This window comes from Ochlerotatus camptorhynchus, unplaced genomic scaffold, assembly GCF_037179485.1.
Source record: "Ochlerotatus camptorhynchus isolate MF236.1 unplaced genomic scaffold, CSIRO-AGI_Acam_v1.1 ptg000320l, whole genome shotgun sequence".
Taxonomy (NCBI): domain Eukaryota; kingdom Metazoa; phylum Arthropoda; class Insecta; order Diptera; family Culicidae; genus Ochlerotatus; species Ochlerotatus camptorhynchus.
Window position 1 is genome coordinate 2,560,029 of NW_027040808.1, and position 243,793 is coordinate 2,803,821.

General features: G+C 38.8%; 6 protein-coding genes across 8 annotated transcripts; 4 read left to right on the forward strand and 2 right to left on the reverse strand.

Moving 5' to 3' along the window:
* Nucleotides 1-96,848: 96,848 nt before the first annotated feature.
* On the reverse strand, nt 96,849-98,976 carry LOC135707842 (zinc finger protein 813-like). The gene is made up of 4 exons (XM_065229756.1): nt 98,776-98,976; nt 97,375-98,704; nt 97,233-97,318; nt 96,849-97,177 (listed from the first exon to the last, which is right to left on the reverse strand). Exons 1-4 carry the CDS (start codon nt 98,905-98,907, stop codon nt 96,878-96,880), a joined length of 1,848 nt encoding a protein of 615 aa, XP_065085828.1. The 5' UTR covers nt 98,908-98,976; the 3' UTR covers nt 96,849-96,877.
* An 8,327-nt stretch (nt 98,977-107,303) lies between these two features.
* Nucleotides 107,304-109,569, forward strand: MED17 (mediator complex subunit 17). Its single transcript, XM_065229719.1, has 3 exons — nt 107,304-107,461; nt 107,528-109,298; nt 109,356-109,569. Exons 1-3 carry the CDS (start codon nt 107,373-107,375, stop codon nt 109,434-109,436), a joined length of 1,941 nt encoding a protein of 646 aa, XP_065085791.1. The 5' UTR covers nt 107,304-107,372; the 3' UTR covers nt 109,437-109,569.
* Nucleotides 109,570-109,717: 148 nt separating this feature from the next.
* LOC135707823 (uncharacterized) lies at nt 109,718-111,463 on the reverse strand. Its single transcript, XM_065229720.1, has 3 exons — nt 110,838-111,463; nt 110,613-110,775; nt 109,718-110,554 (listed from the first exon to the last, which is right to left on the reverse strand). The coding sequence occupies exons 1-3, from the start codon at nt 111,266-111,268 to the stop codon at nt 109,760-109,762; spliced, it is 1,389 nt and encodes a 462-aa protein (XP_065085792.1). The 5' UTR covers nt 111,269-111,463; the 3' UTR covers nt 109,718-109,759.
* An 18,055-nt stretch (nt 111,464-129,518) lies between these two features.
* Nucleotides 129,519-133,080, forward strand: LOC135707829 (RNA-binding protein Rsf1-like). Its single transcript, XM_065229734.1, has 2 exons — nt 129,519-129,691; nt 131,259-133,080. The coding sequence occupies exon 2, from the start codon at nt 131,358-131,360 to the stop codon at nt 131,943-131,945; it is 588 nt and encodes a 195-aa protein (XP_065085806.1). The 5' UTR covers nt 129,519-129,691; nt 131,259-131,357; the 3' UTR covers nt 131,946-133,080.
* A 7,507-nt stretch (nt 133,081-140,587) lies between these two features.
* LOC135707824 (RNA-binding protein Rsf1-like) lies at nt 140,588-143,902 on the forward strand. Its single transcript, XM_065229722.1, has 2 exons — nt 140,588-140,783; nt 142,350-143,902. The coding sequence occupies exon 2, from the start codon at nt 142,449-142,451 to the stop codon at nt 143,037-143,039; it is 591 nt and encodes a 196-aa protein (XP_065085794.1). The 5' UTR covers nt 140,588-140,783; nt 142,350-142,448; the 3' UTR covers nt 143,040-143,902.
* A 19,226-nt stretch (nt 143,903-163,128) lies between these two features.
* bark (protein bark beetle) lies at nt 163,129-240,324 on the forward strand. 3 transcript variants are annotated; one of them, XM_065229724.1, is made up of 11 exons: nt 163,129-163,712; nt 192,777-193,590; nt 226,181-226,356; nt 226,456-232,682; nt 232,748-232,959; nt 233,020-233,375; nt 233,434-233,559; nt 233,855-233,878; nt 233,990-234,458; nt 234,516-234,737; nt 238,316-240,324. In XM_065229724.1, exons 2-11 carry the CDS (start codon nt 193,024-193,026, stop codon nt 239,399-239,401), a joined length of 9,465 nt encoding a protein of 3,154 aa, XP_065085796.1. In that variant the 5' UTR covers nt 163,129-163,712; nt 192,777-193,023; the 3' UTR covers nt 239,402-240,324. The 3 variants fall into 3 exon arrangements, with proteins under 3 accessions (XP_065085796.1, XP_065085795.1, XP_065085797.1); XM_065229723.1 differs by having other exon boundaries at nt 163,129-163,431; XM_065229725.1 differs by lacking the exon at nt 233,855-233,878 and having other exon boundaries at nt 163,129-163,431.
* The last annotated feature ends 3,469 nt before the right edge of the window (nt 240,325-243,793 follow it).

Below are 243,793 nucleotides of genomic sequence, written 5' to 3' on the forward strand. Positions count from 1 at the left end.
AATCGAATAGAATCTTACCAGTTTCATTTTTTTTTTTTTTTGTTTGTTATGCAGAAAATTTTTGGACTGTTATTTAGAAAACAAGGAAATTTCTTTAAAAAAAAAAAAAAAAAAAAAAAAAAAAAAAAAAAAAAAAAAAAAAAAAAAAAAAAAAAAAAAAAAACAAAAAAAAAAACGATGTGAAGAGGAATGATTCTAAACGCATTTCTATAGAACATTCCAATAACATCTTGTAAACAGTTCTGAGCGAATTTTTAAGGTTTTAAAACATAGACAAATGTTAATGACCGAACGCAGAAACAAGTTCAAAATCCAGGGAAAATATAGCATTCTTTGTCATGATCCTTTCGGCTAAGTTATATTTGGTTTTATACATAATTCAAATGAACATCGCATAACCGGTAAAATTCAAAGCTCCGAAAGAATTAAGATATGCTGGCATTCTATTTAAAAGAAAAACACGTGCATTCATGATTTCAATCCCGTTTCTCTCAAAAACAGTGCTATTCAAAATAACTCACCTCTCTCACATAGAGAGGGATCAAAATATGTCGAAGTTGACACAAATGACTGTACCAAGAGTAAAATCCTATATGAGATATAGCAAATCGAGATATGGAGATTTGTCTGTAATCACTTTAAACAATATTGTAGTCCTTTGTGACTTGTCCAGGGATGGGATTCCGGCGGGAGATGTCATTGATGCATTGGCCCTGTCCGAATTTGATATTTCATAAAGCAGGTTTCCAGCTTCCAAGTTGTGGTTTAAAATATGATCGAAAATGTTTGTGTTCCTGAATGATAAATAATGTTTTATCCGATTTCGTTCATAAAATCTAAAACTTTTATATATGTTTAGTAACGTAAGCAAAAGTGATGTCATGTTAAAATTTTTTATCGTACGCAAAAGTGATGCCCCCTCTCCATAAGTCACAAATTGTCACGTTTCTTCGATTTTCCTCCCACTAACGACGTGACGTAATGTAAGGAAAGCACCTACGGCAAGATCTGGCCTTTCTAACAAATATAAGTTAGATTTTGGCTACCTTCCTGGGCACTATAGTCCAGAGTACTTGATATAACTGCTCTTGTTTTCGAATTCTCATTCGGTTTGAGGTGACGCATAATGGGTTTTGAACCGAGTGAGATGCTGGTCACTTTCGCTAGGAAATTCACAGACACGAAAGCCCCTGTAACCCTCCTCGAGATTTGTAGAAAATCGAGATTGATTCCAAAACTCGAACAACGCACTTCCGTCGATCCATCATCGCCTTGACCAATCGCGTCAGTTTATTTAAAAGCTAGAGGATCAATCTACTAGATATCTTCAAAATTTACTTTCTATCTACGCGCATCCATCTTACGATACCAACCGAAAATCTTTCCTTCATCTCAAATAGAGTTGTCCCCTTCGGGACATATCTGCTTACTCTTTCTGAAAATTTGGCATAAATTACGCAAGATATTGATACCGCTTTATGTATCCGCGTCCAACTATAAGAAAGGAATCGACAACCTGAATGGCTTGCCATAACAGTTGGTGTTTGGTTTTTCCGTCTTTGGATCTCCTTTGCAGGTCATAACCGTCAACAATAAGAGATTAGGGCCGGAGTTCAATGTAGTAGATTTTACTCTAGATAGTTCTAGATTGGCTCTAGATAGATAGTACTACTAGATAGTTCGATGTAGAAGATAGATAAAAAATAGAAGCCGCAGAGTTTTGAAGATTGTTCATAGTTAAATCCAAGGTTTCTTAAAAAATGTCTATTTTCAATATCTCATTTTCCAATTTTTTCCAATTGGCCTAAGTTGACTCAATCTATTTTTCTCCCATACAAATTTAGCACTGATAAACTCCACTATTTTACGATACTGAGTAAAATTTGTATCGAACAAAAGATAGTAAGTCAACTTGACTCAGTCGCTGAGCTACTTTCGACGGGAGTGTAACATTCGTTGCGTTCCCTATGTTTTCGTTTCCGTGTACCATCAACAAGGAGGAAAAGAAGCCCCACTTCTGGAATCTGGAATCCCTCACCTTTCCCATGAGCAATTTCACGTGTCACGTGCTGTCAATTTCTTTGATACGGTACAATTGGAAGAAGAAAGGGCCGCAGCTTTGACTCGACGAACGGTTGATTCCGCCCGGTGGCACATCAGAGTACAATTTGTGCTATGTAGGTACACAGACGTCCGTATATGAATTTGAAGTGTCCTCAGTGTGTTTCAGACGTTTGCTGCTAGAACATAGCTATGCATGGATTCCTAGCTTGTTCTTTGCCTAAATATTGTGAAATGGCGACCGGGTGGTTCGAAATGGGAAAAAAAATACTTCCAAGCACTTTGTTCCGTTCGTATGGGTACCAAGTGAACCTTTGACGGTCTGTTGATTTCGTCTGCTGGGAATCGGATGATGAAGGATTTATAGACGCTTTGGCGTCTTTTTGGCGAGGGGTAGAATGGCACAGAGAAGCTTAGCCTTTTCTTTTGATTCCTTATTTGTTTCAGTTCCCCTGGGCTTACTCTGACGCAGCCGCTTTGCCGAATCTTAACTCGTGATGAACGAAACCACAGATGAGCCAGCCTGATTCCCGATTCCGTTGCCAGCGGGTTGAATTTAGAAGCTTTTCGCACACATTTCATCAGTTCACTCTGCAGGTGATAACATTCCGGCTGACACCGGTTATGCAAACACGGATTGTGTTCTTTGTGTGGGGAAGGGATTGGCAGTTTATTTCTGGGAAGGCATCAAAGCTGATGCGTAGATGTTCAACTGATGCTGATGTATTATTTACCATTCCCAATGGATTAATTTTTCAATGTTGCTGTGGAATTTCGTTCAATGCAGGGAGATTCTCATCGTAAGGTACATTTTTTGGCTTTGTGGTATGTCAGCAATTTATCTTGAATCTACGCTGGTAGCGTCATATGAGGTGCATGTAAATGTTAAACTCTGAGTAACCAGAAACAGACTCCAATGCATCTTGTTAATAAGCAGAGCACCCAACTAACAATTTTCGCAATGTAAACGCTTTACTCATTTCATTTATACAGCCTCAAGCTGTATTCAAATGTTATACGAAATGAGGAAACCTTTACTCAACCTCTATACAAGCAAATCTGGCGAACTTAGTCAGCTACTTCTAGTTGTTGTGACGGTTGGAACAAGCTCTTATTGCATTATCTATTTACGCTTCTATACAGCTGCTATCCTGCTGTTTAGTTGTGTGTGAACTTGAAAGGCGCTTATACTCAACCTTTACCCGATTATGCAATAATCACTACACAGCTTTCTCTTGAAGGCGAGTTAAATATTATATCTACGCATTTTTTGTTGGAGGAATATTGATTGAGTTTATTTTGCTGCGAGAATCAAGTTATTCGAAATTAGTTATAAGCACACCACCAAATTATTAACCCTGCACCGGAACCTGGAATCGAATTCGAGATGACCGTATTGACAAACCTTGACACTACCATCTTCGCTACGCCAACACGTTGAACTGATGTAAACAAATATACATGACTTTCTACAATAATACCGTTGAGTAGAGGCTGTCTAATAGTACACATGAATCACTTTTCTCGACTAGTTACTCCAGCTTTGTAAAGGAGCAGAGTAAAAGCTGTAAAACTGCACACGTCTAAAAATAAACCTAGTTGACTGTAAAAATGCTTCCTAAGTATTACTAACACAGTTAATTAGAGAAGTACAGGTTGTTTAGTTGTTGAACAAGCACTTTTGATGTTTATGTTATTCAGCAAGAGTGGTTGGTTGTGTAGAAACCATCAAATGAGTAATATATTCACTTTGTTAGCTTTGTTTTGCAGCTACAAGTTGAAAGTTTATTAGTGTGTGTATAGAAGTGACATTAGCGTTTATTGGCTGATGTTATTCAGTGCGACTGACAAATTGAATAATGGTTGTGAGAAAGTTAAGAAAACGCTCTCTAAAACTATTTTGCTAGCTTCTGCTTGTAGCTGTATCTGCAGCTTTGTTTCAGCTTCTTTACAGCACAATGCTGGAAAATTTGGCTTATAAAACTGAAAATGTTAGTTGGGCATTTGATACCAGTTTAGTAACAGTAACACACATCACAGTAACCATCTGTAAAATATCCCTCCTATTCTATGAGTCACGTGACTCTCTGTCACCGGTGAGGTGACAATTGGTGAGAGAGAGTCACGTGACTCGCTGAATAGGGGGGGTAGGTTTAACTGAGATAATTATGCCGTTTATCATGTGGCAAATTTTATCCCAAAAATACATCTTTAACCCTTTGCCTGTATCTTGGGTTGGTCACTTTGAAAGGCTATATTTTTTTATCGATAGATTTTACTTATTATTTTGTGACTAGGTGCGTCCACTCGACCTCTGTCATATTATTGAAATACTTACGTTGTCTGTACCCTGAGGTCAGCCTGTAGATTTGAAGAAATACTTCAAGTCTCCTCATCCATTCATGTGCGTTTGACTAGTACTGTTGCATTAATGGCCTTTCGCTCATTTTCAACTTCTATTCAATTTTCAAACTGCCGTACTTAAGCGAAACTATCAACCTACCCTCTTCAGACCTTTCTCTAGCTAATACATTATCACACTACAGCTTCATGTTAGATAGCATTTCCGAACAACTCCTCGAATTCAAGTTGTCATATCTCAGCAAAGTTTGTAAATTGTAAAGTAAATTTAATGTGCTGTCAGTTTAAATTATCAAAGTTTAATTTGGAAGGCAGATCTCTCATAGGGAGTGGGTCGTTGGAAAAAGATACCCAAAGTGGCATATTTTGATGATAGAGGTATTTATATCACGAGATCCGTACCGAATAGGATGTTGTTTCCTCCGGCAAATATATTTAAGAGCACAAGGTCTTCAAAACTATGGATAGTGTATGACAGAATTTACTCACTAGATAGAGCAAAAAAGAAAATTATCAAGTTTCACCATCTTATATACACATTATATTACGCTATCTACAGATCCTGCGCATTTTCTGGTTCCCGTCTAGAACAAAGCTGTTCAGATAGACAAGACGTATGTTAAGGAATGGAGTTTAGTTCCGAATTCATTCACCAAGTGGCGCTAGTGTGGCATTCATTTTTCATTGTTTGTCCTAATTTATCTTCGTCACCAGATAGAAGGTTCCCGTCTTCGGTAAAGTTGTTCAGATGGTACAATACCTTTCCTAGACTATTTATGAACAAAAGTGACTGACATGAACCTTATCTAATTTTTGATAAAACAGTTTTAAATAAATTAAAGCTTAAATTGAATTGCGTATTTCTTTCTAAATGTGGATGACAGGAATCTTCTGAACAAACTTGGCATGGATTATTATTTTCTGATTTTCGATATTCTAATTAATTAAAATGTAAAATAAAAGCAATAAATATAAACAAAGTAAAGCTTCGTCGATCTCTGGGGAATGAATTCTAAACTATGATGATTACGATACAATTATTTAAGCTCATCTTAAAAACTTTACCAAAAACAGAAACCTTCTATCTAGGCAAACTATTAAGCGAAAAAAAAACTACAAGAGACAGCCCTATGGGGTTGTACGCAATGGTGACGTAGGACTACGTAGACTTATATAATCAATCTTATTTGTTAACTTCAACATGAGCTTGTGTTTTGTGTAGGAATAGGAATTTGAGCGGGGTTCTCTTTGTTTTTACTCTTTAGTATGACGCGCTTGACATAGATGGTCCACAGCGACTCACGAAGAGCTACTGATTCCGATCAATATCGGTGCGGCTTCTTCCTCCTTCTATGGATGCTCATGTGGGCTTGATAGCTAGCTGCTTGCATGGAGCCTTTCGTTGTGTACTGGAGATTCAACCTTGAAATCTGTGTTAGGGAAATCGCTTTTCGCAGGCAATCAGTGGTTTTTTTTATTATCATAGCAACAGTTACACATTCGTGCAATTTTCAATAGTGACATGTTGAAAAATTATAAAGTCTTAAATTAAACAGATGCGTAGAAATATTTCTGATGTATTGATGATAAAATTAATGAAATTGATTGAGGGGCAGCTGAGTTATTAACGTTCAAATCTTTCATAATTTTGTTAAATGTTCCATTTTCGGTTTTCACAAAGTGTACCACCATATAGAAATCACAGACAAAGTCCGGCGTCAAAAATCAACTCGAAACAACGCGAAGCAAAATCAGCGGCGCCGGTGATGTAGTGGTAAGCGTGATTACCTCTCACTCCACCAGGCCTGGGTTCAATCCCAGTCGGCGCCACCAGGATGTTCTGATGCATAAAATCTCTGATCCCGTCTTCCTTCGTAAGGGAAGTAAAGCCGTTGGTCCCCGGTTCATGAGTTGATGGGTCGATATATTGGGTCCAGGTGTGGGAGCTGCCTTCCTGGAATCAGTAGCATTGGTGCTCAGCACGGAAAACAAGATCGACGGAAAACTAATCAATAAAAAAAAAACCCCGAAGCAAAAGCAAAGGTAGGAAAACCTAAAATATTGTTTACAAATTTCGAGAAGCGTCGAAACAATAGCATAACTTAAGGCTACATTTTATAAAAAAAAATATAATCTGTTTAGTAACATAGAGAACAGACATCCAAGCTTAAACAAATGTATCGAATAATTATGTGTAAGAATTCAAATACGTTAGAAACACTAGCGCTGCCATACGGAATGTTGCGACTTGAGTTAAAGTGCGATTAATGAGCTTACTGAACTAAAATTTGGGTTGATATTATTGACCCTGTATCCAAATGAACTGTCAAATCAGTTCAAAACAAACAAGACAAAACAACGGAAATCAATCAAGTTTCTGCGGAACCATTATGTTCGAATAAAAATTAAGCTCTTTTACAGTTTCTTGTAGATCTACAACCGTTTTTCGTTCATATTTTAACTGGGCATAGCAGTCAAGGGCAAAACTTACTCTTTTTTTTAGTTCACTGGCGGCGTATCTTCAAATGATTCAGTGAGGGTGTAAACTCTAATTAGCTTTCATATAAATTCAGAAAAAAGTGGTAATCCGTTCATCCAGAAATTCGAAAAGCCTCCGGCGGGAAGTGGTCGGAACATAATTTTTTGTTGCAAGCGCTTGGACTCCACGTGAGAAGAAAATCTCCTCCAGTTCTTGCAACTTAGCATCCTTAGGATGAAAGATTTTCCTTGTTTATTAGCGCACCAATGAAACTCACACTAGCAGCCCATGTTTTGATCGGTTTTAAACAAACAATGTTTTGCTCACAACAATTGGCGTCTGCCGGTCATCGACATCGATGGGCAGCGACACTAGTGCCACCACGATATTGCTCATTCTTACACACTTCAGGTATTTGACTTGGATGTCTGTTATCTGTGTTAGTAATAACCCACGTAACAATTTCCAGTTGAAGAAACGCTTTCGTTTTGATTTTGTTCAGCTGCATGTTGAATAATAATTGCACAATGTGTTCACCACAACTTTTATAAAACCCTTGTTTACACTGGTTTGGAGAACCTATACAACTGCAACACAAAGGTGTTATCTAACGTATTGAGTAAAACGTTTACCCAAAATCAATTTCTTGTTGAAGAAACGCTTCCATTGTGATTTTATTCAACTGCATGCTGAATAATAACTGTACAATTTGTTTATTACAACTTCTGTAATACTCTAGTTTACACTGGTTTGGAGAACCTGTTCAACTACAGCATTATATGTATACGCGGTATAGGAGTAGAAGCAACTTTTATACAACGTTTATATATACATATTTAAACTCAAGCTTTATTATTTTGGTGAAAGCTCTTATATAACGTTTGTAGACACTTCCTGACAGCTGCTTTGAAATTTAGTAGAGAGGAAACCTGAGAGGCGTTTGTTGCACTCTTTTATGACTCCTAAATAATCATTGTACAGCAAGCGGTGAAAAGCATTTATAGCACTTTTCAATGACTCCTTAACAACCGGATAGAAGCAACTTTTATACAACGTTTATAGATACATATTTAAACTCAAGCTTTATTGTTTTGGTGAAAGCTCTTATACAACGTTTGTAGACACTTCCTGACAGCTGCTTTGAAATTTAGTAGAGAGAAAACCTGAGAGGCGTTTGTTACACTCTTTTATGACTCCTTAACAACCGGATAGAAGCAACTATTATACAACGTTTATAGATACATATTTAAACTCAAGCTTTATTATTTTGGTGAAAGCTTGTATACAACGTTTGTAGACACCTCCCAACAGCTGCTTCGAAATGTATTAGAGATTGAACCTGAGAGGCGTTTGTTACACTCTTTTATGACTCCTAAATAATCACTATACAGCAAGCGGTGAAAAGCGTTTAAAGCACTTTTTAATGACTCCTTAATAACCGTTGTGTATGTACTCACAATATTCACAGCTTAAAATTAGTTTAACAATTGTCGTGGTACGCCAAAATAATTGCTTGTACAGTTTTTATTAATTTAATTTATTTGTGCACATTGAAAAAATATGTAATTAGGAGGAAGTAGTAAAAAGCATCTGTTTAATCTTTGTTTGATATTCTTTCAATTAATCTCTCTAATCATTAATTGAGAGAATTTATCTAGAAATGTTATCGTTGATTATATGGATATATGTCTTAAATTAATGTTTGCATTTATTAATAACACCTATATATAATTTACCTCTACTCCACCGAGGGTTTCTCGAAGCAAGATTCGAACTCATGATCCCGGATTGCCAGCCGCTTCTGTTTCCATCTGCTCTATTCTTGAATACATATTTTGATCATATGAGAGAAGTATATGAAGCTCATCTTGAGTGACTTCTCTTGCAGTCGAATAATCATTGCCTTATAGTCATATAAACGTGCCTATCACTTGTGCTATTTTTAGCAACAAAATTGTGGTTGGTGGTTGGTCGAACGTAAACAATCATTTAAGAGTGCTCCAAGCAGCTTTTGAAGCTTTTAACCAAATGGCAATACAACTACATTCTTGTACAACTCTGGAAGCTATTATTCAACGTTTGATCAACTCAGGTGTTTTATAAGAGCTCCCAATGGTTTGTTTTGATGCGTTTATTCCACGTTCTATATAGCTCTTGTCAATCGGTTTGACTAAGGTGCTATAAAAGTTCTCGTAGGTCTTATAAAGCATATAGGTAAACCGAACGTAAACAATCATTTAAGAGTGCTCCAAGCAGTTTTTGAAGCGTTTACCCAAAAAGGCAATACAACTACATTCTTGTACAACTCTGGAAGCTATTATTCAACGTTTGATCAACTCAGGTGTTGTATAAGAGCTCCCAATGGTTTATTTTGATGCGTTTATTCCACGTTCTATATAGCTCTTGTCAATCGGTTTAACTAAGGTGCTATAAAAGTTATCGTAGATCTTATAGAGCATATAGGTAAACCGAACGTAAACAATCATTTAAGAGTGCTCCAACAGCTTTTAAAATTTTTAATCAAATGGCAATACAACTACATTCTTGTTCAACTCTGGAAGCTATTATTCAACGTTTGATCAACTCAGGTGTTTTATAAGAGCTCTCAATTGTTTGTTGGGAACGCCTACCAGATATAAACAAAATCGTCATAATTTTCTAAAAAATAAAAATGCTTTAACTTGTTTTCAACAAACTTAAACAAAATGTGCTGATAAGTATTTCTTTTGCTTTTTCATTGTTTGAAAAGCTGTTGAATCTTGCAAGAACCGATCATTTATTATAATCTATGTACGGCTGAAACATCAAGTTACTATGAGCACAATAGTCATGAGAACTCTTAAGGACCCGTTTGGAGCGGCATTTGCGAGCATTTTGGAAATAGTATTGTGGTTTCTATGAATTTTTAGACCTTCTCGACGAAATGTGGAAGCTGTCAAAATCTTCTGTGGCTTTTGAAACTCTTACCATTTCAGCTTTTACTTGTCGTTTTCGCGCGAAAACAGGTTCGCCAGCTGGATTTGTTATGTAAACATGACCAGCTATAAGCTCGAGAACAAAGGAGTCTAACGTAAACATATGGATTAACCAGCTGGTTGCCGGCGCCGGTGGTGTAGTGGCAAGCGTGACTGCTTTCTAACACCCCGATTGGTCTGGGTTCAATCCCAGTCGAGGTCCGTGGGATTTTTCTGAGGCATAAAAATCTCTGGTCACGTCTTCCTTCGGAAGGGAAGTAAAGCCGTTGGTCCCGGCCCATGTGTGTTGAATGGGTGCGAAATCCTACGCAGGTGTTGAAGCTGCCTTCCTGCACATTCGATTGCCGTCAATGGATGGCAATCGATGTCCGTCGGTGATTGGCACTAGATTGCGGAACAGAGACCGACGTTAAATAAAGGAAAGAAGAAGAATAAGAAGAAATAACCAGCTGGTTTAAAGCAAAGTAGTCAACAGTAAACATCGGAAGAAATGTCATGGAAACCAAGCGTTTATATATGTTCCAAGGTGGGATTGATGAGAGCGAAATTGAAAGCAAAATTTGAGAACGACGAAATAAAAATCACTCGAGTCGCATTATGTTTTCCATTATTTTGGTACTAATTTGGTAAGTTTATTTTTTTAGTTCCTATTTGACTCAAAACCAATTATTATTACTATTTTACCCATATCACTGCATAAGCCACACAAATAAGCACAGTGTACAATGCTGAATAAAACAGGATGTCGAATTATGTGCTGAAAAAAAGCTAATTGAGATTGCTAGATGCGCCTTTATTCCACTGTTTGCTCTGATATGATTAATTTACTTATTAAAAGTTTTATAAACGTTAACTGTCTTGCTGATTCAGAGCAAGAAGTTTGATCTAATAACAAACTGAATAAGTGTAATTAGCACATACATTGACGCTTTAATACGACTTTCTTCAATTGATTTAATAAAATCCTTTATAAGACGTCTTATAAATGTTTTCTAGCTCCATAATTAGATTTCATTGCATTGATTTACACTATTGCTGTATAAAGGTGAATACAGTCAGCAAAATAGCTCTTATTCCACTATGCGTCCATGTTTTAATAGCATGCTTTGTAAATGCTTTATAAACGACGTATTAGATTTATTTTTTTATTTTTTTCCTTTGGTTTGTTTTTTCCGTCGATCTTGTTTTCCGTGCTGAGCACCAATGCTACCGACGTGCCAGGAAGGCAGCTCCCACACCTGAACCCTACCTATCGACCCATCAACTCATGAACCGGGGACCAGCGGCTTTACTTCCCATCCGAAGGAAGGCGTGATCAGAGATGTTATGCCTCAGAACATCCCGGCGGCGCCGACTGGGATTGAACCCAAGCCTGCTGGGGTGAGAGGTAATCACGCTTACCACTACACCACCGGTGCCGTTTGTATTAGATATATTATTCCACAAAACTGGTTCAGTTTAACAACAAGACGAAATCAGTAGAGTAGTGGTTACCGTTTCCGCTTCTCAAGTAGAAGGTCAATCCCAAGCTCAACCCTTTTTTATTGTTTGTGTTCTAAATCGTAATCATCGATCACATCACTCACGACAACAAATTAATTGATCTAGTTTAATAAATAACCCACCATCCTTTCCTTGGAAATTGGAGAGGTGAAGAGGTAGAATTGGTCTCATGTAAAACAACTGAAAATGAATGAATTAATGATTCCCAGTGAACCTTGGGACGATCGGGTATTCAGTTTCAAGCAAGCTTTTATTGAATACTGAGCAGCCCATATGATGTATTCTAGGATATCTGAGATGGCAAGGCAAGTGGCTGGTGATCGGAAGGTACGTTTCATGAATGTATAATAGTGTCTTATTTAAGCATTACTTCACATGATAATCAAGTGTGTACATCATCTAAGGAAGCAAAGATGTCCAATAAACGCTGAATAATAAAACATTTGATCGAAAAAAAGCTTTGTTACAACTCATGGAAGTCAAATCAAAGCTTTTCGAAGACATACCTTAACCAAACACCATGATGTGGTTGAATAAATTCTCCAGATTTGTGTGAACAAAGCCTAAACAGAAGTTATTATTAAAAATTGTACAAGTATTATTAAGCATGCAGTTGAATAAAATCGTCAAGAAGTCGTTTCTTCAAGAGGCGATTGTTTGTTGGGATACTACTCAAAACCCACCCAACTAACATTTTCAGCTTTATAAGGCATCTTTTCCAGCGTTGTGCTGTAAATTAGCTGAAAAAAAAGATGCAAATACAGCTAAAAGCAGAAGCTAGCAAAATAGATTTGGAGGGCATTTACTCAACTGTTTGACAACCATTATTAAATTTGACAGCCGCACTGAATAACAGCCGCCAATAAACTTTAATGTCACTTCTATGCAAATATTAATCAACTTTCAACTTGTAGCTGCCAAACAAAACCTAAAAACCTGAATATATTGCTCATATCCTGACATCTACACAACCAACCACTTTTGTTGAATAACATACACATCAAAAGTGCTTTTTAAACAACTAAACAACCTGTACTCAGCTAATAAACTGTGTTAGCGCTAGTTTGGGAGCATTTCTACAGTCAACTAGGTTTATTTTTTAGACGTGAGCAGTTTTACAGCTTTTACTCCACTCCTTCAGCATCCGTTCTCCACATACACCATTTTCCAACGAAATCCAATCGGATCGACCTAACTTCCTGTTTACTCTTATGCTCTTCACATAAGAATCCGTCGACTGTTATTATAAAGTATGTACTTACGTTTGACTGTAGAACGTCCATTCGGCAACGGTCACATGCTTTGGATTGTTCGATGATGCTGTGTTATTACTGGATTCCATTGGGACCACAACAACATCGACGACAGACGCTAGGCAACCAAGCACCACCACCACCACCACCACCACCATTGCCACCGCATCGGAGGCGGTGTAGGAGGAAAACTAATTTCCTATTTTCCTACATATTTCATAACGGTCGCTTTTTCTGGTGTCAGTGTTAAATATAATTTTATTATGAGCGTTTATTATTCAAATTACAGTTTCATATTTTCCTACAAAATGTTTTTGAGCTGTGGTTAGCCTGATATAGACGGACACTCACTATAAGTAGAGATAGGTATTTGTGAATGCACCAATCCACCCCGAAAACCGACAAAATAACGTATACAACTTTTGGAACCGGGGCCGGGAGCAGGAAAATGGGTGTCGGTTTTCTGGGACGGGCATAATGTTGTGCTTTTTATCGTTTGCTGTGGTCACATTGAACTGGACAAGACTGCTTTGCTATACACTGTTGTGCACTGTGATGCAGCTGGATGTTGCGAGACGGCAGGGGTTCGTTCACTACTTCCGGTTCGATGCTGCAGCACCCATGTTGGAGAACGAAATTTTAGGTTCGTACATGTTGTTCCTGTTTGTGCGGGGCGTATTTGTCGGTGATGTTAATATTATTATTGCGCTTAACTTGCAGAGTTGGCTGTCGGTGCCAATATCTTGCCACAGCGGATATTTTGTTGTAGTTTCAGTTTACACTTAATTTCCTGACACCGAATGCCTTCTGGCAGGGATATTAGGGTGAGAACAGGTAGAATTTAGTCCAGTAGGTGGACGGAAATGAATCCAAATGAGATTTTGAGGGATTTTGCTGGAAGCAAATCTGAAAGTGGGGTAACATGTTTGTTATACCATGTATTATACAGTACTTGGAATACAAAATAGATCACCGTAATTGTTGTATTGCTTAAAAAAAAAACTTCAAAGTGCTGTAACTTTGAAATTTATGCATCAATATTTTGTGGAATATTGTTTGCTGGGGGATAAAAAATAGATCTTGATATAGTTTGAGTTTGAATACATCCTAGGTCCTATTATATTATTATTAAATATTCATTGATAAATATTTATAACAGGGTCAAAACACAACTGGAAGAAGCAACGTAACATCATTTGATTTTCTCTAATGTATGTTTAACGTTTATATGACAGTGAAATTAACCATTTAATTTTTCCTTTCCAGGATAGAAAGTTACATAACTTATTGATATATTTATTTGTTTATTTGTAAATACTTATTTAATCAAATTCTGAATATGAGTGATGAGGAAGCTTATTGTGTTCGCGAGCCCTCCGTTTAGGCTGGACGCATTGATTTAAATCTTTAAGTTTATTTTCAGCTCTTCGACATTTTTAGATTAATATTATAATAATTAACTATTTTCAGCCTTCGTTCAGGAAAATACAAAAAAACATTGGAATGCATGATTACAATTGCATAAAAACTGTTAACTGTCCAAATAACCTCGATTTTTCTGACTATTGATGCATTATGAAAGTTTACCAATATTTTAAAAAAGCATTCCATATTGCGTTAAGAAATTCCATGGTGCATAATAGGGTGCTTGTTTCAATTCCAATAAAATATCAGAAGTTGAAATCAGTTGAATGTATTGAGGTTAACTGAAATCGAGCTTATTTGTATTTTGTAATACTTGTTTATTTAACATTTTTTTATATATTGCATGACTAGTAAATTAGTTTTATTTCACATTTTTTAAATCTCATTATATCACTATATAACTATCATTATATAACTATAATTTTCATTTCTAGAAAAAGTTGTCCTGTAGATCCTGATGGACCAGAAGGTGTATCAAATAGCTTATCATTGTTATTGACTTTTTATTTTAATATTATATAATATGAATTTGGCCGGTTGCTTTTGGTGCAGCTCCACTTGGTTATTTGGCTAAGATCATTCCTTTTTATTTATTTATACAGTAACCCCTCCCTATCGTTTAAACATCAATTCAGCTTATCGTTTACCAAAACGAACCTTGCTGCAAACCCTACCCTCTTACCCAACATCCAAGTGACTCCTCGTGGAAGTGCAGAGGATTTCTCGGCTTCCATCAAAGCGAGTGTCACGTCAACACATTCCTACCCATTCCTTTCTTGACCTGCGTTCAGGCGCGGCTGGCGCTGGTATTGCCTAATTTGAGATCACCAGTTTTTACACATTGAGGATGATTGCTAATCCCAAGCATCGTCTATTGGTTCTCTGTGTAATTACAGCTGATCTGGCAATAACAGAGTAGCAACCGTGGGCGGTCAATCATGCTCATGCTCATGCTCATGCTATTGTCTGCTGGGGGATAAAATATTCATTTGTAGAATTTTGGTAGAACGTATTGGTAGAATTTTTTGCCCGTGCAAACGTTCAATGTTGAGTTTGTAGGAAGTTTGTGTATTTATAGTAAAACGATTCTTATTTGACTACCTTTCCAAATTGAAAACAATGAACCAAATAAACTGCAACTTTTAACTTTTTGTAGAGAGGACATTTATTTTTTTTAATCTATGCAAAGTTTATTGAAATAAAATCACTACGAAAAAAGTTACAGTTATTCTACGATCTTCTGACATATCTAATGATTAGCCCAAATTGCAGATTTTTTTTTTTTAATTTCTCTCAGAATCAATCATCTTATGATTTGTTTTCGGCATGCAAAGAGTTTGAGATAGGACACTGTTTTTACTGGCATAAATCTGCTTATCTTTCTTAAAATCGAGCTTCAAGTAGCTTCGTAACAGGATATGTCTCGCTCAGGCTTTATACTAGAACTACTACACTCGGAAAATTGTGAATAGAATGAATAGAGTTTTTGTAATTTCTTAAAGTTCTTTATACTTAATATGAAAGTGAAAACAGATGTGTAAACAAAAGAATATTTTTTATATATATGATGTAAAATTGATTGATTCCAAGTATCATTGCAAGCACTATAAACGTTTAAAGGATTCTTCAAGACCAAATTATGGCCTACAAGACTATGATTAAACCACAATTGTTTCTTGGGATGAGTATATCTCAAGGGGTAGGTCACTCCGCACACCAATCTTGGGTCAACATTTTTCTCAGTGTTCCGCAAGTGTGCCGATTATAGGCCGGTCATAGAGCAAGCTGCGATTTTTTGTAAAATACGAATATTATGGTATATTTGGCAGCTTGAATGTTTTGGCCTGGCTGCTGGGATACGAGCTGACCGATACAATTACGGTGCTGTGTGAAAAGTCCATCTTATTCCTGACCAACAAGAAGAAGATCGAGGAGGACATTCCGTCGGTGAAGATGTTGGTCCGGGATAAGAACGACAAAGATAAGGCAAATTTTGAAAAGCTTCTGGAGGCGATTTGAACTTTTGAAAGGGTGAAAAACTACTCTACAAAATCGAGCAAAGTGCCTGCTGTGAATGTTCCTGATCAACCAGCAGGAGCAGAATTCATTCCAAAGAATGATATTGATTTTACGGTCCACCGTGGAATCGCTATCATATAGCAAAGTGTATGGACCGATGCGGAATATCCACAGAGCAGTCATGGTTATGACCCAGATCCCACATAAGTACACGAAACGCCGTCAAATTGAACTCCAGATTGTGGCCACAAACGGAGAATGTTACTGAAAACGATTTTTCACCCGTGTGGGTCCGGACGTGAGTCTTCAGGTTAAATAAATTGTTTTCCGAACAGTTAAACGGCTTCGGTGATGAATTTAACAATGAGTGACGGCTGACTTCTTCCTCGTTTGGACACAAACGCGAACTCAAATATTGAAACGAATGCTGGAATATGTGCGTCTTCGTGTGGGTTTTCAGGTTATTCGATTTGGTGAACGTTTTCTGGCAGATCTGGTTAGTTATTATTGTGCTGCTTACCGTGATCTCCCATATCGTCCACATTCATGAAGACTTTGATACAGCCGGTACAGATGTTGAACTTCTGATCTGCACAGTAAATCTTGACGTGTTTGGCCAGGCCTTTTGGATGATGAAACTACGTTCGATAAACCTTGCAGACGAGTGAATTAGTTCGTTGGATTATTCTTCTGGTTGAAAAGCTTTAGAAAATTGTGTAAGCAAGGGACGTTCGTTCGAGTGGGTCCTAAAGTGAATCTAAAGTCGAAAGCGTTAAGTATTTTTCATAGTTTTCACACTTGTACGACTTCTGTCCCGAATGAACCAGCATGTCCTGAAAAAAGGATTTATACACCAGGATTACATCTGCAACGAAATGACCTTAAAGAACATCCACCGAATCAACATAAAAAGCCCATTCCTTTCCAGAGCTTCGTGGTGCCCTGTTAGCTTTGCAGCTCTCTAGAACTTCTGGTATACAATGCAATCAACCAGTTTTCCATCTCCCTCCATCCGATGGTTCCGGATCCTTTATCGTTACCGTCAGCTATTTCCACCAGGTACAGCGTTCATTTTGAGAATGTCAATGAATATAGCTATAGAAAATGGGTTAGGTGTTATGGAATCGACGTCAAAAGAATTCTATTTTTATCTCACCTCGTCTCACCTTAGTCTCACACAGTTTTCAGCGCTAATGTCCCACAAGCGGACATAACGGTCTCTCGATCCGTTGTTCTCATTTTCCCCGAACTAGTTCCAAGAATTGATCTCATCAGTACCGGACGAATGGATTCAGATTCATCAACGGCATGATGCACTGCGAGTATGCTGATGATCCAACGTGAAGGCAAAGGTCTGAATTATTTCATTAACATTTTTTTCTAAAGTAATTTGATCGCTTTTTTCAAACACTAAGCGACCAGAAACCGATATTTACTTATGTAACTACCGATTATAATAAGTTCCAGCAATATGTCGATCTCCTATGGAACGAAAGAGATAATTTATAAATTTTGCAAACAAGTAAAAAAATAACCAGTGATATAGACTGAACGAATTCTTTGCTATTATCCGGACTTAGTATACACTTGAAATATATTTTAATCCAATCAATATTTAAAGATTGCTTTAACCTAAATGATAAAATTTTAATCATTCTTTGTTTAGTAATATTTTTGAGCGATCAACTTCAATGACAGTTGTCCAGCAGTGCTCCCATTTTATTTAATGAACAACCCAGTGCCTACGAGATTATGCCGAAGGTGTGCCGTGAATGTACCCAAGCTGTGCCGAATCTACTTTCGGCACATTGTGCTGAGTGACTTACCCCTTGGTACATCTGATCTTTCCCGCATTTTCCCCGGTTTTTTTTCCGGCAAATCCGAATTCCCGGTTTTCCCGGTCGAATTGACACCCTTAAATTTGCTCAAACTTCGAACAAACGCAGCCAAACAAGTACAAACTTTACCAATAAATTTTGATTATTTAAATATTGAGCATTTTAAAGTTTTTTAAACTGACAAAAAAAATTACAGTGTTTACTTTATTATTGCCATTACTGTATATCAAAACATATTTTAAAGCAAAGGTTTGATTGCAAATCATAAAACTACTGATGAGCATCGATCTTTTATGTTGCCTAACAAATTGCATCAACGCATTCTTCCATAAATTTGATTAAATTGCAACATTGAACGCAATCAAGCAAGCAAATAATGCTGGGCAAACTGCTGTATCTATCATCTCCATTCATATCCATGGCTCCGAGCACATTGATTAATTTTTGACGTACATTCTACAAACGCTCCCAACTTTATCGGTATATTTCTTGTGCTGCACTACACACCCGGCATGTATTCTATTCCGTAAAAAACTTATCCTAATCCAGAATCTGCATACAAACCACTTCTGTGAAGGGATCGCAAAAGATGCTGGTTAAACGAGGCAAGAGCATATATTTTCTGTCATTCAGTGGCAGGAGAGAGCAGACAGCAGCACGTTATCAGATAAAACGACTCTACAATCAGGTACACATGAACAACAATTTCAACATATGAGTTCCGTAGAATGTTGATGCCATTCTCGGTCCTATATGTGGCACTTGCCCCGAAGTTTCCCCAGAAATCTGTGCTACTCTTCTCATCTGGAATCAGCAGTAGGTAGAGGTACCGAACCGACATTATATCCATTCACCATACTTTCAACCCCGACTAATACGATTTTACTCTGAGCCACTCGCTTCGTATGGAAATTTTCCGGCACTCCAGGATCAGGGATGATAAACAAGAATTATTATCGTACTCTTTGTTAAATCTTGATTTATTTTGCTGGTGTCGTCTGGTGTCACCGTGAGGCAAGCGGAATTGGGAGGCCACGTGAAGGGAAAACAACATCTTTCTCTTCGGATCCAGTCAGTGTGCGGCAGCCAACACCCGTCCTCCCGCCCGTGAAAAATGCTGTCCCCCAATGCCGAAGTCCCGCATTGTTGTCGTCGGCACCTTTCTGATTGGTATACACACACAATGCTATTATTCAATGAGGAACATCAGAGTGCCTACAGAGAAATACTCCGATATCTGGCTGAAGAATTATATAATTCACCACACTCACACACAAATACACACACGGCTCGAACCGTCTGCCACTGAGTGCAGAGTGAGCATGGATTCAAAGATCCTTTTGACGAAGGGCATACCTTTGAACTCTGTCTTTTACCCATCTTTGACACGTCGGTGACCTTCGATTTCGACTGTCTCTTGGCTAGGGTTACCAAGTATGGCAAGTGTGCATTTGGTCAAGACAAAAATCTTCGCCTTATTTATTTCTTACCGTTTTTATTGGTGTTTAGTTTTAGTACTTTCCATTTTTAGTTTAGGTTACATCATTGGGGCCAATGACGCCTGTTGATGTTTAGTCATAAATAAATAAATGAACAATAATGACATCAATTTAAATATATGTATATATTGAAAACCCTCCCCTAACACTCCATCTTGAACAGAACCTGTGAAGACATGTGAAGACATTTATTCGATCTCGTTGAAGACATTTTCTCAAAACACCTGGCACATTTTCAGAAAGGTGATAGTTGTCCCTATTCGATGATGTTGTTGGTTTGCGTGGGCGTACTTTGGTTCACGTTTAAAGGGCCTTACAAAGTTTGTTTACAAATGCTTTTGTGCCGTTATCAAATGTTATGCCTGATATGTACCTGATAATCTATCTGATTTCATCGTACTTCTAAAGCACAACGTTTTGGATGTATCCCATAGGAACGTTTTTTTCATTTTTAGGACCACAATTAAATTATGGACAGAAGTAAATAAATGATCTAGTTATGATTTCATATAAAGAAAACGCTGCCCAGAAAATGAAAAATAACATTAAAAAATTTTTTGTGCCATCGGCGTGAAGGAATTCAATAAAAAAATATTTAAAAAATATTAATTAGCATTGATTTTCCACCAGAAAAACTCAAAACTACCACTCTCTCATCTGGTCATATCTCAATTGCCAATATGCCATTGGAAACACATCTATTTAGCAAAAGAGTTTTCAAAAGTGTGGTGAAAATTTCAGCTCAAAATATTAAGAAATAAAAAATCCCGCCCATGGTGAAAATAGGAAATTATTTGAAAATTTTGATACCTGCCGGCAATCACTCTGTTTACTGTAGTTACTAAAACAAAAACAAAATGTGAGTACACCTATGTAAATCTACATTAAAAATATGCTGAAAATCTCTAAAATCCAAGGTTATAGTCCAGGAGGATCTAGGCACTTTAGAGTAAAATCAAAAAAGGCGTTTGTTCAGAATGCCAAAATAAGCGTTTTGGCCAAGTTTGACTCAAATCAGTGACATCGACCACAACTTTTTTTTAAATTCAGAACCCACTTGAGCTGGAATGACCCATATGAGATTCCTACTGTCAACAAAGACCCAAGTGATCTTCCACTTTATTCGTCTCCGGAACTGAAAAATCACACTTATGCCAACTTCATCATCAACGTTCCCGAAAATGTTATGTATTCTGAGGACAGTGACGATACAATTTCTGAAAGTGGTCCTGGAAATGAAGAGACTAACAGTTTTGACCGTATGTCGCACAGCACTGTATCGCAAGAACCACAAGTGCTACCTGACGTTAGATCAGTACCTGAGACATCCGAACGTCTCATATCGGAACCTAGGACATCGGTCCTTAAAACCATGGAAAATCTAAATTAAATTAAAATTTAATGCATTTGCTACTTTTCTTTAAACCAGTTTTTGTGTGCATATACGTCAGCTATAATAAAAGAACATTTAACAACTTGAGCTGATATTATTTCAAAAATATTTCTTGAAAAAAAAACAGTAAATAATTTGCCGGGAAAAACAATACTTCCCATTGACTTCCGAAAAAGAACGAATAGCTGCATTTGACAGTACGTTCCATTTTTCTCTCTTCGTGACGCTCCCTCAAATCCCAAACAGTTCCCTGCTGCTCAGTTCTGAAAGTGGCCAAGCGAGGCCCCATGAGCACCCCAATTTGCTGCGCTTATGCATAGGATACATCATTGTCCGGCCACATTATCTGGCTATCGACCGACGGGTCCGTCAGTGGTATTCTAATAAAGAATTGACTAGTTTAGGAGGCAATAAAATAAGAGTCTTTATCTCAGTATCTTTAGCTTCAAACAAATTGCTCTAGTTGAAACAGTGTGGGCCGTGCGGTGCATTTAACAGACAGATTGTTACAATAATAGATTTTTATATGCTGTAGATTATAAAACACAGTTAAGGGTCTTCAATTTCACCCATTTTTAATGCCATTGTTTTCAATTTGGACCAAATAACCTTGTTTTATATGTAGCTATAAATTTGTGGCCAAAAACGGGAAGAAATTTTTGCCAAAAATGGGTGTTGCCAAAATTAGGGGTAGACGAAAATGGGTGTTGAAAAACGGAAAGGCACTGTAGGGTAGACTGCTACTTCGTCGTAATTGCCAATTTCCGTTCTATCAATCAGAAAAGATCAATAATAACAATGATTTCAACGTACACAAATCAATGATAGGTTAGTTCATTAGCAACAACATAAATCCAATTAGAGCGCATTATATGAATATTTACGCTCATTGTTATCAAAACAAACAAAAAAGGCGCTCCTTGCGAATCCCCATTTTCTACGTTTATCCGTAGGACGAAGAAAATCCAAGGAATCAAAAATATCTTCAAATGACAATATGACAAGTGATCAACGAACCGAATGATAACGCTATGTCAGAAGTGGAAAGCAATTATGATATAATCTTCTTCCTTCTTTTTCATGACAAGTAGCCCGTGCGAATCAGCTCACTCGGGGTGGTAGAAGGAAACGAGCAAATTGTTGGCAAGCTGCTTCACGAAGTAAAGCCGAAGATGATACAAGTGCGTTAATGGGAATTTTTTGTCATGTCTTTTCTCAATTCACATCAAGCTATGTCCTCATCCATGTATGTGGCAACAAAGCAGGCAAGCAATATATCATTATCCTTCTACCACTCCGATCGAGCTTTGTTACAGAGCGAGTTTGTCATGGTGGTCGTAGCAACCGTTTTGTCTGTATCGTTTGTTGCTTTATGTGTTTGGATTCGCTGGATAGGACAGAATTGAAACTCGTAGGACGAATTTAGAATCAAGAAACAGTTTTAGATTTTAAACAATATCTCAACAATTTGTGAGTCTTTATCAAATCCAACGATACGTATGGAAAGGTGAATAAATTTAAAAGTCATCTTTGACATAAATATTCCAGTTTTTGTTCAAACCCGTTCAGAAAAAATAGGTAAATCGTGGGTTGTGCTTAGTAGGAAGGAAATGAGATCAAAAACCCTATACGGTATTGGAAAACTTTTTTAGAATTGCGATTAATGTTTTTTATAGAAGAAATTGCACACATCCCCTGCAATTTCAAAGCTTTAAGCAATGATTTTAAGTATTTTCCATTCTTTCCAACATGAGAAGTTCATTCGAGTTTTACTGGATTTGTGATTTTTCACATTTATTTTCCATCTATCAAAAATGCTAGTTCTTTTCTCACACAATTCTGTACGATTTGAATGTTGTTTGTATTGAAGAAATTTTAAATATCCACTGAAATTTAAAAATTAGGGTTTAGTAATTTGATAAGATTTTAAAATATATCATTTTTAAGGATTTCTCCTTCTTATAAACATGAGCAGTTCTTTCGCGTATTACTCTTTGTGTGATTTTGATATGACCAAAATATGCAATCACATCATATTTACATCTTTTCAAACCTGATGATTCTCTTCTCACACCAATCTATTTGACTGACTGATAGTTTAATTTCGCTAATAATTCCGATAGTAGTTTTATCTTCTGCTTCCTGGTATGAGACTCAATAATAAGTGGCGCTTTGAGCTCAATTATGGAATAGCCCTATTCACTTTTGACGTAGACTACGTCTTACGGGAAGGCACTGGGGGTAAATAAAAATCCTAAAATTGCGACCGCCACGAAAAGGTGTAAGATTTTGAATATAATAAACTTTGTCATTTATAGATAAAATTAAAGTCCAAATACACCAATCGATGGGAAATAACTCTCGTAAGCTGCTACAATCAACGCTTTTCCAATTTTTCATTAAGATTGTTTGAAAAATGTACAACTAAAAAGTGATAATTTAATCACTGTTTTCATGAAATAAACGTCCTCCCCAAACCCAGTCCTCATAATCAAGTACAATTTGGTTGCACATCGTGCTGCTTGAATCTGAAAAGTGCTGCTTATGTACCTCAACTCATTTTCGCTTCGGACGGTGGATAAGCAGGTAGCACGTAACAGTAGCAGCAGCAGCAGTAGCAGTAGTAGTAGTATCAGTAGAAGCAGTAGGAAGGCGGTTCCTGTCAAGCGCGCAGCGTTCGAGTTTTGTACCTCGAACTTTGCGCGTCATTCCCATCGAGATCACTGGCTGCTGGTAGCGGCGTCTCCTCGATGGCGCAAGCGCTCCTTGCCTGAATGATAACTACAAATCTCAATTACTTTTTCGAAAGGATTACATAATTCTTCAAGTAAGAGAGACTATCTCTTAGCATAAATAGAGGTACCGTCGAGTTTCTTTCAGTGCTAGGTTCTGAAATTCGACAGTGAGCGTTCAAAAGGGCCTACTTGATTCTCTTCATCAATTTTCTGTTTACATTGCTACAGCTAAGCGAAACAATTCAAGCTGAACATTGCACTAGGTCTTAAGTAACACTGACAAGATTCTCTTCGACGACTTTCTACTTGAATCCACTCGGTTCAGGTATTTTCAGCACACATATCTATAAAAGAAGTTTTTATCTAGCATCTAATACGACAACCACAACAAGAAACGATTATGTGCTCAAGTTATTAAGGCTGTGTTCCATTTGGTGAATTATTACTTAAATTTGACAGATGGAAAATTTTAAATTTTCGGCCGATCTACAACAGAGGGATTTTCGAACATCTTAATTTATTTTCGAAGTGTCAAATCTAAGTGAAAATTTTCCAAATGGAACACAACCTTAGTATTTTTTTATTTGTTCAACCGGTAGATAAAATATGTACCGAGAACTTGTTGGAGGGATTCATGGCTAATTGATATCATCTCGATCAACTATGAAATGTTGCATAACATTGATGCAAAATTGTGCACTACGTTTTTGTGTGTGCATTTATTTTTAGCGTTTTGAAGGTGAATCGCTGAGGATCAATCTCATTACCACATAAAAATTTCAAGAGCACAGATATCAGCGTTTGTTGCAGTCCAATACACAAGGAGTTTCAATTTCATGAGTTATGTCACAACCGTCCAAGATTTGTGTCCTAGAAATCTTGAAGTGATAGGGAATATCAGCCATCATGACCTTCATTGTTGGACGCTTCAATGAATCACCTGAAGAAAGCCTTACTCATATCTGATTGTAATTTAGGAACCAAATGTAATAGAATATGTATTCGCATTTTTATGAGGTCCTGAATTTAACCAACTTTTACTAAGTAGGAAATCCAAAATATGTACATAGAGGGGCGAAATCATAGGTTACTTCTACTGTATTTTAAATCAATATCTAGAAAAATGCACGATAATTTCACTACACAGCTTAACGTAGTCTGCGTCAACCATGCGGTCGTGTCTTGTACACAACCCCACCAATTTTTTTCAGACCAGCAAGTGTTTAGAAATAATTTACCAAAATTTGGCCTAGTGATCATTAGCCTGAACGACCATTTGGCCTAATGGTCCAGCATCGTTTAGATCACTGTGAAATGGGGGATGACCTCTAATCCAGCGGTTGAATGCTGACCTGTCCATCGTTTCGACTGGTTTTGACTGTCTTCAGCAAGGGAAACTGATAGTGTTTTAATTTATTAGCATTGATTTAACATTGCACATTACCAGGTCCAGGCCAAATAGGATAAAATAATTTTAATAATATGACTCGAGCTTCTCCAATTTGCATAAAACTTTGCATAATTGTATGTTATGGGCAATCATTCCCATTTGTCCCAAAATATTGACCATTTTTTATCTCGTGCTTTTTTAATGGCGTCTTTGACATTTTTCAATAAATTGTAGCACGAAAACGTCACTTCTGGTCGAAATGACGCCTGAGACAAAGTTGTTTAGAAAAGTAAATTTCTCAAAATTACTTTTTTTTTTGCTTTGTTAGAGAGATTTTCAGCCTTGGGCTGGTTCATCTCTACTCCCCAAACTACAAATAAAAAATAAACCATGTATGTTTTCCCCAGAAAGACTTTATTTTTCTCTACATCTTTTGTCTCTGGCGTCATTTCGATCAGTTGTGACGTTGTCGTGATTGAATTTATTTAAAAATGTCAAAGACGTCATTTTGAAAAAAATACAAGATTTTTTTTTTTATTAATTACTTTATTTGTACAGGCTCAATCGAATAAACATTACAGAGCCGAGTTATCATTTTTGTTATACATTATTGATTTCTTATATTTAAAGTTAAAGGAGCTGGACCGGATACTCGCGGTTGTCTCGAGGTTAGTGGGGATTTACAATTTTGTTTTTGGATGGGAAAAGGGAGAGGGAGGTTTGAAATGTGGTTTACCATACAAATATTTAATTAATCCTAACACATGAACTAATTTCTATTCATCTTGAAAACAAACATAAAAAAAAACCCACACGTACAAAATACAAACTAAACACAAGGTTAATATAACTTACAATCTAATGTTAATATTCTTAATAAATACAAGATTTAAAATGGCCGATTTTTTGTAAAAATGCAAATGACTGCCCTTAACTCACAATTATGCAAAGTTTTATGCAAATCGGAGAAAGTCGAGTTAATTCCGATTCGTTATTTGGCGTGGAACTTGTCACATACTAGTTCCAGAATTGCCTACGGTAGTAATGGTTACTGGTCTTAGCATTCCTATAATGCTAAAAACCTATGTTTGCATCCGATTGCTGGTACTATGTGATGCAATTTGATGATTTTAATCGCTGGCATTGTACCCAGTCCCTCTGGTAGCCCTATCCCCTATCAATCCCCGGATGAAATGATGCCAAACAAGCTCCGTCTTTTCGTACTCCCACGCCGTCTCTCTCTTGCTATCTCTCCATTCGACACCTTCTTGGTAAAATCTTTGTTTACATAGGGAAAATATTTTCCGATTTCGCACGTTCACAATGTGCTCTGGGAGATGAATGGAATGCCCGTCATCTACCCCGGAGTTTAAGCAAACCGAAGCAGCCGTTGCCACCTACCATCCGTCGTCATCGTCGTCGTCGACCCGGAAAGCAAGCCGGAAGCGTTTGGGTGTGTATAATTTAATTTTCGGAAATAATTTCCATCTTCTGTTTCTGCTCCAGGCAGACAGCTCAACTCATCGCAATCCATACACGCACTCCCACCGCCAACGCCACCGGTCGGGCTGGTGTCACTTTTATCGTCCTCGCATATCATTGCCGCTATCATCACCATCACATCACATCACATACGTTCGTATACCAACCACCACACCTGCCTCTTTTAGGAATCCGGTAGCAACTCAGAAGTTCCGCTCGAGAGTAATGTGCTTCATTTGGAATTCTAGCCCCTTAGGAGACCTGTGCTGTAGTCAGGGTCTGGCGATGGTTGTTATCCAAAACGAGGGAACATCCTCACTACGTCTTTGTATGGCGCAATCTTACAGCTGACATAGAATCGCTGCTGCTGTTTTGAGAATAAAATGTGGCGTCAAAGTTTTGCTTTCCAAGTCAACTCGGAAACTTGGATAGCAACCAGAATCGCTCATCTTTCCTCGCCTGCCGTCTATTTATGCATGAACACATCTTGGGACTGTTTTAATCAACCAATTTAACCCGGCTGGTTTCAACGGTTATTGCAGAACTCCTCCACACCACGCCGCACCTGGGGATATTAACCGTGACGCCCAGGATTTCGGTGGCATGTTGCTGGGATTGAACGTAACGCGGTGCGCTCCAGTGAACCGTCCTGCCTGCCGTCATTAGTTGCCTCCCAACCAAACCTCCGCAATTTCTTGCGAACAACCGCACGAACGACCGACGGGCGGGGATATGAATGTGCGGTTATAGTTGGGCTCTGACATCATGCGGAATGTTTTTGGGGGATAGGTATTTCGACTATTTTCGGGTGATTTGAACCGGAATGGAATGGACCACATTGAACAGGTGGAAATTAAATCAAACGGTGGTTTCATTAAATCAGAACAAACCGAATTTCCAACAAATAATCGAATTGGATGCAACATCCAAATGGTGTGTACATTTTGGCGTTTGATGAATGTTTGGCGGTGTTATGTGGTCGACGTGGGAGGACGGGGGGTGGGGTGTGTGGAATTTGTAGATGTGAGATTGTTTGATTACCGGGTGCGATGTTGAGATTTGGATCATTAAATTGATTCCGGTATTCTGGTTAACGGGTTTGTGGGTGGCAACATGTTTCCTACACCGCACCAATTATTTTGAAATACTATTCAATTAGATAATTCACAATTGGTCAGATTTTTATCATTTGACTCGATTTTAAACATATGTTTATTGCGTAAAAGGCAGAGAAGCAATCTGACTTTTAGTTCAATCTGATGTTCCTTTAATATGTTGAAAATATAACAGCTCGTTGGATGTTCACAGAAATTTAGAATATTTCTGAGTTATAGAATCACGAATCTTATGGACATTGGGTCGAAGTTTCCGAGCTTTGAAACATTTCTATAATCTCATATATGGAAAAGTCATAACGATTTTGGACCCTGAAAAATTTTCAAGGTTCTTGGATATGGATAAACATACAGGAAGAATTGACACAAGAATTTCGATTAGAAGTAGAATGATTCCGATTGTATTTTGAAAAGAGCTAGGGAATTCTGGATATTCTTTAAAAAATGGAGAAGGAATGCAGGGTGATTCATAAAATAATGCAAAAAGCTTTCTGAAGAGGACTTCAGGTGACTGCTATAACTAGAAAGTACTATTTCAAATTAGGTGTCAGTAGAATTTATTTGGTAACTCTGAGGATAATTCCATGAAGATATCGAAGAGAAGTCTAGAAAATTTAAGAGGACTTTTTCCTGGTGGATCCAAAAGTGCATAATGTGGCCAATGACCCACTTCAAGTCTATTTATGAAATAGGGGAAATGACGGCTTCGGCATGACAGACTATTTTCGGCAACCCAAATTGAAACACTGGATTTTCTTACGAAAACACTTCGCTGAATGCATGCAAACGATTCTTTATGCTTTCAGCTTCAATTTGACTATATTTTTGCCACTGAGAAAAAGCAATCTAGCAGGGTTTTCTTGAAATGAAACACACGCTCTACAAATTGTAGCTGATTTCGAGTTGCCGATAATAGAACAGCAGATTTACATGCAGTTCAAATGGAACGGTTGCCGAAGAAAAACTGGTTGCCGACAATACTCGCTCTCACTAGAGAAGATTGGAGCTTTGTAAAAGCGTTTCAAAACAGTTTTTGACAATTCTTTCGACTGAAATTGTTAGAGCAGCTGGCAGCAAAAGATTGTAAACAAACCAATACTGCATATGTGTGCCTTCCTTAGAGAAAAAGGCTATAGAAAGAACGTCGCTGCTTAGGTTGCCGAGAATACGTAAATTCCCCTATATGACTTGAATATATAATCTCGGTTGATTTTAGACCGATTTTAGTTCTTGACATGTCATTTGCTTTGGAACTGGTGCTTCTTTCTATTTATAAAGATTTTAAACCGACATCCGGTGACTAATTCACGGTTCCATCAAACAATATTAGTTTTCCATATGAATGCTTCTAAAAGAATTAAAATCGGACAATATCGGACTCCAAAGTTAACCAAAAATTTGCCTATTCTAGGTGTTTTGAAAATTCCCTGTACCTCTGCGGGTGTCAAGTATCAAGATGAGCAGCATTTAAGCAAGTTTTTCGGAAAAGTAGCAGCTGCTACAGCCCCCTCATTTGAAGGCCCACAATTGACAAAGCTTCCTGTATGACCGTAAGGCAAATGTTTTAAAATATTTGCATGTTGATTAAGCAGCCTCGAATCCAAGCCCATCTTCAGAACATTTCCATCGTCGGCACATCCAACAGTGAGTGTGCCCCCATGTGCCCCCAAAAAACCCTTAATAGTTTTAATCAACGTATAATCCTTTCATTTCAAACCAGCTGCTCCGCTACAAGGTTGGAGCTCTACGCCGAACTTTAGAAAGAGCGAGGAAAAGCACCCATAAGCTACGAAACGGTAAGATGCATTAATGAAGATTAGTCCATCTTCATTGGCCGTGACGGAGGGCGGTAATTACTGCTTTCGGTAAAAAGATAAATAGAACCGACCGCCACCGTCCGCCGCGGGCTCCTTACTGGAACACGAACAGAGATGCCCATGGTCCGTCGTCATCGTTGTCGTCGCGTTGAGGCTCACCAGCCTAGATTCAAATTGGACCAGATGGTTTGCCGAGAATTATGCAAATTATTTACAGAGTGGCTTTTCGTGTTTTTTAAGGATTGAGGTGATTTTCCCAGCAAAATACTTGAGCAAAAAGTGAATGAAACTGAACAAAAAGATTGGTAATTATTTAGATTTCCCTCTGAAAGGCAACGTGCTCCTTAACAAGATCAATTTACCCGTTTTAATTAGGCTTACCAGAAATAGAACAATTCATACGTTTGTTTTCATAATTTGCCCTGAATAAGCAGAAGATAATCAGTCAATCATGCTATCGATACCCATTTTTATCGGAAGATGATACTCGATGGCAATAGAGACTGAATAATGTCTCTTGAAGCGAAATTTGAATCGGACACGATGCCACTTTCTATTCCTGAACGTTAAACAAATAAACAAATCAAGCAGAGCGAGAGAATGCGAATTTCTCGGATAATCTGATTCCTGATCGGCATCACTTTCAGGTCGAATTGCAGCACTCTTTGCACGCCACTTGGGCAGGAAGGAAAGCGAAAATAAGCTTCATCAAATTCCTTTTTATCTCCCATCTCGTGAATTCATTTATTTTTCGTCGAAGGCAGATAAGTTTTTTTCCACGCTGACTTCCGTCCTTCCGACTGACAAGAAATTGAGGACGAGGCCGACAAGGACAGAAGCGAACACTCGACCAGTCAAAAGGAGGTGGGTTTGAATCTTGAAGTCAAAGCAGATTAACTTTTATCAGGGCAAAGAAATCTGAACTGACAAAGTGTGTAATATACGTAGCAGTATAGGAAAAGTACGACCCAAAGAAACCCTCTGATAGCAGAGTTGCTTCATAAATATTTCTAACGCAACGATTACTTTTTTTGGCATATAGGAAGGGTATTGATAACGTTCAAGATCGAGTCCTGGTGGGCTATGCATGTAGCATACAATCCATCTAGAGACGCTCGTCTGTGTTGGGCAATTGTATCTAGCTGGAAGATATTGTAAAACAAACTAAGGAGAGAGGCAGAAAGAACTTCCTTCTTAATTAGTATTTGGGTCATTTCAGCTCAAGTGGGTACACCACCAGTGGTCGATGTCACCGATTTGAGCCAAACTTGGCCAAATCGCTTATTTTGGAATTCTGAACAAACACCTTTTTTTATATTTTGCTCTGAAGTGCCTAGATCCCTCACGGCTACAACCCTGGATTTTCGAGATTTTTTAAATTTGTATTCTCCGGAGAGATTACCCGACAAACATTGGAAGCAGAATTTCAGTTTATTCCGGTAAAAATATCCTTCTTCAGCTAAAAAATGTATTATTCAGCCGTTAATCCACACAAATGGTGTGTTGGGCACTTCACAAGAAAATAAGCTATTCGTGATCTTAGAACGTCAATTTTCAAGGTTTTTAATGTAGATTGTTAAAGGTGTACCCACATTTTGTTTTTGTTATAGTAACTACAGTTAACAGGTTGATTACCAGTAGGTATCCAAATTGTAAAAAAATGGCCTATTTTGGAAAACTTTTCTACTAGATGTGATTCAAAGGGCACACGTTGTGGACAAATAGTTTTTGAGATATGACCAGATGAGTGAGTGGTAGTTTTGAGCTTTTCACGTGAAAAATCACCACCGTTATTTCTGTCTTTTGGCAAATCTATCTATTTTCTTTACTAGTGCTATAGTGCTCTAAATTAGTCATCTACAGTTAACCACTTTATTCGAGCAGTTAAAAAGACTATTACTACCACTCGCACTTTGAAATAAAACATAATGTTGAGATTTTTTCTTCTAGAACCACGAGAAAAGTAGCCAACATTTGTGAGTTTCATAAAAACATAAAAAAAATGTTGGTCCAGTTTTGTGAAATCACTGGTAGAAAAGTCACGCCAAAACTACTTGACAAAGTGGTCACTTAATCTGTTCGATTGGTTAGAGGACAACCGAAAAATAGCGATGGAAAATGATACCAACCCCGCGCTATTCGGAGGATCGTATTTTGTGACAATTTTGATACCTGTTAACTGTAGTTACTATAGCAAAAACAAGATGTGGGTACACCTATAAGAATTTAAATTAAAAAACCTTTAAATTGACGTTCTAATATCACGAATAGCTTATTTGGCTGTGGAGTAATCTCTTCTGAAAGTTGAAATTTTTAAAAATCTCGAAGATACAGGGTTGTAGTCCAGAAGGATCTAGGCACTTTAGAGAAGAATCAAAAAAGGTGTTTGTTTAGAATGCCAAAATAAGCGTTTTGGCCAAGTTTGGCTTAAATCGGTGACATCGACCACAATTTTTTTTTTTAATTTTGTACCCACTCGAGCTGGAATGAGCCATTTATTAAAATAATGTTTTTTTTTTCATTAAAGAGGCCTTTAGCCTTATTAAAATTATGATGTATCAACAACTGGACTTGCTATCAACGCATCTAAGACGTAATACATGAGAGGAAGGGGTTGTAGGGAAGACAATGCTAGCATCCCATCCCGAGTTCAGATCGATGGTGACGAAATCGAGGTTGCTGGCGAGTTCATGTATTTGGGTTCACTGGTGACTGCCGAAAATGATACCAGCAAATAAATCCAAAAACGCATTATGGCAGGGAGCCGTGCCTACTTTGGACTCCAGAGGACGCTTCGGTCGAATAAAATTCGCTGTCTCATGAAGTTGACTATCTACGGTCACGAGCCCTGGACTATGCTCGTGAAATACCAACGCGCCCTTGGTGTTTTCGTACGGAAAATGATGCGTACCATCTACGGTGGAGTGCAGATGGATGACGAGACGTGAAGGAGGCGAATGAACCACAATTTACACCAGCTGCTGAGAGAACCATCCATGATCCATGATGTGCACTGTTATACGACTTGTGGTTGATGGAATCCCAAGTAACAAAAAGTTCTGATCAAAGGCTATTTGTGGCTGAAGCAGCTTGGTTGAAGGTGGTGTATAGAATTCTAGGCAGCCTCATTCGTTATAAAAAGTCGTTATAAAAACTTGAAAGTTCCGGGACCAAAATTGAAGAGCATTCTAAGCAGCTTCTGGCAGAACTTGAACGGAACTAGCCATCGAATTGAAAACATTTAGTCCTTAATAATATAATGAATTTAATTTAATCTAGTATTATATCTATGAAAGTCACTTCCTCTTTCAATTCGATCACACAAATATCGAGGCAGCAAGCCGTTAACTACTTTAAAAATGAACACCATAGTCAAATATACAATTCTTTTCTTCACCGACAACCATTGTAAGGCGGCTAGCATCAAAGTTGAGGAAGTGAATCTATTAGATCTCAAAATCAAACGCATTATTTTATTCTGCAAGCGCTGTAATCTCGATATCTGTGTTGCATTGGCCAGAAATAAAATGGAAGGACCAAAGGCTAGATGAGGAGAGATGATTGATAAGTATAGCTGTATTTTACTTGCAATAGTTAAATCGTTTTTCAGTCGACATAGAATTCCATACTTCTTGGCAATTTTCTTAATGACATTGTCAATGTGAGAGTTGAACTTAAGTTTGTCATCAATAATCACGCCAAGATATTTAATTTTCCGAACGCGATCAATAGTATCATCATCAATTACAACAGAAACGTTCTCATTTACTCTATTCCATGAAATTATCATACATTTAGTTTTACTTGTATTCAATTTCAACTGCTTATACTTTAACCATCTACTTAGAGAACGGAAATCTTCATTCAAGTGTAAAACGGAATCATCTAAATCCTTAGCTGCAATGAATAACACAGTATCATCTGCAAAAAGATTAATGTCGCAAAATCGTAAGACATGTCATTAATATACATAATAAATAACAGGGGCCCTAATACACTTCCCTAGGGCACTCCAAGCTTATTCCCACGCGACTGGAAACATAATCATTAAAAACAGTCCGTTGAGTTCTGTCAGACAAATAGCTTTCAAATCATTTATATGCAGTACGCGTAATTCCAAATTGCTTGATTGATCTTACCAATAAGGGCCTAGAAATTGTTTCAACAGCGCGTTTTAGATAAAAAAAAAAAACACTGCCGTACTCTAACGGAACTATCAACTCTTTACTTTTATCTTTACTTACTATCGTATACAAAATTACCACTTTAGACTGTTATTTGAAATAAGCATCTTCAACTAGATAATAACTGTTTCATCGCGCACGAGAGGACCCTACTGCGTTGTGATCAGTATAAAATTAAATTAAAAGACGACCGAATATTCTACGGACCAGCCGCGGTGGTGGTTTCGAGACAATTGAATATATTTCACACATGATACAATAAACGTACAAACACAATACGGTATATCAGGCATTACAATATTAACAATAGTACGAATAGGGAAGTGACGCGTTGCCCAAACACTGTTTATGTTTGATGTACTAATCATCATGCTCCTCCAAGTCAATTTTTTAACACATACGTAGCTAAGCTTTTCTGCCTAAACAATAGATTTCATTTCCATTTCATTAGTTCTTTACCGATTTAGATATGAAAAGCTTTGAGTATCGCCAAACAAACCCAACCCATAACCTTTAAAAATCGAAAACTAAAATAAATTCCAAATAGATTGGAAGCAGTTTTATCAAAATCGCATCAGAAATGATGAAATGGGACTAATATCTATTTTTTAGACTAAATAGCTTAGGTACCTAATGTTTAAAAACATAATGTTTTAGCCCCTTCGAGCAATGCTGGGCCTACTGGGACCCATAAATTTGAAAAGTAAAATTGATTTCCCATAGAATCTATAACATGTGAGCAGGCATGGAAAATCATTTACATTCATTTCATGCATTCATTTACATTCATTTTCCTCTAACTTTTTTCATCAACAGTATTCCACAAAACGATGTATAGAGCCTTTGTAGGTTTTGTTATTAGCTACAACTTTTGGCCACAACTCAAATCTGTATCTCTTTCCTTTATTTAACGTCGGTCTCTGTTCCGCAATCTAGTGCCAATCACCGACGGACATCGATTGCCATTCATTGACGGCAATCGAATGTGCAGGAAGGCAGCTACCACACCTGCGTAGGATATCGTACCCATTCAAACACACATGGGCCGGGACCAACGGCTTTACTTCCCTTCCGAAGGAAGACGTGACCAGAGATTTTTATGCCTCAGAAAAATCCCACCGACCTCGGCTGGGATTGAACCCAGACTCATTGGGGTGAGAAAGCAGTCACGCTTACCACTACACCACCGACGCCGGCTATCTGTATCTCTTATGCATCACGAACTAGAGCAGGCAGAATTTGTTACTGTTTATCAGTGAATGTAAAATAGTAAAGGTAAAACAGTAGTGGCTTCTGTTCGCTCTGGTATGTCATGCATAAGAGATACGGATTTAAGTTGTTAACGGAAGTTGTAGTTAATAATAAAGCCTACAAAAACTTCATACATTATTTTGCGGAATTCTGTTGTTGAAAAAAGTTAGGGACAAATGAATGTAAACAATTTCACTATGTTCTGCAGAATGCATTAAAAAAATAATATTGGCTTTTCATACCATTAAACATATATCATGAACATATTTCCATAGATTAGTAAAACCTATACAAGTTTATTAAAATGTTAGTTTTTTTCCACTTCAAAATTAAACCTGTTGTGATCCCTTGGTCGGCCTAAGCAACCTTGAATTCAATCGCTTGAAAAACCGCAGAAAACGGAAAAATTACACTCAGTTGGATTCCTGGAATTTCCGGCAACGGAATAGCAGACAAGCTTGCCCAAGACGCTATACATGCTATCAAGAAGAACATATAGGCAACCTGTGGGTCTAAATGACATCAAACCCTTGTACAACTAAGGCAAATAAAAAGCACTCCTGGAAAATATCCGGATCGCAAATGTGCGTCTGAACAACGCATCTTAACACGGATCAGAATCGGACATACCCGGCTAACCCACTCGTACCTGCTGAATCATAGTCCACCACCAGTATGCAGATGCTGCGGTGTACAACTAACAATGCAACATATCCTAACCGATTGCAGAGATTATCATCAATCACGGAAAGTTTGCGGAATCAATGGATCAGTAGCTGAAATTTTAGCATACAATGCAGGGAAAGATACAGCAGTTCTACATTTCCTAAAACATAGCAATTTATACAATAAAATTTAGTACAAACTATTGCTTGGATAAGTCTGTAACATACAGGAATACCACGAATATACTAGTGTCGTTAATTAAATAATAATAATATATAAGTTTATTTATATGTTAAAATTGTGATCAAATTTGTTCAAAATTGAATGTGTAACAGAAATTTTAAATGAGCCTAAAATGTTTGGTTTTCATGCATACAAATCATCAATATCAGCTGACGTAGCAACGTTCAAAGTGATTTCAAAAACCGAAATCTTATTCAATAATCATGAAATTCTGAGAAAACGCTATTCAATGTATGGAAAACCTGCCACTGTAAATCGGGACGATATCATTTGCTGCAAAATCAAGCGAGTTCACAACGGATCCCTACCAATTAGTCCCAACAACAATAACACATGCGTTCAACCGAAGACAACAAATCAAGCAGACTGGCAACTCTTACATTTTCTCAAACGAACGCTACGAGACAGGTACAATCGCGTCATCTACCGCTCAAAGGTAAATGCTTCGAACGAATTTGATAGCAAAGGTTACATCCTCAGAAAAAAGTAGAAGGGTCTGTGCCTAGGGGCACGAACGGAAGCTTGACGTAGGACCGCTAGTGGACGGAATAAATGTGAAGAGCATTTAGTTCTTTTAATTGATCAATTATCTATTATCTCAACTCTTTCCGTTTTTGAATTGTAGGCGTACCAAATTTGTAGTAATCTTTTCAAAGAGAAAGTTGATTAAGAGAATCAAAATCACTAGCACCCCAGGTAGCATTTTGTGTGGTCGTTGGCCTGTTGGGGGCTTGTGGTTCTGAATATGGACAAACAAGCACAGATAAATTCTATTCCAACTCTTTACTGATGTAAGCTTGATGGCCCTGAAAAGGGCCGTTTTATTGAAGAGGACATCCATGGCCAGTTACGCTTGGCGTGTTTAGTGTAGGTGACAGCATCACGGACCTCTTTTCCAGGAACACTTTCAGCACACCTCGTAGATAAGACCGGAGATACGTTTGACACCACCATGGCGAGCCAGACGACCGATGGCGGTTATCTCAAAGAACTTTGCGATGACGCTTGGCGCCTCCTTTACCAGACCTTTTCCTCCTTTGCCACGACCAGTCAATTGTTGCTTGTTAGGTGTGAAGGAGTGGACTAGCTATTACTGTTCACCACGCCGTCCGAAGTAGGATTGAGCGATCTTGGATCGGTCTTTGGAAGATCGATCTTTTTCACCTCGATTTACGATTTTTCGGATCGATTCTTTGTCCACGAAAAGATCGAAAAAATCGATCTCTTCTTTCGATCTTATCGATCTTCAAAAAAAAAATAGTTTTACAGACTGCGTTGTAGATTTAACGAACATAACGTCAACATCAGCATCGCTCCCTACAATGATGTCACTATTTGCGTTTCCGATATTTACGACTACAGCAACATTTGAAGGTTTGTGCTACCTCCCTCCTGCGCTCATTGCTCCTTACCGTCACGACAACATTTCATTAAATATTATAAAGGAAAGAATTTCTTGTGGTACCAACGTAAACAAGCGTATTAAAATTAAAATCAGAAGATCGATATACCAAAGATCGATTCTTTGGTACCGATTTAAACAGTGGATCGATTCTAGGGCCAAATATAAGATCGATCCATCAAGATCGATCTTTCTCTGAAGATCGCCCAATCCTAGTCCGAAGCGATAATGAGCTAATGCCATACAACAGCGCTCTTTTATATCTTTTCAGGTTAAAGCAGAATGATGTGCAACCAAATGGTATAAAAGCTACAAAGACTCTTCCCATTATGAGTAGTTTGCTATCAAGTAGTAAGTATAGCGATACTGGCTCTTTTCCTTTTGCGTACACGGCGAATGAGAACGACCCAAATTTGAGTTTAGTTCACTCATAATCGTCAAAAGTGCAGGAACTCAGCGATGAGTAAATTTGTGTCATGGTTTCCTGTGGAAAACCTAAAAAATCTGCCAGAAAATGAGGAAATTGACGAAAATGTTATTCAGTCTCGGAGTAGTACCAATAGACTGAGTGAATCCAATCTTTACATTTCTCAAATTTGGGAATTTTTCCCTGGAAAATCCTGGATAAACCTGGGAAAACATGAGGCAAATTTACTCATCGCTGAGTTCCTGCACTTTATTTCTTATTTCTGAGATAACTAAACTGAAATTTGGGTCGTTCTCATTCGCCGTGATATCACCTTGAAAGATATCGGCGCCGGTGGTTAGCGTGATTACCTCTCATCCCAGCAGGCCTGGGTCCAATCTCAGTCGGCGCCACCGGCATGTTCTAAGGATTGGTAGGGTCCAGGTGTGGGAGCTGCCTCCCTGGCGTCGGTAGCATTGGAGCTCAGTACGGAAAAAAAAATCTCGCGTCACTTTTCAATAGGTCCTATCTACATTGTTCGATTCTCTTCATCGACACTCTATTTCGTAAATAACTCGGCTTCACAAATGTTTCCTGCTGTCTTCGTCATATTAGATGCTAGATTGTTGCTTCTTCCATCGAAAATATCCGGCCGTGGCGATTCAAAGTTGATCAAAATAAATGCTTCCAGTTTGATTAAATGAGCATTTTGTGTGATCGTTGGTTCTGAATATGGACAAACAGGCAGATGCATTCTATTCCTACTCTTTTTCTGTAATAAGCTTGGTGGCCCTGAAAAGAGCCGTTTTGTTGCCAAAGTTGGTGATGATTTAACCTCCTAAACCAAACAGAGTGCGTCTCTGTGACTCCATTTTTCAGGAACACCTTCAGCACACCTCGTAAATCAAACCGGAGATACGTCAGACACCGCCACGGCGAGCCAGACGACGGATTGTGGTTATCTCGAATAATTTGTGTTTGGTGCTGAATATGGCGATGAGTGTGCAAAATATTACGCAATTCCATCCTCCCTATTCGCACGCGCCCGAGAATTGGAGGCGAATACCACTTTGACTTGTTTCGTCTACTTACTACTATCTGACGACTGTGCTGGGGAAGCAGCATATGCATGTAGGTAATTGGTGAATTTGTTAGTTAATTCGACGCTTTTGAACAATGCTGGACATTTACCAGTTTTTCAATAGTTTCTTGTTGAAAATCAACATTCGGAAGCATTGTTATTGATGCGTAGCCATATTTCTGATCGATTGGTGATAAAATTATTGAAATTGGACCAGGGGCAGCTGAGTTATTAACGTTCAAAATCTTTCTTAATTTGTTACATGTTCCATTCTCGGATTTCACAAAGTGTACCCCCATATAGAAATCAAAGGATAAGAAAATGATGATAGAGATTTAGTTCAAAATCTCATCTTTATTTTTGTCATGACAGAACGTGACAGTGTTGTTAACATCGTAATTATTAGCTCAATTATTGATCTTATTGTTACTTGTACCGTGGAAATCTTAAAAATATATTCACTCTACCGATTACATACTCTTGCTTGCCTACATTCATCTAAATCAGTTAGAAATGTTGATGTCAAAACCGTATAACAGTTATTCTCATGAATGCTAGATCATTGGAAAATGACAAGAAATCTCATGATAGGTAGTTTCGTCTCGTGATAGTGAGAGGACCTGTTTTCTTATTGGCATATGACGGCTGTGATATTTACCAGCTCTGGTTTCAACACGGATTTGTTCAGCATAGCTTTTCAACCAAGAATCTGATGTGCTGTTCCGCGAGGTCGCACTTCGCAATCAGGTCGACACAGTCTACAGGGATAGTCCATTAATTAATTAATGGACGACCCCACATAGATTTTTCAAAATCATTATCACAAAAAATCACGATAAGCTTAACTACTAGTTCATTCGAATTCATGAGTTAGTTCCCATAAACATGATCGAGTAAATCGAATTTTCATGAACTTAATCTCAAATCCGTCATCATAGTTCACGCTTGTTCAGTGCGACTAGCGTTTTCGTGATATCATGAACCCATAATCGCGATTTTAGTTCCTGCAATCGTGAACATTTTCAGGTTGTTGTCAAACTGATCCCTACTGAGTGCTCGGAATCTTCGAGAATAGTGTTTTGATTATTAGTGCATGCAGCTAAACCGTATCGTCAGAATGGTGGTGGAGTTCATCAAGCAGGCCGTAATCCTCGAAAGAAAGGGTGAACAAGTGAATGTCCTGTTCCAAACTTTCAAGATTGCCCCAGAGGCGGTGGATATGTTTTCCGCTAGTTTGGAGGGAAGGTGAGCCAGCATCCATGCGGCTAGCATCGGTGGGGATGTGATCAGTGCTTGTTGCTTGTTATGATGATGCTGAAGGTGGTGGCGGCTGCGTTCATGTTGACCGAAGATCCGTTGAATTGATGAGCTGAAAGTGTACCCACTCCATCTGCTGGACAGATGCCTGCTGCCAATTTGGGGTGTGGGTGAAACCTGCATCGTTCGGTTGCTCCAACCTAGTCTTCCGTCGTTTGTCGTTTCCTTCCACTTCCATGCTATACAATCCAATAAAAAAATTGAAAATTATTTTGCTGTTGACGTTTTACAGTCCATGAACCATGTTCCCGTTTTCAAGAACAGGCTCACGATATCAAGCACAACTCATCAACTTTAATCACGTTCACCAGAACCAGATCATGATTTTTAGAAAAGAGTTCACGATTCTGCACTATGACTTGTGTTACCTTTGCTGGTGCGCGGTTTATTTTGCAAAATTGATTTGATTATTTTCTGATTTCCATTCATGGAATTTACTTTTTCCGAAAATCATGACTTGAGGTTGACGAATTTCGGAACGGATTTTTTCCCGTGTAACTCTCGCGCGTGCCTGTGATAAACTAAAAGCTATTGGACGCCCTGATTGGCTGGTTGACTGGATTCGGTCTTATTGACCAATCGTAATGCTTTCATGTTGTTAAATTTTACTCGTTCGCAATCGTTTTCAATTACTTCCGGTCTACCCAAAGGCAGTGTGCTGGGACCATTAATCTTCGTTTTGTTCGTGAACGATTTGTGCCCACGCATTTCATCATTCAAGCAGTTGTTTGCCAACGCCCTGAAGCTCGATAGAATTATAGCGTGATATTGACAATGTGTTGCTATGGTGTTATGAAAATGGGATGAAAGTAAATATCAAAAAATGGTAAATAATTTCCGTGCCGTTGGCAGGAATCTCTTCAATTCCCCATCTACGATTGACTCAAAATTGAGGTATAATGATCACGTGGCACTAGTAACATCAAATGCATATGCTATTCTCGGCTTCATTCGACGTTACACTTGGCAGTTCACGTAAATCTACGCACAGAAAACACTGTACTGCATTCTAGTCCGTAGCCTCCTAGAATACGCTGCTCCCATCTGGTCTTCGTTCCATTCCTCATTTATCATACAAGTTGAACAGATACAAAGGCTATTAGATTAACATTACGCAATCTGCGAAGAAGATTATGGCACTTTGAAAAGCCTGCTTATAATCGAAAAGCAGTTTGTTCAGCTTGGACTGTTAAACCTTCAAAATTGTAATACTGTTGAGAGAAAGATGAATTAGCATATTTTTGAATCACATTCATCTACCGGCACTGCTAAGGGAATCAGTTCGATTTTCATTCCCATAGCAACGTTGCCAGGAAGTTCATCATGCTACATATCTTGATTATGATTTCTAATTAAGGATCATAATAAGCCTGATAAGTGGTTGAAAGTTGCCTTTTCCCATACAGATCTCAGGATATTTTCAATATTGCTTGAACACTCGACTCTACCAGCGAAAACAGTTTACCCTAGGTTCTATCGAATTGAGGACCTTACTCGAGCATCGATTTATACGGGCACGCCTAGAAGATTTTGATTCAGCTGAGGAGAGTCAAATTTGTAACGCCACATTTACTGAAGAAATTCACCCTCATCAAAGAAAATCGTTGGCATTTTAACATTCCAACTTGGATGAGGGGAAAGCAACTGGCCCGTGTCATCATAGTGTGCTAAAATTGATATTTTTTGTTCACTGCCATCGATTTGAAGAGGAGCCTGTCGAAAAAAATTCTCATGGCCAATGAGAGTAACTCAAAATTTAGTCGAATTTGACTTAAATTTGCAAAAAATGGGGTTACTCAGTGAATTAGTGAAATTTTTTACTCGATTTTCCAAGAAAAACTTCTTGAATATGAGGAAAATCTAGAGATATTTCACTTAGTCTATTGGTATGCTCCTAGACTGAGTAAAATGTTGGTCGATTTTTCACATATTCTAGTTTTTCCCGGAAAAATGAGAAAATGTTTACTCACTCCCTGAGTAACCCCAAATTTAAGTTGAATTCCCATCGGAAAACTTTCCCATACCTGCAGTCAATCATTGTAAAATATAGAATTCCTCGAACGTCAAATATGAAACCGATTGAAGCTAAATTGCAGGTTATCGATTTTCCGCTCTAATGAGACAAACATGGAGAATTACCTATAGCGAAAGCAAAATAAAAACACCATAATAGTATGACTGCTGACGGGGTCGTTTCCGCAGCATGTGATTTTCTACGCCCTCATCCCACCCTCCGAACCGATTACTCGAGTCTACAATCACACACACACGTACAACATACACACAGTGTCAGAGACGGAAGGCGAAAGCTGTAATTTTTCATAGAACTTAATGTGACGAAAACTTTTTCTTCTGGTCGTCATGTGCCATCTGGCCGAGTTGGTAGAGGAAGAGGTCGGAATTTGATCTCCGCACGTTCTGGGGGTAGTCAACAGAGTGAGTTAGCGGGAAACGGAAACGGGGCGCGTCGAAGTTTAAGCTGGCGCCCGGCTCGCTTCTCGACGACGACGACGACAGTAGTGTGGTGTCGACGATATGGGGGGGGGGGGGGGGGTGCAGAATGTGTGTTTTTCTTTTTTCCACTATTTCTCCGGGCGCTAAGCTGATGGAAAATGAGTGTATATGAAATCAGAAGCGTCATAAGTTGAGATTTTTACGATTGGTGGTTCGAGTACTGTGTACTATGGCTCGGTTGTAGTGTTTCACGAGAAGCGACCGAACGGTTATGGGTAAACTGCGCGTGTGATTGGAATGGCAGCAATGTGATTTGAGTTGGAATGGACCGTTTCGGTTATTTTGTTGCCGGAAAGATTGCGGTTTCTGGTGTAGTGTTGCAGCTGAAGAGCAATTGGAAAGTAATGGAGAAGGCTTATTATTAGCAGATTTCATTGTTTCTAGAAGCTTATTTGCAATTCCTCGATTGTGCACCCGCAGAAAATTGACGATTTGCTTCGTCTAATGCAAACTCATTGCTCTTCTTATTCGCATTTCAAGCTTATTGCTTAGTGTATATTAGCTTATTGCGTGCTCTCAACTTAGTGTTCTTAATGCACTTCCTCAGTTATTAATTGAGAGCTTTCGATGCCAATTACCAATGAATGAATTTGTATATTGTGTGGCAAGCACAATGATACTCTATGCCCAGGGAAGTCGAGAAAATTTCCAACTCGAAAGATTCCCTCGACCGGACCGGGAATCGAACCCGCCGCCTCCGGCTTGGTAATACCGTGCCTTTACTGGTAATACTGAGTTAACAAGACCAAATCATTGGATGCAAACCCGGACAATCCTTCCAACTTGCTGCAGCTAGGCAATCAATCGAAAGGTTTCAATAGCTTGGCAACCAGATAGCAATAGATGGCGGAACTAAGAGATGCACAGGTGCACGAATCAAGATGGCTAGGGCTGCCTTTACGAACTTCAGCTGTCTGGGTAACGTCACCGGTGATGTAGTAGTAAGTGTGACTGAAGTATACAGAATCTGTGTTGAAGTAAAACCCTGTCATGACCAGGCATGGAAAATCATTTGCATTCATTTCATACATTCATTTACATTCATTTGCCTTTAACTTTTTTCATCAACAGCATTCCGCAAAATGATGTATAGAACATTTGTAGGTTTTGTTATAAGCTACAAGTTTTGCTCATAACTCAAATCTGTATCTCTTATGCATCACGAACTAGAGCGGGAAGAACTTGTTACTGTTTTTCAGTGAATGTAAAATACATTCACAGAAAAACAATAGTGGCTTCTGTTTGCTCTGCTTCGTCATGCATAAGAGATACGGATTTGGCTTGTTAACAAAAGTTACAAAAGCTCTATACATTATTTTGTGGAATGCTGTTGTATAAAAAAGTTAGAGGTAAATGAATGTAAATAAATGCACGTAATGAATGCAAATGATTTTCCATGCCTGGTCATGACCAACATCCATGCAAACTCCGGATATGATCCAGGTGTCTCCTGGAGCCGGTGCCGGTGGTGTAGTGGTAAGCGTGACTGCTTTCTAACACCCCAATGGGTCTGGGTTCAATCCCAGCCGAGGTCGGTGGGATTTTTCTGAGGCATAAAAATCTCTGGTCACGTCTTGCTTCGGAAGGGAAGTAAAGCCGTTGGTCCCGGCCCATGTGTGTTGAATGGGTGCGATATCCTACGCAGGTGTGGAAGCTGCCTTCCTGCACATTCGATTGCCGTCAATGGATGGCAATCGATGTCCGTCGGTGATTGGCACTAGATTGCGGAACAGAGACCGACGTTAAAATAAAGGAAATAAGGTGTCTCCTGGGAAGTATACGACGAATTTCACACCAACTCGACACTTCCTGGGTGTAAAAACTAAGCTTACTTAAGCCACTTTGCATACTTCCCAACTAACACTTGCAGCATCGTTTATGAAAAATGTAACAAATCCCAGTTGTAAAAAAGTTATATATTGATTGCTTAGAACACATCTTGTTTTAAACCCGGTGTATTATTGATTGTGAAGTATTCAACCTTTCTGACAGGCACTTGTTATCTTGAAGATTTAATTCGGTATTGCATGGCTCAATTACCTACTATTGACGATGCAGAACCACTACAAATTGAACAATTGTTGATGACTACCATAAAACTATATTACAAACGTTTAAATCACTCCTGAAGAAGTTGATAAAACATGATTCGCAAAACATTTTGACAACCTTGAAGGTTTTAAGTTGGGGTTTTGGGATGATACTTAATATTGAGAAATATTTTATTGTTATTTTATTCTTTCGATGTTTGATGTGAAATCATTATCCTTGTCAATTGGTAATAATAGCTGATATTATTGTATATTGAAAACAAGACGACTTTATTACAATTTTTACCAATCTGCGTATGCTCCACAGCATGCCGTGCAATATTTATGGTGATTATTATACCAAATAGGAACATAAATTTAGTGCGCCATATAAATACTACACCAGCAGGCCAGTCCAAGACAGCCGTGTAATCATAGAAGGAATTGATTTTCGTCCTGTTTCAAGTGTTTTTTTTAAATGTATCGTGTAGAAAATCTGAGAAAATTAAAAAAAATCTCACGGAGAAAATAGAGAGTTCGCTTGTTGTGCTTCGAAAAAGGCACTCTGTAAACAAAATCATGCCATTTTAATAGCGACAATCCTTGAATGATATTTATCAGAGTTCATTAAAGGAGATAGTAGGTACCTGAAATTTTTGTGTCCGGTTTTTAGCAGGTGGTGAAGGTGACATTTGCAATCCCGAGGGGCGTAAAATTAGCTTGGATTTAAAAAAAAATAAAAATGTTTGACTCTACGGCGAAATTGAAAATATTTTCTGAAAATCATTTAACCGATAATGCCGATGGAATGAAACTCATATGACGTTAGCAACTCTTGCCTGGTGAGTTTAAGTAGCCCTCATCTTGAATTACTACATAATTGCTAGAGCTTCATTGCAGTTCCCATATTTTGTCTAAGGAAACTTTCAGGAAGGTTCAGCGACTTTCTAGGAAATGCGAACTATAGGGAACTGTAGTGAATTTAGGGACAGTTCTGCAAACTTTAAAGACGTTCATCCAAATAATCAAAGCAACTTTCATAGAAGTTCATTGAACTTTACGGAAGTTCTACAAACTTCAGAATAGTTCTTCAAACTTTAAAGATGTGCTTAGATCTTTAGAGAAGTTCTATATACTTCAGGAAAATTCTGCCAACTGCAGGGACATTTTGTGAGCTAAAGGGGAGTTCAATGTCCTCCTGGCAATTTATATGAATTTGAAGGGAGTTCTGGGAACTATAGCAATAATACATGAATTTCAATGTTGCTCTGCAAAAAGTTCTTTAAACGGCAGTCAATTTTTGCAAACTTTAGGATGGTCTGTGAACTACAAGGCAAATTTAATAACATTAAGAAAGTAGTGTGAACTTTAAGAAATATCTGAGAATTCTTAGAAAAACAAGATGTCAAACTCAAAGACGTTCTGCGAACTTCAAAGAAGTTTTAAGAACATCAGGAAAGTTTGAAGAATTTCATCGATGTTGCTCATTTGATGTAATCTCCTTTTTTATTATTCTCTTTAGAGTTTTTTTATCATTCTTTATGTAAGCATTGATAAGAATGTAAGAAATCAGATGGAATTGATAATAATAGTAAATTTAGAGACTAAAACATTGTTTAATTATTTTATTAATTTAATCATCATTAGATCCTGACAAAGTAACGATATCTCACGGTACCTGTGTGGGTGCAAAGAGCGCCCAATGCTTCTCAGTGCAGTGTGCTGAACATTCAGCACTATCGCAGGGACTCGTAGTCAGCCATGATGAGTGTTGTGAGGACAACGAACTGGACACTGCATTTTCGTGACTCTCAATCAGGCTTGCCAAAAGCTTCATCAAGAGTCATCAATAAGCTGAGCTCCAGCATATTTTGATGATGATGATATATTTCGCTCTCACGGAGCTATACTTGATGCTCAAGCTGGGCTCTTGCCAACCTGCATCGCTGAGAGGGGTGCAGAGCTCGTTCTCGGGTGTACATCGACTCTGCCTACCGAGCAGAAATTTTAACTTCGTGATGCGCTCGTGCAAATCAGAAAACTTGGAGCTTCGTGATGTGTTCGTAGAGAGCTCGGCTCTTGATGGCTTCTCCCAGTGTGCATGAATGAGTGATTTTGTATTGTATTCGAAAAAGAGGTACACAACCAAGAAATGCAAAAAAAAACATGTTTCTGAGACATCTTGCAACCAACTGAAGGTTATGAATTAATCGATTCAAACTCCAACTGATTTAAACAACGCTAGACGAACAATTGAAATAGGTGGAACAACCAAACGTAAACAATGGCTTTAAACACAAAATCCTCGAAAATCAAAGCACATCCAAACAATCTAACATCCTCATCTGATAGAGCAAACTTCTTTTATTGAATGGCAATTTTAGTTTACGTGGTAGTGTTTTGATTCTCGAGAGTTTTGTGTTTAACGCCATTGCAAACGTTGGGATGTTCCACCTATTTCAATTGTTGGTCCAGAAAGATTTCCGAGCTACCGTGTGTGCAGCGAGGGTAGCGAATTTAATGAATGAACATGTTAAAAGGTAACAAGAGAATACGAAAACATCTCAAAGGGATAATCCATAAACGGAGTAATTAGTGCTTTTACTAATTTTTCTCTCGTACATTCTAAGTCAGAAATAAAATTTCGTTTATCCACTCATAAAGCACTCAGCGGGAAAAAAACGATCAAAGATTTTTGTGACTGAGTTTGAGTAACCCAAAAGTGGTCCCCAAGTTAAAAAAAACATCAATCTCTCAAAATGTTACGTTCTCTTGAAATGGTCCTACAGTCCATTGAATGTGTTGTTGTGTATCATAATATTGAATGGAAGAACCGTGCATCAATCAAAAGCCGTGCGTGCTCTCTCCGAATGCATAATGAAGCTCTATATTTACGGTTTCACCGAGTCCATCCCGAAGTTCAAAATGTTGTTTGGTGAGCAGAGCCGATGTAAATCAAGCCTCACTCAAGAATGAACCCCGCATAACTCATAGTGATGCGTGTTTTTGGAAGCCCAGCTTGAGCATCAATCTGAGCTCGAGCTCTTTTGCACTCTTTGGATTTGACATCACTGCTCTTTATATGTGAGGGATGAACTAGCTCACAATGAATGAGCATCTATACGGCATAATCTGAGTTCGAGGAGTTTAGGCAAGCCTGCTCTCAATCACCAACCACCGTGAAGGTAAGACGTGCGGCGATATCGGGCATATTCCTTTCCGGCTGATGGTCAGTTATTCACAGTACCGAAGAGGGAATCTTATAGAACCATTGAAACATAGTATTGTGACTACTTTAATCTCCTTTTGAATCATTTTCAGCTGAATTTCTTTCGAAACGTAACAGTTTTGTATCGTCTATAGTCCATATACGCCTTCATAAACTAAGTATACTTCAAAACACTTTTTCTCAAAAAATCCAAGATAAAATATTTTAAAACCTTCTCAGATTTGATTGTTAGGATCAATACTAACTTAGTGTGAAAAAAAATCTGAGGTACATGAAAGTTGCAAAGAAAATGCTTATAGACATAGCGTGCGACATGAATCTTTCTTGGAATAACTTGTCAAAAGAATAAAGCCCGTGTCAGGGGTTGAAACGGTTGACATGTTTTACTACACACGCTTCGTTACCGTGCGCGACAGTCTGTTTGTCTTGGTTCACTCTACCGTCGTCTTTCTCACACAACACAAACGGTAGAACAACATTCTAGCAAAAAGAAAATTATCAAATAACTATCATATGACAATGTGTTGTTTCGTTCTTATTCCTCAATTTAGTGTAAATCAAACCATTTCTGATAAGAAAATTAATTGCCCGAACATCACTGTTCGCTATTTACAGAATTCACAACAGCACAACATTAGTAGCACTTATTATGAGAAAATTAATATACTTAAATACGTGACAGTCTTCGGCGACGGTGTCGAGTGACAGAGACTGTCAAATGATATTTTAGTTTAGTACTGTACTTTGATAGCGACTACAGTGGCCACTTTTTACCAGTGATCCACGTGGTCATCAGGGGAGAGCGAAGGGGTCGAGTCTATGTGCACGCTATGTGGCCAACAAAAAATTATATCTGCTGAATTTTCTGCACCAGACATTTGGTTCCATGCATCGTTCTTAGTCATGTGTTGAATTTCCAACACCCGGATAGCAACGCAGATTCTCCAACGAGAAAGTGTAGAAGCAAGCCACTACTTGACAATAGTAGAGCCAGTCAAAAAGTGAGTTTGTTAAGGATCTCCGAGTGGAACAACTTTCGACTTGACAGTAATCAACCGAACAGTAATCGATCCGTCAGTGCCGACGCATGCAACGGAGATACATGATTGCACCATATGCTACTTGCAATACATAGGGATCCCCCAGTACATATTCCAACAGTGGATAAGCCTTGAGTGACCGATACCCATCAAGGAAGTAAGTGTACCCAAAGTCAGGGGATTACGACGATATTACAGGAAAAAGTTCTGCCAGCCTTCCAGTCATCCCAGTTGCACGTGAGGTTCCAGAGTGTTTCTAGCAATATGTTTGATTGGACCAATCTAACCGAGAGCGAAAAAAAATCCGAGCAGATCCAACAAAATGGTCCTTATGGTGTTGGTGCACCTGTATCAAATTTAAGGATAATGAAATGACCAAACCCGAATCAGGAAATCATCAAAATCTGCATCAATCTTCTTTCTATCTACTCAGCATACGTGTGCATCACAGCAAAGCGAAAATCGCCCCCTCGCGTTTTACATACCAATTCATCTATTTTTGCTCGTGCAAGAAAAATGAAGACGGATGGCTGTTTATTTGCCTTAGTACTCCGATTCACGTTGGCCTGTTTTATGGCGGTGCAAATAAAAATAAATATAACACGCGTGACAGCTTGATCAGCTGGCTAGACAACGAAATTCACTCGAAGCAAATCTTCGTCTTCTGAGAGGATTCCTATAAGTAGCAAGACAACATTACTTCTGGGGAAATCTACCGGAAATTATGAAGGTAATGGGGATGGGTGACATTCTCCGAAGGAAAGATAATATGCGTTCCACGAAGAGTTCAACGGACAGTTATCGTCCGAGCCTGTCGAAATTTTCTAAGCCGAAAAAGTTTTCCATTGCGGGTACTCGGGAGACATGATTGAGTGAGTGTAAATGAGTTTTATAAGTTTGTTAAGTACAGATGGCATATTTTCATTGATTCTTGGCAGTCAGGACCAGGAGCATCGAGAATCTTTCACGAAATTCCTAAGGGTCTGTTCATAAACTACGTAGACACTTTAGGGGAACGTGTCTACGATCCATACAAATTTCCAAAACCCATTGCCTACGTGGAAGAAAGGGGTGGTCTAAAACCTCTAAAAATCGGTCTCCGCAGCTAATGATCAGCCTCTAACTGAATGATATGACAGCTTAAGATAATTTATGTAGAGAACATGAAAATTTCAGAAAGCAGTGAAATCAATATACGTAAAACAACAATGACTGTAATTATGTTGGTTCCAGTGTGTTTTCCAACCACCTAAAAAAATACAATTCGTCAACAAGATAAGAAATTCAAAGACGCATCATCTTTTAAAAGTTATCACTGCGAACTGAGACAAACTTTCCTTTCTCCCTGCCAAGAGTATGCGTCAAGTTGCAAACCCAAGTGTTGATTCAAAGTTTTCATCATTTAATCAATGAACTGAAAGAGCGTGAAATTTAGCGCTAATTGTGGCTGTATACCGATCGAATTTCACTAGTATCAACTTTTCCGCGCGCGCGTCCTTTGTTCCAATTGGAAACAAGAAGCAAAGTTCAACAAGTTTAAAATATCATCACACTTTGAAGCATCCATCGACCCCGTTCGGTCCACGGACAACAAGCTACCAACTGCGCCACGGCGCGGTGGTGTTGGAAATCTATCCTGCCAATATAATCGACAACAAACGGTGCAAAGACGGACGGAAAAATGATGATGCTAACTAATGGCTCTCGGTCGAGGAGCTCAACCCGCTCCTGGCAACAGACGGATAAACAATACTAATAATTATCAATTCCGCCGAAGTCCATTAAGAAAAAGTTGCTTAACTCATGATTCTTGCGAATTTCTCCCATCAATATCAATAGATGTGATTGTACTAAATTTTTAACACATAAAAAAATGGAAGACAATGGACCAACGACATTGAGACCATTATTTTTCGCTAAAACTGTCAACCGCAGATCACTGGCGCACTGTGGCCAGTTAGGGGGAGAAAACTGTCGTCGTCGCCATTCAGTCGCTGCTGGGCGGACCATTGTTGACAAGTGGGAGTGGGAGAAGATGCAACTAGGCAAGGAGGGAAGATGTTGATGCTGCAAACCCTTTAGGTATGGGATATTTATTTTACAAAACATCGCAAACCTTTTTCTCTGAATAATGGAGTTGTCAGTGGTGGGCACCGTTAATCAATCGTCGTTAACCGTTAATAAACATGTCAGCGAATTTAACACGTTAAAGCTAAAGATGAAATCAACGGCGTTAACGATAATCTCAACAGCTCAACCAGGCCTGTCCATGAGTAACCAACTCCGAAAATCGATTATTATTATTCATATTAGGCCGGAACAAATTTCAAGTTTTTCTTTTGTCACCCGGGGGGGTCCTCAAAATTTTGGAAAATCATAAAGGGGAAATAATAAAAATAAAACTTTCAGTGTATATTTATTTTTCGAGTATCGCAAATTCATTTGGGTATGGATACTCGCTTTGCTAGATTTTATTTTGTTGTAGAATATCACTTTGTTCTTTTACAGAATGTTTAAATGAATTGGTACTTGAAATCGGATCAGCCGGTTTCAGTTGTTGAAAACGGATTTCATCGAACATCATTCCTTATCTTGCTTGGCAACTCACTAGGAAATCCGCCTTCAATCTGATCGTTCGATCTTGTTCGTTGCGCACATCTTCGTCTTGTTCCAGTCGGATCACTACCAAAGAACCATTTTCATTGGGTCGTTTTCCGACATTGTTACGATGTGTCCAGCCCACCGTAGTCGCCAGATATTTGCATTCGATCTAAATTTCTTAACTTACAAACCTGCTGCAATGATACTTAATGATTCAATTCTTTTCTACAGTGATTCAACAATTTCCGAGCTACATACAATCTTTTCAAAATTTGTTAAAAAAAATTTAGAAGTGAGACCAAATCATATACGATTCAGGAAATCTCAAACTGAGGTGATACTTTTCAAAGCAGATTCAAAACTGAGTCTGAACTTTTTTGAAATGAGTTCAAATTTTCGAATAAGTCATCAACATTTTTCTAACTGAGTCTAAACTTTTCTGTTATGTTATTCAATCCATTTTAAAGTTGTCAAAGCTATCCTGAAGTGATTCAACATAACCCGAATCCAAGCTTTAAAGAATTGGTTTCGCATTTTCTGAAGTGAGGCAACATTATCTGATTTAATCCCTTTCCCTAAATGAATCCAAGGTTTCCGGCATTGATTCAACTTTTCCGAACTGAAACCAAACTTGTCAGAGCGGATTTGACATTTTCCAATGTGAGTCCAGATTTTTCTTAACTGCTTTGGTGTTTGTCAAGGACACAATCTTGCTTAGGTCATCTAGCTTTCCTAAAAGTGTAGAACGTTTTCCGAAGTGAACCGACACTTTATTTAGCTTAAATTTTCCATATGGAGTCCAACCTTTTCTGAAGTGGTTCAATACTTTCCTTAGAGAGTCCAAACTTTTCTGTTGAGTGATTGAATTATATTTAATGTTAGTCTGAGCTTTCCTGAAGTGATTTAGCTAACTTTAGACGTAGATTCTACTTCCTTAGACCCCTTCTTCGTTCCTGTGAGATTCACATCCTTTGAAAATTAAGCTGAGATTTTAAAGAATGGACCTTCGTGTGTTCATACGTGATGGTAGATTTTTTTGAAGCCAGGTTGGATTTCAGTTGAATCGTTTGAAATTTGCGCTTGGATTTTAAAGAATGGAACTTGCTGAATACCGGAAGAACAAACCTGGTTAATATTCACAAAAGAAGGTATTTTCAAAGAAAATTGATTTTTCTGTTTTGGCGAACTGAATTTTGGCTCCTATCTTTGTAAAATAGGCTTGTTTTTTTTTATAGAATGGAAGTTGCTTAATCCATACGTGAGGGTTGAATGTCTTCAATTTTTTAGAAAGCTGGGTTTGAATTCTCACAAGTACGTATTTTTATAGAAATCTCCATTGGATGCTCCATTTTGACGTTGGACGTCATTTTACGTTGGACGCCATTTTGATAAATGAAGAGCAAATGTCAAAATTAAGGTTCAATGAACTTTGATGCATTATCGAAAAAATCAAATGCAGTTTTTTTTCGGCGCAAATTCTATTCTTTTTGAATGACAAGATGACGCAAGATTTTTGCAATCTGAAATGACGCGTCGAAAAAAAAAACTGCATTTGAGTTTTACAAAAATGCATCAAAGTAAATTGAACCTTAATATAGAGGCATCATTCTGCAAACACACCTACAAAATGAGAGGTGTTCAGGATTTGTTAATACTCGATTAAAAAAAAAATGCGTCAAGTTTAAGTCGCCCAAATTTTGATCGTAACACCCTTTATGTGTGCGGTAGGGAACGATGCTTTGTATAATAATACCTAGTCTTCGTTATTGGCTTGAGTAACTGCAAAACAGTTTAGAGCAGCGTTGCCCAACGTGCGGCCTTTGGATCATTATTCATCGTAGAAAAGTTGGTTCTACGAACGTCACTTTGTTGCAAAATGATGATGAAGTTCATAGAAGATAATTTCAAATTTTTAAATCATGCATGAGGATGCCAATTATGGTTATAATCAGTACTGTAAGTGGTCACCGTAGTCGTCGCGTTTTCTGTGGTTTTGACCTTCCTACACGCGGATAGCCGTCAACCTCGAAATCACCGTCTCTGAAGCGATGGATCCAATCATGGCTCGTTGTTTCACTTAGAGCAGCATGTCCGTAAACTTTTTGGAGTTCTCGATGTCTTTCAGCCTCCGTTTTCTTCGAATGAAAGAAAAGAATCAACACTTATCGCAAATTACGATTATTTGGCACAAAATCAGACATTTTCACATAACCAAAAGTATCTCCGTGGATTTTACAGAATTGCTGAGTCCATACATATTTTCATAGAAATTTGGTTTTTCGGCTCCGCCAAAATGCATTTCGGTTCATATCTTTGAAAAATAGGCTTGTATGTTATGGCATGGACCTTGCTGAATCCATACGTGAAGGTTAAACCAGGTTTGTAATTCGAACAGTATTTTTTTTTTCAAGATTTGTTTTTCCTTTTCTGCTAAGTTGGATTTTGATACTGTCCTTTGAAATTTAAGCTTAGATTTTTTAGAATTGACCTTGCTGAATTCATATGTGATGATTATTCTTTAAAGCTCACGCAAAGCCAGGTTTACATTGACAAAACTATTTTTGTTAAAAATTGGTTCTTATGTTTAGCCAAGATGGATTTTGGATCCTTCCTTTGAATGTTACGCTTGGATTTTGTTGAATAGAACTTCCAGAATCCATACGTCTAGTTATATTTTTTAAAGCACGCACAATTTTTGAGAAAACTGAGTTATATTTGGATTCCGCTTGATGATTTATCCGGAATTTATCAATACCCAAAAATCAATTGCTTTGATCCTATTCATCTACATTATTATCAATGTTCTTCTTTGAAAGGATACAAAAACTTATGCGCAAAATGTCTTGTTGATAACCCGAGTGTGACACATAATAAAGTCAAAATTTGTGGCATTAGTGTCAAAAATCACGGGTTCAAAAAAGTATAAGCCTAAAGCGAGGGCTAAGAAAAAATGTTATGAAATATACGGTTTAGATGTAATGTAAAACGAATTTTAAATGCTTTATTGCGTAAAATTTTACTGCAAACATACAGCACGAGAAATCTGTGAACCTACGCTTCTAAATGTGGAATAAAAATATTCAAAATCCAAAAACAAACGTTTAAAAAAATTCTGCTTTCAAATGTGCTTGAAATTTGTGAGCGTATTCCCAAAACAAAAAACTGATGATCGGTTACAAGACAACACAAATAGTACAATAATTTCCGTTAAACATATTATTATCGAATTGACTCTAAGATCTTCAGTTCATGCTTTAAAAAACGTTATTTGCAAATCATTAATTGTTGTAAAAAATATTCAGAATATATTTAAAAAAAAAACTATCTAAGTCCCATACGGCACCTATATCTCGAAATGTATTAAGAAAAGGATTTCAACTCTCAATTGCACCTGTGCTCTTGAGGTGAATAAATATTGCTCCGCCTCTAGTGATATAAACAAATGTGTAAGAAAAACCCCGCCTAATAAAAAAAAATGCAAATTACATGAGAAACATAATCCAAACATTTTCAAACAATTTAAACTTGTGAATGTTCGGTAGGATTTCTGAAAATAATTCCATTTACATCAGAACAAAGTCGGGAGCCTTGAACAATTTCAATGGAGTTTCAAAAGTGAGAGAACTTCGTTGGGCAGTTCCATTACTGTTGAGGAAATTCCAGGAACATGATAAGGAGGGTTGCGAGAAAAGTGCCATTATCATCACTAACATTATAGAAACCTTATTCCTTGGAAAGGACATGCTGAGAATTTCACGGAAATTTGATTAAAAAAAAAACTTCGGGAACATAAGGAAAGTTCCGACAAGTTTTGGAGAACTTTGACCACTTTAGGGAAGCATCAGGGCGGTTTCATTAGCTTCAGGAAAACTGCAGGATTTTTTAGAAGTTCTGAGACCTTCAGAGATATGGTGAGCCATGTAGCCATTGTAGGGGGCTATGGGGTTGAGCCCCCCCCAAAATTATTATCAGCATGTGAAAAAAAAACTGACCCAAGATAATGGAAATCTGTTTCCTATACTGTACAGGTAATAGATATCCATTACCTGGGAAGGGTTTTCTTTATTTTTCACATTAAATTAAAATAATTTATGGACGAGGCTTCTGTGGACCTCATATCGGCTCTTAATCATGCAAGCAGTACAATACAGGTTTTAAAAGAGAGACGAGCTGACACTGAAGCAAAATTTGCTGAAATTTTCAATTCAGCATCAAAGCTGCATATATCTGTTTTCAATAGCGCAATTACGACTCCACGTGCATCCAAGCTAACAATACGTGCAAATCAACCAGTAGAACCTCCAGAGGAATGCTATTGAAGAGCAATTTTAATTCCATGTCACGATGGATTGATCCAAAACATGATGGAACGTTTCACACAAAATGGTGACATACTTCCGGTGTTGTTGCCTGGTTTTACAGATATTAGATATTCATCCCAACTTGACTTGTTTTTTTCGGTGATTTAACCAGCGTTGTTGTAGTAAAGGCTCGTATTCCAGCTCTGGTGCCGGACATCCATAAATATTACACAAGAATTTTGAGGCATTCGGGGTGCTTGATATATGTGACTCAACGTATTTTCCAACAATCAATTTTTTGTTGACGATTTTGGCAATACTCCCGGCCACTACAGCCAGCAGAGATCTTTCTCCATACTGAAACGAATTAAAACTAATGGGAAACCTGCAACTTTCTGGCTTGGCTTTAATATCAATTAACTGGGATTATGTCATTGACCCGAACCACGTGTTTGATTTGCTAGCAAAGAGTAAAGCTAGAAGATTAGTTCTGTAATAACCAGGTGTAATGTCCAGCATGTGCACACTTAGAAAAATTCAACACCATTTAATATACTAAATATTTATTTTTCAAAAAATATGCAACATATTTTTGTCCTTCTTAACAGAATGCAAATCTTGATCATCATTACCATTTTAGGGGTGTTCCAGGAATTTTAGGAATGTCCAGACTTTCTGGCAAGTTTAGTGATAAATAGTGACAGTTCTAATAATTTCTGTAACATTTTGCGAACTCATTAAACTTATAAAATATCCCAAGAAACAATGTTGGTTTTATGAAGGTTCTGTAGACCATGATTTAGAATTGTAGAGTGCTGTAAAACCTGGATAAAACTTGCAATGTTACTTGGGATGAGGAATATTAGGGAAATTTCACAAAAATCCAGAGAACTTGGGGTGGGTTAACGGACAGTTCCCTTTGTGTCAAAACTTTTGGAAATTTGATAGAAATGCAGGACAGCTCGGAGACACTTCGATAAATCAGATTTTTTTTTACCAGATTCAAAATGGCCGAATTTTAGCTGAAATGTGAATGATCCACCATAACAATCAATTGTGCAAAGTTTCATGCAAATCGGGGAAGGTCGAGCCTGAAATTATGTGTATTGCTATTTGACCTGGAAATGCTCTTTACTGCATGTCCTTATTTAACTGCTGAGTCGGATCCCGAAAAATTCCGTTTATTTCTTATTTTCTTCATATCTGTGATTAAAGGTGGAGCTTCAGTATGCTGTGTAGGTGTTTAACAAACTGCATGAATGAAAAGTATTTAATTGAATATGTTGATATGCCTATAGAGTAACCAACACGCATCGAAAGGGTTAAATGCCATAGCTCGCACCATTGCTCTCAGGCATAATCGGAAACCAGGTCGAGAGTCTTAACGCTCCAAATTATCGTGTTATTATTGTTTCTATTTTTTCTCCAATCTCACACAATGCACTTCAGGGCACGGTTCAGAAGGAGCAACTTGCAATTTCACTTGCACTAGCAGGAAATCACTTGACAATAATCCAATGTAATTTATCAAACCGATTGGAGCAAGAACAGAGTCGATGTCAACAAGTGTACAAGTACGCACAGTGGTAGGTCTCGATACTAAATTACGGCCAAAACCCTAAAAATATTTTTATCTGGCTGACATCGATGATATATTTTATTTTTAACAGTATTCCTTTTTGAAAAGTTGAATATTAGCAAATAAAAACTTCTCAATAAATTCAATTAAATGGAAAGTCTCAAGTCCGATTCAAAATAATTAATAACCTCTTCTCTGCCCTTTTGGGCCATTTCTTATTAGGGAAGATATAAATTATTTTCGTCTCACTGATGTTTCATATGGGCGCAAAATATAAGGAGTGTCCATAATTGTAATTACGAAATGCACACACAATTAAGTTTCCCCTAATTAAAACTAGGATACGGATAATCCTGTCTGCTATCAGCTCTCCATGAAACTTAAAAACACTAATTTTATCGTATATTTTCTTTTCAGTTTAACGATGCACCAACAATCAGTAATCAGCCTGTTTTCTGTAATTACTATAACAAAAATAAAATGTGAGTGCCCCTAAAAGATTCTACATTAAAAAACTTTCAAATTTACGTTCTAAGATCATGAATAGCTTGTTTGGTTGTGGAGTAATCTTTCCAAAAAATGAAATTTTTTAAATCTCAAAAATTCAGGGTTGCACGCTATGTCTGAAGGCACTTGTTTTGCAACATTATTGTACCTCTGATTTTTCTTCACAGGATGTAAGTGTTGGTCATAACAATCAAATCTGTGATGGTTTTAAAATATTTAATCTTGGATTTTTTGAGAAAACGTGTTTTGAAGTTTACAGAGCAGATTATGAAGACGTATATGGACTATGGACCATTTAAATCTTTCATGAATAGAAAAAATGGTTCAAAAGTTGATTTAATTAATCCAAATGGCATTAAAGAAGTTCTCTTTGTAAGTAAGGTTCATATTGATTATGACGACTTTGCGCAAAATCATTTTATATATGTTGGTAGCACAACATCTTATTTAATTTCTCTTACCTCATAAGAGTAAAATAAAAAGAAACGAGCAGGACAGTCCGTGACAGTCACGTAATCATAGAAGGCAATGGTTTTCGTCCTGTTTCGAGTGTTTTTTTTATAGATATATCGTGTAGAAAATCTGGAATCATGAATAAATTAGATGGTTCGCTTGATGTGCTTCGAAAAAGCGACTCTGTAAAAAAAAAATCATGACACTTTAGAAGCGACGATCGTTGAAAGATTTTTACCGGAGTTCAATGAAGGATATGGCAGGTATCTGGAAGTTTTGTGTCCCGTACTCAGTAGGTGGTGAAGGTGGCATTTGTTACCAATACATCCTGAGGAGTGGAAAATTTTCTAGGATTTTTAAAAAAAGATTGAGATGTGGGACTCAACGGTGAGATCGAAAATATATTCTGAAAACCATGACGAATTTTTTTGAAAATCGTTTATCCGATAATGTCGACAAAACAGGAATGAAACTCATATGAGATTAGCTCCTCTTGCCCAGAGAGTTTAGGTAGCCCTCACCTTGAATTACTACAGAATTGCTAGAGCTTCATTGCAATTCCCATATTTTGTCTAAGGAAACTTTCAGGAAGGCTCAGTGACTTTCTAGTTAATTCTGCGAACTGTAGGGATCTGTAATGAATATAAGGAAAGTTCTGCAAACTTTAAAGAAGTTCTTTCAAAAAAGCAGCGAAATTCAGCAACTTTCAGAGAAGTACATTGAACTTCAGGGAATTCTACAAACTTCAGGAAATTCTTCATGATGTGCTTCGGTCTTTAGAGGAGAAGTTCTATAAACTTCAGGAAAATTCTGCGAACTTCAGGGACGTTTTGCGAGCTTCAGGGGAGTTCAATGTCCTCCTGGTAAGTTCAGCGAACTTCAAGAGACTTCTGTGAACTATAGCAACATTATATGAAATGCTCTGCAAGAAGTTCTTTAAACGTGAGGAAAATTACTTGATTACAAAATTACGTGAGAAAAATGTGAACAACAAGGAACATTTAATAACATTAGGAAAGTACTGTGAACTTTATTAAATATCTGAGAATTTCAGGAAAAAAATGCCAAACTCAGAGACGTTCATATAACATCTGGAACTATTGAAGAATTTCATCGAAGTTCAACGAAATGAAGGAAAAACTTATGAACAGGTATTTGAATTTGAATGTAACTTCTAATAGCTGTCTCATCGGGTCGTTGGTGGAACAAATCTCACTCCATGTCTTAGAAATCAGGTATAATAGAGAGAATTTCTTGCGATACCTATTTCTCTTTTATGCTTTCCTTGTGAAATGTGATCGAGGGCATGAGCAAAACAATCAATGTTTTTCATTTTTTTATATTATTAAATGTTTTTTTTTACAGTCGTTTCTTTTTACCTTTCATTTAATATTTTGAACTTTGAAATCGGCCTAGTGGTTCAAAAGTTATGATTTTTTGAAAAAAGTCTTTTTTTGAAAAAAAATTAAAAAAAAAACAATTTTTTGGGCCTTTCTTACGTTGAAATGGTCACCATAATGACAAAATAAATAAAAAATTGTGATAAGAAACAAAACTACAATCTTGACCATAATATGAGAACCACAATATCGTTTTGCTATGGAATGGCGGGATAATAATAAATTTAGGGACTTTTGTTTAATTATTTTGTATTTGTCTTGTCAATAGTCCATATTCGCCTTATAAACGACTAAGTATGCTTAAAAATACTTTTTCTCAAAAAACCCAAGATGAACTATTTCTAAACCTTCACAGATTTGATTGTTAGGATCAATACTAACTTCCTGGGAAGATAAAACTGAGGTACATGAAAGTTGCAAAAAAAAGTGCCTTCAGACATAGCGTGGGTTGTAGCGTAGAGGGATCTAGGCACTTCAGAGCAAAATAAAAAAGGCGTTTGTACAGCGTCAAGCGTTTTGGCCAAATTTGGCTCAAATCGGCGACATCGACCACTGGTGGTGTATCCACTTGAGCTGGAATGACCCATATCGAAAGTAACAATCAAACTCTGAACAATAATCGCAGTCAGTGAAGACAAAATCCTCACTCAAATGATATGTTTTCGCTCTCAAGGTCTCCCAATATCACGCGTGATATTGTAATAAAATATATTATATTACATTTACAAGCTCCTTTGTTGTCCTTTCTTGTCTTGACGATCATACTAAGCTGACAACATGCTTAGATCGTCAATTCAAAATGACAGACTGTTTATCAGCAGGTAATGAAAGACTTGTAATACAGTTTAGGTTTTGTCGCACGTCGTTTGATGATGATGTTGCAATGGTCGTCATAGTAGCCCAAATTTATGCAGTGACGGCGACAATTTTCAGCACTGCACTGAAGTTCATCGAACTTTCTCGACGCTCTTTGAACGTTCCTAAAGACCATTGGACTGTAGCTCCTTGTAAAGCTCCTTAAACATTCTTGATACTAATGGAACTGTCGTGAAGTTCTCTGATCTTCATCTCAGTTTACGAAATTTTCTTGAAATTCATGGATCTGCATTGATGTTCTTAGAATTTACCCTTAAGGATCTATAAACTACCCCAAATTTCTGGACTTTCCTGTAGTTCTCGGAACATCACTGAAGTTTTCAAAATTGATCTAAAGAGCTCTGATCTTCACTGAACCTCTCAGAACATCTAAAAAATCCAGTTATTGTTCTGGAATTGATGCCAAAGTTCTGAAGTTCTCTGATATGAACCACGTTAACAGTACGTGCAAAAACCGACTAACGAAGGTTAATACAGTCACTCGCTAAAATGCCTTAAACATGTTTAAATATATTTAGAAATGAACATATTTTTTTTTAATACGGCGAATTTTGTTCAAGCATTTATTTTTATCTCTAGAGATGGAGCAATATCTCATCACTTCGAGAGCGCCTTTGGATAAGTAATGGATGGATACATGTAGATTGATATTTCTGCGTCTAGTAAGTTTTTTTTTTTTTTTTTTGAGAATTGACCAACTGTAGTCTTAATAGGCTAGAATCTCGGTTGGGCTCTCCATGCGATACACAATACTTTCAGACGACTCGAGCTATGGTGCTCACTAGGTCACTGCAGCTTTTAGGCTCGTATTGTGATCAACTGTGTGTATTAGATTACGACCATAAATCCGGAGAACCCCGAGATCTGGGCGCAATCGCCCCTACAAACAAACACGCCAATCGTCGGCCTCCCGCGAACAAAAGAACAATCCTGCAAACAAACTATAACAAATCATAGAGGAACTATTCTTCTACCTGTTTGTGTTATTATTTTTTCCAGACTGAGCCCCAATCCGCGAGAAACCGACAAATGACGTGCCCATCTACAAAAGCAACTACGCTCCAACCTCGAAGCTCTCCGGAAATATGTGATAAATCATGTAAATGTAAATGGAATACAGTAATGTCCCGATTTTGTCAACCCCCTTTTTTGAAAATGTTTTCCAATGTTCTACAAAACCCATGCCCTTTTTCAGTAATCTTCTTGAACCTATTGCACCAAAGTATACTTTAAATATCCCTCTTAACGAATGACGAATGAGAAAAATTTAGATTTATGATTATGTGAAATTATTGAAAGAAAAAAATCTGAAGCGCGGAGGGGCTGACAAAATCGGGTCATTACTGTATTTAAAATAAATAAATTCATTCTTACCTTTTTATGGTTGTTTGATTATTAATTGCTATTATTACCTGCTTAGAGTTGGCTCCTTTAAAATACTGTGTAGAATTTACCTCATTATTCCTCAGTTCTATCGATTTGTGATAGAACCACGCTCAGCATATTATCCTGTAGTACGACTTGGGCATGCACCATGCAAGTAAGTCGTCTCTCGTCAAAATGATGGGATATGGGGTGATGGTGAGGGGATATAGAAAACGAATAAAAGAACAGAAAGAAAGGTATTAATATTGGTTACATTACCCACCCCTCCCACACACACACAACGAAAAAGAAACATAGATACACAGACAAACAGAAATAACACATTTAATATTTTTCTCCACAAAACATAGTCACTAAAACACTACCACCATCTGTTGAGTATCATGTGATGGATAGTACGCTGAACAGATGGCGCTAGTGTGCAGACGTCAAACGCAAGGGAACCGACCGTGCGCGCCACAGTTGGTGGCACCACCAACCAAAAACACCCGAATTGACCGTCAAATGCGTATTCGATGAACAACCTGTCCAACCGAGTGTTATGTCTGTTTGTCTGTGATAGATGGGTTATTAGGAAAGTACAACTACATTATAACTATTAGTGCAATGGATGAACGTTAGTTTCGGGGTCATGTTAGTGTTAGAGTTTTGTTAGTATTGACCCGTATTCAGCCCTGTCGCCCCCTCGAACACTAGTCGCAGGCAGTTGTTGTTAGGACATGCGACACTGTCACTGCTACTATGTTAGAGGTATGACCCGTCAAGTTTCAAAGTGCAAAAAAACTGTTAGAACTTTCTTATAAATTAACTTTACACTCAAAGCAAACTATTTACTTTAGCATTACAAAAGCGAATTTAGAATTACTATTTTATTTTATGCTAATATTAAAATTATGATAAAACTACAATTTACGGCTCCGTGAAATTAACTCGCATGAGCCTTTCAAATCAATGAACTAGAGAAAAACTACAATTTTATCAAATTCCAAAAAAAAAATCATAGCGACACTTGACAAATCATCATCAAGCCCCTCATCCTTGGACAGGGTATTTCTGCGCCTAGTTAGTTTTGCTTTAAAACCAATCGATTTTCAGAGCTGGTTACTCATGAAGTAACCGTGAGCAGGGTTGCTTCCACTCACTTGCTATAAAAACATATTTTTCGGAATTATGCAATCATTAGATGATAAAACGAAATGTTGTACTTGTAAGTAACGAGAAGAGGGTTTAAAGAATGTGTTTGACTCATAAAACCTGTCAATTTTGCTTTCAGAGCGTCAGAATAAGCGATCTTATGATTCGTGAGCGTTCACTCAGAGTGAGCACTCACGAGTCGTAAAATCGCTGATTGTGACGCACTGAAAGCAATATTGCCAGATTTTATGTGTCAAACACATACTTCACGTCCTCATCTTGTAACTTACAAGTTCTAATTATCGCTATACCATCTCATGATTTCATAATTCTGAAAAACATTTTTTTCAAGCAAGTGAGTGGAAGTAACCCTGAGTCCGTGAGTAATCACCATGTTTTGGCCGGCTGTCGACTACTGTGCAACGTGTCGTGTAGCAAAGCTGAAATCCAAAAAGTTCAAAAGAGTGAGTATAGTGCCCTAGGCAGGCAGGAGCAGAGGCAATGTAAATGGGAACTTTTCTGTGGCATACCATGGTGTTTGCTTTAAAAAAAGGTAATTACAACTATGTTTTTGTATACGCAGTGTCTCGTAATGTCCGATTTGAGTAATGGCTCGGATAGTGGAACGTGGAACAACAGTCATCACAAATAGATAATTTATCTTCATGAAGTTGGTTTGGAGCTTGTTTTTTTTTACGGCAGTGATAACAAAGGCTATGTAATGTGCGAACAATCACAATGATTTTGACGTAATATATTTTTCATAGTTTTCTAAACCAAATCTTAAGGAGTAAAATTAAATTAATTTCAAATTCCATTCGTGGATTGCATTTATTTTTATAATTTTCAGAGTGCGATATGAAGACAAAAGGTGCTTTAGACTTTAACAAATAACCGAAGCACAGAAATGAACCTTTTCATCGCTTCATCAAATATGAACAAAACTACATAATGGCGATTTCGCTCAAGTTGTTTGCCGATTGAATGCTCGTACCTCGAAGCCGTCGTCAATGGTTGAAGCACAGAACACAACTCAACACAACAATACAATCATTATCAATTCGTTCCATTTTGTCTCATTCACAATTCAGGTAAATCTCAAATCAGCGATCGTTTTGAGGTGCTGTTGGAAATGCATTACAAATGAATATTTAAAGCACTCTCCACTCTTCGGGACTTTGCGCGCTACGCTTCGTTCCCGGGGCCAAAACACTTCTGCTTTTCCATATTAAGCGCGTCGGTGGTGAAGTGTGATGGTGCTTTCGCTGCAGCTGGACAAAATGTGCTCTTCCGATTTCGCGAACCCAAACGATCGGAACAGATTTACTCCGTAGAAATTTCTCCATTATTAAATTCAATTTTCCTCCAACAACGACGGGTCCCACCGGGAGGAAAAGTGGTAACACTCTGTGTCTTTCTTCGAACATCCGGCCAAACAGTCAGAGCCGGTGGGAAAGGGCAGTTTGCTTCGTTCTTGATTTCCAACCATACCCCCCCATTCAAAGCAGTTGGTTGTTTTCAATTTGCTTGTGCGATGCGCGATTGGCATTCGGTTGAGAGCTATTTTTGTATGTACATTTTGGAGCTCGGGAGCAGGATCGGGGTTTTCGTGTGATTTTCCTTTCTGTTTCTGCATCCAACTACGTACTTAGTTACATAATGATCTCGCTGTGAGCTTTGATTTTGATGCTTATTGGATATTCAATTTTCATGGCGTGGAACGGACCCGAGCAAATCATGCCCGGGACAAAGTGGGATGGTGGCTCATCTGTGCTGATTGGAAATGGGAAATCTTTGAATTGGAATTTGAGAAAATATGAGCCTCTTGGTTCGACACAGACATTGGCAGTGTCTGGTTCATGAATAAGAAAGTTACAATTTTGGTAATATCATGAGTAGAATACGGAGGAAGCTAGATGCCAATGAATTGCTGGAATGGAAAACAAAAAAAAAACATAAAGATCAAGGACTTCATGACTTAAACATAGGATTTTTTTATGAGCTTGCAATAAAACTTCTGGACATGGATCCACCAAATATGAAAACCATAAAAATACAATCAATTTTTTTCAATACGAAATCCCAATATTTAGGAATAGTTATATTTTTCCCAAACAATATTTTTAATAACCTTCAATTGAGGGTTTTGATCTTTGAGTTCCGCTTAGTTATTCAAAAGTTGGTTGGTTGGTTGTCTTTATTAACACTCCGAATACGATGCCTCCGAAAAACGTGTAACGGCAAGTTTGCAATGGCACAACTTAGCCATTTCTTAATGAATTTCAAAAATTGTGGTACCTTTAGAATTCCTAGGGTTTCTAGATGATTTTGATTGCAAAAAACTTGAAAATAGAGTCGTCTACTTTTTTAAAAAGCGAAAAGAGTTGTTACACGTTTTTTTGAAAGGTGTGTTTGTAGGGTTTTGCAAGTGGCGCAAGATCTGTAATTTAGATTAATGGGCACAAATGTTCACAATTAACCAGAACACAGTCATGGTTCCCATATATGGATCCTGGAGACAACGGAACGGTCCTCGAAAAATCCGGAACATCCGTAAAAATGGTCAATCCATGATCCTGATCCTAGAGCTCTGCGGTTTTTTTTTAAAACATTAGGAACTGTGATATAAACAAATATTTGGGATCGTGACATAAAATGTACCTGAATGGCCATGGGACCGTCCTCCGGAAGATCCGGAACATCCGTAAAAGTGGACAATCCATGAAACTGATCCTAGAGCTCCGTGTTTTTTTAACATTAGGATCTGTGATATAAGAATGAATTTGGACCATGGACCCAGATGGCCATGGGATCGTCCTCCGGAAGATCTGGAACATCCGTGATAGTGGTAAATTCACGATCCTGATCCTAGAGTTCCGGGTTTTTTTTATAAACATTAGGAACTGTGATGATAGAAAGAATTTGGGCTTGTGACATAAACATGAACCTGGATGTCCATAGGACCGTCCTCCGGAAGATCCGGAACATCCGTAAAAGTGGTAAATCCACGATCCTGATGATTAGGAACTGTGACATTTGAATGATTTTGGGATTGTGACGTAAACATGGACCCAGATGGCCATCGGAACGTCCTCCGGAAGATCCGAAAAATTCCGCAGTTTTTGAAAAAAAAAACACTAAGAACTGAGATGATAGAATGAAACGTCCTCTGGAAGATCCGAAAAATCCGTAAAAGTGGTCAATGTACGGAACTGATCCTAAAGCTCCACGGTTTTTTTTCGAAAACACTTGGAACTGTCATATATAAATTAATTTGCAGTCGTGACATAAACATGTACCCAGAAGGCCATGGGACCGTCCTCCGCAAGATCTAGAACATCTTTAAAAATGGTCAACCCTCGAAACTGATCCTAGAGTTCTACGGTTTTTTCGAAAGCATGTGGAACTGCGATATAAGAAATATTTTGGGGTCATGACATAAACATGAACCCAAATGACCGTGGGGCCATCCTCTGGTAAGTCCAGAACATCCGTAAAAGAGGTTAATCAATGAAACTGATCCTAGAGCTCCGCAGTTTTTTTTTTTTCAAAAATATTAGGAGCTGTGATATAAGAATGAATTTGTGATCGTGACTTAAACATGTACCTAGATGGCCATGGGACCGTCGTCCGGAAGATCAACAACATCCGTAAAATGGTCACTCCATAAAATTGAGAGGTGGAAGCATTACTATGACGAGCACCTCAACTGTGATGCAGCAAAAAACGAAGGTGGCACGGAAACAGACCTTGGAGCACGTGCAGGAGACGATAGGCTACTGGCCCCTGATCTTCAAGAAGTTGAGGAGGAGATCGGTCGACTGAAGAACAACAAAGCAACTGGTGTAGATCAACAACCAAGTGAGCTATTCAAATACGGTGGTGAAGCACTGGCTAGAGCGCTGCACTGGGTAGTTGCCAAGATTTGGGAGGAGAGGATATTACCGGAGGAGTGAAGCAAGGTGTTGTATGCCCAATCTAAAAAAAGGGCGACTAGTTGGATTGCTGAAACTACCGCGCGATCACACTGCTGAGCGCCGCTTACAAGGTACTCTCCTAAATTATACGCCGCCGCCTGTCACCATTTGCAAGAGATTTCTTGGGCAATACCAGCAGGAATTCATGGGTTCATATTCGTGATTCGGCAGGTTCTGCAGAAATGCCACAAATACAACTTGCTTACACACTTAATTTTTTTCGCCGAGATTCCAATAGCCGAGTAGTTCTGCAATTTATTTTGCTGAGATTCAGTAAAACAATTGCCGAGACTCAGCCAACAAATAAAATTTTGCTGAGATATCAGCTAACAAACAGATATTTTGCAGAGATATCAGCAAAAGTTAATGCCGAAGTAATCGGCTGTTGGAGATTTTACCGAGCTAGATTAAGTGTGTACACATCATTTGTTCATCGATTTCAAATCCGCATACGACACAATCGATCGAGATCAGCTATGGCAGATTATGCACGAGTACGGATTTCCAGATAAACTGATGCGATTGGTCAAGGCAACGATGGATCGAGTGATGTGCGTTGTTCGAGTATCGGGGACACTCTCGAGTCCCTTTGAATCTCGAAGGGGGTTACGGCAAGGTGATAGACTTTCGTGTCTGCTATTCAACATCGCGTTAGAAGGTGTGATCAGAAGAGTTGGGATAGACACGAGTATTAAGACAGCTTCTTGGCTTCACCGATGACATCGACATCATGGCACGGAACTTTGAGACAAAGGCGGAAACGTACATCAGACTGAAGCCTGAAGCTAGGTGGATTGGACTTGCCATCAACGCATTAAACACAAAATACATGAAAGGAAAAGGTTCTACACCCCGAGTTCAGATTGACGGTGACGAAATCGAGGTGGTCGATGAGTTCGTGTATTTGGACTCACTGGTGACCGTCGAAAATGATACCAGCAGAGAATTTCAAAGACGCATTATGGCAGTGAATCGTCCCTACTTTGGACTCCGGAAGACGTTCCGGTCGAATAAAATTCGCCACGAAGTTGACTATCTAAAAGACGCTGATTAGACCGGTGGTCGTCTACGGCCACGAGACCGTGACTATGCTCGTGGAGTACAAACGCGCCCTTGGATGACGGAACGTGGAGGAAGCGAATGAACCAAGAATTGCACCAGCTGTTGGAAGAACCATCCATCGTTCACATTGCAAAAATTGGGCGACAACGGTAGGCTGGGCATGTCGTAAGAATGTTGCACGTCTACGCAGTGAAAATGGTTCTCGAAAGCGCCCGAACAGGAACAAGAAGAAGAGGCGCGCAGCGGGCAAGGTGGATCGACCAAGTAGAAGGTGACCTGCGGACCCTTCGCAGACTACGAGGCTGGCAAAGTCTGGCCATGGATCGAGTAGAGTTGAGACGATTTCTTCGGACAGCAGAGGACAACAAGGCCTTAGCCCGATTGCAAGCCATAAAATTCATCCAAGAACGAAAAGCCCTGGAACTGTGATATTAGAATGAATTTGGAGTCTTAACATAAACATGGAACCGAATGACCATGGGACAGTCCTCCGGAAGATCCGTAAAAATGAACCTGGATGGCCATTGGAACGTCCTCCAGAAGATCCTGATTATCCGTAAAAGTGGATCATCGATGAAACTGTGAAAAAAACCGTGGTTTTTTTTTCGAAAACTCTTGGAACTGCGATTTAAGATAGAATTTAGGGTCGTGACATAAATATGGATCCGGATGGCCATGAGACTGTCCTCCAAAAGATCCGGAACATCCGTAAATTTATCATACTGTGAAACTAATCCTAGAGCTCTGCAGTTCTTTTTTAAACACTGTGATATAAGAAACCTCTGGATCACTTTTACGGATGTTCTGTATCTTCCGGAGGACGGTCCTATGGCCATCCAGGTCCGTGTTTTTTTTATCTTTATTAAGGAGACTTTCAGCTCTGGGCTGGTTCGTCTCCGGTACGTGTTTATGTCATGACCCCGAATTCTTTCTTATATCGCAATTCCACATGCTTTGGAAAAAACCGTAGAACTCTAGGATCAGTTTCAAGGATTGACCATTTTTAAAGATGTTCTAGATCTTGCGGAGGATGGTCCCATGGCCTTCTAGGTACATGTTTATGACACAAACGCAAATTAATTTATATATGACAGTTCCAAGAGATTTCGAAAAAACCGTGGAGCAATGACACTTTTACTGAATTTTCGGATTTTGCGGAGGACGGTCCGATGGCCATCTGGGTCCATGTTTATGTCACGATCCCAAATTCATTCTAATATCGCAGTTCCTAACGTTTTCATGAAAACCATGGAGCTCTCGGATCAGTTTCGTGAATTTTCCACTTTCACGGATGTTCCGAATCTTTCGGAGGACGGTCCCATACCCATCAAGGTTCATGTTTATGTCACGACCCCAAATTCATTCTATCATCTCAGTTCTTAGTGTTTTTTTCAAAAACTGCGGAGCTCTAGGATCAGTTTCATGGATTGATCACTTTTACGGATGTTCCGGATCTTCCGGAGGACGGTCCTATGGACATCCAGGTTCATGTTTATGTCACAGGCCCAAATTCTTTCTATCATCACAGTTCCTAATGTTTTCAAGAAAACAACGGAGCTCTAGGATCAGGATCGTGGATTTACTACTTTTACGGATGTTCCGGATCTTCCGGAGGACGGTCCCATGGCCATCTGGGTCCATGGCCCAAATTCATTCTTATATCACAGAACCTAATGTTAAAAAAACGCGTAGCTCTAGGATCAGTTTCATGGATTGTCCACTTTTACGGATGTTCCGGATCTTCCGGAGGACGGTCCTATGGACATTCAGGTTCATGTTTACGTCACAAGCCCAAATTTTTTCTATCATCACAGTTCCTAATGTTTTCAAGAAAACAACGGAGCTCTAGGATCAGGATCGTGGATTTACTACTTTTACGGATGTTCCGGATCTTCCGGAGGACGGTCCCATGGCCATCCAGGTACATTTTATGTCACGATCCCAAATATTTGTTTATATCACAGTTCCTAATGTTAAAAAAAAAAACCGCAGAGCTCTAGGATCAGGATCATGGATTAACCATTTTTACGGATGTTCCGGATATTTCGAGGACCGTTCCGTTGTCTCCAGGATCCATATATAGGAACCATGACTGTATTCTGGCTAGTTGTGAACATTTGTGCCCATTAATCTAAATTACAGATCTTGCGCCACTTGCAAAACCCTACAAACACACCTTTCAAAAAAACGTGTAACAACTCTTTTCGCTTTTTAAAAAAGTAGACGACTCTATTTTCAAGTTTTTTGCAATCAAAATCATCTAGAAACCCTAGGAATTCTAAAGGCACCACAATTTTTGAAATTCATTAAGAAATGGCTAAGTTGTGCCATTGCAAACTTGCCGTTACACATTTTTCGGAGGCTTCGTAGTCGGCGTAAAGTTTTTTACCCACCGTATTCGGAGTGTTAAGGAGATTTTCAGCCAGACGCTGGTTCATCTCCGGCTTCAAAAGTTATGAATTTTCGAAAAAAGTCATTCTTGAAAAAAAAAAATCGAGAAAAAATGGTTTTTGGACCACCCTCGCATGGAAATGGTCACTCTAATGACAAAGTAAAAAAGTACGGGTCAAATATTTTGCGATGAGGAAAAAAACTACCCAGTTTCACGAAATTTCACGAAGTTTCACGGATTGGCTGTATGAATGGATGGCTAAGATATAAGCATGTCTGTAATGGTGGTTACTCATGGTTACTCAATAAGTAACTAACCCTGAAAAAACATTTTTTTTATTAAAACGAACTGGGTGTAGATGATCTATATGCCCTTCTCTTATAAAAGAACCAAAATGCATAAGATGATTTTTGGACGCCCTTTCATTGTGCGCTTTTATGATGCACAACGTTTGATATTATTTGGGCCGCTTTATGAAAGCCTACGTGCTCTTGTTTAGACAAGAACCAACGTCTCCAAATGCAGTAAGGATTTTTTTCACTTCTCTAAGTGATGAAGTATAGCTCCACTCCTATACCCAAAATACTGGAATAGTGCAAGAATTGATCGTTGCCAAAAGCGTAACTTTTCAAAAGTCCTAAGTAACAAATTTAAACAAATCGAGTGAGTAACTATTGCTCTTCTGTCATGTGATACAAAAGCACCCATCCAATGTACAGTTTGAAATGATGGGTACGTGATTATTTCTTCGGACATTCGGACTGCCTAACATGATTGGTGCTCATTTTCTAAAGGCGGAGCATGGAAAACCAATCTATGGTTAGGTACTTCATTCTGAAATCTGTGAAAGGGAATCTTGTATCATGTACGTCACGTATCACGTCCTGTTTCATTGGTTATGTCATTGAGAAAAATCGTCCGATGTAACATGTCCGATGTACAACTTGACTAGTCAAAAGGTCCTATGTGTTTTTTTCTATAATGTAGTATGAAATTCAAAGTAAAAATGTGATTTAACCGTTTCTACTGAATTTCACGTTATTATTCACTGATTACGGTAAAAGTAGTATTACAAAATGCATTGTTTCTAAACAGTTTAAATGATTATCTGTCGTACTTCAACTTCAATTTCCTCAAAATGGCGGATATGAAACATTGGTCTATTTGAAAAGTAACGCGAGATTTCTTGCTTAAGGTAATTTCTTGTAGAGTTCACAAATGGCCACCACGTAGGCTATACATGCACTTCCACTTCGAATTTTTAAATACACACATCTTGGAAATTAATACCCCATTCCACCTGAACTTGCTTTTGCAGTACAGCAAACGTGGAGTAACAGTTTCATTGTGGTACGTTTTGTAGAAGCTGATATGTGTGCCCTTAAAATTTCGAAGTGATTACGAGAATAAGGGTCTCACAGCGAAAAACCTTAAAATTCTGACAGCAACAAAATTAGTTTGCTATAAACTGGTTACAAGCGCACACGCATCACCATCATTTTTATGGTTTATCATAGGTTTACAGCCCATTCACACTGTTTATATTGCTGTTCCAGGGAAAATGATTCAACGCAACTGACAGCCTCAGCATGCTATTAAATCTGATAATTTTACGCCAAATGCTATTTTTTCTCTAAATTAATCATATTGTCTGACCATTTTCCACAGATATGGCGCTGTTTCCCTACAAGGAGTGGGAATAATTTGCATTCGGTCCATATTCAGGTAAAAAAAAGACAACCTGATGAAATTAGTCGAATTTTAATTTAAACACTACTACTTTACTAGCAGTCCCCAGAGAGCCAAAAAAACCAAATATTTTAATGACACTTGATTTGCGATTTCCCTTTCACAGATTACAAAATAGAGTACCTGTCATTACAAAACATGTCTGGTACCTCTATATATGCATTTAGTTTAACATTTGAAGTCCCAGCAGTGACATTTGATGAAAAATGAATGCAGAAGTTTGACAAAATGTTTAATTGGCAATATAGATTAAGGACGTTTAACGCACGCACACAAGTGGGATCATCGCCATGTAAAGTTGTTTATTATTTTCCTCTGTCTTACCTAGTGAATGTATGAAATTAGATCTGTCAAAATGAGTTTGACAGCGATTTGTTATGTTTTTTCACTAAAACGCTCTCACATATCGCACCAATAGGTCTTTTTAATGCACCACCAATGTAGAGTGCGCCAGGCGAGTTCGAGAGGAAACGTCAACTAAACCGTTTGTTTACATCAAAATAAGGGTTTTTCACAACGCAAATTACAGCATTTTTCATTGAAAATCTCCCCAAGTTCCATCAGTAATTGCCTAATTATACGATTTTCCACATATCTGAACTGATTTGCACCTAAATTATTGACACACAGGAAATCCGGATGATCATAACCACTAAGGCACTATTACTATTTTCCATTTTTCACAACAAAAATATTCCTGAACACCAACATACACCAGCATTTTTCAACTGTAGACCAAGTGTTGGAGCATCTTAGATCAATCAATTTATCAGAAAAATTGAAAAAGTGCTTCGCTTCCTATTGGCGATCTAACGATAGCATAAAGCGCGTTGTGGCAACTAGGAGAACTAGAAAACTGATGATGGTATCATAATTTTTCACGGCGAGGTATGGGAGAATATTTTAAAAACACTTTTATTTACCGAATAAAGTATTTTCTATAAATTTGGTTGTGCATACGAGGTTAGAAAAGTTTAAATCTAAAGAACTAAACGAAAACTAAAAAATAAATATAAATTTAAATTTATACGTCTATCGGGTACTTTTTGAGGTTTCTTCTCTCGTAGCAGCTTTGAAAAAAAATGACAAATTTTTTTTTTCGGATCATAAATGCTTTTCAAGATTTCTTTCCTATACGCCTTTTTAATGCACCACCAACGTAGAGTGCGCCACGCGAGTTTGAGAAGAAACGTCAACCAAACAGTTTGTTTACATCAGAATAACTATTTTTCACAACGCAAATTAAAGCATTTTTCATTCAACATCTTGCCAATTTCCATCGGTAATTGTCTTATTGTACGATTTTCCACAGATCTGAACTGATTTGTACCCTAACTATTCACACACAAGAAATCTGGAAGATCATAACCACTTAGGCACTTTTATAATTTTCCATTTTTCTCAACAAAAATATTACTGAACACCAGCAGGATCTTTGCAAAAACGTTACAGAATTAAATTTTTCAACTGTTGATTAAGTTTAAGAGCATCTCAGATGAATCTATTTATCAGGAAAAGTAAAAAAGTGTTGCGCTTCCTATGTCTCAAGGCGAAAATTTCTGCTCACAACACTCTTTTTGACGTTCTCCTATTCACCACCAGAGGTTGAATCGATCGTTTCGTTCCTATTAAAAAGGCGTATACAACCGGACGTGAAGATCTCAATATACCGAACACGGCATAGTGTGAGTGACACACTGAACGAAAACATCCGCAATACTTCGACTGATTATTGTATTGCTCGAGCCCTTTAACAATATGCTGTCGAATTTCGGATGATTTCCATATGATTGAATTCGTCATCAACTGATGGGAATCCATATGACTGTCCTCCAAATAAAGGATGTTGTTTATTTGCAAATTGGCTGTAAAACATACAGGACTCAGAGGACAACAATTTTACGAGAGGATGACTTGCAAATGCTTTAGATTAGATTATTAATTCGATTGTTTACATTTCCATATTGAATAGCGATGAACAGTCATGGATACAAAAAATCCTTGTTGGTTGGTAGAGGAAACTTTTTCCACTACGAAATAGACAATTTACGGTTTCCACGCTTTACCAATGCTCATACCACCTCTGATAGTGATGGCTATGCTTCCTCCTCGTTAGTCTGCTCAGAGCAACAAATGATGTTGGATAGAATTATTTACATCATCGTTTTGAATGATTTGCGTTAAGGGGCTTAACCAATACCAAATTAATTTCAATTTAAGATGCTGCAGAGAGCATTACGCATTCCAACTAAAGGCCCTATCACTTTTCTTAACAATGTTTATCCTGTATTCGAGAGGAAAATCACCTGTTTTAAAAACAACCGTCATCCGGTTGCAGCTATCATTCGAAAAGGCGATTTCGATGTTTCGATTTGAATGGTCTGAGGTTTCATTCGAACAGAGGACGGTGGTTTGGTACAGTGCACTTGTTCGTCGCGTAACATTTTAAAAATGGCCTATACACTTTTTCACCAGAACTTAAAAAAAAAATCTGAGAAGGCTTGCAGAATTTCTCTGGATTTCTCAAATATGTTCTGTGTGTTTCAAAACTTTCCAGAATTTCGTTAAAAAAAATCTCAAATTACTATTAATTTTGAGGAATTTAATAATAAGTTGTGACGAACCCGTTGAGGTTCTGGGAACTTAATGGAAGTTTTCAGAATTTGTGGGAGCTCTGCTGAAATTCGGGAAACACTTTTAAAGCCTTTGTGCCTGCTGAAGCTTGTGAGATTTCTGTACAATTTCCGGGGATTTAAGAAGTTTTAGATTTTTTCATAAAATTATTGATACTTCCATTAAGTTCTGCGAAGAACTTCCCTGGCGTTCTGGGATAATTTTTTCGGAACTTCATGGAAGAGCTTTTCTAGAGTTCGTGGATGCACTTGCCAGAACTTCAGAAAAGCTCATCCCTGAGCATTGGAAAGAACTCCCCTCAAGTTCTGGGAAAAACTGGGAAATTATTGGAACTTTCATTAAGTTCTGGGAAGAACTTCCCTGGAGGGACGGGCAGAACTTTTCGGAAGTACATGGAAGAAGTTTGCCAGAAGTTTGATGAACGTGCCAGAACTGCAGAAAAGTTTATTCCTGAAGTATTGGGAAGAAGTTCCTTCGAGTTCTGAGATGAACTTCCCTGAAGTTCTGGGAAGAGCTCGCCTCAAGTTCTGGGACAAAATTCTCTCAAGTTTTGGGAATAACTTTCCTCATGTTCTGGGATGAACTTCCCTCAAGTTCTGGGCTAAATAGATATAAAATTTTGGGAAGAAATTTTCTGAAGTTTCGTGTGCAACTTTCCTGAATTTTTGCGAAGAAGTTTCCCTACCAGCACACTTGGTTCAAAACGGTTTTGGCAGCTTGTATGTGACTTAGGGCCCATGCATTAATTATGTCACGCTAAATCGAGCAAAAATTTACCCCCTCCCCGCCCCTATCGTGACGTTTTTCCTATACCTAATGCATTGCTTGTCAAAAAATCTTAGAGCGTGACATAATATATGCATCAACCCTTATTTTAGTCGCAATAAAGTTGCTGCATCCTGCATCCTAGGAAGAACTTCTTCTGAAGTTCTGGGAAGACCGTCTTCTGAAGTTTGGGAAGAACTTCTGCTCAAGTTCTGAGAAGAACTTCCCTGGAATTGTGGGAAATAGTTCCCTGAACTTGTAGGAAGCACTTTTATGAGGTTCTAGAAAGAACTTCCCTAAACTACTAGCAAGAACATCCCTTAAATTCAGGTAAGAAATTTAGTAAGTAAGTTATAGGAAGAAGTTTCAGGAATTTTTGAGAAGATTTGGGAAGATTTTACTGGAGTTTTGAGAAAAACTTTTCTGTAGTTCTAGCAAGAACATCCCTCTAGGCCTGGGTAGAGCCTCCCTAAAGTTCTGGAAAGAATATCCCTGAGATATAGAAAGAATGTTTCTTAAGCTCTGGAAAAAGCTTCCCAAAAGTTCTTAGAAGAACCTTGATATATTTTTGGAAAGAACGTACCTAAATTTCACGGAATAACTTCCCTGAAGTTTGTTGAGAAAATTTACTCTAAAGTTCTGGAAAGAACTTCCCTGGAGCTCTTTATTGTTCTTCTTATTGCTCTTCTTCTTCTTTTTTCTACTTCGTCTAATTTAAAGCTTATTGTTTATTTCATATTAGCTTATTGCGTGCTCTCAACATAGTGTTCTAGATGCACTTCTTTCTTCTTATTTTCTTCTTTTTCTTCTTCTTATTCTTCTTCTTCTCTGTATTTAAAGCTTATTGCTTATCGCATATTAGCTTATTGCATGTTCTCAAATTAGTGTTCTAGATGCACTTCCACAGTTGTTAATTGAGAGCTTTAGCCTGTACCATTTTTGCATTTGTATAATTGTCTGGGAAACCTGCCATACAATTAAACAAATGCAAAAATGGTACAGGCTAAAGCTCTTGGCCGGGGAAGTCAAGAAATTTTTCAAGCCGTCACATTCCTAGTCTGGACCGAGGATGGTGACTTATCTAAATTTCAATTCTTGATGCTCAACATAAATCAAAAAGGCGAATTAATCTTCGAAAAATCTTCTTTCATTTCTCGCATCAACTTGCATCGAACATCATATTTTTGCAGGAACTCTTCAGAATAGTCATCAATCTTCTTTCTATCTACTCAGCGTGTACTCAGCTAACCACAGAAAAACATTTTTTTTTCCTGCATCGTAGATAAAGTCGCACCCCTCGGTTCGGACCGGGAATCGAACCCAACCACCTCCAGCATGGTCTTGCTTTGTAGCTGTGTCTTTTCCAGAGCATTTCCGAAGTTCTGAGAAGAATTTGTATGAAGTTCTGGGAAAAACTTCTCTCAAGTTTCGGATAGAACTTCCCTCTACCTTGGGGCAAGAATATCTCTGAAGTTCTGGATAAAACTTCTCTGGTGTTCTGTGAAGATCTTTTCTGTATTTCTGACACGGACTTTTCTGGAGAGCATCCCTAAAGTTCTTGGAAGAACTTCTTTGAAGTATTAGGAAGAGCTCTCCTGAAGTTTTAGGAAGAAATTCCTTGATATTCTGGGAAGAACATCTCTAAAGTTCTAAGAAGAATTTTCCTGGAGCTCTGGGATTTTTTTTTTTTTCTAAAATTCTAGGAAGAACATCCTTTCAGTTCTTAGGTTAAGCTTGCCTCACTGGCTTCACTTGCCTTAGTCAAGGTCATCATATTTCATGTTTTCAGTTTTACCAGACCTTTAACAGTTCAACAATTTAAATCAAGCCCCTCTGATTTTCACCCATGATACTAGGATGATCAGAAATTATTTTAAAAATCCAAAAGATGATAATAGGCCTCCCTGAAGCCCTCAGTATTGTTTTTCAAGACCTCAGATTGATCCGGTATTATTTAAAAGATTTTTTAAGCTCACATACTTCCCTGTTGCTTGCAGAGATTTCCTTAAGTTCGTAGAATTTTCTTGGTGGACGCAGACTTCACTGAAGTTCCCAGAATATTTATGAAGCTAGTCACTTTTACTGAAATTGGCGGAATTTTTTGAAATTCACAGAATTTTACAGAAATTTGCAGATTTTCATGAATTACGAAACATGTTGCTTTAGTTCGTAGGCTTACTTGAAGTTCACAAACATCCCTGAAGTTTCCAGATTTTTCCGGAAATTTTCAGAATTTTCGTGAAGTTTGCAGATTTTTCCTGAATTTCACAGAATTTCCCTGGAGTTCTTAAATTTTTCAGAACTTTTCAAATCTTTCCAGACATTCGTTGAAATTTTCTGAAGTTCGCACAATTTTCCTGTAACTCACTGACTTCCCTGAAATTGACAAAATTCTTTTGAAATTCGCAGAATTTCCCAGAAATTCGCAGACATCGCACGGGTTCAAAAGTTTCCGTGAAGCTCGCAGACTTTGTATAATTTAGTACAATTTTCTGAAATTGTACAAAGTTTACAGACATCCTTGAAGTTCACAGACTTCTGTGAAGTTCCCAGATTTTCCCTGAACTTTTCAGAATTTTCTTGAAGTTGGTAGAACTTTACAAAAATATGCTGAATTTTCCGAGCTTCAGGCGGAATTTTATTCGAATTAAAAAGTTTTTAGTATTTTTCAAAACTTTCCAGCAGTTTATTCAAATTTTCTGAAGTTTATGGAATCTTCCTGAAGTTCCGTGAAATTCGCTGAGTTGTCCTGAAGTTACCAGAAATTTTCTGAAATTCAACATCAACGCGGAATTTTCATGTAGATCTCTGAATTATTCTTAATTTTACAAAATTTTCCTAGCGGCGCCGGTGGTGTAGTGGTAAGCGTGATTATTTTTCACTCCAGCAGGCCTGGGTTCAATCCCAGTCGGCGCCGCCGGGATGTTCTGAGGCATAACATCTCTGATCACGCCTTCCTTCGGATGGGAAGTAAAGCCGTTGGTCCCCGGTTCATGAGTTGATGGGTCGATAGGTAGGGTCCAGGTGTGGGAGCTGCCTTCCTGGCGTCGATAGCATTGGTGCCCAGCACGGAAAACAAATCAAAGAAAAAAAATACAAAATTTTCCTGAAGGCTTAGAATTTCCTTGGAGTTTGTAGATTTTTTTTTCCAAAAGTAATCTGAAATTTTTTGAAGTTCGCAGAATATTCATTGAATTTTGCAATATTTCATTATAGCTTCTAGAGCCTTGTTGTGCACTGCACTGTAGGAAACTCACAGATTTTTCAAAGGAATTATTGGCACAATAATTCTGGAGATTGCAGCTTTCCTTGAATTTTGAACAATTTTTCAAAAATCTACAGACTTTCCTGAATCTCGCAGGATAAAATTTTCTTAAAATCGTTAAATTATCCGAACATAGCAGAATTTCCCTAAACTAAATTAAGTAGATCGGCAGATGTCGGTCCGTGAAAATGCGAAGTGGTAAAACAAATTGTATGAAAAAATCGTGTTCTTAAAACACATGCCGAAGAAAACCATTGACGCTTCTGTATTCCGAGGAAACCTAAATCATGTTTAATTGTGCTTTTCTTGCATTCAATCATTCTTAACACACAAGAGTAAAAATAAAAATCTAGCGCACACACCTGCACCGAGAAACTCGTCTACTCCAACTAAACAGCAGTTTTGCCAAGGTCGATGAAGCAAAGGTGGTTAATGGCATAAAAACAGTAGTTTCAATTGAAAGCAAAAAAAAAAACATAATAGAATTCTACTTTGTTTCACCCGTTTCGTTTCAGCCCGAGATGCCAGCATCCTGTGTTTGCGTGAAAATTTCCATTTCCACCCAAAGTGAACGAACACGAGCGCTTTCATTCTGCCATCATCATCGGATTTTGCCATTTTACCCCTATTGCCGGTAAGAGAAATAAGAGGTGATTTCAGCACCGGAGTAAAGGGTGATACGGTCAAAATTTGGTCAGTATTAACTTGACGTATTTCTTTCAATTTTGCATTTAAAAAACCTGAACACCCCTCATTTTGAAGGTGTGTGTGTGTGTGTGTAGAATGTTGCTCCTATTTTGATTTTGGAATTCACTCTTCAGTTGTCAAAATGCCGTCCAAGCAAGAAGAGCAGCGTATCAAAATTTTGCTCGCGCATCGCGAAAATCCGAGCTACTCGCACGCAAAGTTGGCAAAATCGCTAAAAGTTGCCAAATCAACCGTTACAAATGTAATTAAAGTGTTTGGGGAACGTTTGTCGACAGCCAGGAAGTCTGGATCGGGGGGAAATCGAAAACCGGAAGCCGCTGAGACGACAAAGAGAGTTGCCGGTAGTTTCAAGCGAAACCCTAACCTCTCTCTCCGAGATGCCGCAAATAAGCTGGGTGTATCGTCTACAACCGTGCATCAAGCCAAAAAACGAACCGGACTATCGACTTACAAGAAGGTAGTGACTCCAAATCGCGATGATAAACAAAATACGACGGCCAAAGCGCGATCCCGGAGGCTGTACACGACGATGCTGACGAAGTTTGACTGCGTGGTAATGGACGACGAAACCTACGTCAAAGCCGACTACAAGCAGCTTCCGGGACAGGAGTTTTATACGGCAAAAGGAAGGGGAAAGGTAGCAGATGTTTTCAAGCACATGAAACTGTCAAAGTTCGCAAAGAAATATCTGGTTTGGCAAGCCATCTGTACCTGTGGCTTGAAAAGCAGCATTTTCATAGCTTCCGGGACTGTCAACCAAAAAATTTACGTGAAAGAGTGTTTGAATAAACGTCTGCTGCCTTTCCTGAAGAAACACGGTTGTTCCGTACTGTTTTGGCCGGATTTGGCATCTTGCCATTACGGTAAAAAGGCCATGGAGTGGTACGCCGCCAACAACGTGCAGGTGGTTCCCAAGGACAAGAACCCTCCCAACACGCCAGAGCTCCGCCCAATTGAGAAATACTGGGCTATTGTCAAGCGGAACCTAAAGAAGACCAAAAAAACTGCTAAGGGCGAGCAGCAGTTCAAGGCAAACTGGCTTTCTGCGGCGAAGAAGGTGGACAAGGTGGCTGTACAAAATCTGATGGCAGGGGTCAAGCGTAAGGCCCGGCAATTCGGATTTGGAAAAGCGGAAGCCTAACTGAATATTTTTCCTGAATTTTATACTAATTGAACTTGAAAAAGAAATTTAATTTGATTTTTTAAATCACCGATTTACACGCGTTTTCCCTTGACCAAATTTTGACCGTACCACCCTTTAGGTGCGCCAGGTAGGTACCTACCTACACCCCGTTTGCTCCATCAGCATCTGAACCAAGAGGAAAATGCTTTCCGACGCTTTAGTTTTCAACACGCTCGCAATTCGCAGCGCCACCACCCGCACCCTTGGAACACTTTTATGCGAAATATCTTATAATATTCAGACAGCTGTGGTGCTTCCTCCTGCAGTTAGTTCTAATGAAATTAAAATTACTTGCCATATGCTACTGCAAGTTTCGTACCGAGAGGTGAAATAAAATGAAAATAGTGCACAAGGGCGGAAAAGGCCCCGCCGGTTGATCCACCTAAATTGGAAAAGTTGCATGTCATTCGAGGGGTGTTCTAGTTCAGTAACCACAACAATCAACGCTGGAGAGCAGAAGCTTTAGAGCGAATGCTCATTACCAATTATACAACTTTACGATCCCCGCAATCGTCAATAAGTTTTCGAGTGGCGCAAATGAGGAAAGCTCATTACGCTACTTTTCGTTCTCTACTCGCAAGAATAATCGCAACGTTACAGAAAGAGGTGTTCACTGTGCTTGGGGGGGGGGGGGGGGGTGGTTGAAAGGACTAAAACCATCTAAGTAAACAAATACTGAAGCAACAATTTAGTCATGATTCTCCGCATCGCAATTATATTTCCCCAAGTCTCGTCAATACACCTAAAGATAGTCAAACACCTTCGCCCCAATCTGAGCACGTCTCTGTTGCGCAATCACACCGGGAGGTGAAACATATAATGGAAATGAGTACTCTAAAGTTTGAAACAACAACCATCCGCAGCAATGACATCATAGGAAGAGAAGCGGAGAGACAGAGAGACAGCAGCGAGGAAGCCTGGGGTGACACCGAGTGTTTCACCCTAAAACTAATGGTAAAATAAAATTTCAAAAAATATACGAACCGGGTCGGGAGTACGTTAGAGAGTTGGAGAAATCTGTTATTCTTTTCTTCCCTTCCTCCATCCTGGGATCCAAAGTTTTGTGAAACGAGGCAGCAGAAAAGTTGAATTAAGCAATGACTACAGCTCGGGTGCAGGTACCTACTGCGTACAATTCTTTTTCTTAACGTATATGAATGGACAGAACAGCTGCTGTTGGTATGGTTCTTTAGTTCCAAGTTCTGAACAACTTTCATGCCCGAATGTCGCTCTAAAAAATGAAGTATGGAAAAGGGGGATGGGCTCGGAAAAACTTTCCTCCTGCGATGCGGATAATTGTGAAAATAATACGTTTAGTTGGATTTTTACTTTCTTCGTTGACAACTGGGACCAAGTACGAAGTGTGCTTGTCACAAAGGTCGGAACTGCAAAATGTTGCCTGAATTTGTGCAAAAAACAAACACCAGGACATGATTAACTGAATCCTTCCGCATCGCGTTTTTAAGGACACTAATCAGAACATCCGGAATCTACTCACACCTACTCGACAAAATATGATTAATAGCTACAACAATTAATAACAGAGCCTTATGAGCCTCTAACAATTAATAATAGAGCCTTATATCACTGTATATGCCTGATGAAGGATAGTAATCTGTTTTGCATACATTGATTCACGTAAACTTTACCATTCATTGTGTGTGTCGTTATAAATGGTCGAGAAATTTGTCCACACTGGCATATCGCCTGCCAAACCATGACCTTCTTGTCGAACTTTTCTGTGTAAATGGCTTTGATCGATTCAGAAACATCCTTTCCTTTGGGCGAAGTGTAGAACTGCTGTCCTAGCATTGAGTCGTACAGCTTCCGAGCTCTCGCCTTCCCAAATGCAGCCTTCTTTTTGCTTCGTTTAGGTTGCTTCTGCTTCCGATGGATTTCCAATCCTAATCTTTTCTTGGCCCGTATGACATTTCTTGCCGAAGTACCGATTTTCTTCGCCACATCTCGCACTGATGCTGATGGATGCTGCTTAAGGCTATCTCTAATCTTCCGATCGATTGCAGGCTCAACGGGGCCAGGTTTTCTTCCACGCCCCGGAGAAACTTCAAAAGTGCATGATTCTTCAATAGGATGCGTCATCATGATCATATTTTTTTTCAGAACAATATATTTTTGGTTCCATTTGGGGTCCCAAACAAGTGTGCGAAATTTCCGCATTGCATTTGAAATTTGTATGGAAATTAGTATGGGAAAATCTACTTTTTTGTATCTTTATTAGTAGTGACCACAACACAAACACGTGCACAAACCACGCATCTAAATACGTTAAAGTATAGCCAAGGAAGTGCCTAACAACTTTGCTAAAAAATGTATTGTGCTAGAATGCCCCTAAAAAAAGTTATAGCTGTTCAAAGATCAATGTTTCAATGCATCAATGCCAAAAATCCATTTTTCTGCCAACACTGCCGGTGTATGTTCAGATGAAATATTCAAAAACAATAGTTCTATCTCATATGCGAAGTAGGAATTATTCAAAAACAATTTTTCAATTTCATAGGCATAGTAAGAGATGAGAAGGGGGGGGGGCTAACTATACCCCGCCGACCTCACCCATATAAATGGAGGTAATTGAAGCCTTGCTGCAATAACTTTGGTGTTTCTGATCTTGTCAAGTGACGTTATTTAAATCAAATGCATTTAATTTCCATCGTTTGCATCAACCATTCAGTGCGATGTGAATATCAAACCAAAGCATGCGCTTTTGCAGTGACACCTATACATACATTAGACCTAGGGGCAAGCCAGCTGTACTCAAAGTTAATATTTTTGCTCCGAGTAAATTTGAGTAACTCATAATTACTCAAGAATGATCAAAGTAGTCTGGCCTTATTCATCAACAAATAAAACAAACCACAGTATGAATAAACATTATGTGTCAGAGGAGGAGGAGAATCAGAATTATTTTATTATATTCTTGATACAAATCCTTATTTTATCAATTCAATTCATTCACAGCATGAAATGTAAGAATTTTGCTTTGAAGGGAAATAAGGTAAAAAATGCCATATCCGAAGATGGCCTAACATGAAAAATGTATCCGTATCACCCAGCTAGACGTAATTTATGAGGACTTCATGTGCTTAGCAAATCAGAGGTTCTGCACGTCTACAATTGGAAATTTCATCATCTCAAATAGGAATGAATAAGTTGAGAATTCAAGATGGATGGGAGCTTGATTTGGTTTTTTGGTTTTACGATGACAATGTATTGCTTTCAATTAATCTCGGGTCAAACCTAGTGGCAATTAAAAATGCTTGTAGTAAATTTTTCTGAAAATCATGACAACCACCAACCAAAGGGATTAATTTTCTATACTTCTCTGAATGCCCAAGTATTAGTGCAGAACTATGAGGTTACTGCCTCAAAGTTTTGCACTAATTCTTGGGCATTCAGACAAAAGTTAGAGAATACTATTTCAGTCGTAACTTTGATGCCTTTCGAATATTCAAACTGTGGTTAATTTAACCAAATTTATCATATTTTGAATCTGCAAATGCTATTTGGATGAAAACGGCTTACAAAGTATTGGTACGAAGCAGTATGAAGGTCATGGGATATATCTATGGATGATTATCCAGTGTAAACCACCATTTTCTCTCTTTACTTATACAGCTATTCCCAAGGGGTAGGTCACTCCGCACACCAATTTTGGGTCATCTTTTTTGTCAGTGTGCCGCAAGTATGCTGATTGTGTCGGTCATAGAGCAAGCTGCGATTGTTTGTAAAATATCCATCCCAGGAATCCGGTATTTCTGACACCTTGAATGTTTTGGTTTGAAATCGCAAGGATAAATCGGATTGAGGATGACGCGGGAAGTGGCGAATGTGCGAAATTTCGGTGTTTTGTGATCCATAGGGTAATAAAAGTCCTGTGTTTTAGTGTTTTATAATGCCCTCAAAGGCAGACCAGAAACCTAGCCTTTCGGCTGGAAAGAGTTTGAACCGGTGGGGAGTATTGTTGGATACCGACTATAGATGGTAATGAATAGACTTCTTTAGTTTGTTTTGTGTGAGTTGCAGCATTATTTGAATTAAGGGTATTAATGAGGTCTTATTAACTGTCTCTTCCTTTTCAGTCCACTCTAGAACCTACATTTCGTATTTAGATCTATAAGTGAACTGCTGGTCTGAGTTCCTCTGGTATATTCAATTAGAAGCAAGGTTGCAAAGACTCATTTCAGCAAAAACAATGTTTTTCTAAATTATGAAATAATTAGATGCCATGATCAAATTTTGAATTGGTAGGATACAAGAAGAGGTTGCAAAGAATGTGTTTGACATATTAAACCTGTTTATTTCACTTCATGAGAGTCACAATCAGCGATTTTTCACAAACTCACTCACTCACTCACTCACTCACTCACTCACTCAGCGATCAGCAAATCGCTGATTGTGACTCATAGAAAGCAAAATTTACAGGTTTTATGTTTCCAACGCATACTTTGTAACCTCTTCTTGTAAGTTACAAGTAAAACATGCCATCATACCATCTTTTGGTTTTATTATTCCGAAAAACATTATTTTAGCTGAAATGAGTCTTTGCAACCTTGATTAGAAGATGTTCCTGAACATACAGTCAAACAGCACGTAATGTTCTGAACAACTTCAATGACAGTTGTCCAGCAGTGCTCCCATTTTATTTGCAACAATTTAATGCCTACGAGATTGTGCCGAAGGTATACCGAAAATGTGCCGATGGATGTGCCCAAGCTGTGTAGAATATAATTCCGGCACAATGTGCTGAGTGACTTACCCCTTGGCTATTCCACTTAGACGCCCACATTCATCAGGATTCACCTTTCGACAATGAGAAGCTGCAGAATTTAGGAATATTTATCACCGTTGAACGTCTTTCGTTGACAGTTGGGGAATAAACACAACAAGGTTGCTGTGTTACCGTGCATCGCTTGTTGAGCAACTCGAGTTACTCAGAGTTGCTCAAAATTAACTCAAATTTTACTCATGATCAAAAGCTGTCTTGCCCCCAGCATTAGACTGATGCAAAATTTGAAATTTTCGCTCCACAGTGCTCAAACGGTTCCAAATTGTGTTCTGATTATCATCCCAAAATTTGAACTCCTTCAGTAAGAACCTGACTTGGCTCAAACCATTTGAAGTTTATATGGAAATTACTATGGGGAAACCATAATTTCGCTTCACATCTATCTCAAAACTTACCAATTCAATCTACTTTAGAAAATTATAGGTGAGCTTGTTGAGAATTTTCTCAGCTACAACTTTGTTCAAGACCACTTTTCGATCAAATGTAAGGAACAAAAATTATTAATGATTCAAGTCACTGGTGTCTTATGTTTATGCTCAATAAACTGTTCAGCAGGCAACATTGGTGTTTATGGCGCGTAGAATTGAGGACAAAAAATCATGGCTACTAGTCACACTGCAGAGAATTCAGTGCCAACATTTTAAAGGGGCGTAATTGCATTTGTAAACAATGGCTTTAGCCGTCGATTCCTCGCGAATAAAAGCTCACTCATAAAAAAATAGTGACACCAGCAGGTAGAGGAATGTTTCCTCTACCAGCTAGCATTGTTATTGTGTAGAGGTAAGATTTTATTCACGAGAAATTGACGGCTAAAGTCAGTGTTTACAAAAGCAATTACGCCCCTTTTAAATGTTGGCACTGAATTCACGAAAACCTCCCAGCAAAGAAACTCTGCAACGAAATCGTGCAGAAACTCCCTCCAACATCAAAATCACGCAAAACCTGCTCCACAGAGAACGCGAAATTCCGTAGAACCTCCGTTGGCAGCAGTGTTGGAAAAGTTCGCGATATTTCACGAAGTTCACTGATTGGCAGCATCGGAAATCTCCGGCGGAATCATGCGGAAGCTGATCCACCTAAAACACGAAAACATACCGTACAGATTTCCTGAAACTTCCGTTGGCAGCACCGTGAATGCGAGAAAACCAACGACAAACCGACATGAAACTTAAACTTAACTCTTGATCGAGAATCCATAACGGCGGATTCAAATGTGCAGCGATCCCATCTATCAAAACCATAGATATTTTTTATCTAGATCAGTGTTGTTAACGCGACGAATTATCGTCGATAATCGTCATCGTCGATAATCGTCATCGTCGATGGCGATAACGTCTGGTATAGCTAACGCCGATGACGATAACGTCTTCAAACGTTAACGCTATCGGCGATGACGATAAGTACTATACGTCATCGACTCGATAATGTCTTATGGTATAAATTTAGGACAGTAATAAATTTCAACATGTGGTAAGGGAAATGGCTCCAATGCTGGCATATGGATCTAAGGTTGGGCGCATCGCTAATGAAAATGTGTGCTACTACCACAAACGAAGTGACAGACGGAGCGGCTCGAAAACTTTGGTGACGCACTTGCTATTGCAATTTTTCAGAGTACCACATGGCAACACCACTACTACTGGATTGTACCACATGGCAACACTACTAATGGATTGTACCACATGGCAACACTAAATGTACTAGAATGTTTTGGTTCTATCTCTTTCACTGTACTCTAAACTGAAATGCATAAAAAAAAGAAGAACAAAATGAGAACGCATCGATAAACCTAATGTTTGTCGTTTCCTAAATATTGTGAAATTCTCAGCTATACGTAACAGTTTGATGCATACAACTCATTGGATCTATAATTTAATTTTATCCAGTTTAACTTTCCCTTGCAAGCCGTGAAAGCGAAGGATTGCGGTTAGCACAACTCCGAGGGTTAATTAAGTTTTTACCTTTGCATGGAAAACTCGAAAGCGATTATTAAAGCTAACAAGCTGTTTACTATGGTTTTGTTGCAATCTGGCTCACTGATTAGTGGCAATCTGTCCTGACTGAAAAGTGTGAATTTAGTTTCGTAGTGGTTAGCGAGTAAATCAAAATTGAAGGAAAAGTTAATTTATTCCAGCGAATGTTTCGTTTCCCAAACGTGTCCGGAATAATCACTTGTGCACAGGATGGTAGACATAGTTGATTTAGGTAAATATTATCTAGTTTCCTTGAGCATATATCAACTCACAAGGAGAATTAAACTGCGCCTTATTTTTGCAAACTTCTCGTTATACAAATAAATCAAATCGAGTAACACATTTTTGATGCTTTATTTTTGTAGAAAGCTTCTGCAGATTTATAATTTTGAATGCTTAGATCCTGATTCATAGATGAAGTTGATCTAAGCAAAGCCTTCGCCCCGTAACGTGGGTAGATCACCTTTTCGTGGTACGTTACGGGATGTAAGATCTACCACCGATTCCTAGTCTTGTCTACTTCAGACTAGGGAAACAGGATTTTTCAGTAATCAAAGGAACACATCTTAGTCCTTGTTACTTTTTATGCCTTGTTGATAGTGACAAGTCCCCGGGTTGCCTTGACCGAGGATGATCTTGAAACAAGGAAAAAATGAGTTAGTCTTCACCTATGTGATTCCAAATCTTCTATTCATTGTTCCCTAGTTTGAAGTAGTTAAGACTAGGGTTCTGATGCATGGTCATTATCGGTGTCATTGCTTGTTTTTGTTGCTAAGAGATCCAATTTTGATTGACAAAGGAGCGCGCCTTTGGAGGGTGTTCCAACACTCCGAAGGGTATAAATAGCGGGACCTTTCAATTATAGTCGGATCCTTGCGATAAATGCGAGAATGACAACTGTAAAAAAAAATCGAATGCTTCATCATTTCTCAATAGTGATGGAGTAATACGACATGCACTAAACTAAGGACACGGGATATACTACAATAGATCAAATTACTGGTCGCAGTGGTTTTATGTCCCGAACAGAGGAAAAAAAAAGCAAAGCCTTTAGGACCATGCGTTACCCCCTAAGATTTTTTCGTACAACGCTTTTCCAATTCTTCGGCCTCTTTTTGATAAACTTTTATACTCTTGATCAAAATCCAGTTGTTCCTTACGAAAAGAGGCTGACAAAATCGCAAAAGTAATGTTGTACGGTTGAGGTTGGTTTCCTAGAGTTATCAATCGCTCTTAATAAATTCTAGATAGAGCTTGAATTAGGGCCTAACAGCTTTTGTAAACAATGACTTTTCTTGATGATTTCTAGAAATTTAAGGCTCACCTACTCAAACCAACATCCTCATCAGGTAGGGAAAGACTTCCCCTATCCGATGGTTAGGTTGGTATGCGTGGACGTGCCTTGAATTCCTAGAAATCATCGATAGAAGTCATTGTTTACAAAAGTTGTTACGCCCTAATTTCTGCTCTATCTAGAATTATTCTCGAAATCAATTGAACAAATAGGTAAATCATTGCAGATGGCATATAGTTTTTGAAAATTTGCTTCGAAAATCACTTTTTATTCTTTCAAATAAAGACAACCTACCAATCGTGAATCGATTAGCATGGGATCGAAGAGAGTACCAGAGCTGACCAAAAAGTTGAGCACGTTTCTTCGGGACCTTCTGGTCTTAGAGTTACCTCTATGATTGTACTGCATGAATAGCTCTTTCAATCTCTGGAATGGCATGGGGTTACGGTTACCGTAGCACTCCTCAACGGTATGTACGAAAGTACATGCCAAATAGCGGTTCAGCTCTTTTTGACATGTTTCCTTGTCAGTTGCTTGCAGTTTGGGTTGACTAACACCGAAAAACGCCGCTTCCTCGTCAAGTTCTGAATTGTCATCGACGTCCTCTTCAGCATCGACTTCACGACCGTTAGCTTCAGTCATTCTTAGGACAAGTACTCGATAAATATCATCTCTGATCATGTTCTTGAATGCATCCCATTCAAACATGAACGCCGGTATCAATGTAGCGGCAGCAATCATTTCTTTATCGGTCATCATAGTTCGCTTATCGGATTTGATCGATGATATAGCTGCTTCCAACAGTGATAGGCAATGTTTTAAAGGTTTTCCATCTTTGATTCGCTTCGCTTCCAATGACCGCAACAGACCATAGATGGTTGGATGCAAGTAGCTCATATACATAAATTTATCTCGTTGTAGAATATCTAATGTGTACGCAATTGCTTGCATCAATCACACATATTCTTTTAAATACGCCCCTTCTAACGGCAACAAATTTTGGCAACCCTGTGCGTTCTAAAGTGGCGTTTAACTTTTCTGAAACACGATCAATGATGTTGCAAAGCTGGAATGATTTGAAGCTTAATAATGAGGAATCACACAAAGGTTAGTAATTTACCTGGACAGTGGTATCATATTCTGAATTCCAGCGTGTTTTACTGGTACCATCAGACATACTCCTAAACACTCCTTTATTACATTGGCAACTACAGAAGATTTGTTCTGCTGCCTCCACCACGTCTTCAATTTTTTCTGTACAGTTTCGTTCATTTTCTTCAAATCAAAAACCTTCTCAAATACTGTATTAACGTCAGTAGTGGCCACTAAGTTCAAAATGTGGTAAGCACATCGTTGGTGGATTGGATTTGCACCGAATTTTTCATCGCCCGAGCATCATCCGTCGGAAAACTGGAAACCAACACCGGCCGGAACACACGTCGAACTGATGAAGGACGCACCGCTGACCCAAAACGGAACAGCCAAGCAGAACTACTTGTCAGAGTCCACCAACCCGTACACCCTGCCTGACAATTCGATCAGCTTCAAGGTCTACACACTAAGATTTTGTTTCCGTGTTCGGTAAATTTTACCGAAATCAGAACAGCTGAACGTTCGGTAAAACTTTGACCTTCATTTTAAAGGCTATTGAATTTGAAAATAATATCAAAACCTTCTCAACCTTGTTTAAATGATCAATTTTTGTCATTTTAGTGGAGGTTTAGTTTCAAAGTAACTGAAAAGCAATTGAATTGAATTGGACAAATTTTACCGAAAAGTTCAGCTGTTCAGATTTGGTGCGCAGTAGGCTCTGCCCGCAAACGGTCGGTTTTAATTTCGCTGTCACAAATTCCGTATTTTCCGCGTGCTTTTTGGCTTGTACTAAGGCAAAAAGTAATTCGTTTTTATTATTATCATGTGTATATAGATTCATTATGATTAATTTATCAGTGTTTTAATATTGTGAATTATTGTGAAAATTCCCGGGCTAGAATTTTGTTTGAATAGTTTGTTGCTGTAGCGTCGTGCTAGTGTGTTCCGGTGCTACGCCTCCACTTCCGGAAGCATTGGCGTTCTGCCCCTGGACAAAAACCGGGAAAGATGAATTTGCAGATTAGACTACGATGCTTCCACGTCGAGGACACAATACATAAGCGGTGAGATCTAACTGATTACAACTAGATATAAAAATATAAAATGCATCCTACTAAATACGTGCCATCTACAAAGCAGGAATTGCTTTGATGATGGAAGTGTACACGCAGTACCAATATACATTTTATATCGGTACTACGTGTATGCGGGGCTTGTTGTAAGTGAAAGTAACCTCGGAATGGACGTGAGTGACCAGACATTCTGAAATGGGTTACTGAATCTCAACAGAGCTATCACCTTTCAACTTCCGGGCTAAAATTGTTTGCAATGAGATCAGTATAATAATGATAGATTATATTGCAAACATTTTTCTTCCATAAAAACACTGCCGGACAGTGGAAGTTGGATTGTATATAGAGATTGCTAAAGTATGATTGTGTTAGTAATTTGTTTTCATCGGGAAAATTTTTAGCTCTGAAAGATTTTTTCCCGATGAAAACATTTCTCGTATACGTATACGCTACCTAGTGTGTGTACGATAAACGTCAGCAATCTCTATACATACATACATACATACAAGTTCAGCTGTTCAGATTTCGGTAAAAAATACCGAAGTCAGCGATAATTTCTAAGTGTGACAGCGTCTCCAAAACAATCGCTTCCCAGGCCAGCAAAAATCGCATTCTCCACTTCTTCAATACCCCACCCGTATGCCGTCCGAGGATCTGCTGCTGACTGCATTCACCACCAAGGACTGCCACCCGTCGCAAGTGCGAATGTTCCCGCTGAAATCGGCAAGTTCCTCCTCCGGATTGGTCGAGTTCCCGAGTGTAGCCCTAGCGGTGAACGCCATCATGAAGTGCTACCACAGCGCGATCGATCACAAATGCACAAAACTCCCGTTCATTATGAAGCTGTTAGTTGGAAGTGCAACTAGACAGGAGTAAAAATAATTTGTTGAACTATTTGAGATTTTGCCAAGACGGTCCTCCACCATTATATGTTGGACGCTGGAATGGTTGGTGTAGCAGTCATGGATGTATTCGAGCAGTTCGAATGGTCGGATGGTATAGTTTTTGTTTGGTTGTTGACTTTCCGATTAAAAGTCAGGCACCGCTTGTCGTGACCAGCCCAAGATTTCCAGCGTCGGCCACGGCTAGATGAATTAGCAATGCAGCTCCCATGGCTGCGGCTGCTTCCAATGCTGCTACTGCTTTAGTTGCTGCTGCTGTTGTTCCTTCTGCTGGTCCGTCTCCTCTAAAATTCGTAAAAAAAAAGACGGACCAGCAGCAGCATGAGAAGCAGCCACAGCCGTGAGAGCTGACTCGCTAGTTCGTGTAGCCATGGCCGGAAACCTAGGTCAGGTCAAGATACCGCTGTTAGCTGTTCTTCGTCTGGGAGGAAATGTGGATGCGACTGCCGTCACGGGTGTATCATCGATTTTGAGAATCCATGGTGCGACTTGGTGGAGATTCACGGTTGTTTTGAAAATAATTTGACTAGGAGTGGCAACATCAATAACATTTTGACACATGTACACTTCATGTTCAGTGTTGTCAGTAACTTTAAAGATCATAAAAATTGTAACCATGGGTGCCAAACAACGCCAATGACTGCACCCGGGTGTGCCCAAGTTTGATTTTGGCACACTGTGAAAAATTGTGTTTTGCTGTGGTTAGCTGCGCGCACGCTAATAGATATGAAGAAGATTGATGACGATTTTGAAGATTTCCTGCAAAAAGATGATGCGCGATGCAAGTAGATACGAGAAATCAAAGAAGATTTTTCGAAGTTTGATTCGCTAGTGTGAGATTTGTTGAGCATCTAGAATTAAGATTTAGATGTGTCGCCCCCCTCGGTGTAGAGTGACCTACCCCTTGTCATCATCATCAACACCAAAATCTAAAATTATCGATAAAGTTTAGTCTTCTATGTTGCTTATGGCCATATTTTCGCCTGACATTTTACCGTTCACTGAATAAAGAAAAAAAACTCTCGTAAAAGAATTCGATCAACCGCTAATTACACCGTCGGTAGGAACATTGACGTTTATAAAACTCCACGCCCACTATGTTCTATCAAACGTTATCGACTCGATAACATACTGTAATTATCGTCATCGCCGATCACGTAAGGGGCTGTCCATAAACTACGTAGACAGTTTTTTAGGATTCTTGACCCCCCCCCCCCCCCTTCCCCCTGCGTAGGCAATTTTCCATACAATTTTTTTAAAATTTCTATGGGTCGTGAATAATTGTCACCCCCCCCTAAACTGTCTACGTAGTTTATGAACAGCCCCTAAACGTTTGCAGACGTTATCATCATCGTCGTTAACGATAACAAACCTTATCGTCAACGGCGATGACGATAATTTAACGATTAAGAACCCTGATCTAGATAAAAATAATTTTCCCGGACTAGATTAGACACGCACCAACTCATACAATTTAGTAGGTATGTGTGGTCGTGGCCAGGCATCGAAAATCATTTGCATTCATTTCGTGCATTCATTTACATTCACTTGCCTCTAACTTTTTTCTTCAACAGCATTCCCCAAAGTGATGTATAAAACTTTTATTCGTTTTGTAATTAACTACAACTTTTGTAAACAAGTCAAATCCGTATCTCTTATGCATGACGAAGCAGAGCGGACAGAAGCCACTACTGTTTTCCAGTGAATGTATTTTACATTCACTGAAAAACAGTAACAAGTTCTGCCCGCTCTAGTTCGTGATGCATAAGAGATACAGGTTTGAGTTATGAGCAACCTTGTAGCTAATAACAAAACCTACATATGTTCCATACATCGTTTTGCGGAATTCTGTTGATGAAACAAGTTAGAGGCAAATGAATGTAAATGAATGTATGAAATGAATGCAAATGATTTTCCATGCCTGGTCGTGGCTAGAATACACATTATTCGCAAACACAGCGGCAGATGTCAGTTTTGTGCTTTGATCAAAAGGTTTGTCGATGAGATATCTCCATCGAAACTGGAATCTCCGCTGGCAGGCTTAAAATTCCATGGAACCTCCGCCTGCAGCATCATAAATCGCCACCGAAACCGTATGGAACCTCGTCGGCCATGATCGCAAGAAAACGCCAAGCCCAATGTATTTTATTTAGTCAAATCAAGGAAAACGTAATCCTGGTGGATGAACCATAGAGGTAACTCTAAGACAAGAAGGTCCCGAAATAACGTACTCAACTTTTTGGCTCAGCTCTGGTACTTAAGGCCGATGCACAATAGATACGTTTTCGGGTTTTTTAACAGATAATGCATGGGCTAACTGTCAAAAAACCTGAAAACGTATCTATTGTGCGCCGGCCTTTACTTCGGTCCCAAGCTAATCGATTCACCCCTCGAAACATAGGATAGCCACTAACCCCTCATTTTATCTGTCAAACTTTCATAGCGAATCAAAACAAACATTGTGTAGTAGTAGAATTTCGACTAGAATGGGGTACGTTAATCGTTTGCTTGGGACCAATAGGCTAGTCAAGTAGTGAGCCAATTTAAAATCGTTTGTTTCGTATTGATTGTTGGATGAACCCTTTATCAGAACCAGACAAAGTTCTGAGACCCTTCGTTGGCAGCTGCTAGAATCTTCTTCGAAATCATAAAGAATTTAATTTGTCGAGAAGACAAAAAATCCGTTGAAACTTCTAGGAACTCCCGCTGGCAGCATCCAAAATCACCAAAATCACGCGGAACTTCGTCCATCGATAACGTGAGAAAATGCCTGGAAGTTCCGTCTGCAGCATCCAATCTCTTCACTGGTATCGTGCAGAAACTCTTTCGCCGACAATGCGTGGAAACTTCATCGAAAGTCTCTGGGAACCTCCGTTGGCAGAATCTGAATTTTCGACTGAGTTTTCAGATATTCACAGCGCAGAGGGTTCCGAGAGATTTTCGGTGCTTCCAAAGGTGGTTCCAGTGAGCTCCACGGAGTTTTCTCACGTTTTCGGTGGAGAAGGCTCTGCACGATTCCGGTGGAGATTTTTAATGCTGCCACCGGAGATTTCGACGGATTTTTTTTTCTGCGGAATAATTTTCTCAAGCCAGGAGTGTGGATTTATAATAAATAAACCTCAAGTGATCTGCCCCTAGGCTCCAACGCTTACACCATAGAGGTAACTCTAAGACCACTGGGTCCCGAAGAAAATCATTATTATTTTTGGCTCACTCAGTACCAGAACAACGGTCCCAAGCAGTCCCAAGCTATTTCACTCACCCCTGCATGTTCTGCATGAATCCACACACCCCTGATGTTACCTGTCAAACTTTCATAGCGAATCAAAACAAACATAGTGTAGTAATAGAATTTCAACTAGAATAGGGTACGTTAATCGTTTGCTTGGGACCAATAGGCTACTAAAGTGGTGAGCCAATTTAAAATCGTTAGTTTCGTATTGATTGTTGCTTACACCCTCCTCCTTAGCCAGTTTTCTTAAGGAAAGTCCACTCACGGAAACACCATTTGTGCACAATCCGTTTTCTTTGTTCAGGAATAAGGCCACGCATTTTCACATTCCCTCGCAAAATATTAAAAAAAAAAACTGACAACACGTGTTAGTGTCGAGGGGGACGACTCTATCTACACAGCAAAAAAATCGATATTACGATCAATGTAATTCAAGCTGATGTATGAAATAATGATGTAATAGCAAAAAGCAGATACAATATTACCAACAATCAATACGAAACTAACGATTTTAAATTGGCTCACCACTTTAGTAGCCTATTGGTCCCAAGCAAACGATTAACGTACCCTATTCTAGTTGAAATTCTATTACTACACTATGTTTGTTTTGATTCGCTATGAAAGTTTGACAGATAACATCAGGGGTGTGTGGATTCATGCAGAACATGCAGGGGTGAGTGAAATAGCTTGGGACTGCTTGGGACCGTTGTTCTGGTACTGAGTGAGCCAAAAATAATAATGATTTTCTTCGGGACCCAGTGGTCTTAGAGTTACCTCTATGATATTACATCAATGGATGTAATTTTGTTAGCAAAATTGATGTACATCGTACAACGTTATATCAACAATCAATATGAAACTAACGATTTTAAATTGGCTCACCACTTTAGTAGCCTATTGGTCCCAAGCAAACGATTAACGTACCCTATTCTAGTCGAAATTCTAGTACTACGCAATGTTTGTTTTGATTCGCTATGAAAGTTTGACAGATAAAATGAGGGGTTATTGGTTTTTCCTATGTTTCGAGGGGTGATTCGACAAGCTTGGGACCGAAGATAGTACCAGAGGTGAGCCAAAAAGTTGAGCACGTTTCTGCGGGACCTACTTGTCTTAGAGTTACCTCTATGGTTATATTACACAACCGATGGATTGACCTGGTTGCAGCAGACCAGAAGGTCCCGAAGAAACGAGCTCAACTTTTTGGCTCAGCTCTGGTACTCTTTTCGGTCCCAAGCTAATCGATGCACCCCTCGAAACATAGGAAAATCCACGAACCCCTTATTTTATCTGTCAAACTTTCATAGCGAATCAAAACAAACATTGTGTAGTACTAGAATTTCAACTAGAATGGGGTACGTTAATCGTTTGCTTGGGACCAATAGGCTAGTCAAGTAGTGAGCTGATTTTAAATCGTTAGTTTCCACAGGTTTCCACCGGTTGGTAAGACTGTGAACCATTTGCCGAGTTAAATTTAACTCGTGGTTGAATGACATTTCGAAAGTTATTCTCGACCGGTTTTTGAGGAGAACTCAACCACGATTGTCAAAATTTAACTTCTTGTCTGTCAGAAATAACCAGGGTTAATCAATAACTTTCCTTCTGTCAAATGTTAACTGAAAGTAAAAAAAATCAAATGGAGAGTCACCTCACACGGGTGACTATTGTCACCTCACCGGTGAGAGAGAGTCACGTGACTCGCAGAATAGGGGGGAGTAGCAAGAATGTGACATTTTCACATTGAACCGAAATCTCTGCAGCAGGTATTTACACTGACGAAACACAGTTTGTTTATATTTAATTAAAAATCGACACCGTATCGAACAAACCTTACACGGCCGTCGCCGCCGGGTCCTTCTGTTTCTTGCCCTTCCCGTGGATTCCCCACTCGTGTCGCTTCAGTGCACTTTTATCGCTGAACACTTTGCCACATTCGCACGGGAACGTCCGACCGTAGTGCGACGCCAGATGCCGACTCAGACCGGATGCGTACTTGAACTCTTTGTCGCACAGGTTGCACTTGTGAATCGTGATGATCGGATTCGGCGTGTGGGCCATATTCACGTGGTGTCGCAGTTGATCCTTCTGGTTGAACCGCCTCGAACATGATTCGCAAAAATAAGGTTTTTCCTGGAGGGTAAAATTGTTATTAGTTGTAGACTGATGTAAAACTTACTTAACTCACATCAGTGTGAACCAGCATGTGTCGCTTGAGGATCTCCTTTTGAATGAAACTTCTTCCACATTCTCCGCAAATGAAAGGTCTCTCTCCTGCAAAAAAAAAAATGTTCAAAACAAACTCCAAATGATCACGAATTATGTCTTACCCGTATGCGTTCTGTAATGCCTCTCCAAGGAGCTTTTGGTTGGACACCACTTTGCACATACATCGCAAACATGCCCCTTTGAGTTCTCCGGATGAGATGCTTTAATATGTCCATGCAGAATTTTGGGGGATTTAAATTTCGTGGAGCAGTGAGGACATTTAAATTCCCCCTTCATTCTAGCTTGCAGAGTTCTCAATGATGACGACACTTTTTTCTTGGGTTCCGTACTGAACTCCATACAGATGATCGATCCGTCATTTGCTCGCACTTCAACCTTCGTCAAATCACGATCCTTCTCCACTTTCATAATGCAATTTTCACCTATGTTGAACCCCGGTTGTTCTGCCAACTCGGCTTTTACTGCATTTGTAACTGCTTCCAAGTCTTCATCCGAATCATCGCCCGTGTCGTACAGATTGTGCTCTTCCTGAGATAGTTCATTTTCGAGAATGTAGGTATCCGAATCTGATACCGCCGTGATAACGAAACGTTCCGAATCTTCGTGGTTTTCTTGATTAGCCATGCTGTCGCTTTCAGAACAACTTGGTTGTAACTCTTCGTTGAGCACAGTAATGGAACTAGCATTTTCCTCCCCGTCCTCTAAACCGTCTACCTCCATCAGTGTACTATCCTCTAAGTAACTGATCATTTCCTCGTCTTCTTTAGCAAATCTGGCGTGAATCTTAGCTCGGAGCTGCCGCTTCACATCAACACTTGCAATTTCAGACAAATTGTCGTCGTCTTGCGTAGGCTCTTCTTCAATCGACTCATATTCGATTTCTGTATCCTCAACTTTATGGTCCATGCTGTGTACAGAACTGATTTCTAGATCTTTAGAAAATGAAACACATGGTTTAGCTACCTGTTCCGGCATTGCTGGCTCTGTATGCAAGGGTTCCTCTTCATATTCTCCATCCTGATGGATTTCACTCAAATGGCAAGTTTCAATACCAACATCTACCATATTGTCGCGTCGTTGCCGCAGAGCTTCTCGTTCAGCTTCCTCCCGGATTGACCATTCTTCCAGCTCCCAATCAGCACGCAGCTTGGTTTCATGCGCTAAAATTTTCCTTTCCAATTCCTTCAAACTTTCGCCTTCTTTCATCTCATCGATGGCTTTTATAAACTGTAAACTCGATTCAAACTCATCTTCATCGTCATCATCCAGCTCCTCCAGCATCATACTAACTTTACCGGCTGCCAGCAGCTTTACATGGCGCCTCAATTTGGTGTCATTATCCCGGCATTTGCTGCGAAAAATGTACGTCTTCTCTAGCTGATAGCGGCACGGTGAACATATCCTCTTTGGCAAGTTATCAGTTTTGTGCACCTTGAAATGGAATTCCAGTCAATTATCTATGAATTACAAACCATTACTGGGAGCAGCAGATAATTACTCACCTCCAGCGAGACGCAGGCCATAATCCGCAGAACCAGGGAGCTGCTGTCATTGTTTTCGAAAATGTCCTCTAACGAATCGGCTTTCTTCAAACACAGCCGACAAAGATGGTCCAGCTGTGTTTGCGTGGTCATGTTTTGCCCAGAGAATATTGGGCAATCCTTTCTTATTAAGGAAAATAATAATATCAATTTCGATATTGATTTTGCTCCGCGTCGTTTAGAAATAAACAAAAATCCACTTTGAAAAATTTCTCGAGCAACATGTGAAAAGCCCCTATGCGACAGATGTAAACAATGACGTTAAATGTCGATTGCTCACGAATCACAACACGGCGACTCAAACTAAGTACACCAAATGATCAGAAAAAAGGTAGAAAAAGCTTCATTTGGTTTGTCTGAATAAGTTCTCGTCCTTGAGAAATCGACGTTTAACGGCTTTGTTAAGATTTGTTACATAGGCTCTTTTCATATTTTGCTTTAGAAATATTGTTTACTGTTTTTGACAAGTACCAGAGTGACGTATGGTACGTTACGAATATTTAACGATCTTTTTTTTCTAGATACAAGCGTTACAGGCGAGGGGATTCTACCTAAAGCCCTACAGTAAAAGTATGGACGACTGTCACCACAAAACTGAAAAAACTGTTCCAATCGAGCAAAGCGGTGCATTTTGACGGTTCGATTGGAACAACTTTTGACAGACGTCCATACTTTTTCTGTAGGGCTTTAATTCTACCTGGTACGGTGATCGGTAATCAAAAATTACCACAAATTATTAAAAAAAAATGTGAATAATGAATTACTCACTAATTTCAATGCGATGGTGCCCCACAAGTTAAAATGTGGCGGTAAGACATTAAATTTTGAAGATGGTCATTTCAATAGGGTTCTTATTGAGGTCAATGCATATTCGTAATCTGCATTAAAAATGAAACCCAAACCCAAAATTTCATCAATCACTGGAACTATTTAAATAAGTACGATTACATTGCAAAAATCACCTTATTAGCACCCCTCGGTGTCACTTTGTATGGGAGCTAGCTGTCAGTTTGTCAGTTTAGTTTCAAGCAGTGAAGTTATTATTTTGATTTAAAAAACGAAGCTCCTTCAGATGATATTTAAAAACCGATATATTTTTCAAAATTAAAGAACCCGTTATGTCGTTTTCGTTTTTGCGGTGATGCTACACCGTTGCTACACTGCCGTATATCAAAATAATTTAGGGTGTAGATATAGGATGCATCTAGGGGCATCCCACCCTAAACTATAGCCAAATATATTATATTAACAATATGATCCACTCTTTCGCTTAGCTGGCGAACCGAATTTTTAGCGATGAAAGCACCGACAAACCGACATAAAACATAAACTTAACTCTTGATCGGGAATCCATAACGGTGGATTCAAATGTGCAGCGATCCCATTTTGTATGCGTGTTCGTGACTAGGATACACATTTTTCGCGAACACGGCGGCAGATGTCAGTTTTGTGCTTTGATCAGAAATTTGATGGTACCTTGTACGGTCATTCATGTCGGTTTGTCGGTGATGAAAGCACCTCTGTGGCCAAAAAGGCTACCAATGTATTTGTTTATCGTCACGAGGGGTAAACCAAATGAAAATTAGTTTATTATTTCAAATGAATATATTTCAGCATTTTATTTTATTTGATGACAACAGTGCCATGTCAAACAAATTTTAAAGTAATATACACAAAGTAATTTATGACAATAATTTGACTCTTACTTTTGTAATAAGTTATATATTCGCACCCCTCGATTGTAATTGGGTTCTTTAAGGGTATTGAGGTAAATACATATTCATAGTCTGCATTAAAAATGGAACCCAAACCCAAAATTTCATCAATTTGGGTACACTGGAACTATTTTAAATAAGTTCGATTACATTTGCAAAAATCACCTATTAGTGCCCCTCGGTGTCACTTTGTATGGGAGCGAGTTGTCAGTTTTTTAGTTTAGTGTCAAACAGTGAAGTTGTTATTTTGCTTTAAATGTTAATTTAAAAATCGTGATGAAAGTGTGTTGGCTCGAAAAAAAATATCGCTGTGCTCAGAAAACGAAGCTCTATCGGATGATGTATAAAAAACAATACATTTTTCAAATTTAAAGAACCCAATTGAATGATTGTTGCTGACCTTTTTCAACGCTAGATGGTGCATGAAGCAATATTTTGCGGGGCGCCATTGCACCATATGGAAAAGGCATGAATGGTATTGTTAATATGATATATTTGCTATAGCTCTTATATCAATTAAATATTTTCAAGTATCTGATAAGTATTCTTAAATATTTTTAAGTATTTTAAATTTTGGATTTTTAAATCGTAGTGACAGGTTACTACTGTAGTTGTTTGTTGTTGTATATTTTGTCAACGTATTAATTTTAATCACATACTAAAGCATATTAATACTAGTTTCAATCTATTTTAAATTAAATGAAGTAGTATAATCATAGAGGTAACTCTAAGACCACTGGGTCCCGAAGAAAATCATTATTATTTTTGGCTCACTCAGTACCAGAACAACGGTCCCAAGCAGTCCCAAGCTATTTCACTCACCCCTGCATGTTCTGCATGAATCCACACACCCCTGATGTTATCTGTCAAACTTTCATAGCGAATCAAAACAAACATAGTGTAGTAATAGAATTTCAACTAGAATAGGGTACGTTAATCGTTTGCTTGGGACCAATAGGCTACTAAAGTGGTGAGCCAATTTAAAATCGTTAGTTTCGTATTGATTGTTGGTATAATCAACAATCAATACGAAACTAACGATTTTAAATTGGCTCACTACTTGACTAGCCTATTGGTCCCAAGCAAACGATTAACGTACCCCATTCTAGTCAAAATTCTAGTACTACGCAATGTTTGTTTTGATTCGCTATGAAAGTTTGACAGATAAAATGAGGGGTTATTGTTTTTTCCTATGTTTCGAGGGGTGAATCGATTAGCTTGGGACCGAAGAGAGTACCAGAGCTGAGCCAAAAAGTTGAGCACGTTATTTCGGGACCTTCTAGTCTTAGAGTTACCTCTATGGTATAATCATGATTATCAATAAGTGTTTTTATTCTACGTATGAAATAGTTCATCAACATCAACAGGAGTGCGACCTCGGCGTAGTGGTTAGCATCCATACTCACGCCAAAGTCACGAAATCAAATCTTACTCCCGGACAAGTCACAAATGGCCCAACCCGCATAAACGCGAACCATAAATTGAACTTACCTAAAATGGTTAAAAATTGTTTATAATCCCTGCTAAACTTTAACTGAAATGGTTATGGAACTTTACATGAACGTTTAATGATAAAGTTTCAACCTTATGTATTATGGTTTTGTGGAACTGAACCTTACAAATAATGGGTTGTTAAGAACCATTACCATTCCAAATTCTTGTTTTCTCCATACATTATCTGAAAGAGAACTATATTAGAACGTTTTTACTTATGGTTTGAGAACATTAATGGTTATGGTTATGGTAGTCAGTAAGTTCCATTAATGGTTTTGTATTATCGCTCAACTTTACGTGGAATATATCGTGAATTGGTAATCAGTAAATTACAGGCAACCAATTCGCGATATATTCCACATAAAGTTGATCGATGTTACAAAACCATTCGTGGACCTTACTGACTACCATAACCATTACCATTAAAGTTCTCAAACCATAAGTTAAAAGGTTCTAATATAGTTCTCTTTCCGAAAATGTATGGAGAAAACAAGAATTTGGAACGGTAATGGTTCTTAACAACCCATTATTTGTAAGGTCCAGTTCCAAAAAACCATAATACATAAGGTTGAAACTTTATCATTAAACGTTCATGTAAAGTTCCATAACCATTTCAGTTAAAGTTTAGCAGGGATTATAAACAATTTTTAACCATTTTAGGTAAGGTCAATTTATGGTGCGCGTTTATGCGGGAAGGGCGTTAAAGTGACTATAATTTAAAAAAAAAAAGTTCATCAACAAAGAATTTTATTTCAGCAGCAGTTAGAGCAGGGACAGGACAGAATTATGTATTTTTTTTTTTCGAACTGACTGTTCAGTGCGATATCAAACTTTTGAATTCTATTGGAGGTTAATGGTGCCGTTGTCGTCCAGAGCCGCAACCAGATTCCAAACTGAGGACCAAAATAAAAGCATATTTTTTTTTTCCCTTTGATTTGTTTTTTCCGTCGATCTTGTTTTCCGTGCTGAGCACCAATGCTACCGACGTGCCAGGAAGGCAGCTCCCACACCTGGACCCTACCTATCGACCCATCAACTCATGAACCGGGGACCAACGGCTTTACTTCCCATCTGAAGGAAGGCGTGATCAGAGATGTTATGCCTCAGAACATCCCGGCGGCGCCGACTGGGATTGAACCCAGGCCTGCTGGGGTGAGAGATAATCACGCTTACCACTACACCACCGGTGCCGTTAAAATAAAAGCATATGTTGGATGTCATATTGGCTAAGAACTATCACAAGCAGCATGAGTAGGAAATTCTTGACTATAAGCGGGTCAAGGATGCTAGGAGGACACGTTGCTTATTTTCTAGAGAGCAATAGCAATACAATGAAACATAACTGCCAGCAATTCGTTGAGTTGGTTGACTCGAGAACTGAATGCAATTGCCACTGATGGTCGTATCGTGCCACGTTTTGACAACTCCCCAGTGAGTATCCTGATAGTAGCCGAAGGATTTATGTGAAATCAACATGAATTTTTCACTTCTAGGCTTCGAAACCAGTCTTATCCTTACTGGATATCGTGGTAGGGGTAAACAATAGTTTCCAAAACCTACGACTGGATGCCTTCCTTCAAATAACAACTGAAGTGCGGTAAAAAATCGGTAGAACTGTTTCAAACACACCGTTGGTACTTGAGCGGGTCGGTTTTCATCTCTTTTTGCCAGTGGTGGCGGGGGGGGGGGGACCCCCCTCACCATCCCTCTCCAAAGGGGGAGTTTGGTAAAGAGAGATGAAAAAACCGATTTGTACCTTCCTTAAAAGTTGTCCTTAGCTCGCTTTTCTAATATCTATATACAATCTTCACACTGCCGTACTCTAACGAAACTATCAACCACAGACAAACAGACATAACACTCACAAGTTGTTCATCGAACAAGCATTTAACGGTCAATTTTAGAAGTATCTCAGTTGGTAGTTCTGCCACCTGTGGCGCGTATAGTCAATTCCCTTGCGTTTGACGTTTACACACTACCGCCATCTATTCAGCGTACTACCCACCACAGTGTACTCAACAGATGGCGGTAATGTTTTAACGACGATGTTTTACAATGAGAAATATTCAATGTGTTATGTCTGTTTGTCTGTGTATCAACTCTATGCTTTCATCTACTCCATATATCGTATAAAAATTACCACTACAGTCTGTTATTTGAAATTAGCATCTTCAACTAAATAATAAATATGTTTATTTTAAACATGCTTCTCATGTTTAAAATAAACACACATTTAGGAATTATTTTAGGAGTTGAGTGCAGGGTAAAGCCTCGGGTACAGCAAAATAAAACGGTTTGCAAAGAAATGAAAAAAAAAGATCTTCGGACAGGGCATCTTAATTCCTGCTCTTTTTTGGGTGCGATTAAGGGTGACCTGTGGGTATTGGGGTCCTGGTTCGGGATGCGAGGACCCGTTGGGGTGGGTGTCCGGGGGTTCCAGTTCAGTGGAACCGGTGCACATTTGTGTTACTAGCGTCGTTTTGCCGTTTCTGCCTCGGTTTCTGCCACTGGTCCTCATACCGGTTTCTTTCCAAGTTCGGTATCGGAGGAGGATCCGGAATGGATTCGGAATGGATGGCCGTTTTCTGTTGAGGTTGAGCAAAGCTGGGGCAACCTTTTCTGAATGTAACAAGGAGGAAATAAAAAGGCATGACACGCTAAAAACCGTTTACCCAAACCCTGTATTGTTGAAATAAACATGCTTTTGAATTTAATTCAAACATAAATATTTTAGTTTTAAACATGCTTTCAATTTACTTTGAATAATTCATATGTTTAGAGTATAAACATTTATATTTTTGTTTCAAATGAATCCGTGTACAATGTGATATAATACAATCGATGGATTGACCTGGTTGCAGCAGTTCCGATGTAATATTCAACAACTTTTTTTTGCTGTGTAGATATGTCAAAATGAGTTTGACATCGATTTGTCATGTATTTTCCTCGGATATTCACTAGCACGCTCTCATATATCGCACCAATACAACCAGACGTGAAAATCTCTATTAAACCGGTGATAAACCACAAAAACGAAAACGACATGAGAGACATTTCCAAAATCCATTTGGCATCCTTGGCTACGGGCTTATGCGAGCTCACGGCCAATCATACCAACTCAGCGACTGAGAATAATTGACTCAGAGAATTTTCTTTCCATACGAAATTTATTTAGATTTGGAAGAAACTACAGTTACTCATAGCTTATGAGTAACTGCAGTTTCTTCCAAATCTGATAGCGAATTCGTTTATTATTCAGTTCCAACCTGGATCGGGTATCAAGATTGGGTCTGTTTGATTTCTGACATACGTCAGTTTGCTCGTTTGTTTTTAAAACCTAGCTCAGGTTGAGGTTCACACTGACAAAAAGTTCGGTTTCGCACTGGGTTGGAACTGGTGTTAACCCCGATAATAAACGAATTCGCTATGAGTAAATTTCGTATGGAAAGAAAATTCTGTGCACTGTAACTGGAAAGTACCCATTAATGGGTGAAAAAGTGCCCATTTCGCGGTAAAGTAGGTAAACTCATAAAATGGGTAAAACGTCTTTACCCACTAATGGGTAAAGAGCTTATACGTCAAATCATGGGTACTTTTTACCCATTTCCAGAACGCATTGTTTTCCGTAACTGGGTAAAAAAGTACCCATTTTTTAAAATGTATTTATGGGACTCAAATTTGTGGAATGAAACAAATATGCTTTTAAAAACGTTATAAGCTAAGAAATCATTCAAATCATATAGCATTTCTTACCTTGAAGCTTTTTGAAGCTATCACCATTCTTTAAACTATTCATATAGGGTTACGGTATGTAATGTGGGTCTAGTCCTTTCATTCGGCCTATCACGCAAATAAATAATTAATTAAGGAATATTACACAAAAAATAAGGAAAATATTGATCACTGATGGTTGATAAATGTGTACCACACACAAATCAATTTATATCACAACATTTCAATACATTTTCAGCTCTCGTAAGTAATAAAACTGGTTGAGAATATCACAATGTTCGGAGTTTTTAGCCGCCATGACTTATAAGGTTAAGATGGGAAGGTTGACTGACGATCATCAAATGGCCTGATTATGGCATTTATTGATTGGAATTACCTGATAATACACACTAGACGTAAAACTTACAGTTGCTGTTTGAATATTTTATGTTTATTTTAATTGTTTAACAACGTTTTCACAAGTAAAACATGGACCCAACTTTAGGGACACATTTCTTTTCTATGTTCCTAACTATGGCCCATGAAATTCATTTGACAGCATATAGCAATAAGAGTAACGTCAACAATGTTGTTTTGCATTTGGATGATAAGGAACGAACAGGAAGGGAGATTTTTTCTGCCAAACCTGTATAATGAACATCACAATGTTCTGATTTAGATATTCTGCGGTCAAAAGACGATAAGCGAAATTTTTAATTTTTAATTTTTAAATTGAGTGATTTAATGTAGTTTTCGTAAAATTTTCTCTAAGAAATGTTTTGAGGAATGAAGAGCATTAAGTTAACAGTGATAGTGATAAAAAAAAATACATCAGAAAACGTTACCAAGAGCGTTTTTTTGAGGATCAAACAAGATAGGACGAAGTTGCATCCATAAATAGACCCAATTTGGGGACAATAGACCCATATTACATACATTTCCCTCGTGAGTTATTGTCTTAAAAAAAGTAAGTTTTTCAACTTTTCGTGGTTTCTGATAGCAAACGACATGATAAGCATATCTAAGCATACCATTTAGCAGTAGAATATCGTTTGCAGGTAAATTCATTGATGAGTTATGATTAAAAACGTAATCGATGGCTGCATATTAGACCGAGGTTAGGGACGTATACCCTATATCACTTTTTGTAGTTTTCGGAACAAATGCACTCGAAAATGTAAACCAAGTATGTCAGCAACGTTATGGTGCAACAAAGATATTTTTCACCCAATTATGGGTAAATATGTACCCCTTTTTGATCCCTGAACAGGTTTCGGAAATGGGTGAAAAAGTACCCACTATTTGAAATTTTCATTTACGCATTTTTTGACAGGTCCATACACTACCACAAAATGGGTACTTTTTCACCCATTAATGGGTACTCGCCAGTTACAGTGTGTGTCAATTATTCTCAGTCGCTGAGTTGGTATGATTGGCCGTGCTCAGTCGCTGAGTTGTTATGATTGGCCGTGCTCAGTCGCTGAGTTGGTATGATTGGCCCTGATGGCCGTGAGGGTTAACGAGTCAAAACGTCAGAAAACGACAACAAAATCGGAGAATAGAAAAATGTCGGCGTGGTGATTTTGGTAGTGAAATTTTCCCATTTTCATCCAAAGTACCGCGAAAAACCCGTAAAAAATGTCTGTATCGGCGAACATAAGCGTTGAAGCACCGATTGAAAATCAAATCCAGGAGATTGCCTACGATGGAACGGAGATTTATCAGTTGTAAGTTTGGCTTGTTTTTTTTTTCTTGTGTTGATTGTTTTGGGTCAATGGAATTTTCCCCCACAGGCCACCAACTCTGTCGGAACATCTGGCCAAGTGTGCAGCAAAGATCGACTTTAGCAAAAAGGCCAATGACATTGATTTGGTTCAGCAGAGCATCAAAAAGGAGGACGAAAAGAAGGAAGATGAATCTAAGGACGCGGCGGCGCACTTTCAGTCCAGCCTGTGGCCGTGGGATTCCGTGAGGAATAAGCTGAAGGATGCCTACACGGAGGTGTCCGTTCTGTCGGATGTGCTATCGATTGCGAAGGAAAAGCGGTTCATGGTGTTGGATCCGATTCCGCAGGAACCACCGGAAGTCAAGCAGATGGTGCAGGTATATGCCAGGAAGAAGGCTTTGGCCAGTGCCGCGAATATTTTGCTCACTGGAGCGGAACGACTGAAGACGGCACACACCGATCAGGGTGGAAATAGGAGTACACCGGATTTCCACATCGAGCTGTTGAGGTTGAGAAGGAATTGGCGGTTGAAGAAAGTTTCTAATACGATTATCGGAGATTTGAGCTATCGGACGGCAGGGTCAAAGTTCATGCATCCGGGAATGTTTGAGGTGACCAAGGCGGAAGATGAGGAGAGCAACGAGGAAGGTGGAAGTGGGGCGGTGGGATCGGTTGGGGCTCCACCGGTTGTGCCTGGGCCGAAGATCAATTCCGCTCTGAGGGTGAATGTGCCGACAGAGTTGCAGGGAGTGGCGTTCATTAAGGTCATTACGCAGAAGGATCAGGGAGATCTGTGTACGGCAACACTGAATATGATGGGATCAACTCAGCTTTGTCCACAGGCAGGGGCTTGGCAACAGACGCTGGAGTTTGCTCAGAATGTGCTGTTTTGTAAGGAATTGTTCAATCAGCTTGCGAGAGAAGCTGTTCAGCTGCAAGCACCGATTCCGCACGTGGTTGTAGGTAATCAGATCCGAGCTACGTTACTTCCGGGCATACAGCTCATAATCTCGCTTTGTCATTCGACTTCTTCGGATTCGAATAACAGTTCCGAGCCGATTAAGGATCACGATCACGTGTTGGAGCATTCGCTGCATCAGTTGTTGCGTGAGTTCCATCATAAAAACACGCATCACCCTTTCCCGCATCCGGCAAGTGCGCCGCTGGGACCGAGTAAGAAACGAATGTTGGCTGGTCCTTCTGCCTTCGATCGGTACGAATTGTTAGAAATGACAAAATCGCAGACACTGTTGGAGCAAATTATCGCTCAAGCACAGCATATTTTCACTCGACGTCGCGCTCAGTACGTCCTGGACACTTTGGCTCGGGACGTGAAAGACCCTCAGATAACTTCACACTGGAACGCCATGAACAGTCCAACGATGTCGTGCGTGAAAATCAACATCACTTCGCACGGGTATGATGCCAATCTGCGGACGTCGTTGGTCATTCACGTGAAGGAACGCTCGCTCAAGTGCATCTGTCGCGATGGCCGCATCATGCACATGTCCTACGAAATGCAGGAACTGCGAGATCTAATCCTATACCAGATCAGCCAGCATCAGATCATCTGTCTGCAGAGTTTGGCCAAATGTATGGCGTGGCAGATTCTTTCCAACAGCAGCCACCTGGGTATTGGTTCGGTGGAACCGTTGGGGAATGCCAGTTCCTGTGTGCTGGCATCGCCCAACAGTGACCGACTGATCGCGGTGCAAGTCCGGTGCGATCCGCAGATTGACGTGAAGGTTTATATTGCTCAAAGCCCCGGTAAGGACTTCTTCCCGGGATCACTGGTGCAGGGACGGCACTGGGAACATCTGGGAGGACACTTCAAGGAGGTAAGTTGGATGGCACTTGTATGGCTGATGGTTTATATCACTTTTGCTTGTCTGTAGTTGCGGTTCGACAAAATGGAAGGCAAAAACTTCCACAACAAGATGGAATTCCTGATGGCAAGCCTGACCAGTCAATCCTAACCACTGGTATTGGAAAGTATTTTCACCCACTCGGAACCCAACGGCAATCATGCTCCGGACTTGGAACAACTTTCATTCGACATCAACCAGCGACTGGATTGAGAGATCAGATAGCAAGGTAAGATTATTATGTTTAGTCCCATTCTAGCATCTCTAATTTAAACAGGTAAATCTAAGCTTAGCTCCTAGAGTCCACTCGTTATCTAACCGTAGTAATTCGTAATAAATAATCGTGACGTCAAGCTGCCTGCAACAGAAACGGTAGATAGTAGAATCGAAAGAACTTCCGTTGGTTTTCACATCAGTAGCTTTTATTATAGTTACTAGCTACTATATTTTTCATCGTACTCCAATTCGAACAGAAGTTGTTGTATCCTTAAGCGAGCCAGTTGGTTCTTTTTGTTGGGTAACCGTCGCAGGATGGGCGCACAGGACAGCAAAAATCGTTCGTCCGAGTCCATACAGCTGGAGAACGACGATTTGTGATCCGATTCTCGCTGTTCAAAACTCGGTGGTTCTTCTCGCTGCGGTAGGGAAGGAGTTGGAGCAGCACTTATATGTACGGGTGCAACCTCTGGTTCGCCAGCAGGTTGTGACAATACAGAATTCGACGTTGCTTGTGGAACTGAAGGAAGTTCCACAGTTGGAGCTGTGGAGGTTTTGACTTGAATGGGTTCTATCAGATCTTCTGAAGGACTTGGTGCTCGTATACTCGGTGCCATGGATTCCATGAGATGCTGCGCTTCTGATTGAGTATCGGTGTGATAGTCCTCGTGTTGGTCTGATATTAGTGAGTCCATTTCTATTTCCTCTACGTGAATCTCGGATCCATCAGCGTCTGACAGGGCTTCCTGTTTTATATCTTCCCCCCTACTTTCTGCGAACGACGGTTGCTGTGTGGATTCGAACGTTTCCTGCAGCTCGAGCATCGTGGAGTCTAATCGTTCTTCGTACATAAAGCTACCGGCGTGATTGTCCTGAGAATGCAGATTTTCATTTGGTGTAATCTCTTGCGAGTGCTGCATATTCGGGAACATATCGTCATCGTCTTCGCCCTCGTCTTCCGTCTCTTCGATTCCTATAACGGCACCTTCCGGGATGGTGTCCGGATCTTGCAGCTAAAACATGCAGGTCAATTAGAAAACAGCTTTACAAATTACAATTCTTTAATTTCACCATTTGGAAAACCTCCTTTCCATCTTCCGTCACGTACGACACCGTTATCGGTTCCCTGCTTTCCTCGAAGATATCCATGTCCTCTTCAATCTCCACGTATTCTGTATCCTCGTCATTATCAAATCCATCCATCATCCCAACCGTTCTCGACTGTCTTCTCGTTCTGCAAAATTTAAAATCATAACATTTTGTCCACCAAAAAAATCTCCTATTCCGCTTCCTCACCTGTTCCCCAAATATGGCAGTAGAAACTCCAGCAACCGATAGTGCAGCCACGTTTTCCTTTCGTCCTCATTCTTGTTCCGGACCACTTTCATGAAAGCATCCCTCAGACTTCGCCACCGTTTCTTACATTCGCTCTCGGACAAATTCATCGCCAGAGCCACTTCGGCCCACGCTTCGTGCCTGGTAGTAATCTTCTTGTAATCCTTCAGTGTCGTATTGTACAGAATGGGCCGTTTCTTGATCTCGTTCACAAACATCTCCTCATTGACCTTAACAAACTGGCGCTTTCCGCCAGCACTCATGTGCGTGTATGCAGCGGCGCTCAGCACCAACGGTGGCGGTGAAGAACAATCCTTCCGCAAGAAATCTACGTAATGCAGTTGCGGTTGCTGCTGCGTCTTGGAGTGGCCAGTTTTGATTATTTGAAACATGGTGCCGTCTGACCTGGGAAGGACGAACGTCCTCTCCTGTCCAGGGTGCGAAGATCGGGATCAAAACAAACGGAACAAACAATATTTACACTTGCATAAAACGCAAAGTTTAACACACTTTAAACTATGGCGAAACGGAGCAAAATCGCAATTTTTCTAAAATTGTTTACAAATTGATGCGATTGGAAGTGCGCGTTCCTGCCGCACACGATTCGCTAACGATTTCTGTCAAAAAAAGATTTAACGAAAGCGTTCAGCATATACCGTTACCGAACGTCATGGAATGAAATTGGTAACACTGACCCGAGGGGTGTCTAACAAGTAAGCAGTGACCCTGAAATTGCTGGATATTTGACCCGAGCTTGATCGAACCCGAGGGGTTTCTACCAAGCTTGTAAGGTGATCGGTAATCAAAAATTACCACAAATTATTAAAATAATTAGTGAATTTTGATCAGTAATTTCAATGTAATAAAAATAATTGTGGGTAATTTCAGTAATTCCTACAGCTTGGAAAATAATTTGGTAATTTTAAAGGTAATTAAACAGCAATTCGGGTAATTTCATATATACTTGTACTCTGGAATTATCATGTTCATCATCTGCTTATTGCGTCTGTTATTTGCGTTGGAAGACTGTAGAGAAAATTCATGTATGTAAATTTTCCAAGAATTTAAAAAAAAAACTGATTTTCATGCAATTTTTATATATTTTTCCAATATTTTTACAAAAATCAAAACGTCCCAACAAATTGTTTGAGGTATAAACTTCTCTTTAAAGCATTTGATCTTCTTTTCATGATATTTGATGAAATTATTCAGTGCCAACATTTCAAAGGCGCGTAATTGCATTTGTAAACAATGGCTTTAGCCGTGGATTTCTCGCGGATTAAAGTTCACTCATGAAAATTAATTGCACTATCAGATAGAGGAATGTTGCTTGTATTAGCTAGCATTGTTAATTTGGAGGAATGAGCTTTTATTTGTGAGAAATCAACGGCTAAAGCCATTGTTTATAAAAGCAATTACGCCTCTTTTAAATGTTGGTACTGAATTATGCATTTACCCTGATTAATCTTGAAAATCTTAATGCGTATGAAATTATCTAAATCAAAGGTATGCAATATAATCAACGAAGACGTTTTCTTGTGATTTGGGTTTATTAACAAAAACAGTTTAAAATCAACAACATATTTATTTAAAATCAACAAACCATTAACAATCATGTGTGCTTTAAAACTTAAGATGTACGGTGTTTCATCAAGTATTTCACGGATCATACTAAGTGAATCTTTATCAAGTAAGGTTCCATTAGTATCGCTTTTTGGCGCGGTAATATGTCCAGCGTAGCTCTCGATGTGAATTGGACTTCGTTCTACACATGGCTGTAATCTGTTTCCTGATGATAGCTCAAACCAACTACAAACCACATTCAATCCAGTGTCCAGACGATAAGGACGATACCTTACACGATTTCTGTCTTAACCAGAAATATATTGGAAGCATAACACTTGTCCGATAACCAATCGGATTTCCAACCAAAATGTGCACCATTCTCCTATGGTGATGGTTTTATAGATTCCATAATGTTTTGAGAGATTGACCTCTTTCTCATCTTGTCCACCATCAGCTCGCACATAACGCCTCAAGCGATCAGGACTCACTCGGCTTGGTTGCTTACGGAAAATCCATAGCAGGCTGGAAATCTTCACAACAATTATGTCTCCGTTAATCTTTCGAATCTTGACGAAATTCGTTTTGGCGGAAGATTTTTCTGGAATCAAAACCGAGATCAAAACAATTTGATTAGATATGTAATCCAAAATCTAAAATAATCAATAGTTACCATAATCTTTAGTATAATCTGTTAACTGCAATTCAAAATCAGGAACATCGAATAAGTCGGCCAAATCCACGACATCATCGTGGATTCCTTTCAAACCTCTATTATCAACGATGTCGTTGTCTGGAGCATCCTCGGTGTCCATGATTGCTGAAGTATCTCATAGTCTATAGCAAGGTCTACCGGCTGAACATGGCAGCTCACATGTTCGCTGCATTGTATACCCAAAGAGTTTAAATCCGTCATAGCATCATACATAGCTGATTGTATCATATCCGTAATAGACTCATCATCATGCATTTCAGATGGCACATCGTAATTACGAGTTTGCGCATGCTTTCTAGCAGTACTTTTTAATATTGTTTCAGATTCAAGGAGGAAATCCGCTCTTTTTACTCGGTGTAGTGATTGCAGTACTGAAAAGTTTACAACCGTTGAAAAAGTAGAGCTCATAGATCTGAGTTTGCGAAAAAATCTTTCATTCCACTGGCTGTTGAAAAAATGAGGCAGAAACGCATCCGAGCAATTGTTCTCTCGACAATATATGATTATTTTAATGAGCTCGTGAGTATTGAGTTCTATACAAAATGCTGAGTTCAAAGTAATAAAGTTATCTTCAATCGAAAGCCTTTCACGGATTAGCCAATCCCGCCAAAAACGTATAAAATATACCGCATACCAAATTCGAAATACTCGTTGAAGTATTGTCAAACTGGACTCCATGAACGCAGAGGTTGCATAGTATATCAACTTGAGGAATAACACAGTTCCATCGCTTTGAAGCACGTGCTTTTGAAGACCTGATGCTACTCTGCTTTGAACCAATTTTTCAACAATCCGGTAATTCATTCTGTCTTCTGAAAAGATTTCGCCAATCGAGAGACCATGTTCCGATAGAGGACGTAGATAAATCAAAATGATGAGATGACTTGCAGTAGCAATCGAATTTCCTACAAACAGATAGCTTTAGCATTTTTTTTTAGAAAATCAGTCCAATCAATGCTTACCTATACGATGAACTTTCCCCACGTGTAAGAAGCGGTTTTTTTTAATTTTCCGCCTAGATGGATAGTATCTTGAACACAGAAGGGTGGTCCTGTTGACTTACTGAAGAAAAAACGTGCGTACTTCTCCAAAATGACATCATTATCATCGAGCTCATGTCCTAATCCTGTAAGCATTTTCATTCCTCTTACATAAGGTGACGCTCCATCAGTGGAATAACAATTATAATTATATCATGCTTACCCTAATAAAAATTGTATGGTTAATTTGCTTAACGACGTGTTCTGGGTATCATCCAAACCATTTGTGGAATAGTTCAATGTTTTGGGTTATCGCTCGTTTTGGGTTATTTTTCATTAGGGTAGCAACCCTAATAAAAAATAACCATAAACGAACGATAACCCAAATCATTGAATTATTCCACAAATGGTTTGGATGATACCCAGAACACGTCGTTAAGCAAATTAACCATACAATTTTTATTAGGGAAGTTCATGTGATATATGCTGTACACGTGCAACAAACGATTCGAATTTATAAGACTTGTCCATTCCGTATGCTATGAGACAAAACGGCGCAGCATGTGATGATATACTCATCGCCATGACAACATTCAAATCTGTTGCTAGTTTTCCCGAATGTGTCTGAACTTTAACATCTTTTGCGGAATAAACTAATGAACTCAAAATAGGCAACCCAGTTGATGGACACTCGTTGTACGTGTTTCCTACCATCCTTTTGCAGTTGGAATCGTATTCCAGTTTTGATGTGACAGCTGTTGCATCTTCGGACAGCCAGACGAATTTGGAGGCCTTCACTCGGTGATATAACCAGAAAATTCTCGTGATCGCAGTATCCCTTCTGGAATATGTTCAGACTGACCAGAATAATATTTATACAAAGTCGATGGTTTGGGTAATGGTGGGCGTTGGCCAAATTTGGATTTTTCAGATATAATCCTAAATAGGACCTAGATTATTTAATACTCTAGTAACCTCAAGTCCGTGCTCTGTCACAATGTTTCATTGTGATTAATCAACACTCAAAGGGGTAAAATATCAAATTTAGGGTGAATTTGAAAGAAAGGGAACTTGGAGTGTAGAGCGCACTGCCCACTGGACGATTCTGAAGCCTGGCCAAATGAGTGGGGTATGGGTTTATTTGATTGAACGTCATTTCCAATGTATATATTGATACATTCAAACCATTGGCATTTGAGATAAGACAGAGATAGGATGCGGAGGGCCCGCTTAGGGGAAGCGTAACCCATGTTATGGTTTCCATTTATTAAATAGTTCAGATAGGCTGGAAATGACAGGTTCATAGTGAGAAAATGTACCATATGGGGCCCTTCACTGATCAAAATCAGATTCACATCGTCAGACCCTGCCCAAGAATAAGGGGATTGACGATGTCTTGTCAAGTTTTATTTTGAATTTGCGTTTTGCATTTAATACTCTAGTAAATCTCGCGTCCGTGCTCATTCACAACAGTGTGAGGTGTCAATGCTCACTGGGTCATATGTCTTAGACCAGTTCCAGATTAGTTTGCTATTAATATCTTCTGCATCGCAGTTCGCGATAGATTCCTAAATATGGGTTCTCTTTTCCGACCATAATAGTGTGAGGGAAGGGGGTGAGTTCTGGATCAACAATGGAAGGGGGCCCATCGGTTTTTGTGGGCAGACCGTCCAGAGCCCATTCCTCGCGGATCGGGGGCTGCTCGCGCGGGCCAACACCGTCTTCGTGTAGGTGGAAGTTTTCCCTATCCGATGATGGTGTTGGTTTGCGTGGGTGGCCTTCGCTTTGTGAGTGGGGGGCTTTGGAGCGGTTTGTTTGCAGATGCTGATGGGCCCTTTTCTATTGTTGATCCAGAGTTAAACGTTCGATATGAGAGCGACTAGGGCAAATAAATAGGGAAGACAACACCATGACCCAAATAAGTAACCAATGCATGCGGCTCACACTTAACTTGTTCTATTTCTTTCTTTCTTCCTATCATGTACTAATATTAACTGCCTGAGGACAAATGGGAACACGACCAGAAACCAGAAACGAACAAGAAAAGAAGAATTAAACTTGCACCGGCAAGAGGAAGCAGACAGAAAGGATCATGCCGGTTGGAGACAGCCAATGTATACGGGACGAAGCTTTTATCTAGGAAAAGTCGTATGTGCAGGAAACCGTAAGTAGGATAAGAATCGTAAAAGGTGTGTGCTTGCTTGATAAGATCCTAACTTTACTTTAAATACACGGTAGGAATCGAATATCCATTTATGATTAAGGTTTTGCCCATTTTTCAGTGGGAGTGGCAATACTCATTGATGAGTGATTTATCGTACCCATTTATTAGTAACTGTTAGCAGCTAATGATTAATTGATTTACCTATTTTAGAATTACCTATACTTCACATCAGAACCTCATTTCCTTCAATTACTACTCCGTCGCAGCACACACCTTATATGGATCGCTAACCTTTATTTAGTTTCAGCATTTTCGACATTATAATCAAAAGGTGAGTTTTAAAAGTATAATTACCATGCATAAGTTAATGTACCAGAACCTGGACGGACACGAGCCTACCCAGGGGAGGACCCGGATACGACCACCCATGTGTGTCTAGAGTATCGCACGAGCTGACGAGTGCAACGGGAAGGACAGTAGGTGTATAGACTAGGGGGTTGGTCCCTAGATAAGCCTTCTTAGCGGAAGGCACAGCCTATGCACTGAACAATTACAATTACAATTACAATTACAAAGTCGATGGTTTGGGTAATGGTAGGCACTTCATGAACTGCATGTAGTTCGACCTGCCTCCGGTTATGAACACGCACATTGAATATCGTTTGATATCGTCGTCAAACTCAATTTTCCTGCCTTCTTGCTTCATCTTATGTATTTCCAATAATTTTTCGAAAAACGCATCATCATCACAATTTGAGGGCAAGTTGCCTTCATCTCGAGCTTCATCTAACTCAGATTGGTGTTGAACATCGGTCGATGAAGTAGGTCGAAGCTGATTTGTCACAGAGCAAGTTGCAGGTAAGTTTTCGAGATACCGGTATATATATGGTTGCTTCCAATCGATTGTGCTGTTGAGTCGTGAAAGGCATTTTTCAAATCGTTGTCGTTGAACATTATTTGGAGCTTTTGTATTCAGAGATCCGCATGCTCCATTTGCGAACCTCCTTTCAATTCCCCCTGTAGATCACCGGCTTCTGAAAATGAAAATGTAAGAAGTTGTGACGATCGCTGTGATCAATGTTTCGCCAAAATAGTTCTACCAAAAGATTCTGCATTTTCGTCTGTAGAAGAATCAAGCGAGGAATCAAGTGTCTCAATTTCTCCTACAAGAGATCCAATCTCGGATCCAGCACTCGATACCAGCTCGTCCTCTGTAGGTTCAATATAGGTTTTAACGCCATCTTTGAAATCTGTGATATCGATCACATGAGCTGAAACAGATTAAGAAACATGTAGATAAATATATACATAAACATATAAACCAAAAACTATACCGTTAGAAGTGCTGGGTTGATCCGAGGTTTGATCGAAGATATTGTCAGGTTTTTTACGCTTTTCACCAGCTTTTGGTTCCGGTTTCAGATCTGATCGCTTTGAGAACATTTCGCTCGAACTGATTTGCTTTGTTTGTGTCTCGTCAACCACCTTTCTGTGGATCTTTGCATAATGCTTGGCATAATTAGATGTTATCACTTGGAAAGTGGATGATCCAGACAGCGAGTAAAACAGCATCATGAGTTTTTTTGGTTGACAAAAGGGGCAGCAGGTTCCAAATTTCATTGCGCCGCCTTCAATTGTACGTTTTATTTCGAACTTTTCTGGCGGATACATCAGTGTGCGGAAGCCCCTCAGCTTTTGTCCATTGAGATAACCGTTGTTGAAAATTTTCGGAAATCAGATTAGCTTGGTCCTTACTGAGAGAGCTAGAAACTATCTGCTTTGGCACAGATTTGGCTTTATTTGAAACTTTTTTTATCTGGCGTTCCGCATACCTCTGCGCTCTGAGCCATTTTATTTGCTTTTCGGACAATACTTCCCCAGTCACTGGACTGCACCAGATCCCGATAGCTAATCAAAGCAGCTCGGTGGCCTGGGAGTAACTGTGTAGACTTCTCTATTTAAATCATCATCTGACAAAGATTTCTAGGCCACGTAGCTGTCATAACCGGTATCACGCAACAACTTTTGTACTGGATAAGGTATTGGACCGTGAGTTTCCAGGACATTCCAGAATGAAATAAACGGACGATCAGGTACAGCGTCGAGTGCAGCTTGCGGTGGCGTTTTCAGAGAAGAGTTATGAATCTGCCAAGAAATTGTAAGTAGTCCTTGTACTAATCAAAACTTACCATTTTTGTTACAATATTTTGATAACCCTTATCACAACAATCTTCAAGTCACTAAAGTTCACAAAGACATGTGAACATGAATCTAAACTAAAAAAAATCACGAAAAATCAGAAATTGGAGATTTGTTTGCCAATTTTGTGAACATTCGCATTAGCGCGCGTAAATGTCCAAATCCAAATCAAAACAAAAGCAACAGCCGAGTCTCGCTATATTGAAATACAGTATTTACAGTAAAACTTTCAAATTTCGATTTTTCATTTAAACTTTTTTTAAACTCAGTTTGAAATGTGAGTTTAAACACTAGGTTTAACATGATTCCAGTTTTATTTTTTGCTGTGCTGCTCATTTTTATTAATCGAGCTTAGATGTCGTCGTATTTCTCTAACAATTCCATCGTTGGAAACATTGTTAATCATTGAATAATTCCAAAGTAATTCCTAAAATTATTCAAGTAATCGTAGTAATTTCGGTAATCGAGAGTAATAAAAGTAATTTCAAAGTAATAAATTAATTTTAATTAATTGAAAAGTAATCAGAGTAATTATCGGTAATCTGACTGGCACTGACCGGTAATTAACGCTGGTAGAAACCCCTCGATCGAACCAAAAACGGTTTATTTTGTATGCCTATTAGCCTTTACTGTAATAATTATGAACTTTACATGATAAACTTTTAACCTTATGGTTTATTGAATCTGGCTATTAAAGATCAATTACAGAGCTGGTAGCAGGTCACTTCCCTAATAAAAAATAACCATAAACGAACGATAACCCAAATCATTGAACTATTCCACAAATGGTTTGGATGATACCCAGAACACGTCGTTAAGCAAATTAACCATACAATTTTTATTAGGGTTTGGTCCTAGGGGAAGTACAACTTGATCTGAAGTAATATTTGATGTAAAAATTGCTCAAATTGGTAGATATTATAATATTTAGTATAAATATTAATGATATTAACTGTCAAGCGGAAAGCTTCAAAGTAAAAAAAAATAACAGTGTAACTCAATGACGTTGCACCACAAACAAATCCACACCACAGAGAGATCTTTCCTGATCCATCCGACACAGAAATTTATCGTCAAGAACCTAGAACCCATCATTTATCGAATTGAGGACATTGAAGTAACCGAGTCTACATGCATACCAAACCTAATAGATGCGAGACCAGCCATTTGCAACTATTCATCAAATCCCATACAGCAGGAGATTGTTCCCATCGATAAGTATTATTTACTGGTGAATTCAATGAGCAATTTCACCCTATCATCAGATTGCAGCACCAATGAAAGAATTCTCACTGGATCATATCTGATTCGATACGAGAATTGCACCATATGAATCAACAACATTTCGTATGCCGGCAGAACTCGAACCACTGCTGGAAATCCGGTCCACCTTCATCTGGACGGAATAGCTATTTCCAATGACAGTCATATATTGAACCTTAGTATGGAACATCTCCACAAACTGCAAACAGAAACACGGAAAGATTTGGACTTACTCCGTTTAAAAAGCTACAGTCTGCATTTCCCACACTGGTCCCTTTTTGGAGGGATAACCATCCTCCCCATAATCGGTATCATTATTTTCCTCAGCATTTTCTCCCGCAGAACAACAAATATCAAACTAGAGACGATGCCAAACACCAACGATCATCGTGGAAAATCGGAACCTGGAAAAAACGTCGGAAACCTAAATACATCTTCATTTGGATATACGATGCCCCTGGAGGTTCATCACTAAGGAGGGGCGAGTTAACGCCGGTGCCAACCGCACTTGGCAAATTCCATCGTCGGTGCTCTCGTCAGCATCTAGGACGGATGCACAGAACGGCAACAGCAGCGAGCTTTATCAGCATTCCGCAATCGGGTGATCGATTGGACTCCGGACTTGCATAGTGGACACTTTTCGCGAGTGCTAGGTTCTCTGTAGGAATTATTGATTGAATAAAGTAGTCTTTATGTAGCAGCAGTAGTGAGCAGATCTTTTTTAAAAAGAACCTCCGACGTTCAAAACTTTAACTCGCGCAGCGAAACGAACCGACGGAGAATCGCAATTGCTGTGATCAAAGCGATTGTTGAGGCAGAAGGAAACAAGTCAGCTCTTTCCAAGGCTCTTTCATTATAACGACGTTCTTATGCATAATATAGTGTGACGTAACGTTGGATCATGTGTAAGAACACCGTGAGAACAAAAGAGTCGACTACATTCCTTCTGCCGCACCTATAGTAACGCACACGGCTTCCGCACTGACTGTTCCTTACTTTCTCACTCTAATCAAAATTTCCTTCGATGAGTGAGAAAACAGCACCCCGTCAATGCGAGCGAGAACGCGAGCTGCCAGGTCATTGCACACAAAACCAACTTGAATTAATTCAAAACAAAAATACTAGCGAACCTGGCGGTGAGGGGCGGAAGGTGAACTAAAATTCTATTACAGAGAACCACATTATTTTAATTAATTTCTTCGGAGAAAGTCTTCTGTAACTTCGTTTGTGGTTGCACCGTTGTTGTTAATGTTTACTGCAGCTTTCTGTTTGTCATAATTTTTGCCTAGATTTTTGTTTTCGATAGCTCTGATCGATTTCGACTTCGGCTTTTCATGATAAAAACGGTACTGGAAGTTCTCCCAGCAACAAATCTCTCCAAGTTGCATTCTCATGGCGAATCGAGCGTAATACGACCACGGGACCATCACTCTGGGCTTCTGTTAACAGAGGCGGCGTTGTCAATCGATTCCCGTTCCATACGAGAACAGCACATTGGTTCACAGACGATGAAGAATTCGTGAAAATTAATTCCTGGGAATGGAAGTGCGGCCGATTATGTGCACTGAGAACAGCTACCAAAAAATGCCGAATTTATGAGAACAAGGAGCGGATTTTGGTGGCGGTGGCCAGCAAGATCACAAAGGAATGACTTGCCTCTCGTGTGAAATACATTTTTGACTATACGAATGTCAAATGTACACTTAAAACAAAAATAGTCAAAATCAAACAAAAAACAACTGTCAGACTAAGTATAAGATTCGCAAATATCACACATATTAAAATATTTAATATTTCCACCATCGGTATTGATACTGATACTTGGAGCTGTCCTTCCCCTAGGTTTGGTCACTATTTTGAAGTCAGTCACTAAAAATTCACTTTTTAAACCGAAAAGTCACTAAAGTCACTTTTTCACAACCAAAATAGAGTGAAATTGAAAATATCAACAAAATGTTTAAATTGACTACTTGGCACCAGTGGTGGCACGAGTCCTGGAGTTTAACATTTTTTCCTTAACATTTGATACTTTTTGCGATAACCATTTTGACGACACACAAAAACAAACTGGCAAGCGGAAAAAATGTCATGACATGTTTTCTGCCAGCGACAGAACATTTTCGCACAAAGAAGCAGACAAGACCGGCGGCGCGCGCGACATAAATTTATGTCGTGTAGAATTTGGCTGATTGCTGGCTAATTACTGCATTTATTTGATGTTTATTGCATGGAATTAAAAGATAAGAATGAAGACTGACCACTCATAAGCATAAGCATTGATGTTAAAATTATGCGTAAATAAGGGAGTTGGTAATTTACTGTCACACGCAAGCCTGCAGCTAAAATTTCATTACAATAAACTGTTTGGAAAAATCAGGCTGCGAGATTTTATTTATTCTCTATCTCCGCTGTTCGCTTGGAATGTAGTTATAAACGGCCGCCCGTGTGCTGGCTGTTTTGTTTCGCTCTGGACGATGGTTTTTCAAAAAATGTACTGTTGTCACCTCTGCTTGGCACTAAGGAAGTCTACAATGCCGGTAATCGCAAGTCAGTCCCATCTGTAGAATAGCGAAAATGAGAAAACAGCGCGCAAACATTTTACAAGTTTTCTCGTTCTACGCTTATTTCGGATGGATAACTTTGACAACTAACGAGCTTTCTTATAGAATCCATCTACATTTAATCAAACACATTGAAAAAAAAAAGCAAAAGAAAATTTTGGATGCCAAAAATCTGACTGGGACCGACTTGCGGTTACATTGCATATAAATCAGAAAAGTAACCGCAAGTCAGTCACATCGCCATAGCGACGCTGTTTCAGTTCAACATGAGCGACGATTTGTGAGCGTGTTCTGACAGCGACTGTATGTTTGGATTATTCGTGGCGTTTGAAAAGTTTGAAAAATGTCGGTACTCAATTATCTAGCGATGTACGGAACGGATGAAAGCTCGTCTAGTGAATTCTCGATGAACATTTCAAATGGTCCTATCTGCTTTGATCGATTCTCTTCATAGACTTTCTCTTTTCATAACTACTGCTATGCAAACAGATTTCGCGCTAATTCTACCACATAGTTTGATAAAGGAGGTTCTTATCTAGAGTCCAAAACGTCAAATACAACAGGGAAAGCTGAGTTATTGACGAAAGAGAAAGTCGATGAAGAGAATCGATCAATGCAGATAGGACCTTTTGAAATGTTTATCTAGAATTGTCTGATAAAGAGTTTTATGGAATTTGTGGATAAATCCAGAGCTTCCGTTGTTGCACTTGCAGCTTCGTCGGAACGCAAAGCCAGTGGCATTGAAAATCCATCCGAGCTTCGAGAATCCATTTTAGATAGCTACCCGAATGAGCTCATTGATTCAGATGGAAGTTTTTTTGATGGAGTGGAATCTTCGACAAGGGCTACGAAAGTTAAAAAGCGAACGAAGAAAGAAATCCAGAAGGAAGATTCTGCTAAGAAGAGGCGCAAGTCGCATGGCATAAAACCAATAGACTGCAAATGCCAAAAAGAATGCGCAAAGAAAATCGGCAAGGATGACAGGATCCAAATTCATGGACGATTCTGGGATTTGGATGCTTCTAGACAAGCTGCATTTCTTAGAGAGACAGTTCAGCTGGCGCCTTTGAAACGACGAGTTAAAAATCAGTTCATTCTGGAGGAACCAAAGAAGAAAAAAAGCTACATATTCCATTTAACGGATAGCATTATCGAGCGTGTTGAAGTTTGCTGAAAGTTCTATTTAAACACAAGCGGGTACAGCGAGAATTGGGTTCTTTAAGGGTATTGAGGTAAATGCATTTTCGTAATCTGCATTAAAAATGGAATCACAAAATTTCAACAATTTTGGTACACTGGAACTATTTTAAATAAGTACGATTACATTCTCAAAAATCACCTTATTAGCACCCATCGGTGTCACTTTGTATGGTAGCGAGCTGTCAGTTTGTTAGGTTAGTGTCAAACAGTGAAGTTATTATTTTGCTTTAAATCTTGATTTAAAAATCGAGATGAAAGTGTGCGGGTTCGAAAAAAATATCGCTGTGCTCAGAAAACGAAGCTCTTTCAGATGATGTATAAAAACGATTCATTTTGCAAAATTAAAGAACCCAATTGCGGGTAAAAAGTATATTTTTTAATCGTAGACATTTGTATCTATGATATATTTATTTATTTTAGAAATTTCGTGTACCGATGCGTCGATGGTGATGAGGATGGAAACCGAAGATTGTCACAGCGAGGGAAGCACAGCCGGGATACGACTAAGAGAGATTCGGTAGTGGCGCACATCAACTCCTTCAACCCAACCATTTCACATTACAGGCGTGAGCATGCACCCAACAGGCTCTATTTACCGTCAGACTTGACTGAAAAAGCAATGTTCGAGCACTACCTCAATACAGAAAACTTTCCAAAAGTTAGCTACCCATTCTATTGCCGTATGTTGATGGAGATGAACATTTCCTTGGTCATGTTGGGTCACGAAGAATGTGAGCTATGCACTACTGCTACTCAGCATCAAAAAACATCAGTACATGTCCCATCAGCCACTGTTGAATCCTCGGCCGAAACTGAGTCTTGTTCAAAATGCGAAAGATATATCCAGCACTTGCGTTCTGCAGCTATGTCGCGAGATGCGTACCGAAAAGATGGCAATTGTGAAACACGGTCGCGCCGTGCTTTCTGTTGATTTACAAAAGGTGAGTAAAATATGATTGACAAATAAAATTATACATTTCAGTATATTAACCACAGTAAATGTGTTTTCTAGGTGATACAACTACCAAGGCTTGATGGATTTAAAAGCCTTGTATTTTCTCAACGTTTGTTGGCTTACAACGAAACTTTTGCATCGGTGGGAAAATACGCAAAGATTCTTCCTGTGATAACATGTCTAGGGGATAAGTCGACTGCCTGACGTCACGCTACCGATATAACTAGCTGTTTACACCAAGTAATCGAGCAATTCAACAACTATGAGGAAATAATTTTCTGGCTGGACAACTGCAGCGCCCAAAACAAAAATTGGAATATGTTCCAACACATGATACTTCTGCTGAATTCTAAAGCTGTTAGTGTTAGGAAAGTTTCGTTCAAGTTTTTCGAAACTGGACATACGTTCATGGCTGCAGATAGCGTACATGCTGCCATCGAAAAAAGCATGCGCTATAGTAAACCAGCTCAAACATTTCCAGATTTTTCAGCATTGGTCAAAAAGGCCAAGAAAAACGTGGAGGTAATGATCATGAAGTTCAGCGATTTTTTCTGCACGAACATAATTAATTAATTACGTAATTAATCAGTGCAAACCAGTGTAACCAGATTTCAGTCTAGAATTGCCAATATCGTGTGCAAGCACTGATCTAAATTAAACAGGAGAAACAACAGTTGCACATTCCGAGTAAACACGTTGGTAATTTTTCCAGTCGAAAACCACGGATCTGTTAGACCGTGTTTTGTTTTCAATTGGAAGAGTATCATGACACATGACGTGTACTACATAATCATCCATGTTCTCGTTTTCGTTCGAACTGCTTTTCGATACATTTTATTGTATTTTTTTTACGGTTCTAACGAAAATAATAATATGGTTGAATATATCAGCTTTCAATTTTCAGTATCCAAGATCTCAACCAGGAAGCCAGTCTGCACTTTCTTGAACCATGGTCTGAGCTCTGTTCAACATCGAGCAACTGTACCTGTGGCTACCTCGCGCTGACGTTGACAAAATGACCAATATTTGGTGTGGTCGTCTACCCGGAACTATGTAGAAATTTCAAACTTAATCTCTGAGTGATTTAATTCGTCAGGTATTTCACGACAATGTCCTACTCGCAGATTGCTTTTATCAATGAAACACCGCAAGGTTGTCTTATATTGAATGTTTCTGATTTGAGGAACTAATCGTGCACGAGATGGAAGTGAAGAATCTTAACGAAGTTGAAAGCATCCAAAAGAGTGGCCGAATTCAAATGTAAAGTTTCGGTGAAAATTCAGGGGAGCAACCTGCAGGAGAAGCAAGACCAATTAAAGATCGAAATCGAACATTTCAATGCAAGAACTGAGACGCTGATACCATTCTACCTAATTGAAATACGAATCATTTTGTGTTAGGATGCCGTATTCTAAAAACAATATACATATAACAGCATAAATCTGCAATATTGTAAACAAGCTTATAAGCAATTTCGGTGTTTATGTCAACCATAGCTCAAAATTAAACGAGAGGAGTTAAAATTTAGAATTGGTTTCTTTGTATGTAAAAGTTGTTAAAACTGTGTCGATGATGTCATCATGTAATTTATTTATCTTACACGATAGGTAGACGATTTAGCGGCTCATTAGGTAGATTTGAATTGACGATAGGTAGACGATGTGACTGCTCGTTAGGTAGATCTTGGCGGGACTTTTATTCGCAGGCATTTGATCAGGGGGAAATAAGTGTGGTGTTCATAAACGAGAAGGCAACGTAACATACGTTACTTAGCTAGCTCACCAAGGGCAAAATCTACGAACCCCCTGTCAAACTTTTATAGCGAATCAAAACAAACATAGTGTAGTACTAGAATTTAGACTAGAATGGAGTACGTTAATCGATTTGCTTGGGACCAATAGGCTAGTCAAGTAGTTAGCCAATTTAAAATCGTTAGTTTCGTATTGATTGTTGGTACTACCAACTACGAAATTGACCGTTAAATGCTTGTTCGATGAACAACTTGCGAGTGTTATGTCTGTTTGTCGGTGATTAACATATTAGTTGACAGTAGCAGAATTATCTAAGTTAAAGCACGTGAATTTAATTTGGGATCCAACAATGAGCTAAAAAAATGGTTGCGCAATAGATTTATAACTACATAACTCGAGTAATTCAAAGCAGTTTCAATCGATGATATTGATCCGATGGGAGATTGAAATTTTTGCGTAGCAAACTTTTGACGTAGAGAAAACTGGCCAAAAACATCAAACGAAATGATTTTGACCTGGGACATGGAGGCTACTGAAAAACTAGGTTTACTGGCTTATTTAGGGTTAACGGTAATGGAAAACCTCTAACTAATTTTCTGTTGTACGATTTTTCTTCAAATACATTTTCCAAGATAATATTGCGCATTGCACACATTATAAGTACATATGATTATAAGTGTGGAAACGCTTATGAATGTGCTCTGTTCATAAGGAATAAGTGCGCCAAAGACACCAAGACAATACAACGTAAAAGCGCACTTTTATAAGCGATTCCGCACTTTTGAGGACTATCAATTTCGTTTCATCCTAACCACAATAAACTGTCGCCGTTGCCTACTAATGCTAGTAGCTCAGTGGCAAAGCACTTAATTTTTGCTATTCATCACTACATATCAGCACATTCGTTAGTATGTTAATCAACCATTTACATCACTACCCACCGAGTTCAAGGAAGAACGGTGGTTTTGTCATTAAAAAAGAAATGTTTTTAAAAAGTAATTATCAGGAAATGTGTACTGGGATCTCTAATAAAATATACATGGTTGTTTTTCTTAACGACGTGCTCAAGATACCATCCAAACAATTTGTGGAATAGTCCTATCATCTGGGTTATCGTCCGGATAAGCTATTTTTATTAGGGAAGAAATAATATCTATGTATTAATTTCTAGTCAGAATGCTTTGTTTGGCCCGATATTTCGATTTAACTACAACTGAAAATGATTCAAGTATTGCAATATAGCATTTTAGATCACGTCATGTTTCTGTAAAACAAATTTTCAAATGTACTGCTTCCATAAGCCTAGTATCAACAATCAATACGAAACTAACGATTTTAAATTGGCTCACCACTTTAGTAGCCTATTGGTCCCAAGCAAACGATTAACGTACCCTATTCTAGTTGAAATTCTATTACTACACTATGTTTGTTTTGATTCGCTATGAAAGTTTGACAGATAACATCAGGGGTGTGTGGATTCATGCAGAACATGCAGGGGTGAGTGAAATAGCTTGGGACTGCTTGGGACCGTTGTTCTGGTACTGAGTGAGCCAAAAATAATAATGATTTTCTTCGGGACCCAGTGGTCTTAGAGTTACCTCTATGCTAGTATATAGTTCAAGCGAAGTGAAAAATACTGAAATTTCGCTAGTGAAAAATGGTTGTGGAACATTTTCTAATTTCCCCTTTCCGCCATCTGTTCCGTGAAACGAAATCGATCAGTTTTTATTTTTTAGATTTTTTAGCCGTAGGCTAGTTTATCTCGTAAAAAAATGAAGTGAAAATTTGACAGGTACGCTCTTTCCCGAAACTTAAACTTTTCGCTTAGCTGTTATTCTTTTCACGAGCAGCTACACGGCGAATGAAAACGACCCAAATTTGAGTTGAGTTCACTCAAAATCGCCAAAAGTGCAGAAACACAGCGATGAGTAAATATGCCTCATGGTTTCCTGTGGAAAACTTCAAAAATCTGACGGAAAATGAGAAAATTTAGACTGCGTGAATCCAACCCTTATAAAAATAACCATAATAGAGAGTAATGACGTGTTCCGGGTATCATCCAAACATTTGTGGGATAGTTGACCCATCCGGAAAACAGTTCGTTTATGGTATTTTTTTATTAGGGAATCTTTACTTTTCTCATATTCAGGAACCCGCATAAGCGCGAACCATAAATTGACCTTACCTAAAATGGTTATAAATTGTTTATCCCTTATAAAAAATAACCATAAACGAACGATAACCCAAATCATTGAACTATTCTACAAATGGTTTGGATGATACCCAGAACACGTCGTTAAGCAAATTAACCATATAATTTTTATTAGGGATACTCCCTGCTAAACTTCAACTGAAATGGTTATGGAACTTTACATGAACGTTTAATGATAAAGTTTTAACCTTAAGTATTATAGTTTTTTGGAAGTGGACCTTACAAATAATGGGTTGTTAAGAACCATTACCATTCAAAATTCTTGTTTTCTCCATACATTTTCGGAAAGAAAACTATACTAAGACCTTTTAACTTATGGTTTGAGAACATTAATGGTAATGGTTATGGTAACCAGTAAGGTCCATGAATGGTTTTGTAACATCGATCAACTTTATGTGGAATATATCGCGAATTGGTTGCCTGTAAATTACTGATTACCAATTCACGATATATTTCACGTAAAGTTGAGCGATAATACAAAACCATTAATGGAACTTACTGACTACCATAACCATAACCATTAATGTTCTCAAACCATAAGTAAAAACGTTCTAATATAGTTCTCTTTCAGATAATGTATGGAGAAAACAAGAATTTGGAATGGTAATGGTTCTTAACAACCCATTATTTGTAAGGTCCGCTTCCAAAAAACCATAATACATAAGGTTAAAACTTTATCACACAAACGTTCATGTAAAGTTCCATAACCATTTCAGTTGAAGTTTAGCAGGGATTATAAACAATTTATAACCATTATCGGTAAGGTCATGTGATGGTTCGCGTTTATGCGGGAAGTTTTCCTGGACAAACCTGGACGTTCAAACAAATTTACTCATCGCTGCACTTTATGTGATTTATGAGCTAAGTAAACTCAAATTTGGGTCGCTCTCATTCGCCATGCATCTCTATTTAACTCTCTGTTTAGTTCTTTAGTTTTGTTCTCTACGATCCGTAACTTTGAACATTCGTGGACCCCTCGATTCATACCCTCCACATGCGTTACGAAACTTAACGAAAGCATACAGTTGTGAAATTGATTCAGCGGCACCGGCATTCCGTCTTCATCGTTTCATAGGATCGGACGTAAACATTTATTGCTCCGTTTAGCAGTGGTGATTCATTTTTTATTCAGTGAAAGATACAGTTCAGAGCACAGGTCTGAGAAAATTGAAAGCCAAAGCCATCATCGGACGCCATCTTCGCCAAACGCCGCCGCCCGTTCTGCATCGACGAAGCTCGCTCATTTTCGACGGTAACCCTTTTCAGCCACCACAAAACCAATTATTTCAACGTTTTTTCGATCAGAACCGCTTTACGACAAAACTCTTCAGTTCTTTTTCCGTAGTAGTGAAAATTATTGATTTTTCATTCTCTGCAACGAAACCGTATAAGTGCTTGTGCGTGCCTTGTTGAAACAAAGAACGACGCCATATTGGAGATCTAGTGAAACCAAAAGTCTGTGGAAAATTATTCTTCGTGTTCAAAAGCAGTCCTTAGTCAACGATAGAAAGTCGCTCTAATTTTCTTCGATTTCTTCGCTTCGCTAAAATCGCAATTCAATGGATTTCCTTTGCATAATCGGCGATTTCACCAATTCTGGTGAATTTCTTCGTTGGCGTCGTTTTGAGCTTCTTCATCAAAAATTAAAAAGCATACATTTGGCTCCGAGTGATTCATAGCGTATTAAGAGTAGTTTCAAACCGTCATCGGCTAAAAATAGTATTTTTCCTGCTAACCGAGTAATCCTACGGACGAGTGAAAATCGCATCGCCATCTTGCTACTGCGTCAAACGAAAAATCAATATTTCTCCGAGCTTAACATGCTAGAAGAAGAAACAAGACACGATCACGCAATACGAAATTTGTGATCTGGCATGGCTTTTCCATGCGAGAAACCACATTTAGTTGTTTGAGCTAGAAAATTGCATGGATTTTATTTATTTTATGTTGAACCCGCCACTAATGTTCTTTTTCGGTGTACCTGCCCTGGAACACTTCCTTCGTGTATTGTCATCTTATATCACATGATTCGATATAAATTTACAAAATCATCTTTGAATTCCTTATTTCCTCCAATTTATGTTACAAAGTTTAAAATAATATCTTCGATATAAATGTATCGTGCTTCAATTATTTATCGTTGTGGTTCTTGTAAGCCCTTTCTTTCGACTCAAGCAAAAATGTTCATCTTGTAAAAATCTGGAAACTGCTCAACCTAAAAAGTCAGTTTCATTGCGTTTCCGTTCTAGCCTGCAATCGAATATTGTTTCACATCCGCGCACTAAACACCATCTTAAGCCAACAAGAAAAAAAAACTAAATGGCGACCACATCTGATTAGAAAATCCTACTTCACACATCGAATAGCTACGTTTCCTCATCTACGCTTTCAACTCCGATTCTTCGTATCTATATAACCGCCTTTTACCTACAATTCCTACTATTATATGCAGTTTTATACTTCAACTATTTATTTTCGATTACCACCAAAAATCCTGTCGGAGAACCACGTTCTACGACACACAGAATGTTTTGTTTGATATAGTACACACATTTACCAAATCGAATATCAAAAATGTCTACGACGCATGTGTTAACTGAAGCATCATTGCAAGCAAAAGAGTAGCTATCAAATGCAAACCTCTAGTACTGTTACTTCGCCGCAAGAGTAGAAGCATACGGATGATGCTAACAGTAGAGACAATTCAGTTACACATTCATCGAGCCTATGTTCAACACCAACCAAAAAAAAAAATCATAAACCATATCTATCTGAGTAACTTATTTTGCTACGAACCACTATTCTGATCAATTCCACAGTAATCACATTCTACGAAACCGACGTATATCAGCGCAACGTCGACAACTACGCAAGGCACGCCACGCACACTCGTCGATTGAAAAGTTTGAACAGTAAAAATGAGCGAAGACAAGGGCACTAGGGTCTACGTCGGCAACCTCACCGAAAAAGTGCAGAAGGAAGATCTCGAGGGAGAATTCACCAAGTACGGTAAATTGAACTCTGTTTGGGTAGCTTTCAATCCCCCAGGTTTTGCGTTCATTGAATTCGAAAACAAAGAGGAAGCCGAGTCGGCATGCGACAACTTGAACGGCCAGGATATCCTCGGTTCCAAGCTACGTGTGGAGATCTCCAAGGGCCGTCGTAATTCCCGTGGAGGCTCACGTGGTTTCCGTGGTCCACCAGACCGTTCAGGCAGTAGCGGCGGTTTCCGTTCCAGCTCTCGTGGTGGCTTCCGCGACGGAGGTGGCTACCGTAATGGAGGTAGCAGTGGAGGATTCCGTGGTGCAAGCCGTAGCGGAAGCCGGTTCGATAGCTACGGAAGCACTCGCTCCAGCGGTGGATCTGGTGGCTACAGTCGTGATTCGGGTCGCGATAGCTACAGCAGTGGTGGCTTCGGAAGCAGCTATGGTGGCGGTCGAAGCAGCGGCGGCGGCGGTGGACGATTCCGATCAAGGTCACCGGTTGGCGCCCGTGGTAGATACTAAGTGTGTAGCATTTATGCTGATTGAGCTGCTGTATCTCGTTTTATGCGGCGTAGTATTTCCACCTAAAATAAAACGTCATATACTACTTTAAACATAGATGCAGTTGTTCATGCGCGACCTTATTTATTTTACTGGCAACGATTTCCTGTTTTCGTTCACTCGATGGCGATAGAGAATGGCATTTGAAAATATCTCGTAAAAAAGTTATAGTATCAATTCCATAGCAAAAATGTATAGTGAGTCTCGGAATTTCGTGAAAATTGGTATAGTTCTTCCTTATCAAAAATTATTAGACTCGTATTTTTTATGCCACCATTAGGGTGACCATTTCCATGTAAAAAGGAATAAATAAAAAGATGTTTTGGACCACACTAACTCGGAAATGATCACCCTAATGGCGGAATAAACAAATACGAGTCTATAATTGTTTGATAAGATAAAACTCGAGGTAGAACTATATCAATTTTCACGAAATTCTGAGCCGCATTATAACTTTTTTCTATTAAATTGCTGATAGATAAGTTAGACCCCACAGAAAGATCCCCATTCAAATGCTCCTAGGACAATTGTTTAGACGATGCCACTAATGTAATTTTTGGAAGGGAGCATATTTTGAGATTCGCCAAAAAGGAAACTGTTTTGTACTGTTTTATATGTGTTTTAATATATAAAATAGCTGAAGCAAACCTTAACAAAACCTGAACGACAAAAATGTCCACATGACTAAATCGTTCGCACTAAACTGAATTCATTAACTTTTGTGTTAATCCAAAACGTGTATAAATCGGCAAATAAAACATAAATGAAAACTACATGATTTAAAAAAGAAATGGATGGAAACAAGTGAAACGACGCCAAATTTACTCCTGTTCGAAATTGAAGTCCAAACAAGTGGTGCAATATCTTCTGAAGGAGAGAAACTTTAGAACGCGATTATCGCGATAACAGTTGGAGAAACCCGTTGTATCTTCGTCCAATGCCTGAATAAGCAGATAGACAGACACACACACACACATAATGCATGGTTGTTTTTACTGTGCAACACCACACACCTTTCCTGACACATGAAAATGAGTACATTTATCTGAGTTATTTTAAGAGAATAGATGAAAAATAAATCCATATAATCACTTAATCTCCGTTTCGCATTAGTTTTTTTTTAATTGATGACACCTAGACTGATAACTGATGATTATATACTTGCGAATCAAAACAACACAAAGCTTGTCCAATTCATCTTAACGTTCGTTTTCCATCATACAATTTTCTTTTTGTTTATAGCACATTGTGTTTGGTAAATGTTTCAGGAACTTTTGAAATGGTAAGTATTCAATTCTGCAACTTCATTAGGTATTCGCATCCTTATTCGCATATCACTGTCTCCTTAGAATAGAAAAAGAAAAAGCTCTGATGAAACGGAAATACAATTATGAGCAGTAACATCTTGAGGATTATAACACAATAAAGTTAGTGTAATGGGCTACCTAACAAACAATTTGAGCTGGCTAAAAGCTGAATAAGCCACTTTTTAGCTGAAGAAGTCCATGTTTGCCCGAATAAGCTCTTATTCAGCATTAAATGATTGTTGGGTATACTATCATTTATTGCCCATTCGACTAAAATCCGTTGCGAAGCTTTGGCTTGCTTCACTTTTCTCTTGCTTCGCAATTGGAAAGGCCCTAACGCAATGAAGGCGGATGCGGCAAGTTTAACAGTTGTCACAATTGACATCAACTTGCATAAATAAATAGGTAAGACCATTGAGTATCATTACTGATATATTTACCATATCGTGGGACACTTCACTTCCAGTTGATGCAGTGTGCTTTTGTGTTATTTCAACCTTAAGGGTGTATCTTTGTTTTTCGGATTTTATCTTATTGCTCTGAAATGATCCACGATTTTGCGGATCTTTTGAGTACTTTTCATCATTGTGATAATGCGCCTTGTTTAATTTATATTAAATACTAGCTGAACCCCATGCGAGCGTTGCTACGCTTGCAACTAAATGAACGAAAATTTATTACAATATTTATGCAGAAATTTCTGTTTCATTTGTATGGGAGCCCCTCTTTACAGAAGGGGGGGGGGGGTCTCGAACCAGCATAAGAAACATTTCCGGCCCCAAAAACCCCTGCAAACAAATTTTCGCGCCAATCGGCTCAATAGTTTTCGAGTCTATAAGCACAGACAAACAGACGTAACTCTTTGAAAAACTTGTTCTTGAAAACATAGTATCTCAAAACATATAACCTCAGTAACGCCATCTCTCTGGCTTCTCGCGGAAAACAAGCTTGCTCGCTATCTCGTAAACAATATTGCATAAAAGTTCTATAGAATATATAGAAACGTCAAAGTGATCCGATGCCAGCGCCGCGGCGAGTAGTTCGCGGAACTGACAATATTCAAATCAACCGTTAAACAATGAAGAGTTACGTCTGTTTGTCTGTGCTATAAGGGTCAGACAGACAGACAAAAATTCATTTTTATGTATAGGGGAAATTGATGTAATGTCGGCCTAAATGCCCCTAATTTGGGCAATTCTGCAATCGTCTAAATTAGCGACCAAAAATATCGCGCAGTGATGAAAAAAAAAAACGAAATCATGAACGGCCGAAAATCACTGCTGATCTTGAGATCAGCAAAATCACAAACAGAAAATCACAGCTGATTTTTACCTTAGCTGATTTTGAGGTAAACAAATGACCAAACAGAAATTCAATACCTTCACACTTAAACAGAGACCCTGAGTTCGGTAAAAAAAATTACCGTCTTAGATCGGTAATGCTAAAAACTACAGATGTTTCGGTATTTTCTCGCTTTATTGCTGAAAACTGTAAATGAAATGACCGAATTTCGGTAATTTCATTTTAATTTACCGAAAACGGTAAACATTTTTACCGGCAGGTCTGTAAATCAGCTTCATCACAGACTTCGGTGAAATATTTTACTGAAGTTTCGGTAAACAAAGCGTTCCATTACTGAGTTCGGTAATGGTCTAGGTAAACGTCAAATCCACCATATTGTTATTTTCGATCAACTTTAAAAGCGTTCGTGCTTGTGAAAAATAAAAAGGTGAAATTATGGAGGCTGTTATTCAACACCAAAATGAGTGAATCGTGGATAATATCTAAATAAATACCGATTACAGATGGCCGATGTTGTTGCTTGTTTTTTCTGTCGGTCCAAGTTCCATTCCCGTTGGCGACGATCTGAAAACAGCATTTGGAATATTCTTCCAAAGCTTCTTTGTTTTCAGTGTAGCGCCGAATCCTTCCGTCATAAACGGTTTTGTTCATTGGTGGTGCAATTTGCAACACTAACTTATTGATCACGACAGCAGCCAAATTTTTACATGGGTTGCAGTGACTGCCACCTTGAAACAATATTAAAGCAAATTACAGTTGAGTCGGTTACCTTTTTATAAAATTACAGATCTCTCGGTAATTTTCGATTTGCATATCGTTCTCAAAATTACAGTTCTCCGGTAAAGTCGACTACAAATCAAGCAATGCACATCGGTAAACGTTACCGATCGTTCGGTAAATTTGACAGCTAATTTTGCTGATCCAGTTTACAGATTTTTCGGTAATGTTCTCGATTACCGAAAACATTACCGACCGTTCAGCTGTTGAGAATTCGGTAAATGAATTACCGAAGTCGGTGATTTTTTCTAAGTGTGTTGGTATTATAGTCAAAGTAAGAAACCGACATCCGCCGCACTTTTGGAATCCAAGATGGCGAACCAAAATCCAATATGGCGGCCTCCGGTCAGCGTATGTGCATCTAAACCCATGCAATTTGGGTATCTCCGGAATGAGCTCGATGAGTAGAAGCGGAAAACTGACGTAGCCTACGGGGTATGAAAACTAGTGAAAATTAAATTCGCACATTGAAAATCTCATAACCGGTAAGTAAACCCGTCTAGGTCTAGGTGCAACGACACCGCCGGGATCAATACTAACGCGGTGAAAATCATTCGTGCATCACAAATGAAGCCGAGAATGAACCGGAACCTACCGTTCACTCATCGTTGCAACCCAAGTAGCAGGAAATCATCGAAATTTTCGCCGGTGCCGGACACTACCGTGACCACATCAACAGCCTTTCCATCTCCAACAAGGTACTCGCTGGAATGACCTGGTGTGGGCTTACGCTGTATGTAGGCTTTTACCTATTGTTCCAAGACTATCTGGCCACCGTTCAAAATATGTGTTTGCCATTTGGTGGAAATACGATGTCACTATCGTAGCGTGAAGACCGACGATAAATTCTCTCCCATCTGGAACCGCATCACATACAGGGATTGGAAATCCTCCGATGGTGTAGTGATTGGTCAAACGGTCCACCGATATGATAAAGAAACGGGTGGCTTCACAGTTTCAGAGAAACGAGAAGACCGGATCAGATGAAGGGATATATCGTGTGAGGATTATGATGATGGTGCTCAGGACTAGGACATTACATTCTATTCAGGCAGATATTTATGCGGATCGTTCACTTGCAGGATATTTTATTATTGTTCAAAATGCGTAATAAGGCCTGTACTCGAAAAAAATGCACCAGACAAAAGTGTTCGCCAAAAATTTATTTTAAGTCGGATTTTCTTGAAACTTTCAGGGAATGAACTAATACATATGGCATAATTACTTTATTCAATTTCCTTTCCATCGCTGAAAGCCCGCACCTTTCCCTTAAGACCCCTCATTACATTTTTTGGTGAATTTGTCCACTTTCTTCTTCCTTATGTCTTCCGTGATTTGGCAACGTAGAACTCCAGCCCCGGTATCTGCTTTGCGTCTGCCTTGATGTAGGTTTCGTCATCCATAACCACACACATCGGTTTCGTTAACCACTCTCGATACAGCTTCCTTGCGCGGGATTTGGCCGCCGTGTTTTGTTGATCACGCCGGTTCGGTGCCTTTTGGACCTTGAATACACGAAGCCCAGCTCGTTTCATGATTTACTGAACGAACCAGGCGGAACCTTTTGCCTTCAGAGCCGCGTCGCGAATCGAAAGGTTCGGATTACGCTTGAAATAATCCAACACCTTCCGGGCCTTCACAGGGTCAGCTGCCTTCAATTTGCTTCCACTTCCAGCCCGCCACTCGGTCGTCTGGGACACCTCACCCGAGACTCAGTTGTGTGGGTGATTCCCAGTTGTCTTCCGATCCATCTCATGGTCGCAGTCGGATTTTCCATGACGGCGCGAAAAATTCTCCGGCGATTTTCTTCTTGTTTCGATGACATCTTAATAACCACTGAACCGATTGTTATGAAATTTTGCACATGTAAACAATTCACTCCAAAATAGTTATACACAGATTTTCATCAATTTTTTACCCACGGATAAAAAAATTACACACAGATAAAAATGGTGGATTTTTTTTTCGAGTACAAGCCTTAAATGTAGTTTTAACCCTTTGTATCTAAAAGTTCTATTATTTTTTTTAAAATTTAATATTCAATTGAAAGTGAATATACTTGTTTTTACCTTGAAAATATTTTGATTATTTTGATTACCTGTTGGATGGTAGATAAGAATTACAATTTCCCCGAGAGGGTAGATGAAATTCCCCCAAACGGGTAGATATAATGCCCCCCCTTCCTCAATTAAGGAGAGGGGAAGAATGTAGTAGATAGAGTTAAGGTGGAATAAATAATGAGTAGAATCAACAATCAATACGAAACTATCGATTTGAAATTGGCTCACTACTTGACTAGTAGACTGATGCAAAATTTGACTTTTTCGCTTCACAGTGCTTAAATGGTTTCAAATCGGGTCCTGACTAGCCTCCCAAAGTTACAACTCATTTGGTTAGAAACAGACTTCGCACAAGTCATTTGAAGTTTACATGTAAATTACTATGGGAAATCTCAACTTTTTGTTCATTGCCTTCTAGTCTTTTTCCATATTGAGCTGCGAAACAGTTCGACAGCCATTCTTATAGAAAATTTCCTCAGCTACAACTTTGCTGAAGATCGTTTCTATGTAAAACGAGACAGGAAAAATTTATTAATTATTTAAGAGATTGGTAAACTTATGACAAGATCAAGCAGCTGCTCTGTAGGCAACACTGTATTTTGCAGTGTGACATAGTAGTCATGATTTTTGTGTCCTATTCAACACCCCAGAAACACCAATGTTGCCTGCTGAGCAGTTGATTGAGCATGTTCATAAGACATTAGCGCATTGAACTATTGATAACTTTCGATTCTTGCATTTAATCAAAAAGTGGCCTTCAGCTAAGTTGTAGCTGGGAAAATTTCTTACAAGTACAGTTGAAAGCTTTAGAAGCAGACCGATATGGTGAATTATTAGATAGACATGAACAAAAATCTTGGTTTTACCATAGTAATTCCCATACAAACTTCAAATGGTTTGTGCCATCTCAGTTTCTCACCAAATGGGTTCAAATTTTGAGAAGTTATTCAGGATCCGATTTGGAATCGTTTAAGTATTGTGGAGCGAAAATTTCAAATTTTGCATCACTCTATTGACTAGCCTATTGGTCCCAAGCAAATATATTAACGCACCCCATTCTAGTCGAAATTCTGGTACTACACTATGTTTGTTTTGATTCGCTATGAAAGTTTGACAGATAAAATGAGGGGTTCGTGGAATGAATCGGGTGAATCGATTAGCTTGGGACCGAAGATAGTACCAGAGCTGAGCCAAAAACTTGAGCACTTTTCTTCGGGACCTACTAGCACAAACGAAGTGACAGACGGAGCGGCTCGAAAACTTTGGTGACTAACCTGCTATTGCAATTTTTCAGTGTACCGCATGGCAACACCACTACTACTGGATTGTACCACATGGCAACACTACTACCATACAGGTAACTTTAAGACCACTGGGTCCCGAAGAAAATCATTATTATTTTTGGCTCACTCAGTACCAGAACAACGGTCCCAAGCAGTCCCAAGCTATTTCACTCACCCCTGCATGTTCTGCATGAATCCACACACCCCTGATGTTATCTGTCAAACTTTCATAGCGAATCAAACCAAACATAGTGTAGTAATAGAATTTCAACTAGAATAGGGTACGTTAATCGTTTGCTTGGGACCAATAGGCTACTAAAGTGATGAGTCAATTTAAATTCGTTAGTTTCGTATTGATTGTTGCTACTACTAGATTGAACTAGCATTTACTCCAAATGTACTAGAATGTTTTGGTTCTATCTCTTTCACTCTACTCAAAACTGAAATGGATTAAAAAATGATAAAATGATACGCACTCTTTGCACACTGTCAAAGAATCATTGTACACAAAATCAACTTTGTTCAAATCATAACAAAAAAACTAACCCATCTGGTGGATGATGGCACAAGCTTCCAAGAAAATTCTCTTACAGTGAACCACATTATTCAAATGGATTTCTTCGCCAGTTAGTCGTCTGTCACTTCGTTTGTGCTACTAGCCTTACAGTTACCTCTATGGTACTGTCGTGACCGGTACTCAGTACTGTCAACCGGTGGAAACTAACGCCACTGGTTGACAGTACAGAGTTCCTGTCATCCCGTTCCTGCGAAAACGTCAGCGACGAAGACTGGGTGGTGGCGAGTGTGGCAGCATCGGTGAACATATCCGCCAGGTGACAACACTGAAGCAGCAGGAACACTTTAGTTGCATTCTCCAGTGTCACCGTCTTAAAATCTGCCGATGTAAGCAACTTAACCACTAGTTATTCATGTTCACACATATTCAATCACCCCTCGAAACATAGGAAAATCCACGAACCCCTCATTTTATCTGTCAAACTTTCATAGCGAATCAAAACAAACATAGTGTAGTACTAGAATTTCGACTAGAATGGGGTACGCTAATAGATGTATTTCACGGTGTTTCGCGAAAACCCATTAATGGGTATAAAAATACCCATTTCCGCTAAAAGTGCCCCTCCTCATTTAATGGGTAAACTATGGTTTACTCATAAATGGGTAAATGGGTGGTCTGTCAATAAATGGGTGTTTTTTCACCCATTTTCTTATATTGTGTTTACCGTAAAATGGGTGAAAAAATACCCATTTTTACAAATGGAGGATGCAAGCGATCGTTGATGTAAAAATGTTTTTAAAACATTGAAAATAAATGCAGATGTTCCGCTCAAATTTTTCACGAAACATTATAATACAAGTTATCCATTGTATTGACTTATCCGTAAGCCTCTCCAACGTTTTGGATTCTAACATTTTCCGGAGATCGTTGCTGCGGACAGTAACTGTTTGCATCGAGGTTTGCATTCCCAATGAGCCGGTGACGGAAATGAGACGATAAAGTTTCGAAGTGTTTTTTCACCCATTAATGGGTAAAAAATATACCCATTATTCAACCGTGAACTGATTCTTTAAATGGGTATTTTTTCACCCATTTTAGGATTTCAAAATTCCCCCATTTTTTGACAGCTGCATACATGGTTTGAAAATGGGTATTTTTTTACCCATTAATGGGTTTTCACGAAACACCGTGTTGGGACCAGTAGGCTTGTCAAGTAGTGAGCAAATTTAAAATCGTAAGTTTCCACCCGTTGGTAGTACGAAGGTACGAAGGACCCCTCGATTCATCCCCTCCACAGGCGTTATGAAACTTAACGAAAGCAAACAGTTGTGAAATTGATTCAGCAGCAGCGTCATTCCGTCTTCATCGTTTCATAGGATCGGACGTAAACAGTTATTTCTCCGTTTTGCAGTGGTGATTCATCTTTTATTCAGTGGAAGATACAGTTCAGAGCACAGGTCTGAGAAAATTGAAAGCCAAAGCCAACATCGTGCGCCATCTTCGCCAAACGCCGCCGTCCGTTCTGCATCGACGAAGCTCGCTCATTTTCGACGGTAACCCTTTTCAGCCACCACAAAACCAATTATTTCAACGTTTTTTCGATCAGAACCGCTTTACGACAAAACTCTTCAGTTCTTTTTCCGTAGTAGTGAAAATTATTGATTTTTCATTCTCTGCAACGAAACCGTATAAGTGCTTGTGCGTGCCTTGTTGAAACAAAGAACGACGCCATATTGGAGATCTAGTGAAACCAAAAGTCTGTGGAAAATTATTCTTCGTGTTCAAAAGCAGTCCTTAATCAACGATAGAAAGTCGCTCTAATTTTCTTCGATTTCTTCGCTTCGCTAAAATTGCAATTCAATGGATTTCCTTTACATAATCGGCGATTTCACCAATTCTGGTGAATTTCTTCGTTGGCGTCGTTTTGAGCTTCTTCATCAAAAATTAAAAAGCATACATTTGGCTCCGAGTGATTCATAGCGTATTAAGAGTAGTTTCAAACCGTCATCGGCTAAAAATAGTATTTTTCCTGCTAACCGAGTAATCCTACGGACGAGTGAAAATCGCATCGCCATCTTGCTACTGCGTCAAACGAAAAATCAATATTTCTCCGAGCGTAACATGCTAGAAGAAGAAACAAGACACGATCACGCAATACGAAATTTGTGATCTGGCATGGCTTTTCCATGCGAGAAACCACATTTAGTTGTTTGAGCTAGAAAATTGCATGGATTTTATTTATTTTATGTTGAACCCGCCACTAATGTTCTTTTTCGGTGTACCTGCCCTGGAACACTTCCTTCGTGTATTATCATCTTATATCACATGATTCGAGATAAATTTACAAAATCATCTTTTACTTCATTATTTTCTCCATTTATGTTAAAATTAAAAAAAATAATATCTTCGATATAAATGTATCGTGCTTCAATTCTATATCGTTGTGGCGTTTCTAAGCCCTTCCTTTCGCCTCCAAGCAAAAATTTCCATGTTGTAAAAATCTGCAAACTGCTCAACCTAAAAAGCCAGTCTCATTGCGTTTCCTTACTAGCCTGCAATCGAATATTGATTCACATCTGCGCACTAAACACCATCTAAAACCAACAAGAAAAAACCAAAATGGCGACTACATCTGATTAGAAAATCCTACCTCACACATCGAATAGCTACGTTTCCTCATCTACGCTTTCAACTCCGATTCTTCGTATCTATATAACAGCCTTCTACCTACCAATCCTACTATTATGTGCAGTTTTATACTTCAACTATTTATTTTCGATTGCCACCAAAAATCCTGTTAGAGAGCCACGTTCTACGACACACAGAATGTTTTGTTTGATATAGCACACACATTTACCAAATCGAATATCAAAAGTGTCTACGACGCATGTGTTAACTGAAGCATCATTGCAAGCAAAAGAGTAGCTATCAAATGCAAACCTCTAGTACTGTTACTTCGCCGCAAGAGTAGAAGCGCACGGATGATGCTAACAGTAGAGACAATTCAGTTACACATTCATCGAGCCTATGTTCAACACCAACCAAAAAAAAAAATCATAAACCATATCTATCTGAGTAACTTATTTTGCTACGAACCACTATTCTGATCAATTCCACAGTAATCACATTCTACGAAACCGACGTATATCAGCGCAACGTCGACAACTACGCAAGGCACGCCACGCACACTCGTCGATTGAAAAGTTTGAACAGTAAAAATGAGCGAAGACAAGGGCACTAGGGTCTACGTCGGCAACCTCACCGATAAAGTGAAGAAGGAAGATCTCGAGGGAGAATTCACCAAGTACGGTAAATTGAACTCTGTTTGGGTAGCTTTCAATCCCCCAGGTTTTGCGTTCATTGAATTCGAAAACAAAGAGGAAGCCGAGTCGGCATGCGACAACTTGAACGGCCAGGATATCCTCGGTTCCAAGCTACGTGTTGAGATCTCCAAGGGCCGTCGTAATTCCCGTGGAGGCCCACGTGGTTTCCGTGGTCCACCAGGAGGGCGCTCCGGCAGTAGCGGCGGTTTCCGTTCCAGCTCTCGTGGTGGCTTCCGCGACGGAGGTGGCTACCGTAATGGAGGTAGCAGTGGAGGATTCCGTGGTGCAAGCCGTAGCGGAAGCCGGTTCGATAGCTACGGAAGCAGTCGCTCCAGCGGTGGATCTGGTGGCTACAGTCGTGATTCGGGTCGCGATAGCTACAGCAGTGGTGGCTTCGGAAGCGGCTATGGTGGCGGTCGAAGCAGCGGCGGCGGCGGTGGACGATTCCGATCAAGGTCACCGGTTGGCGCCCGTGGTAGATACTAAGTGTGTAGCATTTAAGCTGATTGAGCTGCTGTCTCTCGTTTTATGCGGCGTAGTATTTCCACTTGAAATAAAACGTCATATATAACTTTAAATATGGATGCAGTTGTTCATGCACGACCTTATTTATTTTACTGGAAACGATTTAATGTTTTCGTTCACTCTATGGCGATAGAGAATGGCACTTGAAAATTTCTCGTTAAAAAGCTATAGATGAGTTAGACCCCACTGAATGATCCACATTCAAATGCTCTTAGGACAATTGTTTAGACGATGCCAGTAATGTAACTTTTGCAAGGGAGCATATTTTGAGATTCGCCAAAAATGAAACTATTTTGTACTGTTTTATATGTGTTTTAATATATAAAATAGCTGAAGCAAACCCTAACAAAACCTGAACGACAAAAATGTCAAAATGACTAAATCGTTCGCCCTAAACTGAATTCATTAACTTTTGTGTTAATCCAAAACGTGTATAAATCGGCAAATAAAACATACTCATAGATGAAAACTACATGATTTAAAAAAAGAAATGGATGGAAACAAGTGAAACGACGCCAAATTTACTCCTGTTCGAAATTAAAGTCCAAACAAAGTGAACACGTGGTGCAATATCTTCTGAAGGAGAGAAACTTTAGAACGAGATTATCGCGATAACAGTTGAACAAGATCGATGTACCCTCGTCATATGCCTGGATAAGCAGATAGACAGACACACATACACATACAACACACATTTACATAATGTATGGTTGTTTTTACTGTGAGACTCCACACACCTTTCCTGACACATGCAAATGAAAACATTTTATCTGAGTTATGTTAAGAGAATAGATAAAAAAAAATAAATCCATATAATCACTTAATCTCGGTTTCGCATTAGTTTTGTTTTTAATTGATGACACCTTGACTGATAAATGAAAATCATTGTGTAATCGTTAATTTTTCATCATACAATTTACATTTTGTTTATAGCACATTATGTTTGGTAAATGTTTCAGGAACTATAGAAAAGGTAAGTATTCAATTCACTTTTCATGCAACTGCATTAGGTATTTGCATCCTTATTCGTACATCACTGCCCCCTTAGAATAGAAAAAAAAATGCACTGATAAAGATTTTTGCGCTAAGTTGCGCTTTGAAAGTTTTACATTCGAACTACACGCGACAAATGTTGTACCGTGTGAACAGGATCGCGTATTGAATATCACTCAAAAACGCGTAACGGTTGGGTTGGTGTCCCGGCTGTTTTACACATCTGAAAGCAGAGCGATGCGACTTTTTTCAACAAACGATTGATAGCCGCAACATTCTCAGCATTCAAGGGCAGCGACAAAATGTTTCTGCGGTCGGACATTCATGATGAGTTTCATATTGCAGATTAGCAATAATGTTGCAGCTACAAACTGATGCTGAAATATGTCTGTCCTCCGTATCACACCTCGTTTATAGAAGTAATATTTTCAAAGCCTATAGAATTGTACACTAGGTTGTTCCTTCTACGGCAAAGTTTCTCAGTTGACCTAGAGTCGGTGTATAATGAGTCACGCCAAGAGTGAAGCCAAGTCTACCTATTGAACCGTCAAACCGGCTACCTATTGGGCAAAGTAAACAAACATTACGATGCTATGAAAGGTCCACGAAAGGTATTGCAATAAAATATAAAATATAATCGAAGAAATGAGCATAAACACGCAGTGAGCATTAAATTTTCATGGGATACGTTCGGTAATGATCAGTAATGAGAATTTCTACTATTTTTTGTTAAGATAATTTGACAAAATCACTGATATAATGATTTACTACAGCCGCATTTTTTTTCTTTCGCTAGAAGTCATTTAATGTTGTTGTAGAAGTCCTTTGTTGCCAAGTGAAAAGAATGGGAATCTTCCGAAAACCGTGATGCGAGTTCAACTGTTTTTCTCTTGACGTGACTCATTATACACCGACTCTAAGTTGACCAAAATCTTTCAAGTGACCGATATCTTAGTTCAGATTTATTTTACGTGGCGCTAGTGTACATGTGCACTTGTTGTACATATTGCTATGAAAGCTATGTCATGAGATCATGGTCATCTAAGAATTTGCTGTCTTCGACAAAGTTGTTCAGGCACACATAGTCTTCGGGATGGTAAATCTAATTTTAATATATTTTTTGCGTTTCGGGTACATTCAAGACCTCTTCCGTAATCTTAACCGCATAAAATCAGAATTGAGTGTAGTTAATTGAACACTCGTAGGTCACTCGTAACTTGACCGGGATGAGATTTGAATTAGTGACTTTGGCGTGAGAGGTATGGATATTAATCACTACGCTGGGGTCGTTCCCAAGTGCGGGATGCTATAAAAGTATTCGCTATTCTGCTAAAATTCGTCGAAGTTTCAAAATATTGAAAACTTATCCAGGTTATAAGCATTGAGAAATGCTTTCATGTCGAGAATTTAAAAAATATCAAATATTAAAAAAAAAATCTGATCCTTTTATATAAGTCTGCAATGGTTCGCCAATAGTTAGTATTCATTGAATAGGAAAGCTAAAAATCCATGAAAAATGTGGAATGTCTGGGCTGATTCTAAGGAAATTCTAAAGAAAATTCAAAAGAGAACAGTTCCACATGGAAAGGAAAAACAGGCACAGAAAATGCTTCATGATCTGAGGTTACTAAACTTTTTTGAAAGAATCTTCTTGAGCTTCTCTGTTTTTTCTTCTTTGATTTGTTTTCCGCGCTGAGCACTAATGCTACAGACGCCAGGGAGGCAGCTCTCACACCTGGACCCTACATATCGACCCATCAACTAATGAACCGGGGACCAACGGCTTTACTCCCCTTCTAAAGGAAGGCGTGATCAGAGATGTTATGCCTCAGAACATCCCGGCGGCGCCGACTGTGATTGAACCCAGGCCTGATGGCGTGAGAGGTAATCACGCTTACCACTAAACCACCGGCGCCGCTAAACTTTTCTTATTTTCGCTAAATTTCCAGGAATCAGAAAAAAATACCTGCGTCGAGGATAAAAGTCCTGTAATTATTTACAGAATCAGTTCACTGGTCAAACAAGGGAGACGGTCAATCCGGGAGATTAGCGGGGGAAAAGAATCCGAGAAAAGCTCGTGAATTTCGATGAAAAAACGAGAAAAATAAGCTTCATTACATTTGCTGAAAAAATATATATTCTGGACCTTCCAAAATGGTTTATACCTTCAAGATGGCCTAGATTTTCGAGATACAGTAATTTTAAAGAACTATTAAGAATATACTGAAGAAAATTCTAAACGAGTTTTGAGGAGATTTTAGAATAAATTCTAGGTATACCACTTAAGTAATTTAGAAAAAAATTCAAAGAAAGTTTTGGAAAGACCTCTGATGGCGGTAAGCTCCAACTCGGATTAACTTTTAATATCGTCCCTGATTGGAGGATCTGCCAAATATTTGCTAAGGATCGTATTGATTAACATTGGTTTCGATAGCAAAACAGATTCGTGATCAGGTTTTAATCCGAGGATAATACCGATTGGAGCTTACCACTAAAAGGTAGGATTGATTATTACTCCAAGTCAATTGTACAAAGAGGTTCAATGTATTTTTTAGAAGAGTTAATAATTTGGTTTGTTTTTAAGGAAAATTCCATGACGATCCATACTGGTCTATTTTTAGTGAATATTCGAAATAAGTTCTGAAAACATGTTCTAGAGAGTTCTGATGACAATTCCAATGTAATTTCTAGTGAATTCTGAAGAGAGTTGCGAGGGCATGGCAAGAAAAATACCAAAGGAGTACCGTGGAGGCCCCACATATGACGCAGTTAAAAACATCTCAAGTTCAATGTTTAATTAATAATTTTTATTTCCTATAGTTTATTTGTTAAGCTCAAATATCCAACTGAACTCCACAGAGCCGAGAACCATTAAATAATGTTATAATTATATTCAAATATTAAGTGGTACATAGTTTATAAGTTCTTCTTATTCTTCTTTGGGGGCGACTTGAGTTTACCTTCCGCTTTCATCCCATGTTTCATCGGATTGTTTTTCCAACAGCAGCGCCCTTCTCGGTATACCTCACTATCCTGAATTTGCAGTAGAAATACGCATCATTTTTGCACTAGAAAACAGGTGGAAAAAATTTCTCGACCATTTATTGGCGAATCAAAGCAAAGCCAAAACTGGTCATGCGACACCTAGTTTTTAGCTCCGCATTCACAAAAATGATGATGTACTAAAAAAAAAGTGTCATGCAATTTGTCACATATCAAAACGTCATTAACATTTTCACCCACTCGCCTTTTGTGAGTCAATCGTCACTTTGATTCCTCAATAACGACATGAATGGTAAAGTTTACGTGAAGGAATGTCTGCAAAACAGATTACTACCCTTCATCAGGCAGCATGACAAACCTGCAATCTTTTGACCTGATCTTGCTTCCTGCCACTATTCAAAGGATTCGCTGAAGTGGTACAAGAAACATAAAGTCACATATGTGCCAAAAGAGGTGGGTGAATCCGCCAAATTGCCCTGAGACTCGCCCTATCGCTTAGGCAAAGCTTAGTTTTATTTAATTCACAATTGTATTTATAATTAACGGAACAGTCTATACTTCCACAGTTATTAATTGGGAGGCTTCAGGGGTTGAAACAGTTGACGTTTTTTTTACTACACTCGCTTCGTTCTCATGCGCGACAGTCTGTTTGTATTCGTACACTCATGCTCTACCGTCATCTCTCTCACACAATACAACCGGTAGAATAATATTCGAGCCAAAAGAAAATTATCAAATAACTATCATATGACATGAGTGACTTCCTTTAATTCCCCAATTTGGTGTAGATTAAGCCATTTCTTATCAGAAATGTTATTCCTAGGACATCATTGCTTGCTATTTTCAGAATTCACACCAGCACAACATGAAAAAAACTAAAATACATACATTCGTGACGGACTTCGGCGACAGTGTCGTATGACAGAGCCTGTCATATGACATTTCAGTTTGGTACTGTACTATGATAGCTTGTTTTGCAAGTGTCGGAGGCAAAGGCAGTCGATTATCACAGAAAATGTGTCGACTACCGGGATCGCTTACAAGACTGTCAGTGCCTATAGCATTTTTGCATTAGTAAAATTGTGTGGCAAGTAAAATCACACTCTACACCCGAAAAATTCCTAGACCGGACCGGGAATCAAAACCAGCCACCTCCAGCATGGTATTGCTTTATAGCTGTGCCTTTACCGACTGACCTAAGGGAGGCCCCAGGGACTGTATTATTTCTAAATATGGGTTCTTGATTTTTTTTCAACATCTGGGGATCTTTTAAATTTTTTAAAATCCCACAATCTGTCCTATATTGTTGGAAAAATTCCAATCCTGCTTTTTTTCCTTCTAAATCTAGGATTGATTTTTAAAAGCTACAAATCTAAAAAAATCATATTCTAAAACCAAACATATGCCAAAGCCTCAGAATCCTTATTAAAAATAAAACTTTTTGTACAGATCTCAATGGTATTAAAACATTTTCTTGCTCCGAGATCTTTGTATCAAGTTCAAGATTTCTAAAACAAATTCTTAATTTAACTCTCCAACCCAAAACGTCTGAGACTGAAAAAATGCTAAAATTATCATAACTTCATCATTTTTTATCAGATTTATTATCTATTCATCTAAAAAACCGCAAACTTCTCACGGTTTGATGGGCCTTTAAGCTTTAATTTGATTCGAAATGGGTTAGTTTTTTTTTTGTTGGAGGTTTGGAGTTAATTTCTATCTCAAAGATTCGGTAAAGTGACCTATTCAGACCGATAGCGTTCGACTTTCAAATCATTAGAGGACTTAAGGCTATCAAAGTTATTCAAACTGATTCTAAGTAAGGTAAATAACGGCTTCGGCACCCGTTGACTTTTTTCACCAAATCACTTCGCCTAATATATTCAAACGATTCCTTAGTCTATCATTTTAAATCTGATTGGAGTTTTACGACCGAGAAAATGCATTTTTCCTGCTTTTTTTCCTTGAAATACATACGTCTAATTCCTTGTTGCCGATAATAGAACAGAAGGTTAACAAGCAGTTCAAATGGAAAGGTTGCCGAAAAAAAAAATATTGCCCGCAACAATCACACTCACCTGAGAAGTTTGGAGCGTTGTTAAAACGTTTTGAAACAGTTTTGGACAATTTTGCCGATTGGAATTGATTGAGCAGCAAGCAGAACATAAATGTAAACAAACAAACGCGTGAAATGTGTGCGTGATACTGAAAAAATGCTAATAGAATTTTGGACGCTGCTTAGACTGACGAGAATACCTAAATTCCCCTATCTAGAAAATAACGTGATATTGCAGTGATGTCAACAAACACGTTTTCTTTAAACCATGGCCCACTTAGTAATGGAACAAACTTTTTTGCTTATTAAAGCACTCCTAGTGGACGATTAGATTAGGCTTATAGCGAAGACAACAAATCAAGAAGCCTGGCAAATTCGTTCGAAGCATTTCCCTTTGAGCGGCAGATGACGCGATTGTACCTGTCTCATAGCGTTTGTATGAGAAAATGGAAGAGTTGCCAGTCTTCTTGATTTGTTGTCTTCGCTTATAGGCGATTAGAGTAAGGCTTATAGGCATACTGCGCCACCCTAATAAAAAATGGTATGGTTAATTTGCTTAACGACGTGTTCGGGATATTATCCAAACCATTTAGGGAAAAGTTCAATCATTTGGGTTATCGTTCGCTTATGGTATTTTTTTTAGGTCATTAGGCAACCAAATCGATCACTCAAGCAGAAAACCGTAGCTAGAACCTGCTAGAACCCGTGCTCGAAAACTATGACATCCTGCTGACCAATTCCAGTGGGTGCATACTTATGGATGATGAAACCACAGACAAACAGACATAACACTCACAAGTTGTTCATCGAACAAGCATTTAACGGTCAATTTAAAAGTATCGTAGTTGGTAGTACCGCCACCTGTGGCGCGCATAGTCAATACCCCTGCGTTTGACGTTTACACACTACCGCCATCTGTTCAGCGCACTACCTACCACAGTATAATCAACAGATGGCGGTAATGTTTTAGCGACGTTATTTTACAATGAGAAATATTCAATGTGTTATGTCTGTTTGTCTGTGATGAAACCTATGTAAAGGCCGACTTCGGACAGCTTCCAGAATCAAAAGGCTCGAGAAGGTGTCCCTGGCAGATTCAAATTTGTTTTTGCGGATAAAATCGCACGCAAATATATGATCTGGCAGGCAATTTGCAGAGCGGCCAGAAGACAAAGGTTTTCATCACTGAGAAAATTAATCTCGGAGGTTTACAAAACCGAATATCTCCAGAAGCAAACTCTGACCTTCATCCAGTCACATGATGGCCCGGTGTCATTTTGGTCGGATCTTGTGTCAAACAATGACAGCAGAGTACAGTTTGTTCTGAAAACCCTCAATCCACCCAATGATCCCCAGTTCAGGCCCATTGAAAACTACTGAGCAATTATGAAGAGGAAACGATGGTAAAAGGTACAGTCATCAAAACGGCAACTGAGATGAAAAATTGGTGGGTTAAAATCGCCAAAACAGTGGACGAGACCGTCGTGCACCGCTTGATGGGTCGTATCAAGGGAAAAAATCCGAGAATTCCTTCGAAACCGCGGCGAATAATAAATCGTTTAGTTTTTTTTTTCTTAAAATATAAGGAATACACTTGAGTGAAAACCGTTTTCAAATCCGAGATAGACCCAAATGATGTTGTTCCATTACTAAGTGGGCCATGCTTTATGAAAAGCAAGGAATTATGTAGAAGTTCAGGGAACTTCATAGAAGCTCGGCTAGATTATTTTCGAGAATTTCGTAGAATTCAGGGAGATTTGTAGATGGGAATATTATAGAAATTATAAAATTGAGATCTTGGTCCAATTTTCAGGAACATTGAATTGAGAAATATTTATAAGTTCAGCAATCTTGGTAAACAAGCTATAAACAAATCGTGTATGTTAAGAAAACTTCGTAGAAGTCGACGTAACTTTTCAGCAATTAGGAGAACTTTCCACAAATGTAGTGAACTTCATTGAGACTCAGGTATAAGTTTAATTGATTGGGAAGAAGTCCAGGGAGCTTCATTTGAGTCCATGGAATTGATTAAAGAAGGTTTGTAGAACTACAGGAACCTTCGTATAGGTTTTATAGAACTTATTTTCCTTGATTCGTTTTCCGTCGATCTTGTTTTCCGTACTGAGTACCCTTCCTGTCGACCCATCAACTCATGGACCGGGGACCAACAGCTTTACTTCCCTTCCAAAGGAAGGCGTGATCAGAGATTTTATGCCTCAGAAAATCCCGGTAGTGCCGACTGAGATTAAATCCATGAAACTATAGTGAAAATACTATCATTTCATCTAGTAGCCATTTGTATCCCGTTGTGCCCACAGACCCCATATAACATTACATAATTTAGTTATCATATGGAATATTATATTATATTTATTTGTTTTCATTACCCTGATAAAGAATTTCCCGTTGAATTATTTATGTTATAATCGGTTTAAAGCCTTGTTCAATTGGAGTCACTGCTTTCGTTTGACTCCAAATCAGTGTCTTCCAGCTGGTGAATTGATTGTAGATCCAGCATATTTCTAGCATCCTCAACCAAATCCATCTCTCGCTTGTCGCTAACATCTCTTAAACTAGAAATGAATGGATCTGACGATTCTATGAGCCGATGGATCAAGTCTTCATTTACTGTCGTCCTAGATATCTTCGTGCTATGATCGATTCGGTACCTTTTAAAATATGTTTATATTAGTTGATTAAACACAATATTAATAGAAAATATCTAGGTACCTCTTTAAGTCTTTATTACGACTTTCTTGCGCCTCTTCTGACAATTGGCCTATTTGAACAAGAAAGCTTTCCACAACTTTAGATCCGTGAATCAGAATTTTGTGAACAGTAATTGGCAAATAATACCAGCGGTACAATTCCACAAATTTCTCAGCAGTTGCTTGGCAGTAGCTATCAAATTTTTTAGTATTTATTCCCATGCCAGATGCCAGAGTTTGAAGGTTTGCAGCACATCGTTGTATTAGCTCTAGATCAATCCCGGTGATATCAGCTGATTTTTCTGGATTTTGGAAAAACTTACGAGCGGAATTTCCATCATTCGACTTGCCTGCACCTCCTGAGCGCGGCTGATCGACCGTTAGACCCATTTCTGTCTTAAACCTGTGCTGAATATGTTTCTTGCGAGCATTCACTATGTCTCTGTCCACGGGTTTGCCATTTCTTCACAAGTAATTTATAGGAAATATGAATTAAAAAACTCAAAGAATCTAATCCAGGCGTGTAAGGTTGATAGTCCGTATTGAAAAGTGCTGACGTCGATGGTTTTACCAACAATCAATACGAAACTAACGATTTTAAATTGGCTCACCACTTTAGTAGCCTATTGGTCCCAAGCAAACGATTAACGTACCCTATTCTAGTCGAAATTCTAGTACTACGCAATGTTTGTTTTGATTCGCTATGAAAGTTTGACAGATAAAATGAGGGGTAATTGGTTTTTCCTATGTTTCGAGGGGTGAATCGATTAGCTTGGGACCGAAGAGAGTACCAGAGCCAAAAAGTTGAGTACGTTATTTCGGGACCTTCTAGTCTTAGAGTTACCTCTATGGTTTTACTCTCAACTCGCTTAATGTCGTTCATTTCCTTTGGCGTATCTTTACAGATGTAACAGGTCTGCGAAGATTTTGTTGATGTTATCGCATTAATGGCTTCCCATCAACCATCGTCAGATCAATTTTATAATTTATTTTTATCGTTCTTCCATTAAAATTCATAACAGTTGGTTGTTCAAGCTCAGCAATCTGTTTGTCAATGTATTGTTGTGCATTAATTGTCAACTCAGTACTTTCGGCTGAATATTGGATCCTAATTGGCCTGCAGTATCTAGTAGATGATGGACGCTTATTCTGGAAAAGCAGTTTTCCATTTGCCTCTGCTTTTATGGGCACTAACGATGTAACGAACATACTTTTGTCAGAAATAGTAGCTTAACAATACAACATTATTGAGATCAGCAAGGATTCCTTTTAGGGGTAACAACCCAGACAACCAGAAGTCGTATAACAATGAGCAGACAGTATCGTAAATTGCTACAGTTTAAGGCAAAATCGCATATAAGAATGGCATGCATCGCATTATGTTTAAGTTAAATCGTATAGAATGCAAATTTCCGACCTATATGCGATGACTCATTTTTCCGTCGTACTGTATCACGAATCAGATCGGATTACATCGTAAGACTTTTCAAAGTGAATTTGTTATTACAGATTAAATCGTATATGATGTTAAATCAACTCGTTTAAAATTAAATTAAAATTTACGCGTATATGGCCTCCACTTTTGTACGTAAAAGCCATTTCTTTGCATTCTATACGATTTGTTTGTTTGTATATATGTTTGTATATCACGAAAACAACTTTGAATATACGTGCATTCTGGTTGTCTGGGAACTTCTCTTTGCATCCAACACTTTGTTGAATGAAGGAAAAAGGTTTGCATTGCGCTGAACGGCACCTATACGCAATCTTTCATATTGATGTTTCGTCAGATTCAGATCCAATAGCATGGCAAGAGCTTCATTATTTGTAAACGGAACAAGAGATTTAGACCCTGAACGTTGCAATGACAACACTTGCGTTGCTCTTGATGGACTTCTTTGTGTAATATCTTGCACAATAGTCGCGGAATCGTGTTTACCCTCCTCTCTTAGTTTCATTTGAGTAGCATATGCTAATTCAGCCGTTGGATATTTGCTCCTTAAATCCGATGTCTCCCGTCTTTTTACAACTTCGCGGCTGTCTTCGAATGCCAGTAGCTTTCTGCCACGTTTAGCAGATGAGGATGGCGAAGGAATGTTATTAATACTTTTCGAAGCAAGTTTGAACGGGCTGGTAAAGTAATCACTGCTATATACTTTTTCTTCGATTCGGTTATGTTTTTGCCATAGCTTTTTTTAAAAATATTTACACATTGATCGTACAGTTTGTTTAGCTTCTATGGCAGCTGCTACCATTAGCTCAGGTTCAATTTCATAATGAGTGAAAACTTCGTTGCAAACGGAGGCAACCTTTGCATTTCCTATGGAGTTTTTCCAAATGGAAAATAGCTTTCGTTCATCGATGTCAACTGAAATAGAGAATCGATAACCTCATTTTAATGTTGTTCAGTATATTTGGATGATATTTTCTCAAAAACCATTCCCCAGCAATGAAACACAAGAACTACATGAATGCAGAATATCAAGAACAAAATGCAATTCCATTAATATAATTAAAAAAAATATTTTACTTACCTTCTTTACAATTGGACATATTATCACAATTTTCAGAAAATTATTTGCAAACGAATTTTTACTCTCGAATGACAGCTAAAAACTGGTAATCATGGGTTGCTATGTCAAAATCAAACAAACAAAACATGGTGGGTGGTTAGAATGCTGTACATAAAACATTGGTCAGCTCACATGCATACAACGGGATACACTACATGGCTACTAGATGAAATGATAGTATTTTCACTATAGTTTCATCATATTGAGGAGCCGTCTGCCCCTCTTTGCCTCTTTGAAGTTTGTGGATGCTTGAAATTTGGCTATTTTGAGCTGATATTGCCTACAGTATTTTCTGTTTTGCCGATAGCACTTTTTTGTCTTGAGTAAAGTTGTGTACTTTATTGATTTTGAATAAGTTGCACAACAATATAGTCATCTAAAACAAATGATTTGGGAAATATTTACAAAAAACGGATTTTTGAGACCCTTCTATAAAAATCGCTGCATAACTCAAAATCGCAAGCAGATAGAGACCTGGCATCTTCTACAAAGTTTTTATTTGTGAAACAACCTACAACGAAGCTGAAGATTTTATATCTCTATATGGTCAAACTAAAAAGTTAGATTTTGCAGCACCCCCTGTGGTGAAGTTCCGAACTAAAATTAAACTTCATTCAATGGGTCTTGTCATTTATAAAAACTCATCTGACGACACCCAATTGAAAAAAAAAACTACTGTGAAAGGTGCTAATGAAAAAAGTTCATGGATTTGGCCTTTCGCACCACTGTGCACCGGTGCCGCTAAGTTTTATAGAATTTAGTTGATATCCATGGATTTTCATCATGATTCGAATGGATGTTTTTCAAAGTCTTGAAAAATGAAAAGGTTTACTCAGTATTATCACTATCATTATCAAACAGGAATAACACTCACAATCACATTCATCGCAAATAAGGTTTTAGTTGGCAATGTGCTTGCATTTGTCATGTTGGCGCCATTGAAGCGTCAAGCAAGCGACCAAATTTCAAACTTATCAGTGATGCTAGCTCGTTTTAGGTCAATTTAGTAGATGTCAGCTCTTGGAAATGATAAGTGGCTAAGGCATCCCACTGGAGACACATACCACACCTGTCGAACACAGCAAAAAAAGTTGCTGACTATAACATCCAAATTACTGCAAATTGGTTTCCTCTTGTGTAATATTACGCTGTACGATGTACACATAATTTAAGAAAAAAATCGTTTGGATGACTGTAATATTGTATCAACGATTGCCAGTTATTGATGTTCAATATATCAACATGAATATCATTGATTGATACATATTATATTTGTTTGCTGTGTACACATTAAAGTGATGAGCGGTGGTAGTAATAGCACTCATTTGCGACGCATTACCACGTTTGAAAACTTGTTTTTAGCTAAAGAACAATCGCACTAAACAAACAAAACAAATCCTTAAGAAAAGGTCTGAGCTTTTACGAATATCTTCTATGGATGCGTATTTCTCGTATTTCTACAAAATTCAATCAAACCGACATCACTGACTTGCATTTGTTTTGTTTATAGTCAACACAACTGGTGTGTTGACAGATTGAGGGAAAAGCAACTAGTGAAAAAAAAATACATGAACGACCCAAGTAACAAGTTTGGTTTTATGATGGTTCTGAAGACAATGATTTAGACTTGTATAATGCTTTAAAACCACTATAAAACTTGCAATGCTACTGGGGGAGAGATGCTTCGGTTGCACAGTGGGAAAAAATTGACACCACCGCGACTAAATTGAATATCTCGGCTGCCAAACGGTTTCAGTCAACATGTTATACATATTCTTAAAGGAAAAACTCTGCTGGATCGATTGGTGGTGATCTCATTGGCAGGAGACTTTTGCGTACCGAGATAGAAAGCCGGGATCAACCCGAGTTTGGTAAAGTAGGAAATGCCACTATCTATCTACATAATTTTACACTTTACTTAACGTATATTATTGGAAATGTATAGTTCTAAGTATATATGGTGTAGAGACACCATATACGCTCTCAGGGAAACTCTACTGGCCTAAACCCATGCGAATTCCGAAAGCCGTGTGGGACAACCGAAGCGAGAAAAAAAGGCTTATTATCATTTAAAGAGTGCCACCAAAATAAATGTGATAGCCTATGTTGGCAAGTTGATTAATTTTGGTTTCCTCCATAAATATTCTACTTATTTTACTGTTGAGCTTTGTTTCAATTTAGTTATTTTACCGCACGTATCAATCATTTCAAGATTTCGCGACCGTACCGAACAAATTCTATACTAAAGAAACTCAAAAAAACTTTTGGTGAGCTCTACCGCATTGCGAATCACTTCTGTGTAAGGCGTAGGCGCGTTGATTCCGACAGCCGCGAAAAGTTAAACATGCATCAATACCACATAAGGAAAGATCGATGTTACGTATGGTATAGTTCATAGATTAACATTGACTGCTGTTTACAAATGTAAGTACTTGAACACTAAGAAATAAGTTAACTCAAATGCTTTAACCGCATATATAAGAGATTTCGCGTATTGAGAGAATAATATAGTAATCGAGTATAACAAACTCATGGGAATACAATACCTCCAAAAGTTTAAAAGCTATTAATTGTCACATACCTCTACTTTTACTTATTTCCTAAACTATTCCTCTCCTTCTTAATCTGCTTAAGGCTATTGGTCTGCCTGCGTTTTCTTTTTAAAGTTCAAGACTAAATAAGAAGATTTATTCTACAACTTGTTGAGGTTAGTTGCCTCCCTAAGCGGACCCCCCGCATCCTAATTCTTTTGTTAATCTACCTAATGTGATTAGACTTTCTGAAGTTTCTTATTTAAGTTCATTTGATGATTATGATATCTCATTAGTCTAATTTAATAAATTATTAAAAGCTCTAATTCACCTAATCAATCATAACCCATGCTTTATTAAGTACCTGCACTTGTGCTTGTAATCTAAAATTAAACGTGTTTCAAGTACTTTTGATTTAAGCCTATACCTATTTATTATATCTTAGTTTGACCCAGGTAACACCTTCATGTTGAAGTTAGTTTCCTAGCTGATTTTTAAATTATATAGGATATATGTTCCAATTACGCTCTCACGTTTCCACTATGTCGCACCACAAAAATACATATGGGTATGTCACATTAGAAGCACACCACAGTGGAAATCCCGAGCCATAGTTCACACACTTATCCCAAATCAAAATGAAGCAGATATAAGATTAGTTACAATACCATGTACAAAAATGATGTTTAACATTGTTTCCTGAGTAATACTTCAATGAAAACAACAATGAAAACTTGTCACGCAAATAGAAGGAGCACCGTTGGGCACTTTCTGAAATATTTCAATAGTATAATTCCCTTGCAAACCCAAATAAATCTATCTGCGTAAAAATAAATAAAATAAGGGTGATTTGCGGCAAAACCCGCCAGTATCACACCCAACGTCAGTGCCTGTACGTAAGCGTACTACGACGCGTCTCTCAATTAAAGGAGTAACAAGTGTGATACTATCACTGCTAGACTAGATCTTTGGTTCTCTCATGCAGTGGTTTATCAGAGAGGGGAAGCTTAGTAATCCCCATTGCCTGTCCATGACGCCATTCTATCGCGGCATGAGCCAGCAACGCCGACCATAAACCTACCGTCTCCAACACTCCACTATAAAGCATGAAATTAAGCCCGCCCACCAACAGCAAGGTGCAAAAACTAGCCAATGGGAGGGATGTAATATTGTATCTACATCAGCTTGAATTACGTTGATCGATATTACATTTTTTTTTTGCTTGACGATATTTTTGATGTATTTCCTTATAAGAGTTATGTATGTTAGTCTGTGGTATTATTATGAAGATCAGAAACACTTTTTCACAGAATTTCAAATGTTTTCAACCTGTATATGAGTCGTTTGCATGTAGCAAAAGAGTAAATAAAGGCTAATTATCAGCCGTTAATAGGCAAGTAATGAAGAAATTCAACGTCGCACGCTATGTCTGAAGGCACTTTTTTTACAACATTCATGTACCTTAGATTTTCCTTGACAGTATTGATCCTTACAATTTATTTATTTATTTGTCGTCAATCAGTGTAGACCGTTTTACAATTGTTGTCTTAAGGGCTATTTTTACAATTTTGTCTTTGTTTATATTTTTTATAATATGTCTTAAGAAAAAGTTAAAACATTACATGATGACTGAATTAATCTAAATGGCATTAAAGAGTTCTCTTTGACTGTCAAGTAAGATACGTATTGATTATGTCGACTTTGACCAAAATCAATTAATAATTGTTGCTAGAACAACTTCTTAATTAATTTCTCTTCCCTCATAAGAGTAAAAGAGAAAGAAACGAGCAGGACAGTCTGAGGCAGCCACGTAATCATAGTAGGCATTGATTTTCGTCCTGTTTCGAATGTTTTTGTTTTTATTTGAGGTATCGTGCAAATCTGGAAAAATTAAAAAAAAAACTTTATGAAGAAAATAGAGAGTTCGCTTGTTGTGCTTCGAAAAAGCGACTCTGTAAAAAAAATCAAGCCACTTTAGCCGACGATGGTTGAAAGATTTTTACTCCATGGAGTTCAGTAAAGGAGATTGTAGGCAGGGTGCCTTGCATTCATTTTGGCTAAAAAAATGTTTTGTGAAATTATGGAACAATAAGATATTGTGATAATATTTTGTTTATGTAAACATCAAGAAAATATTGTGAAGTTTGTGCTTGGCACATAATACCAGCCAATTTTGCCACATGAGAGTCGCAATAAGCGATTTTGTCATTTATCTCACCCTCTCTTCGCTCTTCACTCTTCGCGAAGAGGCGATCAGAAAATCGCTCATTGTGACTCTGTCAAAGCTAAATTTTCAGGTTTTATGTGTCAAACACAAACTTTACAATCTTTTACAAATCAATACAAAATATCATCATAATCTCTTATTAGTCCATAATTTCATAAAACATTTTTTTAGTCAAAATGAATGGAAGGCACCCTGATTGTAGGTATCCGAAATTTTTGTGTCCCGTACTCAGCAGGTGGTGAAGGTGGCATTTGCCACCAAAACATCCTGAGGGATGGACAATTTGCTTGGATTTAAAAAAAAAGATATGTTTGACTCAATGGCGAGATCGAAAATAAATTCTGGCAACCATGACGAATTGGTTTGAAAATCGTCTAACCGATTATACAGGAATGAAACTCACATGAGGCTAGTTACTCTTGCCCAGTGAGATTAGGTAGTCCTAACCTTGAATTACTACAGAATTCCTAGAGCTTCATTGCAATTCCCATATTTTGAATAAGAAAACAATTAGGAAGGTTCAACGACTTTCTAGGAAAATCTGCGAACTATAGGGAACTGTAGTGAATTTTAGGAAAGCTCGGCAAACTATAAATAAGTTCCTCCAAAGAAGCAGAGAAATTCAACATCTTTCAGAGAAGTTCATTGAACTTCAGGAAAGACTTCATGAAAATAATTCTTCAAACTTTAAAGGTGTGCTTCGCTCTCCAGATCTGCCAACTTCAGGGACATTTTGTGAGCTTTAGGGGAGTTCAATGCCCTCCTGGTAAGTTCTACGAACTTCAAGAGAGTTCTGTGAACTATAACAACATTATATGAATTTCAATGATGTTCTGCAAACAGTTCTTTAAACGTGAGGAAATTTTTGCAACCTTTAAGATGGTCTTTGAACCACAGGAAAATTTAATAACATTAGGAAAGTACTATGAATTTTGAAAAACGTCTGAGAATTTCTAGAAAAAAAAAACAAGAACATCAAAGAACATCATGAAAGTTAGAAGAATTTCATCTAAGTTCAACGAAATCAAGGACAAACATATGAACAGGGATTTGAATTTGAATGTATAATATAAGCTGTCTCATCGGGTCGTTTGGTGGAACAACTACCACTCCATGTCTTAGAAAACAGGTATAATATATAATATAAATGAGAGTTTGCCACCTAAAAAAAATCGTGAGTACGGCTCACGCATGTTACATTGCCGTTTACCGGTATAAAAAAGGGAGCAGTTTATGAAAATTGAGCTTCTTAAATATCCAGAAGACCAAACTCGACAGTCAAAGTTGTGCGGGTGTGTAGATGTTTGTAAGAAAAAAACCCCACAGAAAAACAAAAAAAAAAATCATAAAAAATTTCAAATTATGTCGGACGCACGTTTCAGAATTCAGACTTCAGAATCTCTCCAAATTGGCAGATGAAAGTAAGCATCACTTTGTTGCCAAAAGCATTAGATAGTTAGCAGGCAAAAAACTAGTCTAGGTCAGTTTTTCAAACGTCGCAGGAAGACCAATGCGTTTAAATTTGAAACAGTCAGGAAAAAAATCTAAGATTTCTCACGAAGATTTACTCATCTTTAAGAAAGATCTTAATCTGAGTGTTAATAAGGTCAGTATGTAACAGTTATCTTTATAACTTTATATTTTACATGACTTTTAACTATACTTTTGTTATATTACAGACGCTAAAATTGGCTAAATTTATGAGACATACCGGCCGTCAAACTATCCAGCCCGGCCTCAAATCAGCTATGAGGAAAGACAACGCGGGCAAGAATGATCCCAATAACGCAATTTGGCGGCTGCAGCAAATGCGACTCAGCATACGCAATTTGGATTCGCTGGTCACCATTGTAGGTGCTTGATAAACGCCATTGCCTGATAATCGTGCAGTTTTTGACGGATGAAATTTTAATCATCAGCCAAAGAAAAACAACACATCGCTGATTTTTCGATATGTTGTGTAAAAAAGCCTAAATGTTAAAGGAAAAATATAAAAACACATTGCACCCTCTATCTACAAACCATGAAAACCATAATAAACGAATACAATCAACGTTTTCAAATATAAAATCCCAATTTTTTAACATCATTATATTGCATCATTACAAGTACTTTTAAATACCTTTCATTTGATATTTTGATCTTTAAAATTGGCCAAGCTATAATTTAAAAAAAAAAAAAAAAAAAAAAATAAACCGTTTTTTGGACTACCCTAACGTTGAAATAGTCACCCTCCTAATGACAAAAAAAAAAATTACGATAAAGATCAAAACTACCATTTCCTACCAAAATCTGAAAACCCCTATATCTTTTTGCAATGGAATGGTTCAATAATAGTAAATTTAGAGACTAAACCATTGTTTAATTATTTTATTAATTAAACATTCTGAGATCATGACATTGTTACAATATCTGACGGTACCGAATAGGGAATCTTACTGTATCATTGAAACTCAGTGTTTTGACAACTTTAATCCCCTTTTGAATCATTTTCAGCTGAATTTGTTTCTATCCGTAACAGTTTTGTATCATCAATAGTCCGTATACGCCTTTGTTAACAGCTAAGTAAACTTCAAAACACTTTTTCTCAAAAAACCCAAGATGAAATATTTTAAAATCTTCGCAGATTTGATTGTTAGGATCAATACTAACTTCCTGTGAAGATAAAACTGAGATACATGAATGTTGCAAAAAAAAGTGCCTTCAGACATAGCGTGCGTCGTTTGTTTTAAATAATCTGGTAAAATATCCTTGCAATGCAAAAACAGATTGCTCCACCCAGATAGTGGGTCAGCTCAAGGTCTCCCCTATTTACGCCAATGATGACGCATTGTTCAAAGAAAAATTGAGAAACAGGATATTTTTATCCAGGCCAACATTAGAGCCATTTCTCCCAAGTCAGCAATGTCAGTTGCCGATTTTCGAGTCCGACCCATATCAGTTTTTAAATTTAAACTCCTCATGGGCTACTTGTATGAATTTTCAAAAAATCATGCTGATGACGTGTGCTTGAGCTCCATTAGGTCAATAATAAGCCAGAACCGCATGCAGATTTCATACCCTTTGCGTTAGGCTTCAAACAGTTGTGAAACAATCGTACATAGATGCACACTGTAAGTACTGATACAAAGGCTATTCATCCAACGGATTACATCACCAATGACGACAGCTTTCCCAACAGCCAATGTGGGTCAGCATAATGTTTTGAGATCGTAACATACCAACATCGGAAAAAAGGGGGTTTGTTGTTTTTGGATCATTTTTTCTCTCACACGCACATTCTCAAACGCTCAACGGCCACAGGTGTTTGATGTGCGAAGCTTTGTTGGGAATGCAATTTTCTCGTAACCCACACCCCTCCCCCTCAATTCTAATGTATGGGTGATACCAGCCGCGCCAAACTTTGCGTTTTACACCTTTCCGTGAACAGGTAAGTCCGGTGAAACAATGACGTCGCCACTTGAGTTGGGCAAACATGTTTTGGGTATGTGTGTGAGTGCAGTTGGGGGATAGGGATGTTCACGTGTCTCGTTAGTTGAAAAAAAAATCTAATTTTCTGAAGATTAGGAAACTTATGTAGAATTGTTAAATGAAGGGAAAACGTTATAGCAATAAGAAGCTTGATCAATATCTTGCAATCACCTAAAGCCGGTCACACTGTTTGGACCATGCAGCAGACTGAACTCTCCGGAGCTGTTGATACCCGGTTTGACCAGTTCTCCGGTATCAAAGTGTTGGAGAACGACGATAGAGAAGCATGAGAGTGAGAAGCCCCATCGCATCGCCACAACTATACTCATACCATCCACACTGAAACTGAAGCCCACAAGCTCTCCGCTCCAACTGGCCGCCGCTGTTGTTGTTTCAAACGGAAAGGTGATACACAGCTAAAGGTATAAGGTATCCCCACACTAATACGACGACCGTGCACCGAAACCCACTGCTCGGTGCTGGACTTTCGGTTGAGGCAACCAGCTAACGTGATGTTAGTTTCATCATTACAACTTCGCGGACCGCACCTAGTTCTGGACCGAGCAAGAGCTCAGAGTCCCGATCCGAATAGACCAAAATTCGTTTTATCAAATAGATCAACTCGTGAAAGTGGTGCATTTCGGGCGTAGCACGTGCCGTGAGTGATTGAAAGCAGTTTTCCTCGCGGGAAAGTTGCATAAATGTGGTGAAAAGCGACGTCGAAAGTGCCCCAACAAATTCGAATCTTCCGACGCGTGAAGAAGCATAATTTTCTTCGACTTTGGCTGCGGGTTAGTGCTTTTACTGTTCTTTCTTTCTTTCTTCTTGTGGCAGGCCGCAACCAACCAGCACAGCAGTGTCAGTTGTGGTCGGTGGTGGTCCAAAGCCAGTATAACCAGAAGAAGTTATAAGTACAGAAAAAAAAAAAACGTAGTGTTGGAATGCTGTGTCGATTGTGAAACCTAGTTTTGTATGCTTCTGAGGGTTTTGGTGCATCAAATGAATGGAGCTTGATTTGCCACAATGAGTGTGTGGTAATGTTTGGGAACCTCACATTCAAGCCATTATTACGGTATGTAACAACAATAACAACATAAGCACTGTATCTTCTAGGAAATGTGTGTCTTATCGGTGAAGATAAAGATAAGCGTGGAGTGGTTGGTTGAAAAAGTGAAAATTGTTTACATTTTTTTCTTTTTGAATTGGACATATTTGAGAGTGAATCTGTAGGAAAACAAAAACAGCGAGACGCATAAGAAAATTCCCCACCAGCATCAGGGTGTGGATTCATTAACACGTACGTATGTGTAGTTGAGCTTCAATTGCACAAACTGCGGCCAAAGATACTGAAAGGTTTCTCTCGTCTTACTTACCGACTGGATGGCGTCAGAATGTCGTCGTTGTCGTCGTCGTCTCCACAGCAGTGGATGGTTTTGCTGATTCTTTGTTCGTCGATAGTGCTAGCGGAGATTCGGAGTTGTTGACCTTGGGGGCGCCAGCCAGTCAGTTGGTGGGTACAGCAGTTGGTCATATATAGTAGTGAGTCACCACACACCATCCCTTGTTGTCCCTCGTGCATAGGCAATAGGGATGGGCGGGAAAGGTGGTGTGGGGCGATTGGGTTTAGAGCGTGAGGTTGAGCGCAGTGGGTTATTATTACAAGATATGTATGGCTAGCCCAGCTGTGAAGCTGTGGAATGTGGGTTAAATTCACGAGAGAACCATTCGCTTGAGGCATGCAGTTTGTTGGCTATGTTGCGAATTGATTTATATCCATAGCTATATTTAGCATGGCATGGGAAGGACATCATATTGCAGTTGATTTCGGCTATATAAATTACAGATTGTTTCAATGACTTTTGCCTTATTGTTGTGGGCAACGCCTCGAAATTAGCGATGTGGTTTGCTGGAACATTCAACTCCATTCTGTTATGGAAAATTGATCATTCTTGCGAAATGAAAAGTAACGCATTATTTCAGGGCTGTGGATTAGACCGATTCAAAATTTGAAATTTTCACTCCACATTTCTCAAACGGTTCCAAATCGGGTCCTGATTAGTTTTCCAAACTTTTAACTCAATTGGCAAGAAACTAAGTTTGCACAAGCCATTTGAAGTTTATATGGACAGTACTATGGAAAACCAAAATTTTTGTTCATTGTCTTCTAGTCTTTTTCCATATTGCACTGTTAAATAGTTCTATTACTATTTTTATGGAAAATTTTCTCAGCTATAACTTTGCAGAAGATTGTTTTTCAACCAAACGTCAACTATTTAATATTAATTGTTTAAGAGATTGATAATCTTATAGCATGATCAAGCAGCTATTTTGTGTGCAACACTGTATTCTGCAGTGTGACATAGCTAGTAGCCATGATTTATGTGCTCTATCCTCCGAGCCAGAAATACCAATGTTGCCTGCTGAACAATTGATTGAGCATAATCATAAGAAATCATCAGTGACTTGAATCATTAATAACTTTTGTTCCTTACATTTTATCGAAAAGTAATCTTCAACACAGTTGTAGCTGAAAAAATTCCCTACGAAAAAAGCTATCAATTTTTAAAGCATGGTGAATTGTTAGATAGATATGCGCATGAGCATGAGTATGATTGACCGCCCACGGTTGCTACTCTGTTATTACCAGATCAGCTGTACTTACACAGAGAACCAATAGACGATGCTTGGGACTAGCAATCATTCTCAATGTGTAAAAACTGGTGATCTCAAACTAGGCAATTCCAGCGCCGGCCGCGCTCGAAGGTCAAGAAAAGAATGGGTAGGAATGTGTAGACTTGACACTCGCTTTGATGGAAGCCAAGAAATCCTCTACACTTCCACGAGAAATCACTGGGATGTTGGATAAGGGTTTGCAGCAGGGTTCGTTTTGGTATACTTTTTTCGACCCATCGTAGGTATCTTAAAACACAAACGTCAAAATTCCGGATCCATCTCGTCGATATATAATTAATAAAATATAACAAAATGCAAACAACCTCGATCTTAGTCACTCAATTTCCTTAAACTCAAGCTATGTATGCATATTTTAATTGTATGGTATGATTGAACTCAACTTTACCTATTTAATGAATCCACAATTTATGTTAAAAATCAATTTGCTAAATAATCTAGGTTATTTACAAGGCATACAAGAGTTATAAAAAACAAGTATCAATGAATGATTCTTGAAATAGCAAAACTTTGCAAAGGTAAAACAATTTAAAAACATTGGCCTAATGTATGATGATATTCAATTTATTCTCTGTGTTATTCATATTCTGAAAACCATAGATCATATTGTATTATAATAAAATAAAATGTAAATAACAATGATCTACAGGATCAACTATTTTCTGTAAATGAAAATGATAGTTATAATAATATAATGAGATTTTAAATATGTGAAATAAAAATAATTTACTTAATGAATGTTATTAAGTATTACAAAATACAAATAAGCTCGATTTTAGTCAACCTCTGTACATTTAACTGATTTCAACTTTTCAACTTCAACTTTGATTAAAACAAACACTTTATTATGCACCATGGAATGGTTTAACGCAATGTGGGTGAATTTTTAGATATATACATATGAACAAAAAATTATAAACTTCAACAGGTTTGTGCCATGTCAGTTTCTTACTAAATGAGTTCAAATTTTGGGAGACTAATCAGGTCCCAATGTGGAACCGTTTGATCAAATTTTGCATCAGTCTACTGTGGATTCAGAGTCGAAATCGGACACATTTTTACGGATTTGTTGCGGATTTGAGTTTTCAGTCGTGAAAATCGCGAAGGGACTGACGTGCTGTCACAGAAAAGCGGAATAATTGTTGTGGTGCGAATTGTTTTTGGTATTTTTGGGTTTTTTTTTGAAAAATCACGATTTTATTTTCATCGTGTATTATGATGTACAGAGCAGTGATGCCAACATTCCAGTATAAACTGGAATCCTCCAGTTTGTTTGGATGCATCCAGTCGAACAGTTAAAGTTTGAAATCTTCAAGGTCTTTAGATACCATCCAATTTTATCCAGTTTTCCATTACTAAAAGCAAAATAATTTTGAAGTACGATTACCAGCACAAAATGATTAAGATGCTCACACTTTAAACGTTTATACTGGAATTGAAATCTGGAAATGAAGTGTTTAATTAAAATGAAACCTTTTAAATTTGTCAAACCTCTTAACGGAATCCCTTTATGAAGAGCTTTGAGTGTGTTGGTTTATTTCCTTTTAATTCTGTTATAATTGTTTATCTTTTGACATATACGCGTATTTCGTCTAAATTGCAGACTTCATCAGTGCCAAGTATTCAAGCTCTTCATAAAATGCAATATTGCAATTGAAATCTGCAATATGCGTGGCATTTCTTCGATCAAACTCGCTATACGACAACGGAACAGGCGTATCACAGCATCGACACTAATTTTGCATGTTTGGTATCATGACAGTTGACATCATTTTATGTCAAAGTTAACCTAACTGATGTTAATGGTGTATCTCTGTTGATTATCTACCAATATTATTTGAAGTTATCGGGGCTTCTTATACCTTCATCATCTTCTGTTGTGAATTTATTTAATGCCATTGAAGTAGAAGTTTAGCTGATTCTTTTGCAGGATATCTACTTATTTTGCTAAATAATATTTCCTGTGTTTTGCAGATTTCTTCAGAACTTTTCGAATAATTTCCATGTTTATAAGAAAGCTGTTTTCTAATTGCGATGATAAATTTTAAGGCGTGATAATCAGTTTTACAATCCAAACCATTAACAGTTGAAGTTTAACATTAACTTAAGTCTAAGATCTCATAAGATATCAAAGCCTTATAGTTTCAAACTACAAGACCAAAATCTAGAAACATTTCAAAGTGCCAAAATCCCAGAATTAGAAGAATGAAGTCTTTGTAGCCATTTGTAATTTCAAATTCGCAATCATATAATGTTCAAAGCATGATATCTTAAAAAAATCTAAGCTTCAGAATGTCCAATCCATGAAGCCAGAGGTGTAGCGTGGCTGGGGGTTCGTTGTTGATAACTACATTATTCAATTTGATTTGCCCGCACCCCTTGTACGCTACGCTGCTACTTGAATCTTGATCCTCATATACAGGATCTCATTTTTTTTATGGAGAAATTAAGTTCTCTCATAAATTCCTCCATAATACCAAGCGGTGGTAATTAACGATTTTAAATTGGCTCACTACTTGACTAGCCTATTGATCCCAAGCACATCAATATGCGTACCCCATTCTAGTTGAAACTCTAGTACTATATTACGTTTGTTTTGATTTGCTATGGAAGTTTGGCAGATAAAATGAGGGGTTCGTGGATTTTCCTATGTTTCGAGAGGTGCATCGATTAGCTTGGGACCGAAGATAGTACCAGAGCTGAGCCAAAAAGATGAGCATTTTTCTTCGGGACCTTCTGGTCTTAGAGTTACCTCTATGATAATACCACAGGTTGGAAACTAACGATTTTGAATTGGCTCACTACTTGACTAGCCTATTGGTCCCAAGCAAATCGATTAACGTACTCCATTCTAGTCGAAATTCTAGTACTACACTACAGTGATGGAAAAGTTCGCGAAAACTCACTATGACTCGCGAACTTTTCTCTTGGTGAACTTCGTGAAATATCGCGAACTTTTCCAACACTGCTACACTATGTTTGTTTTGATTCGCTATGAAAGTTTGACAGATAAAATGAGGGGTTCGTAGATTTTCCTATGTTTCGAGGGGTGCATCGATTAGCTTGGGACCGAAGATAGTACCAGAGCTGAACCAAAAAGTTGAGCACGTTTTTTTCGGGACCTTCTGGTCTTAGAGTTTCCTCTATGATAATACTCTTGACAATGTTCACTCTGCAATGATCTTAATATTATTAATAATTCTAGCAATTCTCCGAAAAACACAAAAATTACTTGGACTTCTCCTCAGCATGTACTTCTCCAGAATTTACCATGGAATTACCATAGGTATTCCTTTTAAGTTCTGCTCAAAATTCCCATTGACTTTTTGAAATTTTCCTCATAATTTCCTTGGAACTCTCTTTTGAGTTTTCTAAAACATATCACTCCTCAGAATTTCTTAGAATCTTTCCTCAAAATTTGGTTGGAATTTTCCTTAAAACTCAATTGGATTACTCCTAAGAAGAATTATTTTCAGGATTATTGTTCTTAAAAGTGAAAACCTCAAATTAAAGTTATTGCATGGTAATTCGTTGCATGAAATCTTCGGAATCGTCATCAATCTTCTTTCTATCTACTCAGCGTGCGTGCAGCTTGTCACAGAAAAACACGATCATTCTTGAATCGAAGATAGAGTTGCCCCCCTGGGTTTGTACCTACGGGTACGAATGTAGAATTTGTTCCTCGCTGACCATTGACGCAGACAAATCAGTGCCGTGAAGCGTTTCCTACCTGTCGCTTAGAACGAGATTCGAGGATCGCTTTTCGAGTCTTATATTTCCAAAAATTGGATTTGTGGTATTCACCACAATTTGAACAGTTTAATTTCTTAGGATCTTCCTTCACAGTAGAGTCGTCCTTTGCGTGAGAAGAATCAGCACAATTCATGTGGCAATGTTTTGTTCCGTGACCCCATCCCTGGCACTTACGGCACTGGGTGGGGTTTTGGAAATTTCCTCCAGTCTTCCTGAAGTGTTCCCACTTCACTCGGATATGGAGCATAAGGCTTGCTGTTTTTAAGGCCTTCAGGTTGTTTAGTTCATTAGACTTGAAGTGAACTAAATAAAATCATTAATCGACAGCCAATTTGAAGTGAAAATTTGAATTTAACCAAGTTCAAATGTTCCGAGCGAAGAGCATGGACATCGCAAGTGGCTATCACAGTAGGGGGGACCTTTTTCTTCTTGGCATTAAGCCGGGAATGTTTAATGGAATTTTGCCTGGATGATGGATCATTCTCATCATTCGTGAGCATATCAAAATAAATTTCATTAGAAGGGGGATCAAGAGATTATCCTTTTCTTTTGCGTTTAGGCGCCATAGCGCCAGAAAAAATTCTCCAAATCGACTTCCAAGATTACTATAAGAATCCGAAGGATGGAAGAGGAATTTTTCAAATCGATATCCAAGTAGGATCACCTCGGGAGGGTCTAAACAAGGATCGAAGAGGAATAAGAGTAACACAAGCTAGAAAATTAGCGAGCAATTTTTTTTTTTGTTAATTCGTTTATTTGTACAGGCTCAGTCGAATGAACTTTACGATATATTCTTTTTCTTCTACAATAATAATCTTAAAACTAGAGTTAAGGGGGTACAACCGATTACTCGCGGTCGTCTCGAGGTTAGGGAGTTTTACAATTTAAGGATGGGGAAAGGTTGAGAGGATTACGAATTTCATTTGTTTTAATATAGTAACTATTGCTAAAACACTTACTTAAATCTAAAGAACTGATGGATTTGCAGGTAATATTTTGCTTCCTTCAGCAAAAAGCAAATTGATCCGCACGGCAAGAGACCACCGTTGATTTTGGTGAAAAATTATCGATTCCGTAAAAAATTGTGAAACTTTTCTTTTGAAATCTCCGGAAATCTTAGTTGGGAAGTTGAAAAAAAAAATATTGCGTTGTTAATTGTGACAATTTTCGTTATCAGTTATTCAGTTAGTGCGATCACTGTTGTTGAAAGATAGTAAATATCCTTTGAAGTGGTGACCTGGAATTTTACCATTTAATTATAGCATCCAGAAAATATATCCTTTTGAATTTGTTTACATAAAAAAAAACTATTCAGTTTTATAAACATAAGCCGTTCAACATTTTAGTACATTTGTCTGCTCATGATATTTATGAGTATTTTAAATTACTTATTACTGGAATGATATTCAATAAATATCTTCATTCGGCAATATTTTTGAACAAGTGAACTATCTACAAATATTCAAAAATATGTAAAAGCATTTCCCGTGGAATATTATTGGAACAATATTTCACTCGATGAAACTGAAATCATATATGAGGGGGTTAGAAGGAAAGGGGTGTAAGTGACTTTGAGCGATTCTCTTCATCGACTTTCTCTTTCGTTAATAATTCAGCTGCAAACACATTCCTTGATTCGTGTGGCATTCTGGGTGCTAGATAAGGACGTCCTTTATCAAACTATGTGGCAGAAATAGCGCAAAATCTGTTTATAAAGCTGTGGCTATCAAAAGAGAAAACCGATGAAGAGAATCGATAAAAGCCACTTATACCCTTTTCCTTCTAACCCGCTCTTATGTAAATGAAGTATTTAGTTTAGTAGTAGGAAACTGATTTGGGGATTCGGAATAAGAGTTGGTTATTTTCTAATCAAAGGAGTCGAAATCGGAGTCGATTGATTTAGACCCAACTGCACAGCCCTGCTTCATGATATGGAAGATAACATTTAATTCTGTGAAGTATTTTCCTCCATTATATGATGCAAAACTCTCCATTTCACAAGTATGATCCATTTTCCTAAATTGAATCTAGTGAAATGCTGCGAAAAAGCCAACTAGCAAGCATTGCTCAGAAAATGAGTCTAGCAAAATCAAACAGTCAACTCATCCCCGCTCTGAACTAGCTCACGATCATCACTTCTTCCAAACCGTTTTGCAGCATTCCTTAATCGTTACTCACGGCAAATATGTAAATTATTTCCATCTCCCGTAGCCAATTAGACTACAAGTTGGTAATTTAAAACAAGTTCACTTCCTGTGCCAGAGCATTTCCCTTCTTTCTATCCCAAGCATTCACATGCCTCACGGCCGATGAGAGTAACTCAACAGTGTAAAAAGTGGAGTTACTCGGTGAGTGGGTAAAATTTCCCAGGAAAAACTTCTTGAATATGAGAAGTATCGAGACATATTTCAGTCAGCCTATTAATGTACTCTAAGATTGAGTAAAATTTCCGTTGATATTCCTCATATTCAAGCAGTTTTTCCTGGAAAAATGAAGAAAATTTTACTCTCATTTTTTTGCAATTTCGAGTCGAATATCAGCCACTGAGCGATTCTTCTTATTCTTTTTTCGTTATTAAAGAGACTTTCCGCCATCGGTTGGTTCATCTCTATTTTGTGGTATATATTTGAGATATTTATTAATTATGGATACATGAATAACACTGAGTTATCCACATTCGCCGTGCTCACGTCAGCGCTACCCTTTTTCAAAGCACAGTCGATAATTGCGCGTTCATCAAATCGAACTAAACCCTCGATAGCCGACCTTCTCGATCAACATCCTCAGCTCGGACCGGTCGGTGTCGAAGGGCAAGAAACGTAAACATCGCCATCAGCTCATCGTTGAGCTCAGATCCTCTCGCTCCAGAAACCAGTTTTAAAACTCCATCCCGGTTGTAAAAGCTTCTTTCTCGTTGTCGCTTGCTCTCAAGGTCTACAAGGCTAAGAAAGCACACTGTTGCTGTTGCTGCTGCTGCTGCTGCTGTGAGCTGAGATGTCGTTGTAGCACGAATACATTTTCTTCAACCGTTAGAGCGTTGGAGCGTTCATTTGAATGCTATGTTTTGTATTTTAACGACATTCTGCGAACAACAACTTGAACGATGGTTTATTTTCGGTGGAAGGTGCCGGGAGGAATGTTGATTTTTGCATGAGTCGGGCGGGTTTGTCTCTTTCGCTGATGGTTTGATTTTTCGAGAAGCGAGAAAGAACCCAACGGTTTTTCGAGAGCAACGGCAGCAGCAGAAGTGACGAGGTAGTTCACCTTTTTGTTGCTTCTGCCGCATCCGCGCAGTCGACCGTGTGCTATGAATATTAACATTTTTCGTCTGCCGGTCAACAGTCAATGCACTACATGGGCAGGCATTTGGAAGAAGGAGAATGGGTGTTCTCGCTGAGAAGCCTTCCTTTGGGCACCCTTTCTTACGGGGTAGGGTGGTCCTGAAAAGCAGTCGTAGGTAGTTTTAGATAAATTTATCAACAAACTCCACGGCCTCCAATATATAATTCGTGCCAATTGGATCTCGAATACCGAGCTCCATCGTCGATGTCATCAGAAGCCGAAATCAACGGAAAGTTGAGTTCGTAAGTGGAAGGGGCGGAAACGATATCTGCAAGCTTGATTGGAACCCGAAAGGACCTTCAAATTATTCGAAACGTCATGAAATTTTCAGGGAATGTAATACTTTATATAAGCTTGGTTTACATATCTTTATTTCATTCTATTTCTCCACCAAATACAAATGCCCGAACTTTCTTCTTAATTCCATCCATAAGGTTTTGTACAACGATTGAATCGACATTTTTTCTGCTTTCAACCATGATTTCAACATTTCGTTTAGTTGAGTTTGTGTTTGAAAGCAGTAACCACTCGCTTGTGATCTTCAACGCAGTACGGAGTCTTTTTTCTTGCTCTTACTTGCTTCCGATCGACAGTTCAACGTTCTCCGAAACGTTTTATGACACGAGAAACAGTAGATTGTTGGATTCCCAACATCTTTCCGATGGCTCGGTGTGAAAGATGAGGGTTGTTGAGGTGAGTGTCCAAAAATTTCTCGCGCACGCGCTGTTCCTTCGACTCCATTTTCAAGACTACTAGAAATTTCACAATGAAACCCACAAAGGGTAAACAATACATGCTGAGGCCACCTCACCCAAAATTTAGTTAAAATTATCCCAAAGGGCAAAATGTTACAGTTTGTTTTAAAGTGATGCAATTTAACTGTGGACACCTTCTATAAAGTCCATTGAAATCGCCTATGTGGTCTCAAAAATGTCACTGAAGTTATCCAGTACCATACCATCCAGCATGTATTAATTTCTAGTACAGGAAGCCATCCAGTACTATAACATCCTGCATGCATCATAAATCAACTATTGCGTTCTTCACGGCGTAAATCGAGCAATTCTAGATAGAGCTGGAATTAGGGCGTAACAACCTTTGTAAACAATGACTTCTCTCGATGATTTCTAGGAATTCAAGGCACGCCTACATAAAGCGACATATCCATCGAGTAAGGGAGGTGTTCCCCTACTCGTTGATGATGTCTATTTGCCAGGGAGAGCCATGGCTTTCAATAAATCATCGAGAGAAGTCATTGTTTACAAAAACTGTTTCGCCCTAATTCCAACTCTATCTAGAATTGTGCTAAGTAAACATTCAAATCAAAACATTCAGCCATTAATGATATTACAGATAATTTAACCATGTATGGTGGGAAAAGCAAGTGAAAAACCATACGAGTTCTTCACCAAGAATATTCTAGAATATCAATACATGACATATAATCATTAAGACATACTGGCTAATTATTTTTAAATTGTCTGATTGATTTTTACTTCAGAGAGGAGCTCTTAAAAAAAATAAAATTCTTATACAAATACTTGCAGGATGGGAATTCTGAGCCAAATATAATTAAAGTGATTTATCCAAAGTATTCAGTAGTATCTTAAGAAGACATTTGCATACTTGAACATGAAAACATCATGGCGAATTGTTTTAAAACAGTTTGATTGATTTTTTTTACTTCAGAGAGGCTGGTAATTTTTTTTAATGTTTGGATAGAATATTGAAGCAGTGCATATTATAAGAATCATGATTTATTTGAGCCACTGATGATTTCATATTTACGTATATGAATTTTTTTTACTGATAAACTTGTGCGGATTGTTTCATGTGAGCTTTGACGGATGTTTTTAGAAACGGAAACACAGGTGACTTTTAAGAAACTTTAAAGTTGCTAAGAAGCTCCGCTGGGAACTTGTTCTGAACTTTGTTGCGGCCATGTTTTCAGTCTTGCTTGAACTTCCTAACAAGTGCTTAGGGATGCTTTTTGGATTTTTGACGTAGGACTACGTCTGTGATTTCTATATGGAGGTACACTTTGTGAAAACCGAAAATGGGAACATATAACGAAATTATGAAAGATTTTGAACGTTAATAACTCAGTTGCCCCTGAAATTAAAATTCATATCAAAAGGTTCTTTTCACGGAAATCAAAGTCATACTAAAGAGTATAAACAGAGAGAAACCCGCTTAAATTCCTATTCCTACACAACACACAAGCTGCTGCTGCAGTTATCAAATAACATTTATTATATAAGACCACGTAGTCCTACGTCACCATTGCGTAGTTTTTGAAACTTCAAGTAGCTAAGAGTACGCATAGGAACTTTTTGGAGCCTGCAGCTACCCGTGTGCTTTCTATAGCTTCTAAAGCAGCCAGAAAGTTCTGTTGGAACTTGATATGCACTTTATGGAACTTGAAAACGGGTTTTATCGTGGAATGTGGAACTTTTGGTTGCTTAGGAAGAAAGTTCTGTCGGAACTTTATTTTAAGATGCGGCGGTGGTGTAGTGGTAGCGTAATTACCTCTCACCCCAGCAGGCCTGGGTTCAATCCCAGTCGGCGCAGCCGGGATGTTCTGAGGCATAACATCTCTGATCACGCGTTGATGATTGATGGGTCGATAGGTAGAGTCCAGGAGTTGGAGCTGCCTCCCTGGCGTCGGTAGCATTCGTGCTTAGCACGGAAAACAAGACCGACGGAAAATCAAGGAAAAAAAAAACTTTGTTTGAACTTTATAGAACTTGAAAGTTTTGTCAGAACTTTATTTAAACTTTATGGAACTTGGAAGTGGGTTTCATCGTTGAATGCGGAACTTTTGGTTGCTTGGGTTGTGTCTACTGATCGACTTCCAAGCGACTGTATGGAGAGAGAGACATATCAGGCATAACATTTGATAACGGCACAAAAGCATTTGTAATCAAACTTTCTAAGGCCCTTTAAACGTGAACCAAAGTACGCTCACGCAAACCAATACCACTTTCGGAAAGGTGATAGTTGCCCCTATCCGATGATGTTGTTGGTTTGCGTGGGCGTACTTTGATTCACGTGTAAAGGGCCTTAGAAAGATTGTATACAAATGCTTTTGTGCCGTTATCAAATGTTATGCCTGATATGTGTTACACGATGTTTAATTTCTACTGGTTTTCTTTTGGGGAGCGGAAGATCCGCACAAAAGCAAATAACCGAAAAGTGAAATGCAACTATCCCCCTCACAGCTCAGCTGTGGATCCGAATTATCGACCCGAATGATTCATTGGGAGCTGTTTAGGATGACAGCTCTGGGACCTTTCCAGCTCTCGGATCCGTTCTGCTCTAGAATCCGTCCAGCTCTTTGGATCTTTTTCTCTCGATTCTTCATGATTAAGCTCCGGAATAGTGAGAGCAATTCTTGAGATTTTGCGAAGGTACGAGAGTAAGAAAATTACTAGTAGTCTTTCTCATGCCACCGCAAATGTTGCTCCGCTCCGCTACTGTACGCTCAGATCTGAATACACCATTAACATCAGTTATTAAATCTGTATGTAGACTGAATTCCATAGCTATGCGATGTCAATCATATCATCGCGTGTGATATTAGATTGGCCCTCAAAAATAAAAGTTCTAATTTTCCACGGGCCAACCCCCTAGATGAGAAAACCATTCTGTGAAAGTTTGAACTCATTTGATTGTAATATAAGCTGGTACTTTTAGTTTGAATTTTCTATGGGGGATTTTGATAAACAATTTAAAACAATAAAAATTACAGCTCTCCCGAGCAGGAGAAAATAACTAATGAATACCTAACTCTGATCTGATACCTAAATTTGGCATTGACCAGCATGACATAAGAGGTAAAATACCAAAGAATAATACCAAAAAGTTACAAGCAAAATACTTTCTTAATAACAAAAATTGGTATTTGGATATCAAAAAAATACCTGTGTATTGCATTATCAGAATTTGGTATTGGAATGGTATTGTGGGAACATATTTTTGGAATTATTTTTTGGTATTTTACCTCTTATGTCAGGCTCATCCATACCAATTTAAGGTATCGATACATCCGTTCCTGCTCGGGCTACGCTCTTTTGATCATACAAAAGTTGCCTTATTCTTGATTTGATTCAGATTTTCAAAACATGTAGTTCAAACGATTAGTAACAACTTTGCTGAAGACTGCATCATAAATCCAGTTAGTTTTATTGAGATATTGTTTTTTTTAATGTTGGGGAAATGGATGTAATGTCGGCCTAAATGTCCCTAATTTGTCTCCATACATAAATTCAGCAATCGACTAAATTTTCAATAGCGACCAAAAATATCCATTGGTATCGTCCCAAGGGGTTCAAGAAGATAAAATTCCGTTATAAATAATAGTGGTTAGTGGTGTTGAGTACTTGGCACTGATGATGTCTGCAAGTAGTAAACGAAATACGCGTATCTGTCAAAAGATAAGTAATTATAACGGAACTTAAAGGAAATAAACCAACACACTCAAAGCTCTTCATAAAGGGATTCCGTGAAGAGGTTCGACAAATTTAAAGGATAGATAAAATTGATAAATAGCAGATTTTTAGCAATGGGCCCAATCATAGGTCCATAGGCCAATATAAGAGCCATTTCCCCTATATGAGGATTGTGTATATGAAAATTTTAACCAAATTTTCTATATAAACATTTAAATAAAAGCGGTGTTACGTCAAAAACAGCTGAAACATTCAGAAAGTGATTATATCACCTAAATACACGTGGAAAATATTATTTTTTTTAAATTTTTTTTTTAAATAGCGAAGAAATGTAATTTCTCCATACATTTCAACCAAAATCCCCATTCAAAAGGTTAATCAAAAGCGCCAGCTTGTTACATCCGAATGAGCTGTAATTTTGAAATACTGGTTTTCTCACATAATGACACAAATCTTGGTGTTGGCCCATTGAAAAAGTTGATAAAAAATGTCTTCCATATCTCGATGAACATTTCAAATGTACCTATCTGCTTTGATCGATTCTCTTCATCGACTTTCTCTTTTGATAACCATTGCTATGCAAACAGATTTTGCGCTAATTTTATCAGTTTGAGGAGGTCTTATCTAGCGTCCAAAATGTCAAATACAACAGGGAAAGATTTTGCAGCTGAGTTATTAACAAAAGAGAATGTCGGTGAAGAGAATCGATCAATAGGATAGCTAGGACCTTTTAAAATGTTTATCTAGGTATAAATGTGCGCCTGTCCGTCTAGTGTGATATAGGTGTACCTTTCCCGCATACATTTTTTTTTGCTTTTACTGATATGTGTTTGGCACATTTTGTGCACATTTACGTAGTGGTTATTCAGTTGTTGCGTGAGTGGCGTTTTAGATTGAAAGTAGAGCCATATCTTATGCTACGGTTTTATTGTTTAAACTACTTTTACGATTTATGTAGCTTTAAGCTTTTATAGCTCTATTGGTTAAGAGTCATCGAAACCACTTTCTTTTCCGATTTTGAATTAGTGTCCAAATTTCTATAATTCAATTTTGAGCTAAAGAGCTGTTCAAAAGAATTGGCTCCTTTTAGTGAGCTGGATGGGTCTGATCTGCTCAGCAAGATTTCTGTTTTGCCCACCTCTTCTCCATATGCGCCAGATGACCATATGACTTTTTTGTTCGAGAGACTTTTTTGCGCTTAGAGTTTCTCCCAGAATAAGAGCGAAAGCAGATGGATGAAAATATGAGAATAAATAGATGGTAAACTCACTCCCATGAAACTATATTCATCAAAATAATGCAAAACTTGGCTTACTCCAGGTTCGCGTGTGAGGCTTTATCAAACCTGGTGAAGAGTAACAATCGCATTCGGAATGGGTCCATACTCGTCGCCAATGTGGTATTTTTAATGAATGTAAGAACTCAACTTTACAACTCCCCAGTCCTTTTTCCAGTTATTGTCGAAACCGGCTGCAGCAGTTCTATCTCCTGCATAATCAAGAGAAGCTATTAATTCAGTGGACTTTGTATATTGCCTACACCTCGGTCGGTGCGGTTGTGTCGTAACCGTTCGAAAGAAAAATGGTGAGATGAGATGACAGTTGAAGTTAAGAATACGTTTTGATTCCATTTCAACGGGACTCGCAATGGGCGAGCGAATTAAAAAAAAAACGTTAAAATGCAATTTGGAACAAGGCATGAACAACGCAAAACATCTCAAAAAGGCGAACACGTTTCCAGTACCAGAATTCTTCAGGGAACCCTAAGTTTCTCCCGAATTTTCATTACAACATCTTTCTTCCTTACTCATGTTAATACTATAATTTACTTTCTTCTGGTTCTCATTGGTACCTTTCGGGTGCGGATTCACTGAACCGTGGTCGTCTTCACCGTTTGCTTTCGTATTTACTTCGCCCCAGCCAGACTCAATTATGCTTCTTCCACCTCAAACATTGCCCGAGTTTGGCCTAGCCGACGAGCTAGATAGGCCTTGATCGGTACCTACCTATATGGGAAGTTAAGTGGAAAGCCACGAGGCACACGAAAAAAAAAGCTCACACACAATAATGTTGCCGTCACTACTGACTCCCAATATATCTGCGGTGGTGTTGTTGTTGTTGCTGCTGCATGTAGTAGTATGTACTTGTTGTTGTTTTTTCTGTTCATTACTGGTCGACTCCCCCTCGCCTTGGCCAGCCGACTCCCGCGGGGGAATAAACCAAGCCAGTTTCAGCAGTTAGTTAGAGTCGTCACGTCGCTGGAGTCGGTTCGTTGCATAGTTTCACGAGCGCGTGTGTTGAAGAACGTGGTACACGGTTGCAAGTGCTCGTACCTTAGTTGAGGGAAAAACAATCTGTTGATTCGCTTTTCATAGTTTGATTTGACGAACTGAAGGATTTCCCTCTCCCCTCTTTCATCGGACAGCTGTGTGAACGAATGTTTTTGCCGTGTTTTGTTTGTACCGTGTTATTGATTAAACATGACTGGCGTTTGGCGGTGTAGACATATACCGCAAACGTGACGTCGTCGTGATCGTGAGTCTTCATCGCACTGGTGCGCGGGCGGGGGTGGCGTGCTGCAACAAACTGGATTGATTGAAAAAAGGTGTGTCCAACGAGCTGCACGAAGATCTTCGCGGAGTGGGTAATTTCAACCCGCGAAATAGCTGCTAATTTTCGTCGGTTTACTACAAACCGACCTACGGGGAAAGATGTAATTTACGTTCATTTTCCACTTCGAGGCTAGGATATTAATCCAATCGGTTCGGCCCATCTTGGAGAGGAGACCTTTCGACTTGACCCCGTGGTGGGTCGAAGCAGATTGAAAAATGCTCTCACTCGTCACCGTGAAGTAAAAGTGCTTTGAGGAAATGCTAGAGTTGTTCCGACACGATTTCCTCTTTAATGCGGTGCAAAGTGAATTATGAAAATCTGCTGCTGCGGTTAGATTTCACTGCACTTGGCTTTGGAAACCACAACCATCATTGTTTCTCCGTCTGTTGTGACGGAAGTGCGCCGAACAGTTGCTGCTTGAAGAACTGTCGAGACAGCACTATGTGGACATGTTTTATCATAATATTTTCGCTCGTCAATTCAGCGAGCATTTGTGGCAGCTGCAGTTGTAAATTGAATCTCGCGAATTTCTCACCAGAAACTACGATCATTGTGTGTGCTTCTGTAATTTGACTTCACTTTCGAAACAGTACGATGCATTGTGTGGCTAAGGTTAATAAGTTGGTGGTTTTCCCATAGTAAGCGAAGGTAAACTACTGCTTGACGATGCAGATGATGTAAGGTTTGACTTGAGGTGATGTTGCGTCGAATTGAGAGTTACTTTTGCTTTTGTTTGAAACTGATTTTATGTTAAGATGTGTGCTAATTTGACGAGAGCATAGATCTGCTATTCCATCTTCATGAGTGGGTTTTGAGATCTACGAGTGGTAGTTTGATGTATTTTGTAGATAAGTTTTGGATATCTCAAGGTGAAAGTATCTAATGTGGATCTAAGCTCCCTGAATATTACATAAATTCTTTAAATGTTCTGTCAGCTTACTTTAACATTTTTTTTTAACTTAACTTTTCAACTTTGTCGAGGATCTCTGAACTTGCACTGATCTAACCTTCTTTGAAATTTCTTGAACCTTCTGCATTTCTTGAACCACAACTAAATCTCAGAAACAACAGTGGTGTTGAGTACTTGGCACTGATGAAGTCTGCAAGTAGTAGACGAAATACGCGTATCTGTCAAAAGATAAGCAATTATAACGGAATTTAAAGGAAATAAACCAACCCACTCAAAGCTCTTCATAATTTTTCTATAAATCTATATTCACTGCATTATTTATCGATGCTAAATTACATATATGGATCATTCAACAATTACGTATACAGTATTTTAGGATATTTCAACACCCCCTTCGCCTCATAGGATTCCGGGTCATTTGACCGAATGGGTCATTTGGCCGAATACGGATTAAATTAAAAAAAAAAAAATCAGAATAAAACACGGTGCCTCTGGTAGAAAAATATTTTTGTAAAAAAATCAGTGCCGTAAAACGGGGTATCTTTGATAATGCGGGTAACTTTGATAGTATAATATAAAGAATAAATTTACTCGCTGTGCTTTTTCCAAATAAGAAAAATTTGTTCCATATTGTAGCTTAGGGTATTTCCGTTGATATCGTATATAAGGGAAATGGATGTAATGTTGGCCTAAATGCCCCTAATTTGGGCCCATACATAAATTCATCAATCGACTAAATTTTCAATAGCGACCAAAAATATTCATTAGTACCGTCCCAATGACGTGTTTAACTAGTTAAAATTGAAAAATAGCAGATTTTTAGCGATGGGCCCAATCTTAGATCCATAGGCCAACATTAGAGCCATTTCCCCTAGTTTTTATATAGTATGTGTTACATAACACCAAACCAATTTCGTGTTTTTCGCCTTTTTGAAAAATCGCTCAAACCATCACTTATGAAATGTATTTGCGATATAGCCATCACAAATTCAATGTTGTATTCTTATGGCTTATGAAGTTTTCTGATTATATACTCATTCAAAATTTCATATTTAAAGAACTAAATTGCTTGACTTTCACTCATTTTTTTTCTACATTCATCAAGCATTATCAAAGTAACCCAAAATCAAAATACTGCAAATGCTTTAATTGTCGTTCAACATATTACTAAAGAATTAACTCTTGGATCCTCAGTACTTGTTTTAAAAATATAAAAATTTAAAAATATTCATTGCTGTAAAAAATATTTCGAATATACTCTAAAAAACTATCAATGCTACCCCGTTTTACGGTATCTCTGAAACAGCCACCAGTGGAAATCATAGGTGCCCCTATTTCATTCTCTAGTCTAGTTTCAAAATTTTCTATGGGTGATAATTTTTCCGTACATTTTTAGAGTTAAATATATGATTATGATGTTTAAGCAAACGAAAAAAAAAATGGTCTAGAACATTTTCATACAAGCCTCATATGAACGATGCAAGCCTAAGCTTTCGTTTCAGTGATACTGATTTTTTTTAACACGGTTTTTATTCAGAGACACCAGGAAAAGAATGAAAAATCTGCATGTTTTAATGTCTTAGGTATATGAATATATATAGAATGAAAAAATCTTGAAATAATTTAATCCTTATTCATCATAAAAAATTTCCAAACGGCATCATTAGCGGTGCAAAAAAAACGACAACAGTAAAACTCCATACAATTGTTCATGTTTAATAGAAGGAGCAGTCTCAGGGCTGGAAGTTAGACTTGGTAACTTTTTTAAGCTGATTTTCTGAATCAAAGTCACTATTTTCGACTGAAAGTCACTAAAGTAACTCTTTTCATGAATGTCATGAAGGTCACTAAATTCACTTTATTGATGAATGCAAAATAATATTAGTGGTCCAATTAATATTTGGTACAGCTACATCATAATGTATTGCCACAGATTTTTAATTTTCAAAAGTGTAACTCTTAACTTAACGACATAATTTTCCTTAGTCTGGGATAGAGAATCATAAAACAGTCTTAGTTTCAGACCCTTTGGAGTCTCATAATTTGTTCGAAGTCCTGAGGTGGTTTCACCAATCAGACTTATGATGGGGTCCGACTTATGCCATGCAAGTCAGACTTTCCCCTTCAGATAGTTTTTTTTAGACAGGGGATCATATTTATTTTTATCTTAATACGTATGGTTATTTATAGACTTCCACAGGATAGGAGTTTTCTATGGAATTTCCTCAGAAACAGAGTTGCTTTTATGATTCCCTTGAATATTCTTATGTTTCTTTTGAGCATTCCATTGACTTTATTTTCCCACTTCTTTTTTATCTACTTACAACTTTAGGAATACCCTCTATGAAACTCTTAAAATTCACACAACAATTATCTTAGAAAACTTATTAATTCTTGTGGGAACTTCAAATTAATCTCCTTACTTTTTTTAAAGTTATTGTTTTTCTAGTTCATAATAATTTCATGCTTGTTCATTTTACAACTTTCATGAAAGTCTAAATTAAATTTCAGGATTTGGTTCGGGCATTCCCTTGAAATACCGCTTAGCATTCTCAAATCATCCTCCAGGAATTCTCTTTGAATTTCGTTTGGGTTTTATTTTAAATTTGTCAATGATTATCCTTACAATTTCCATGCATTTCTCTTTTGAATTGAAAACAACGTATTTCGATCTCACAACTGCATTCTAAAAGGTTAAAATTTATCTGGAATAATAATCTATGCCTCAATCAAGAATATAGTTTTTAATATGCTCTTGTAGACCATGATTTAGGTTTGGGTAATGCCTTAAAACTTGTTTTGTTATGTAGGATTCTTGTGGGGTTTCTATTAAACCGAGAAAACAGCGTTAGACTACCGGAAATGTAAATGATTGAATCTTAGCTTTATATTTATCTTTCGTTAATAAAAAAGGACCTTATTAAATCTAGTGACCACCCTGTTATTATAAAAAAATCAATGGGCATTTAAATGTATTCGTTTCATCTGAATAGGACTCAGCTAGTTTGAACGAAAGAATGACAATCGAATCTCTCAAATTTAAAAAATTCTTGTATATGCAATTTAAATGCATACTTGATTCAAATAAATTATATTTTTTACCGCAATTCGGTCCTCTCTGTTATTTAAATAAAGCTACATTACACATTAAGTAGAAAATCAATTTGATTTAGCCAGGGATAAATTACTAAATGTGCAGTTACAATCATTTGAAATTAAATTAAACTCATCACTACTGCTGCTACTTTTTCTTTACCCGTAACTAAGTCACTTTTTTTAAACTATTTGGTCATTAAGTCACTATTATCTTGGGCACTTTCAGCCTTGTAAACTCATAAAAAATGTATTTTAAATAGTCACCATATTTTTGAATCTTTATTCTCATACTTTCCAACTTCATTCGCAGTGTAAAAAATAACGAGAATAGTTAAATTTGAAAGAACTGCTCATTTGTATGAGAAGGAAAAATCTCCTAAAAATTTTAAATTAAGATTCTTCATTATTTTTCAAATACTGTGCCTTATGTTTGACGGTGCCTCCTGTCGGGGGTTCATTTCGGATGCCAACTGGTGGAACTGTTCTCAATTGGAAATTTCGCAACTGTTGATGTGGTTGAAATTTCATCAGAAATATAACAGAGAACTGCAAAAAACTTCATAATTGTAAAAAGTCAAAGATCTTTAAATTGTGCTTATAACTGTCTTTAAAGAACGCTTTTTATTTATGTCCACTGCCTTGAGATGAAGAGAGGAAAAGGAAAGCAACGAATGAATTATTCTCAAGTATTCGACGAAGCTTCAGCTAAACGGCATTCGGCCTAATGACCCAACACCGTTCCTTAACCTCTTCCAAGGTCCCTTGGAAGGTGGTCCCCCTTTTAAGGTTTTCACCTTTTAATTGAGGTGCCTAGAGACGAAGAGAGGAAAGCATACACCAAAACACAACGTATGGCCACATCGTGGCCTATAATGTCTCAGATCGTAAAATTCCTCTAAGTTTGGAATCTGGAATCATAAAATTTCTCCATTTCTCACTTTAAAATGTCAAATCAGGTATCTAATATTGTTTTAATTTTTCTCAACTATTCGGCTCAATGACCAGTCAGCTAAATGGCATTCGGCCCATCTTCCAACGTCCCTTATCTCTTTGTAAGGTTGTCATAGCTTTTCTGAAGTATCCTGATTTTCTCCAAAATGGCATGAACTTCTTTTATGATACAAGAATTGTATCAAACTTCCTTGAGGCTACATCTGAGATCATTTTGAAAGTTTCCACAGCTTTTTTGACCTCAACCTTGAACTTTTATGATGTTCACTAAAGATTTCTGCAGTACCATTAGTTTCATTGATGCTACCTGAATTCCTTTAAAATTCCTTGGGATTACGTACCATTTTAGGAGGAAGAAAGATGGGACGTTCCAGAAGATGTTACCGTCCGTGTATTAGGTACAGCGAAATACGCTACGAGAGGGTTCTAAATTAGTTTAGGACTATACTACGACTAGAAAACAAAGATAACTGATTACCTGATGGTCGTTGGAATATTTTCGGAGCTACCTTGCATCATGAGCGAATATACGAGAGATGTGATTTGAATTGATGAGCAGTTTAAGATCTTCAGTACAATGGAACCTGATCAACCTTAGGTATTGAAAAATATTCAGTTGACCTTATGGAGATCTTAAAACACATGAAGGACTCTGGAATAATTTCTTAGCTGCCATGTTTCATATGAGGAAAAACCTGGTAGATATGGATTATGGAATACTTGGATATCTCTAGAATGATACCTGATCAAACTAAAACCTTGGAAAAACATCCTGAGGTTTTTAAGGTGATCTCTTATCACTTGGTGTTATTTTAAATAACCTCTAAGCAACCTTGAATCTTTAAGAATCAAATATCTTGGAGATTTGATTTGAATTGCTGGGCGTTGTAGATATTCGGAACGATACCTGATAAAGCTGAAGTCTAAAACAAATACCTCGAAAATATTTTGGAGATCAATGGTCACTATGAGGTCTTTTGAATAATTTCTGAGCAACCAAGTAACTTAAAAGAATATCTGGGAGATATGATTTGAATTGTTTGGCAGTGGGATTTTAGAGATTTTTGATTACCTGAAGGTCTTTGCAATCATTTGTGACCAACCTGGTATGAGGAGAGAATGTCTGGGAGATGTGATTTGAATTGTGATTTCAGGTGGAATACGGTATCACTTATCACGCTGAAGTCTTTAACAGATTTATTGATGATTTTTTTTGAGATCTATGTTTCCATTTGAATAATGTTGGAGCAATTTATGTGCATTTTAAGATATTGAGAATGATATCTGACCAAGCTGAACGCTTGAACTAATATTTTGAGTACTTATTGGAAATTTATGATCGCCTGGAGATCTTTGGATTAATTTCGAAGCAATTTGGTATTTGATCAAGCTGTATTTAAAAAAAAATTTTTTGAGGATATTACGGAGAACTATGATCATCTGGGGGTCTTTTCAATAATTCCTTCAGCATAATCTCTGGTCAAGCTGAAATCTTGAGCAACTAATTTGACGACTTCTGGGAGGTCTATATATTTGTTAAAGACATCAGGTTGGTCAGATTTTTTGTGAATATCTTTAACTACCCATAAATTTCAATCAGTGTTCACTCGGCTACTATATCAGGCCACTTTCGATGTGTGCCACGCTATCGTCTGTTTTCTCGGTAGAAACCATTGTGTGGTCATCCTCATTGTTCTTCATTAGCAGTTCTTTCAGTCGATGCGTCGTCGACTTTGGAAATCAACCGTTTAGTGATGAGTGTGTGAGTGCTGACCACGTTTTGCGTCCATTACTGCAATGGAAGTGCTCTGACCCTTGTTGGCGTAACTGCCATACAATGAAACCACTGGAAGCGGCTCCAGTTCTGGTGGAAGAGGCTTTTTGGATTGCGGAAGATAATGTGTTTATTGTGTTTTACCTTTTGACTATACTTTTAGGATGCATTGTTTAGTGATCAAGAATCATCAGCTCTGTAAAGTTAATTCGTTTGAGCCTTATCACATAAATTTATAAACAACAAATAAATTTCAATCACTTCTCTCAGATATTCTCTCATGCTACCACGTTGGAAAATCAAAGTTCTCCATCAAATCCTCTTGATATTGCTGTTTTCAAGGCGTCAGGTATATCAAGGTATCAGGTATACAACAATTGAAATCTCGATGGTAACATATTTTCACATAATTCTACAGGCGTACATACGAACTTGTAGGTATATGCGGAGCACCATAAATTTTTGTCTAGAAGTCGAATCGATTAACAATTTTGGACAAAGTTGTTTCGCTTAGTATACTGAATATCTATCCAAGGTTTGGTCAAAATTGAGCTATTTTTGAAATTTTAACAGGTATCTGAACAGTTTTGTTCTATATCCCATACATTTTCTAGATCTGAAACAAATTCTATCGAATTTTGCACAGCTGATGTGAGCAGGGGGTTGTTAAGTTGACCTACCCTAGTGCTCATGGATCAACTCAACAATTCGGGTGGCTTCAAAGTATCAGATGACCGCATAGAGTGTTAATAGTTCCACTCAAAACTGTGGGTGGCTTCAGCCATTGTTGAAGAAAGTGAGATGAAAATTGATCGCAAAAAATCAGATCGATAGTTGTTTCCAGTAATTGCTACATGTGACCATCAGGAATTAAATAATTTCAAATGTTCAATTTGGGCACATAAGCCCAGTGCAATAAATTTTCATCATCTATTAAACTGGCCGAAAACGAAAAGAAATTGCGCGATTCTGCGGAGTGAATTTTTTTTTCAAGCCTCCGGATCAGTCTTGTAAGTGGTCATCGTAGTCGACATATTTTCTGTGATAATCGACTGCCTTTGCTTCCGACACTTGCAAAACAAGCTATCAAATTACAGTACCAAACTAAAATGTCATATGACAGGCTCTGTCATACGACACTGTTGCCGAAGACCGTCACGAATGTATGTATTTTAGTTTTTCTCATAATAAGAGCTGCTGATGTTGTGCTTGTGTGAATTCTGAAAATAGCAAGGAACGGTATCCTAGTAATAATATTTCTGATCAGAAATGGATTAATTTACACCAAATTGAGGAATTAGAACGAAATCACACATGTCATATGATAGTTATTTGAAATTTTTCTTTTTGCTCGAATGTTGTTCTACCGTTTGTGTTGTGTAAGAGAGACGACGGTAGAGAGCATGAGAGTACGAATAAACAGACTTTCGCGCATGACAACGAAGGGAGTGTCGTAAAAAAACGTCAACAATTTCAACCCCTGCTCCGGATAATCGAGTAAGACCTGTCCTACCCAAGTAACCATAAGCATTAGTATGTAGCCTTTCATCGGCTTTATTTCAGCATTACTAGTGTTAATAAGCCCTTAGACAGTACTGCTAATGCTAAGAAGCCATTAATGAGCACTGCTAATGCTATAAGCTTTCAATCAACACTCCTAATGCTCCATGCACATAATCCTCTTTATATGAGCATTAGCAATGCTTGATAATATTTTGACAGGAAAACCACGTAGTCAGTATTTGTGAGGTATAACGAGTTGTGTCTCTCGAACATGTTCACAAACACCAACATAAAAATTTGACAAAGATGATTGAGTAAACGATTGATGCATGACTTTTCACACGCGATTTGTTTAACCACTTCGTATATTCCCATCCTTAAATCTCTAGATCTACGTAATGTATGCATTTGAAAATAAAACTCAGTGCTTGCATCAGGAAAGTGTGCACAAAATTAAATTATGAGATCTTCACAGCTTCTTGATGATGAGATCTGAGACCATGAAAACGCGAAATGGATGACCTCCACCAATCGTGTGCTTAAATAAGCCAATTTAAAAAGCAATTTCCATCACGATCTATAGCTTAGGGAGTACAGGCACATGATTGTTGTTCCAGAATGTCCAGGTTCGAGTCTCATTACAGGTAAAATTCATAGCATCTATATCCGTATCTTAATCATAAATATGAAACACAAATGATGAAACTTGAAAAAAAAGGTATCTGAACGTAAAGAAATCATTACTCATCATTTTTTATTCCGTTTACGAGTCTACTTATTTTTGGCATCGGGGGCGGTGGGTGGTATTTGTTTACTCAAACAGCCCGATTATTTGCAAATAATAGGAAAAAAATTCGCGCGGGAATGGAAGCGATAATTTTTGACGTTTCTCACATCAGCCTTAAGTAAGCATTAGCAGTGCTAGTAACGGGCTACCATACAAGCAATATGAAGGCCCGCTATTTCGCCTTTTTAGCATTATATCAACTCTATATTAGCATACAGCACTTCATATGCATTAAATGGCTGCTTCATATTCGGATTTCAAGCAGAATTAGGGCTACGTTTTAATGCTTATCGGTTACTTGGGTAAGTACCTCTTTAAGGGGGTAGTACACTTTGAACGTCCAAAAAGTAAGGCATTTTCGTTAATTTTTTTAAGCAATAAAACACTCAGGGAGGGCAAATATGTTATAACCCATTTATTAGTCATCCTTTCGAACTACAATTTGTATTTTTTTTTGAACTCGATTGGCGTCTCTCCGTGGCAGGTGCAGCAGGTCGCGCGGGCGTCCTCACGCGGAAGTCGGAAAACGGCGGGGGAAAATACTCCTTTCCATGTGATCCTGGAACATAAATTGAACAAAAATCCTGATTAGTAATGAAATTTGGGTTAGAAATATGTATTCCAATTTTTTTTTTAATTTTTTTTTTCAAAAGTTGTGGCCTTTGGAAAAAAGTCCATTTTTTCACCCTAAAAATGCTTACAAAATCGTAAATTAAAAATCCATTTTTGACAAAATGTGGATACGTATTTCTAAGCAGAATTTAATTCTGAACAAGAAAACTTAGGCGATATCCAAATTTGATGATAACTGGTTAGAGTTATTTCCCACGCCAGTTTGAAAAACCCCGTTTCGAGATAAACGCGGTTAAAAATAAAATTGCTCTCTCAGCGCGCCGGTACATGTTTTAGGAAATCGCTTCATTAAGCGGTAAGGAATATTCTGGCGGACTTGGAGTCAGTTCTCAATTAAAGTATACATCCCAAGGAACATTTTAAGCCAAAAAAAAATGCATTTTTTTTTTTGAAAAATCAAAGTGTAATCCCCCCTTAAAAAGTCTAGATTCAATTTCATCTAGAGAAGTCTACCCGAGTAGCACGCTTGTCACAAATCAATTGTAGAAGCTTATAAACGACTTATTTTAGTCACAAACAAGTTGCTGTAACTTATTGTGATGAAAGTGTGCTACTCGGGTAAAACGCCTTGTTCATGAAATCACTCTAGAAAACCTTAAACAGTGTTCTACTCACTTCCCTCCTTACGTGTTCAGAAACGGTTCATTCGTCTGGCCCTGAGAAACTTGCCGTGGAGTGATCCTGACAATTTGCCGCCGTATCCTGATAGATGCCGACTGTTGGGCTTAGACACACTGGAACAACGACGGAAAGTACAGCAATCGTTGCTTATTGCTAAGCTGTTGAATGGTGAAACTGATGCCCCCGACCTGCTTGCGATGATGAACTTTCGTGTGCCGAGCAGATCTCTTCGGAATACAACGCTACTGCAACCAAGTTTTCACCGAACCATGTTTGGGAACAACGAACCAATCTCAGCGTGTATTCGTGCGTTTACGGCTGTCGAAGAGTTTTTCGAGGTCAATGAACCAACCGAACGTTTTGCAAATCGGATTAGGTCTATGTTAAATTAGCTCTAATATATTCATTAAGACTAAATTGTCAGATGAATTATTTTAAATACAAATACAAATACAAATACAAATACATTAATATACTCTAAAAGTGAATTTGGCGATCTCTCAAAGATTCCCGAAATGTACAATACTCTTGTTTCTTCGGGGTCGCCACGATGAACCTCCAACCACTACACCAGTGTACGTCCTGCTATCCGAGCTTCCATCGCTCTGTTTTTTTCTCTTGGTATTTCTTTTCTTTGCCCTGCTTTTGATCCTCATCCAGTTGCTTTTCGAACTACTTCTGGGTCTTTCACAAGGGACTGGAATTCATCCAGTGCCCCAACGCCTTGCATAAGAAGCATTTGTTTTTATTCCCTTCCGATTGAGTAAATTAATCGAGGAGGAAATCTCCATTTCGACGTCTTTGTATACACCGTGCACATCTTTATATCTATCGAGGCCCAAATCACAAAATTGAAACTTTCGCCCATGGTGGGTTTCGCACTACCATTAGGAAAAGTGAACTTGATCGTAGCGTTCAATTAAGGGAACTGAACAGTAGGAAGGCGCAAGTGCGAAACCGAAAGAATGTGAAATCAGCTTTTAGCTGAGTGCAAATCCGATAGAATGCGAAAAAGATGAGCGGTTATGATCTCATATCAGTGAATGATGTGTTTTTGGTTCACTGATAGAATCCGTTTGATTATGTTTTGTGGTTTTGGTTTGTTAGAATTATAACGTAATTAAAACAAATAAAATAAAATCAAAATTCAGGGTAAAAGTGTTCAGAAAGTATTGCAAAATTCTTTCAAAATTAAATTTTGGCATAAAATTTTTCCAAAAATAATTGAAGCTGTTTAAAAGTAAATTGCAATAGAATTAGTAACGGTATCGTTTTTTTACAAGTTTCCAAATGGTTGTTCGAGTTATTTCATAAAAAAAATCGTTAATTTACCCTTGAAAGCTTTTCTAAAATGCTCAGCGCAATGAAGTTCTAATAAAAATTATCTTTTCTACACGGTTTTTTACGCGGTTTTTTTTACACGGTTTTCCACGATTTACACGGTACGTTTTTAACGATTTCTCGACAACGATACAACCTATCGACTTGATTCCAATGACATTATCCGTTTCAAGCTATATGTAATCGAATGGCATATTTAAAGAAAAATCACAATTTTTGGTGTAAATACAGACATTTTTAACATCTGTCTATATGGACCATAGCATGCTTTAATTCCAAATGGCATCAAAATCCGATTTTTTAAAAACATTTAAGCATGTGAAAAATCAAAATCTTGTAGGTTTTTTTACACGGTACATATCCCCCGTGTAAAAAAGACCTGAGTGTATATTCTTTTCCTTTCTTAAGCCAGGGGAGTTTCGGTTCTCCTTCCCACTAAAACCAGTCGTCATAAATATTTCTCATCATTCATTTCGCTGCAAATCTAAGCATTGAGGCAAAGATCACAATGCAAGATGAAAATTGTACAAGCCAAACACAAAAAAGAACTGAACCCAACTATCGTCCAACTGATCTTTTAAAAAAACGATCGTAAAACGTATTTTCAGCTAAGCGCTCCCTCCAGATTGAAATCTCCCTAAACTTCAACAGTTGATTTTAAAGAAATTATCAATTTTCCACCGCTCCATCCCACAATTTACGTTTTATTTCCCTTTTGTTCATTGCTAAATGGGTCAGATGCGGTATTCACTATGCTCCTACTTACCTCGAATCGGATAGACAATCACAAACAAAAAGAGATGGCTCTTCAGTTACCTACATAGCTGCTGCTGCTACATTTATTTACTTCGAGATTTTCAACGGAATCGACTGAAACCGAACACCTTAACCTCGAAATAGTTTAAATGTGGGGCGGTTGTGCTGGAGGATGCTAATAAACATCACTGCTCAAAGCTGGAGAGCTCTAGCGGGCGGGGGAGCAGAGCACAGATTTCCTGCGCACACCGCAGCAGAGCACGACTCATGCGGATTGGCCTTTTAAATACAGGTACGCTCGAGATCTTCATGAGTCATCTCCGATGACGAGGTCCCGGACTCTGTATCGACATGGAACGATCAGACTTTTTTGTTGTTGTTGCTTCAGAAGATTTACGATTTAATGGATGCATCGCTGCTGCAGCAACCGTAAACCGTAAAGGGGAATTCAAGGGTACTTTTTGTACTAGGTCCCTTCCCGGGATGGTTCTGCTGGTTGTATCAACCCTATCACACGAACGGCACCTCCAGCTTTGTGCTTTCAAAACTAAATTAACTGTCACGTTGCGGTGCTTGGGTACAGTTAGTAGAGTGTGTTTTTTGCTCGAAAGGTAACTGTTGATTGGGAAGGAAGCATATGGTCTAGTACACTACTGTGTGTGATATCACGCTCTACATGTTACATTACGTTTATCTTTTAGGCGTTCCCTTAAATTGCACTCCAGTTACCTACACGTAAGCATAGTTGATTAGCGGCAGACAAGGCAAATGTGTGTAATCAAGACACGTTTGTGTGAAGCTTCAAACTACAGAGCACAGTCTCATATCTACACTCTTAATATCTACTGTTTAATCGTGAGCGTAACGACTAATGAATGTTATTATATTTGTGTCTTTATCAATCTGTTCTTTCAGGCAATCACATCGCTGACTCGAAAACGAAGGTGTCACTACAGTCAATGTTGAGCCGTGATTACGAATCGAGCTGCCTCCCATAACGATGACACAGTGCCTATTTCAGCCTCGGTATAGTGTGCTGTCAAGCTAGTTTGTGCCTTCTGTTACTATTGAAAAGAGTCTAGTGGGAGACCAGTGCAATGAGTTAATTAGAAATAGGTTAACCCGAACCGAAGAAAGAAGCGAAACGTGCAAAAAGCAAAAGATGATGAATCGAAAGTTCATCGAAAGTGATATAAATTTTAATTCGAAACGACCGACCGTGGATCGCGGCAGCGTGGGAATGGTGCCTTCGAAGCGGCTTTGTTGGAAGAACCGCTGGAAGCCCAAATGGTTCGGCTTCTCGTTGGCGGCGGTTCTTTTGGTGTTCGGTAGTGCAACGGTGACAGTGATCCAGTGTCAAGAATACGATGAAAGTGCTTACCCGGATCGTGATTTCGAGCACGTCGCAGTGGAAAGTCGGGAAATTATCACGAATCATATTTCCACCAGTGAAAATGGTGGCGGCGGTGGTGGTGGCGGTGCAGGCGGTGACGATGAGTCACATTATCAGTACGAAGGTGTTCCCGGAATGGATGGAGGAGTACATTATACGGAGATTTCCGGGGATGTGGTGCTTGGAGAAAAGCACCTGAGAGCTTCGGAGAGTCCGTATTCGCTGCGGACGGATCTGGAGGTCGAGCGAAAGGCGCGGTTGATCATCGAACCGGGAGTTACGATTTACTTTGCTCCGATGGTCGGAATTACGGTGCGAGGATCCCTGGTGGCTTTGGTGAGTGTTGATGTATAATCTTATCTTATCAGTGCGGTGGGTCGATGAGGAATTGAGCTCGCGTATTGCTGGGCGTTGATTGTGTGTCTGTTATGAAATTGATTCCTTTTGTGTACACAACACTTGCTCGTGTTTGATATGAGCTTGTGTGGTGTCTGGTGCTTAGCGCTGTAGATATGATATCGTTTGGGTGGAACAGGTACACCCGGCCCTGGTTTGCGGTAGGGCGTATAATGTTGCGATAGGTTTGTTTGAGTTATTTGAGTTATCTTGCATGATTGAGCCCTTTGATTTTTTTTTATTGTTACGTCTGGAAAACGTAGCACAGGCGTTTTCCTCTTCCTAATAAAGCATACCAATTTTGGTGTTTCAGATTTTTTTTTTTCGTTTTTTGATCTTGAATCTTGGGTTTCCTGCTCTTTTTTTGTCATTAGCTAATAGAGAGTGTTCATACACACGAGTTAACTACTGCTTGACCAGTGCTGGGGTCAAATTGTGGAAGTCGCAACCAAGCGATGCATTATAATTAGCTTACTACACTGGACCAAAACCACATGTAGTCTCCATTGGTGAAATTCTTTAAATTTTATTGGATGACCAATGAGAAGAAATCGCTTTGAAAAATCCAAGGCTGCATTAAATCCTCATTTCGTATAAAAACATGTTTTACGGAACAATGAAATCAAAAGATGTTATGATCACATGTTATACTTGCAAGCTTACAAAATGAAATTCAAAGTATGTGTTTGCCATATAAAACCTGGCACCTTTGCATTCTTAGACTCACAATCTGCGATTTTATGATCGCTGAGTGTGTGAGAGAATATTGATAAAATCGCTGATTGCGGCTCTCAGGAAGCAAAATTGACATGTTTTATGTGTCAACCACGTATGTACTTTGTAACTTTTTTTTTACAAATAAAAATATGATCATAACATCTACACTCAACATAAATTTCTCTTACATTCGTTGTAAGGTTGGATTCATTACATCCTCTACCAGTGCTGCAAAATCTCGGCAATACACGGTGATATCCCAAATTCTTATTTGGTCACTCATTTGAGCTAACAGTCATCGTCAAAGCAAACCCTTGTCTTCTATCTAAATTTGTAACGAAATTAAATGGCTTGGGCAAAATAATTACATGGAGCCGTTAAATTCAACAAGCATCTACGTCCTGAACTACTTGGATAACAATCATGTGACACAGAATGTACGAAATTACACTTTTTGCTATCAGGTGAATCTTTGTCATTGAAGAAAATATGAATGAGATTTTGACGAAGGTTTTTTTGAGGATCAAGTCTGTCAGTGACTATGTGACGAACAATTTTGTCAATATCGCGCGAAAGTCTGTTAATGGACAATGACAAATCTCCGCACTGTCCTCTACACATGTTTCATAAAACAAATGTAACGGCAGTTCTTGTACAAGCAAGTTTTTCCAGAATGATTTATTTGTATCAAATCTTCACGAGATAATTTTCTATATCCAATGCATTTGGAGAAAAAAAACTGTGTTCGTAAGGCTCAATCGAATTAACTTTACAGAGCCGAGGATTGTTGGTCACTATACAATACATCTTAAAACTATAGTCCAAAAAGCCTCCTCCATCAGAACGGGAGCCGTTTCCAGTTGTTTCATTATATGGCAATTTTGCCAACGGGGGTCAGAGCGCTTCCTTTGCAGTAATGGTCGTAAAACGTGGTCAGCACTCACACACTCATCACTAAACGGTTGCGGACCGAACGGACCGAAAGAACTGCTGATGAAGAACAATGAGGAGGACCACACAATGGTTGCTGCTGAGAAAACAGACGATCACATGGCACACATCGAGAGTTGCCTGCTTTTGTCGACAGCCGAGTGAACACTGAATCTGTTCATGTTGCGAAACATTGCAAATTCTGAATACTTTTCATGCAAATATGTAATAGAATCTTACATTTGCCGGTTGCGTGTAATGATTTTAGAATTCCGAAAAACATTTTTTTTTCAGATGTAATGAGTATTTACGGGGCCTCCCTTAGCTCAGTCAGTAAAGGCGCAGCTACAAAGCAAGACCATGCTGGAGGTGGCTGGGTTCGATTCCCGGGCCGGTCTAGGAATTTTTCGGGTTGGAAAATGTCTCGACTTCCCTGGGCATAGAAGTATGATTGGACTTGCCACACAATTATACTAATGCAGAAATGGTACAGGCACCGAAAGCTCTCAATTAATAACTGTGGAAGTGTACCTTAGAACACTAAGTTGAGAGCACGCAATAAGCTAATATGCGATATGCAATAAGCTTGAAATGCGAAGAAGAAGAAGAAGAAGAATTTACAACCTTAGAAAAAAAATCAATGTATGTTATGTGCCAATGATTTCCAAATGACCATCATATGGATGATACATATCATCGAATTCTCCAATAGGTCTTTAAAACTTGGCCTCTTGTTGCCATCTTGAAAATCATCAGCGTGGTATGAGAGTGAATTCTTAAAACTCTTCTATTTCTAAAACAAAGATTTTAATAATTGTTTTCGTTGGTTCTATGGGTGATAAAACTCATAATCTACCTATCTTAACCACTTCCAGATCATATTTTGAAACAAATATGAATCTTAAATGTAATAAGTCTATTGAGAAGCTCTTGAGTAGTAATTCCCGTATAAACTTCAAAGGGCCAGTGAACTACGATTTCGCAATCACATGAGCTCAAATTTTGAGGTGAGGTGAAACAAAATCGATATTTTGAACCACCCTACTGTGTAGCATTGCACCTTCCAGAATTATCTAGGCCCCCTCTCCTCAGAATGTTTGGTGTTTTTTTTGACTCACCGGTATTTTGTCAAGCTTGTCAAGGTCGGTGTTACTATTTAACAGCGATTAATAAAATGGGACCACATACAAATATTTTTTTAAAGTCCTTTATACAGATTACTTTTCTTATGTTCTGGGCTAGAAATAAATTTGAGAAATTATATCGATATTTAATCGATGGCATACTAAGACGTCTTCAGGCTCTACAATTTGGCCATGAGCTCAGGGGGAACTTCGTAGAATTTTAAGGACTTCTAAGAAGTTCAGGGTACATCGTAGAGATTGAAGAAACTGAGTAGAAATTCTTGAAAACTGCGTATAAAATGTATGTAAGTTTGAGGAGCTTCGTAGAAGTTAAGGGAACTTGTTTGAAGCTTCATGGACTTGGAATAGTTGCGAAAATTACGTACAAATTCATGAAACTTCGTTCGTGCAACTTCGCGGAAAATCAACGAGAAACGTAAAAGTACAGCAAACTTTGTACAAGTTTTGTAAATTTCGTAGCATTTTGAGCAGCTGCGTAAAACTTCATATAAGTGTAAGGAACTTTAAAAAAGTGCAGGGAATTTTTTAGAAGATCTAAAAATAGTTCAATTAACGTCTAAGAACTTCATGGATCCATGCTTTAGTTTAGGGAACATCTTTGCAGTTTGTCAGAGATTTTTCTTCAAAAAAGCTCCATGAACTTCTTGGAGGCTTTGGGAACTTCGTTAAATTAAGGAACTTTCTAGATGTTCTAGTGTCTTTCCAGAAGTTCAAAGATGTTCAGAGATCTTCGTAGAATTAAGAGAGATGGAAAAAAAATATATGGAATTTTGAATACATTCAGGGAACTTCGTAGAAGTTGAGGAAATTTTGTAAAACTTAAGAGAGTTTTGTAGATGTGTAGGAAATGTTGCATAAGTTACAGAATATTCTTTCAGAAATCCTTTCTAGACAGCAAGAAAAAAATATTTCATATAGACGAAGATATTAGTAAAGTTCTCTGGATATTTTTCCAAGACTTCAGGTTGATCAAGCTCTGAGGATCTCTAACTGTTTAAAAATTCAAATAGTCTTTCAAGACTGTAGGTTGTTCAGGAAGTATTCAAAAGTTTTCCAATTATTTGAATCTGATAGAATCTTGAATGATGAATCTATAACGTGTCTTAGATTGAGTGTGTAGTTCTTAGAACAGCCTGTAATGAATAATAATTAAGATAATTTTTCGCGTTAGCAAGAGATGGTATATTCGATATCAGACGGGCTTACAACGATGACTCAAATCCCACCCACAATCTTTCTGGGATTATGTCAAACAGCAACGTAACGAGTGTGACCTGCCTTCTTCAATGAAGTGGAATGGGACCGTAGGCTCTGAACCACAAGACATATGTGACATGTTTGGCTCGAAGTTTTCTAGGATTTTCTCCAACGAATTGCTATCCGATAGACAGATATCATCAGCATCTAGTAACACACAGCCGTCAGGGCTAGCTATGCCTGAAGTCACTGTTAACAATGATGCGATTATGGCAGCTGCACGTAAACTAAAAGTGTCAACGTGCTTAGGTCCCAAAAGGTTTTTGAAGAACTTCATTGACAGCTTGCTCGAGGCACTTCAAGTGATCTTCAGCTTGTCGCTTTCATCCGGAGTGTTTCCGTCCTGCTGGAAACGTGCATAAATGTTCCCTGTACACAGAAACGGCGATAGGAAGAATGTTGATAATTATCGTGGAATATCCTCGTTATGCGCTGTTTCCGAACTCTTTGAGCTTGTTGTGATGGACCAATTATTCTTTCATTGCAAGTAATTTTTAAGCCCAGACCAGCATGGTTTCATTCCCGGTCGTTCAACCGCATCAAACCTTTTATGTCTCACTTCTTAAGTAACCGACAGTATGCTTGAACGAGCACAAACGGATGTACTATATTTGGACTTATCCGAAGCATTATAAGGTCAACCATCAAATTGCTGTAGCGAAGCTTGAAAAGCTTGGAATTCATGGAACTCTTTTGGATTGGTTCCAGTCCTACTTGAACGGTCGTCGCTCGCAAGTAGTCATCGGCGAATCCACTTCAGCTTTATTTCAAATCATGTCAGGGATTCCGCAGGGAAGTCATCGTGGACCACTCATCTTCCTTTTATACTTCAACGATGTCAATGCAGTGCTGGATGGACCAAGGTTTTCGTTTGCTGATGACTTCAAGCTATATTTCAAGATTCGTTCTGAGGCTGACGCTCAGTTTCTACAACAACAACTTAATGCAATCGCTCATTGGTGCCAGATGAATCGTATGACCGTAAATCCTGCAAAATGTTCAGTTATTACGTTTTCTCGAAACTCCAAAACTCCACGATTATTCATTTTCTGGAGTACCACTAGTAAGAGTGAACGAAATCAAGGACTTGGGAATTATCCTCGACTCCCAGTTGACCTTCAAGCAGCACGTGTCGTTCGTAGAGAATAAAGCTTCAAAATCTCTAGGCTTTATCTTCCGGTTAACAATAGAGTTCACGGACATTTACTGTCTAAAAGCGCTCTACTGTGCATTAGTTCGGTCGACATTGGAGTACGGTTCGACTGTTTGGAGCCTACCAAAATGGAATTGAGAAATTAGAATCAGTGCAACGGCGGTTTGTTCGATTCGCACTTCGTCAACTACCATGGCGGGATCCATTTCGTCCCCCAAACTACGAGCACCGATGTCAGGTTATTCGTCTGGATACACTTAGTACACGAAGAGACGTTGCTAAGGTTATGCTTGTTTATGATGTCTTGCTGGGTCGAGTTGATTGTCCTGAAATCCTACAACGAATCAACATGTATGTGCGACCAAGATCTCTACGGAACAACGCGATGCTACGACCTCAACCTCACAGCACCAATTACGGAATGAACAGTGCCTTTGCTGGTATACAGAGAGTTTTCAACCGGGTTGCCAGTCAATTTGGTTTTAACGTTTCGCGTGACTTGCTACGTGCTAGAGATCCTAATATTTCTAGATAATTTGAAACATATGTGTAGTTTTAATGTATATTAATTTAGTTCATTGGCAACAACTTATCCATCATTGGGACCAAGAAGCCTGTTGATGAAGAAATAAATAAATAAATAAATTAAATGCACTGGCTGGAATATACACAGTTTAATTTTACACAGTTATTTGAAAAGTCTCCCGACGACCACATTACAGAATCTGTTGAAGTCGTGATTCATTAAAGAAAGGGTTTTTTTTTTTTTTTTTTTTTTTTTTTTTTTTTTTTTTTTTTTTTTTTAACTCTTTATTTGTTCCAAATTCAAAATAAATTACATTTCATTTTAACCTAGGTGCTCCAGTTACTGCAGTAACGTACCAGCCTTAATTGTTATGATATATATCTAAGTGTTTTTACATTGTTCATGTCTTGGCAATTCAGTATTTTAAACAGGTTTTTTAACCTGCATGTCAGTATAACAATTGATATCTTAAAACTAAATACTAAAACTAAATCTTATCTAAGTATAAAGGGAATTAATCGTTGCAATTGAGGATTGCAACGATTTTTGCCTGAAATTATTAATTATTTTGTTGGACATTTGTGCTAAAGTCTCAACATTCGAAATTCTATGTACTTCGGTAGTACTGTACCAGGGAGGCAACTTCAAAATCATTTTCAGAACTTTGTTCTGAATCCTTTGAAGTGCTTTTTTCCTGGTAGTGCAGCAACTAGACCATATTGGCACAGCGTAAAGCATGGCCGGTCTAAAAACTTGTTTAAATATTAGAAGTTTATTCGTCAGGCAAAGTTTGGATTTCCTGTTTATAAGAGGATACAAACATTTAATATATTTGTTACATTTGGCTTGAATGCCCTCAATGTGATCTTTAAAAGTTAATTTTTGGTCAAGTATTAATCCAAGATATTTCACTTGGTTTGACCAGGAAATTGGAACTCCGTTCATAGTGACTATGTGACTACTACTAGGTTTCAAAAACGAAGCTCTAGGCTTATGTGGAAATATTATAAGTTGAGTTTTGGAAGCGTTGGGAGAAATCTTCCATTTTTGTAAATAAGAAGAGAAAATATCTAAACTTTTCTGCAGTCTGCTGCAAATAACACGAAGACTTCTTCCTTTAGCGGAAATGCCTGTGTCATCAGCGAACAAAGATTTGTGGCAACCCTGAGGCAAATCAGGGAGGTCCGAAGTGAAAATGTTATACAATATAGGCCCAAGAATGCTACCCTGAGGAACTCCTGCCCTAACAGGTAGTCGATTAGATTTGGAATTTTGATAATTTACTTGAAGAGTTCTGTCAGTTAAATAATTTTGAACTAATTTCATAATATAAAGTGGAAAATTAAACTTTTTCAATTTAGCAATCAAACCTTCATGCCAAACACTGTCGAATGCTTTTTCTATGTCTAGAAGAGCAACTCCAGTTGAGTGGCCTTCAGATTTGTTTGAACGAATTAAATTGTTAACTCTTAAGAGTTGATGAGTAGTTGAATGCCCATGGCGAAATCCAAACTGCTCATCTGCAAAAATTGAGTTCGTATTCATGTGAAGCATCATTCTATTCAAAATTATCTTTTCAAAAAGTTTACTTATTGAAGAAAGCAAACTTATTGGGCGGTAGCTAGAAGCTTCAGCTGGATTTTTATCCGGCTTCAAAATTGGAACAACTTTTGCATTTTTCCATTTATCAGGAAAGTATGCCAAATGGAAACATCTGTTAAAAAATTTTACCAAGAAAGACAAGGTACTCTCTGGGAGTTTTTTGATGAGGATATATAAAATTCCATCATCACCTGGAGCTTTCATATTTTGAAAATTTTTAGTTATAGACCTTACTTCGTCCAAATCAGTCCCCCAGGAATCATCAAAAATATTTTCCCGAGAGAAAATATTCAGAAAATCCCGAGCAACCTGATTCTCAATAGGACTAGTAAGACCCAAACTGAAATTATGGGAACTCTCGAATTGCTTAGCAAGTTTCTGAGCTTTTTCCAAATTTGTGATCAAAATTTTACCACCTTCTTTAAGCGCTGGAATAGGCTTTTGAGGTTTTTTCAAAATTTTTGTGAGTTTCCAAAAGGGTTTGGAACTCGGGTCTAATTTAGAAATATTATTTTCAAAAGTTTTGTTCCTCAGGGCAGAGAATCGCTTTTTAATTTGTTTTTGCAAATCCCGCCAGATAACCTTCATGGCAGGATCGCGTGTTCTTTGATATTGTCTCCTACGGACATTTTTAAGACGGATCAAGAGCTGAAGATCATCGTCTATTATAATTGAATCGAATTTAACCTCGCATTTTGGTACTGAGGCAGCTCTTGCTTCAACTATAGAAGTAGTCAGAGATTCAAGAGCATAATTAATTTCATCTTTGGTTTGCAAAGGAATGTTTGGATCGAAGTTATATTCCATAAATGTTCGATACTGCTCCCAATCAGCTCTATGGTAATTGAAAGTAGAGCTGTTGGGATTACAAATTATTTCTTGGGATATTTCAAAAGTTACTGGAAGGTGATCAGAACCGAAGTCAGCATGGGTAACCAATTGGCTACAAAGTTGACATGAATCAGTTAAGACCAAATCAATAGTGGAGGGATTTCTTATAGAAGAAAAGCATGTTGGACTGTTTGGATATTGAATAGTGTAATAACCTGCAGAACAATCATCAAACAGAATATTACCATTGGAATTGCTTTGAGCATTATTCCATGAGCGGTGTTTTGCATTAAAATCACCAATAATGAAGAATTTAGACCTATGACGGGTAAGTTTCTGGAGGTCACCCTTGAGAAAATTCTTTTGCTGGCCTACGCATTGGAATGGCAAATAGGCAGCTATAAACGTAAGTTGTCCAAATTTTGTTTCAACAGAAACTCCCAAAGTTTCAAAAACTTTGGTTTCAAATGAAGAAAGAATTTTATGTTTGATTCGTCTATGAATAATGATGGCAACGCCACCACAGGGTCCATCAAGACGATCATTTCTATAAATCAAGTAGTTTGCGTCCTTCTTAACCTTATGGGCAGGTTTAAGGAACGTTTCAGTTATAACGGCAATATGCACGTTATGAACTCTTAAAAAGTTAAATAGCTCGTCTTCATTATCTTTAAGAGATCGAGCATTCCAATTTACAATATTTAATGCTTTAAAATCCATTACTGAATTTTAAAGTCATGACAATATTATTTGCAAATTTTACTCCAGTTTGAATAGCATCAAACATGGAGTTAGATTTAAGCATATCAGAAATCATGTCAATTAATGAATTCTGTAAAAATTCCATTTTGGGGGCAGTAATGCTTCCTAAGTCAAAATTGTCAAAATTTCCGTTAGAACGTTGGTGAGTATTTTGATTTCTACCCGCTGCAATAGCAGCATAGGTAGCTCCATTAACTCGCTGAACATTGTTAGCAGCGAGGGGAGTAGGTACAGATGAAACATTTGAAGCAGGGGTGATATTTGTACCTACGGGTACGAATGTAGAATTTGTTCCTCGCTGACCGTTGTTAACAGCAGAAGAATTTGTACCTGGTCGGAAACGTGGAGCGTTTCCTACCTGACGGTTAGAACGAGATTGTATGATCGCTTTGCGAGTCTTACATTCCCAAAAATTGGATTTGTGGTTTTCACCACAATTTGAACATTTAAATTTCTTAGGATCTTCCTTCACAGGACAGTCGTCCTTTGCGTGAGAGGAATCACCACAATTCATGCATTTAGCTGGCATGTAGCAATTTTTAGTTCCGTGACCCCATCCCTGGCACTTACGGCACTGGGTGAGGTTTTGGAAATTTCCTCCAGTCTTCCTGAAGTGTTCCCACTTCACTCGGACATGGAGCATAAGGCTAGCTTTTTCTAAGGCCTTAAGGTTGTTTAGTTCACTAGACTTGAAGTGAACTAAATAAAAATCATTAGAAATCCCGTTGCGCGAATCGCCAGGACGGGATTTCATTTTCATTTTGATTACTTGGAGTGGCACAACTCCAAGTAATTTTGCCAGTTCATCTTTGATCTGATCCAGGGATTCACCACTGGGCAGTCCTTTCATGACAACCTTGAACACACGTTCAGTTTTGGTGTCGTAAGTAAAAAATTTGTGCTTCTTCTCAGTAAGATACTTGAGAAGACATTTAAATCCGTCCAAGGTTTCAGCCAATACACGGCATTCACCCCGACGTCCAATTTGTAGTGAAAACTTAACTTTCACGAAATTCAAAAGTTCCATGCGAAGAGCATGGAAATCGGTAGTGGTTATCACAATAGGGGGAATCTTTTCCTTCTTGGCATTAAGCCGGGAAAGTTTACTAGAATTTTTCTTGGATGATGGATCATTCTCATCATCCGTGAGCAAATCAAATTGATTACTCAAATTAATTTCATCAGAAGGGGCGTCAAGAGTTTGCCCCTTTCTTTTGCGTTTAGGCGCCATGGCGGCAGTAAATTTTTATCCAATTCGACTTCCAAGCAGATTACTATAAGAATCTGAAGGATCGAAGAGGAATTTTCCAAATCGATATCCAAGAAGGATTACCTCGGGTAGGGTCCAAACAAGGATCGAAGAGGAATAAGAGTTGGAACAAGGTAGAAAATTTTTACAGGTTGAGCACTGAAAAGTGCTGTTTAAATTTGTTGTAGCTTTAGGTAGTAGTAACACTTCCTTCAGCAAAAAGCAAATAGATCCGCACGGCAAGAGAGCACGATGCGGACTGATTAAAGAAAGGGTTAATTTTTCTACAAAACTGTAAGAGAATCTTATATTCCCCGGAATTACGTTCTATTCTTATATGGTATCTATCTACTAACATCCAATGTTCAATGTCTTAAACCTGATGTTCTCTTCTACTCACGTACAAAACCAACCGTTCGCCATTACCAGTTTCTGTATAATGACTAACTGCACAGTAATGTGTCTGTTTTCTACCAGCTGGCTGGATTCACCTTAAGAATATATCATACCACAAACTTCATATTATTATCTTCCAAGATGTCAACTACGCTGGAACGCACGTACCGCATATCAATTGCGTTCCTTCTGCCACCAGCAACGTCACTGAGCTACACCTCACGGCAGCACACAATTTTCCAATTTAACGATCCCTATCTCTCATCCTCACTTTGTCAGCAGCAAACAACGCATTATAGAAAAATGCGTCCGTTCAACTATCATCACCTTCTGCGTTGTTCATCTAGCTAATCGTCTGAATTGCCTTGCTTTCAACGACATTTACCTGAACGTACGACAGATCGAGGGCAACAACTCTGTCGTCTGACAGAGGTCAGCGGCCTTGAAAAAAAACTCATACCACAGACAAACAGACATAACAGTCGCAAGTTGTTCATCGAACAAGCATTTAACGGCCAATTTAAAAGTATCGTAGTTGGTAGTATCGCCACCTGTGGCGCGCATAGTCAATTTCCTTGCGTTTGACGTTTACACACTACCGCCATCTGTTCAGCGTACTACCCACCACAGTGTACTCAATAGATGGTGATAATGTTTTAGCGACGATGTTTTACATTGAGAAATATTCAATGTGTTATGTCTGTTTGTCTGTGCTCATACCCTTAAGGACTTCGTGGCTTTCTTCTGTCATTTCTCTTTCATGTTGATTCTTCCCTTAACATTTCATTCTCACACGCATTCTTCAACATAGGAAAAAAATGCAGCACGTGGATGATTATAACAGAAAGAGGCGAGCTTCCTGCATGAAGCCGGATGCAACACCTGTTGGACGAAGCTCTATTCATTCAATTCTGCCCGTACCCCAATTAGAAATGGATACAACTCGTGTACCGACTATTCTAATGAGGAAAGCAAAATGGTCTGACTCACTGTACAACCCGAACCCGTCTGGCACCGGTTACCTACAACCATTTGTTTGGGTTCGTCCGGTCAAAACACTATTCAGAAAACCCTCCACCTCTCCAACACTCTGTTTTCCACGCCATCAAAATCAAAAGTGCAGGTTCATAGCAAAATTGGCATAATGCAGAAGGTAATTATGCGGCTTCATGCTCGGCTGCATCATCATCGTCATCATCGTGGGCTCAAAATGGGCTCGACACGTGCGACGACGTCGCCGTTGGATGGTTAATTATCGGTTTTTGCGATCTCGGCGATGATCATGATCGTGTCGATTCACAACGACCAGCGACGATGATGATGTGTATCGCACATTTGCGTCAAATTGGCGCACGATCATCGTTCACCTGCCACTACCGAGACGGTGGTGTTAGACAGGCGATGATGCACTTATCGGTTTTCGGTTGGTGGTGGTGGTGTAAATTTTATTTGAGTATGATGTGGTACCTGCCGCTTGGCACCGGATTGGTTTTAATTGACTCATTTTCGCTATTGCTTTTCAAGCGATCAAATGGTGCGATTCAAGTTCAATTGAAATTATGGTAACGACTTAAGTGAAAAATTGGAGGAAATCGAGAAGAGATGGTATTGATGCCACTTGATGAGTAGGGTAGGATACATTTGGGTAAACGGTTTTGTGCTCCCACATGCTGGGACACATAAGATTCTCTTATATTTTTCAATCACTACACGTACAGATTATGTCTAGTAGTTGTCGAAAGGCTTTTAGAAATTTGTTATAGAATTAACACTCTACCGCCCAAATTATGGTTTTTGTCATATTGATTACTTCACATACTTTTGTTCGAAAGGCCTTGTTTTGTTTGTTTGGTCAAGAAGAAGTAGAATTCTGAATTCATATTCCAATTTACCGGTCTAAAATTTCTGCATGGAATGGGTGATTGTTTGGAGGGAGAAGCAGACTCGAAAAATAGGAGCCAGAATTAATCTGTCACGAACCGTCATTGGGAGCCAAGCTGTTTGAAGATGCCTTTCTTACAGTTGAACAAGAGTACACAAGGCGGTATTTAAATCTTACGTAAAATAATTTATGACAAACTGTCGTTTCCAGCTATCTTATTCAATGGGACATCGTTTTTAAAATTCATTCATTGAATATACAATCAATCAATATTGAAAGATACCATTAACCAAGTTTGTTTCCTGCTGGGATAACCTCGATCACGGGTGATCTATTTTGCGGTTTTAGTTGAACATAAGAAATGCGATACTGTCGGTAAGGTGTGCACCCAAGTGTAAGAGCATAGTTGAGTCTTGTAGAGGAAAGGACATTAGATTTATCCCAGGCTATTATTATTCTAGAAAACCGTAACTGATAAAATAGGACGCTCGCATTATCAAATTTGGAATACACTTTTGACTACTTTCGAGAACGTAATTTGAATAGCTTGTTCAACCAGGACTTAAATAATCGTGAAGCCAGTCATAGTTTGTTATGGTAGCCAGTACAATGCGTAAACTGAAAATCGAAACATTGGTCGTCTAAAAACAGATCAGTCAATTCAAGTTCCTTTTGACCTCATGAGGAACATCGATTGGCAAAAAATTGTATCGGCTGTAACTCTTGGTATTGATTCTACCGATCCTCTACCACCATTGGACGAGTATCGTTTCTTCACCGAACTAATCTACAAAAGCGCATTAGAAGCTCAGAAACGACGTGTTCCAAGTGCATCCTTCAAAAGAAGACCCGCCACCCCTGGATGGGATGACGAATGCACAAAGTTGTATCTGGAGAAATCCGATGCCTTTAAAGATTATCTTAGACATGAAAGATCTGAGCTTTTTGAAAAGTATCTAATGCTTGAAAAAAGCTTGAAAACATACTAAAAGGAAAGAAACGAAATTTCTGGCGTACTTTTATCGAGGGACTTTCTAGAGAAACATCGATAACAACGCGTTGGAAAAAGGCTCGCTATATGCGAAACCGCTCATCTTCCAATGAGAGTGAAGAATACTCCTCCCAATGGATATTCGACTTCGCTAAAAAGGTTTATCCAGACTCTGTACCAGCACAACACAATTTACGGGATACAGCCCGAAGTAACGGTTCTCTGGATGAACCATTTACAATGCTGGAATTGTCAATGGCACTTCTTTCATCGAATAACTCTGCTCCGGAAAGCGATATGATCAAATTCGACCTTCTAAAAAACCTCCCCGATATCGCTAAAAGACAATTACTTACCTATATAATTCATTTATGAAATTCAATATAGTTCCACCAGCATGGCGACAGGTTAAAGTAATAGCTATTCAAAAGCCTGGGAAACCAGCGTCTGATCACAATTATTACCGTCCGATCTCTATGTTATCATGCCTGAGGAAATTATTAGAAAAAATAATCCTATAAAGACCATTGGGTTGGATCAAACAACCTACTTTCAAATACGCAATTTGTTTTCTGAAAGAGTAAAAGAACAAACGATTGTCTAGCGATGCTGGCCTTTGCGCACAAGGAGCAATTGGCTTCAGTCTTTTTGGATATTAAGGGTACATTTGATTCTGTTTCCATAGACATACTGTCAGACAATTTGCACAGTATTGGATAACCCGGTATTTTAAACAATTTCTTGTATAATTTGCTGTCAGAAAAACAAATGGCCCTCAATCTAGGTCAACTGACAACTTCTAGAATTAGCTCCATGGGCTTTCCCCAAGTTTCATGTTTAAGTCCTTTACTTTATAATTTCTATGTCAAAGATATTGATAACTGCTTAGATAATATATATGTTTGCCTCTGGTTTGCGTCAGGTCAACGATGTTGTGAATACTAATGGCAGACTCCTCGATCTTGTGTTTGTCAATCTACCGGAGTACTTTGACCTCATTGTACCATCAACTCCACTTTTACCAATTGACGACCATCACGCACCATTTATCTTGCTTCTTGACGAAAGCTGTAATGGCACAATCACAACGGACGATGGGGATGTGAGATTCAACTTTAATTTTCAGTCGTGTGATTTTGGTCGTTTGGATGACGTGCTCTCAAACATCGAATGGGATGCTCTACTGCAACGGGAATCATTGGACGAGTCTGTATCAGCTTTCTATGTTAAACTTTAAGAAGTTCTTAGTGACCAAGTACCTCAAAAGAGACAACGAGCTTCTTCAGTCTACAACAAGCCATGGTGGACCTCTGAACTACGTCATCTACGAAACGTCCTCAGGAAAGCACGCAGCCGTTTCTTTCTGATGAAGTCCGATAGTGAGCGGAATAACCTTCAGGAAGTGGAAACAACGTACAAGGCACTTCTCTTTTCCACGTATGAAAGTTACATGGCTAAGATTCAATCAGATGTCAAGCAAAATCCTTCATGTTTCTGGAATTTTGTCAGAAGCCAAAAATCGGCTACTCGCATTCCAACTAACGTTAAATACGACGAAACCATCGCTAGCTCTAATTCGGAAGCAGCAAGCCTATTCGCCAAGTTCTTCGAGAGCGTATTTAGCAAATCATCGCCTGTTCCTCGCTTCAACCGCTTTGCCCATATTGCTTCACCAGACATAAATCTACCCGACGTTCAGTTTTCCGTTGTCGAAGTGGTGAAAGCCATTGAAGAACTCGACGTTGATAAAGGACCTGGAATGGACGGTATACCACCCTTGCTGCTGAAGAATTGCTCCACCGCACTTGCATCTCCCATAACATCTCTATTCAACCGTTCGCTGCATGACAGGATGTTCCCAGTGGCTTGTAAATCAGCTTCTATCATTCCAATCTACAAATCCGGCAACTGTAATCGAGTCACGAACTATCGAGGTGTTTCTGTCTTATGTTGCTTGAGCAAAATTTTCGAAAAACTGGTGCATAACGTTCTGCATAACGCCGTATCTTCATTAATGTCCGGCAGCCAACATGGTTTCATGAAACAACGCTCCACGACTACAAATCTGATGTGTTACGTCAACACCTTGTCTCGCGAAGTTGAACATGGACAACAAGTTGATTCGATTTATATAGATTTCGCCAAGGCCTTCGACACTGTACCACATATCTTGGTCATAGACAAAATGGTACACATGGGGTTTCCGGAATGGATAACGCAGTGGTTGTTCTCGTAACTGTCGGACAGAACCGGTTGTGTTGTAGTGAATGCGGCACAATCCCAGTGTACCCCAAGGAAGCGTTCTTGGGCCGCTGATCTTCAATATCTTCGTAAATGACTTGTGTATGCTGCTCTCTTCTTTTAACCTTTTTTTGCCGACGACTTGAAGATTTATCGTGTCATCATTTCTTCAGAAGACTGCATGGCGTTGCAAGAGGACATAAACGTTATGCTCCTTTGGTGTAGCGATAATGGAATGCGCGTGAACTGGGACAAATGCCAAATGATTTCGTCTACGCGACGCACCAGGCCCATTGTCCATCAATTTAAAATGGAATCTGTCATACTGGAGCGAGTTCTATCGATTTGTGATCTGGGCGTTACTATTGACTCAAAATTGAAGTTTAACGAACATGTAGCTATTATATGCGCCAAAGCATTTTCTGCACTCGGATTTATTCGTCGACATGCTTCAGATTTTACTGATGTGTACGCCATCAAAACGTTATATTGTTCGTTAGTGCGAAGTATCCTGGAGTATGCTGCTCCTGTATGGACAGCATTCTACGCGACGCAGATCTTAGCAATTGAGCGTGTGCAGAGGAAATTCATACGATTCGCTCTACGCCAGCTTCCCTGGAATGACCCAGTGAATCTTCCTTCTTACCCCGACCGATGCCGATTGATCAACTTAGAAAGTCTGTCATCGAGGCGAATTAAAATGCAGCGTATGTTCGTATTTGATGTCATTACAGGAGGTATTGACTGTCCTGCACTTCTTGAGCAGATACCGATCAACATTCCTCCACGTCGCTTCCGAAGTTCACCTCTACTGGCAATTCCGTACCACAGGACGAACTATGGGCATCAAAATCCACTTGATTCGTGTCTCCGGGCTTTTAATGAAGTTGACGACAAATTCGATTTTAACATGTCCAAAACTGTATTTTCACATACACCCAACCGGGGGATGTAAGATTCGCTTACAATTATGTGTGATTCATTATCAGAGGATGTTAGTGGAGACCGCATGAACCGAGGATGCGATATACCTAGCTGCGGTCCGATGTAAGAAAATTGGAGACCGAAAAATGTGGAGTGTATTAGTGAGTGAAATTAATTATGTCGAAAAAAAATAGAAAAAAGGTTGCCGACTGGACTCGAACCACGGACGTTGCGATTATCAGACCTGTGCTTTCTCCACTGCTCTCTCCTTGCTTCTTTCAAAGCCTAAAAGCAAACATGAAGCGCTCATTTTCTCGCATGCTCGACTTCGTATGCTTTTTCTGCTGGACAGATTCGAGACAAGTGTGTGCGTCGTTCTACAATGTTCTACAATGTGCGTCGTTCTACAAGCTTACTGGTATAGTCGAAAGCGTAGATAGAACACGAAATACAAAAAGACAAAAAACCATTACATCGCCTGCATGGTCAATTTCTAGCATTCGTTGCGATGTTCATGAACAGAGGATGATAGGAAACGGAACTAACATTCATTGTAATAGATTTTTGGCTTGCGTGTAGGATTAGGAATTAAGTCTAGAAAATAGTATTAAGTAGTTCAGTCTGTGCGACTTAGTCGAAGGCGGTGATCGTAAATAAATAATTGATGCACGCTTAGACAGCTTGCAGACGATGCCGTGGTTTCCCTGAGAGGTCCACGTGCGAAAATCTTGCAAAAACCATTGCAAAATTCCCGAAATAATCTGTCTTTCTGGGCAAGAAATTTAGGGATCGAATTTTCACCGCAAAAAACTGAATTGGTAGTGTTAACAAGGAACATGGTGGGGTGCTCACCCGGAAGACCTAATTAAACTGTATAAAACAACTATTCTTGCAGTTCTTGAGTATGGCTCTTTTTGCTTCCTCTCAGCAAGAAAAACCCACCTAATTAAATTGGAACGCATTCAATATCGTTGTTTATGTATTGCCCTTGACTGTATGCATTCAACACACAATATGAGCCTAGAGGTTCTAGCGGGAGTAAAACCCTTGCAGAACCGTTTCTGGGAGTTCTCATTAAGAGTATTGATTAAATGTAGTTTTTTTTTTTTTTTTTCCTTTGGTTTGTTTTTTCCGTCGATCTTGTTTTCCGTGCTGAGCACCAATGCTACCGACGTGCCAGGAAGGCAGCTCCCACACCTGGACCCTACCTATCGACCCATCAACTCATGAACCGGGGACCAACGGCTTTACTTCCCATCCGAAGGAAGGCGTGATCAGAGATGTTATGCCTCAGAACATCCCGGCGGCGCCGACTGGGATTGAACCCAGGCCTGCTGGGGTGAGAGGTAATCACGCTTACCACTACACCACCGTGATTAAATGTAGTGTCAGTAACAACCTTGTGATTGAAAACTTCGAAGCAATGCTCGAATTGAGCACCCAGTCTAGATTCGTGCGAATCTATCTTAATTATATGTCATCGGATATTAGCCTTCCGTGCTGTAACCCCCTTCGTGTATGCTTTACTATCTACAGTTCCCCCATTGACTATGATCTCTCCATGAAACAAGCTATTCATGGAGTTCCAGATCAACTTCGACCTATCTCAATTCCCCGTATTTTGCTGAAAAGTACCAACAAGTCAATTGCAATAGAAGATTTTTCACTGATGGATCACGCATTGATGAATCCACTGGCTTCAGCGTCTTCAATGAATACTCAACCGCCTTTCGGAAACTTCAGGAACCTTTACCCGTTTATGTTGCTGAGCTAGCAGCAATCAACTTCGCATTGGGGATGATTTCCGACATGCCCATAGACCATTGCTTCATCTTCTCGGATAGTCTCAGTTCGATTGAGGCTATTCGGTCGATGAAACAAGTATTTGCTTTCAAAGGTAAGGGAGCAGATGACCCAAGTAACCAACAAGCCCGCTAATTCGCATTTTTGCAATATAAGCCTCATACACGGCTAACATAGGTCATGCTAAGCTTTATATTAGCCGCATATTGGTCTTATATTGCAAAAAAGGCGCATTAGCGGGCTTGTTGGTTGGTTGGGGAGTTTGCTGGTCGAAAGATCTTATATGATTACCTTTGTACCCCTCATGTTGCTCAATCCTAGGCATTGAGAAGGCAGACTCTCTCGCAAAGGTGGGCGCGCAACAAGGCGAGATTTATGATAGAAGAATTTCACATGATGAATATTTCCCATTAGTTCGTCAGAGTTCTCTTTTAAGTTGGCAAAACGATTGGACAAGTAATTCTCTTGGGCGGTGGTTACATTCCATTATTTCAAATGTTTCTTCGAGAGCGTGGTTCAAAGGTCTGGACGTAAGTATTGCCCAAGTAATGACGCCTCCAGAGCACGAATGTTGGATACCCTTGTGGCCCGAGGTAGACAAACCTTCCGTGAAGTAAGAGATGTATTGGGAACCTGTGATCTTCCCTACATGCAGGCGATCTACGAATTCCTTTGTTTGTCTGATGTTAGAGTTTGATGTGACCATCCCCTCCTTTGCAAACAATTTCCAGCCATTGTGTCCCAGTCTTAATATCCTTCTGTTTCTGTGCTACTTTCCCCTGTCCAGCCAGGATTTGGTCAACCGTCCGAGAGTTCTGAAGGATGCTTCAGAAACCAGTTGCCTACCTACATCCTTCCAATCGAAATTGTTACCCATTAACCTCGAGCCCGCCACGCGTAATTGGTACCCAATACAAACTTAGAACTACTGCTGTTTAAAATGTAAATTCAAGCATTACTGATTTTTGGCTCCGCAAAGTGTCACACATGACTGAGCCTAGTAAATAAACGAATTAGTTTAAAAAGTGGAACTTAATGAAAGCCTAAGTGCTTTTTCGTCGCTTTTAGTTTCCGGATTTTAAAGATCGTCGGTTGCAGTGGCTTGCTTACTGAACAGAAAAATGCGGTCCCAGGTCCATTCATATTAAAGAGATTTAGTGTCAGATCACTTGTTTATCGTGTATTTTCAGAAACTTGCCGTCGTTGTCGGTGCCGGGTTTGAATGCCGTTACAACAACGCGAGTAACAGTAAAAGCTCTGATCAAGCCTTCCTTCGGAAGGGAAGCAAAGCCGTAGGTCCCCGGTCCATGAGTTTGATGGGTCGATAGGTAGGGTCCAGGTGTGGGAGCTGCCTCCCTGGCGTTGGCAGCATTGGTACTCAGTACGGAAAACAAGATCGACGGAAAACAAATCAAGGAAAAAAATATAGCGCTGAAGAACGTGTCGTGTTGGTTTTCACACACAGTTCGATAGGAGTTTATTGCTCAAAAAAAATTTGATTATTTTGCCTTTGAGAATCACTTATGATTTTTACATTTTTGGGTTGGATAATCTAGCACTGGTGAATATCATTAAACGCGTATTCGTTGATGTGTAATGAATTCATTTGTTCATTTCGCTCGTACGTGACAACGCAAAACAAACGCAATTCATCTACACTGCGTTGGAGCGCTACTCATTGCGTGTGATGGTAAATGATAAAAGCAGACTCAGTACCCAACAAACAATTTTAGCTGCAGACTAGCTTATACAGGCAAATATTAGCTGTATAAGCCAATTTTTGGCTGTGTAAGCTAATCTGCAGCTAAAATTGTTAGTTGGGTAGTAACTATAATTATTCCTCGAGAAGTTATAGCACATTTTCTTTAATTAAATCAATTCACTTATAGGGGATTTGACAAGCAGAAACACCAAAACAACTAATCGGCTTGAAGTTTAGGTCAAATACTACAGTACAGAACAGTTAAAACACATATTTTCTCATGGACTGCCAAGCATGCTTGGCATACACAGTTTTGGTCACAAACTGCTCATTTGCTAATAACTTTCCACACAGTTGACAAAGCATAGTTCTGTTTGAAGCAATAGCTAGAACAAAGTTTAAGCTTGTTATAGGTATGTAAGAAAAAGTAGATTTTAATTCTAGTAATAAATGTTAAGTATATAGTAAGCCATGATCCTAATCTATCAATTACTTAAAAGAAAATCAATTTTCAATAACTGAGTGAAAAGTTATTAACAAATGAGCAGTTGATGTGTACAACTGAGCATGCCAAGCATGCTGCCAAGTAATACCATATTTTAACTTTATTTTTCCTTAATTCCATTAACCTACAGGGGAGAATCGAGCAAGGGGGAATACAAAGTCAACTAGTCTACTTGCAGCTTAGGATCAAAAACTATAAAGTTATGAGGATTGACTTGTTGCGAAACAATTTCACCTTGCCTTCTGACGGCGGTCTATATGAAGATTTGTTCGAGTAATCTTCATATTAGCCCCGTAATGTGGGTAGATCACCTTTTCGTGGTACGTTACGGGATGTAAGATCTACCACCGATTCCTAGTCCTAACTACTTCAAACTAGAGGAATATGATTTTTCAGTAATCCAAGGAACACATCTTAGTCCTTGTTACTTTTTATGCCTTGTTGATAGTGACAAGACTCGGCTTTGTCTACCGAGGATGATCTTGAAAGAAGGAAAAAAATGAGTTAGTTGTCTTCATCTATGTGATTCCTAATCTTCTATTCGTTGTTCCATAGTTTGAAGTGGTTAAGACTAGGGCTCTGATGCATGGTCATTATCGGTGTCATACCTTAATTTTGTTGCTAAGGAATCCAATTTTGATTGACAAAGGGGCGCGCCTTTGGAGGGTGTTTCAACACTCCGAAGGGTATAAATAGCGGGACCTTTCAATTAGAGTCGGATCCTTGCGATAAATGCAAGAGTGACAACTGTAAAAAAATCGAATACTTCATCATTTCTCAATAGTGATGGAGTAATACGACATGCACTAAACTAAGGACACGGGATATACTACAATAGATCAATTTACTGGTCGCAGTAGTGTTAGGTCCCGAACAGAGGAAAAAAAAATCTTCATATTTATGAATTTTATTGCATAAATTTTTACAAAATCCATTTCAAACCCACCTCTATAAATGCTATAACTCTTTTGTTACCTTTCACATACACTGAGTTTAAATGTTATGATTTGAAATCTCACGTCTTTTACTTAATTTTCTTCCTTTCATGGAAATGCTTACAGCACTTTTCTCCGCCGTCACATGAAACATTGTTATAGGTACTTTTACAAATGCTACGTAAAAATGAGAGGCACACCACCAGCATGCAACAAGCGCCACCGTTCCATGGATGACTTCCACCAACATGGAACAAATTATGCTTAAATTGTGTATGAATAAGAAGAAAAAAAAAAACAGTGACTTCACGCAGCGGAAGCGGTCGTAGTTTGATCTAGGGATGTTGCTATAAAATGTTTCGGCGGTCAAACATGTTTATTTATTTTTTTCGTTTCAAGGTCCTAAAATTTGAAAACATTTACAATGAATTTAAAATCATATCACATAATTTGTGGGGATCCTTGAACAATCCTACATCCCAGACAGTTTGACGTAAACGAATGGCAAGTCATTCGGTAAATTACTGGTGCGCGCGATGAAAAGAGTTAGGCAGACTGAAATTAAAGCTTATAAAATTAATTCATTAGAGACCCATTTCCATCTTTCTGCGCATAGTGTTCCACATTGAATCGCTGTGCATTAAACGTTGTGGATCGGAACCGCACAAAGCATCGGAGCTGCAACAAAAGAAACACAACGCTTCGTGATTGTCTTCTTGCATCGATTAAGAGTAAACCTACCGAGAGGTAGAGCATCTGACCTGGGTTCAGCCTTTCTTTTTTTCCAATTCGTACAGTAAAGATTCCTTAAACGTGGGAAATTAACTGTGTTCAGCAAATCGCACCCTACAGCTGTTATGCAATGGGGAGTTAAATGGTCTCTGACAAAATAACTTGGAAGATTATTGGATAAAAGCACTCACTTGTTTTTCGGTATTATGAAATCACTAGATGTTATAATGATAATTAATACTAGTAAGTTAAAAGAAAAAGGTCGTGAAGTATGTGTTTTCGGATAAAAGTAATCTTCAATTAAGAAGTTCAGTTTTGTTGTTGTTATAAATGGAAATGACCTCCTGCATTATGAGACATAGTTATTGAAACTTCCCGAGTGATTGGTGATACATGCCATGAAAACCTAAAAAATTGTCGATGGTTTGTATTTGAAACATTGTGGGTAATTTGATTCGAAGTCAAGTTAGCTTGAATCGCAGAAAGTGGTTCCTAAAACGTGTATGAATTTGAGACTGTAGTGAGCCCCAAACCGAAAGCGGTCCCCTGCGAGGGACACAGAATGACTGTTAGCATCAAATTTCATTCTATATTGGCTTACGAAATCTGTTCGAGCATGACTAAGTCGCGGTGCGTATAATGACGTGACGCCACTATGGTGACCAAACAGGTCAACGAGCAAAGCAAATTAGGGCAATCCGAAAACTCAACAACGCTCGTCTTTCGTTCGTTGCACGCGATGGGTGACAACAAAGCAAGACAAATTGGGTCGGGAGTCTTCTCATTTAATTATGTATGGGGTGCCCAGGACCGGTTGGTGGGTGGAGTTCTAAAAAAGTACTTAGCATAATTGATGGAACACGATGCGTGCGCGTTCACTGGGTCAATGAGCGCTTTGTCTAATTTAAGTGTTTTGTAATCCTAGGTTAGGATTGTTTGACCTTTTTCTTGTTATGTAAACTGCTGTAATTGATTTTGGAATGTCGTATCAAATGATGAAGATTTAAAGTTTGAAATGGTTGTCCCTGTGTAGTGCCATAAAGAATTCTATACTAATAGTGAAACCTCTTCTCGTCGTCAAGTTCAAGGGACACACTGAAAAAAGTTTTCACTTAGTTTCTATTAAGAAAGCACACGGGAAAAAAAGAGTTCCCATATTCGTGAACCACAGCCGTGAACCATAGTTCACGGTGTATATTTGAGAAAATTTTGTTCTGGATAGCTGGCCGTGATTTTTAGTTCACGGTCCGTTCCCGTTTTCGGGAAGGGATTTTTTTCCGAGCACATAATATTTTTCCAAAAACAGAAATAATGATTTTTATCTGAATATCACATAACATCAGAATTCTATGTGAGTAATCATATATATTTCATTGGACACATAACGTTCATGTGATTTAGTGGTACAATTGCCAATTATCAAATCACATGAAAGTTATGTGAAATTTGCATGGATATTTCCAACTGGTTATGTGATTTATTTTATGAGTGCAAATATCACAATTTAAGAGAGCCTTAATACTCTCTTAAATTTTGATATTTGTCCCTTGAATTTGACGGCGATTGTTCCCTAGGCAAACCAAAAACAAAAAAATGTGGAAGGAGTTTCAATAGTAATTAGCAAGTTTACCCCATTAGGTATACATACGTTTGGAATACGGACGTTAGGCATAATATACGATAGGCTTAAAGCTTGTTTTTCAAATATACCTACAATATTGTGTTTTGTAGAAAAGTCAGCGTGATATGTAGATCGTTTCGTTCACCCTTACGGCGCATGTGTTCGTGTCATAATAATCCGAAGAAGTGAACTAACCTTCAAGCAAACCCCACACGCATCAATATATTGAAGCGAAGGGGAATTATTGACAATAATATTGATGATGTGAATTTAGATATATTGTCAATCTTGATATATTGACGTCAATATAGAATGTATTGACAATACGATTATTGTCAATATAAGCAATCGTGTAGGGTCCACTTCAAAGGAATGGAAAAAATAGCCATCAGGGAGCCCCCCTCCCTCCACTACCTTGCACAATACAGCCAGCCGGCTTGTGTTGAGGGAGTGAACCAACACCACTAAGGAATCGATCACACAAGGACTCTCGCTCCAACAGATTGTTCACAGAAAAATACCTTGTCATCCTGAGGTCTTGAAAAAAATATCCAGTGGATTTTATGGAGATCTCTGATCACCTGAAGGTCGTTGTATCAATTTCTGAGTTTGCTGATAGCACATGACAAAAATATCTGAAGATGTGATTTGAATTAAATAAAACATTTTTTGCTTCCAGTTAATTCCACTTAATTAATTTTAGTATTCATGACAGATACGAATTTCGACTACAACGTGCAGTCTTCATAAGTGTCATCGATTTGAATGGTTGGACACTTTAAGATCTTTAGAATAGTAGCTGATCACTCCGATGTCTTGAAAAAAAGCCACATAACTTTATGGAAATCTTCAAACACACAGCAAAAAATTAATTTTGATATCACATCAAAGTGGATGCACTTCAATCGTGTCAAAAATATGGTGTAATATTACTTGCTAAAAAGGACAAAATTATCATTAATACAGCGCATGAACTGACATTACGCTGCTTTTACAGCATTTGTTTATTTTTGGGGTCATAAAAATTACATGAGATTTTCAACATGATTGAAGTGCATCCTCTTGGATATAATATTAAAATTTATTTTTTGCTGTGCATATGAATGTTTCTGGAATAATTTCTGAGTTGCCTGGTATCATATGAAAGAATATCTGAGAGATGTGATGGATTGCTGTATAGATAAAGATCTTCAGTAGAGCTGCACCGAATAGTGCTATTTGGCCTGGTATTCGGTGCTTACATGTGAAATTTTAATGATATTTGGCCATGTTATTACAAATGAGTGGTCGATATAACGATTGAGTGGAATTTTGTTAGCTCAAAGCCTGATATTCGGCCAAAGTATTCGACCAAATACTATGGCGGCCAAATATTTGGTGTAGCGCTAATCTTCAGGCATCATACCTGATCTATCCGAAGTCTTGAAAAAAATATTTAGAGATATTTGTATAGATCTATAACCACTTGTTGGTCTGTGCAATAATTTCTGAGACACCTGGTATTACGAGAGAAAAGTACCTCATCACCCTGAAGTCTTGAAGAAGTATCCAGGCTAAGCTGCCTGGTACCATATAAGAGAATATCAAAAAAATGTGATTTGGATTGCTGGACAGTTGGATATTTTCAGAATGATATCTGATCAACCTGAAGTCTTGATAAAGACAAAGTATCCTGCGATTATCATGGGGATCTCTGAACGAAATGAGCTTCGGAATAATTTCTGAGCAACCTGGTATCATGAGAGAACATCTAATAAACGAGATTTGAATTGTTCGATAAAAGATCGGGGATCATCATAGAAGTTCTGGGAATTGTGTGGTATAAGAACTAATTTCATCAAAGTGCTTGCATCTTTTACATCAAACAGATATTCTCTCATATGATACCAGGCTGCTCAGAAATTATTCCAATGATCTTCAGCTGTTCTAAGATCAACATGAAGTCCACTTGATATTTTTTCACGATTTCAGGTTGATCAGGTATCATTCTAAAGATCTTCAACTATCGAACAATTCAAATCACGTTTATTAGATGTTCTCTCATGATACCAATTATTCCGAAGACCATAAGGTGATCAGAGATTCCCATGATAACCTCAGGTTACTTTTTCAAGACTTCAGGATGATCTGGTATCCAACAATCCAAATCACATCACTCTGATATTCTCTCATATGATACCAGGCAGCTCAGAAATTATTCCGATGACCTTAATGAGTTTTAAGATTTCCATAAAGTCCTCTGAATGCTTTTCAAATATTTCAGGTTGATCAGGTACTATACTACGTCCTCACATCTCCCAGATAATCTTTCATGATACCAAGTGACACAGAAAATATTACAAAGACCTTGATGTGATCAGAGATCTCCAAAAACTTCTCATGATATTGTTTCAAGTCTTCAGGTCGATCAAGCATTATTCTAAAGATCTTCATCTGTTCAAGAATTTAAATCACGTCTTTCATATATGTTTATAAAGACCTGCATCAGGTGATCAGCTATAAAATAATCTCTATAAATGTTCAACAATCCAAATTACATCCCTAAGATATTTTCTCATCCAAGCGACTCAGATACTATTTTATAACCATTCCGGTAATCATAGATCTCCATAAAGTACTCAGGACATTTTTTAAGTCTTCAGCTTGTACAGGTACTATATTGAAGATGCCAAACAGTCAAATAATGTCTCTCAACTATTCTCTCAGGAAACAAGATGAATCCTAATTTTTTTCCAATGATCTTCATGTGTGTTTTCCAAAAAACATCTCTGAATATTTTTTCAATACTTCTCCAATAATTTAAATCACATCTCTCAGATATTCTCTCATAATACCAAGTTGCTCAGAAATTATTCCAAAGATATTTTTCAAGCCTTCATATCATTCTAAACGTATCCAACGATTCAAATTGCGTCTCTCAGATATTTTCTTATCACGGGCATCACGGGACTCATGAATTATTCCAAAGACCTTCAGGTGATCAGATATCTACAAAAACTTCTTTCGATATTTTTTGAATACGTCTGCATGATCAGTCTTCATCTGTTCAACAATACTATACCGTATGCGGGATAATATTTGCACCATTGAGCAATGTCAAAATTAAAAAAATTCTCAAAAATTTCGTTTTTGAGTTTTTTTTGTTCTTCAAAGGGGGATGTATCTCAGAGTCTTAAACTATGTTAATCATCGATCGAGTTTCCACTTGCTGGAAAACGGCCTCCACACGCTTCCGGAATGCACGGCATGTTCTAATAATGTAGTCTGGATCCATTTCTCTCCAGGTACGGGTCAATGTTTGTCTGAGGCTTGCTGTACTCGGGTAGCGTTTAGAACAGGCCTTGGCCTTCATGACGCGCCATATTGAGTAATCCAGCGGATTAAGATCGGGGCTGGATGGCGGGCACATATCCTTCGCCCAGAACGGAAGATGTTCCTTCAACTACTTCTGAGTGCGGTTCGAGGTGTGGCACGGAGCCCCATCTTGTTGAAATACAACATTTGATTTCGGACCGTACTGTTCTTTGATTCACGGAAGAACATACTTACTTAAAATCCCGATGTAGACCTCCGTGTTGATCTTGTCGCCTTCTGGAATGAACACCGGATCCTTTTTTTGCCATCGGAAGCCACCAATCCAAACATCATAACGCTAGCAGGATGCTTGGTCAGATACCCGTTCTTGTGCTCGTCGGCCACCGGTCGGTTCTTGAATTTGATACGGGATCGACGGTAAACATGCTCTCGTCGGTGAACAGGATTACCGGATTTTTTTGCTTAAGGAAGTTCAGTTTCTTGCATCGTTCGACTCGTAGCTCCCTGATGCGGTTGGTAATCATGTGGGGTTTTTTTTTCCGTGCCCTCGACTTCGCCCCGCAATCCTCCTTTACGATCTTCCGTGTCGTAAAGCCACTGATCCCGTGTTCCTTTGCCATTTTCCTTATTGAACGTACTGGATTCACCCGAATCTTCCTTTTGACAGCAGCGATAACCCTCGGAACCCGAGCTGACCTCGGATGACCTGTGGCCACCTTCGCGGATAGTTGTCCTTTCTTTTCTCGGTCTAAAACCCTTTTGACGGTCCACCGGGACACTCCCACATTTGCGCGTGGGACAAATCACGAATACGCTGCCACTTCGTCATGGTGCAACTGTCAAACTAAGTAAATCGTTTTCTTTTATACACAGCCTCCTACGGTGTGAGCTATAGGCTACGTGCATGCAAAGAAATCCAAGGCATTGTATGCACAGGTCAAACGGGAACCTTATTTGTACGATGGTGCAAACATTATCACGCAAACGGTACATCTTGGCTTTTGGATCCATTGAAGGTGGTTCCGTATTGGATTGTACCATTCAAAACTCCAGCTTTACTATATTGAAGTTCAAGTGATTTACTGACTATCACACCTGAACGCCCCGTAATGTGGGTAGATCACCTTTTCGTGGTACGTTACGGGATGTAAGATCTACCACCGATTCCTAGTCCTGACTACTTCAAACTTTGAGACAGGATTTTTCAGTAATCAAAGGAACACATTTTAGACCTTGTTACTTTTTATGCCTTGTTGATTGGTTTTGTCCACCGAGGATGAACTTGAAACAAGGAAAACATCAGTTAGTTAATCTTCATCTATGTGATTCATAGTCTTCTATTCGTTGTTCTCTAGTTTGAAATGGTTAAGACTAGGATACATGGCCAGTATCGGTGTCATTGCTTAATTTGGTTGCTAAGGAATCCATGATATTGACGCGAAGAAACTGTTCGAGTTCATGATTATATCCGCTGACATTCCGCAATCGTTGAATAGAAGCTCTCCCTGATCGACAATCATTATGATAACACCTTTATGACCGTGTAGAGAACTGAATTTGTCGCCAATTTGTGCATGAAAAGTTTGTACATTGTCATCAAAATCCAAAGTTCTCCACCAAACCGAAAGCTTCAAGTTCAAGTGTATCCAATGTCCGATAGACACAGCATTTTTTCACAGGCTTGGCTGCACCGAACCTTCCACGTCTTTTAAAACTGTGAGTTCACCCTGGTCATCATTTAGAACGCTGAGATGTAGGTTGCTTTCACCTGCGAAGACAATTTAAATTACCGATTCACGAGCAGCTCACCACCTGTAAATCTCGGCCATTGCCTTATACCTGTTGCTTCACTCCCATGTATACTGACCTCACAATTATGGATCACTTCCATTTGATTAACACGCTAGACTGACTGACCCATAGCCATAATTGCTTTAGCTGATCCATAATTGTAGGGTCAGTGTACTCCAGAGCCCGCTATTGCGTAGCTTAACCGCTTACAGCATCGAAGCGGCTAGGTATCCGTATCGATGCTTACCACTTGCCTAATCTGCTTATTCGAATCAGTTACCATAGCTTTGAATATGATGGCCACCGGAATCTCCTCCGTCATCGAATCGTACTTCAGATAGTACACTGGAACCTCCATTTACGAACCAAAACGGGGGTTCGTAAATCGAATTAGTGCGTTAAAAAACCTCGTTATTTGGAATTTACTTCGTAAAAAGAAAACTCGTTATTTGGGATTTACTTCGTAAAAAGAGGTTTTTTAAAATATTAGCAAATACCCCACAATATGGGTATTTTTGGAATCAGGGTGACCTGTGAGATCCGTGAATCCATGTCTGAGGCCATTTTGAAATCCAAGATGGTGACATCCGGTTACAGAAACACTGATATACCCCACCATATGGGTTTTTTTGGAATCGGGGTGACTTATTAGGACTGAAAACCCATGTCTGACGCCATTTTGAAATTCAATATGGTGACTTCCGGTTACATAAAAACATAAAAATAATGTTAAATAACCTACAATATGGGTATCTTAAGAATCGAGGTGACGTGGTGGTATTTACCAATTTTTCTGTTACCGGAAGCCACCATATTGGATTTAAAAATGGCGTCAGACATCGATTTTCGCTTCCTTAACGTCACTCCGATTCCAAAAATACCCATATTGTGAGGTATTTGGCAGAATTTCCAAGTTTTTCTGTAACCGGAAGCCGCCATCTTGGATTTAAAAATGGCGTCACACATCGATTTCTGGTCCCTACAAGTCACTCCGATTCCAAAAATACCCATATTGTGGGGTATTTGATAGAATTTCCAAGTTTTTATGTAACCGGAAGCCGCCATCTTGGATTTCAAAATGGCGTCAGACATCGATTTCCTGTTCCTACACGTCACTCCGATTCTAAAAATACCCATATTGTGGGGTATTTCACAGTATATCCCAGTTTCCCAAAATCACAAAAAAAAATCTCGCTATTTGGAATTTACTTCGTAAAAAGAGGGACGAAAATTGAATACTGCGTAAAAAAAGACTTAGTTAACGGAGGTTTCAGTGTACTTCTTTTACATGTCTCGACAGCAGAATCGTCCGGGACCTCTTCTCTTGCTTCGAACTCGTTACCTGACACTGGAGTACGTTGTTGTAATCATCTTGTTCCAGGAAACATGTTCTTGAATCAGAAAAACCTTCTCCTTGCTAAAATCACCGAAGCAAACAAACGCACACATATGTACGAATTCATACCAAACACCTTTTAAAACTAAGCATTGCGCTGACCTTGTTGCAGTTTCATTTTTGACAGTTTTAAACTTTTGAAATGTCGAGTAGTTTGAAACATTTTGAAACTCAGCATTGCGAACGGAATAGCACACAAAACAACAACAACCTATTTTTGTGCTGTGCGGGAGCTTCCAGACGATCCCTGCAAGGCATATGTGAATCATTCTCAGCTAATCTATAGTGTTCACAGATAAATGTAATTTTGTATGTTTACATTTATTTATCAGCTACCTATGTAATATTGATCCAACAGGTGACAAAGCCGCCTGAGATGTCCACACCCACATTGATTCCAGTGGCAGCTAAACATTCAAACAGACTGAGTCATGCGCGGCGTAACGGTGACGTGCTCGTTCATTCCACGGAATCGGCTTTTGAAAACGGATCAAATCTTCTGGTATTGCACTCCAATGTGACGTTTTAATAGCTTCCATCACGCAATAAAAAAAAATCACTCTAATGTCGTGCTGTAACAGTACGGTCCCAACCACACCATCACAATCATTCCCGTACGGATTGTAATGTCAATAGCTTCGCATGTCATTCACTCGACGCTTCCACTATGTACTGTATAGCATTTGGAAGCAGGTGAATGGCCCAAACACAACTAGAGGGTCTCGCGTGACAAAATGTTCCGCCCCTAGTTTTCATTCATGCCTCCGAAGCGCTCTTGCGAGCGAGTGAATGCTGTAAACATCCGCTTTCGCTGAGCAGAGCAAAAGGTTAGGTCAGCCGTTAATTAATTAAGACGATCTGGCAGTTCGCGCTAAGCCAATTACGTGTTTACAACAACCGAGATGATGGCTTAAATTGCACAGTTCCACCATATGTGCAGCGCAGAGATCGGTTGAGGTCAATTGGTAAATGACGACATTTTGCCCGTCCGAAGTTCAATCAAGATCGATTGAAAGCTGCTTTAGTCGTGTGCCATGATTCACTCCTGATGTGGCCCGGGGTGTCATGTCGTTTGGTGTCCGCCGTTTTATCTACCATCGTAAAAATGGCATCCGTCTAGGTCTAGTGGGAGAGAGAGAGAGCTACTATAGAGGGGATCGTCCGTATTTTTTTATGAATGAATGATTCGAATGAACGTGATACGGACGTCGTGGGCAGGGCGATTCTGCGTATGATTGTACGAGATTTCCTCGGGGTTTCCTGTGGCGTCCCAAGAGATCATCATAATTAGGTACGTGGGTTACCATAACCGTTGAGTGGTAGTTTGCAAAATATTTACCATCTTTATTATTCCATAGATAAGTGAGAAAAGGGAAATGCTTCAATGCGAGGAAAACGGTTGGTTGTTGAGAAATTGCATGATTGGCGCACATTTTTGTGATCCACTAGCTCTTTAGAATGGTATTCACCAAGCCGATATGCTTTAACTTCGCAACTTAGTGTTCTTTGAAGCACTTCCACAGTTATTAGGTAATTGAGGCCTGTCTATGCCAAGCAATGCATGAATTTACATATTATGTGGCAAGTACAAATATTTTCTATGCCCAGGGAAGTCGAGAACATTTCCAACCCGAAAAATGTTCTAGACCGGACCTGTACCTTTACTTACTAGGCTATCTGAGACCCCAAGCTTTAATTATACTTATACTTAATTAGGCAATATTGAAGCGATTTTTTCAAGTAACATCATTCGTTTCTATGTCGCCTGTCCATGCAACTTTCTGCTTATCATCCTATCGCGCCCAAGTTTCCCACCTACAAGTACACCCAAGGGTAATTGCAGTAATTTCTCCAACGTGTTACTCGTATTTTCCATGAAGAAATTTTCACACTTTTCGCCATCCATCACAACTCAGCATATCAACAGCACCGCAACTCGGCTACTCGGTTAAAAGCTTTCAATTTCCCTTTCCATGTTCGCACAGGTGATTACTGCTGCTTTTTTTTTTTACTTTCGTTCATGTATGGCCGGGGTCGTATGCGTTGATAGAGTGCAGGAAAATTGCGTTAATTGTCGGAACTGATTTTACTCTCGTTTTCTATTTTCATTTTTTTTTTGTGCAGGGTACTTCGGAAAACAAGATCACCTTTACCTCGTTGCCCAATTCGGGTTATAAGGATATCGAATCGGATCCACGGGAGGTAGGCGCCCGGTTGGTAGATGGTCCAAACCCGCTGGCGGGAAGACTGCAACTGTTGAATCAGGGGAAATGGCGATCTGTTTGTAGTAATTCGAAGAAGTAAGTATGATATTTGACTCAACCAAGGAAAACCTTGGTTTAATGCTTGATTAGTAAATCAGAACATTGATTAAAACCTTCCTCCGTTGCTCATTTCAGCTGGACAATCGCCGACTACGAAACCACCTGCCGTCAGATGGGTTACAAGGGAGGCCGATTCTGGAATTGGATGGATCGGCTACAGAACAACGAACCACGGCTACTGTACGAAGACCCGAAGTGTGGTGGAACGGAAGCCTCTCTATTCGATTGTGGCGCTTGGGAATCCCGACAGGTCGGATCCGGAGTTTGTGACTACCATAGCGATATCGGCGTTCAGTGTCTGCCGTTGTTTGATCAAGTGACACCCCATTGGCAAGGGATTCGCTTCGAGTACGCCGAGAGCAAAGAAAAGCTGGCCCAAAATCACATCCTGTACGATTTCATTTCGTTGTCCGACTTGAGGTACGTCGAAATCGTTAGAGCCGGTACCGGACGGGGTGGAACTGCTGAGGCAGCTATCTCCGTTTTGGGAATTCCTCCAATACTTAATCATGTCGTGGTCGATCATTCGTCATACACGGGCATCAATGTAACGAAACACGATGCAGCATTCATGTTCAAAGACGTTACCGTACGGAGAAGTCGTGGTTTCGGAATCTTCGTCAACTCGAGCTACGGGTCTACACTGCTGGACAGCGTAACGGTGAGCGAAAACGGAGCCGATGGTATTCGATACGTTGGTCACGATCTCCGACCGGATGAACGAATTGATCGCAGCAAAGTGTTCACCTTCTGTACTCTGACGACGACCGCATGGCAAATCTACCCAATACAGTTATCCTTTGAGCAGTCACCGTTCGCCTTGTCACAGAAGCAGTGCGCACAATCCCTCACCACCGGAAATGGTTACGTTCTGACCTTCCATTTTGTTTACTTTGAAATGGCTCGTAACGAAAGCGCTGTTATCCAAATCTACGATGGGATGTCGGAGAACGATCGCCTTCTAGCGTCCTGGAATATTCGAAATTCAACTCGGCCTCAAAGTGTCACCACCACCCGGGAAAAAATGCTCATAAAAATCCGTGCAGAGCCCAGGAGCCAAGTCCTGGCACACTTCCGAATCACTGCCGGAGTTACGAAAGCGTACGATCTTAACGTGACACAAGGTACAATCGTTGACAACGGAGGTCGTGGTATAGCCATTGACAATCTTCGATCGCAGGTTCATGTGCACGCTTCAACGATTTCGAACAATAAGCACGCTGCCGGTTTGCACGTAACCAGCGGAGCAGGTGATGTCAACGTTACGGATTCGAAGATTAGCTTTAACGTTGGCGATGGGATCAACATAACGTACTATGGTGGCAATCGAAATATTTCGCGAAGTTCATTGAGTTCTAATAGAGGCTATGGCTTCGCGGTTTGGTTAAACCAGACCACGAAAGATCGTCAGGAATTTCTGGAGTTCAATCAAACGACAACTATCGAATACTCAAACATAGTGAAGAACATGGAGATCGGTGTTCTGCATGGAAATTATTGCGGAGATTCTTGGGTGAATATCACGGCAAACTGGTTCAACGATAGCACACACAATGCAATCGATATTCAATCGTGCTGGTTCGAGACAATTGAAAACCGGAGACTACGGTTACAGATTGGCCATAACAATTTTGAGCATTCCGGCAAGATTGGAATTGTGATAAGTCCTATCCTGAACTTGGAAGGGAAGATCGAGTACAATCAATTCCTGAGGGGCAGGTATGGAGCTCTGATGACCAGAAATAAGCCGTGGGAAGAATTTCGAAACCTTCCGGTTCGGTTGGTCGTGCAGCACAACCACTTTATGTACAACAAAGGAATCTACGTCGTCTCGTTGGGCTTATCTCCCAACACGGATAACAAAACTCAGTGGCTATTGTTCACGAGAAACTTCGTTAAGAACAACAAGGTCAAAGAAGCGTTTGGGCCCATGGAAGACGAAGGAGAAGGATTGGGAGGAGAAGGTCGCCTTAATCCACGGTCGCGAGTGGCTGCACCAGTGGTAATCTCCTCCAACAACGTAGATGTCTTCCGGAATATCATTTCGAACTACGAATCCAATTATGAAGTAGGCTCACAACTATCGGACCAGAGCAAAGCTCTGAATGTAACCTACAACTGGTTGGGATACCAGGAAGAAGAAAAGATCTACGAACGGCTGTTCCATCGGAAAGATCGCTACGATCTGGCAAAGATCGAGTACTTCCCCTATTTGCTGCATCACTCGAATCCCGGTACCCAGACGATTGCTCAGTATGCCAAATTTGTGCCATTTTTCTACAAAGAAGGCAGCGATCGTGTCGGTGGAGAAGTCGATGGACAGGAGATTTTGCCTTCGGGAAGTTACACCGTAGAGCGTGACATCAATGTGCGACCTGGTGGAAAACTGATTCTTAATCCTGGAGTCATACTGAACTTTGCTCCAAGTGTTGGAATGATGGTAACTGGGAAGCTAGAGGCTCGAGGGCGAAAACCTGATGACATTATGTTCACGCTGAAACGAGAAGCCGTGATGACGGATAATGATACAACGGAAGCCATTATCATGGACCCTGATGTTATGATGGATATCGAAACGGAATCGATCATTGACCCTGGAACCTCGGATCCCCAAGCTCCTAAGATTCCTGTAAGGTTGGTTGGTGGCATTAGCGATCACGAGGGTAGATTGCAGGTCTATACGGAAGGTCAATGGGGAACGGTGTGCGATTACGGTTGGACTATGATCAATGCGGCTTTAGTTTGCCATCAGCTTGGTTTGGCGCTTAACCCAAGAGATTGGAGGCTACAACGATCGGAGGTTCCTGGAGCAGGCACTTCAGAAAACGTTCTGCTTTCGAATGTTCGGTGTACGGAGCAAGATATTGATATAACTCAGTGTCGCGTGGAAAAATCATCTCAAGGTGACTTTGAAAACTCTTGCAGTCACGAGAATGACGTCGGTGTGCGGTGTTATGAGGGAGCTTGGGCTGGATTACGATTCGGAGTTTTAGCCGAGCGAGCAGATCTTCAGTATGTTACAATTGAAAAAGCCGGTTTATTCGATTACATGACCAACACATTCAAACCTGCCCTACAAATGGATTTATCGCGACATAATTTGGACAGTATCAGGGTGGTAGAAAATCTGCAGGATGGTCTAGGAGTTATTTATTCCGATATCTACGCTGGATCAGTGAACAACATAAAAAACTCGGAATTTGCAGCCAACCGAGGAAACGGAATAAGTATCAAACAGTTGGGTTTGAAAATTCATGGGAGCATTATCAAGGACAATCGGGGCTCTGGAATTAATCACGATTCGGTAGTATCTGCCTTGGAACAACGGGAAATTACAAGCTGGTTCAACATGGTGCCAGATTTCAACGTTGATGATTCTGACTATAGGCCAATAATGCTACCTCGTGACTCATACAATATTGACATTGATCAATGGCGGATCAAGCATATAATTACACTCCCTGTTCAGGATCCGACTGAAAAGATGATTACCATCCGCTGTCAACCAGGTTATGTAATAGGCATTCAACTATTGAACCCTATTGAGAATCGCTCAACGGAAGATATTTGGATTTATGATTCATTGGCTGGCAGTACCAATTCAGACATTTGGCAGGTCAAACGAGACATATCCGTATTCCCGCTGACCACAAGCAGCTACGGTGCCATTTTGCAGTACAAAAGTGGACACAATGCAATCGGTGGAGTAGTTTTGGTACTTCGATCGATTCAAGCTCCCATTCAGAACATGTTCAACCGAATTGTCCGAGGACCGGTACCAACACTGCAGATTACGTCAACCAAGATTCAACGGAACTTTAGAGGTATCACTGGAACGTACTACAATCGCTTCCTAGGAGAGAATAGTGAGATATATCTGCGAAAAGCAAACGAATCGATAAAGCTGGTCAACTGCGAGATTAGTCATAATCGGGAAGAAGCCATGTTCATTCACTCCCCTTTCTGGGATGTTCACGAAAGTAACATTTCCGAGATAACGATCCACGTCAACAATAGCATGGTGCGCGATAACGGTCGAGGAATACGGCAATTTTCCAAAGATCTACGTTCGTCCAACAACCTGTTTCACTACGTTCTGCAAGATACAACGGTCGAGAGTAACTCCTTCGGTGGACTGGAACTCAGTCTACCGTACGTGTGGCAGTACAATGAAAACTTCACGCACTCTGTGTACTTGGGAAACGACACTTGGGTGCGGAATCGAAGGTTCGGCATCATCATAGATGGTCACTACGCTGCGATCAACGTTTCGTCTAACATTTTCATGGACAATGTGTGTGCTCACGGATTGATCGGATTCAAAGGAATGGAGAAGAAAATACGAATTGACAACAACCGAATCGTCAAGAATTCCGGGAAGTATCTGTTGGAGTTCCGATCGGATAGCCAGAGTGAGATTCTGGGAGAAATTCCGGCTATTGTAGCGTATAACCACATTGAGAGCAATGAAAAGGTGGTCTCAACTCGTTCTGAGATGAGGAATTTTATTCGAGGTGATCGTGGAAATGCTAAAGATCCGACCTGCGTAATTGGGTTTGGAGGTGTTCAGAAGGTGAAAATCTATCGGAATGTGATTACGAATAACGAGCAGGATTACGATCTGATCGCGGGAATTAAATCTGCCAGGTTGAATAACTTTTTGGATGTTCGGGAGAATTGGTGGGGATCGCAGGACGAAGAGCATATCAAGATGCGTATTTTTGACTTTGACGATTGGAATAATCATGCTGAGGCGTTGTACAAGCCGTACCTGATCGAGGACAGTGTCGACGGAAGTGTATCGATTGTTCATTCGAAGAACAAATCCGTTGACTTGGATAGCTTGGGTGGTAGAATCTTCGAGGACCTGTCGATATTTAGAAGAGATCAGCCATATGTGATTAAGGCTGACATTACAGTTATGCCGGGAGTCACGTTGAATATATATCCTGGGGTCGTGATGGAGTTTTCGCCGAACGTTGGAATTCTTGCACTAGGCACGCTGATAGCTCGTGGCACCCGTGACGCAGAGATCATCATGAAACCCATTCAGAGTGCTTCTGAAAATCTGAACCGAGTGGAGCGATCGCTGGAGAATATGGTGAACTACGACTCCATCCGTTTGTGCACCAACCGGAACTGCTCCGGAAGTGATCATGAAAACGATAAAATCCGAGAAGGTTTCCTGGAGTACTATAATCACACAACACTGCAATGGATTCCAATCTGTGATCGAAGGTTTACCGAGCGTAATGCTCAGGTTGTGTGTCGAGAGCTGGGATATGATCCGCTGGATGTCTTCATCGGTCATGATCGTCGAATTGAGTTTCATACGAACTCACTCACCAGAATCTGGTCCTGGGTTGAACCGATGGAGTGTCATGGAGACGAACTACGGCTGGAAGAGTGCCCGGAGAGGTTGAACGGTCAACTGTATGGGCGGCGACATGAATGTCAATGGGACTCGAATTTTGTGTTTATCAGTTGCAACGGAGAACCGGAGGAGAGAAACTACTGGGGAGGCGTTCGCTTTGCCAATCAAGACTTCGAGGCCAGTTTTTACGAGCACAGGATCCACGATGCGCTCACTCATTCCAAAGCAAAGCCTGCTGAAAGCGTCATGGAGTTTGTGAAGTTAGAACGGGCCGGAATGTTGCATGGGGAGAAATCACCAGCGATTCAGACTATTTCGAAAAATCCCAGCATTAGTTTTGTCAACATCAGAAATAGCGCACACCATGCTGTGAACTTGGTATCGCCAAGCGATGCTATCCATTTGAATTACTTGCACATCCATAGGGCACTGGGACAGGGAATCAATGCCATTTCTTTGACCGGTGAAGGTCGTGAAAGTGACGAATCGAGCTACAATCCGCTGAAAGATCTGGATCTTCCGTACAATCTATTCTCGATGATCGACATCTGCGATACGAACAAGGAGATCACCTTGGAGGAACGAGTTCTGGTGTACTACAAGTATGACAATAATCCGGTAAACTGTGTTAAGATCTTTAAAAGTGCCTACCGAGCGAAGCCCCTCGGCTTTCGACTGCTGCAGTCTAACTTGTTCAACCACTCCAAGGAGTACGGTCGTCGGGATATGATCCAGCTGATGGACGGTGATATCTACAATATCTCTGCGAAGACGATCGGAGTTATCGATGCGGATTCTGATAATCAAAAGAAGCTGTTTAGGACGGACGAGCCTGCGTTGAGCGTACGGTTGACCGCTAGTGGAGCTTCAGCGAGGCATGGCTTCATTGCTGAAGTGGTAACGTTACCGATTTCTGCTATCGGGTTTAGTAAGTACATGTAAATTTGTTGCATGCCATGATATGATGTTTAATGTTGACTTATTTCCGTGTAGATCGTGATGCCCAGCATAACATTTCTAATTCGGAAATTCTGGAATGCGTCGGAGGAGGTCTTCACTATGTTACGGTTGGAGAAGTGTCACCGATATTGACGCTGGAAAGGAATCGCTTCGTACGTAATTGTCGTCAGCTTTACGGGAACTTCTCGTCCTGCGAGGCCACCATTCGAGCGGACGTGCAAAACATGCAGTCGTTACACTTCAGGGTACGTATTGAGCAGTGAAGCTAGTTTGGATTTACTGAAGAACTATATGAATTATTGCAGAATAATCTCGTCCAAGAAAATCAAGGAGGTTTGTCGATCCGAGCAGATTCCCGTGGATCGGCCACATCTCTTCGGGGTTGGATCCATAATAACTTGTTTGTGAAGAACCGCAACAGGCCGTCGTTGTACGTGGAAGGCCGCCAGTCGTCTCCGTACCAGGAAGTTACCGTGCACAATAATTACTTCACTCAGAACGATGCTGCATTCATGGATGTGGTTGTGCTGAGGCAAGTGGTGTCCAACTTTAGCAACAATTACGTGCACAGTAACAAGGGTGGTCGGATTATTGAAGTCTCTGGGTTTGACAGGGTGCGGCTGCCAATTTATCAGACGACTTCGCATAACGGGTTCTATGAGTATGTTTGAATGGAGGATTCGTTTTGGCTTTTATTCATATTAATGAATTTATTTTAGCAACGTTGCAACGGATTGGAGCGGAAGGGCCACGATCGTGGCAGGAACTGCGGGACAGCACTACGTAGATAACGTCTTTGCGAATCCGGAAAACGACTACGAAATGATAACTGTGAATCGATCAATGTAAGTACATTTTTCAATAGATCTATTCGGGGTTGAGCACTTATTATCTAGCCGTAGCACTTATCTTAATCGTTATGATTTTTTTTTCGGGCATTCATTAATTTTGAACAAGGTAAGATACTAATTCAGTTGGGTTTATTATAGTGTAACTTTGTAGATAAGGTTAATTCATTCTATATATGCAGCATAACATTCCGGTCCAAACAAATCATTCAAAATTTGCATGCTTTATTCTTTCTATTTCCCATATCCAAACTAACTCCTTCTGCATGACGTCGACGTGTTGTATTTGCAGATTTGATTTCCAGTTTTGGAATAGGTAGGTGTAGTTTTGTTCTTCTATTAGAATTAAGAATTCTTTCAACTTTAGCTCCGCTAATCTGTAATTTCATAACTATGACCAAACAACTAATCTAAACTATCTGCCCAGCACTCTGGACGTATGGAAGACTAAAATCGACGCCACACTGAACTACTGGAGCTACAACGAAACCCTAGCTGTTGGGTCCCGTATTCGCGATCGCTTCGATGATCCCCAACTGTTGGAAGTCCAGTATCTTCCGTTGCACATGAATAACCTCACCGTACTTAATGGTAAGTGCCCTCCCGGTTGGACACTGCTGATCGATACCTGCTACATGTACGTCGGTGCGCCGATGAGTTTCCGTGAGGCACGTGACTTCTGCCGGTCGGACAATGCGTCACTTCCTTTCATTCACGGGGACAAGAATGCGCTGTGGTTTTTCCTGGAGCAACAATCTCGCTATCTCCGATCGGCCGAGAAGGTTTGGATTCAGGATCCGAACTACATCGATCAGTGCACTTCGTTCATCTACCGGAACGTGGAGGTTGAGGAATGTTACGAGCGGCATGCTTTCCTGTGCGAGATTGATCCGAAGGTATGCCGTTAGTTGGTCTGTTAAATGACAGTGTTTAACGTAATGGTACAATTTTAGGTTGAGATTGATCCATTATTTTGGGCAGCCGATACCACTGCGATCGCTGTGCTATCGTCGTTGGGAGTGGTGTTTATTTTTATGTTGTGCATCTGCATCTGCTGGGTGTACAAGTCACGCTACCGGCAATCGCAGCGACTACAGCGCCGGCACAGCATCCGGCAAAGTTTGCGCAGCTTGAATAGCATTGATCCGCAGGGATCGATCAGGAGGCGGAATTTTGTAAGTATCGTGCGGAAATTAGATTATCTTTTCGGCACTAACTCTAGAGATAAGGCTTGACTGTTTTGTTCTATGTTTAGTTTTCTGTAAATATGCATTACATGTTCAACTAGGATCATATTGTATTTTTTTGTGGAGTTTAGTATTACTTAACTGTATGCCATTTAATCCAAAGGTGCAGCCAGAGGGGGGAAAGCAGGAGGGTAATGCCTCTCAGATTTTCAGTACAAATAATAGATTTTCATACTCTGGTTTATTATTTTGAAAAACTTATCGGTTATCATCTAAAAGAGCTTAGTTTTCTGAGCACAATGATACTTTTTCGAAACCCTAGACTTTGAACTTGATTAATAAATCGAAATTCAAAGCAAATCAATTGCTTCGCTTTTGACCAATAACTAACAAATTGACCCATTCTAAAGTCGCTACTCAAGTGGCGCCAAGATGGAGATTTCTGTCAATGTAATCGCACTGTTCCAGTTCACCGAAATTGATAAAAATTTCGGATTTCAGCTCCATTTTTAATGGAGACTACGAATATGGATTTTTTTTTAATTCAAGAACTTTGATCAAGATAACTATAATTCCTTGAGTTCCAGAATTTAGATAATGTTTTTAATTGCGGATCTCGAAAGTTTTACATTGTCTTAGAACTATACAAATATTCAGAAATCCAAATTATTCGAAGACCGCTGGCCAAATGCTACTGAGCTGCAGCACCGTACTCAGCAGGTGGCAAAGGTGCACAAAAATGAGACTTCGTCGCCTAGAAAAACATCCTAAGTACGGTTCTTCTGAGAAGTATCAAATTTTTGAAATGAGAGATTTTGCTTTGAAATTCTTATAGAAAAATCAATAGGGTAGATGAACCAGTTATAGCTTTACGTTTCTATTATGTGTTATGGCTTACGGAATTCCCACTAATTTAAATAAAGAACTTTTCGATCTTAAAAAAAAACCACGAACAAATATTACAAATTACAAATTACAAACATAAATAATGATTTTGGTCCCTGAAAAATTGTCTAGGCTCTTGAAAAAACTTACAGGGAGGATTTTCAAGATTATTTTGAACGGGGAATTCTCAAAACTATTTTCCTAGAATTCTGAGCAAAATTCCAGTTGCTTGATTTCCCTTGGGGATATTCCGCATTGATATGCTCCGGACTGCCACATTGGTAAATTCTTTGATTTCACTTGAAGTTCCTCCCACGACTCTCTTGGATTTGATACTAGAAACCGATTATCAAAAAAATTACATTGAAAATTTCGACTTTCATGATTGATCTTTCAAGAGCCTTTCAAATTTGTACATTGCCAATAAAGAAACAACAACAAAAACAAAATTTTTGAACATGACCCATGCCCTTGAGTCTACGACGTGACGTCATAAATCCAACATTTTCAATTCAATTATTATCGTTTCTAAATCTTGAAAATTTCAACAGTAGAATTTTTTTTTTTTATTTCAAGGATTTGAACAAAAAAATCTAATTGAGTTTAAGAACTTAGTGTGCTTTGAGCACATTCACTTTTGTTAATTGAGAGTTTTCTAAACCTGTACCATTTTTGCATTAGTATCTGTGTGAGGCAACTACAATGATAGTTTATGCCCCGGGAAGTCGAGAAATTTAACAGCCCAAATAATTTATAGACCGGACCGGGAATCGAACCCAGCCGCCTCCAGCATTGTCTTGCTTTATACTTGCGTCTTTACCGACTGAGGTAAAGTCTTCAAGATAAAAATAACTAATTCAATTTATGAGTCCAATTTATCACAATCCTAAAGACCACTAATCTCTAAATGTGTATCGTTCTGTAACTCAGAAAAATAAAAAAATAATTTTTTTCTACAACATAGGATTGAACTCACAATCTTCTGCTCAGCAAAAATGGTCGTCATTAGGCCACCAAGCCACGCACATTGCAACACAAAACTTATTAGCGTGTTGTTTTTTTTTCCCCTCTGTTCGGGACATTAAACTGCTGCGACCAGTAATTTGTTCTATTATAGTAGGAGAAATGTCTCTAATGTTGGCGTATGGATCTAAGATTGGGCCCATTGCTTAAAATCTGCTATTTATCAATTTTATCTAGATGAACGCGTTATTGGGACGTTACAAATGGATATTTTTGGTTGCTATTGAAAATTTAGTCGATTGCTTAATTTATGTATGGGCCCAAATTAGGGACACTTAGGCTGACATTACCTGTATTTCCCCTATATCCCGTGTCCTTAGTTTAGTGCATGTCGTATTACTTCACCACTATTGAGAAATGATGAAGTATTCGGGTTTGATACAGTTGTCATACTTGCCTTCATCGCAAGGAATCGATTCTAATTAAAAGGTCCCGCTATTCAGTCAAAATTGGATTCCTTAGCAACAACATTAAAGAATGACACTGATAGTAACCATGCATCAGAACCCTAGTCTTAACCACTTCAAACTAGGGAACAACGAATAGAAGATAAGGAATCACATAGATGAAGACTAACTAACTCATTTTGTCCTTGTTTCAAGATCATCTTCGGTCCAGGCAACCCGAGGACTTATCACTATCAACAAGGCATAACAAATAACAAGGACTAAGATGTGTTCCATTTGATTACTGAAAAATCCTGTTCCCCTAGTTTGAAGTAGTCAAGACTAGGAATCGGTGGTAGATCTTATATCCCGTAACGTACCATGGAAAGGTGATCATACCCACGTTACGGGGCACCGTGTTGTTATGGACCATGTTCTTATTATGTTAGATTTTTCTAGGGATTGTTCTATCCCAGCTCCCCCTTAGTAGCATACTTTGTATTCTTCATGATTTCGTAAGATATTTTTGAGATTCCCTGCAGCCCTTGAACTCAAATTTAATTTAAAAAAAAACCTACGTAATAAGTACATTTGCGCCCGACGATGGCAACGATACGCCGAATAGAAATGATGTGTTCCTTTTAAAAAGGACACCAGAATTATTTGGAACATTTATAAGTTTTATCATATTTTGTGGAACGTATACCTCAAGTCCAACAAATTACACATTCCGATCCAGTTTTTTTTTATGACGCGCCATTTCAGATTGTATGCAAAGATGACTCCTTTTTGCTATCTGAACTAAACTAAGTTTGAATCAAATTAAACCTGCACTTTTGAAGCCGTTTTTCAATTCAAATCCATGATTTCATGATTGTGTAGAAAATGAAAATGAAATGTAGGATCTTTGTTCCACTTACTGTTCAAATTAAAAATACACATTACCGTTGAATTTATCTGCGGTTGTGGTAATTCATCTAATGATTTGTTTTGATTAATTACAGACTCACAGCATTGATTATGATTTTTTCTAATGTTTCTCCGACATGTTTGAAGTTTTGCAATTACTTAGAATTCTTAAGCCTTTCTATAAGTTTGATAAATGTTCATATGAAAATTTGATTTTATAATGCTAATGCTATGCTTTCAATCACACCAGCCAACCGATGTATAAATATTGTAAGTGCACCCATACTAACACCACCTGTTCACGTTAAGTGTATCTATGATGTCTGTTTGCCTATTTCTAATAATCTGTCAAATCATTTGCAGGTTGTCTCGCGTTCGACGGACACGCTTAAATCCGCAACCACCGGTACGACGGACTACAAGAAAATGGCCGCCAACGGTTCGATTGAATCCGTGGATAAGAGCGTGCTCAGCTCGGAAACCAACTACGACATGTACGACAAGCAGCAGTACACCAATGAGTACACGGAACAACTGAAAAGTCAAATGGGATATGGCGAGGCCACCGCCAATGGAGGACCCGACTTTATGCAGCATGCGGATGATACCAGTCCGACACGGGCGAAGGTTTACGGTTTACCGGATTACAGTTCCCATGGGGGAAGTACCGCTTTCGAACTGGCATTTAGGAATGAAGGTTTTCGAGATAATTCAACCACTTACTCAGGGGTGACCCGCAATAATTCCATCAACACTGCTATCAACGAAGACACGCCCATCATTCACCATCAAGGTGACAACGACGAAATTGGACCTGATTTCTACGGTAATTCAAGTACTTTACCAATGCGAGTCAAAGGAGATAACCTTTCGTTCCTGAACGAGCTGAAAAGCCGCCTTCCGGAATACCAACCCCTGCCACCCAGCAACGGCCATAGTAGCTTCCTACCGGCTCCCCCGGAACCACCATCAAACAACACATCCCAGCTTACTTCAAGCACACTGCCATACGATCAGAAGATTGATCAGCTGAATTTCAGCGCTCCTCACGAGTACCAGCAACCGTCCATTCAGGTTCGAAGGCCTAATGGTCTCGAGCCGTCCACACCTAGCGCTGATGCCCGGGAAATCCGACGTCCGGATTCCTACATGAGGGCGGTCAAGAAGTACGCCACTCCGGGTAGGGAGCGGGAATCCATTATCCCTCCTCCACGTGTCGATAGCAACGGCAGCCGTAGACCAAAGACAGTTTATGAAGCATCCCCTGAGCAGGAACAGCAGCAGCAGCAGCGGCAGCAGCGAGCTGGCCAACGGCAACGGTCCAACTATGCCAGGTCCCGCTCGGAGGCACTGCTTGAAACCAACTTTGATGAAGCATTGCCCCCGATGGCAGCCATGCTCAGCTCGGATAGCCGAAGCTATTCCCAACCACTCGAGACTGCTATGTAAGGAACTGATTTTTCCAATAAAATAACAGGACATGCTATCTGACGCGGAATGTCTTAAAAGAGTCACACATCTTTGTACAGAATAACATTAGAATCGAATCCATCGAATAGGAAAGCTTACATTTAAATTCGTTCTCATTGAATCGATTTCGACCGAAGCTTCCACGCTGAGAGCTTTGCGAAAATCATAACAGCATGATGATTTACCCATACACGCATCATAAAATAGGAATTTATAAGGTTTTGTGTGCTTTTCTCCATGCAGCGAACGCGCTTGCGCGTGCTGGGGTGAAAAGCTACCGAGCATAAACCGAAAACCCAGGAGGTGAATCCGTACTCTGTGCATTAGTCGAACTCAAGTGTCTTGGCTTATAGTAAATATATATATATAGCTGTGTACATAGGAATAGAAACTGGAAGACCAACGAGAAGAACAAGCCAATTGTGATCGCGATAGCATATAGGCAATAGCGTACAATCAAATCAAGATCGCGCGATTTATTTACAAGCAAACAAGTCAACACATCACGATCGAATCGAGTCAGACAACGTAAACAAGGAACGTGTTTTGTAGCTAGCGATATATGGTTTTGTAGAGAGTATTTGGTAGGTTGGTTTATTATACTGCCTCTAAGCAGGTCAATGAAATGTATTCCAAACAGATTCGAGTTGATAATGGCGAGAAGATCGTTCACGGTGATGTAAAAGTCCCTCCCTCGAAATAGTATCACCGGTGGAGCACGTGCTGCTTTATTCCGTTGATTTGATTAATGCACTTCTGTTTGCGTTATCATTATCATTATTCCGCATATGATGCAAAATGACCACACAACAATCAGCGTGAAAAGGAAGCAAATGGTTATCATGTTTGTCGTTAGGTTTCAAATGAACTACCGTGTGGTGCCCGTTCAAGGATTGATCAAATTTGGCTTAATTTGCTGAAAAAAGTACAGATAAAGTGTTTCAAACAAACGTGTAACGATCTAGTTCACGCTTTTAATATGCCTTCTACAATATCGTACGAGTAATTATTGCCCAAAACGATAACCATTGTTCATTAAAACAAATATTTGCTCTCAAGTGAGCGGTGAACGGGCATCATACGGTACATTTGTACAACCTTACGTGAGACGACGATTGACCGTATGCAGGAAGATAGAGTCGTGGAAATTTCCTAGTCTTTTGATAGCAGATCATCGCACCATGTATGCATACATGAATACATTTCGGATCTGGTTGTTGAATCGAAAAATCGAAATCGTTAAACAAAATTGTTTTTCAAATTAATTAGTTAGATAAGTAAATGTTGTACCGTCCAATGAATCGTGTATTTATTTTGTAGTTTGTGTATAGTCGATCAATAAAACGAGTTTTACAGTAAGATACGGGAAAATTATTGTTAAAGCATGTTGTCGAAATCGATGAAGATGAACAATAAAAGATGATACTTTATAGCGTTGCCGTTGAACTTATTTTGATATACGAAAATATTGATTTGCCCCTTGTTCCTGAAGGATCCTCCATTATATCTATTGGAAAAAAAGTTACGGAAAACTTTTGTTGGTTAAAGGAAGGCAGACTGACTGAAAACAGTAATATATAGAAATGACCGAGTGGGTGGGTCACGTCTTGGATTTGCTCAGAACTTAAATTCGTCCTGAAAATCCTATTGAATTCAAGACCTTTGACCGAGTTTTCGAATATAAGTGTTTTCCCCTTGACAGATCACGCATCCATTAGTATGTTTCCAAATTAGATGGTTCAAGGGGTTGGATGTGGGTCTCGAGACTTCATTCGTATGCTATGTACTCTCAACTTAGTATTAAAGTGATTCCTTGTAGAGTCCTTATAATATCATATCATCTTCGCTATTTCCAAAACACAAATCTCAAGATAAACGAGGTTTCAAAACCTGTAAATTTCAGATATTGCTTTCTTCTTTGCAGAAAACAACGAGAACTATAGTTTCAGATACGTGCACTCACAAAAATCTTATACATTTTGAACATTTCCAGCCCAAAACGCTAAAATATATGTCAATTTTGTCTCGAGCCCTTCCGATTTGAATGAAACATTGCTCACATGTTCACTGCTGTCAATGGTTGCATTTTTCATTTAAAAATGATTTTTTTATTCTATACCGTAACTTTTAAAAAGGGCGTTTGAAAAAATGATTATATTTTTTTCAAAAAACCATAAATATGACATTACCCATTTCTATTTAGATGCAGCAGAAGAGAAACACGTTGATGTGGTCAAATTAAAGATTTGTATTGTACATATTTTTTGAATACATTGAATGTTTTGGGTGTATCGTTAGAACTAGAAATAATTTTAGTTCAATTTTGTTGTTGGAAACTGGACTATAGCAATGATATTTTCGAGTTCCAGGAATTGGTTTCACTTTCACGGATCTAATTCCTTGTCAGCCTTTTTATATTCTTCCGTAGAAACATAACAAAATGACATTTTTGTTTGATGATCCTCATTACGGCTATTTGCCCAGTCATACAGTTGTATGGGGTTCGTTATAGGGTGCTCGTGTTTCCTAGCTAAACTTGCTCTGGTTGCCATTCTCTTAAGGGTACCACCAATTGCAGCACAATTGTATATTGAGAACTATTCCAATGATAGCTTTGAACCTCATCTTGCAGGACAAATGTGTAGTTTTAACTTTTCCGTAAAGAAAAATGAAAAATCTTCAGTCGTAGTCCACTGTTTAAATGACACTCCTAATATTACTCTTCCAACTTTTCTAACAATTTAATTTTTTTAATTTTTATAATTTGTAACAATTCATGCACGTTCAAAGATGGCAAAAGTCTGTTCTAGATTGTAAATCGCAAAGAAGTTGTTCGATATAAATAGTGCGATCACACAATATTCGATCATTTTTCAGGCTGTTCAACATTAGATTTACATTTTCGTGAATCGTACATACACAAACACAATGGGATCCTGATTTACTGAGAAGTTTACATTTTTTTGGCCATAAGGCTGCAAATGAGCTAAAGCTAATGTTAACATCATTATGGGTTTCCGTAAAGTATGATTCTTTGAGCGACATTGTTAGTATACACACTTAGAATTTTTTGCCGAGATGGGCACCACCGAGCAGCTCGGCATTTTATTTTGCTGGAAATTCAGCAAAAAATATGTTTGTTAGCTGAGATCTCGGCAAAATTTCCGTTTGTTAGCTGAATCTCGGCAAGTTTTTCACTGATATCCAGCAAAATAAAATGCCGAGCTGCTCGGTGGTGCCCATCTCGGCGAAAAAATCTAAGTGTGTACGTTTTTGTATTACCTGGCGTACACCACCCGTCACTACAGCCACATAATATCTTTGGCCCGGCATAACTCTGCTTATATCGTCATCTTCGTAGAATTTCACAACTGTATCTACTAACGCTGCTCTCAGTTCATGTCCTGCTTTAGAACGAGGGGAACATAATATTTCATCTTCGGCGAAATTGCACCACAAAGGTGCATGAAGGGACAAACTTCAATGAAATTTTTTGGTAAAAAATTGCACCACAGTGGTGCATACAAAAAAACTCTGGTGTAATTTTTTTTTCAAGGTGTTTCATGGAGGGTTAAAAGAAGAGGGTAAATTTAAGGTTGAAAAAATTCACCTTCGTGGTGGTAAATCGAAGAAAAAGCTTGTTATTGAATATTTCTGGTGTACAAATATCATCAAGGTTGTGCATGGAGGGACTAATCAAAATGAATAACTCTGGTGGAAAAATTGAATCACGCTAAAAATTTGAAGGTTCACACTTAACTGAAAATTTCTGGTGGAAAGTTCGCAACACTGTGGCGAATGTAGAAGCAAGGTTTATTCATTTTTCTGGTGCATAATTTGCATCGTTCTGAAGAATGCAAGCTTCATTGAAAATTTATGGTGGAAAATTTGCACCATTTTGGTGCATGAAGAGGCAAAGCCTGAAAATTACACCACAAAGGTGCATGGTGAAACAAACTTCACTCTCAAATTTTGGTGCACCGTTCTGGTAAATGGAGGAGCATGCTGTATTGAAAATTTCTGGTGCAAAATTTGCATCGCTCTGATAAATAAAATCAACAAAATATTTCTGGTGGTAAACTTGCACTGGTATGGTAAATGAATGCACAAGCTTTATTTAAAATTAAGCTACATTGGAAATTTCTGGTGGAAAATTTGCACCGTTCTGGTGAAAGGATTTGCAAGCTTTTCGAAAAAATTTTGGTCTTAATTTTGCATCCTTTAGCTGAATAGAGAAACAAATTTTAATAATAATTTCTGGTGTAAAATTTGCATTTATGATTTATGATGAAAAATCTAAAAATAGCGGCAATCTTTATTTAGTGGAAAACCTGCATGATAGGATGAAGCAATCTATATTGAAAATGTCTG

Excerpts from the sequence above, each read along its gene's own strand:
- MED17 (XM_065229719.1), top strand. The coding sequence starts at position 107,373 with ATGTCTGTATCGGCGAACATAAGCGTTGAAGCACCGATTGAAAATCAA. Across the intron at positions 107,462-107,527 it reads GGAACGGAGATTTATCAGTT|GCCACCAACTCTGTCGGAAC; the intron begins GTAAGTTTGGCT and ends TTTCCCCCACAG. Across the intron at positions 109,299-109,355 it reads TGGGAGGACACTTCAAGGAG|TTGCGGTTCGACAAAATGGA; the intron begins GTAAGTTGGATG and ends GCTTGTCTGTAG.
- LOC135707829 (XM_065229734.1), top strand. The coding sequence starts at position 131,358 with ATGAGCGAAGACAAGGGCACTAGGGTCTACGTCGGCAACCTCACCGAA.
- bark (XM_065229724.1), top strand. The coding sequence starts at position 193,024 with ATGATGAATCGAAAGTTCATCGAAAGTGATATAAATTTTAATTCGAAA. Across the intron at positions 232,683-232,747 it reads GATTTCTGCTATCGGGTTTA|ATCGTGATGCCCAGCATAAC; the intron begins GTAAGTACATGT and ends ATTTCCGTGTAG. Across the intron at positions 233,376-233,433 it reads TCGCATAACGGGTTCTATGA|CAACGTTGCAACGGATTGGA; the intron begins GTATGTTTGAAT and ends AATTTATTTTAG.
- LOC135707824 (XM_065229722.1), top strand. The coding sequence starts at position 142,449 with ATGAGCGAAGACAAGGGCACTAGGGTCTACGTCGGCAACCTCACCGAT.
- LOC135707842 (XM_065229756.1), bottom strand. The coding sequence starts at position 98,907 with ATGACCACGCAAACACAGCTGGACCATCTTTGTCGGCTGTGTTTGAAG. Across the intron at positions 98,705-98,775 it reads TGGCCTGCGTCTCGCTGGAG|GTGCACAAAACTGATAACTT; the intron begins GTGAGTAATTAT and ends TTCCATTTCAAG. Across the intron at positions 97,178-97,232 it reads ACATGCTGGTTCACACTGAT|GAAAAACCTTATTTTTGCGA; the intron begins GTGAGTTAAGTA and ends TTTACCCTCCAG.
- LOC135707823 (XM_065229720.1), bottom strand. The coding sequence starts at position 111,268 with ATGTTTCAAATAATCAAAACTGGCCACTCCAAGACGCAGCAGCAACCG. Across the intron at positions 110,776-110,837 it reads CTGCCATATTTGGGGAACAG|AACGAGAAGACAGTCGAGAA; the intron begins GTGAGGAAGCGG and ends TAAATTTTGCAG. Across the intron at positions 110,555-110,612 it reads GAAAGGAGGTTTTCCAAATG|CTGCAAGATCCGGACACCAT; the intron begins GTGAAATTAAAG and ends TGCATGTTTTAG.